The sequence below is a fragment of the Saccoglossus kowalevskii genome, chromosome 15 (genome assembly GCF_978046115.1).
Source record: "Saccoglossus kowalevskii chromosome 15, keSacKowa6.1, whole genome shotgun sequence".
NCBI lineage: Eukaryota > Metazoa > Hemichordata > Enteropneusta > Harrimaniidae > Saccoglossus > Saccoglossus kowalevskii.
In genome coordinates, this window is record NC_140655.1 from 18,855,098 (window position 1) to 19,143,455 (window position 288,358).

Below are 288,358 nucleotides of genomic sequence, written 5' to 3' on the forward strand. Positions count from 1 at the left end.
GTTTAATAATAATAGCTTAACATTGAAGTGTAATATTCTTGAGTGAAGTTGAAGTAAAACAATTAATAGCATTTTTAAATTACAAGAAGTTATTGCACGATCATATTTAACATCATCATACTTGAACCATAGGATTATCTGCTGTGAAACCCGAATTTATGAACGGTCCTAGAGGTAGAAAGCGTAAAATAAAAGTTGAGAGTGACAGTGAAGATGAAGAATGGGTGCCTGGATTTGACAACAGAAAGACAAAACAAGGTATATATATACAAGTCAACATGGTCATGTACATTGTAAAATAAACTAAAATGGCAGTCACCAGGGGCAAAATTTCGGAGCCCACTGTTGTCAAAGAAGGGAGGTCAGACACATTCAAAAAGGCAATAGGAATGGGAGATGAAAATTCAGACAATTATAAGTTGTAGAATAGTGGTGGCAGTGTTGAATGTGTTTGAGAATAAAGTGTATCATAGTATGGATGAGTCATTCTTCTTTGAAATTCAATGTTGCTGATTTGTTTGCTGAATAATGCATTAGATCATGCGATGAAAGTCTTAATTATGAAGGAGGCATCTTGTTGTCATGTCCAGATTTTGAATGAGACTAATTTCAAATAAAAACATTTGGATTAAATTATATTTGGGCCCAAAAAATAAAATCCTATCTAACCATAGACTTCTTTTCTAAGGTCTATGATCTAACCTACCTGCTTTTTAAGTGCAATTTATTACTACACAATTTATTTGGGGTCGTTTTTAAGTTCCTTCCCTTAATCCCATATTTATATTATTATCTGAAGCCAATAATAGTTGTATTTTTTCTTATTTTCAGTTTCTTTTACATCTCCATATAAAATACCAGTAAAAACGATAGAAAAATGTGATAAAAAACAAGTAAGTATATGTTACGATCACGCTATACATTTCTGTGGCCTTTTTTGAAAATCGGTGTATTGCACTGAGCCCTTATATTTCTAATATATCAATAATTTTGTGTCAGTTTATATGACTTTTCATCAGCCATGAGTGGTTATTTTATTATTTTTCAGAACTCTGACAACTCTTGTTATGATTCAGAAAACTGAAATTAACTTCGGTTAACACGGGGGAGGGGTAATTTGGTGATATAAGTCTGCATTAACTTTGATGGTTCATTTAAAATCATCAAATGTATTTTGCTACTACGATAATGTAATTGTTACTATTCTCCTACACTATATAACTCTGAATAAATTTGGTTTTTGCCCCTAGTTACTTTAAGTATTTTGAACAAATAATAGAAAACACAACTTCAAAGTTATGAACAAAGTAAAAAATCACATCGGTAACTTAAAATTATTTTTTAATTTGACTCATTTTCCCACGAATCTCAAAATTTTATACACTACTTATTTGTTTGGCAGATTATTTAACACGCTTCTAGACCTACTGCACTATCATTTTAATGATTAAAAGTGATCAGAAGTAACAAATTACTGGTCATTTTAAGTATATTGTAGTTGATATTAAAAACATACTTGTCTTACTCAAGTTTATTATTCATACTTAGTACAACTAGTGTTGATTTTATATTTATTTAACGTATTTAGAAACCTGTTGGCAGGAAGAAAGTATTCAAGAAAATAGATGCAGAAAGCAACAAAAGAAAAAACAAAGGTGAATTGGCATGTTTTTGTGGTGATAAAACATGTCCATGATTGAAAAATCTTATATTCATCTGTACATACCAGTAGTCTAACAATATTTCTAGTGTGTATGCAGTCAGTAATTGTCTATTTCAAAAGTACAATTTCAAAAAAATCTATGAGTATGTACAGTATGGACATTCATCTAATTTTTCTGATTAATAATTCTGATATAGTTCCCTTGGATACAGTATCAACTCGGTATCCAAAAAGACAAACAGAAAGAAAAAGTTACATGGAAATAGAAGCTCCTGATGATGACCATTTTATTTGTGAGTAAACTTTATTTTGACTGCAGTGAGTTACATGTCTTTTTAGCCAGCATGCTATTTTAGCTAATTTAGCTAATCTGTAATTTCGCTAATATAAAGAAGTATCTAATTTAAAGGAAAATAAGTTCTCACAATAATATTATTGGTCCTTGGCTAAACTGAGATTCTGTTCATTCATGCTTTGAGTAAAATTTGTTGAATAGGTATTTCAAAAGTAGTTCAGTAATTGCTATGATCAGTTGCTTCATCTGTGTTCTGTCCAACTTATTTCTGGAATATCACCTGTCAACTTAGTATTACTGTCAAACTTGCCAATCTACCTGGTACTTGATTTCTCATTTTGTAGGTAGAACAGTTCAGTTCAAATTAAACCTTGTGCCCTTCTGATGTTTGAATACAACCTTATCTCTTATCTAAAAAAGCACAGAAATACTATATTATATAAAGTGATCGGAATAGACACATTAATATTTTATTATGCAAGTAAATATTTCCTGTTTACTACAATAACTCTAGTGTAGTGTCCTTTGCTCTTTAACTGGTATAACCAGTGATGCTGAGGTTCTCTTAAATTCAAAAATACTTAACTCCACCCATAACCTTTTCCTCAAAAAAAAAGTACAATGTCACAGGTGTTGGATTTTTTGACATTGTATTGTATTGTATTACATGTATGTAATTCCATTGTATGTATTTACAGATTGTGAAGACTGTCATGATTTTTTTGAAGGAGATTGCCCAAAACATCCACTGCAAATTATCCCAGATAACCCGATACCCAATGGATTTAAAGGAAGCCATGCCAGAAAGAGTTTACCAGATCAGTTATCAGTTGGCCAATCTGGAATAAGAACTGCAGGTCTTGGAGTATGGTGTGAACAACCTATACCAAAAGGAGTTAGATTTGGACCTTATAAAGGTGAAATTGTAGATGAGGAAAAAGGATATGACAGTGGTTATGCCTGGCAAGTAAGTGATAGTACACTACTTTTGTTATAACGAATGATATACAGATATATATTATACAGATAAATATATATATATATATATATATCAATTCAGTTCGTTGTGAAAATAAATGTAAATTTGTTAAATATCGAGAGAAAAAAATCATCATAAATAATCAAAAATAAATTTACATTATTTAATAAGTCTCTATGAACCCAATGACAAAATAAACCTTTGAAATAAACGTTGGCAAGGCAATAAACTACAATTGTTACCAGAAGTTGATGAATATTTTAGTGGGCTGAGTCATAACACAAACATTAACCAGCAAGAGAGTACATTTTTGATTGGTGAAACTGAAGAACTTTTCTATTTCCAGGTTTCTGAACAAGACAAGAAAAAATACTTTGTTGATGGGAAAGAGGAAACCAAATCAAATTGGATGAGATTCATAAACTGTGCCAGAAATGAAAGTGAACAAAACTTAGTTGCATTCCAGTACCATGGTGAAATATATTACAGAAGTTTTAAAGCTATTTCCAAAGGATGTGAATTGTTGGTCTATTATGGAGAACAATATGCCAAAGAATTAGGAATCCAAATTAAATTTGATGAAATGAAAATGACAGAAGGTAGGTGTATTTTAATTTTAATTATTTCACTGAATACACTTGTACAGAGTGATAGTAAAAAGCAAAAGGTACAAAATCTTGAAAGTTTTGCCTGGTACTGCCATTTGGCCCAAATCACACAACAATCTTGAAAAAAAAAACTATGGGCCTGGTAATCAACAAATAGAATGTTTTGGTTAATTTCAATACAAAAAACAACAGTTCAAAAATTAAATCATTATTGCCACTGGGAGCTGTTTTAATATTTGTCAGTATTCAGGTGATGTTGTATTGTGCATTTATATGGAATATGTCAAACAAGCTTTTATTTGTTAGAACTGCAAGGTTATGTAGGCTATCCAGTATTTGAAATACAAACTTAAAAGAATTTTAATTGGAAGTGCCTTACTTTGAGTAAATGTGCATATCTAAAAATGTGCCTTCAACTTTTAAACACTTCCCATATCACATTAGTGAAGTTCACTTACCCAAGTTAAAATGAAAACAAAACTAAATTAATCATAACTTCAAAATGTTCTCATTTATTTGCAGATGGTGAGTCCTATATTTGTACCAAGTGTGAGAGAATATTTACAGATCCAAACTATTTGACAAAACATTTGAAATATCAACATAGAAACTATGAGTCTGTTAAGAAATATAAATGTGATCAGTGTAAATACTCTACAGATATAAAAGGTAGCATGGAATATCACAAGAGAACTCACACCAATGAAAGGCCATATAAATGTGATGTATGTGGTAAAGCATTCATACAGTCATGTGACCTGAAGAGACATCATAAAATCCATACTGGTGAAAAACCTTACAAATGTACTCAATGTGGAAAAGCATTCAACCAAGCAACTAACATGGACTACCATATGAGAACACACACTAAGGAAAGACCCTATAAATGTCATGTATGTGGACAAGGATTCAGTCAGTCAGGTGACCTACAAAAACACCTTCGTATTCACACTGGTGAGAAACCTTATAAATGTGAATATTGTGATAAAAGATTCACTGAGTCAGGTTCCCTACAAAGACACCTTCGTATTCACACTGGTGAGAAACCTTATAAATGTGAATATTGTGATAAAAGATTCACTGAGTCAGGTAACCTACAAGTACACCTTCGTATTCACACTGGTGAGAAACCTTATAAATGTGAATATTGTGATAAAAGATTCAGTACGTCAAGTGAAGCCAAAGTTCATGTCGTCATTCACCACACACATGAATATCCACACAGATGTCAGATTTGTAAACATGGATTTATTACACCAGCTCAACTGAAACAACACATGATTAAACACACTGAAGAGTAACAACAATCACAAATATATAGCTTTATAATGCTTTTCATCAGTTAACAAAATTGTTTTGGTGAAATTCACAAGCAAATTTGAAAATTGTTTACTTGATGTTGTAGTCTGCACAAATTGATATGCAAATGGTTATCATGATTGGAGTCCTAAGGAACTCTTACAAAATAGTCTTGTACATTTTGTTGGAAGATGACCTGACATTTGATGTATATAAATGCAGCTAAAAGCTGATATTTTACAAACACAAATAATATTATCTATGAATTTTTTACTCATAACTGCAAGAATATATAAATTAGGTTGATTATTAAAAAAAAAAAGAACAAAAACCTTGTAAATAGTATGTGCTGATACATCCAAAACACACAGTCATGTATTTTTATAACCACAATCGAATATGTGTAATATAACAAATTTAATAATTTTCTGTAATTTTTGAAATAAAAATGCTTTTTTAAATAATAATATTTGCAACTTCGTTCTTGACTCGCGAAAATGTGTCCCGTGGCCTGTTTGACTTGGCCTCAACTTCACAATGTGTAATACCTACATAGTTGGCCTCCCTAACCCACCAAAATTAATTACAATAAAAAATACCAGTCGATTGGTTTATTAATGCCTTTACATAAATAATATAAATCATCTCCAATAAAGAATTATTATAATATTAAGGCCAAACGTATTGTGACAAACAGTTCGCTACCCTGCAGGCTGATGTTAAATCAAATACACTAGTGTCTTTGGTTAAATTAAACCAGTCGACTAAAGGTGCCAGCAACACCCAAACACAGAAAAACAAAGATGGCGTCGTCGAAAAAGAAATTTGACATGGAAAAGTTAAACAAGGCACTGTGTCGATTTGCTGACGAGATCGTCACTCCGAATGAGAAGAAGGGAAAGAAAGCGCAACAGTTTATCATTAATCGGGTTGTGAATCCAATACTAGAAGAGGTGTACAACCAAGATGATCGCTTCCACTGTGAAAAAGTTAAACCCAACGGTTGCTATGTTGGCTTGATGAAGACAGGTGGATGGAACTTCGATTTGCTGGTCAACTTGGACAATCTTTTGTCCCCCAAAATTCCCCCCGATTGTAGGGATCACGCATCCGCTGTGTTCATCGACAGTAATCGGTGCGAGAACCCATACCTATCCGGTGTTTCTGGATTTGGATATGTTGCAACTGACCCTAACTTGACCTTTGTCCACGGTTTGTTGAGTCCCGACAATGTGGCGGTAGATTCGACCCAATACTTTCCATGTGAAAGGTACTTGTCACCTCAAAAAGTGCTGAAGAAATTCTGCCAGTTAGTTGAACAAGCAGTTGATAAATTGGATGAAGAATGTTTGTGGGAGCGAATACCAACGGTGTATGAAGTGAGTGTAGATATATTTGGTGAGTTATTACAGATTACAGTTGCGTAATAAACTATTATTATTATTATTATTATACAAACCCCTTGCCATGGTTCAGTTTTGACATCCAATATTGACATCCAAAACTAATACTGGTAATGTTTGATTTAGAGGCAGTTTAAAGGTGGTTGAATCGCTTGAAGAAAAATTATGCATACTAGTATTTTGTTTCGATTTGTTGAATTATTAAAGTGATTTTTTAATAGGTGGCTATTTGAAACGGAAAAAAATAACACGGAAATAATTATAATACAGAATGACTCAAATGTGTGAGTGGTTTATTTCTTGTCAATTAGAACATGGAAGGTACTAATGAAAGGAGCCACGACGCTATTGTTTTAGCTTTACCCTATGATCGTTTGTCAATTTTTATTCACAAACATTGGTTCTTGTTAGCTCTTAGCACATTCTTACAATGGGTTACGCTAATCTTGAGCATTCGGTAATATTCAGAGCATGTTTGGAAGCAATAGACGAACCTCGCATGTGCAATACTGAAAATGGTGTCTAGTTTGAATGCTGTTGTTTTCGGAGATCTTGGCGAACTTTAATGAAAAGTTAGCAGATATAACATCGATTGAAGAAGAACTGATGAACTATCGTAAATCTTTTTGTATTTGTAATGGTGATGAGACTTAATAATAACGATTGCATTATTCAATGGTACTATTGTCAGTGCATGGGTTTGGCACCCAAAACTGTCGAAATTTTCAACCACCAGACATCGGCGAACACCACCAGAAAAGATACCGGGTAGTATCAGGGTGACACAGTCACTGGTATATCAAGTGTGTGTCATTAATGTTCGTCAATGCACGCATTTAGCTGAACAATTACAAAAGTTATGTCATCATTTTAAAGCAATGTGAGTGATGTCATCATTATTTATGCAATGTGAGAGATGTCATCATTCTTGTTGCAATGTGGGTGATGTCATCATTATTTATGCAATATAATTTGTCATTCTTGTTGCTTTGTGAGTGATGTCATCATTATTTATGCAATGTGAGTGATGTCATCATTCTTGCTGCAATGTGGGTGATGTCATTATTTATGCAATATAATTTATGTCATTCTTGTTGCAATGTGAGTGATGTCATCATTATTGATGCAATGTGAATGATGTCATCATTATTGATGCAATGTGAGTGATATCTGGTAAACAATAACTGGATTCTTTGTTTTAGAATGGTCATGGCAAACAACATTTTTGGGACAGAAATTTCCTGAAGCTTTGCTCAATTATTTTTTTAGCTGTTTTTGAATTATGTATTTTGCCAATTTCTAATCCAAAATAGCTGCCAGCTTGAAGTAGGGATTAATATTACAAGTTTGTGGTACCCCAATTTTTATTTGTCATTTATGTAATGGAATTTGCATTGCTATTAAAATTTGCACATTGTTTACTACCCGTATCTATCTGCACTTAGGCCAGACTTTTATTATCCCTTGTTTCGTGAACCTGTCGAATGAACAGGAGCCGAAAATGAATAAAAATATAATTGTATTTCAGCGTAATTTCTCGCGCCCGCCGACTTGTAAGCGCAAAAAATGCTAAAAAAATATTACTTTTATCTTCATTTTTTTACCGCTCGCCGCATAACAAACCCAAGTTGCATTTTCGTGGGAGTATCATGATCAAAGTACCGAAGTCTAGCGCAGATGAGAAACAAGGTTATACATGGAATAAAATGTTATTTCATTTCTTTTCTCTGATCAATGATCTCACTTACAATTCTTTGAGAATCACACAAATCTAATGGAAAACTTAATTTTATTGACTCCCATGTGCGAAGCACAAAAGGGAGTCTTTGCAGTTACCCTGTCTGTATGTATGTATGTATGTCACTTTTTTTGTTCCACCATTATCTCAAGAACCACTAATCACATTTTGGTGAAATTTGGTACATAGATGCTCTGGGATAATGCGCAGAGTTGATTAGGTTTTGGTAAAAATCTATGAATATTAATTACCTAATTTGCATGATAATTAGCTGATTTTTAGCTGTTCCAAGACTGTTCCACTGATATCTGAAGAACCACTCATTAGATTTTGATGAAATTTGGCACATGGATGCTCTGAACTAGTGCGCAGATTTAATTGGTTTTGGGTAAAAATCTATGAATATTAATTACCTAATTTGCATGATAATTAACTGATTTTAAGCTGTTCTATGACTGTTCCACTGATTTTTGAAGAACCACTCATTGGATTTCAATGAAACTTGGCACATGGATGCTCTGAACTAATGCGCAGATTTGATTAGTTTGGGGTAAAAATCTGTTAATATTATTAATTACCTAATTTACATAATGATTAATAAATTTTCGGTTTTTCCACTGATATCTCAAGTACTAATCATAGCATTTCAATAAAACTTGGTACATAGGTGTCATATGACACTGCACTTACCTGACAGTTTTTAGGGTAATATATTAATATTAGTACATATTAATTACCTAATTTGCATAACTAATTAATTTTCAGCTTTTGATATTTCGAGTAGTAATGATCACGTTTCAATGAAACTTGGTACATAGTTACTTGAGGACTGTGCAGAGACCTAATTAGTTTTTGGGTAAATATTTGTGCATATTAATCACCTTATTAGCATAATTAGTTAATTTTCAGCTTTTCACCTGATATCTCAAGTACTAATCATCACATTTCAATGAGACTTGCGACATAGATATTCTAGGACTATGCAGAGACCTAATTAATTTTGGGATAAATAATTGTGCCTATTAATTACCTAATTTGCATAATTAGTTAATTTTTTGCTGTGCTATGATGTCTAAAAAACACTCATTGGATTTCAATGAAACTTTTAAAGAGTACCCATCACATTTCAATGAACCTAAGACTATGCACCATATTAGTTTTTGGGAAATATTTATGCTTCTTAATCACCTAATTAACATAATTAATTAATACTGATATCTCAAGTATTGATCATCACATTTGAATAAAACTTGGTACATAAATGCTCTAGGACAATAGACAGTCTGATTAATTTTGGGTTAAAATCTGTTCATATTAATTCTCTAATTAGCATAATAATTAATATTTTTTTGGTTCTAATCACATTTCAATGAAACTTGGTACATTGTGCAGACCTTATTAGTTTTACACTTAAATCTGTTCATATTAGTTACCTTATTTGCATAATTAGATTTCAGCTATTCCATCAATATCTCAAGTATAAGTAATTTTGAATTAATTTTTAATGCGTCTCCAAAACTCTCAGCACACGGGAGTTCTTTCTAAGCTTTCTTTGATTTTTTCTTTCAACCTCCTCAAAAAAATTGCCTTTTAAAAACTCGCGAAACAAGGAATAAAAAAGTCTGGCCTTATCCATAAAGGACAGTGGTCGTGCCACGCATGCACGAGATATGGGGCTCATATGAACAAAGATGGCTGCTATGACTGTTTCGCAGAATAACGAATACCACAGTTATTAGTACTGAGACCAACTGAGTACAAATTGAGACGCTACCAAGTTTTAATTAAGTAATTTATTTTGGTGATTGGATGGTATCAAAGTAGTTATCGGCGGTAATTAGTGTATTATGCACCCAGGTTAAAACATGTACTCAGGATTTTTGCATTTGCATTGGATTGTGGGAAAATCAATTTTTATCAGCCCAAATGTTGCACATACATGGTGTGACGAACATCGTCCTTTAAGTGTGTTTTTATTATAGAAGCACTTGAAATAGAGCAAACATAGTACAGTAACCTTTTTGTATTTTTTGTTCAGTTATGTTATGATGGATATTAGAATGTAGTTTTGCACAGCACATTAAAATAAAATTATATCCTAGTATTGATTTCGGTGGTCTTCGTGCCACACATGTGCAACATTTGTGTTGATGAATATTGATTTTTGGAAACCACAAGTATGAGTTATGACCAGGTTGCCACACGAGCTATTTACCACCGGTGACTCCTTCGATACCATCCAATCACCAAAGAAATTACATAGTTGAAGCTTTGTAACGTCTCAGTTACTCGTTGGCTTGTGCAATAATCAAAGTTGGCATCTTTGTTCATATTAGTCGCATATCTTGCACATGGCACAGCAACCACTGCCTTTTAATTTATCACCAAACAGGAATGTATTTGCTATGTTCACACAACAGCATTTTATCGGAGCCCTATGGCTCGAGCCAGCAAAAATGGCCGTGTGAACGCGTTCGGCTCGAACCAAGTTCGGCTCCACCCAAGTTCAGCTCCACTAAACCCTCAGGGTTGAACTCGTATAGGGTTTAGTCCCGACATGGCTCCGAACGCATCAAGGCCCAACTATCGGAGCCGAAATCACGCCCTCAATCGTCGTTTTCACGTAACCTAGGCTATCATTTCAATTATGGCGGAGACAACATATTTCGTAATTTCACGCAATTTCCTGCTTGAAGAAGAGGTACGCGCCCTAATATACACTTGGCAGAGCAAAGAATTACTGCCACTGCGATAGATTGATAGCTCAAAGGAAAACGGAAAAAATGGTGTACGACATTATGCAACAAAAACTTGAAAGAACGACTGAACGGAAATTTTTTAAAGACACCAAAGAAAAAATCTTAGAAGCGATCTAGTATGTTTAGATTCTTCCGCAGTCCCTCTATGATATGTAGAGAGGATAGAGGGACTGTGATTCTTCATAGTACTAGTAGTTTAGATATCACTAACATTTGAATAATTCAAAATGGTAATTTTGCATGACAATAAATAATAGATTGTAACACATTTTAGCTACCAGGGTTTCCTGTTTATTCGAGGTACTAGCATATGTACCTAAATAATAACACTAGTGCATTGTCTTTTCTACCTCCATGCTCAGACCCGCAACTTTTTTTTTTCTCCCAGCCCATCAGCATTGTGCCATGTACATAAACAACACAACACCAAAATCGATTTCAGTACAGTTTTTTCATACTCATTATTCGAGGGCACTGTTCTGTTTGGCTCTGATCGAACTGAATCAAACTCTGGCAGATCTCGGCTCTCGTTCGGCTCCCGACCGTATGAACGCATTGGAGATAATCTCCTGTTAATCAGTGGGAGGAGCAGTAGTTCGGCTGCGATAGAATGCTGCCGTGTGAACATAGCAATTGTATACAGAGATGAATTGTATGAATAATTTATAAGTTATGTTGTGTTGTTTTGTTTACACACAGGTCCTACAGTCAAGCTGACGATATCAATGGAAGGCGAAACATTCCATGTTCATCTTGTTCCATCCTTAAAATTTCCTGACTTTCCTGACAGTGCAAAAACCTGGGGAGGAAGAAGTCAACAGAATAGCTGGCTATCCAAGGATAAAATTGACTCTATCAAAAATCATTTCTACATATTTCCAAGTGAAGCTCCGGGAGATAATGACAAGACTCGGCTGTGGTGTTGTTTTTATTTAGCCAAGGAGGTGGAGTTAGCTAAATCAGCTGATAGAGGGCAGCCTAACACATGCAGAGTATTAGTGTACCAAATCATGAAAACCATGTGCGAGGAAAACGTTGATGCTTTCTTTCCGATAAACGCTCGTATAATCCAAACTGTGTTTTTACAACAGTGCACACAACATCCTCATGATTATACATGGACTATTGATAAAATATGCTACGCGTTTATTGACCTCTTTGAATCTCTTTTGGATTGTCTAGCTACTTCTCAGTGTTCTCATTTCTTTTTGTCAGAAACTAATGTCTTGGGTGATTATAGGCCGGATGAATTACGCCAGGTTGCAAGACACTTGCAAGCTGTCCTCTATGATATTGTTTCTCGGCCAATGAAATCTAAATTTCTTAAGTAGTGTACAGGCGGCTTAATGAGAAAGCGATAATCCATTCTGTACATCTTCAACACAAATGGCTTTTCTTCTAGTTCTAAAATGAGGGTCCCCCACTTATACTGGGTGGGATGTAGAGCAGACTCTTACTCCATTAAGTTAGGGGTGCCATACTGCACTATGATGGTCAATGCATTGGCATGGGAAGAGGTGGGTGTTATGGCCATTTCAAATTGCAAGTACATACTAGTAATTTTTAAAGGACTGGTGTTCATATATTCAATGTATTCGTATAGATTATGAAAAGTACTGAACATAATCTTGTAAGCTATTTTTTTGTCTTTTACAAGCTTGTACAAACTGTAAATTAAAAGTTTATTTATAAGATAGTTGATAAAACGTTATTTTGTACTGATTTTGAAACTTATTCGGTAACCATGGTAGTTATGTAACATGTCTACTCACAATAGTGATAGTATAATTTTGTATATAATATTAATAGTTCAGATTGAATTTTTTGAAAAATAATTTTTTTGAAGGTGTTGTATATTCATTGTTTATCGTCTTAGTTGATGTAAAATAATAAGTGATTTTCCGTTCAACTGCGAAATACTACGAGTTGCGTGAAAGACACGCACCAAACATCTGCCGCAAAAATCAAACGATTTGATTTTGAATTCAAATTTCTTTATTTCGTATTTCACATCAAAAGGCCAATCTTTGACAAGTGAATATTGCGCTCGAATATCATTACTTCATGGAAATTGACAATCATTAAATGTGTACAGCACATTATCAAGCATGGAAATTGAATATCTCCCCAAAATACTTTAGTGTTTGTCGAATCCCATGCAAAGTTTGTCGCCACTACAACGCTGTGACCTTTCTTTGCCCTTATTTTCACGTTCAGTTTCACGCATAACGCATGATCTCGCAGTGAACGGAAAATGGTCTATTAAAACAGTAAACATAATCCTTTTGTTAAACATTCAGTTCCTTTTCCTCTCTCATAAATGAAATTTCGTAAATAAAATTCTCATGTAAAATAAATATAACAAACTATACAAAATATCACAATTTTACAATCCACCTTCCCTCTCTCCCCTCCAGGAAAAGTATAATTCAAGGACAGTGGTAGCCACATGTGCAAGACTTGTCTTGATAACCCAATACATTCTCCAAATAACAAACATGAACTTAAATTCCAGTTTTCAACTGACTGAAATATGCACTAAATATAGATATGGTCCAGTCATTCCAGGAATTACCGAGTTAAAACTTGATAATGTATATTTGTGTATGTGTAGATCTGTGCAACTCATCCTTTCTGATAAGACAATCGCCATCATTTTAGATTTCAATTGTAAATAATTACATTGTCTCATGTTTGTGTTTTAACATGAAAAAGATGTACATTTGTTCAAAGTGAATACAAGTCATATGGACCAAATGGACATAAATTCTTTTTGGTTACATGTCTTGAAAAAGAATTGTTTGAAAAAGTATATCCAGATTTACAAGGATTATTGGTTTTGTGGTAGTTAGTAAACTAAGAAGACCTAGAAATTTTTTTAAAAAAATTGTAGATAAAGATTTAATATTTCTATTCCCTTAGTGAACCAGGCCTCCCCCAATGACAGAATATCACAGCTATTGAAAACTAGGTCTATTGAGCAACACCATGACTGGTGTTTGACACAACTGGGTATTCACTACTTAAAGCGGGAGAGTCGTCACCTGCGCATGTGTCAGATGGCCATAGCGTGTCATTGTTTACAAACAAGCGTCTATCCATGAGCCTTTGCGTTTTTAGCGTGTGTTGTTATCGCCGCTTTTGTCTCAATTCCCACGTATGCGCAGGTGACGACGTTGCCGCATTGATGTGCCAATCAGTAAGTTCAAAACTAGTTGGTCTGCAAGTTGTTTTCAAAATAGAGGACTCGCAATAGTTTTGAGACAAGTTCAAATAGTAGCGTAAAACCTGTATTATTTCCGAGTCATTGGACTCTGTTACAATCCCTCGCCGATGCTTATTAAAATTGTGTTATTAAAGTTTCTTTATTAATATATATAATCAAGTTATATTGAATAATTACCAAGAACTGTGATTACCTACTACCATTTTCTATATTGTATAAACAAATTGGGAAACTCAATAGAAAATTCCACACAATTCTGGCGAATATTGAGAGTCTTGTGTAAATGCCAACGAACAAACAAGAAATGCAAGTAAAGTTTGACTGTGCAGGTTGTAGATCTAAGAAAGGCATTTTACAGCGTATGGCAATACACATCTCTAATTTTGTCGCTTTCTTCAGAATATATCAAAAAATACACCTAAAATTGCTATGGGTCGATATCATCATTTAATTCATTTAAAAACAAGCAATTAAATATACTAGTATAAACAGAATAGCAAACTTCAGTACAAACTCCTATGATGGCACATTCTTGGTTACCAAAAACCTGGAGAACAAATATTTCATGAAAATGAAATCAAATTTTAATGATGCAAATCATCGGAAACTAATAGATTCACATGAATCAATAACATCAGTGAAGTTGGTGGAAAACTAAAAAAAATGCATTTTTAGCACATTTGTAAAATGAAGTATATGGTGACAATAGGAGAAAAAGGTTGATGGAAAGATACTTGACAAACCATAAAACTATTGAATTCCGGCAATTAGCTAACTAACCATCTCTGGGAATTGAAATGGGACGCCAATACTCAAAAAAGGACTTTGTATTCTCTGAAACACAAATCAGATAGAGGGTGAACGACAATTTGTGATGTCTTGTCCTATGCCCAAGTAACATTCTATTTATGGTAGCAGGCATAAGCCAAACCGCGAATATAGTGAAGTAATCACGCCACCATTTCAATTTCAACATTCATAACACTTCTTCGTACTATGCTATTTTTTAATTATTTTATTGCGTGAAAACTATTATCTACGACGTTCCCTTACGTTGCGCCCTCTAGCGAACTTAAAATCCAACGCCACCGATCATAGTCTCGATGTTATGTTGGTCCGTGGACGTCTGCCAATAAAAAGATAGTGGGAATTTGCTATACATGTACTATAACTAGCGAATGGCTTCTCAACCTGACATGTTTGCCATAGAAATGCGTGGTCGCTAGAGGGCGCAGTGCGTATATAACAACGTTCACTAACTCTAATGTTAGCTGACTGGGGTGTAATTCATAGAATAGAAAATGTTAAGAAAGTTTGACATTCTTTTGACCTGTGACCATCATAACGATTTTTCGTTAAAAAATAGACAGAAGCAGTATATTCAAGTATAACGTCGTCTTGCCAAATCTTAAAATGTAGCTAGCTAAGGCCAGCTTATTTGCCATCAAAGGTTTAGAAAGCTCATTTACCAAAAATAAGTCAACTGGTTGTACAATAACTATTGTAAATAATAACAAATATATTTGTGTCATTTGTCTGTTTAGAAAACAAACACTTAAGGGCATAAGGGCATTGTTGCATCGAATATAGTACTTAGAACCTTTAAGAACACTGTTCAATATATTTAATTATTCCTTTAATAATAAGTTCTCAACCAGTGTACATTTCTGTACATGATGGCAAAACATATTTTGGTCGAAACGTTGTTGTTGTTTTTTCGTAACTAACCACTTTGCTGACTCACTTTGCGGCCGAAGCATAATACGGCCACCCTAAGCGAGCAATGATCCAATAATGTATCAGTATTTATCCTACCATCCTAAGTGGTCATGTAAATGTTTAAACATTAACCTAGGCGGTCTGGCTAGTTTCCTATTATTTTTTGTTAACGCGTGCGTACACATAGCTGGAGAGCGAAGCAAAGTTGAATAAGGCGACAAAACTGTCCTCAAAGTCAAGTGCAACAATCAAAGGATTATTTTTTACCAGTGCTTACGTTCCGTAATAGAAGTAAGACGAGAGTTTAGTGCCACTAACGGTGACGTCATTAGGTAGGTTAAATATTATAATAATGCTATTATTCTTTCTCTACACGGCGCACCGAGTTCTGACTGTTGTCGATTTCACTCCGCGTCATAGCGTCCAAATGGGTGAGTTAACGATTGTATCGAGTTCAATACACACACTAATTGAATTCTTAATCGATAAACAGGTTTATAGACAAGGCAAAAAGTCGTACTTATTTAGTAAAATGGGTCCAGAGGCGGTCGAAACAAAGTCAGTTCATATTGACTTAACCCGACAGCTTGACACTCCTTCGTATGACAACTCGCTTTAACTATTTCTCCCATAACTTCTCAAAATATTACTGGTCGTGACGGCGATCCCATATATATTTCGTTCAGGGTGAATACACCAAATTACAAATTTATATAAAAACTTCCTTTGTATTAAATGCGTCCTCGCCAGATACGTGCCTTCTGCGACTGGAAGTGTCCCATCCGCCCAGATCCTGGAGCTAAATATAGAATTTGTATAGCTAATCTAATATCAATATAAGGATCAACTTTATCCTTAAATCTAACTGCGGGAACCCTCTTACATCAAAGTAATGTCTCTCATTCTTGTTGTTTAGAATCACTTATGGGATTGGTGCTAGGATGTAGACTTGTATATAATCCGTATATCAAAATTCGTCGTATTTTTTTATCAGTTTTATAACTGCAATTATATTTTTGGTCATAAAAATCAACGAAAGCAGCCTAGACGTGTATAAATCGTCATTCATAATCGGGGTCAAATGTCAGTGTATGTAGCTGGCTGCGTTGACAACACTCTGAACTTTGTCCCGATATGATTCCCGCGTCCAAATAGTGAACAGAACAGAACAGAAATTTAGAAAACGCGCATTTTTTAAAAACGTTTTTATTAATACTCCACTTCAATCGTCCTTATTATCATGCGACATTAAACTGAAAATACTGACAAACTGTTTAAATTACTTAGTTTGAATGTATTTATTATAAGAGCAGTAAGTATAACACTGTCGCCCACCATGTTTACCGTCTGCGTGTCGCTGTACTTAGATTATTATTAATCGTCCACTAAGGGGTACTGTAAAAACTAATTTTCACTATTTTCGCTGAAGGAATGATTCAGTGAAAATAATGCAGAATCCTGTTATCAAATTTAGAAGGTCTCATAAAATAAAGTGGCCTTGAGTGATCGAGTGATCACAGCAATGAACTTGACGTTTGATTTGGTGATTAGACATGACGACCTTCAGTCACTGTCCGTCAGAGAATTTTTCTGTCACATTTATATAAGTGTATACGCTCTGATTAAACTGATTGCATTTATAATTATCTGCATATCTGAGGTGCGCGTGACTTGACTTTTATGTTCATTCCCCAGTTTCAACCAGAGGCTATCGCCATGGATACGGATACTTAGTTGTACAGGAAGTCTAACACGATTTCGTAAATAGTCGGTGTTTCGTGAGTTCTCTTTTCTCGCGGTCCCACGAACCAACAGGAAAGCAACCAGGCTACTAAATAAAGGACAAACACAAATACAGAACGATCTTTACCTAACCTAAAACTGCGGTATAAGGGTCACAGGAAGTTTTCTTGATCTGGTTCCACATTTTAGCGTTTCCATTGTAACTTCACGTATCACGTATTAAAAGTATTAGTTGACTACTGATGTAATGCCAATCACATAAAGAGAGTGACATTGTTGAAAGCAAACAAATCGGCACCTGTTTTGCAACTATAGTCGCTGCGTGCGTTGCCGCGATTTCATGTTACCAGACGACGATCTGCAAACCATTTTGATTTCTCTTTTCGAAAGAAAGAATTATTTTTAAACTATAGACACCAGAAAATACTTTGTTTAAACAAAGGAGATTATTGTTAATAACGCTACAATGGTGGCATTGTTGATCTGTTGGTGACCTAAAAGTGACCTCAGATCGATTCTTCTTCTTCTAACCCTCTATCCAGGAGGGACTGTGTTCGAACTAATACTCTATTCCCTTAGTCACCATCCATGGTCACACTCTGTACTTGTTAATTTGTCCTTCAGCCTGAGACGATATTACAATACAATATTATTGTGGCTATTATTATTATTATTATTATTATTATTATTATTATTATTATTATTATTATTATTATTATTATTATTATTATTATTATTATTATTATTATATATCTAGTATTTCAGATCCCGGGAGGCATAGGAAAACTAGTTTGATTTTGGATGAGGTGCACAGCTTCTTTGTATAGATGAACTGTGCTAAACAAATGAGAATGTCCACGTTTGCATTTCAACACTGTGCATATTACAGACGTGTTTTGGCGAAGTGAAAGTATAAATGTCTTTGCTCTCTGACAAACTGATACACACTCGAGTCAAAACTCCATGTTGTGCTACTCGGACTCCGCAGCGGCCCTGGCGAGCAGCTTTCTCGTATTACTCGACGTCCCAATTAAATATCATAGAGGGCAACATATAAGTACAAAATGAAATACTAAAAATCCAGCCGAAGCAGAGCGAACAAGAACTCTAGATGAATTCGAAATATGATACCCGGGATTATAGAAATCGATTCACACTCAATATCTAAATTCATTTGGTAGCCAGAACCAGTTATTACCTCCCCCCCCCCCACACACACACAATATTTTGAATTACAGAGCACGGGGTTATAATATACTACTATTATTTATCTTACCCCTTGGCTGAATCAGTATCGTACTACATTCCGCGTTGGTGTTTGTTTGTTTTTTGAAAAAAAAGCGATGGTTATATTTTTACCGCGGTGTTATATATAAACTTCTATATATATCTTATTTCTACTATTCGCACCATGGTCGGTTGAGTAAGAGATTCATTTTCACTATTCACCTTGGTGCGAGGCAAGTATAAATCTACATTGCGAACATCGGAAACCGCGATCTTACATGTATATAGTGTTGTAATGACCCCAATGATTAATCATGTGAAAACTTCTGAATTGTTTTCGCAGTACCACAGCGTAACTATTGGAAACATTTTACGCTGTGACGTAAGCAAATAACACCGAATAAACGGCAAGGTAAAGACTATGTCTAATTATAGTAAATACGTACTACGTGCGTGACTCGAACCGGCGCTCGCGTACGGCACCTAATCGCCTAGCTTCACGCCACTACACGTCTTCCCCTCGGCCACCGGGCATCCCCAAAAAAGGATGCCTAATAACCGAGCTTATTACGTGCAGAGAACATGAAACCCGTCAACGCAATCCGCGCCACACGGCGTGGCCAGAATGCGGCAAAGACGCGCGTCTCAGCTCCATATATATGCGTGTCAATCTCCTGACCTTTTTCTCGATCGAATCTATCTCTGTTTTCCCATCCACGGATAACCTGAGGTCATCATTACAAGGTCAAGTGGTCATATTTGAGTCTAATATCTGACATTAAAATCCGAACTCAACACTTACGGCTTGGTCTCCACTTGGCAGCATGCAGCAGAAATTATTTACATACACCTCTTTCATTCAATAACAACAGGTGTTTATTGTTCTTGCAACTAAAACGTAAGTGGACTTATATATAAGTCCGACCTTCGTGGAACAATGCCTGATTGTCGATAACGGGACAGAACTTTGTCCAACTGGACATCATTAGTGAGATTTTTAATGAGGGAAGATTAAACCATATCGCTAATGAGCGTAATGTTTTTACACTCTTTGGACTCTTACCGTGTCTACATTAGAAAAGATTACGCCGGCGTAAGCTCACACCGGCAATACAAGTGGTGTAAAATACCCACAGATAAGAAATGTTTTGATTGAACCAAATCTTTTGTGCACTTTTGGCCATGTTCAAGGGATGTTTTCCCGTTCAACTGCGAGACCTCGCGGGTTGCGTGAAAGACGCGCGCCGAGCGTCTGTCGCAAAAATCGAAAGATTTGATTTTGAACTCGAATTTCTTTATTTCGTAGCTCACATCGGAAGGCCGATCTTTGACAGGGGAATATTGCGTTTGAATGACCTTACTTAATCAAAATTGACCATCATCAAATGTGTATGGCACACAGCCCCAAAAAACATTCGCGTTTGTCGAATCCCACACTGTGTTTGTCGCCACTACGACGCTATGACCTTTGTTCGTCCTGTTTTTACGTTCGATTTCACGCATAACGCGGGATCTCGCAGGGAACGTAAAATGTTCAATTTTCATACTCATGAAACGCTCAAGATAACAATAATCAATGTATCTGAAAATTCGACATATATTTTGTGTACTAGTACCTAATAATTAATAAACTCGTCATAGAATGTCACTGAATGAAAGCGTTTGGGCCGTGTTTTACGCATTATTTTCTCTGGTGCTTATATCGCTTCAAAAGCAGTTTAACGTGCTCACACTTTTTTTTTATATTACGCCGCTGCAAGTTACACCGGCGTAAAGGTGCACAAACACAGATGTGAACACACTATATAGTTGATATCATTATAAGTACAGATTTATCTTATTTTATTATCTTTTCATTCTGAACACTTTGCATGAAATAAATGGTCAATGTCTATATTTTAATGAAAATGTATGTTTCTCTACGTTAGGGAAGAATAAACGTTGTACAGGACTGGACCGCAACAAAAAGGTGTTTAACTCTACGTAATCCCGCAAAAATAAGATTCACGGTTCAATACGATGCTGAAAATGAAAACTTTCAGTCTTGCAAAATGCTAAAAAATAAACGGAACCCACATATACATCTCTTATATGCAAGGCCACCCTCTTTCCCTGGACTTTGCACTGCGCAATGTGAAGGACGTGTTATAATAAGTATTTTCGTTGGTGGCGCGCTAGTGAATCTCAGGCGCTCTTTTAGTCTATGCTTTGTGAAAAGATGACTGTCAGAGACGCCGGGTACGTTTTGTGACGAGACGGGGCGTGACGTGACGTAACGAAGCGTAATATGACGTAGCGTCACATACATATTACATACACACGTTTAAACCTGCTATCGTATGACATATGTCAAGAACGTATTTCCCGCTGTTATCAATAAGGATAATAATGACACTTAGGGGTGGTTTGGGTAGCACCAGAGCCCGGGGGTCACTCTATATGCTGTTACTACCCCATGTGCGTTCCAAATTTAGCGGGAAAGCGGGGTGTTTTTCACCTTCTAAAGCGGGCCCGCGCGGGAAGCAAATAGGCCCCCTTTAAAATGCTAATGTCTGCAATAGGCCCCCAGAAATAAACTCACAGGGTTGCTGCGCCCGCTGTAGGCCCCCTCTTGCAACAATCACTCCCATACACCACCCATAGCCCCGAATTAGCGGACCCATCGCCCCGACCAGGCCGCAAACGTCCGCCTGACCTTTCCCACCGGGACATTCCCGCCACTTACAACACAAGCATACGGAGGTTTATTGTACTAGAAGTAACGAAACGATACGGAATAAAACACATAATAAAAATTAAACTGTATTCAGTGAAAATGGGTTTTATATGCACAATATTTACAAAATTTTGCTGAAACTAATATTTAAGCAATAAACCACCGCCGGAGACGAAACTTTACCAGTATTTTTATTAATTTATTTGTAATAAGGAGCTGCAATCAAATTATTGGAAAAAGCACATAATTAAAATTTTTAGAAAATTTTTTCACTTAAAGTAAATACAGAAAATAAATCTAATCTACATAATCTCTTCTATAATTCATAACATCAATAAGAAATCTGTTCACAAATCTATCAATATATTTACCTTTCAGTCGTTTATTTAACACCCTAAAACATTTGCCGAAAACAACGGTATTTTAATTAGTAAATGGTTCGTTTCGCTAATTACAGATAATCGGAAATCTGCATCACGCGGCGAGACAAGGGTCTTATAGGTACAATAATCGCAACGATCGGACGAAACTTGAGCGGTATTTTTACCTTTCAATCGTGTATAAAACAATTATCTATAATTAACAAAACGAACCATTCACTCATTAAAATCCCGCTATTTTCGGCAAATGTTTCATCTAGTTATATACACTACTGAAAGGTAAATATACTGGTCAAGTTTCGTCCGACAGTTGTGATTATTGTACTTGTCAGACCCATGTTTCGCTGATTACAGATTTTCGATTATCTGCAATTAGCGAAACGAGCCATATGCGTATTAAATATTATTATTTTCGGCAAATATTTTGTAAATATTGTGGGTATAAAACCCATTTTCACTGATTACAGTTTAATTTTCATTATGTGTGTTATCCCGTTTCATTTCGTTTCGTCGATTACAATAAACCGCAAATAGAAAGTCATCCCGAGTCATCCACACTTCCGAAACTTCTTTCGCGCCTCTGCCTCATTCGCATTCAGCTCCTGCTTTTTCTGCCCTGTATTCATGCCAAAGTCACTCGGAGCTGAACATAAAATTGCGTAATGATATCTGATGGAATAAGAATCCTGTAAAAGTTGTGTGCATTGTGTATTAAACTATCAAATAAATGATCATATTCACTATCATGTCAATAGTTCTGATCTTTCTTCATCAAACAACGAATGACACCAACAGGAGTAAGTTGCATGCACAGTAACTCGTTTGAAATTATCACACTCTACTTGAGTGCAAAAAAACGGCAATAGGAGGTAGGCTGTTCTCAATATATGTCTGAAATAGGGGGTGTTTTTTCTTCAATATGTCTGCTTTATTGGGTACTAAATTTACATTGCGTCCGCAATAGGGGGTATGGTTTGTCATTGTGCTGCCAGCCCTAGGGGCCTATTATTTTTTAGCAAGAACGCACATGGTGTAAGGTTTTAATATTGAGTGACCCCCCCCCCCGCGCATAGTACTGTATGGTGACATCATGCCAAGATCCCATTCAAGTCTCATCTCATAGATAGCGAGACTGATGATACGACCTTCTGACATGACATAGACGGTTTGTTATAAAACAATAAAACATGTATTACCACATTCATAGTGAAAAAATGTAATACATCGAAAATCCGTCATATCGTGAGTAGCTATTTTGATCCACCTGGACAGTGGACATCCTAGTATCCAAGTTACCTCGGGCATGCGCATAAGCATTTTTCTGAGTTGTAACGCTTATGCGAGAGTGAGGCTGAAACGGGATCTTGGTATCATGTCACCGTAGTTGCAAACCCCAAGTAATGTACCTCTGGTAGTACTTAGTAGTATTTGAAGTATATTTGTAGATAGTTCTGCAACATACACTGTGACGACATACATGTTTATACTGTATTCGAGACACCGTAACAGTGCTGCACTAGGGAGAGTTATGTCTCTGCACTAGGGAGAGATGATGTCTCTGGCACAGCCTATCCAGGGTACATACACTAATGGCAAGGTCGGTGACAATTTTAAATGTAGGTCGTTTACGTTTAAACAGTAAAAATGATTTATTTTATTTAATAATTTATCGTTTATCATGATAATTTACTTGAATTTATAACACGCACAATGTTGTAAATATGTTCTTTCTAAACTGACTGGGTCTTTGTCGATTGCCAGATATATGGTTTGGAGCAAATTTAGGACCGTCTCACGCTGGTAACTCAAATATGCTGCATCCAATCGCGTGCCAACAAATTATTATTTACTAGTATATTTTAATATTTATAACTATAAATTTGTGATCAATAGCTATTTACCACCTAAATATTATATTGTACTATAAATAAATTAATTATTGTTGTGTAAATAATAGTTAGAGATCCAACAATATTTTTCTTTAGTAGCCATGGTATTACAGGAAGGCTTTGTACATTATTCCGTCCGTACACATTTGAACTTGACATCGTTCTACTTGGATAGCCGGTACCACAATGAATCGTAAAATAATCGGCTCTGCTTATAGGCAACAGTGACTCAACTATTCCACAAAATACGTTGGAGTCAAAAATAGTTTAAGATACCGACTAATTGCAAGATTGGTTACTAATTGGCAAAATTTTATCTCACAACCATTTACACTGGCCAATTTAACTTAATAAAGCCAGACAACAGGGTGGTAAGCAGGGACGGATGCAGGATGTTCAGTTAGAGGAGAGCACCTTTACAATGACGTCAGTGCAGCATTGCATTCTGGGATGAGTAACAAAACGTTCAGAGGAGGGCCCTAGTCATGTGTAGGGGACTGAATCTGTGGCTGGTCTCTACTCATATTTTGACAAAAGGATTATCAAATATTATCCTAAAATGATTTCAATTTACGGATGGCAGGGGCCTATAGGTAGCTTTCAACAGCCTGAAGTACCTGCCAAATTTAAAATTTGCCGAATTTTGTGCGAACATAGAATAACGGGTGGACATAAACTCAAAAATCTGAAAATGAACAAGCGTGAATTTTTGTACTAACAGTGAAAACTCAGACAACTAATAATAATAATAAATAATTTATTAGTAAGAACTGAGACGTTTCCAAGCTTTAATTAAGTCATTTTCATGTTATTGGAAGGAAGGAGTCACCGGCGGTAATCAGTGCAAGTCGCGCCCAGGTCAAACCTCATACTTGTGATTTCCATTTGAAGAGCGCATTGGATTGTGGGAAAACCAATGTTTATCAACACAAATGCGGCACATGCGCAGCGCGACGACTACCGCGCTTTAACACATTTATATAATATTCAAATATTTATTAATAAGTGACTCCATATTGTACGCCCATTATACGCGCACGACTGCACACTTATTCAAAATGAATAGCTTGCTGATTGGACGATGTTTAACTAATTCATTAATATGATTTAGAACTCGCGATGATGTCACTATATCCTTTCTGGATTCTACCGGTCATTTTTATTTATAAAAATATATAATTTATAAAACGTTTTAACATCCCCAGCTTTATGCCTTTCATTGTATGCAACCGACACTGATTGTATTTTATTATTTTTCAGATTATAAATTATAAACGGGCTTATTAAAGAACTTTAAATCATAACCCAGAAGCCAGCAAGTAACACTCGTTTATATTTTGCCTTGAACGAGGATGGTATTGGGTTAATTGAAGCAATAATGTCAAAAATTGTGAAGACATTGTTGTTTGGACCGAGGAAATTCAAGCGAATCCATCAAATAGAGTACGACCTACGCCCTGGTGATATTGTGGAGCTAAAGCAAAAGAAACGCGTTTGTAAGTACAGGGTGTGTGTACTGCACATCGGCGGTAATTACGTCATTAACTTCCACAAAGGAAAGTGTTTCAAAGCCGGCATTAGGAGGTCTGCCCTCGGTAGAAAGGTGCGAATTCTGAATCACATACTGGATGACAAGTACGGGAAAGAACCGTTACCATGTGAACAGGCCATCGCCAGGGCACTTAAGTTTGCAGACAAGGAAGACCAGGAGTACTCTAATTATTTTTTAAATAGCGAACATTTCGTAATCTGGTGTCGCTATGGCAACTCCATTCGACTTCTGTCTCCGTCAGAAGGCAGGCCGCTGCCCATAGTAACATGCACACCGTTTAACACCCCCGATCTGTGTCGTAACCACCCAAGAGACCCGCGTAAGGCACCATTAGCCATGTTAGAAGCTTACATTTCGGAGGAGGATGATAGCGATGAGGAAGATGATAATGGTGGTGATGATGGTGATGATGATGACGAAGACGTCATGAAAAACCATTGTAAATCCATTGTCCAACCGCAACGGACTGAAAGACCAGTGTCAATCCTGTTAAAACGTGAGTGCCATAGCTTTAGATAACTCTAAATGTTCACGTTCGAATCTATTTTGCATATCAGAAAGTTATATATTACATGTAGTCTCAACAAAACTACCAATTATAAAAGCCCGCCTCGCGTGTTTTCTGTCCCCTCTATACATGACACTGCTTTACATCTTCAATGTCGACAATTGACATTTTAGATAAAATTGTCAAAAAGTGATTACCGTATACCCGAAATCTTTCTAAAATTCTGAAAAATGTTTTTTTTTTTATTAAAGTGAAAGAAGACCCCCCAAATGAATTTAGTTATGATCCGGAAGCAATGTTACCAAGAGTGACCCCGGAAGAAGAAAAAATGTCAGGAGGTAAGTTGCCATTAAAGCCAAATCACTGGGACGATGTTATTGTGTATATTTTTACTTTTAACGTCAAATTACACTACACTACACTACACTACACTACACTACACTACACTACACTACACTACACTACACTACACTACACTACACTACACTACACTACACTACACTACACTACACTACACTACACTACACTACACTACACTGCACTACACTGCACTACACTGCACTGCACTGCACTGCACTACGCTACACTGCACTACACTACACTACACTACACTATGCTAAACTACACTACGCTACGCTACACTACACTACGCTACAATACACTACTCTACACTACGCTACAGTACACTACACTACGCTACAATACATTACACTACGCTACAGTACACTACACTACACTACATTACACAACACTACAATACACTACACTACACCACGCCACACTACACTACACCACACTACACTGCACTGCACTGCACTACAATGTTTTACCCATCAATAAATAATAAACACGTTTTGTTCCAGGATTGGAAGAAATTACGAGAGGCATAGAAGAATTACAGGTGAGTCATGTAAATGAATTATTCGTCATTAATGACGCTTGTATTTGACGATTTCATGTAATTTAAATGCCCTAACAATGTTCTGATTGTCGCATCAAAACTGGAAAGTCGAGCCAAGCATTTAATACCACTTTGCGGAAAAGGCAACGTTTAAGTTATAGTGTGAAACGCAAATACACAAATAAAAAAATAGCTTCTTTCACCTTGGCATGTGTTCGTATTGTTGTTGAAACTTCCACTTCAATCATGTCACACGTACACTTTTTAAAAGCTTGTTTCTGTGTCTTGGTAACTTATAAATCATCGTTTTCCCCAGGTATCGTTTACCAAGCTAAACGTGTACTTCAAAGATTACGAAGCCTTGCTGAGCATGACGGCTGAGATGGACGGCGACGCCATAAAGAGAACGGCCAGTGTTAGCAGCCGCGGTGAAGACAATAATAACATTGCAAGTCGACCATCATTTCCTGACGATGGCAAAGGCGTAGGTGAGGCGAAGGCGAAGTGTGTTTCAGACCATTTATGACGTGGAGGCAACACTACTGACTCTACTGGCTGTATTATTATGTTACGCAAATATTTATATTTTTTCCACAAATATGAATCTTTTTTTCTGAGCATTTGCGCTTTATCTCCATTCATTTACAAGTATTGTTTTTAGGAATACCGAAAAATATTTATATACAATAAGCGTATGTGAAAAAATGCGTGGAATCATCCTGTGGATAAATGGCTATTTGAGTGGATCTGATTTCCAAGGGGCCAACCATTATTTCTACATAGGGTTTATATGCTACTATATAGGATCGGAGAAGAAGAAAAAGCACCCTGCAAAGAACAAGCTGTTCACCCCGATGGAAATAATGGCCAGTTCCTAACCATTTCAATTTCTCTGTTCAGAGACTGAGAGTCGACCCCGTTCTTCAACCGTTGCCGTGGCGACACCCAGTACTTACGTACATGTCAGGAAGTGGATTCACGACCAACGAGAAATCTTATCTCAACTACCGATGTACACCCATAACCCAAAAGAATATCTTAGAAGCCTTAACAAGGTAATACATGGTTAAAGCGTGAGGGCCGTCGCCTGCGCACGCGCGGGAATTGAGTCCCAAACGACGATAACAACACACGCTAAAAACGCAAAAGCTCATGGGTAGACGCTTGTTTGTAAACAATGACATGCTATGGCAATCTGACGCATGTGCAGGTGACGACTCCCCCGCTTTAACACAACTTTTTATCAAGAAAGCCGTTCAAATCCTCGATATTGTTTTAATCTGTATTTGTCTGTCAGTAGTACGTTTTTTGAGAGATTTACTATATTTTAAATTGCGAAAGAACTTAAACAAACCACAGTTGTCATTTGAACACTTTTTATACTCATCTACGCCATTTGACGACCAGAGAACGCGACTTCCATGTAAAATATGTTTTGATTGAGTGTTTTTTGTGTTGTGTTGTTTGTAACTTCTTGTAATTTACCACGCCATACCGATCGATGCATCTAAGCACAAAAACAAAAACAAAATGCCAATCTGATACGGGAGTTCCACCATAGAACTTAGGCTTGACCATAAACCATATCGCAATTCAGAAATATAGTGCATTGTGGTTATATCAGGTTGCACGTGCCCACGCGCTTTGTGATTGGCGGAGTTGTGTTCGATCATGGTTCGATTTGATCAAAACTATCTCAGAATTTATTATGATTAGGAATTGAGATATGATCTATGGGAAATACACCAGTGAGTTTCAATCCACCGTAATTTTGTATGGTTTTACATTTTTTATAAATGTTGTATATTTCAAATGACGGTTGAAAACAACTTGACCAATCACAAAGTAATTGATTGAAAGAAACCCATAGAGACTCAATTTTATTGGGGGCTTACTCTTTAGACTTCACGGAGGTTTACCAGGGTGAATGTTTTACAAATATTTCATATTTATTTTATTTATTATTTCACTATAAGATCTAATAATAATAACTCGTATTCTTTTCGCAGGTCATAACGAATTCACAAAGCCTGGGACAAATTTCGGAAAAACCACCTCGTCGTAGGTCACAGCGGGTGTCTGAACCCTGTAGGTGGACAAGGCCTGATACGAATCTAGATGATGCTGATATTGAACCAAGCTGTCCATATATCCATGCATGGCACAGCAACCCAGCCGTGTTCGAATCAAACACTCGCGACTTTAAACCTCGCCCGGCTTCATTGACAACTGAGCAAACTGGTTCTGACGTCAGCCTAGTTAGTGGTAAATCTGCCCCACTGTTTCGTGATATCGTAGGTAACCGTCTGTCAGTCGCAACGACGGATTCGATGCTAAGTGACAGCGATCTCGTTCTCACATACGATTTGGAGTATGACGACCACGAAATAGATCACATGTAGCTGAAGACAGCGACGCAAAGGCGATCACTATTTTCACCGTCAGTATTTTAGGATAATAATTTGTTTGTTTTTTCCTTATTACTGGCATCCGTATATATACAACGCGGTTTTTACCCACTAACATCAGTCTTTATTTTAATTGATCGGTCGTATGTAATATTTGTATAATAAACACATCGCTTGACACGGACAAAATACCCTGAACGAGGTTACAACCTTTGACTCGTGACCCGACCGCTTTTCTTGGCAATCAGACGAACAGTTAAAACACTGTGATCGTCAAAAAATACATTTGAAACAATCAAATTTGAATTGTTTTTCAAAGACCTATCGACGATTTTAGCTCTAGTAGAAAGATGGTTCTATTAGTGAGCCACAAATTACGACCATATGTCATTATTTGACTTTGGGAGCTAGAATAGTTTTACCGCAGTTCAGTGGGTTTTAGTTGAATATCGTTGTTATCTCGAGCAATGCTATATTCAACGCCAGGGATGTGTTAATGTGTTGGTCACTGACAACTATCAAAACTAGGACACAGTACTCTACTCCTTTGTTCATCTATATCACATGAAGCACATGGATCACGTGCGTCCGTTAAAGCAAAGACCCTTGACACAGAAAAATTAAATTCTATGTATACTGGTGTACATGATCAGTTAATGAAAAATGTTCACAGTTGTCACTCACCACACTGTTACCAGGATGACAAGACCCGCTTCGCTCACCTATAAATTCTCTTTTATTCACATAGAACGCGTATAAATACATCTCAAACTAAAAATTGGACAACGCATTATACTTACACACGAGCCAGTGACCAGAATGCTTTTTAATATTTCTTGAGATCTTTAAACTTTCAGTCGTGTTCAATATAAACGGATTCTTTGAATGTCATAGTTTAACTTTTGTATAATTTTGTTTACAAAAAAAAGACACACAAAAAAGATGGAAACAAACAGCTAAGAGAATAATATGTGCATATGTACAAATTATAGAAAAAACATGTACACGTGTACATGGGTCAAATTATATACCTATTTTTTGCGACTGAGGTTTCAACGTCACATGTAAACAATAAACCAAGTTCGAAATAAAACTGTTTGGTTAATGTGCAAGGTGATATAGAACTGAAACGAATTTGTTTTTCCAAAAGGAGCTATTAGACGTTTTGGGTTAGTTGCACGATGTACATAGTTTGGTGTTGATTTTATCTGCAAGACAAAGAGAACTTGGGACGGCTGGTGTTTCCATCGTTTGACGTCTGGTCAGCATGATATATAGTTTTTTCATATATGTTTTAAATACCAGTTTATAACAACAACTTTGCACATGTTGTTTGTGGCATATTTTGCTTTGTTGGATACGGTGCGCATTATTTTTCTTGAACCAGATTGAAGGTTTTCTAAACGGAGGCTGGGGGTCTTTCAACGTATACATTTATCCACAACTTTTTGTTTACATTTCGTTTTTCCATAATAATAGTATATGTATTTTAATACCACGTTTAACAAAATCTCACTGATTTATAAATATAAGTAGTCAATAGTATTTGACTCATCTACCCACTCCATTTAATGTTGCTCTTATCTGTTTCAAGGGAAATTTTGCTCATCATCATGATTTATTTGCTCACCAAATTATACTCGCCATTTACCTACCTTTTTGTTGTAAGAGACAATTATTGTATCTATAAAAGTTAATAAAATATTGTCACGCAGCCAAGATCATCAAACCGCGAGATTCAGAATTTGTATTCAGAATGCTTCATTCCAGCTCCATTCTAATAAATGTTAGTTTTATTTCTAATAATGTACATTGTACATGTATTGTTATTTACCGCCATACTCCCTATATGATGACGAATCTAACACTGAGGTATACTATACTATACTATACTGGGCAAAAATCTTGTCACCTGCGCAGTACTCATTTTTTTAAATAATATTTTTTGTTTGTTTACTTAGTCACGTGACTACCATTGAATTAGATCAAAAATGACCCAGAATTTCAGGAAGTGTGAAACAAGAGCTTTAATAAAATATATAGTTTATTATAGTTCAGGATAATTCTTATATGAAAATATCAAGCCTAATTATAACATCCCTGTTAAGTCTACTACATCCTTAAAGCGGAGGGACATCACCTGCGTATGCACGGGAATTGAGTCCTAAGCGACGAAAACAACGCACGCGCTTGTTTGTAAACAATGACACGCTATAGCCGTCTGCCGTATGCGCAGGTGACGACACCCCCGCTTTAACCAAACCAAACGTGACAATGTATCAAACCAAATACGACCCGATTTCAAACCAGTTTGAACCAGTCCCTCTATCATATAGATTGTTCAACCACGGCATAAATGTAAAAAAAGGATGAACAACGGCTTTTCAACCCCTGATCTAATGACCTCAGCCGACATTTTTTTCTTACACTCTTTGTTCAACGTGAACTATGGAGGTAGAAAAGAGAGCTCATTGGTTCAACAGAGACAGTTCGAATCAATGTGAAGCTATTTATAAGATTTCCATGATTGGCTACCCAACCTTAACACATGCAAAATCAGACCAATCAGAGAACAGCTTGGTTGCTGACAGTTTTTTTGACGTATAAAACTATGCCTTGTATATGTTTCCACTCAATAGGAGAATTAATAAAAGGAAAAAAAGCAAAAATAGTCGCTGAAACGAGGCGAAATGTTTATTTTTCTTGAGGCTTTTTTTTTTACCGATCAGATGGTTTTGCAAACTGTTACCAAGCCTGACAAACGGTTGGGTCACAGTGAGACTGTAGTTTGGTAAGTTTGAAGGTTACGACATGACACAGTAGACTGAGAAATGATGTCGAAAAATAAATATGAAAACAGTGGTGAAGATTTAAAGCCTACAATTCACTGAAAATAAAGAGAAAGGGGCAAAACACATTTATACCGAATTATTTGGGATTTAATTTAAAATTTTCAAAAGCGTCGAATATATACTAATGCGTCATATTTTACCATAAATATCAGATATTGTTCAACCTGCCACCTATGAGAACTAGTGAAAATGACGTCATTTATACTTCATTTGGCGCACCTAACAATGACCTGGCCTACTTTGCATATGACAGCTGGGTGTGTAGAGAGAATACATTAGGCCAAAAAAATTGTTTTGTTGCCCTCACCGACCGAAAAATATGAAATATCGGGTCGCGGTTTGTTTTTTTTGTTTTTGTTTTTTTAATAGGCCCACATATCAAATATTATTAAACTCACCATTTTGAGCAGTAAAAAAGTGTTTCCTCTAAAAATCAACGATCCCGGACCGTTGTTTGATCCCCAGGATCCTGGGGGATAAGTGGCGACTTTGAACCTCGGGTTGATCTGTATTTAAATACAAAAGACTGAAAGAAACACTTCGATTTTTTTTCTAGCATGCGTTAGATTGATTCTCATATACCTCTGCTGTTTACGAAACCCTTAGTTTAAAAAAAATCCGACCGACCGACCCATTTTTTCCATTTTCCGACTTGAGGGCAACATAAGTTTTTTGGGGGGCTATACGGACCAGAATACTGACGAACAAACCATGTGACAGGAAGGAGACCAGCAAACTATCGGTGTTAATGCACCGTTACAAACACCATACATGTATACGTAAACACAGGTAAACACATGATACAGGGCAGGTTGGTTTAGTTCAGCCAGCTATATTCGCTATATGCTTCTAGAATCAACATCCTATGTTGAACTTTGCCCTCTGAACACTAAAACGTGCACTGGACCCCAGACAGCCAATTAGTTGTGCGAGACTGGACGTGAAAGTAAAGTGTCACATTCGTCGCGACGCATAGTGGGTGTCATGCGACGTAGATACGTGTAATGTAATGCATGTAATATGCACTTTTGAACAAAATGTTTGCACCGAGAAAATATTGGATAAAATAACAAACGCATTCATTAAACTGTATTAAAATTGTGAATGTAATGATACAACCATATATGTGTGGAACTGTATTCAACTGGATGTTTATTCACTTTATAAAGTGTGCCATCTATCGACGAGAAACTTCCGTGGCGGACATTAACGTAGCGTATTCTCGTTGCCACTAGAGGGCGTAACCTTTAAACTAAAGGAACTGCAACTGGTGTGTTTTCTCCAATTAGTTTGAATTTATTAAAGAACACTCCACAGAAGGGAAACTGGTTATATACACTCACTAATAAAAGTCTCAACAATAAACAAATTACAAAAAAATAAAATTATAAAATACAGAATTCAAGATATAATAATGTAATAAGCAATTAGTAATTATAAATATGATTTCTCAAAGTACGCTATATGCTTTGAAATAAAAACGATCGGCATATTTAGCTCCCATTTGGTATCAAAGCGGGAAGGTCGTCACCTTCGCATGCGTCAGATGGCCATAGCGTGTTATTGTTTACAATCAACCGTCTACCCATGAGTCTTTGCGTTTTAGCGTGTGTAGCTACCGTCGCTTGGGACTCAATTCCCGCGCGTGCGCAGCTGACCCTCATATTAGTTGTTGTTCCGACCCAAAAAAGTGTAGGTCTTGTTTATTTGTGAATACCCTGAACGCCATAGTTTCTTTTGCTAGATAAAGCAAACAAAACGACTTGTTTTTAGTCAGTGCGCACGTCAGCTAAAATGAGCCGCACTTCATTTTGTTTCTCTGATTTCAAAGTAAGTCTCTTACAGTGCGGTGACCAAGGCTGGTATCCCTGTCGTTTTCACGCGGGGCTTGACGATCTAAGTATACGTTATTGCACAGTCCCGCTATCATAGAGGGGTAGAGAGACTGTGGTTATTGCCATGTGAAGTGGCCAATGGACTTTCCAGAATGTGGCCGTATGCCGTAACCTGGTTATGAAATGGTATTTATATTCATAAAAACAATTTGATTGACAGAAATTCTCGCTCTATTCGAGACAACCGTGTCAGGCACCCGTTAAATAAATCGTGGTCACATGACGGTTATTTTAGTATGTCGAGTATAAACATGTATATACAGTAAACGCCATCACGGTCACGACATTGTACTATGATAATAAAGACGAAAGGTTTGATGACTGACGACGTTAGCGGCGTTGTTCAAAATGGCCGACGACGAAGAAGAAGTTTGGGATAGCTGGGAAGATGCTGTTGATAGCGGAGTAAGTTTTATAAATGCTTTGACGCATTTTTTTGTCAAAATTAACGTGAAATGGCATTTTATAGCGATTGATCTTTGTGTTGATCATCGTGTGAACCGTTTGCTCACAACGACCAGATTAAGATCAAACGTCACTACTTACGCGCGTCTATTATTATTTTTTTCATGTTATGGAATTTGATTGTTTCTACTGTAGATCGCATAAAGTTGCCTTATATTTCAGAAATGTTTTGTTTTTTAGCGTCTCGGTGTCAACTATATATTCATAGTCGGCATGCAGCAACAATGGGTGAATTTATCTATTTATTCAGGTTTTGTGACGTGCAAGGTCAATGTCACCATGTCCTACAAACCCCAAATCTGTAATTTCGAGATGATAATTTCAGAGCAGTCGCTTTGAATATGAATGAACTGATACTACTGCTTTGACTGGAATATATCATGGGATGTAAGAGAATAATATATTAATAATTATCTATTTTCCTGAAAAAACGTAACCACGAAATCACAGGTTGCTTGTCCAGACCAGATATTACTTTATGTATAGTTATGCCATCTCCCTTTTCTATATATGTACAACACCACCCAACTTCATTGTTAACCAGTTCAGTAATTTTGTGCTTGATGACATCACAATCAAATGAGGTGATATTGGTGTCCATTTCCGTCAAACTACAGATATGTTGAGTCGAATCAGTTGTCACCTGTGGGCAAATTCTTTGTACATGTTTTCCGCAATCTTTACTATGATCCTGTTGTGAGAAAAAGGTTAAATTAATTATTAAATATTTTTCCCAATTCTAACAAACAGGCAATAAAAATAACTGCAATTGTTAATTAAAATGAAATAATTTGAGGGAAAAAATAAGAAAACTATGGACGGAAATAAGTATAATATTCACCTGTTTGTCATCACAAATCTCTTGATCTCCCTTCTTCTGCTTTTCAAGTTTCTCCAGCTTTTTTTTCTGTAACAATTTTCTGTAATGGTTTTTTGTTCTATCTAGTTTTCCCGACTTGTATGGCATTTTGTATGAATAATAACACTGAAATACAAAAATACATATTCAGATTAAACCTGCACCATGAAACCATACAACTTCCTACAGGTGTCAATTACACTACCACTGCAAGCAGTCATGAAAAAACAAGATGGCCGACATCGCTATCGGGAGTAAAATGTCTGCAAACTTCGTTAAAATGAAACTAACATTGCTTAAACTAGCACATCCCTTTAATAAAAGACTAATAGATTATAATTCAATGCACAAAATAAACTTATGAACCGTTCACAGATAAATATTTGGGTACAATTCTTCGTCGCCATGTTGGACATCAACAGACACAGAGTTACGATTGCCCTACTGAAACGATGACAATTTTCTACATTAACCTAGTATTTAACCAACAGAAATGATAACAATGTGAACTATAAATATTAATTTAATAATGTGTTATACTAAAATATAATTTAATCTGATTTTTCAGCAATTTTCCCGAACTGTTACGACAAAGGCAGTCAAAATAGCTGACGTCGCTAACCTTAACAAAAAAAGCGTTATTGTCTAAAATTGCGATTGAAACTAGTTATGATGATCGTAACCCGGTATTGAAATACCCAAACATTAACGTAGTAACGAATACAAACATTTTTGAACATTTACAGACAGAGTTTCAGGGGTACAAAATGCCAAGGTCAATTACGATTCGCAGACGGCAAATCTGTCAACAAAACAAACTATCCGTATTTTCATTTTTTTTTCGAAAACAACAAAATAAAAGCTCACCTTGAATATCACACGACAGTCGCACAGGAGTCGGTGATGTTTTTACGACGGTTTTTCGGCTTAGTGAGTTTTATTTCTTCAATTTAGTTGACACACAGGAAATGCAATAGCAAGTCAGCAATATGGACGCCGTGCATAAAACGCAAGCGATGACGTAAGAGTGGTTGGACGCGCACCAAATTGAAGTCAATGGTAATTAGCATATCTAACAATAGAGTTTCCTAACCGTTCTTCTAGTAACCGTGACGTAACTTTGACTTTCATCCACACCAAATCAATGAGTTGTGATCAGCCGTATGAATGCGCCTGGCACTATTTTATTTCACAAAGATGGCTGTTAACGAAGTGTTTCTTACAGCCCATGTTATTACACGAGTTGGTAATATTTACATTCATTCATATGCCCAAATATCACTTCGAAAATATTTGTCAACAGTAAGGTTTCTCATTAAAATACAAACCAATCTCCAAAAATTCATTTATTTATTGCAAAGCAGAGATAAAAATATTATCAAATCTGTAGTCGAATTTATACACAATGCCTTCTTAGTTAGAAATGAAAAACATGATACATAATCTTATCCACAAATGATTGCCGATCAATGGAAGAGATACTGTATATACTGTAGAATACTTTATTTTCGCTTGGAATTTATTTTCGCTATTTTCGCTGAAGGGATGATTCCATGAAAATAAAATCCAGCGAATATACTTTTTTTCCCTATATTTCACATTAAACTCATCAAAAATCAGTGAAAATAAATTTCACACAAAACGCACAGAAAGCCTTTTCAGCAAAAATAAAGTATTCCACAGTAATCCATAACGTAAAGTCCACTATTTGGTATATACCCCGGTAATTAAATCTTATTGATGCACTGATTTGTCATGCTCGCAAACAACCTCATCAACGCCATAGTCAATGTCTGAAAAGCAACACTGCTAACTGATTAACAAATTTGCCTGCTAACACTCTGTATTGGTGTCCAAATACTACGTATGTAGTAAACCTTGGTAATGTTTTGCACATTGGTCTTTGCAACAATCAAAGTCACCATCTTTGTTAATTTGGGATTGACCCATTTTTCACACATGCAATGTGTCTGTACTGGATGCACCAATTAACTCATTATCAGAATGATATTTTCTCTCTCGTTTCATTTGAGAGCGTCATAGCAACCAATCACCTCATACCAGTGATGTACCGGTACTACTGTTTGTAACCATATTGTCTAGGCTTAGGTGGAGTGGCATTCGTAAAGGCATAGTCTTTACTAGGTTCCTTGTTTTCTTGCGAGATGAGATACATATATTGTTCACTTCTCAACTGATACCTGACTAATCATAGTACATGTGTACTCTGTTCTGCAGGCACTTGACAAGAAATTAGAAGAGTTACCAAAGAAGCAGGAAGAGACAAAGTATGTTGACTTTTATATTTAATAATTCAGGGTCCTAAGGCTTCTGCAAGGGTAGAACCTGGGATTGAAGTATATGTCTTCTTTAGATTGTATTGTCAACAAAGTTTAGTTAAAACCTTTTTCAATTTTGGACTACCTTTGCCAAAAATCACTGAAATTTTCAGTGCTTATTTATCGAGTGTTATTAGTTGTCTTCATTATAATAAATCCTGTCACGCATCACTGTTTGAATTATGCTATGTGTATATGTTAAACAAAACTAAGATAGCATATACATAATGGTTGATGTTTACCTAGTTGCAATTTGAAAAGGAGGTACCCTATGACTACACAAGTAACTCGGGAGATTAATTTTTAATAGAAAATGCTTTGAATATTGGTTTTATCGGTATAATCCTGTGTGTGATTTGGTGATGCTGAAACCTATGGCTATAACTATAAAGTTGAGTTCATGATGTTTCCTTGACTTTAGCTGGTTTTACCGGCTTTTCACAGAAGCTCGCACAGAGCCCATAGAAATACATGGTACAGTAGTGTGCGTCTTAGCAACGTTGAATGTTCTGTGATGTAGCTTGTCCTGAGAATAAGTGTTGTTACCATTTCCAGCTTGCTTGTAATGTTAATGAAGAGAAAAGTTGTGAGGAAAAATTCTGTTTCATCATTGTTTTGACGTTGGCGCGAACGTTATTGAGTCTGTTTCTTGTGGTTACAATAACTCGTACAATTCTTACGCAATTGATATCATATTATTGTGTATGAAATCTTGCCCAAGTTCAATTACGGTATGATTCGCTTGTTTAGTATTGAAGATATTTTACGAAAATGTAACTTAAAATTGTCTTCTCGTGATTACAATAAGTCAAACAATATTTATCTGATAATTTTCAAACTTGCACATCATACCAATCAATATAAATTATTAACCAAGTTTATTTTTTCTTTGACTAGCATGTCTAATTTTCAATATATGCATGACAATTTGGCTAAAATAAAACAGTTCTTTGACATACTCTTACATATGCAGAAAATCATTTACAATGCTGTTCTTAAGAATCAGTTGTCAGTATTACACTGTCCAAAATCTGGTACTTTAGATTACTGCAGTAACTGGAAATGCTTTTATCCATTATTACTAATGTATTTTTTTTGCAAAAATTTTGTTTAGGTATATTGCTGTACTATTTGGCAATATTTAAGCAATTCATGTTATATTATTCTATAAAAAAGCTCAAGATTAGTACATGACATTGTATTTATTTTAATTATATTCTCAGTCAGATAATCACTAGTAGGACTCAAAATTAAAAAAACAAAACAGTTTTTGATGCCTGCTAGGGTACCATTTAGCAGTTGGTTCTTGTAGTGTGATGTTGGGTAGTCCATCACATTTAGGTAGGTACAGCAATGCAAGAAAGTGTGAACATAAATAAATTGCTCAATTTGTAGCTTCATACACATTCAGGGTAATGTAAAATCAATGTATTTTTGGAGAAAATGTCCATATTAGTCCAGTTAATTGCTACACATTTTGAAAAATGATAACTCCAGTACAAAAGTTGGTAGTCTGTGCGTCTTGGCTGCTGTTAATGTTGAGTTGTGACCAGTATAATAAACAGTTTGTATCTATCTTGATTTCTTAAAGTGCCTGTGAAATGGCTGCTATTTTCACGCCTAAAATTATCCATTGATACATAAATATTATTAATTTTTATGTTTCTAAGCATGAATTATTTTTTTCAGTGAAAAAATGTGTTTTCAACTCAATCTACGGCAACTTTATTTTTGTGTATTTTAAAACGAGGCTCCTCATTAGCTTCTTATTTGCATACAGAAATTCCCCTTGTGACGTCAGAAGGGGAAGTCGCATGGCAGCTTGCAATGCCGATACGTGTAAATAAGGCAAATTTCTTGTGCAGTTTTTTCGTCTTTGACAAAATTTTCACTTATGTACTTGTTCGTCGAAGAGGAATGAGCCATAATGAACACATAGTATCAATTTTTGTTGCATGGGGTTGAGTTAGATGCGAAATATGTCCGTTCTGGTGTAGCTGGTCACTGTGATCGTCACCGGCACACGTTTGTACTCAGTTGCTGGACAAAATAGGTTACTAGGCACGTCACTACACTGTTTTATTTTATCGATCGTCTGAGTAAAACTTTCAAAATTAAAATAAAAGAGAACATATTTTGACATTCTAAACATAGACTATAGTGATCACTATAAAATAATTAAAAAATGACAAATCACAGTTACTAAACAAATGACAGCCGCGTGGAAATAAATTGAAATTTTGTTGAAATAGGTGAACGCGTCGGGTCACGACGAGGGCAAGTGCGTTAAAAGCGGCGTTTAATTGGATAACAAAAATAATCGAGATCGACACACATACAGATAAATTCAGAGTGGATTCGAGTTAGCTTGATCCATGGCGTGATTGTCATAATTATAACATCATATTACAACTTTATTTGGTGGAAACACATTGACCAAGCCCGGATTCTTATTTCATAAATTATTACGCAGATCAAGCTGCAAGCATGGAGGTAAAAAAAGAACAGAGGTGTGAATTCGACATTCAACACCAATCACCAAACAATTCAGAAACTTTTAGCCTTCGAAAATGAAAACAATTAGCAATGTGTAAGGGCTGTGTAATTTCCTGTTTGTCCGACGATTCGTTTTCATGTCACTGTCAAAATTATTGCTACTCTTTACTTAACAGGGACTAAATGGTCTCTATAAAACGATAATCAGGATCGCAAAAAAAGTCAACTCATTTGAAACACTTGCCGTCTCTCTCTCTCTCTTCTGAAATTCGCCTCGGTGATCATGGTCCGGAATCTATTTCTTTCAAAAGTGTTGTGCCAGGTTTATGTTGTCGGCGTTTCTCTTTAAACCTAGTAGTTTTTTTCATGGACGAGGACAGTTTTTCAAAAAAAAAAGAAGCTGAGGTTAAGTGGCTTTCGTCCACTGATGTCGCACTTTCGAATCGATTAGAAACGTGTGAATACTTAAACTATGACTATACGTTTCACTGCAACTGCCCGTAACACAACATCTAAAAACTCTCTCTCTCTCAAAAAACAAAAACAAAAAAATAGACAAAAAAAGGGAAAAAATGCCGACCGAAAAATGTATATCGTTTAAAAGTATACTGAATGACCAGTGTTATTACGGCTCAGGGGTATGACTTCCTCTCACATTTTGGCATTTGGTGGCGCACTTTCAGCGAAAGTCGGAAATCCGGAAACAGTCGACCATTTCAGGATAGGTGGGCGTGGCTACAACACGAGAAATATCCCAAATTGACTTGGATACGAGTAATCATTTTCAGCAAAAAAATCAATAACTGCCCATTTCTGTGGGACACAGGTCTAAAATGGGAAACGTGAAGGTGGGCATTGCACAGGCACTTTAAATGTTATTTATGGTAATATCTAGATTCTCCCACAAGCAAGGTTGTAATAGTTAGACTATGTTTAATAATGTTCTTAAAAGTTCTGTACCTCACAAGATTAGATTTGTTGATCATGTTCTGCCTTTGTTTATTTTTGATATTAAAATGTAAAGTAAACAGTAAACTTTATAGTGTGTTTTAAAATTGTCCCTACTCTAAAAATTGAATAACAAGCGACCAATATCCTCGGGGGGCGGAGCTACGTCACAGGACGTTCCACGTTGCTACGACACGCACCACTGTACATGCATTTCTATGGGCTCTGTGCGCGCTGCTGTGGAACGCTGGTCGAGCCGGTGAAAATTCGAGAAAACAACACAAATTCAACTTTGAAGTAATCCCAAACAACAAAATTTATATATGCTACACACGTAGGGCTAATCTTGTTACACTGTTCAGAGGAGTCTCAACAATCATCCCAAAGTACCGTTTTCTGCGAGTTTTGGGCCTTTGTTTTCACCGCCGCGGGTTGCCAGGCGGTGAAAATGCCCGGATGGCCACCCCGAGGATAGGCTTTTAAGATCACAAGGTGTGAGGGCGCTTGTCATTCCATAACCAGCTTTTACAATGGCAGGTGTGTTGGTCTACTTTTACTGAATATAAATCTACATTTCACCAGTAAATGTTACAATCAAAACAATTGTTTTAGAGCTCTAATTATTTGGGAAATCCTGTCATATATGTATAGTCATTTGTGTCGGTTGTAATGGAGATTTTCGTTGAATTACAGAGCAGATACTGTCAATAACACACCGGCCATGCTAATAGAAGAGGACAGTACAAGAACAGCATATCAACCACAACTGAAAATACTGAAAAGACCGGGAATTCAGAATGATCAGAATACAAATAAAACTGAGACTGAAAAACAGGTATCATGAATCTAGTAGTCTTGTCATTAAAAAAATGTTCTTGTGTTTAATATCCCTTTGTACTTTTAATGCTCTTATGAAGGTATCTTCGGGGGCGGAGCTACGTCACAAGACGTTCCACGGCGCGCACCACTGTACATGCATTTCTATGGGCTCTGTGTGCGCTGATGTGGAACGCCGGTCGTGCCGGTGAAAATTCGAGAAAACAACACAAACTCAACTTTGAAGTAATCCTGAACAACCAAATTTATATATGTTACACACGTAGGGCTAATCTTGTTACACTGTTCAGAGGAGTCTCAACAATCATCCCAAAGTACTGTTTTCTGCGAGTTTTGGGCCTTTGTTTTCACCGCCGCGGGTTGCCAGGCGGTGAAAATGCCCGGATGTCCGCTCCCGAGGATTTGGATAAAATATTTGTTATGTTTCCTTGACTCATAATAGTCATGTGTTGTGTTGTATGAATTAGCACAGTATGTTTCTTTAAGTCACATTAACTGAATCAAGAATATTCATAGCTGTGAAAAATTCACATTTATTGTGAAATTGTTACACAAAATAAAAAATAGTGTCATTATAGAAGCCTTGCCCAGTGGATATCAATAGATTGATTGATTAACAGTAAAAATGGTGACATAAAGGTCAGATAAAAAATTCTATATACTGTAAAATACTTTATTTTAGCTGGAATTAATTTTCGCTGAAAAGACTATTGGTGTTTCATATGGAATTTATTTTACAGTACATTTGTTTTCTCTGCTATTCATGGGGAGGAAATTTTGCAGTATTCACTGTGACTTGACGTTGCAGAGATGACAATGAAATGTTCATTGTTATAAAATTTTTATGGTTTTCTGGACTTGCAAAATCCATGGAAATTTGTGGCTGTGGGAATTCAGTTTGAATAAATCGCCACGTTTAATAAATCTCCACAGAACATACAGTAGACTCAAGTCATCGAGTTCAAAAGAAAGTCGTAATGACTTCTTTATTCATGGGTAGAACGCTGAACATTTCAATCAGTAATTACATCAGTAGTACAAACTCCTGTATTAAACTGTGAGTGCCCTTGATGAGGGGCAAATAGGTGAATAACTTGAAAAACAATGAACTAAATTCAAATGTGGACTCCATTGATGACCGCCATATCCATCGAGACGAGGAATCATGAGTAACACTTGCATAATAATTAGCATGTTTGAGGTCGATTCCATTACTCATAGGGGTAACTCTTAATGTAAGAACACATGTAAACAATCTAACAGTGAAATAATAGGGTAATTTCCTCAGTTAATTGGAAAATATGAATAAACTAGAATAATCTAAACAGTTTACATAGATAACACTAGATAAATAAATCTATCTAAATGTAGAAATGTATTGATACATATTCTTATACATTTAACTAATTAACAAACAAACACACATGTTGACCTGTGTCCCGACACATTTTGAATATAAAATGGTTTACAATGTTATTGTAGTTGCTGTTGGTTGACTTTCAGGCAACTCGTAAAAGTCTTGAACAAAGAGAAAAAGAATATGCAGAGGCAAGAATAAGAATCTTTGGAACAACTGAAGATGAAGAAAGGTATTTATTTTTTTTTTATTTTCAGACTTATGAATCTGAACTGGTTCTTACTGCTTTAAGTTTATTTTTAGACTTAGAAACCAAATCTGGTTCCTACTGGCTTTTAAAATATGGTGCATATTTGTCTCATTTGTCTCTCAGTTGTTTTGCATCCTCTAAACTACATGTAATGGGTCTTCGCATACTGGTTTACACTGGTCTATACTGGATTTTATTAGTTTATACTCGATTCTACTAGTTCATACTGGATTTTACTAGTTCGTACAGGGATTCTACTTGTTCAAACTGGATTCTACTAGTTCAAACTGAATTCTACTAGTTCCTACTGGATTCTACTAGTTCCTACTGGATTCTACTAGTTCCTACTAGATTCTACTAGATGGGTATCATCTCAAAATATCTATGATAGTGACTACTGTTATCCATTTTTTCAGACCAAAAGCTTTAATACAAGATGTACCTGCAGCAGACAACAGTGTGATTAGGCAACCAAAAGGACCAGATGGAACAACAGGATTTAATCTGCAAAGATGATTGGACAGTAGAAGTCATGTGATATTCTGAGGACAGAAAAATGTCATAATGTTTCCACTGTGAGCCCCATACATATTTATTCATCCATAATACAAGTATTCGGTGTATATGTCAACCAATCACAGCTTTCACATATGATCATGTGGGGCTAGGCTACCAATCACAGCTAAGCTGGAAGTCACGTGCATGTAAGGACTAATTTAATTGGACAAGACGAATATATCCTAGGCCACCTTGAGCCTGCTCCTATTTTCGTTGCACTGTGGCATCACAACTGGGAAATCTCGGCTGTTTTTTTCCGCTCTTTACAGTGCCAGTGAAGCTTTGGGAAAAGATGTCCAACAAAATCTAAATTTTCTCAAACATAAAATGCAACAGTGTGTTTTTAAAATGAAGTTTAAATACATTAAAGATTTTGCTTACATATCTATGTACAGATACAATCACATAACACTAATTCCTTGGATTATATTCGCATTCACAAATTCCCCGAAGAGCTTGTTCGCTGCCATGAATCACTACTGCCACGTCACTCGGGCACCCCAAGACAGTGACGGATTTGTTATATCAGTCTATGACTTGATATCTCTGAGTGTTCTTTTGGTTCAAGATTGATCGGTTATTAGGTGAAATTTACTGATGACTTGTGTATATTTGCCCCAAAATTTTGATAGGAAAACAACTGAGAGGGTTGAAGCCTTGTAGTGTAAATTGTATATGCATCGCTTCTGTTATAGGCTGAATATTGTGGATATACAATATAAATAATTATTAAAAACACCACATGTAGTGTGGCGCCCTCATGCAGTTACTCCACTTTGATAAAAAAACTGTGGATTCACTGTTGAGTGGATGTTTCAAACATGTACCAATAAAAAAAAAATGATAAAATCCTCTTGTAAAATTCAGACATTGCACCTCAACTGAATTCATAGCTAAGGTATAAAGTCTGATTTACAATATCAGTTTGCAAAATATTTAGCTAATGTAGAGTCAGTTTATAAGTTCAGTACAGTTATCAAAAGCGATTCACACTCTTGTATGACTGCAAGTGTAGCCAGTTCACAATTACCATAAATGCAATGGGTTTATAGAAGAAGAAAAAGGGTAGTAGTAGAAAGGATCACATGACCAACAGGGGTAAATAACCCTCTTTTATGTGGACACTGAATATTGTGGATTTTGTTCAGTGATAAAATAAAAGTCTTTGTTAATAAATTCATTTTAACGTTTGTGTTGCAGTATTTTGACAAAGTAATACTGGTGAGTTTAAGCTGGTGGGTTGTGTGTTTTCAGTGTACGTGTGTTAAGGTAGAAGCTTAGTCTTAATGTTTGACAAAATTGGTCATAAATCGCATGACAATGTTCATTAGTTTATTATGTACAATCATGAAGCTAATGTTTCACGGTACAATTAAATAGCATTATATATTTGAGAAACGTGTCATGATATTTTTTGAAAATTGGTATTTTTAGATCAATTCCATAAACACAATGTTATAGAAAAATTGCATGTTTTGACAGTTTTTAAAACCCAGAATTTTTAAATAATTTCAGAACAACAAAAAGTACTCCATCATTAACAATATATGATTTAAAGCCTATGTCACCAGGTTCTATTTTAAGATATTGCATAATGTCTTTGCCATTGGAACCTGTGGTGAAAGTGTTGTAAAAGTGTCAAAATGGTGCCTTTCCACTAAAATACAACCATCAATTTCTCGAAAAAAAGGCTGGTGACCCCCAACTTTTTTAGGTCAATATCCTTATATTACCTTGGTGTACAATTTATTGCAAAATTTAATTTATGAGTAGGCTTCTACCTTAAAGCGCGGCAGTCATCATGCCGCGTTCTGTTCGATATGGGACTCATAGCGACGTATACAACGCATGTAAAATGCATTGTTTATTTACATGATATTTGAACACAGAACTGGTGTTATGTAATTGGTCGATATATCCCATCAGAGTAGAGCTGTCGGAACCTTCATTTCAATCAGACTGTCTGGATTGTTATTATAGTGAGGAGGGCCACCACTCAGAATGACAGAGAGTGGAAAAATTGCTTTAGACCACTTTCCTGGAAGTACATGTCTACCTTTAATATGGTGTCAAATCCTGCTGATATTCGGTAATAGTGGATCTTACTTGTCAATTGAAACATCCACAAGCACATTATCTCACATGCAAGTTTACGTTGCACCCCATATCCAATATATGCGTGCATGCGAAACACTATCTTCTGGGAAAGTGGGCTATTCATTTTGGGTGTGTCTGATGTATCCTTATACCATTGAGGGTGCCATCATTAAAGACGAGTTGGCTGGTTCCCGTCTCAAGTGTAGTGGTAATGCTTCCAGCATTTTGATTTATCCATCAAGTTCTCATTGATTTGTATTTATGGAGTATGTGTTGGTGGTACCATAGACCCTCTAATAGAGGGTCTATGTTGGTACATTTCATTTTAGTAAACCTACCACAGAGGGCGCCAGAACTGACATGGAGAGAAGCAAGATTTGTATTTATGGAAGATGTATTAGTAGTTCATTTCAGTGGTAGGGACCACAGAGGGCGCCATCACCCAGAACTGACATGGAGGGTATCAAGATTTGTTTTCGGTGAACCTTACTACAGAGGGCGCCATCACCCAGAACTGACATGGAGGGTATCAAGATTTGTTTTCAGTGAACCTTACTACAGAGGGCGCCATCACCCAGAACTGACATGGAGGGTATCAAGATTTGTTTTCGGTGAACATTACTACAGAGGGTGCCATCACCCAGAACTGACATGGAGGGTATCAAGATTTGTTTTCAGTGAACATTACTACAGAGGGTGCCATCACCCAGAACTGACATGGAGGGTATCAAGATTTGTTTTCAGAGAACCTTACTACAGAGGGCGCCATCACCCAGAACTGACATGGAGGGTATCAAGATTTGTTTTCGGTGAACCTTACTACAGAGGGCGCCATCACCCAGAACTGACATGGAGGGAATCAAGATTTGTTTTCGGTGAACCTTACTACAGAGGGCGCCATCACCCAGAACTGACATGGAGGGAATCAAGATTTGTTTTCGGTGAACCTTACTACAGAGGGCGCCATCACCCAGAACTGACATGGAGGGTATCAAGATTTGTTTTCAGTGAACCTTACTACAGAGGGCGCCATCACCCAAAACTGACATGGAGGGAATCAAGATTTGTTTTCAGTGAACCTTACTACAGAGGGCGCCATCACCCAGAACTGACATGGAGGGAATCAAGATTTGTTTTCGGTGAACCTTCTTACTACAGAGGGCGCCATCACCCAGAACTGACATGGAGGGTATCAAGATTTGTTTTCGGTGAACCTTACTACAGAGGGCGCCATCACCCAGAACTGACATGAAGGGAATCAAGATTTGTTTTCAATGAACCTTACTAGAGGGCGCCATCACCCAGAACTGACATGGAGGGTATCAAGATTTGTTTTCAGTGAACCTTACTACAGAGGGCGCCATCACCCAGAACTGACATGGAGGGTATCAAGATTTGTTTTCAGTGAACCTTACTACAGAGGGCGCCATCACCCAGAACTGACATGGAGGGTATCAAGATTTGTTTTCAGTGAACCTTACTACAGAGGGCGCCATCACCCAGAACTGACATGGAGGGAATCAAGATTTGTTTTCGGTGAACCTTCTTACTACAGAGGGCGCCATCACCCAGAACTGACATGGAGGGTATCAAGATTTGTTTTCGGTGAACCTTACTACAGAGGGCGCCATCACCCAGAACTGACATGAAGGGAATCAAGATTTGTTTTCAATGAACCTTACTAGAGGGCGCCATCACCCAGAACTGACATGGAGGGTATCAAGATTTGTTTTCAGTGAACCTTACTACAGAGGGCGCCATCACCCAGAACTGACATGGAGGGTATCAAGATTTATATTTGGGGAGGGTGTGTTGGAGGTACATTTCCTTTCAGAAAACCTTACTACAGAGGGCGCCATCACCCGAACTGACATGTAGATTTATATTCTTGGAGGGTGTTATAGGTGGTTCAGTGAACCCTAACACAGAGGGTCCCCATCATTTACTTTCAGTGATCCGAGCACACAAAAACCATTTTCACTGTTAATATTTTTATCAATTTCACATGCCATATATTACATTTCATATATACACAATTCATTTATTGATAAATAAGTTGAAATTTGTACACCTAAACCAAATTTATAGAAAAATAGAATTTCATTCATTTTAGGTAAATTTCATTACAATTATACCACAAACAATATGCAAATAAGTAACACATGTGACCACTTTAACAAATCATGTGGACATCTTAACAAATCATGTGACTATTTCAACAAATCATGAGAACACGTTGAAAAAAACATGCAACAGTAAATGAGTTAGTGACAATCAAGCACCAAATCAATCATTTTATAACTTGAAAATTTTACAAATAAAAAATTAGCAAAAATACAGGTTAATTTCATTTTTTTTACATAAAAAAGAATTTTGTTCCATACAAAGGTAGTGCAAGCTGTTATCTCAATTCCAAACTGACAGTTAATTAATATCTACATCTCTATTTTGAGACTGCGCTTGTCACAAGACATTTTTGTGCTATTCTATGATACAGCAAGAGAAATATAGTAAGCCTACTAAGATACCAGTCAATAGTATCAGTCAAGAAACTAGTTCCCTCATAAAAAATGTGCAAGGCATAGTAATATAAAAATTGAACTCTCAGTAAAAAGACTTCACTTCACATGGTGCTTTTGGGGAGGAAGATCTTAGAAGATAAGTTAGCCTGCCCTCTAGAGGTACATGGAAGAATCAGGCTTGTAAAATTTGTACATCTTTGGTATGGCTGCAAAATATGAACGCTTGATTGGACGGATTGTTTTACAACATATTTCATAAAAAAAAATATACTAAAAGTGAAATATACAAAAAAAAGTATAAAAAAAATACTAAGGTGATGTTAGTGACACTGAAATAAATGGAACAAACAATCCAATGAAAATGAAGGCCTGGTTAGTCACATGATCACAGCCAGCCAATCACATATTTTAACACTTCCCTCTTAACTTAGGGGGGCTTCATTCCTGTATTGAGGTGACAACATAATACATTCTGTGTATTCATGAGTAATACTGTGTTTTGAAAAGAACACATGGTAACTTACAATATCTTATCATTGTAAACGATTAAACAAAACCCACACATTTGGAATAGTTTATTTTTAAATTAATGATGTATGATACAGTTTCACTTTTGCGATGTGTCCATGATGGAGGATATAATCTCCACTAGTTCAAATATAGGTTTGTACAAGGGTGGGAATAATTGGGATTTATTTTATCCTTGTATGTATTAAGTGTAACTCCATGAATTTCTGTGCAAAAAATAAAAAATTTTCAACATTTTCAGTGAACATTCAAATACTATAAATGAGTATAATCATTACACTGTTTTCATGTTGCAAACTATTGAAGCGTAAATAAGATTATTATAGAATACTCCCAGTGTACAAAAAATGAGAAAATTCGCAATGTTTTTGTGAATCTGTATCAAACAGGCAAGAAATGCTTGAAACATAATTATTCTATTTCAAATGTTATCCAACCACTTGGTTACTTGCCAATCCACCAACCACAGCTCACTTACATGGTCACATGTGACAAATCCACCAATCACAACAATCAGATCTTCAAGTTATCACATTCAAAACCACACATTTGGATCCATTAAAATATTCACAAAAATAGAGAAGAAAAAAAGATATTCCTTAAAAAATAAACCATGCACTTTTTTCTTTTAACATACTTCAATAAATCAGTAGAGCTCCAAAACAGTGTAGAATATTGAAACTAGCATTTTTTAATAAATAATTTGTGTCTCTTGTATTTTTACAAGTATGTACAATCAAACATTCAATTTTATTTGGACACTCCATGATTTTAAAATTTGTAATATTTCAACCTTATGTATTCTTATAAATCAAACTTTTCAGGAACTAAAAATATTTCCTTCAGAATACCACCTGTCCTACCCATGATTATTGGTTGAATCCAATATAATGGAGTCTATTTTAGAAAAGGGCAGTCCACAGTCCCTCAGCACTGCAGACACATGTTTAAAGCCAATTAGTAAATTAATGTAGAATAGTTGTGTATGATTGGATTCAAAGACAATTATGACTTTGCCCTGCATTTTGATCATTCATAACAAAACTTTTAATACATTGTGAGTTTAAGTGAATCTGAAACATCTAATACATCCTGCCCTTCCTTCAACTAATAAATGGTATAATCCTCATATTGTTAAAGCATGGAAGATACCATTTGTATAAAGGTAAGTCAAAGTACTTTCAGTTGGGTCAATTCCAAGTGACTGATAATGTTTCACTGGATGATGACGAGAGGTTTCCAGGAGCACTGGAATAACTTGTCACAGTACTGCTCGGTAAACTTGAATTGTGATAGCGTTCTCGCCAATGTGCAAAAGTGGACTTCATTAAATTCTTCAAATGCTGATCATGAACCTTGTTACCGAGACGACGAACTGCTGTATACTGACGCAATCCATTGAATGCCTAGAAGAATGAGAAAATTGATGAGACTGTAATCAACCAATCACAGCAAATATTCTGATCATATGGTAAAGATGAACCAATCACATGACTTACCTCAGACCTGAGATGCTTATTATCTTGTGATGTCATGGCCTTAGCAACGCTAATTTGAATAAAAGCCTTTCTCCATCTACTCCATACAGAGTTGTAGATTTTGTGAGCAGCCTACAACAGTAAACAAAAAATATATTAAGGCATGAGCCTCAATTTCATAAGAGAATTGACTGACTAATTCATAGCAAAGCAGATTATCACCATCATTATCAATATTTATGATAGTTTAACAGCAAAGACTTGTTTTCCAACCAGTGACATAATTCGCGTAACTTGAATCTATTTCTGGAATAGCTAGAAATTAAACCAATCAGAAACTATCATATTTGCATAATATGGAATTTGACGGAAAGAAAACTATTATCTGTTTCGTTATTATATTTTCCATTCAAAGTTTAATGTTCAATATTTTGTGATATCATAGAATGACAGTTTGTGAATCAGCAACAAGTTCATTGCCTGGTTTGCTGGAAGGTATGGTATGGTATGTGCACCATGTTCCATGCAAACAGGCCTTGTGTTATGCAAATTGCAGCTCATGAATATTAATAGCAACTGAAACTTTGCAAGAAACACAAGTAAGCCAAAATTCAGCATTGCACTAACTTTAACCCACAGCTACAGGTGTATAGTATACAGTGGTACAATAAATGATCCCAGGGATAAATTTAATTTTCCATAACCACAAAAGTAATCTGGTGCAGGTCAAATTCATACATACTATATGTCTAGCAGTGAATTCCTTATCCGCTGTGGATTTCCAAACATTCCAGCAATCTTTTGTCTGTTTTTGATTTCTGCATTTTACAAAGTTCATCATCTTGGCTTCGTTTCTCCAGTGAAAGGTAATTTTCTTACTGTAAAATAAAATTAGTTTGTTATTTTAAAAAACTGTACAATAAATAATATCCCTGTAATAGCAACAGAAATGACAGGATTATATGTCTTTGTAATATCTGAAAGAGTTGTATTTAGTGCTTTGTATTTTCTGTCATATGGATCAAATAACTGTTTACAGTTCTGACTATTAAAATAACAAGTTTTATAGACTATCGGTAAATAAGTCTTTTGTGTAGTAATGCATTATGTTAGCAAATACTGTGCAATACTTTATTTTCGCTTGGAATTAATTTTAGCTATTTTCGCTGAAGGGATGATTCAGTGAAAATAAAATCCAGAAAATATACGGTTTTTCCTATATTTTACATTCAACTTGTCAAAAAAATAAATTCCATACAAAACACCCAAAAATAAATTCCAGCTAAAATAAAGTATTTTACAGTATATGTTTTTTTTTGCACTTCCATAACATTTTTAGATGACTTGTAAGACGCATCACATAATTACAATTGTTCTTACCATAAGGTTTTATTGTAGTGATCTTCGGCTAATTCCATCATGTCCCTCTCATTCTGTCTTTCTTCTTTCTTGTGACGAACAAAACACTTCCATTTCTTGACTACATGCCTTTGTATCAAATACTGCCGATGTCTGTCTGCTTTCAGTTCCTGGATTTGTTTCCTCCACTGCAACAGACTCTTCAGCAGTTGTCTTTGGTTTCTTTTCTCCAGTGCAAGATGCAGTACTTGTTTCATTCTTACACTATGCTGATAGGTTTCTTTCCAGTGAGTGAGCACACCCTGAAGTAACGAACGTTGTTTTCGAGCTGTAATTACTTTCTCAATTACTGCCATCTGCTTCTCCTTTTTCACCACCCGACTCCACTCGCGAATTGACTTTTGACTCAGTTTTGTCAAATAGTGTTCAGTTGCAGTGATTCTCTTCTCGGATTCAGTTTTCCAGTAAAGCAACACTGAGCGTAATTTGTTTCTTCTACATGCATTCACAAGAATTTCCCCATTCTCTCTTCTCACTTTGTTGCCTAGGGAACAAAATGAGGTAAATCAGTGAAATTGAAAACATAAAAATGATCAGTATGCACAATTATAGTTTTGATCTTAAAATCAAATTTAATTAAAAGTACAACTATTTATTTTAACCGGTATTAAATTAAACAACCCCAAATACTTATTTTAGAATTCGTTTTCACTGTAGCCATATTAATTAAAACACTGATAATAATCAACAAGTCATTGTCAATGACACGTCCCCGTTCCGTTCATATTTGAGTGACATATACATTCAAAGCAGATCATGACCGAAATGCACCTGCATATGTACAACACATTGTGCTAAATCTGAACAAAATCCATCCATGCATGACTGAGATCCGGTTCTGGAATTGTGAAAATACGTGATTTTGATGCATTTTCGGCCTTAAAATGGCCATCATTCCGCTATTGTTCAGCAGATCATGAAACAAATGCACATATCTATTTGTGACATGATGTACCATGTGTGTGTGAAGTTTGAACTTGATCAATCCAGACATGTCTTGGATACGAATCCAGAACTGAATTCTTTAACAAAATGGCCGCCAGTCGGCCATTTCGAACTTGATCCGAAAAAAAAAAAGACGTGCATCAAGGTCCTATTATGTTTAATGTATGTACCAAATTTGAACAAAATCCATCGATGCATAACTGAGATACGGGTCCGGAATGGTGAAAATGTGCGATTTCAATGCATTTTCGGCCTTAAAGCGGCCCCCATTTGGCTATCGTTAATGAGATCATGAAACAAATGCACATACATATTTGTGACATGATGTACCTTGTGTGTGTGAAGTTTGAACTTGATCAATCCAGACATGTCTCGGATACGGATCCAGAACTGAATTCTTTAAAACAAAATGGCCGCCAGTCGGCCATTTCGAACCCGATCCAAAAAAAAAAAATGACGTGCATCAAGGTCCTATTATGTTTAATGTATGTACCAAATTTGAACAAAATCCGTCCATGCATAACTGAGATCCGGGTCCGGAATGGTGAAAATGTGCGATTTTGATGCATTTTCGGCCTTAAAATGGCCGCTATTCGGCTATCGTTAATGAGATCATGAAACAAATGCACATACATATTTGTGACATGATGTACCTTGTGTGTGTGAAGTTTGAACTCGATCAATCCAAGCATGTCTCAGATACGGATCCAGAACTGAATTCTTTAAAACAAAATGGCCGCCAGTCGGCCATTTCGAACCCGATCCAAAAAAAAAATGACGTGCATCAAGGTCCTATTATGTTTAATGTATGTACCAAATTTGAACAAAATCCGTCCATGCATAACTGAGATCCGGGTCCGGAATGGTGAAAATGTGCGATTTTGATGCATTTTCGGCCTTAAAATGGCCGCTATTCGGCTATCGTTAATCGGATCATGAAAAAAATGCATGTGCATATGTCCCATATAATGTGTGATGTATGAGTGAAGTTTGAACTTAATCGGTCCATGCATGTTCGAGATACAGGTGATCACGGACGCACGGACGCACGGACGCACGGATGCACACAGGGCAAAACATAAGTCCCCGTTTTCGGACTGCGTCCGAACGGGGACTAAAAACTTGGTGAAAGGTGTACCACAGTTACTGCAGTGTTAGCTGTGTGACTTTTTAGATGCACTAATACAGCTGTTCACCTGCTGTTACTGATCATTGGTTAGATGGTATTACCTTTAGCCCATTGGCTCCAGAAGGTAACCGTGGCAACCATCTTCTCCTTTAGTTTATTTTCTGCAAAGATTTCTGCCTTTCTCTTGCACTCCATCGCTAGAGTCCACCTTGACCACACCTGGTGAAATAAGCGCATTAGACCGACTAAGTTTCCCATCGACATTCAAATATTGCTCAGTAACTTGATAAATGTGGATAATTTATCTTTATTGAAATTACAAAGCCCAATACTAATTATGATTGAGTAAACCACCCTGCGAGGGAAGCGAGAATCAAGACTGAGAAATGCAGTAATCCTGAGGTTACAAATCTATTTTGTATACCAAGCTAGAAAAATCTTTAGTCAAATCTAAATGAATGAAAATGAAAACAACATTGCTTGCAACACAGTTGATTTGTCAGCCAATTCGCTGATGATATTACTGGTTAGGTGTACAGAACTAATTGGCAGTCACATTGAGACCACCAGAAGACCCAGCTTATAAAGAAAGGTTAAAATAGCACATGTCAGTGTCACTAACAGGGTGGCTCACCTTTCTTAATGTTGTAGTTCTAATAAATCTGTTCATTTTACTATCTCTACTGTACTGCTTCCATTCGTTCATAACGGACTGTAACAACCTGTTATCCCGTTTGTGTGTATGAACCTCCACTATTTCAGTGCGAGTTTCTGATACTATGTATTCATTTTTCCAGATGTCAAAAGTGCTCGCCATCTGAAAGAAAAAACAAAATTCATTACATGATTTAACAATGAAAAATCTTGTTTTATAATTCCAATTTTGATGCCAAGTTTATTTTGTTTTGTGAAAAGCATTTCAAATTCTATCAATTCAGCTCAAATAAAAAATGGCGGGAAAACAGTACTATTTCACTGTCGAAATGCTATATTTCCTTACTACTGTAAAATATTTTATTTTAGCTGGAATTAATTTTCGCTGAAAAGACTTTTTGGCTGTTTTGTATGGAATTTATTTTCACTGATTTTTGACGAGTTGAATCATTACTACAGCAAAAATAGCGAAAATTAATTCCAAGCGAAAATAAAGTATTTCATATTCTGATGCAACATTTTGTACTTATATTTTTCTTAAAATAAACCGACATGAGGCCAACAAAAATAAATGATTTATTACTAAGTCATGTGTGTCAGTTTAAAAGGAGGCTGTTCACAACCTTTTGGTGGTTTCTTCCTAAATGTAGTAAAAAATGGAGAAAAAACAGGGGGAGCAAATCACTGCACCAGAAAACAAACTTTTTTTAGCCTCATTTTCCATTACTTTATATTTTGCTCAATATTTTTTGAAAAAAATATGGTTTCATTTTTTTAAAGCAAAAAAAATTGACTTTGGCCGTGAAACCAAACAAGCAGCCGGTCGGCTGAAATAGCTCGGCTGTTAGCAATGCACATTTCAATTATTAAAAGAACAGAAGATATCATTAAAAAATGAACAATATGTATAGTATCGAAGCAATGGGACTTGTTGTTTTCAACAAGAAGTCAAAAATATCACTTTTCACCAACAATGACAAAAATAATCATCAAAATTAGATAATTGAAAATATCATCACGAAATTAACAAACCTGAAAGAGGTCCACATGTAGTACCTATATATGTAATATCAAAGCAATTGGACTTAAGGTTTTTAACAAGAAGTCAAAAATATCACTTTTTACCAAAAATGACAAAAATATTCACCAAATTTAGTAAATTAAATATATCATTACAAATTGAACAAATCTGAGAGAAGTCCACATGTAGTACCTATATATGTAATATCTAAGCAATTGGAATTGCGGTTTTTAACAAAAAGTCAAAAATATCACTTTTTACCAAAAATGACAAAAATATTCACCAAAATTAGAGAATTGAAGATATCAACATGAAATGAACAAACCTAAGAGAGGTCTACCCAAGGTACATATACACCAAGTATCAAAGCATTCAGGCTAGTAGTTTTCAAGAAAAAGTCGAAAAAGTAAAACATTGAAACGGACGACGACGACGGACAATCACTCCTATGATAAACTTCGCTTGACAAAGTCGACAGCGGAGCTAAAAAAGCAGATGTTTCAGAGAAGTTTGTTTACCTGTCTTATCATAGATTTCTCTCTGAAATCTAACATCATCTTTCTCTGTTTGATTCGCTTCTGTATTTCATGGATCCATCCATTGAAGCATCTAGAAAATAAAAAAAGTAAACACAATGGATAATGTTGGTGATAATGTCATAGGAATGTGAGGTCATAAGAATGAGATGTCATGGGGACGTCATGCCATAGGAACGCCATAGAGACGTGATGTCATAGAGACGTAATGTCATGGGGACGTGATGTCGGGAACAAATAAATAAATTTTGGGTGATAGTGCCACATCTCATACAGACATACTAGTAATATCATAGTCAGTATGTCATAGAGATAAGTCATATGGACATGTCATAGTGACCTTAATTCACATGAATGTGATGTCATTGGAACATGTCATAGCAACAGGATGTCATAGAGATGTGATGTCATAGGGGCATGAAGTCATACGAGCTCAAGATCTTAGGTATGCGATATCACAGGAACATTAACAAAGCCACAATGTATAATACATTTGATTTTTAAAACGCTTGTCATTTTTATCTGAACTCTTTAACATTGTATTATAATTTACATAATCTCTACTAAATCAACATGATCCAAACAATCATTGATTGCTTTGTACATGTATATCTATTACAAAAAATGTTAGTGAGATATCTTTGCAGGAAAAATCTGTGAGTGAAACAACTTACTTTCTCTTGACTACTTCGTTATAATAATCTCGGCTCATGATTGATTTCTCTGTATTATCCACCCATTTCCTGAAGACATTAGCAATCTGTATTTCCCTGTATTCTTGGCAGTATCTATCGGCAATGTCACGCATCTTGGCACAATTCCGTGCCTGACTCCTCCAGTGATGGACGATGAGCTTCAGGCGATACTTCAGTCTTTTCTGTTCTTCGATGTGTTCTTTCCACAAATAGAAACACTGCAAGATAAAAGTTTGTGAATATGCTCGTCATTAAACACTGTGGCAAAATGAAAGCCAGCAATGAACTAATTTTTTTTGGAACTAATCTCCAACAAATTTAAAAGTGTCAGTACCCGAGAATTAAACTAATGATGGATTTTGTTACCTTGCATAAAGTACTCCTGGTATAATGCCTTTGACCTTTAGTGATTAATGCACACTCCCTCCACTCGATGAACATACTTTGGACCATTCTAGTCTCTGTGTGCTGTCTGTATTCACATGCTAGTTTATTCTGACGATGAGAAAGCCACCATTGCGTAAATGTCTTCATCAGTGTTTTACGCATTTGTATTTGTTGATACTCCTCACATTTGCGTTTGTTTTCTTTACGTCGTCTAACTTCTATATGCCATGCCATCAGAGTTCTGTAATGAAGAAACATGTATTTAGTTGTTTCACACTCACCAGTAAACAGAAGTTAAGAAAAAAATTAGTCCATGAAAAAAAATTGAATATCAGTTAATAAAACATAAATCAGTTTTAAATACAAAAAAGTCATAAAAACAAAAGAATCAGTCAATAAAACAAAAGAACCAGGCCACGGAAACAAAAGAACCAGTCAATGAAATCCAAAGAACCAGTCAATAAAAACAAAAGAACCAGTCCATGAAAACAAAAGAACCAGTCCATGAAAACAAAAGAACCAGTCCATGAAAACAAAAGAACCAGTCCATGAAAACAAAAGAACCAGTCCATGAAAACAAAAGAACCAGTCCATGAAAACAAAATAACCAGTCCATGAAAACAAAAGAACCAGTCCATGAAAACAAAAGAACCAGTTCATAAAAACAAAAAAATCAGTCAATTTAAAAACAAAAAGGCAAATCAAAACAAATATATCAGTACACAGTTTGCACAATTGCGACTATATTTAAAAAATAAAATATTTTTTCAAATTGACTATTAGCTAAACAAATTTTGAAGGATAAATCAAAATTGTCTGAAAATACAGTGTAAAATATTTTTTAATTTCCTATTGGTTATTGATATTGAAATATCAGCTAATTATGTGTGTGTGGGGGGGGGGAGGGGGTGTTCAGCACTAAAGAGACAGTGGCTTTCTAGTTTTGTTAGGACCAACTTTATTTTCATTCCATTTCCTCTTTTAATACTTAAACACAAATCTACACTAATGATTGTAGCAGAATAATTTTGTAATGTTTTTGTTCAAAACAATAAACTTGAAAGTTAAACAAAACAGTGAAAGTCTACAATGAAGTAATGCATGTGGGGTTAAAAAGATCTGTATTGTCTGCACACGTTGTCCACAATTATCTGTAAAATACGCAGAACAGCATTGTATATGGTTATCATCGCCTCTATTTTTCGAAAGAACAGGTTAACGTGACCAACATTATTTGTGAATATTTGCGTTTCGACTTACTTTGAAGCTAGATTGGTTTCATATATGATCTTCATCTGTTGCAGCTTATGAGTTTCTTGTCTCCACACTCTCCAACACTGTTGAAGTCGTCTGACTTCAAAGACGCAAGTCAAGTTCTTAGAGATGTCACTCCACATCCTATTCTGAATTGCCCAACAATGCCATCTCTGTAGAATCTCCTTCAATCGATTCTCAACGATGACATCATACCGGTAATCTACTTCTGTTTTCTGGGATAATCGCAGTTGCCACACTCTAAAGGCCTGAATCAAAAGCATAGAGTGAATCGTTTTTTATGTTTGCAATTCCATGATTAGAGGTAGTTGGTTACCATTAAAAACTTAATTGAATTTTACAATATGGTTTCAGTTTTTGCTGTTGTTTACAAAACTCAGATAAAAGTATATGGTGGTCAAATGCTTTAACAGAATCCTATACAAAATGTTTCAAATGTATAATTTTTTGCATATTTTCTACAAAAAAATAATTCATACTGGGAAAAAAATTAATAATCATGTAACACTTGATTGTGATCATTTTTTTTACCCCAATTTATTATGTCGAGTACCTGTGGTAAGTAAATCTTAATTTACCCATTAAAAGTGTTTACTCATACAAAATGTCAAGATTTTCATGACTTGTAAAAGTCACCAACATTTGACTCTCACCAATTAAAGCAACTTATGGTACTTTGACTTCCATATGCATATACAACATAACAATAGTCAGGTGATCAACTTTGAAACAGACACAATGCAATTAACACTTACCATTGACCTGCAACGCTTTTCTTGAAATGCAAGCATTTTCTTTTGTTGTTCAACCCTCTGTCTAGCAACTTCAAGCCAGCCATAGAATGACCTAGTACATGAATGACACTATGCGGGTTATAACAAATATTAGGAACTGATGATATATCACAATTTATGCATGAATTGAATGCAGTGCCAATATTATGACAGAACGTGTTAGATAGATTCTACATGCTATACACCACTAGTACTACTCTTTAGATACTTGTACAGCAAAATATGTCATGACTTAAGCATAGCACAGGAAACAGCACTGGTGAAGATTACCGGTAGTCTAATAAGTTCTGTAATTTTATTATTATATTTAAAACCTTTCAGTTGTTTTCCAGAACCATCTTCCATTCACATTTAGCAGAAATATGAGCACTATGTGACTGTTCTACAGGGTGTGAGCCAGCCACCAGTCCACCTACCAAACGAACTGGCAACTTTGATTTTGGACTGGCAACTTTTTCCCATTTTTCTGTTTTTTTCTACTGTTCTTTGATAATTTTACCAAAATATTTCCAAAACCATCTACATTGTTTTGTACTGGCAGTTGCAAATTCCTGGCTAATAGCCTGTTGTTCTAATTGGTTTAAATTTGAACCTGTAAGTTGCATACAGGATAACGTTTAAATAAAGTTATTCATCATTATAACGCACATTGTAGTACCCAGACATTCTAGGAATAGCACTTGGTAATAATTACAAAAATTAATAGTAATTTTTCCTTACCTTTTAACAATTGCATTGTTATGATATTCAGTCACTCTGTTCACTTGTTGTCGTCTTAGTTTCCAGACTGAGAAACATTCTTTAAGCGTATTCATAGCGATATACTGCCTCATCTTGCGAGCCCGACCTTCCATTCGTACATTTTCTGATACGTAATCCTGCCAGTTGGTGACAATACCCTGAATTTGACGACGCTCGGCAGTCTAGAATGAAACAACAGAAATTGAGGGGAATGTCTTGGCAAACATTTCCATCATCACCTTACGCTTGGACAACAATTTGAAAATAAACTGGATGTCTGGTTTCTGCCCAGTTTTCCAGCCATAAATGTTTTCAGCAGACATATGCAGACATATACCGGGGAAAAAAATTGTGAAAATAGAAACACTTCTTGATCATGTAATGGACGCATAACATACATAAAACAATCACATTCAGTAAAGATAGTCACATAGTCCAGTAAAAGACAATGTAAATCAATCTGTACGAAGCATGGTTATAATACAACTCAGGTTTTAAATTACATCAAAAAAACATTAAAATATAGTGTAATACACCAATACATGGTGTAATACATTAAAACAGTGTAATACATTAAAACATGGTGTAATACATTAAAACATAGTGTAATACATTAAAACATAGTGTAATACATCAACCCATAGTGTAATACATCAAACCATAGTGTAATACATCAAACCATAGTGTAATACATCAAAACATAGTGTAAATTAATACATCAAAACGTAGTGTAATACATCAAACCATAGTGTAATACATCAAACCATAGTGTAATACATCAAACCATAGTGTAATACATCAAACCATAGTGTAATACATCAAACCATAGTGTAATACATCAAACCATAGTGTAATACATCAAACCATAGTGTAATACATCAAAACATAGTGTAATACATTAAAACATAGTGTAAGCCTTTGTGAATTCTGAAAATGTGTAATAGCAGTTTACACTAAGTTAAAACACAGTTATATGTCATCCAGGGTTATACAGCCAAACATGTAGACAACATGGATAGGAATGATAACGTATGTGGAATAATTATCATAGTACTGCAATACCACATGACACATGCCAGTATTATATGCAGGGAGGAAATCACAACAGTACACACGTGCTGCAAAGCTTCATGCAGCAGTCTAGGTTGGGACACTAATTTTCAAATGTTGTATTTCCTGTATTTGAGCTACACAATCAACACATTGTAGTGATTCAACCTTTGAGCTTTGAGTGGCAAAGTCTACTAATTATATTTTTTTAATAATATAATGTATTACCCGGTATATGTCTATTTGGTCTAAAATTAACAGAAAAGTTAAAATTAAAAGAAAAATACATAAAAATGATGCACCAATATTTTGGTGGAAACAAACTATGGCGCTCGAAGGTTTGAAACAGGAGATACAAACTAATCTGACGACTTGTATGTCAATGTTCTTATTATTGATTGTTGACATTGAGGCACACAATACATTGCATTCTGGGATACACCACAGTAGGACAATTTAAGTGAAGACACACACACACACACACAGTAAACAGATTGCTTACAGAGACATCATTGGTTTGATGTTGAAAAGTACTGGACTGCAATTGACAGATTAAATGAAAAAATTAGAATTATGTCATAATAAATATTGATGTTTGTCAAAAAGTTGTCATTTTGGGGGTTATGATTAAACAAAAAACCTATATTTTGTTTCATAAAACAAATTTAGCAATTCAATGCAATGTTGAACTCTTCTGTGCATAAGTAATGAGCTGATTTGAATATATTCTGTGCATAAGTAATGAGCTGATTTGAATATATTCTGTGCATAAGTAATGAGCTTATTTGAATATATATACATGCATAAGTAATGAGCTTATTTGAATATATTTATTCATAAGTAATGAGCTTATTTGAATAAATCTATGCATACGAAATGAGCTAATTTGAATAAATTCTGTGCATAAGAAATGAGCTGATTCGAATATATCTCTGCCTAAGTAATGAGCTTATTTGAATATATCTATGCATAAGTAATGAGCTTATTTGAATAAATCTATGCATAAGAAATGAGCTAATTTGAGTATATTCTGTGCATAAGAAATGAGCTGATTCGAATATATCTCAGCATAAGTAATGAGCTTATTTGAATATATCTATGCATAAGTAATGAGCTGATTTGAATATATCTATGCATAAGTAATGAGCTGATTTGAATATATTCTGTGCATAAGAAATGAGCTTATTTTTAATATATTCTGTGCATAAGAAATGAGTTTATTTTAATATATTCTGTGCATAAGAAATGAGTTTATTTGAATAGTGTCAATTTTCACAAAATAAACCAAATTCATTTTTAAACAAGAATGTGACCAATTAGAAATGTCCATTTGGTTGAAGACCAAGGAAAAAATTATATAAATACACAAAATTTTACAACAAAATCATGCCAGAAAAAAATATGGCGTTCATAAAAAGTACAAGAATAATAATCAAAGACAGTTTTACCATATAAGGAAAATACATTTCCATATATGGTCAAAGACAAGTATAAATGTATGCAAATTAAAACCATTATATATAAAAGTACTTACCCGATGTTTCCATACAAGGAATGCCCTCATGAGGTCACCAGAGTTTGAATGTCTGGTTGCTATGGCAGTCTTGTGTTGTTTACGTTTTCGATCAATTTTATAATATAACATGGCCTTCAGACATTTCTCTTTCATCTTGGTTTCCTGCAATCATAACAATATTTTGTTGATTTTACAAATTTCACAAATTAGAGGGTTTTGTGAAATTTATGTGCTTTTGACAAAGGTGCAAATTATTCTCAATTTTGAAGCAAGTGAATAATTACAAAATAAGAATAATAATGGCAAATTTTATCTATCGGGTGGAAAACTGATACTGACAAAATTAATCAAACTGAAATAAAATTGCAAAAATGTGATAACAATGATACTAATTCCATCATACGTTAAAGAGCAATGGACCTCGCACAGTGTACGTTTGATTTCATTTAAACAAACAATGCTTTTTGCACACACAAGTCTCATATCGAACAAGACATGCTGCAACAACCACTGCCCTTTAAGTTTACGTGCTAATTTACGTGCTAATAAGGCATGACGTCTAAGTATGTCAGTGAACAAGCGTTATGGCGACAAATGATTACCGATAAACAGTAAAAATATTACCCTAAAATCGATATCTTTTCCAAATAAACTTTTGGTCGATATTATCATTACATCAGTATGACCAAACGATTTGTTTTTCTCTACTGCCGAAATCCAAAAAGTTTAGAACAGAATCAGCGAACTTCTTTGGCTGGAGTCTGATCAAACCCTGATGGCAACCATGTTTGTTTTTATTATTAGAGGACGCTTAATCATTCCATATTTGGAATTCACATTTCCTTATATGGTAGGATGAAAATACTCCGTAAAATACCGCAAAATTACGTCACCCTATAACTTATGGCGTTACAGTGACAGATGTATAATAATGAAGCATAACTGATTTTTCAACTTACCCAATGTTCGGCTGCTTTAACTGAAGCAGCATGTTGTCTCTTCCAGACCTGCATACCATGCTTTAAAGTCAACAGCATGCTTGTATACTGCATATGGTACTGCAGTTGACACAGTAATTTCTGTTTTCTAGTGTACGACAGCCATTGCTGAAAAGCGGTGCTTGCTGGGTATAGTTTCCAATGTAGAATTATACGCTTTAGAGTCAGCTGGAAATATAAAAGAAAACGTGAAATAAGCTAATTTTACTAATTTGTCTTCAGATTTTTAACAAGTTTTTCTGCCAAAGCTGTTGTCTCAAAATTGCTATCACTGTAACGGCATTAATTACTCACTGGGTTTTAATCTCACTATTTTCAGTGATAAGTAAAATCTGCTGAAAAAAAGCCATGTGAAAATGTAAAATAACATTAGAACTCACTGTTTCTCACAGTTTCAGCCAAATTCGTGAAATTAAAACCAAGTGAAAAGGCTCAAACATTAAAACAGTGAAATTAAATGACAGTGAAAATGAAAGGGTTGTACAGTATCATAAACATAATTATTTACCTGTCTGTTTTGTGGTATCTCTACATGCAGTGAGTCCGAGTACAGACTAGATGGATAGGAGTTGGATTTAAAGCTAAGTGGTTTCGGGAACATTCCCGGTCCATCCCATCGATCCGCCTCATCATGGATGGGATAACCTGGATATCCATCAAAATGATTACCGTTGTTACTACTACCGGTGGATGCAATTGGAATGTTGCTATGGAAACCACTACTATTCTGTGACACTGTTTCCGAGAGTTGGCTTGCAAGTGACAGGGTAGAGTCGTCGCTCAGAGTAGGCGAGCTGGGTCCACCCAGCGATAGCTTGAATTTCTCCACAGAATCTTGGCAAGTTTGTTTGGCATGGCCGTTCCATGACTGAACAACTTGGCGCATCAATCGTGACTGTAGATCGTCATGGTATTCTCTGAAAGATAAACCCATAAACATACATGAGCACTGTTTTCTATTAAATTTAGAAGCAATATCAGAAGATAAATTTACCTGAATGTATTTTTTTTGTTATGCAGAACAATTGATTTGGTGTCAAGAAACAAAACTTTGACCTGCTCTGTCCTATAAAAAACTTAAAACTTAAAAAATCTTTTTATATGTTGATTTTAGCTTCCAATGACAACAATCATTCGAAAATTATTGTTGTTGACACTAGAATAATTTATTACAAACAAACAATCTACCATCAAATCAACAAGACATGATGAGATATTATATTTACTAAAGTAAACAAATTTGGAAATCATAAGCGTAAACTCTTCAATACATTCTGACCACATGGTTTATTGATGAACTTACCTAGCTAACTGGTTTCCCAGAAGTTGTTTCTTCCAGTTAAAAAATGCATTTTTCATTGTATTCCCAGACTGGTAATCACTAAATGATTTCAAGACATCATCGGTTTTATCTTTATGATCATACAAAGTATCTCTCCATTTCCCAAGAAACACACTCTTCAAAATATGGCCTTCAGCCTGTGAAGAACACGAAAAAAGAAAAAAAAAACATGAATTTTAAAAGGACTAGTAATTAAAGGAATTATATGAGCACATAATGAGATTCCATGTAAATAAACAAGTACATAAATAATGAAGACATTCTCCATCAAACGCAATAAAATATGCGCATAAATAATGAAGACATTCTTTATCAAATGTAATAAAATATGTGCATAAATAATGAAGACATTCTCCATCAAATGTAATAAAATATGCGCATAAATAATGAGGACATTCTTTATCAAATAATTAAATATGTGCAAAAAATAATTTTAAGAAGTGGCTCATCCATGCAAGATTGGGATTTGGCATTCCAGAGACAAACAAATACATCACCTTTTGTGCTTCATCATCGTCCCTTTTTTCCACAAGGTCTTCCCATGATTCTTTCCATTTATCAAAGGTGTGTTGCAGTTTACTGTGATGGATTTGCTCTGTAAGCATTTGACATTGTACGGTTCTCTGAGCGACACCACGCCAACCCTTCATACAACGGCGTAATTTATTATCCAGTATCTCTTGGGCAACTTCTTTTTCCCGCTGCAGCAACTCGGCTTTCTCCCTGCAAACACAAGATATTAATGAAAACAAATTTAAAAGGAAGCAGCAATGCATTATGGGATACATTCACATCAGATTAGTTCTCTTTCATCATTTGTTTTTGTTGTAGCAAGGAGATGAATATAGAACAGATATGGTACATAATGCAGTCTTACTTTCTTTCTACCTCCAGTTATATCCACAACTGAGGGTGTTACTGCACATATATGCAATGCATTATGGGATACATTCACATCAGATTAGTTCTCTTTCATCATTTGTTTTTGTTGTAGCAAGGAGATGAATATAGAACAGATACGGTACATAATGCAGTCTTACTTTCTTTCTACCTTCAGTTATATCCACAACTGAGGGTGTTACTGTACATATATGCAATGCATTATGGAAATAACTTCCCATTGTACCCATAGATAAAGGAAAACAATTTTTTTGAAATGGTTTCATACTATTATAAATCATAATATAATATAATATGTCCCCCAAGCAAAATTTTGAGATATGAAGAAATAATTTTACCAAAGAAACCGTTTTCCAATTTTTATTTTTGGTATAAACCCATAAAATGAAAACAGAAAAGAAGATGATATTGACTCTACCAAAAAAGTTAGTCCAAGTATTTTAAGAACTGGATACTTACTTCCAAGCACTGAATGCTCCACTTAGTTTGTTTTGTTGACTGTACTCATAGTGGTTTACACACTGTCTTCTTCGCAATACAATACTCCTCCATGCATCAAATACACTAGATAAAAACAAAACAATTTAGTTAACACTCTCTAACAATTACTATAACTTTCTTAGAGAATCATTGACAATGTTTTGAATGAAGGAGTCACATGATCAGCACTTAACTTTTGATTGGTCAAAGAAGTCACATGATCAGCATTTAACTTTTGATTGGTCAAAGAAGTCACATGATCAGCACTTAACTTTTGATTGGTCAAAGAAGTCACATGATCAGCACTTAACTTTTGATTGGTCAAAGAAGTCACATGATCAGCATTTAACTTTTGATTGGTCAAAGAAGTCACATGATCAGTACATAGTCGGCAATAGTTATTGCGCCCTTGCCAACACATTCACTCAATTATTTGAAAAAGATATTATCCTCTGACAGGTTTTGATAAAAATCATAACATTTTATTTTTGCCTACGACTCCCAGAATGTTCAGGAAAAAATCTTTCAAGTGGTTGTTATTCTTTAAAAAGTGAATAAACAACTGACACACAACACCACTTCGCAGGTACAATATAGTGTCATTGAATAAAAACAGTAGCTACGGTTTAAATCTTATAGGTGTGTTGTTACCATGACAATCACCGAGTATACATGTCAGATTGCCAGGTTAGAGAGAGAGAGAGACATGACAACGTTTACACAAGTCAATCATGACCAAATTCAGTCCTAGTCCTGAGATATTAAATGGTTTACAATAGTTCGTGAAGCACATGTAAAATTCATTTGCAGGTCACGACAGATTGTAGATCAAAATGCTGACAGACAACACATAGAAACCACAGAAACTGTCGTTACTAGGAAATGCATTAACCTTTGAGATGTCATCATAAATCGGTACTTACTGTGCCATTTCTTTTCTTTCCCTCCTGACAACCAGTGGTTGAATTGTCTTGGTTTGTTTTGTTAATAATCTCCACTGTGTCAATACTCTATAAGCATTGTTATGTTCCAAAATCAACTGTACTGATTTGGCTCTCTGCGTGTCCCAGTCAGATTGCTGTTTAGCAGCCAGCCATGTCCGGAAAGCAGCTAAAATTAGAGTCGTAAAGTATCATACATAATTATATACTAATACATAATACTATTATTAAAGAGAGCGGTGGTCGTCACACCATGCAAGTGAAACATTTGTGTTGATAAACATTGATTTTGCCACAATCCAATGTGCTCTTCTCATGGGAATCACAAGTATGAGGTTTGACCTGGTCGTAACATGCACTAATTACCGCCGGGGACTTCTTTGATACTTTCCAATCACGTTAAAAAATACCTAATTAAAGCTCGGTAACGTCTCAGTTTGTACTCGTTGATTTGCACAACAGTCGCCATCTTTGTTTATACGAGACCCATATATCTCGCACATACGTGGCTAGACGACTACCACCCTTTCATTAATATAAATATTATTTTTAAATTATTTAGTTACCATATTTATTACACAGAATTGATAATTCCAATATTTCATCATTTCTGTGGTTGTTGGAGAAAAACTTTTCTCATAAAAATTCAGATTTGAGCACCAAACTTACATTGCAGTAAATTGCTATCTCTGTGTGGTTGGGTCATCCTCAGCTTTGCTTCTAATCGTCTTCGTCTGACCATCTCTGTCCAAGCCTTGTATGCTGCCATTGTACATCGATCTGACCACACTTGTCTAGATTGTATCTGTTGTAACCGAATGTTATACCGCCCCATCCAATAATGGCAGCACTTCTTTAACAGTCTTTTGTTTCTCATTTCTTTAAATGACGTCATTTTCTTCCTAAAATTATAAATGTAAAAATTTGTAAACAGGAAATCTTTTAAACAAAAATGATGGGAATGTGCATAACATTATGAATAATTATTGAACCTTTAGATGGTCTGAGGAACGTTTGATCAGTGCCTAACTGGAGATCTCAGGAAAGTATTATCAGTGTCTAGCTAGGGGGTTTCAGGAATGTATGACAAGTGCCTAAGTAGGGCGTCTAAGAAAGGTATGACCAGCACCTAACTATGGGGTCTCGGGGGAAATTCAACTACTGCTTGCCTAGGGAGTTTCAAAAAAGTATAATCAATAGATAACGAGAGGGTCTTGAGAGAAGCTTACTGACACATAACTAGAGGTTTCAGTACAGTATAGCCAATGCATAATTAGAGAGGGTACAGGGTCCAGGGATCTCAAGATTAGAAAACTTTATATTTTCATAAGAATTTAATATGCAGTAATAAATATATACATGAATACAGAGCAAATACAGGAAAACAAGGACACAATGCCGCCAAACATTGCTATAGCACCCTCATGCAGCCATTTGAAGAAATCTCACCTGAGTTGTTTTTTGAAAAGTGTAAACTGTCTCCAGTCACAAAGTGCCTGTCTGACATGTATACGGTGTAATACTGATATGAATCTCTCTCGGATTTCTTTCTGTTTTCTCACATTCACCATCCAGGCATACAAGACACGTCTCTTCAACGTCTTTCTTGCCCTAGATTCCTCTATTTGTCGTTGGATAGCCTGACGTTGTTGTTTCAAGTACCATACCTCAAAACATTGCCTGAAATATACAGGAGTTGAATTTTAACTTCAAAAAAATGGATATTAGTGTTCCCAACACAGTGATTGCTAAAATCATACACAAAATTTGTTTTTAAAGAAATGATATACATTTCGTATGGTAGTCGTGCACACACAAGAGTTACACAATCAGAACTTTTTGTAGAAGTGAAAATTTCTTTGGGGTGCTATGTTTGGAAGTGTTAGCAATTTTTTGCAAAATTTTGTCTTTAAAAATGCCATAAAATGAGTAATCGTGAAAATTCCAAGTAGTGTAAATTAAACAGTATACATATTAGGGTCCAATACAGAATTGTTGTGATGATAAATATGTGGTGTGAAACATACTGTAAAAGGGTCAATTATTTACTGGCTTTTAATTTTGCTTATTTCGCTGACTGGAAAATGCGCTAAATTAAATATGAATATGTACAATTTAGCATAGAACACATTATCTAAATGATAAAACCGTGAATTTAAAACCCACTGAATATGCCTGAAATAGTAAATTAGAAAAATTTAAACCCAGTGAATATTAGTCATTTTACAGTAGTTCATTTCTATGATATATGTTTCAATGAACTGTGTGCATGAGTGAGATGGGTGAAAACAAGCAAATATGTACATACAGATACTGCCCAACAAACTGCTTAAACTGTTTTTAAATTTAGAAAACAATTACAAAATTTGGAAGCACAGAACTTTTTATAAAAACTTTCATAAGATTTTGTTCTCACAAACATTTATAAATCAATGAAATAAAAAAAAAATTCCTAATAACAAGAATTACAGTTACAGTTACCAGTAATTTGTTTGTGAACTTGGATTGAATGTGCTTCAGACATTTGAGTTGTTCATTCAGAAATACAGTTCTACATATGATGGTGTCATATATGAGCATATCCACAAATTGGTCAGTAAACGACAAATTAGTCCTACGGTATACACAGATATTGTAAATAAAAAAACAATTTTAATTTCCTCTGCAAAAGTCCTGGACAATTATATCAAAACAACACAAAGTTCAACTTACTTGAGTCTATTCCTGTTCATCATTTTTTGCATTATTTGTTGTTTAAGCTTCAACGACCACTGTGCAAAATACACCTTCAATAGCGCCTTCTTGTGGAATTCTTTAGCTTCACTCATATCTTGCAACCGTTCTGCTCGTACAATCGGCAGACTTCGTCTCCATCCAGTCAGTATCTTAGAGAGCACAGTCATGCTTCAAGAGAATAAAGAGTAACTAATTATAAAACTAAATGGCAGACTTTGTCTCAGTCAAGTCAGTATCTTGGGAGAGTGCGAGAATGATGTTAATAATAGAATAATTTGTGAAGTTTTATTGCAGTAAACTGCGTGGAAAAAAAAGAAATTGTGAGTCTGGGAAATGTTTTTTTTTTAGCTGTGAACATTTTATCTTCTATAGAAAAAAAGTTTTCCTGTAAAAACAGGAGCTATGGAATAGGTGAATTTGATAATGGTTCTTTGATATGTGCCAAAGGTGTGAAATCATTGTCTCCATGTCAAGTACATGGCATTCATGTCAGGTCCTTTTGTTGCTACGGGATCACACCTCAAAGTCAGAACTTTTTTTCTCTTGTATTCAGTGAATTTTCAAAAGCGAGAATTAATCAATCTGTCGACATTGTGAAATCATTTAACATAAAGGGCGCAAGTTTGGAAGCATTTATCAATTGCTAAATACAAAGTGGTATGAAAATTATTGAGAGCTACTCGAGGAGTTTTTTTTCCCCTAAGTTTTAGATCCATAAAATTTAGAAATATATTGAAGACAGATGAAGTTTAAATTTTTCGAAATACATTGAGGAAGTTTTGAAAAGGAACTACTTGAAATCAAAATAAAAATCTACTTAATTTTCACCATGAAACTCATACACATATTTGACTTTGAAAGGTACAATTGCAAGAAAATCAAAATGTCACAGTCAAATGCTGACAGCGAAAGATCAATAATTAAAAGAAAATAATATAATTAATGAATAAATATAATTACGCTAACAAATACATTTAAAAATAGTACCAGCTGGGTTTCAAAACTAGGAAATTAAGCCAGATAGAAACAGATGACAAGAAGTTCTTTGTACCAAAAACAGATCTATTATCTGTGTTTTCAAGGCCACAATTTGTTTTTGTTTTTTTGGTACAACATTTTATACATTTTCTATAATTTCTTACTTTTACTGCTGGTTATGTAAAATATTTTAAGGATTTTTTTTTAAAAAGTTACAAATGTATGCGAGTTTAAGTAGAAAAAGTTGACAAAAGTAGACAATGATGATGAAACAGTGAACTATAGGAAACTAACCTATGATGATGAAACAGGGAACTATAGGAAACTAACCTATGATGATGAAACAGTGAACTATAGGAAACTAACCTATGATGATGAAACAGTGAACTATAGGAAACTAACCTATGATGATGAAACAGTGAACTATAGGAAACTAACCTATGATGATGAAACAGTGAACTATAGGAAACTAACCTATGATGATGAAACAGTGAACTATAGGAAACTAACCTATGATGATGAAACAGTGAACTATAGGAAACTAACCTATGATGATGAAACAGTGAACTATAGGAAACTAACCTATGATGATTCTTGGCAATCTGGAATTTATCATACTCAGCTTGCCAATTCTTGAAATATTTCACAAAAGTTTTCTCCTCAAAGTAAACTTTCCCCATTTCATTCTGTGTCGTTTTAACTCGTCTTTCTGACGTGTAAAGTCTCCAGCTTTGAAAACCTTTACTGAATAGAGTTACTCTGAAAAGAAGGAATTAGTAGAAAAATATAAGTATTGTGTATTCGCTAGCACTGATTTTCCAGGGTTTTTGTGAATATTTGTCATTATTGCATTCTGAAACATTTGCTGGGTACATATATCCTCGGGGGCGGAACTACGTCACAGACGTTCCACGTTGCTAAGACGAGCACCACTGTACATGCATTTCTATGGGCTCTGTGCGCGCTGCTGTGGAACGCCGGTCGAGCTGGTGAAAATTCGAGAAAACAACACAAACTCAACTTTGAAGTAATCCCGAACAGCCAAATTTATATATGTTACACACGTAGGGCTAATCTTGTTACACTGTTCAGAGGAGTCTCAACAATCATCCCAAAGTACCGTTTTCTGCAAGTTTTGGGCCTTTGTTTTCACCGCCGCAGGTTGCCAGGCATTGAAAATGCCCGGATGTCCGCCCCCGAGGATAGCTAAGTATTTTGCATGACAGGGTAAATACTATGTTAAAGTAAACAAATACTTTGTGCGTATCTCAGACAAATGCACATGTACAACACCATATCACCGAGTAGATAATATTTGGTGATTTATGTTCTAAGTACCGGTAACTATTAAAAATAGCTTGATGTTTCAAGCAATGACTCTTAATTGATAGCATAGAAAAAAATGGTCCTCTATTGATAGCACAGAATTTTCTATTATGCTATTGATAAAGAGACATTGTTCCAAACATTTAGCTATTTTAATAGTTACTTAGAACAATGATTACCAAATATTATCTACTATATATCATATTTATCGGTCCAAGCAGCAGCATTCATTCATTCATTCATTCATTCATTCATTTATTACTTTTACCAAATCACCAAGCCTGATGACTCGTCACATCTTCTATAATGGCCATTGGACATTCCTCAAAAGGGATACTTAATAACCATAATTTATTCGTGGCGATAACTTACTTGTAATGAAGTCCCGCTAGCCCCTCTTTCTGTACATCACTGTGTTTATCTTTCCACGCTCGGAACGCACCAGACACTTTCATTTTATCATGTTTACAAGACAGTTGTTTAAACTTGTCGGTATCCAGTTTAAATTGTTGCCACGTCAGGAAAGCATGCCGTAATGTTTCGTGCCTGTGTTCATGATATGTGGATTTCCACTGCAATGATAAACAGGAGAAAAGATTAGAATTCAGTGATTTCAACCACATGGAAACAAGTTAAAAGTTTCCATAAATGTTTTTTTTTTTTTTTCCCACAACATAGTAGTGAGATGATTAAAGTTTGATTGGAATAACAAATTTTAAAACAATAACCCCATTTCTTCTATTGAAATACTGTAAAATACTTTATTTTAGCTAGAAATAATTTGTGGGTGTTTTGTGTGTTATTTTCACTGATTTTTGATAAGTTGAATGTAAAATATAGGAAAAAAGGTATATTTGCTGGATTTTATTTTCAGTGAATTATTCCTTCAGCGAAAATAAAGTATTCTACAGTATGCGAAAACATTTTAACAAATCACAGTGCAAGTGATTTGTGTGGCAGTGAGTGTTGTTTGTGTGGCAGTGAGTTTGGTTTGTGTGGCAGTGAGTGTGAAGTGTGATTGCTGTGATCATGCAGTGAATTTAAAATCCTATCTTTTATGTTGTAATATGTGTCTAATTTGTTTGCATGTACAATTTATTACAAACTTATAGCACAACCTTTGTTTATGTATTGTAACATTATTTGGTCGCCTCGTTTTTAAATGGAAAGTTGAAAAAGGTTCAAAAAGTTACATGTTAAACATGCAATCACTGGTGTTTAGACGAGGGATGGTGACATGATACAAATATATAAGATCCAGATCCTATCTATATTTTTATCCCCTTTCTGTTATCCTGCTACAAAAAGTTATAGCCAAAAACTCACTAAAGGCCCTTGCAAACTAAAACTGCAAAAGAACTTTTTCAACCAGAGCATCACCAACGTTTGGAATTCACTGCCAGACAACACAATGACTTCCGGAACAATTAACACTTTTAAATTTCACTGACAAAAATAACATTTGAATTTTAAATATATAATAGGAGCATTTAGTTTCATTTTTAAAACAGTACCGAAATACAACTGGCGTTTTAGACCACTTTTTCATTACATGTATTATACTATACTACTATAATACTAAACCTACAGTTGTAAGTATTGTATCATTGAGAAAAAAAACATGTGCTTTTTTTTTTACCAAAGTCACACATCTGCCATGTTCTTCACATGTTCTTCTAATAGAGCAAAAACCTATGCACAAACAAAAACCAATACTCACAGTGTCAAAATGTCTAACTAGCAAATTACTCTGACACTGAGCTGCCAGCTTTTCTTCTAATTGCTTCTTTTGACAGATGGCATATTTCAAACCTTGGAGTCCTTTCGTCAACATGTGCCGTCTATGAAGGTGCTCGGCATCATTTCTTTTATCCGGTGATGAACCATTTTTCCACACTGATAGACATTTTCGCAATAGATGCCTTCGCCAGAATACAGCAGCACTGAAAAAAAGAGTGATGAAACAGGTTCTATATCTTTCATGCTTACAATTTTAAAAGAAATTTAATGAATATCTTAAAAATATAAATAGAACATGTCCAATAATCAAAATTGGTAGAGATCCCAAATTGGATAATATAAGGATGGAGTCAGCGACGACGACCACAACAACAAGGACAGACATTTTCCCTAATATACCTTGCCTTTCATCTATGATGATACAGACAAGGTAAAAAGTGTTTGAATGTGACACAAATATGACAGACATTTTCCAAATAAGGATACATCCATAATACTTTTGAACAAGCTCCTGCTTTTTTTACGGACGGCTGAATTCGACTAATTTTGTGGCCAGATGCACAAAAACTCTTGATATCAGAAACTTTTAATGAGCTAAAATACGATACTCACTCTTCCATCATTTGATTTTGTTCTTCTCTTAAAGACTTGATTCTGTTGACATTAGTGTACCACTTTCTGAACCATCTCGCCTGGACAACCAACTCGTCATGGCTACTGGACGGCGTCTTATGTAGTAACTCTATTAGCTTCATAGCCCAGAGTATTGATGACATACGATTCAATGTCTTGGTACTTCCTGGTGATGTCTGGATACCTTTCCCACTGCCAGAATAAAACAATTTAAATTAAATGAGTTCAATCATTTGTTTTACAATCCGAAAATCAACAAAACATGTAAGCAATGGAAAATTAAACCCATTTGGTTTAACATTAATAAAGAAATCATAGAAAAATACATAAAATACCAACAATTATTATGTTCACAGGTTTATACATCAGTGATTGTTATTAAAAACATTTTGTTGACAGAGTATTTTATAAAAGGTTTGAGAAGTACCAGTATTGAACATTTAAAGACTGTAAGCAAGGTTTCAGGAAAACAGTGTCTGCATATTAATTTAATTTATCAATGTAGTACACTATTTTCTCTGTTACTTGTACATTGCTTAGGAAAAATGACAGGTTCATGTCTATGGTCAAAATACATCATAATGATCCAGTATAGAATAAATGTAATTTTGGATTGTGTGGACATACTTTAATAATTAATCAGATTCTTTTAAAGGGTGTCGCGAACATTAATATTGTTATTAATTTCAAAGTTATCATTGTTATATTCGATGTTACGGTGATACTGCCGATATCCAAGTGAAATGCATACATTATGTTAATTAGGGTCAATCTACGTTGACACATGATCGGTATTGACCAATCAGTGTTTGTTTACTTCTGCTCGCGTGCAGTTCAATTTCTGTTATCTTCTGTGTTCCTGTGCCAGACGACATTCTCTAACCGCTGTATTTTTACTGGAGTCGTTTTGAAATAAATGGTATACAGGTGTGATTGTATCATTATCAGAAAACCCTAACCGAGTCTGTAATTTTGTGACGCTATTCAGAAAGGGTAATAGTTGTTGCGTCGCGTCCTTTTCAATATAGAACCCATAGCGACATATACAGCGCATGAAAAATACAATGTTTGTTTACATGAAATTCGAATACACGCTGCGCGACGACCACCGCCCCTTAAATTATTATTTAGGTTAAATAGTAGGTAAGCTACAATGTAATTTCTACCAAGCAACCACGACTGTGAGGCTTGTGGTATATATTGCAGACATACTTAAGGGTCCTTACGATAAATGCCACAGGGCAATTAATCCTAGAGACCTGTAAAGTGATTCAATACATTTGGCTAATTGCCAAATGTATTTAAAATACAATAAAACTATTACAAATACCAACAGGCCAGTTGTATCAACTTATCGATGAAGGACACTTAATTTATAAGCTGTTAATCTCATAAAATAGATTATAGGTTTAGTATTATAGTTAGGACAAAATATATATCAAAAGATTTTCCAAAATGCTATGGTGTAATCCCTGATTAAGACAGTTCCTCTGAAATTTTATTTTTATTGCTGAGGCAAAATTGACTTTACTAGAACTTCTCTCATTGGCTAGAAAATCCAAACTACTCAAATAGATTAGCCAATCAGAGGACAACTTATTTGATGAGGCAAAGGTAACTTTACTAGAATTTCTCTCATTGGCTACCAAATCCAAACTACTCATTCAATCCCAGGATAAACTATGCAATGAGGCAAAAGTAACTTTACTAGAACTTCTCTTATTGGCTACCAAATCCAAACTACTCATTCAATCCCAGGATAAACTATCCAATGAGGCAAAAGTAACTTTACTAGAACTTCTCTCATTGGCTACCAAATCCAAACTACTCATTCAATCCCAGGATAAACTATGCAATGAGGCAAAAGTAACTTTACTAGAACTTCTCTTATTGGCTACCAAATCCAAACTACTCATTCAATCCCAGGATAAACTATCCAATGAGGCAAAAGTAACTTTACTAGAACTTCTCTCATTGGCTACCAAATCCAAACTACTCATTCAATCCCAGGATAAACTATTCAATGAGGCAAAAGTAACTTCACTAGAACTACTCTTATTGGCTACCAAATCCAAACTACTTATTCAATCCCAGGATAAACTATTCAATAAGGCAAAAGTAATTTCACTAGAACTTCACTCATTGGCTACCAAATCTAAACACAAAGCATGAAAGAATTGGCCATTTACAGATCGTGAAAACCTTGGTGGTCAATATACAGATGAGAAATTGCATCCAGATGCAAAATTAGGAACAAAATGCAGGACTGACCATTGTTTCAATCATTTCTATCAGCAGTCTCTAAAACCTAATGTGACATGTTTGACCGACTACGACAGAATGACCTAGCAATTAACATGGCCTCCACGGAAAAAACGAAATGAACAGGGAAAAAATGGCATCACCAGGTGATACATTTTAACTGTTGCATGAAGTGTTGACTGGGGGCAGCAAACTTGCATGTCTTTATGCCAGGTAAACACTTTTGCAAAGAAATTTGAAATGAAACCCAGGTATTAAACATTTCTTTAGGAGGTACAATTTTGACAATTTCCTCAAAAACCAACAAGTGTTCTTGAGAAGTTGCATTTCAATTATGCCGTAGAGATAAGCATGACTGATTGAAACGATAAAATTATCAGTCTTCCATCTATGCTGCAGAACAAACACAAACCAACTCCATTAGCTGTTGCAAATGTGCACCATTCTTCCAAATGAATTCAACTACATTCACTGGGACCCTCCTGGGACGGCTGAATAGAGCGAGAAGACAAGTATGTTTTGATCAACACGTTCATCCACTTTTCAAACTTTCTAGTTCACTTCCGTTGCTACGGTTTAATTCATTAAACCGATAGCAATTCCCAAAGGGCAGAGATTCCATTCATCTATGTCATTTCCAGTGTTTCCGCACAATTCCTGTCATTGTTGTGTAAACAATCCAGGGGCACACTGGCTAAGTCTACCCAATAGCAAATTACAATTATTTTGCTTCCCCCGATGTTGCATCGAGTCTCATCCATCTCAAAGAACAATACAAATAATATAAATTATGTGAGCCTGATTGGCCTGAATGGCGAGTTCTCACTGATGTTTAATGGTACCAAGCCGACCATTGTTATCAAGACAATACATGTATTGTCTTCTTTATGATTTCAATAGAACTGACCCATCATACTAGCCTATCAGTTTATTTCCCAATTCTTCGGTAATTGTTTACCACCAAGGTGCTGTTCACTGGTGTGAAATGGTATTCTATTTCCAAATGCCAAGATAATAGTTCAAAACCAAGTCCTCAAACCCTAATTCTTTAGTTTTGTTGAAGCATTATCTAAAACTGTTTTTTTACTTTTGAAGCCCAACACAGAAAGTTGGAAAATAAAGATGGTTTGAGCAGCGTTTGGACGTGTGTGTGGAAATGGAATTTTTCAAATAATATGATTGTCATGTTCCAAATATGGTTATCATGCTCCAAATATGGTTATCATGTTCCAAATATGGTCAAATATGCAAATAATGAAATTAAACACCAGTGAACATTAAAATTAATTTTTAGCAGAAATAATTAAATTAAAAAAATAATAATAATTAGTGCTTTGTGTGTGACGAAGACCAGAGACTCGTGACATGAAGCTATCACTGAACTGCCACTTTAAATAAGTTATTGCATGCAAGTTAGATAATAGACTTAGAGCTCTTTTTTTTCTGAACTACTGAACCAATATTGACAAGCAACCTTTCGTGATCGCAAAAAATGGTGATACCTTAAGATTTATCACACATGAGCAGAGATGTCAGTCTACAACTGTTCACACACGTGTACACCACAATGCTTTATGCTCTAAACTACATTCGTATCTAGGATGTACAATGTATTTTACCCCTTTTAATGGCAAAACCAACTTCTGTTACTTTCCACAAAATAAACCTCAATCCCTTTTTCATAATCCTTTTGTAAAAAATGACAAATATCTGAAACCAAGGGTAAATTACGGTATGTTCATTTGGTTCAAAATTAATGAAAAAAACTATAAAACAAGCAGCCTGTCGGCTGAGATAGCTCCGCTGTTAGCAATGCACATGGCAATTAAAGAACAGAAGATATCATTAGAAAATGAACAAATCTGAGAGAGGTCCACATGTAGTACCTATATGTATAATATATCAAAGCAATTGGACTTGCGGTTTTCAACAAGAAGTCGAAAATATCACTTTTTACCAAAAACTACAAAAATATTCATCAAAATTAGAGAATTAAAGATATCATTATGAAATGAACAAATCTGAGAGAGGTCCACATGTAGTACCTATATATGTAATATCAAAGCAATTGGACTTGCGGTTTTTAACAAGAAGTCGAAAATATCACTTTTTACCAAAAATATTCACCAAAATTAGAGAATTAAAGATATCATTACAAAATGAACAAATCTGAGAGAGGTCCACATGTAGTACCTATATATGTAATATCAAAGCAATTGCACTTGCGGTTTTCAACAAGAAGTCGAAAATATCACTTTTTACCAAAAATTACAAAAATATTCACCAAAATTAGAGAATTAAAGATATCATTACAAAATGAACAAATCTGAGAGAGGTCCACATGTAGTACCTATATATGTAATATCAAAGCAATTGGACTTGCGGTTTTCAACAAGAAGTCGAAAATATCACTTTTTACCAAAAATTACAAAAAAATTCACCAAAATTAGAGAATTGAAGATATCATTACAAAATGAACAAATCTGAGAGAGGTCGACATGTAGTACCTATATATGTAATATCAAAGCAATTGGACTTGCGGTTTTCAACAAGAAGTCGAAAATATCACTTTTTACCAAAAATTACAAAAATATTCACCAAGATTAGAGAATTAAAGATATCATTACAAAATGAACAAATCTGAGAGAGGTCCACATGTAGTACCTATATATGTAATATCAAAGCAATTGGACTTGCGGTTTTCAACAAGAAGTCGAAAATATCACTTTTTACCAAAAATTACAAAAATATTCACCAAAATTAGAGAATTGAAGATATCTTTACAAAATGAACAAATCTGAGAGAGGTCGACATGTAGTACCTATATATGTAGTATCAAAGCAATTGGACTTGCGGTTTTCAACAAGAAGTCGAAAATATCACTTTTTACCAAAAATGACAAAAATATTCACCAAAATTAGAGAATTAAAGATATCATTACAAAATGAACAAATCTGAGAGAGGTCCACATGTAGTACCTATATATGTAATATCAAAGCAATTGCACTTGCGGTTTTCAACAAGAAGTCGAAAATATCACTTTTTACTAAAAATGACAAAAATATTCACCAAAATTAGAGAATTGAAGATATCATCATGAAATGAACAAATCTGAGAGAGGTCTACCCAAGATACATATACACCAAGTATCAAAAGCATTCAGGCTTGTAGTTTTCAAGAAGAAGTCGAAAAAGTAAAACATTGACACGGACGACGACGACGGACAATCACTCATATGATAAGCTCCGCTCGACAAAGTCGACAGCGGAGCTAAAAATACATAAAAATGTGCAAAATATGTTGGTGGGGAAAAAAATTATTCTGAAAAGTATGGAAAGAATAGGAATATAAAATAAGGATAGCAAGCATACCAAATAAGGAGAATATCATTCCAAATAAGGACTATAGCACACCCAAATATAGAAAGCAGTGCATTCCATATAAGGAGTGTAGCACACCCAAATATAGAAACTAGTGCATTCCAAATATAACCTTGACACAGAGGTTGCTGTGCTATTTTCTCAAACTAAACAACCAAAAAAAAAACAAATCTTGTTAGAAATAAGAATACAACTTTTGAAAATCACGGTGATAGCAAATGTTATGTTACTACAGTTGTTAGACTTTCGTCTTTTACTAATATGAAATAAAAGAATTTAGCCTTGAGGCAGACGCTTTGTTGTGACAACATAAAGCAACGTTATGATCCCCTCCAGGCTACATGTAAAATATAACCTCACACTGGCAGAGATCTTCGAGCTATATAGATCTGTGTTACACGAAAAGCGTGCGTGTTGCATGGTTTATTGATTTTATACTGAAATAGTGTATGAACCAGCAATTCGTAATTAGGTGATTTAACACGTGCAGCATCCTATGCATAGAAATGGAAATTTGAGAAATTTTGCAACTGTGTTTTATTATTCACTTGAATAAGTTTACAGGTAGTTATTGTGATCACAAAGTGAAGCCAACTTTGGCACAACACCAGATACAATGAATCATATGACAGACATTCTGGTGCGTGCAGGAATTGTAGACTCTAATAAAATTGACAAATGAAAAAAAGAAATATTTATTTCTGATTACTTTTTAAATCTTTTCCATTCATAAAAATATATACACCACATTACTTTTGAAGCTTGCTGACTTTGTAGAATCATACGGCTTAATGAATAATAGTTGTTTCCATGGTAACAAGCATGGCGATCATTTGCAACAAGCGTATATGTGATGAAGTATTTATCATTCATTAAAACTTGTTAAAAATATTAATAAATTAAAATTATTATTAGTTATAAGTACAGTCATGTATTTCTATTTTTTATTTAAGGAAGATTTTTAGGAAGGCCCAGGATGTATTATCTTTTATGGAGTCAGAAATATAGGATGTGCAACAATTACAGTAAATATGATTAACTAATAGCTTACCTTTGAGATGTTGATCTTGAATGACTATCTCCATTTCCATGGTTACCAGAACGTGTCAAGAATGTTGATGTGTAAACAGGAACATTGGATTGAATCTGGAAAATAGATAGTATTAAACATACAACATTGCAAGTAATGCATTTTTTATTCTGCTTTCAGTGTCGCAACTTTTAAAATCTGCTGTCAGTGTCACAAATTTCAAAATCTGCTCCCAGTGTCGCAAATTTTAAGGATCCTAATATTTTGGGACATGGTAATGCAAGAATCATTAAATATTTATTGTAAATAACGGAAGCCATGAAATTGAAAGCATATCAAACATGTATTATAAATAAAATAAAAATTACAAAACAAATATTTGCCACACTAACATTAAATCTTACTCACCTGTGGTTTTGATATTCTCTTTTTAAATCGTTGTAACATAGCAGGTGTTATTTCAGTTGACGAAGACATCTTCACTGATATTGGTCTGCTTTTAACAAACCCTGATGATTTGCCATCATGCATCCTGTCTAGTGATGAGCTCCTACTTCTATTCAAAGAGGACACTGACAATGAGGTATTACTTTGTTTTAATCTACTACTAGGACCTAAGGAAGACAAACTCATCTTTGGTGAGGATGGTCGTCTTATTTCAGGTTTCTCCGCTTGGTTTGTTTTCAAATCATTCATCGAGAGTTCTCTGGAACTATTGTAGCTGTCTCCAAGCCTACCTGAATCAGCATAGTAACTGTTATCATAGTGATTTTCCTTCTCCTCGGTATCAAATTTGACTCGTGGGGAGGACAAGCTTCGTCTGTGTAGTGATGATGAGCCACGGGTTGCTGATGGTGGAGAGGTCTCTGATGAACTATGAATGGTGGCTTGAATGTGTGGTGATGAACTACGAGTGGCTGATGGCGGAGTGGTCTGTGTTGAGCTTCGTACAGTGGTTCGACTGTGTGGTGAAGAACTATGGGTGGCTGATGATGGAGAGGTCTGTGTTAGGCTTTGTACGGTGGTTCTGGCACTAACTGGTGATGTTTGAGTCAGACTATGGCTTTTATGACTAACAGAAGTAAATGAAGAAGGGAGGGGAGTTTTAAAATCTTCCTGAACAGTGCTTGGTTCAGCATAACTATGTCTTCGCCAGGCATCCTTTGACCCTTGTGGTCTAGTGAAGGCTGGACTAGAACTTCTTTGTATTGGATATGTCGGACTAGGACTTGGACACCGTCGACTAGTGTAGCTGGTCTTCTGAACAGAGCTAGTGCTTCTCTGGTCAGGGCTGGTGTTCCTTTGGCCAGAGATGACACTTCTTTGCTCAGGGCTTGTGCTACGCTGCAAGCTATGAACAGAATTGGAACTTCTTTGGGAAGTGTAGCTGGAGCTTGGACTACTGTGACTTCCTACAGAAGTATCAAACATGGTAGTGGTTGATCCCCCAGCAGGTTTGACTTTCACACCATAAGACGACAGCCTGGAACCTTCAGGCATCGTAGAGCTTGGTGGCAAACTTCTGCTGTCAACAGGTTGTGCTTGATTCACAGAGGGTACCGAAGATATCCCAAATGCAACAGGTGTCTCAGATTTCATTTCATTATTATCTACGTAGATGGCTCCACTATAAGTCCAGGTCTGCTCTCGCGGTGTCAAGTCATTCGTTGATGCACTCTGTTTGGATTTACTACTGGAACTGTTTCCTGAATGGCTCAGGCCAGGAGAAGACCTGCCTTCGTAATCATTAACATAATTTCCGGAATACAGGTATCCAGGATAGGATGCATTGGAATGAGATTCTAGCTGAGAAGGTTCCCTGTCACGAAGGTTGTTATATTCTGGTTTATGATATCCAGTATAGTAGCCAGAATCTTGTTGTGTATGTCCAGATGTTAGTTCCATATACTGTGGTGGATATGAGCTTGTATCTGCTCGTGAATGACTTCCATCTCCTGGATATCTCCCATTTGTTACTGGAACAGTGGAACTGCCCCTGTTCTCTGCAACATGATCAGAGTATGCAGTTCTGAAGTTTGGCGTATCACTCATAGACATTCTTCCATCACCCACTGCACCATTACGCCCAGATCTGCCATTAAAACCAGTATAGGCGTTCAATGCTCCATATGCCTGATTTTGATCCCTTGAAGAAGGGCTGGTGTCTGGACTTCCACGCTGCCAATCTGGGCTAACAGCACCGAAACTGTAGCGTCGTTTTCTTGCATAGTATGCTGATTCTAATAGCACCTGGTTGACATCTTGTTTCGTATCCACAGACGCTGTCTCGCTCCAACAATCGCCATTCCTGTCTAGTGGGTATCCATTCTGGCCATTCCGGGAATACTGTGATTTGGATTCATCAACATGCTCCTGAGGTGGTCTGGAATACGAAAATCCTGAGTCTCTTGGTGTCTCATGGTATCTACTGTCATAAGAATCTTGAGTATCTTGACTTCTAGGCGTGTCTATATAGCTATACTGACTTCTAGGTGAGGTGTCGTAATGATTGCTGTTTGTGTCGGCATATTCATCTTCGTAACCGTATTTATGTTTAGCAGTTTCTCCATAAGCATAACTGAATCGACTCCTCGCAGGTAAATGCATCAATTTGTGTTGGCCTGGAATGTAATATAATTCTGACAGATCTTCCTTGCTTGATACACTGGATGGCTGGTATCCATAGTAACGGTTGTCATGTCTAGCATCTTGTACATCAGCAGCTGAGTGATAGGAAGGAGCTGGTGGGAGATGGAGAAGTGGTTGTCAACTGATGGTGTGTGAACTAAACGAATAATCAGTATGACAAATGCATCAGTAGTAAAAAAAATATTATGTTTTCTAATGCGAGATAGAGCTCATTACATTTTATTCTCTTATTCAGTTTATGAATCACTAGATCAAAATCAAATGGCGCTAAAAAAATATTTAGAGCTTGCGAGTCACAAGGATTATTTTTCCCCCTTCTCTTCTATTAGGAAATCTTTAAATATTCCAGCTGTAAAAATTAAACAGTTATTAGTAATGATTTGACTACTTTGAACTATCATTACCTGTATATGATTGATTTCTATTCAAATCCGAGAGATGCAATGATGATGTGCTATCATATTGGTATCTTGCCATATCTGTCGCCCTCTCAACATCAGTTCCCTGAGAACTGTGCTCAGCGTCCAACAAAGGCTCTACTAACCACTCTCCCGCATCTCTGTGAATGTTCTATGAAACAAAAAATACAAAAAAAAAAACACATTAAGCTTCAGAATGCCATATTTTTTTTCTATTTTTTAGACTAAATAAACTAAATTTCCATTTGGCCACAGGTATTGATCAAAATTTGTGAATAAACATTGACAAAAAATGTATGTATCACGTATTTGATTAACATTTTTACTACCAGTTCCCTTTTTTCATCACAAATTCATAAAATAGACTGTTTATAGTCTGCATTTTCCTTCAGAAGATTGTGAAAAAAAGCCAAATTTGTTTGAGTAAAAACTGAAAATTTACTAAAATTTTGTCTGTTTGCTCCAAAATTAAGCTTCATTGCCAGAAATATTGAAGAATATAGAAAAAAAAAGAGCAAAAAAAATGGAGAAAGTCTGGTGGCGAAAAGGTTAAAGCTTTGCACCATGTTTGAAATAGGTTCCATGTGACTCGTAGAAATTTGAAAATATGTTGTACAACACATGGCATTATAAAGCATTGCATTCATTATACAAACAATGTTTTTATTAATATGAATAAAATACACTAGAAACCCACTAGAAACCCACTACACCAATACTGATACATACATCTAAAAGTATTCTGAAACTTTTTCAATAAAAAATTATCAGAACTAACACAAATACTAATCAAGACATGTACAATATGAGGTTTTAATTTTTTTGATAATACAATTATGCATAAATGATAAACAAAAAACTATTTTCTTTTTGCAAATTAATGAAATACACAGGCAAAGGAGAAATTATTGTAAACAAAATTTTTTCCACAAAGTTCAATATCCAGAAAAAGCAGGGATTTTATTGGCAGAGAGCAAAAATTTTTTTCAGCTTGTTTCACCGCCTCCTTTACATGTACATGCCAAATTTGCATCCACATTAGGGGAGGGAGGGAGGGGAGGGTCTTAGCATCTGTGATAGTAATGATCACTGTAAAGGTATCACACACTGTAGCAGTAAGCTGACACAGTCGCAGAGCCAATGCCTTACTAGGTATATTTGAACACAGTAGACTAAGGCTTGTATGTTACGAATAATGTACCTACATGAATGTATAGTGACTGCATTCAATTCTGAAAACTATTGGTACAATTCTATTCCATTGAGACACTACATGAATGATCATTGTAAGTATGTGATAAAAGCAAGAGTTTCTAAGTGACATTCTTTCACACCCTAACACATAGCGGGGTACTATAAGAAAAAAAACTTCCGCTGTTTGGTTTGTTATTTAGACAAGGTAGACACTCTTATTTAGATACGTTACATAATGCTTTTGTAAGTTGAATACAACCATATTGATGCTCAGATACAGCTGTGCAATGGGTGAAGGACGCAGATGGAAACAAAATTTACCGACTGATTCTTCACAATAATTATAAAATACGATGACTGAAATTCAACACAACAGATCCTGGTAATCAACTTGGACTTCAAAGATTGTTCTTAGTACATACAGAAATTAAGACTTGAATCACACATTTTTAAATAAAGGGCAGCAGTCGTCATGCCGTGTCCTGTTCAATATGAGACTCATAGCGACGTATACAACACGTGTAAAATACATTGTTTATTTACATGAAACTCGAACACACGCTGCAAGACGACCACCGTGCTTTAAAATCAACTGATCTTGATTCAGAGCGAGGAAGTCTGATCATAAACTTGGGCCGGCTGGACTGACCTACATGATATACAGAGATCAAGACTTGACGTACAGATTCAATCAATATATAGCATCGCTGTAAGCGTCGAAAGCCTTTTCATAGCGGACTTTTTTTTAAAGCTTTATTGATTCTTCGCGAATGAGAAAACTTGTTGTAATATAATTAAACTACCTAATAAATAAATTACTTTTTGAGAGTCACGATCAACTTTGACAACAATGCACTTGGGTATAATGGCCGCACACAATAGAGAGAAAGCAACAGTATCCCCACATGGTAATATACAAATGCATTGTTGAAGTTCAATGAAACTAGGCTTCAACTTTACAGGTTTAGTATTCTCTTTTTAATATTTTTTTTTTTGTAGCAATCTCATCTACTACCGTACTTTTGTTTTCATACATTTGCATTAGAAACATTCGGGGAAATTTTCTTCCGTTTCCATGCAATATAGAGCTGTGTTTTGATCGCAAGTCAACTTTATCACATAATAGTCAATATATTTTTTTTTATGTGGGCAACGAAAAACCATATCAACTTTGCTTAAAAATATCAAATAAATTAAATAAGAATACAAGTCCTATATATTCAATATGTTGTAGACAAAAATTTGGGCAAGGAACACAAGGTTCAAAAGATAACATTTCACATCAGAGAAAAAAAGTTTAACAATGAATTTTTGTTTTCATAACAAAAGGAGAAGGTCATAAACTGAATATTATTGACTAGTGCGGAATGGTTTCTGTTCGAATGTGACAGTATTTATTGTCAGTGTGCTAGTATAGCAACAACAAAACTGACACCAAGGACGCTAACTCGCCTTGGCAGGAGGGGAGGTAGGTAACAATACTCACAGCGAGGAAGCTATGATCAATTATCATAAATAACAACACAATAACAATAGAAGATGAAACAATCATTGAAATTAACAATAGGAAACCAATGAAAATTTTAAGCACAATAAATTAACCTTTAAATTCTCAGCTAAAGTGTTGTTATTTCACAAGTTTGGTTCCTTTTTAGATAACACGGTAAGCCATGAATTACCATCTGAGTCTTGCATCACCACACACTGAATTTGGCAGGAGATAAAAGTAGGCAATGCCAGTAAATACAAAATATAAGTGATCATAATACTAATTCACCATGACAACACGAGTCTTTAAACAAATTTGATAGGATTGCTTGCATCTGAGTAGTGCTGGATTTCTAAACTATTTATTTTTTCAGGTTTGTACCAGTTTGCACACCTTGAGTCATCGGGTAATGTCATTAACAATTTTGTTCTCTATACATGCTAAAATAAACAGTTAAGCTGACCCAGGCCAAAATATAAAATTAAGTTAAAAGTATAGTTCCTAAAAATTGAACAATACTTAAAAACATGAAGGTCGAGAATAATTTTAGTAGAACGAAGGCGTTGGAATCACAAATCTATGTTGGGCAGTAGGTCACATACACTCATTTTTACCTCAAAGCATACACGTATCAAGTCAAAAACTAAACAAATTGAACTTCTATCTCCAGTAGCCAGCAAAATGCTGACACACTTATTAAACCCTGTATCACCAAGTGCTGCCAAAGTAGCTTCCCTTCAAATGAATTATTCGTTCGCTTGGGGTTATAAAAATCTACTAAAGATTTATGACCAAGCCTTAGCAATGCTTTATTCCACAAATCAACAAATCAGGGAGAAAACAAATCTTGCATTAACCTAAGTTTTGCATATTTTCATGTTTACCTAATAAAGCACATGTCAATTTAGTAGATTTTTATGAAGGGACGTACCAATAAAGATATTGAGGGAGATGGAGAAAATATTTTCATAAAAGAAAATACATCTTATCCACCACAAGGGGAAGTACAAATTCTGATTAAGACATGATGTTTTCCTAATCGTCCACTAAACACTGTATCAGGTTGGCAACCTGAAAGTAAAATTAAGCTAGACTGGTCCATGTACAAGTCACAGCAAGTACCTACCGTGCATAGGGTAAATCAGATATCAAACTTCCAGTATCAATGACGCATTTCAAATATTACTCACACATGCACACAGAAAATAAAAATTCAGCAGTTACAGCATAAACTGTATAAATCCAGATACAACACCACCGAGCGGTGCTGTGCAATTTACAGTAGCAGGAGACCAGCAGACCAGTAGCTGCACGCTACCTAATGATTATAAGTCAGCTAGAGGGTGGGCTCACGGTAATTTGCCCCTACCCACTTGACACACAATTGATAATCTGCATGAAAATAGACTGTTTGTCTGCTTGGTTGAATACAGATCAATGTTACCAAAACACAATAACATACCTCAAGCGATGTCATTCAAAGCTGCAGTTTCATTCATGTTTGACTACAACTCGCTGTTTAAACCAACAATAGATAAGTTCAGAGCGTCCAGCAATTCAAACTTTTGCACGGACAACTTTAATAAGCTTGCTTATTCCAAAAACCAAATTTGACAATATAGAAGTTCCATCGCTTCCAGCAAAACATATAGCGTCACCTGAAATGTCTTTAACCTTGTTCTATGAAAGAGACTAACTTGACAATAGATAATTTTTCTGCTTCAATCATTGTATTATGATGTTGATCGAATGTACAAGTCGGGTAACTTTAATCTTTTTCTTTAATTCTATTGCTTGACAGATTTAAGCGCAATTATCAACTTTTGGCACCATCTACAAAACCATTTCTATACAGTCTGCTTCACTTCACATGAAATGTTGATAAAAATTGATAAACCTTTTGATCAAAAACTACAAACAATATGAGATACTGTCTGTATAGGCCAAAATGACAATTTTACAAAACATGAAAATATTTGCACCAAATTTTGGACGGGAAAAATATCTGGCACTAAAATGGCTGAACAAATTTGTATGCCAATTTTGCCTATACCAAACAACTGAAAGTACAGAATTAAATTTCTATATGAGAATCAATGTAGTGTACTTATTTAAAGTTATTTTTATTATTGTTCATTTATTCACCATTTGCTTCATGTGTATATTTTGGTTTCTTAAATTTGTACAAGCACATTGGGTTAGACAGCTTGGTCAGTTAAATACAGGAATACCACTACATGCACTTTAATATTAATATGTAATATTTGTAAATTTATTCTTCAATACAAAAATTGCTTACTGTAGAGTACCAATGAATGGTCAAGTGTTTTAGTGCACTCAAAAATACGGGGGCAACAAAAATAGCAGTGATTGTTCACTATCGATAACAAAACTGCACTCCAATGTTTGAGAGATGTACATTGTACCTGTGGACGAGTGAGACACAATACCATGTATGTTGGCCATCAAAATGCTTATTCTAATTACTGGGTCTGTATAGGCAACAGAATTAAATGGACCCCACCCAGAAGTCATATTTAACAGTCCATCCAACATGTACCACATGGCAAATCTCTTGTTGTTGTTTTGAAAGATATTTGACAAACAAACAGGCTCATAACAAAGCGACAAATTTGATTGAATAACTCATACAGAAAAGCTTGAGGCAAAGCACAATCGTAATGAAAAGGTAACAAAAATACTCAAGAATAGAAAACTAGGAGTATAGAAAATATTTATTTTTTTTAGTACAAGTATTTTAAAAGTTTGGATGTGGATAAGATTCCTTGCAGAGTTAAAGAATTCTCTTTTAAATAGGATTATAATGTGACATCTCCACAGGGGGGAGAGTTACATTGTTTACAGGGGTACAAAAGATGTTGCTATAGCAACAATAGGCCACTGCCTTAATGGGGTCAGTGAGAGCAATAAACAGTGAAAGAATGGCTGTGATAAATCAACGACAAGGGGAGACAAATAGATCACAAAAGAAAATATTAAGATGGCCATCTTGAGGTGAAAGGTCTAGACAAGACTGTTTGACCTCAGCTGACCTTTTAATATGTAACAATTATCTAATTAACTAACAGGAACGAATATTAAGCATTAAGCATTAAGCACCAATTTGAGATTCCTTGTCAACTTTTGCAATTTTTCAAAAAAGAATAACTTACGGGTACAACAGATTCCAAATCAAAATCAAAATTCAAATCTGATGAATTAAATGACATTAAAAAAATTTCAAAATTGTGGTTTGACACAAATTAACCTGGTTGAGGAGGAAAGACAATAAAACATCTAAACTATTCCTACAATTTTGTAATATTTACATTTTCAGTTTTCATAGAATACAAAACATGTACACTATTACAATGTGTTTCAGGTAGCCAAGATTACAAATTATAAAAGTAAAAATACTCTAGACCAGTGCACATATGTATGTCCAGCCATAGTGACCTATACAAGTCCAATAACATGTGGTCACCAGTGCATTCCAGAACTGAAATACAATAATATAAAATACAAAACAGACTTAAACGTCAACTCACTGTACCATACACTACTCACAGTGCATTCCTGTTCAATGAAATGCACATATGCCAGTAATGTTAATTAGCTGAGCACAGACATGCTCTATGTAGCAAGGTGTATAATTCTAGCAAGATACTGTACATGTTTCACTTCAGTAATCTGGCAATTTGTGAATTTTTCCCGCCAAAATTATGTTTCCGTGTTAATTTTGAACCAAATAGACATAATTCTGATGTATTTGAGGAACAAGAAGATGGCTAAAAATTATACAAGTTTCTCTGCAAGTCAGAAAAGACAACCTTGTATCTTCCTTATACACTATATTTTCAATGATCTTAGGTGATTCATTATTTCGCTATCAAAATATGTAACTGTCAACACTGTCTGTTACTTACTGTACTTGGCCATGCTTAAAATAATGACAAATTTTCAATAGAGCAAGGACCATCACATAACTACATGCTTGAGAGCTCATTATATAAAGTGAATGGAAGTTAAAAATTCTGGCCAGTGCAGTGCAGACTAACCCACCCCCCCCCCAATCAAACTTTCTGACAAATTGACTGAATTAAGAAATTTAAAGGCAACTCAAATATTTTAGCAAAAAAAAAAATATTTTTTTTTTTTTAAATTTCAATCACGATCTGTAGGAAACAGAATTGTGTCTATTTAATCCAAAATTACCAAAGATAAGAAATTATCGAATAATATGCACAACTCTGTCCTAAAGTGTGACACTTGATCATTGTTAACCTATCTTCCTTCTTGTGTAATAATATGGCAGACAATACACAAGTTCAGTACGCGAGTCTGATGCTAATTGCTGCTATTATTTATCCATCATGCACAGTAACAGCAAAAATATTAAATAAGAACCACTAATTTGTCATGCTGAGATAGCATTTCAAGAATAAATATAAAGAATGTATAGTATACATGTAAATACGCATCACTGGCAACATTCTGATTTCAATTAAGTGCTTTAACTTGAAACATTACATCATCTTTTGTGCCTTTACACCTAGCCAAAAATCTTCTTGATGAGCTAATTTCATACATCACTATGTCAAATCAATACACGCTTGCATAAGGTTACTGCTGAAGTAATAATTACGTCTTGTGTCAAGCATTGAGACATCTGCCATGCTTCTTGTCTCTCTCTATTGGGATCAAGATTATTTCGGCAACCTGACCGTTCACACACATTTCGACACATGCTGACTCTGTACCAATGCACGCATGGCATGTGCCAAGATGTTTAATGTGAATGCAGCAAATAACATTTTTAACAAGTCATTGTTAATGACACGTCCCCGTTCCGTTCATATTTGAGTGACATATACATTCAAAGCAGATCATGACCGAAATGCACCTGCATATGTACAACACATTGTGCTAAATCTGAACAAAATCCATCCATGCATGACTGAGATCCGGTTCTGGAATTGTGAAAATACGTGATTTTGATGCATTTTCGGCCTTAAAATGGCCATCATTTCGCTATTGTTAAGCAGATCATGAAACAAAGGCACATATCTATTTGTGACATGATGTACCATGTGTGTGTGAAGTTTGAACTTGATCAATCCAGACATGTCTTGGATACGGATCCAGAACTGAATTCTTTAACAAAATGGCCGCCAGTCGGCCATTTCGAACTTGATCCGAAAAAAAAAAAGACGTGCATCAAGGTCCTATTATGTTTAATGTATGTACCAAATTTGAACAAAATCCATCCATGCATAACTGAGATACGGGTCCGGAATGGTGAAAATGTGCGATTTCAATGCATTTTCGGCCTTAAAGCGGCCACCATTTGGCTATCGTTAATGAGATCATGATACAAATGCACATACATATTTGTGACATGATGTACCTTGTGTGTGTGAAGTTTGAACTCGATCAATCCAAGCATGTCTCGGATACGGATCCAGAACTGAATTCTTTAAAACAAAATGGCCGCCAGTCGGCTATTTCGAACTTGATCCGAAAAAAAAAATGACGTGCATCAAGGTCCTATTATGTTTAATGTATGTACCAAGTTTGAATGAAATCCGTCCATGCATAACTGAGATCCGGGTCCGGAATGGTGAAAATGTGCGATTTCAATGCAGTTTCGGCCTTAAAGCGGCCGCCATTTGGCTATCGTTAATGAGATCATGAAACAAATACACATACATATTTGTGACATGATGTACCTTGTGTGTGTGAAGTTTGAACTTGATCAATCCAGACATGTCTCGGATACGGATCCAGAACTGAATTCTTTAAAACAAAATGGCCGCCAGTCGGCTATTTCGAACTTGATCCGAAAAAAAAAATGACGTGCATCAAGGTCCTATTATGTTTAATGTATGTACCAAATTTGAATGAAATCCGTCCATGCATAACTGAGATCCGGGTCCGGAATGGTGAAAATGTGCGATTTCAATGCATTTTCGGCCTTAAAGCGGCCGCCATTTGGCTATCGTTAATGAGATCATGAAACAAATGCACATACATATTTGTGACATGATGTACCTTGTGTGTGTGAAGTTTGAACTCGATCAATCCAAGCATGTCTCAGATACGGATCCAGAACTGAATTCTTTAAAACAAAATGGCCGCCAGTCGGCCATTTCGAACCCGATCCAAAAAAAAAAATGACGTGCATCAAGGTCCTATTATGTTTAATGTATGTACCAAATTTGAACAAAATCCGTCCATGCATAACTGAGATCCGGGTCCGGAATGGTGAAAATGTGCGATTTTGATGCATTTTCGGCCTTAAAATGGCCGCTATTCGGCTATCGTTAATCGGATCATGAAAAAAATGCATGTGCATATGTCCCATATAATGTGTGATGTATGAGTGAAGTTTGAACTCAATCGGTCCATGCATGTTCGAGATACAGGTGATCACGGACGCACGGACGCACGGACGCACACAGGGCAAAACATAAGTCCCCGTTTTCGGACTGCGTCCGAACGGGGACTAAAAAGCAACTGATCTTATGTAAAATTATGGTATACAAGTATATTTCACAAAGCAATTAGTGCCCCGCCTTCAAACCTGATCTACACGAGATCTATATCTAGCATAGCAGCATGATCAATCCGCAATTTAATTGTAAAATGAACTAGCAGAGGTGAAGTAATCTACGACAATTGCCAAATTAACCAAAAGACATTCACATACAGGTGTGACATGATTATGCCACAGGGAATATAGCCAACACAAAGTGTTCATTACTCTATCAAGAGACGCAGCAATTTAAGCAGAAGGAGGTGAGAACACATTCATTCAAGCCAAGAATTATACTATAATTACAGTCAATTACAGTCAGTTCACAGGATTTCTAATTACTTGTTATTAATTACTGGATTAACAATCTACTGTCCAAAGGAATGAGCATAGAGAAAAATAAAAATAGCTTTTCAGCAATATTGGACTATTAAACCAATGCTACACACCATGTAATAGCTTATAGTGCTAGGGGGCACATAGATGCACCTGTTAAGTTGGGAAGTACAATCATATATTGGCTAAGACAACTTGTAATTGATCTTGGTAAATATTTTAACTTGACAAAGAAAGATACTAAACTGCAAGCAACTATTGTACATTTACAAATGTACATGACAACCAATCATAACATACATAAGTACAATGTGATCTCAGTAAACCAAATGATTGTGCAACTTTATTATATACGAAGCGACTTCAGCTATAAACAATAATGGTCTGCCATATCATGTCAGTAAGCATTGTTCTGTGTATATATACCATGTGACTTCCAGCATAGCCAATCAGCCAAGCCATGCCATGACTTAGGTCAGCCAATCAGTACATTGCAACTATGGTCAAATAATAGTCGTATAGAATGTGCAAATACAGCCAACATGGTAAGCCAATGAGTGTCATTTATAAACTGTGATGTCCAGAGTAAGAATAAGGCACTGGAGATGTGCAAATACAGCCAACATGGTAAGCCAATGAGTGTCATTTATAAACTGTGATGTCCTGAGTAAGAATAAGGCACTGGAGATGTGCAAATACAGCCAACATGGTAAGCCAATGAGTGTCATTTATAAACTGTGATGTCCAGAGAGAGAATAAGGCACTGGAGATATGCAAATACAGCCAACATGGTAAGCCAATTTAATATAGAGAAGGAGAGAGTAAGACAAGCTAGAAAGATAAATCACCACTTCACTAAACTTCAAAATGCAAGTAGTAATTAAATTTACTTGATAAGAATCAAATCTAGACTAGATGAGCATGTGCTAAGTGAAACATTAAATTAACCCAAATTATTCCCCTTTGACAGTGTCATGCCTTCAGCTACAGAACTGCATTCTTTATGTGGTCATATCACATGACATATAAACCCACACAACACAACAGCATAAATCACTGTTAACTAAACAGAATTTGTCAAGCTGGCTCTCAAGCTCTGCTCAGCTAATGGTCGTGTGCTTTACAAATCCCAACCTACATGTTTATGAAATAAATTTAAAAGTATTGAAAGGAAATTTGTCTTCTTAGAACTTTACGCTTCAATACCACCAACTGTGATGTTAAGCATCTCAACCTTTTCACCACCAGACTTTCTCACCCAAATTTTTCTACACTTTTTTTTTATATTCTTTAATATTTGTGGAAATGAACCCTAATTACAGAGCCAACGTACAAAATTTTAGTTGATTATCGGTTTTCACTCAAAAAACTTTGATATTTCAATCCAAATCTTCTGAAGGAAAGTGCAGACTATAAACAGGACTATTTTGTGAATTTGTGATGATAAGGGGGAATTGGTGGTGAAAAGGTTAAACCTTGGCGATTTGGGCTTTATTAGCACAATACCAACACCAAATCACTGCTAATTGTCAGATTGTACAATGAGGGGAATCAATCTTCAGGGACATCCGTAGATGCAGTGTTTGATGTCTACCACCTGTATTTTTTATCTGAATACTCGACATCTCTACTGTTCAAACACTACATTACAGTCATCAGATGAAAATGATAAATAACACTCACAAGAAAATATTGACTGCATCTACAGTGAATAAACTTATCTTTTTTGCAATCAGCAATGTTTGACTATTCTAGACAGGAAACTTCCCAAATTAAGAATGATAGTGAAAAATGGCAGTCTAATTTCAATCTGTTTTTGTTGGATTTCTCATTATTTAATTATTTAACATTTCCAAAACAAAAACAATTACCGTAGAATTCAATTTCTTGAATCCTAATTCTTATTATCCTTAGCTTATGACCTCCACTTGTTGCTATGGCATTATGAAGAAAATGTATTTTCATTTTTGTTAGTGTGAAATCCAGATACACTGTAACCATGGTAATAGTGAAATGCAGCAATTCATGCACATTTCTGCTTTAATATAATGTAATAAATTTATCACACTTGAACCCTCAGCAGCAGGTCATCCAAGCTGAGTATCCAGAAAAAATAATAATGAAGATTACACCAATGATTGCAGACAAGTGACGAGGAGTTGGGACATGTGTAGTTTGGGTTGTTCAAAGACAACATAGGTCAATTACGGTCATCCTACCACTAAAATGACTTGGCTGTTTTGGTTTTGTTTACCTAGAAATAATGTTGAATGACTGCCACTTCAGTTGGAGTTTCCATCAACAGAAATGAACAGGTAACACTTCACAAAGTGACTCTAATGCATGTCCATTCTAAGGCACTGACGAGAGTACGTGAATAGAATGCAAAAGTTATGTACCTCATGTCACAGATATGAATACCACGAATTTTGATTCACAAATTGAGCAACTGTCTCAGATGACATCACTAAGCATTACATAGTGTGATTAATTATTCATGAAGACGTTCAAATCAGACAAACAAAAAAGCAACAAAAACAATAGCAACAAACGTTAATAATAGCAAATAACTGTTAAAATAATTTAGTAAATTGCTCTGTTAAGGCAGTAAACTTCATTGTGAGTCACAAGACATCGTAGAAAAGCCACAGTGAAGTGATGCAGTTAGACATTTTCATTAGCATGCATTGTCCAAGTGCTCTAAAGAATGTTATAAGATTTTGTCTGTTCTTCTATCAGTAAAGTCTCAAATGCTATTTTAAGGTGTTTGTAAATGTCACAAAAGTTACATGAAATACTAGTGATGTTTTGCAAAAAATGTTGGCTGTCACATTATTATGCAAACAAACTAATTTATGATTTCTTATCTTAAACTTCCACAAAACTTATTAAAGTCTTTTCCTCCATAACCTGTAATACTTTTTTTTCTTTCTTACTTGTTTTAAGCTAGATTTGATTATTTTTCACAGAATTTGTGACTATTAATTAATCTTATTCCGATGTAATAACATTTTAAAGGTGCGTTTTTTCACCAATTTCCCTTAACAGTCATATCACATTTAACCCGTTTTTAAAAGTATATTGTATGCTGTGTTAAATATGATTATAATAGACTAGTTTAGGTACCACTGTTTAAGTACTGGTAAATACTTTATTTTACTGGAATTAATTTTCACTGAAAAAACTTATTGGGTGTTTTGTATGGATTTTATTTTCACTGATTCATTACTTCAGCCAAAATAGCGAAAACTAATTCCAAGCGAAATTACGTAAGTATTTTACAGTATTATGGCCTAGACTTGTTTGTATGAAAATTGACGAATATAAATATCATACATATGTATTATACATGTACATCAAAATTTCACCTTTCAAATAATAGGCTACAAAATATGAATTACTTTTTGAACATGGAAGATCTTCTGTCACTTTCAAGAAATAAGAAAACTTTGATTTTTGGTTACAACATTTAGGCAATATCACATTGATCCTACTATTAAAATCATAGAAAAATACGAAATTGTTGACTCAACAATATTTTGTCACAAAATTTTTGCTTCGAAAAAATTATCAATAAAATGGATATCAAATTAAATTTCTCAGTTTCTTGTTAAGATTTTAAAACACAAAAGTTTTACAACACAAACATTTTAGAAGGGCTTGAGAAGAAGAGTGTCTACATGCTACAATGTACTTTAGTGTTCAAGGCCAACAACCAACCAACATAGAAAGGTACATGTAGTAAATCCTATGAACAGTCCCTGGCAGGTAGTGACTATAAACATACAATTTGGCAAGCTGCCAACAAGTTGCTAAGTTCCGCAAGCCACTTAGCAAGCATTTCAGGTTAGACACCATCAATGCGATAGTTAAACTAGGAAGCTTCTGTTTGTCCGAGAAGCGTCTCTTTCTAGTCTTTTCAATTCCGAAAACATGCAATAAAATCTACAATCAACGAAAGTTGTGTTGGAACGTGCAACAGAATGCTTAGAATGGAGAAGGCTGGAATAATTTCTTAATTTATAGCAAGTTTTTGAGAGTGGCGGCTGTGCAAGTCAGAGATCAGGGTTACATAGATCAACTTTAGAAACACATACATGTAGTACCTGCAACAATACTCAAGACTTTGTGAGTTACGTGGGGGAGACGCACATTATATGGCAAGGGTGTCTTCTGCATGCATTGAGTACCAACAACAACTTTAAGAAATAGACAACAGAAAGAATTATTTTTTATAAATAAGAAAGTAAAGAAATGAATAAATTGGAATTGGAATTGCAGTAACAAATTTCAGATTTAATATTCACTGGGGGGGGGGTAAATTTGTTTGGAGAGGGTGGGGGACAAAATATGAAATTAGTCAAACAGATGGTTACTATTGAATCTAGTACATTGTATACATAAAAACATACTTATTACAGGGTTGCTTGCATAACTGTAGAATTATTAGGCAAAAAGAAATATGCTCAAGTTTGACTTTCATTTCATTTCTGCACTATTACTCAGCTGATTCCTATACCCCCGGTATACAACTTATAAATTAATCTGAAACATATTGTTTGAGTAATCAGGTACATATAATCCAATAATTCTACAAAATACCTAATGGTTTTTGGTGGTTTTGATTATGCAGGCACAGTAATGCATGAAAAAAAAAAAAGGTCAGTTCACATTTTCTACTTCAGCAACGATATATATAAAAGTAGAGACACTGTTCAAAGCAAAGTGTCTCTAGAGAAAACTAACGATAATGAATTAAATTTGAAATTAGACTACATAGACCAGCACATTTGCTCAATGTGATTATTGTCCCTTAAGAATAAATTAAACTATGGTTCATTGCACTAAACTGATGAAGCCATATACATGTGGTTTTTGTAGCTCTCACAAAGTACTTATAAGGAATTCAATGCAAATGTTGATACTTCAACGTACATAGCGGTATATACTGTACTAGTCTTACAATGAGCTGTAATCTTAAAAACCTGGCGCATTGGTTGATAATAAGAGGGTTGATAATTTTGAGACTTGATAATATTGAAATGAATCAATCCTATTATTTGCATCACTTGCTGCTCAACACTTTTTTTTATTTTTCCTCCTTATTTTTCTAATTCAACCAATTTGAAATGCAACGTTCTGATGAAACTAATCCACCTTGACTTGACATTTACTTTTATTGATAAGAGACAAAATTACCGCTTCTAGTCATTTTTTTCATACTTATTCATTTTGAAATTACCTCTATTTGAATATTTGGCTCCATATTTGGCTATGGACTTATTGTAACGATTATAATAGAGTGAGGGTAGTATCTGGGGACCAGAACTCACTAGCTGACATGAACAAAAGTTAAACTAGATTGCGAAGATCACTATCTTTTTTAGTAACCTGCCAAGATCGTTGCAATAGTTGATGACAGTGATAGCTGATTAAGTGCTTAGGATGATGATGATTGATTTAACAATCAGTCAAACCTCTTTGATCAGCTGTTTATGAGACAGTCCATCTCTCTGACAACCATGATCAAGTTCAATGGCATTTCAGCAATTACTCACCAGGGTAGTGTACATGTATTCACTTGAAGATGGATAAATGTGGTTCTTCAATTCAGCTAGATGTTAAAAGAATTCTTATCGCAAATAATAAGAATTTACCCATAACATTTTTATAATTGATTGATATTATTTTTGTTTTATGTAGAAGAGATATCTGTTCGTCATTCCACTTGCTACATATAGATGTACGGTATATGCCTCGGTATGATGCTAGTAATATCATTTAGATTTATGCAAATGTCATGCACTATGGGATGTCATAGACATCTGTCTGGCATTCCACAAGCCAGATGCCTAGGTATGATGCTAGTAATATCATTTAGATTTATGCAAATGTCATGCACTATGGGATGTCATAGACATCTGTCTGGCATTCCACAAGCCAGATGCCTAGGTATGATGCTAGTAATATCATTTAGATTTATGCAAACATCACACACTGTGAGATGTCATAGACATCTGCATGGCATTCCACTTGCTATATGCCGCCTAGCTACAATGCTAGTAATATCATTCATCCCCCAGTCAACTTTATGCATGCAAATGCCCCATATTTTCTATATGCATACAGCTACGATTTTGAAGTACTAGCAGTCCAGCGAAAAAACAAATCCCATGTCATGCCACAGTAAAGTTGGGAAAACTTGAAATAAACAGATTCTCAAATGCATCTTTAAAACAAAAATGCAAATTGAGTGAAACAAATGATGAATATATAATCGATTTATATAGAACACTCAGATTGATCATGTTTCAAGCAGTTTTCACAAAAATAATTTGTCTCGTCATTAAACGAGCTAAGTTTTAGCAGATAAGATATTGTTTTGTGATGTCAGATTTTTAAATTGCTGGCAAGGACCAATCACATTTACCACTCAGGGGATGTAATATGAAATAAATTGCATGGCTTAAGGTAGCGAGACTATTATTTGTGTTGAAAATTACGATTTTCACATTTATTTATTAATTGATGAAATGCACTATAAACTTTCATATGATAAAGTCAACATCACATATAATGTCATGTAAGTTGGTTAAAATGTATATTTTCTGAAGGGAAGCAAGGCAGCCTCAGTAGTGTTTTCCAAAATCAACAACACAGGTGTGCCTATAAGTTTCAAAGATAAACTCAAGACAAAGCAATGTTAGGATGTGTTATCAGTAGCTATCTGACACACAATGAGTGTTTCCAAACATTCCAGTGGTTTGTCTCTGCCCCTGTTTGTTTCACAGATTAGTCATTTGCATATGAATGTGTCAGACATAAGGTCACACAGCCACTGAAAAAATCATTGATTTTGGTGTTTTCATGTGCCGAATTTATCCAATTATAGCTATCCCATTCCTTTATTTTTTTGGTTTCTAATAGCCTTACACATTTGGATGCCCCTACACATGGTAAAACAGACCTTGATGGGAAAACAAATTGATTGTGCCGATAAACAAGCTTGAAAATCTGTGCTGTTACTTCATGGACGTTTTCTAGGAGTTTATGTTTTTCAAAATACAAGGTCTTTAACAAAAAATAACGTATACTTATTGTTGTCGGATTAACACCAAATTTTCACAGCTTTAAGGTGACAATGAGAGGAACTTGAATGTGTCCAGACAAACTATTTCATCGATTATTTACCAAGGAGTTGTGGTTTGAGTTGGAGGCAATGTGACTAAAACAGTAATTGAAATTCAGGACACTATTTTTTAAAACGCGTTGCTTGAATAAAACTGACCAGACACATTCAATTTACCAGACTATTGAACAACTAGGAAAAGTGAAAAAAATACTTCTTATCGAAAGCATAAATGCATAATTATTTTTTTTACAGAAAAAGTAATTTTTCACCTTTGATTGAGTAACGTGTCGTAGAATGCAGATACGGGCATGCAAAATACACTTGTGAAAAGTTTGAAGTCTGACGATTCTAAAAATATATACTTTCCCGGGTCTATTTGTAGTCATTTAGTCACAATTAGAAGATGAAAACAAGTATGCAAATAATAGTCCCGCTACCTTAAGCACACCATAGTTTTATTTACTGGTAATCTAACAAGTACATTACGTTTTGGGAATGCCTGCAATTACCATTGCTGATCATTTTTTTTTTGGCAACAACCAAAATTAATATTACTCTAAAAGGGTTAATTATTCATTGGGTTTTAATTTTGCTTATTTCACTGACTGGAAAATACGCTGAAATAAAACCCACTGAATATGCCTGTAATGCTAAATCAGTGAAAATTAGTCATTTTACAACTTATACACAGTTAAACTGCAGTTTAATGATTGACTACAGAAGTAATTACTTAGCTTTATAGTAACACTAGTATAAGCTGTATAATTATTATCTGCCTGCCTACCTTATGGATTGAAACCAGCACAACTTTGACAGCCAAACTTACTCCTAGAGTAACAGTTATAACAACATTGTTGACTAATTTTTTGTGACTAATGAAGACAAGACAGTGCTTGTTTTGAGTGGTTGCCGCTAGCTCTATTGTCAAAACTGAAATGCATTGTTCAATTGAATCACCACCAGTGTGATTGCATAACAATGTATTCTATTGTTATTAAACTTTTGTGTCTCTCAGTATAAATTACATGGTTTGCAACCCTGATGTTTGGTGTTACGTGTTTTGCATAACAGTTTTTGTTTGTAAATGTTTTCTTTCTCAGATCCAGTATACTTTTCTTTCATGTTGCATGGAGGTAGATCTTTGCATGTTAAAAAATGATTGAGAAGATCTACAATTACTTTGGCACATTGTACCCACAGTCTCTATAAACAATAATATTACATCAATCTATTTCGTCAAAAATTGAAAGATTATGCAGAATGTCAAGACAAAAATCACAGGGCTATTATTTGTTAAACAATTTATTTATTTACAGACTTACATGTACACCCTTGTCACAACTATTTATTTATTAAATATTTATTTAATAATCTATTATTTAGTTGTTAATTATGACTTTAAAAATAAAGGTCTGACAAATGCTCTGCAACTAGTTCTCAAGTGACATGCTTTTGACCTTGTCATTATTTTCGGTTCACTAGATTTTCATTATTTTTAGTGCACAACTGCACTGTTTCATACACAAGCCTCATAAAATATTGAGCTGCTATTCCACTACTTATCACACCCCTGCATTATTGGGACAAAAGCAGCCAAATTTTTTGAGAAAAAACTGAAAATTGACTTAAATTTTGTCTATTGGCTCCAAAAATAGGGTTCATTACCAGGAATATTGAAGAATACAAGAAAAAATAGCAAAATAATTGTGGCAAGAAATTCTGGTGGTGAAAGGGTTAAAACTTTCTGACTGGTTGATTAATTGTACACACACCTGTACTATTAGATGACAAAGGAAATTGCACAAATGACAAGCATGGAATGGTCAGCTAACTAACCGAAAACAGAAACATGTTCCAATCTTTAAAACACAAACATCAACTAAGTATCCCAACAGTTAAAATTTCATGGTTTAACCCCAAGCAAATACAATTTTGTGGTCGTCACATTGTCGCCACCAATAATCAGTAACAATTGACAACATATAATGTTACATAATGAGAAAGAAGGGTCATGACCCCACTCTATAAAATCCAGACAGTTAAATAAACATTATAAACAAAAATATCCATACTAGAGACAGCAGTGTAAGAAATTATACCGTGTAAAGTGCATTTAATGTTTTTTTTATGTTCACTCATCAGATTGATTGAACAACTAACATTTTAAAATTCTTCCCGCTGTTGTATAGATTGAGTCAATACTAAAATTACAGTTCATGTTTCAATTAATTTGACCACACAGTTGTTGGGATATAGAAGAATACAAGCTGATATAACAGTACACCATGTAGAGAAAAAAAACAGTTAATTAGTATGCATATTAGTTAATTAACATGCACAAACTGATAGCAGATTAATAGTATGCACATACAAAGTATCAATGATCTTGGCCACACTGCTGCCAAGACAAAACAAGTTCTTATATACACACATGTATTGGAGAAACAAAATTCAACACACACAAACAAACAAACACTCAATCACCCAGCCACCATCAGTCTCTCATTTGCAGATGAGACTCAAAAATTATAATAATTTTCAGACATAAATTGAGAAAAAAAATTATTAAAATTGTAAATTTTAGTACAGACAAACAATCAACCATCAGCAGCAACAACTTTTAGTGCATCACAAGTAAATAGGAAATAATTAAAATCTGTTACACAAACAAATGGAGAAGTTTACTCGTAGGAAAAATATAATTTCAATTAATTGCAATATTTACCTGTACATACAACTATATTAAAGTATTCATTTAAAATGACTCAACTTCAGTTAACCTGAAAACCATTTTATTGCCGTTTGTCATAATAAACCCACATGGCAAAATAAATTTTCAGTAATAAAGTGAGTTTAAAATGACTTTAAAACACAAATGATGACAGTAAAGTTTCTGTATAGGGACTAAAAGAAAAAAAGCAAATCATAAGACATCGATAGGAAAAATATAATTCTATTTTGGACTGCCCCAATTACCGGAGTGTGTTGGGTATGACAACCATGCACAACTTTTGATTACAACCAATATAACACAGAGCAATAACAGTTATTTTAAGAATGCAATCCACTCATGATAGCACACTGATAATATCATGGTCATCTAAAAGACATATTTGAGGGGGGGAATGGCTATAAGGTGCATGTCTAACACTCTTATGAGAGGAGGGGTCACATATTTGTCATTTCAGTGTCCCTTGTACGGTATTTTGAGTGTCACATAAGGGGCATGAAATCTGACTCCTTAAACACTTCAGGTCCTGCGATCAGATGGTAATGTATTTTTTTTTACACAGACGTGCATCAAATGCAAAACAAAAATAGATTGACATTACTTTTCTACAATTTTGACTGTGAAAAAACAGTTAATTAATTTCATTATGTTTCACCAATGGTTAAATCCTAACAAAATCAACATTATTATACCCAAGAATATTGTACAATATCCAAGCATTATAATATTGATAGAGAAGCAGAACAAGCTTTGAAGAATTGATTATTTTTACCCACATGATATGTCACAGAAATAAGCGCCATGGAAAATTACAAGTCATAATTTCGCAGGAATACAATTCCTGAATTATAACTGTTTTTAGAAGATAATATTGACATGCTGGAAGTAGAGACACACAGCACTGATTTCAGACACTGGTGTAGTGTTACACACTTGGCAAACAGTCATTTTAACTTACTTGGGTACACACAGATTACGGAAGAAAGCACAGCCGTTACAAGCTATTTCACACTGTCATGTGCTATAATCCATGATCTGCAAATCCATAGAAGTGCTACACAAAAGAATAATTCAAAGAACTTCCTTCCAGCAGGCCAACGCATCAAAGAAAGGATTACAAACTTTCTAGAGTTCAGCAAGCAGTTAATCAGTGCACACTTCCACTGGTATTGGGTCACTTAAGGGACAGTCAATGAACTTTAAGGGGGAGGGGGGTATTTACACACAGAAAATACACTGCATACCATATATCTCTAGGGTCTATACTAATATATATTTATAGATATAGATAGATAACTGTGATGATTTGTTTTATATATATATATATATATTACAGCTAATCTTTGAAGCCTCCCTTGAATCAAATGACCTGCCCCTAACACTTATAGCAATGCACACTGCCTATGCATGCATGTACATGTCTATTTATAAGATACACACATGGTGTAAAATTAGACACCAATCAGTTCATAGAAATTTGATAGCATTACACAGATCACACTACCACTATCAATTATATAAAGTTCACTTCAAGAAACAATAGTGACTGTTATGTATGTAAATAAAAGGAGAGACTTTTTTTTTCATTTTCACTGTTTTTTGATAAACAAGAGAGTCTAACAAACTGTTGTTAGCCGGTCGACGTATTTTTGTTGGCATTTTCAGTCAGTTGACCAATGTGCTGAACCCTGCTTTATGCTGTAATTCTGATAAATGTGGATACTATTTAATAACTATTTTATTGGTACATTTGTACTACAAAAAAACATTGTTGATAACTACATAATAGTAAAAGCATTATTTTCACCGGTATTTAATTTTATTATTTTAAAATTTATTTCCAAGCAATTGCCAAGTTTATCAGCGACTGTTTCACTAAAAGAGAGAACTTCATGAAAAGCAATTTACCAGCTGCCTCAAAATAACACCAAAAAATATTTATATAATAATATTTTCACAGTATTTATTTCACTATTTATTGTTCCTTGTATCCTTATTGTATTCTAATCTAGATCCCAGAGGGGATACGATATCAATAAAGGTTGTTGTTATTATATACACTTTGTTTTAAGTTAAATTAGCTCTATTGTATTTTTGCATGTTTATGTGGATTTAAATTAGCAGATTTCAAGTACGAGTTCAAATAACAAATTTAAATAAATAAATTAAGTAAATATCCTATATCAACAGTACTTTTCTGTTCAGGTATGTAACATTGAAAAGCAAGTCTGTTGTACGAGTGTAAGTTTGGATACTGTATTACACACAGAAAAGTAGTCCAGTCTGGTATACCCACCAACAAAAAAAATCGATACAACAGTATATTATCTTACAAAAAACGGACAACTTTTTCATTAGTTCACCAGCAAAACAACTTCAAACTTAATATTTTCGTCCAATTTTTGGAACAACCTGTTATAATTTAAAATACAACTCTTCTTCCCCAGTCTCAGCGGTCAAAACAAAAAAGACTCAAACATAAGGGTGGTTGCCATAGTAACCTACCTTGCATGCCATTACACATCAATCCCACCAGCAGGTGTGATAATTGCACATAACATTTCACATTTCGGTCGCGATACAATCCAATTAAAGTGCTTAAACTGGATTAGCGACAGTCTTGAAAACCAAAATAAACCATAATCACTATGACCATAATGTTCAAGTTCAGTGATTCGGAAGAATTGCCAAAAAAAGTAGCTGTCAATGTAAGCGTAAGACAAGAACCACAACGTAAAGGATACAGGCCTTGATAAGCCGAACAAAGAATAAAACAAATAGTTACAATGCAGCCACTGCCACCAATGGGATCAAAGTTTGAAGCAAAGTGGCGGGTAGCTTTTATCCTGTTTGTTCATTGTTTAGGTAGACGGTGACAGACAGAGAGGTGACCAATAACCATTTGGTGTCATTCATTTAATTTTAATTTTAATATTGGAGGTGTACTAGGATAAAGTTAGCTTGTTTTTTCTGTTAATGTAAGTACATGTAATAACATTGACAGTTTTACAATTTGAACCCCATAATTTTTCCCGCCAATAATCTTTTTACAACATTTTGTACATTTCTTTGCATTGCTTATTAATTTCTAACCCAAATGAACAATATTTCCCATGTCTTGAACAAATATAAAAGAAAAATTTGTAAAAATTATATTTTTTTTTTTTTAAATTGGCAAAACGGATAAGAACTTTAGTGAATGATTACACAGACAGGTATACATGTCAGACAGGGGTCAAAGTTCATCAATTCCCCCCCCTCCCCGCTAAACTGAATTTGTTAGAGATGGGTCAACAGAGAAGAAAAGAAGATCATCATCTAACTGTCTATTGTATCTTAGGTAACACCAATGAATTAGTCACTAGGAAACCAAACAATTCTCCTCTTTAACCTATAACTGTCGCTTGAAAAAAGGTCTGCAGGATTTTGCTTTTCTGAGTGAGTGGTTGTTTTGTAGAAAATTGAATGGGTAGACAACAGGTAATAAAATTTGAAGGCATAGATAAAGGCGGGTTAAATCAATGCTCGCTAGGATAATTTGACGTTTAAATGTGATGATCACATTTGATGAACAGAGACACATGTCACCGAAACCAGTTGCAGCCCTTGGAGGAGAAAAAACAAATTATGGCCGATCACTTATATCTTGTGTATAGACTCTAAAAAAATATCAGTGGGAATAAGGGACGACGTCAAAAGATCGATGTCGGATAAAAAACTTATTTCCTTTAGTTTGGGGGTGGGGGGGTTTTGACCTCAAAAAGTTTCCATCCTACAAAAACGATTTTATTTTTTAATGAAGTCAAAAAACTCTTGGAGTATTTGTAGTTCGTTTTTTTCTATCCAATCATGGACAGAAATAACCGAAAAGGGAAAAAAAACAACAGAAAAACGGTTTGGTTCGAGTGTAAATTTGTGCGTCAAATGAGGTGCATTTGTAAAATCTTTTTACACCCACCCGACAACCAACTGCTATGCAATACTACTGTTCGATTATCAATTTGTATTTAATGGTGAATGTAGTCTGACGCCATGCCCAATATTTATCAATTAAGTTTCAGTGGGGGGTAGGGGGGTTTGGAAAAAACTAAAGGAATTAAGTTTTTTATCCGACATCGATCTTTTGACGTTGTCCCTAAGTAAAACCTTAGATACATTCTTACTCACTTATTGTGCAAACTGAAACAAAGTTACAGATTTAGAGAAAATCAATTTTTAAAATCAGCCATAACGATCAACATCAATACCTCGCATTAAAATTTTGCATTAAGCAAATATTAAAAATTTTGAATACAATAATATCAAACCATCAGATCTCAGCATTCACAAAAGTTTTGTATTCACAATGGAAGGTTCAATTTATGATACCACTTTTAGTGCCTTTTTTCTGTAATTTCTTTGTTAATTTATGATTAATTTATGCAAGAAAACAACATCTAACTTTGGTGTTAAATATGCATACAAACAATAAAAAACAAAAGATTATTACTAATACATGATGTCAACAATGGGAATTGAATGTCGCCACAGAAACAAATGCTTTTAATAGCATTTTTCATTTTTAATATTTATACATTATGTATTGTTTTTGTCTTTCTATGAAATGTATTTACGTTATTTCTTTGCCACTGTACAGGATAGAGGTCATAATGGAATGTAGATAGATGAGTTGCTAGACTAGTATGCTACCTTATCAGTGTGTATTCACATACCACTACAAGCTATCTATTGTTACTGAGCCTTGGTTGTAACATTGTTTTGTGCGCACTTGATCCCCCACTTATTACAAATAAACTAAAAATGTATATACACAAAGTTCATCGTTTCATTCAAAAATTTTAATTTACTTATAACTTATTTTTTGCATGATTTTGTCTTTTTCAAAGTTAAAGTGCAAGTCTGGGGAGTACAGCCTCGGATGGTACATGCAATGTATAAGGTTTGAGTTGTAGCACCATCAGTTGGTTTCTATATATGCAAGAATGGGGGGGAGGGAGATTTCTCGCTCGCGTAATATGTTCGATGGTTTTCCTGGTTCCTGGCATTCTAATTAGCTAATGAATGTTTTCAAGGCATAATCCCTATGCAGATGAAAGTGGAACATTTACACCCGACCCCACAAATGTTTAAGATAATGCAAAACATGTCAATTACAAATGATTCATTTATTCACTTTCAATAAGGGTTATAATTTGCAATTAAAGAACAAGGATGTTAATAAAGCACATAGTTTTATATTTCACTTTTGATATGAACCGTTTTATAAATGAGGGGAATGAATGGGGCAGAAGAACAAATTTATTTCAGACCATCACAACAACATACTGTAAAATGACTAATATTCACTGGGTTTAAATTTCACTGATCAACCATTTCAGGCATATTCAGTAGGTTTTAAATTCACGGTTTTATCATTTAGATAATGTGTTCTATGCTAAATTTTACATATTCACTGGGTTTTAATTTAGCGCATTTTCCAGTCAGCGAAATAAGCAAAATTAAAAGCCAATGAATAATTAACCCTTTTACAATATACATCATAATACAAGTATCTTATATGTGCAACAGTAATTGGACAGGTAAAGATGTCCAAAAACGTTTGGTTTAAGGCTACTTAAATAAAAACTTGCAATAAGCGGAAGAGGAAGCTGCTGTCAATTCCTAGGAATACATCACTGAGTCACAGGACACTATGATTATGTTATTACACTGAAGTAAAAATTTTGATAGGCTGCATGTATTTCCTAATTAAGACAGACATACAGTAAAAGACCTCAGGCAAATGGCCACCCTGACCATGTTGAGAGTGATTGAAAGCAATTGTTTTTTCCCAAAAAATAATGTTCCATTGTCTCTGATTATCATATTCACTGCTACAAAAACCATAGTTACATGATCAGGAGAACAGTGGACGTGATAACAGGAGAGATTATGGAACACTATTTGATGGGAGAAACCAGACTCATGGCTCTCTCAATTTTAATGAAAATTTAGCAGTCAACTGCATCTAAGGACAATTAAGTATTGTGAAGTTCAAGCTCATGGAATCGATTCAGGTACCTTTCTTTTATTTCCTCTTTGTCGTTTATTTGATAAAATCTTTAACTCACTTAAATATGAATAATTTGTAAAGTTTTAAAATTTCAACATTATAGTAATTTTACAAGCAAATCAATCACACATACAAGTAAGTAGAGTTTGTCAAGTTACGTTTGTGTCATACTGTATTTCATGTTTTCTAATAATTTCAAGTTGTCTAACATACATACATACATACCTCATGGGAATTCAGAATATGTACGAGTAAATACACGTAAAATGAAGAGGACCCAAAGCTGATTTAAAAGATCTTACACTGATCTCAGCAATAACTTCACCATTAGATTCTAAACATTTTAATGAGTTCTAACAAAACAAGTAAAGTCTTAGATTCCAGCGTTTCTGAGCAATGAATGAAAAGACGACGTGATTTGCAATCATATTAATCTCACCTAAACTTTACTATCATTTAACTGTTTGTCGTGTTTACCCAACTCAATGCGTGATATTTAAAGATCTTAGTAATCAGCAACTAATTTTTAACTTCTAGTGATTTGAAAAAAATGTTCTCAAATAATATGTATGTAGAGATGTTAGTGGAAAGTGAAAGTCAACTTCAATAAATCCCCATCGTTCCTACTAAGCCTTATGTGTTATTTAGAGGTTATAAATGGTAAAGGGTATTTGATACATATAGCAGATACAAGACCTCTCTGGGGAAAATTAGCATATTGGGCAAAAGATATAACAGTGTCCCTTTAAGTGTGAGACTCTCAATATGTACACGTATATACATGTAGTTCTAATAACAATGTGCCTTTAAGTGTGGGACTCACCATATGTACATGTGCAGCTATAATAACAATGTCCCTTCAAATGTTGGGCTCACCATATGTACATGTGCAGCTATGGTGACAATGTCCCTTTAAATGTGGGACTCACCATATGTACATGTGCAGCTATGATAATGCCCTTTAAGTATGAAACTCGCCATATGTACATGTGCAGCTATGATAACAATGTCCCTTTAAAAAAATGGGACTCACCATATGTACATGTACAGCTATGGTGACAATGTCCCTTTACGTATGGGACTCACCATATGTACATGTGCAGCTATGATAACAATGTCCCTATAAATGTGGGACTCACCATATGTACATGTGCAGCTATGATAACACTGTCCATTTAAAAATGGGACTCACCATATGTACATGTACAGTTATGATAATGGCCCTTTTAGTGTGGGACTCACCATATGTACATGTGCAGCTATGATAACACTGTCCCTTTAAAAGTGGGACTCACCATATGTACATGTACAGCTATGATAATGGCCCTTTAAGTGTGGGAATCACCATATGTACATGTGCAGCTATGGTGACAATGTCCCTTTAAATGTGGGACTCACCATATGTACATATGCAGCTATGATTATATAACAATATCCCTTTAAATGTGGGACTCACCATATGTACATGTGTAGTTGTGATGACAATGTCCCTTTAAGCGTGGGACTCGCCATATGTACATATGCAGCTATGATTATATAACAATGTCCCTTTAAGTGTGAGACTCTATATATGCGTGTGTGTAGTTGTGATGACAATGTCCCTTTAAGTGTGGGACTCACCATATGTATATATGCAGCTATGATTATATAACAATGTCCCTTTAAGTGTGGGACTCTCTATATGTACATGTGTAGTTGTGATGACAATGTCCCTTTAAGCGTGGGACTCGCCATATGTACATATGCAGCTATGATTATATAACAATGTCCCTTTAAGTGTGGGACTACCATATGTACATATGCAGCTATGATAACAATGTCCCTCATCATCATCAGTTTTGGACATATGCTGTAAAAACGTTAGAATGAAAATGTCTCTATGTTCCTTTAGAATTGACACTCAACACATGCCTACTCCCCTTACCACTTTCACCAAACATTTTTCTCACCAAACATTTTTCACATCTACAAATGTTTTAAAACTTTTTGTAAATTTTTGATTGTTGCAAGGTCATTTAGAGTCCAAACAGACACAATGTCATAGATCTTACTTAGTAGGCTTGGATCAAAAGCTTGGATCAACATTTAGAATGGTCTCAGTAAATATGTGCAATAAAAGTCTGCCAAGGTCAGACAGGTATTACTGCTATACATATGAATACATCTATATAACACGCCACTGAATAGTTCAACTTGTAGAAAGCAACCCAGACAAGCAAGTTGAGAAGTTGAAACTTTAAAACAATTTTTCCACACTAGTAAAGTTGCCTAGGTAGATACATAACAGTGTAACAAATGTGAGTTTACAAAGAATGAAGGAAATGGTTTACAACATAAAAAAAAACTTGGTTAATATTTTTTCTTATTACTTTTTTTTTAAATTCAAACATTTGTATATACTGAAGATGAATTCCTTACCATCAGCATCATCCCTCCTCTAAAGTATTGTGTTTTTTTAAAAATAAGAAATGACCTTAATAACTTTCCTGCGAATATTTTTTTTCTATAATTTTGAGCCAAACAGACATACCGGGGTACATGTAATTCGTCCATTACCAGCAGGTCTTAATCAAAATTGCCAAAAACTTTTTAAAAATGTATACAGTATTGTATTTGCAAATGTGACAAAAGTTGACAATGGGTTTTATAATGATTAAATAACCAAAATGTTCCAAATAAAACACAAAATGTACAGGATTCAGAAATAAACCGGAAGTAAGAAAAATAGAACATAACCGCCTGTAACTGAAAAGATGATACAGCAGAGTGTTTTCCTACCTGTTACGCTGCTTTACAAAGTCTGCTACGCACAGCCACACATAGTAACTAAGGCATTGTAAAGTTGGACCTCATCCAACTACTTCAGAGTCTACCCCATGAAATAAACTTACTGGTTGCCATAGCAACACTGTAGTAACATAAAAACTGTTGCAATTATCCAGATGAACTAGTTTAACTTTATTTGTAAATTATAATGGATTACCACGAAATATATTGACGAGTCACCTGCCATTGTTCGTGTCTGGTCCCCGGGTATTACAATAACGCTGAACACACATGTGATCAAAGGAACCGGGAAAAATTAAGTAATATACCGGTACTGATGATTACAACTTTGATTAATTGCAGTGTTTACATCATTTGCTATCATAAGGAGAAGTATAGACATTATATTACAACTTTAAACAAATCAGGAATGACTGAACTTTTTATTTATAAATTACTAGTTGTTACCTAAAGATGTATGTACATGTATTAGAAAAAATACAAAAACATTTATTGTAAATTGTGAAAATGGGGGTGCTTTAAAAAAGAAAAAATAGTTTGAATAGAACTTACAAAAGCTGACAATTAGATACAGAATACTAATATCTCTAAATAGGCCCAGCGTGGCCCAGAATAACAAACAATAAAGAGGAATTGCAGATCATCTGTAATTGATTATAGGGAGAATATACAGAATCAACACACGTTGGGGTCAACTCGGAGTCACTGGTCAAGCCTTGCCATATATACAAATATTATACACTTTCGTATAAGCTAATGCTGACATTAAAAAAAAAAAATTCTGAAAAGTTTTGATTATAGAACATTTGACTGAAGGATACGTATTGGATGCAGTGAATAGTTAACGAAACAATGGCTATTGTTATGGTCTTTAATAAAACTCACTATTGTAAGTGTTAGTGACTATTGTGTTAGTGACTAGATATAGTGGTGCATCTTCAATTCTTTTAGATTACCTAGTACATTTTTCTCTCTAGTTGATGCAGTTTTTTTTCATTCATATTCTCACTCAAATGAATTTCAAAGACCAAAAATGATGAAGTATTTGAAATGTGGGACAGGCTAGACATTTAAAAAAGAAAAAGCTCTTAGACCCCCAAAATAAAACCACAACAAATTTTCATACAATCAGACAACGTTGCTGAAGTAAATTTGTAGAAAGCATTTGTAAATCTCCCCTCCAGAATGTACGATAATGTATCATTAGAAAACGTGTGAACCCAAACATATACATGTATTTAATATGTGGCATTGTGAAGACTATAAAAAAGTTCCAAAAGCAAAATTGATTTTGTCACAAAAGACCCAGAAATTATTAAACTTTTTTTTCAATAAAATGAACTATCCACGTAAATATAGAAAACAAATTGAAGCTCATTCTGATCAATAGTGCAGACAACCTATTTTATAACACAAAAAAAGTTACAAACAGATACCGTAAAACTGGAACAAGCCTACAATTCAGACTGTGGGGGCGCTGTTACAATTCAAACTCAAAACTCAAAACGAATGTGCATCTAATACATATTTGCTTTATAAGTATGCGCTAATGTAAATGACAAAGGTGTGTCAGAGTCGTATGGTTAAAATAAGTTGCCATTTACTAATAATGATTACTGTAGAATACTTTATTTTCGCTATTTTCACTGAAGGGATGATTCCGTGAAAATAAAATCCAGCGAATATACTTTTTTCCTATATTTCTCATTTAACTCATCAAAAATCAGTGAAAATAAATTCCATACAAAACGCCCAAAAAGCCTTTTCAGCAAAAATTAATTCCAGCGAAAATAAAGTATTCCACAGTAATTAAATGCAATGTTATGCTTAAACCTATTAGAAATGCACTTTCAAAGAAGAATATAAAGTTTGCATGCTATTCTACATTTTGTAATAAACTATATGACTGCAGCACCGAGTGACTATCTCCTTAAATCATATTTTTTTTTGTCAAAATAGTGTATGATTTTATGATATCGTTTTGATATAATTTTATTTGTAGAAATTAATATAGTGATAAAGGCAGTAAAGCAATGTAGCAGAAAAGTACATGTAACCAAGCAGTCAACCATAAACATTAAGTTGGTCACAACCTTTATAAATCTTTCTCACTTTTATGAGAAGCTTTCCCTTATATGTCTCTTTCTATCAAGGTCCTTGAAAACAGCAAGAATGAGTGCACCAAACAAAATTAAAAAAAATTAAAAGTGTTTATGCAAAGAACAAAAGAAAACAATAAAAGTGATTACATAGGACTAAGGAAAATGTAGAAGTAGTTACACTGAACAAAAAAATCAATTACACTGAACAATAGAAGACAATAGAAAGGAATGGCAGTAAATGTCAGTCTGAACTACTTCACAGCAAAAGTATTTGAATCATCCTTGATGTACACAGTAAAAGCTGTACAGGATAAAACATTGTTTGGCAATTAGTTGTTTGCAATTAATGTTCTAATGTACCACAAGAAGTTAACTTGCGCTGGACACATTCTGCAAGCGTTAATTCAACTTCATAACTAAGAATGAAGGTAGTAAGAATAAGGCTTGCTAATATACATATATTACAGCCACTAACCAGGCCATCTTTTCTCGTGTGATGACAGTGTCAATTTGGATATTTAATTCCATGTAAACAAGTTTTCCAACTCTAATTTGGGTGCAACACAAGAATTCTTTGACAAAATATACAATTTTACATTACCTACAGGTGAGATTATGCTAATTTATTTTGTGAAAAATGGTAAAATTTCATTGGAAGTGAAAGTTTGGAAAGATGAAACTGGAGTTCTGGTTACTTTAGTTTCTTTAGTTTGATTGATGGCTATAATTGTCATCATGAAACGTAGTACAACCAATAAGGGAGAAGAAAATGAACAACAAGAATTCGGAAATGTCAGGCCTTCAGCAGTAAAATCATAAATGGTCAATGCTTTGTTTTTTAGGTAAGGGAATAAGCTGTTATAGCTAAGATAACAAAAACACAAGTTCCTGGCAACAAACTCGGTCTTCCAAAAATGTCTCTACAATTGTTCACCTGCAAGTAGGCCACTTCTTTGGGTAAATTTGTTTTAAACTAAGATACTCAAATGTCAATGAAACTCTTTTGTTCATGCCCACTAGTTGCACACAGCTGAATGAATAGAATATTTGTTTTCACAGAATCTTGAGACACCTACATACACGTACATGTATGTACACTTATAAAATACATGTACTTTATTTTCGCTTGGAATTAATTTTTGCTATTTTCGCAGAAGTAATGATTCCATGAAACTAAAATCCAGCGAATTTATCTTTTTTCTTATATTTTACATTCAACTTGTTAAAAATCAGTGAAAATAAATTCTATACAAAACACCCCAAAAGAAAAGTCTTTTCAGCGAAAATAAATTCCAGCTAAAATAAAGTATTTTATAGTATATGAAAGTGGAGCATAGATAATGTGAAGTATATTCGCTGGATTTTATTTTCATGGAATCATCCCTCCAGCGAAAATAGCGAAAATAAATTCAAAGCTAAAATAAAGTATTCTACAGTATATATATTTATTTGACTATATGGATAAGAGTTGTAAAAGTTTAACCAAATAACTACCAGTACACTGTGAGCTACTGTAAACTATTGAATCATCATTGCCATAAATTTCATATTTAAATACAGGGCTACATGTTCACTAATGTTGAATTCTTTTTAAATCAATTTTTATATTTCATGTACTTTTATTATTTACTTTATTAATCTGAAAACCTAAAAGGAAATGTTAACTCTTTCTTTACGGTATTAATAAAGCATTATTCTATTCTATTCTATTCTATTCTATTCTATTCTATTCTATTCTATTCTATTCTATTCTATTCTATTTTGTACTGTACTATATCTTTCGCAGCAGTCATTCAGACACATCAGTGAAATGTATATAGGTACAATTTCTATATGCTTCTATTGAAAATGCGCTTCTGATAGAGAAAATAAAGATTGTACATGTATACAACAGCTTAAAATATACTGTAAAATCTGTATTATAAGCTGTGGCTTCTATTTCTATTAGAGCATCTACACATATGAGAAATGATGAATTTTTGGTTCTCAACTATTCAAAAAGAATGGGTGCGACTTCTATTACTGTAGGGATGCGGCTTCTAATACAGATTTTACAGTAAATCATGAGATGACTGACTTAGATTTAAGGTACATATTTTATAAACATCAACCATCCTTTTCCTTTCTCATCCAACACCCATTCCTGTACACTCTTCCAAACGATAGTATTCTGTAAAAGAAACTATACACTATAACCCCCTATACCTACTACACCAGTAATGGCTAAATTTCTAGCACATAGGATACCAACCACTATGACAGGAACGTTACTCCATTGTATATTAAGCCATGGTATGACAGGTACACACCCTACAACACAGTGTTTTATACCAACTAATCAAAGCTAAGTTTATTTTGTTTAAACACTTTACCTGTGAACTCTCATAAACATAGTTAAAAGTATAACACCAAGTATGACATGTGTACTCTTTTACAATGCTGTGATTCAAACCAACTAAAAATCAGAACTAAGTTTATTTTGTTTTGATAAACACTATCTGTGAACATAATATATTTGAGTTGCACTGTAATAGTACCACTGTGAGATATTGATTGTGTAATATTAAATATCAGTAACCATTCAGTAATATTTAGAAATATTTCATGATATATATTTATGCACATTGTGAGTAAAAAATGAGGCTCTGCCAGGATTTTGCTTTTTCAAAATTATTGTGGCCCGGAATGCAGTAATTTGAAACTTTGTGAATCTTAGTGAATCCATGTACTCTGGAACATTCTCATATGCATTTAATAGTTAATAAAATTCAAACAAACAATCAAATGGGAAGTCAAAACAATGGCCAGTATTCGGACACAACGAAAAGTGTTGAAATTGGTATTAAGTTTGAATTAAATTATCATACATTTTTCTCAATTCACACAGATCTAGACAACATATATTTCACATAACATTTTTAAGACTCCAATATAACTTCACGAATGGTCTCAGATGGCAACTCTAATGGATCCTACCAGCAGTGTACAATAAATGGAATTTTTGGTTCTATTAAGGATTTGCTTCTGCACTATTGATGACACAAGCAAATGAAATATTGAAAATCCACTATTCAGACATGATATTTACTTTCTACTACTATATAGCTCTGTAGTGAGTCATGACACACCTCCTTGTTGCACCTAATGTGTCCAGATAACATAAAGACAGGGACAGAATAATATATATACAAAGTGAAAACATATCTTGAAATTTCAAGTGCCAATGTACGTGCACAATATGGTTAACAACGCATATGTAATGAAGGAAGGGGGGGTTGGAGGGTCAGGAACGACTCAAGTGGTCATGAAGTAGAGAATTCAAGGAGACTACACCTATATTTAAGTTGAATTTCTGTTAAATAATAAAGCATTTCAGTAAAACCAATATGACAAAACATCAACATTTGTTGCCCACCTTCAAACTTTTTTAGCATTAAACATCAGTGGTTAAATTTATTAACTTGTTGCTCATAAAACCAAACCTGTCCCGTACAACCATAAAATGAAGGTTTAAAACCACCAGCGAAAAGAGAACAGAATATAATAAAACTGTACTTACAATTTAACTGAGATTTGAAAAGTTGTCTCGTTTAATGGTTTCACCAAAAGTTCATGTTCTGTTCCCTCCAAAAGTTTAGGGCAAAGTAGTTTATGCTTTTACCTAGTTTATGGCGGGATAAAATAACAAAGTGGTACAGAGTTGGCCAATAAATGACCAGAAGCCAAACAGTTGCCATGGTCACAGCATAGAACATTCCATTGCACTACAAGGGGTGTCTAGGTTACCACCTGACATGCAACTCCATAATGATATATATGCTGATAATCGTACTGACCTCCACTCACTGTCAAATCAGGGTCTGACAAAAAAAAAACAGAGAGTGGGGTAAACATGAAGTACCACTATTAAAAAGACCTCCCCAAACATACATTTTAAGTCATTTCAACCAGAAACTTCAAAGTTAACAGGTATGATTGATTTTAGTTAAACTGCTCGCCTGCATGGAGCTCTTGAAAAATACAGGTCGCTTTGATAACAGTACTTGTTGCAACAGATTTCTGATAGCATATCTAATCCACATACTCCACTCCGCTTCGCTTCGCTCACCTAACAACATCTTTTTCTATGTACATACATCAATGAATAAACTGTATTCCCTAACAAATTACACTACATCTACCGGTATATCTGTAATCACATTCATTTTTGACAGCCACTAAGCTGTAAATATTATAAATTACCAGATATTGCTCATTTCTTCAGTCTAGCCTCTCTATTAAACTCAAATACCTGTTTCAACACATTTTCTGTATCATGCCAGTTAATCAAAATACAAGTACACTCTTGGTATAAAATGATTAATCATTTTCTGACCTATTCCCCCTAAAATGTCAACTTTTCATATACCAAAATAACACAAACACAAAAAATACCGAAATAACACACAGAAAAAAATGTTTTAACCCTTTAAAATATTTTGGATGTATTTTTCTATAATTTCTTTGTTAATCTGGAACCTAAATTCCTACTTTCTGACGTTCTTGATCAATTTTTAATAAAATTATGGAATTAATAAGGCAAGGTTATTTTTAGAAACGTAAATTGACTTTGGTGTTTAATGTTTCTTCTTCATAATTAGCAAATGTTGGAAAAAATGGTAATATGGTTTATTTTAAGGTGAAAAAAAGTTGACATTGATGCTGAAAGCGTGTAAACATGGATATTGTGTGAAGACATATGGCCGCCTGCGTAGTACAGCGACTTCTGTAATCAGTGCAGCTAATCAAACCACTCCAGTTACACATCAATCAATCAAACATTCGTCTCAACCCCAAAAAGTGGCTCACAAAGACCATATTTACTTTGCAAGCTAAAACATTTCAACTACCAATACTATATATTCATCTCTGATTTGTCAATTGAAAGAGTTTTACAAGATATTTTCTACTGTACTGTTACGGAATATCTACAGCACAGTCCTGCAATAACTTGCCTTTCAAGCTGGCAACATGTATTGAATTGCTTTTTCATAAAAACTTATAATTTCCAACCCTTGGTCAAGTCAATATAAAATTACATGAACCTGGCAGGATAAGGGTTCATCAATAAAAACAACTAATTTTTTGTTGTATTCATGAATGTCACTAATATGAGACATATTCAGGCAGATTACACTGACTGTGCAATTTATAAATTTGGCTGCAATTTTTGCTTATATTTTTCAAATGAATCCTATTTTTGGAGCCAACAGACAGAATTTGAGTAAATTGTCAATTTTTAGTCAAAAACTCTTGACTATTTGTGTCCCAATCTTCTGAAGGAAAGTGCAAACTATAAACAGGATTATTTTGTGAATTTGTGATGAAAAGAGAGAACTGGTGGTGAAGAAGGTTAGGGCAGCTTTTAACTAGCTAAATGTCACACTGTGTACTGTATAAATTGCAAAATAATATGTACCATATTTGTTCTATTAGTCGTGCATATGCTTATAAAAGTTACAGAAGTGTCAACATTTTACTGATTTACTGCACACCAAACACAATTTTTGGTTTCCAATAGAACAAATAAGGATAATTTACAAGGATTCTCAATGTGCAATGATCTAAAATCTATGTGCTCATATGTTTTGAAATATGTTGTCTTTTGTGTACATTTTAGCAAAGTGTGTTTCAATTCATTTCAAGTGCGAAAATAACATTTTTCATAATCACAAATTACTCACAACATTTTTTTTATAATTTTTCAAAAATTTTTATTCAGACTTGTGGCCAATAGGAAATTATGTCCATTTGGTCAAAAAAAAATTTTTTTAAATATAAAAATGGAAAAATTTTGCATCAAAATTTTGGCAAGAAAAACAATGAACTCAAAAAATTAATAACCTGCTGGTTTCTCCAAAATATGATACTTATAAACATATGCTATACCATTTACTACAAAAATATTTTATTAAAATAAAATTTAATTATCATTCAATTGCATATATTAGTAGCAAATACATAAAGGATTGTTTGAAAAAGATAACTTCATTTGGTATAACCATTTTTTCTCAACTTCACAAATGTTGTTTTATATCATTTGTAACATTTTTCATATTATTTTTTATTTTTGAATATTAGTGCTATAAATTAGGAAAATACACATTTAGTCAAGCTTACAAGATTTATTCCAAGGTTTTAACATTTTTATCATCTATTATGATAAATTCATTTAAATACAGTGTCACCAAATTATTAATAAAAACACCAAATCAGCTGAGTTCATTTCCTAACATCACTTGTATTATATTTGATAGTACAGATGGAAAAATAATAATATTAATAATAAAACTTAAGATTTAACTCAAAATTTAGTGTAAATATTTTCACATTTTGTCAAATTTTCACTAAATTTTATTATCATTTTGGACCATACAAACAAGTTCACATTATACTTTTAGTTTTTGATCAAAAGGTTTGTCATTTTTTATGAACATTTTATGCAGAGATAAGTAGACTGTATGAAATGAAATGAAATTAAAGTACAAGAAACACAAACAAGATAACACAAACAGTACTTTCATGGAGTCAATAAAATAAAACATCTCAGAATTTCAGATAAAAAAAAAATAATCTCAAAGAATGTACACCTTAACATATGAATGGTGAATCTAATTCTCTAATGTTACCATGACAACCAATTTTAATGACAATAATATTCCAATTTCATTTGAATTCTCATTATTTCAATGTAGCGTGATTAAGTTGTGGCACTTCCCACAATCCTTTGTGTCGCCATGGTAATTATACACAACCGCATCTTTGTATTGATGAAATAGATGAGATGAGAATCATTCTGATATTTCGTCATTATTTGATTTGATATTTCTTCGCCTTTCATACAATAAAACAAATACTGTAAAAGCATTAAATATGCACTGGGTTTTAATTTCACTATTTTCGCAGGTAAGTAAAATTTGCTGAATTAAATGCAAGTGAATATGCAAAATATGCAAAATTCGTTAATTTAAAACTCAGCAAATTAGCTCAAACATCAGAACAGTGAAATTAAAAGTCAGTGAAAATAAAAATAACAAATTAACAAGGCTCAAAATATTTCAGTGAAAATCCTACAAGCAGTTACTGGTATATTCCGTGTCTCTGATTCAAAATGACATTAAAACTAGAGAAAATAATAAAAAACAAGTAAACATTTTATGCATAAAAAAATCATGTTGGCAATATATTTAATAACTCAGATATTAATTAAAGTGATATAGTTTGATTTCTCGCATATATATTAAACTGGCCTAGTTTTGATTTGTAACAATTCAATTCTCAGTACTATATCATTGATCTATTCATGAATAACTGCTTTTAACATGCATTGTAACAAAGCAGCACTGCATAGTGTCAAAATATTACTATGTATACAACACCTCACCATTTGATCATTGTCTTAGTCTTATCAACTCCAGAAAAAACCCACAAAATTACATCTAATGTGAAACAAAAACAAAATTATAGTATTGTCATTTCATACATGCATCTATGATTATTATTAATACTGTAAAATGACTAATTTTCACTGGGTTTAAATTTTGCTGATTTACCATTTCAGGCATATTCAGTGGGTTTTAAATTCACTGTTTTATAATTTAGATACATGTAATGTGTTCTTTGCTAAATTTTACATATTCACTGGGTTTTAATTTTAATAGCACATTTTCCAGTCAGAGAAATAAGCAAAATTAAAACCCAATGAATAATTAACCCCTTTACAGTATGTAGGAGTCTTGACAATAAATTCCCTGAATGGCATTGATATTAGCAGATATTAGATGTAGCATGTATGAACAAAAATAAAAACTCATTTTTATTATATATCTCCCCATTAATGCAGACTGTTGAATAAAATATGTTTTGTCATTCAATAATATTTACAAAGTGTCTCCTAATTAGTACGAGTTTTGTCATAAAAGGTTTATGACCTTTTGAAATGCTATCAGTTTTCCTACTAATGTTTTGTTTAAAATTTAGCATATTGTAAACCATACATGTATGATTCTGATTCTGGAAATTTTCAAGATTTTATGCCATACTTTGACTTGTATCTTTTAGGATCCAAATAAAATACAGTATAAAATTGTTAAATTTGTCCTAATTTGTGTTATTTCATCAAATGCAAAATTAGCGATAGTACAGCGGTTAGTGAATTTGCCTTGCTTCGGTGTGATTGTGGTTTCGATAATTAAAACCGACTATTTACGCAGTGGTAAAAATCAGAGTACAATCTGCCCTGCCTTCTGAACTTGCGGTATTTACTTTAAGAGGTCTTGGGTCGCACATACATTAGCTTACAGCAACAAAAAACATTTTAAAAACATCAGGAGAGACAGCAGCATTTGGTAATGTCACCTGAAGAATTATCATATATCATATCATATATCCAGTATTTGAATGATAATGTTATGCATTTTGATTATTTTGTTATGTAAATTACACAATTATATGTGATTCCCTGTCATTTTAAAGATTTGAGAGTTTACAGAGGGCTGCTGACAAGATAAAAGGGTTCAAATAAAATATGCCATGAGAAAGTATAAAAATATGAGAAAGTATGAAAAACAATGTCAAATTACTGCTAGCTAGATATGGGCAATTATACATCAATCTGAAAAATAATTTCATTGCGCAATCAAAGAAAGAAAACGCGATAGCAAATGGCAAAATAAGATAGAAAGCAAGCCTTAAAATAAACTAAAGCAGGTCGTTAAATCTCTAATGTCAAAGTGTATGTGTAATTGAATATAAACAAGTTAAACAGAAATATAAGTATCGTAATAATTAGGAATACAAAATTCATTAGCTTTCTTTAATATCCTGTTACACAGTAATTCAAGTTCCTATAAATTAGGTCTTATGTATTTTTAAAGTGTCACTGAAAAGTCATTAAAAAACAATGGAATGATCACATGACAGGCTGGATTAAACCTGATCTCTAACATTGTCAACGTCAACAAAGTACCAGTACTGTATAATATTAACAGGAATGACACAAAATTTTAATCAAAACTCAAAATTTTTGATTACATTATGTAAACACTACAAAATTCAGTCCTTTTGGTTTAAAATTTTCACAAAATTAGTGAACATTTAAAGAAACCTGATAAATTTTTGCAACAATTTGGCGGGAAAATGTTGGTAAGGATCATTCACACATGAATGACAACTACTCCTAACTATTTTCTGTCAAATAGATTTTATTAGCCCTGAAAGTGACAGCTTTGTTTGGCAGTTTAAAAAAAAAAAAATAACGGTCGCTTTTTTTCCCCCCAAGTATTATAAATGTAGTCGTAGTTGAACATTATATTATTGTAAAAAGTGATACAACTGAAAGCCTGCAAGAACGGCTAATTAGCATAACAATACATTTAGTGCCGTTAGCCCCACCCCAGAAACCAAATTATTGTGGGGGTAGGTGGTGATTAGGCTCATTTAAATCAGTGAGTTATTTATTGTGATTCCAGAATTGAAATTATTAATCATAGTGTACTAAAAATTGATATTTTAAAAATAATTATTCTGCATATGAATAATAAAGTATGTAAGTATATTTATAGAACAGAATTTAATTTGCCAATGTTGCCTAAACACCTGTTCACTTGTAACCAAACATGCCCATATGCCACCGGATTCATATCACAAAAACAACATTATTTTACCTTGCATGCCGCCAGGATGTTGAATTCCCATATCTCATCTCTAGGTTCCATTGATGCTCTATCCATATTTCAAATCAGTATCCAATTATCAAGCATAGTTGAAATATTCCCTGAGATCAACATGATTGTCATAAACACCGACACATAGTGAATTAGGCCACACGTTCCACGGATATGAAATTATATTTTCAGTGTGGCATATATAACCACACAGCTGCTGATACTGACAGGAAACCAGTTCCTATTTCTATAATGCAATTTTAAAACCAAAATCAAATATTCATGACTGGCTTTGCAAGTTCAGGACAAAGGTATCCTAATAAGCTTGAGAATGAGCGTTCTATTATAAGCGAAGATTCCTATTAAAAAAATATTGATCATCAGCGGTTATATGTCCGGTGTAAACATTAGTACATGCTTGATCCAACCTGTTGTTTGGAAGGAACACGATTTCTAAGCATATTTATTTTATTTAATTAGAAAGGTATTTAAATCTGCCGTACAATCCCTGATATATTCTTGATTGAGTTACGGCTTAATCAATCTATCAATCTTTAAAACAACCACAGCATTTAATCAATGCATTTGAAATGGTCATTGCATAATATCTCTTAGCAGAACAAATCCAACATCACGTAAGTCGTATATTGTAATGACTGGAGAGGAAGAAGCTTGTCAATTGCTTCAAGTCCATTTGAGATCGGTTACAACCCGAAGCATATAGCGTGCGTATATAAGAAATCATCATTATTCCAGCCGAGGTTTCTTTTGTTCAACAACTCCAGAAGAGTAACTAAAGCAGAAACGTTTGAAATATACAATGTACTGCTGTCTTGGAGGAAAGATGCAGACACGATCTTACCAGCTGTATTTGCCCATCAAAATAATAGTCGAGAAATAAAACGTCACCACTGCTATGGTTCAAACTGATCGTTACACTCAGTGCTCGATCTAAATTCCAGACGTGGCGTGTCATGTATGCATACTATCACTGTATGATATCCTTCAAAGGTGAATATACGAACACTTACATATAGAGGAAGTCACTACAATGCAATAAATAGCGCACAAGCTTTGTATCTCAGTGTTTGATTGACTGTTATGAATATTTGATTATAATTTCTCGTGTCTATTACAGACTCGTTACTGACCCAAGTGACGAAAAAAATAGTATTCTGTAATTGCTTAAATCATTGATTACTTAAGACCTAGTTGGTTGCCATGACAACTATACAGTTTTATTATACACTTGCTATTATAGTTTTCCCCATTGAACAAACTGCGGATTCTGTCGATAGGTGTAAATTGAATAGTGAGGTTGTGATGTAAGATTACGCTTAATAGGGCCAAGGAAGAAATCATTATTTCAATTAAAATACCGGTACTCATGTGAAAACTGCTATTTTCAGGACCATAAAGTCAAAAACAGATTCTCTGTTAATAATATTTTTAGTTAATAATAAATAATGTTTATTTAACCTATTAAAGAGAAGTATAAGTTTTATTTAATATTATTATTAAAGTGAAATAAAATCGAGGTATACATTATTGTCTCATAGCATGGGTAGTTTTAGTAATAGAAAAATATAGAAGAACTTGAATCTCACAACTACAACCACTAATATAATGTTTCACCTTGAAATTTGAGGTCTATCATGTAACAATTTATGTGTATGTGATGTTAAACGGAAATGGCATGACAAAGTCAGAATTTGGTGCAACATTTTGCAAATTTTTAGTATTTTTTGAAAATTTCTTCATTAAGTTCAGACCAAATACTGTACAATACTTTATTTTTGCTTGGAATTAATTTTCACTAGTTTCGCTGAAGTAATGATTCAGTGAAAATAAAATCCAGCGAATATACCATTTTTACTATATTTTACATTCAACTCGTCAAAAATCAGAGAAAATAAATTACATATAAGACACGCAAAAAGTCTTTCCAGCGGAAATTAATTCAATCTAAAATAAAGTATTTAACAGTAGACATAATTTTATATTGCCTACAGGTGTTGATCAGAATATATGAATCAAAATGTAAACACATGTGACAAAAGTTGGCAGTAACACTTAAACATTTAACAATATATTCGATATTAACATTAATTGCGTTTTAAGAAATGAGAGCAGTATATTTTGTATAAATTATAAATTTGAACTTTTAATTATTAAGTATGATCCATTTATGAAGACAGGTTTGACATGACAAATTATTTGGAAAAGTAGGCAACAAATAAACCATTATATATAAGATTACAAGGCTAATTAGCTTATAAATTTTTAATGTCATAGAATACAAATTGCATATCTACTGACGAGGAAACCTGAACAAAACACCATTCCAGGAATTAGTTTACTAATTTTTACTCCTTATTTCACTGTAGAGGGCGCTATACTCAAATCATGCTTGGGTATAAAGTGGATTTTAGGGTTTGAACCAAAGACACTAGTGTCTTTGTTTGAACCAAGCATATGTTACTGCACATATATGCAATATGTTATGAACCCCCATTTGTATATAATGAAAACTATTATTACCATAGAAACTCAATTTTTTTAAATGTTTTAGGATTCAGGTAAATCACAATATGTATCCTCCGGGGCGGACATCCGGGCATTTTCACTGCTTGGCAAACCCTCGCGGTGAAAACAAAGACCAAAAACACGCAGAAAACAGTATTTTGGGATGGTTGTTGAGACTCCCCTGAATAGTGTAACAAGATTAGCCCTACTTGTTTAACATATATAAATTTAGTTGTTCAGGATTACTTCAAAGTTGAGTTTGTGTTGTTTTCTCAAATTTTCACCGGCTCGACCAACGTTCCACAGCAGCGCACACAGAGCCCATAGAAATGCATGTACAGTGGTGCACGTCTTAGCAACGTGGAACGTCTTGTGACATAGCTCCGCCCCCGAAGATATGACATTTTTATCCCATGAGACCAAGCAAAATTTTGAGAGATGAATAAATAATCTTGCCATAGAATCTAATGTGAAAATGACAATTTTGACCATTTACCAAGACATCTTGTGTATCAAACAATTGTGACCTCAACTTTTTTTTTTCAATTTTGGTATCAAAATTACAAAATGTAAATGGTAAGTACTTAGAATGATGAAAGTATGATGAAACATGACCTATGATTCTGAATTTTGGTTTGATACTCAATAAAAAGACTAGATAGTGGAGTTACAGGCATCATGCAGCTACGAGGACATGTCATAACTGTGCAGGGAATCGCAGACTTCCATTCACCCACAAGCTGTTACCAAATTAATGTTGGTTTTTCAACCTATAATGTGCCAACTGTGTATTAAATGGATCATTAATGTCTCTCCTGGATTTATTAAAAATTGCACAAATTGTTATCAGTTTCACGCTTTACTTAAATAATGCGATTTCTAAAAGGAACTGAAAGTATGATTTAATGTACATGAATATACATTCATATACGGTAATGATCATATAAATTGTTAATTTTAAAAATTGAAGTAATTATGTACATGTACTCATTAGTATATAACTTGAATTTATTTTCACTAACAGCAGAAATTCATTGTGCTGTGAAAAGTTTTATTTCAAATGGCCAAAAAGCCAAAAAAAAAAACAGATTTTGTTTCCCATCCAGGGAAAATTAAAAAATAGTTAAACTCTGGTGACCTTGCCCTTTGTTATATAATATAATTCCCTTTATCATAGTTTGTTTCAATATAAATATGCATTGTCATAATTAATTATGAATACAAACAAGTTTTGGGGTTGAACCAACAGTGGGGAATCAGTCTACCGAATGTCCTTAAAAGATGTAAATATCTTACAAAAACATTGGTGCCTTATTTGTTTAATTATTTTAAGGGACATAATTTCCAGCTTTCTTCAAAGTAATTCAGATATTTTAGTATAAAAACAAATGTCTCATTGAAAAAAAAGTGCTGCATTTAGATGTGAATAGATTCATAAAACATGCAAGATAACAGAAAATTTTAGCTGGCTTTAGTCCAAGTATTTTGTACAGGTGTCTGTCAAAAATTAATGATTCACTGAGACAAATATGAACTGCCTCATTGTGTGACTACTGTATTATATGAAAAGTAAAAAAAACACCCTTTATGAATAGCTATCATGTTGCAAGCTCTGCTTTGTATGCAAATCAACTTAAATAGTTAGTTGGTGTCCAGTGGAGGGAGAAGTCAACAGTACTGTTGCCTCCTGAGAATATACATCTTCAAACACTGCAATCTTTGAAGTGCGTTTTTAAACTAGTATTGAAAAAACTATCATTCTGTTCTAATAGCTGAAACATATTCCTGTGAGTTTTCATTTGTCGAATGAACTGTTTGTCAAATACAGAATACATATATTTTAGAACAATTTTCTTTTTAAAATGTGGATGAAATGTTTTGCTTTTTATGTATTTTTTATGTATTGTTTTTGATTTGATAACTTTGAACTAAACAGATATTCTATTAGCTTCAGATCTTGATCAAAGTTTGGCACCCAGTTCATAGGAGTGCTTATATTGATTTTCTGACATCTTGTTTTCTGTAAAGACTTATTGGTTTGCAAATGTGTATCAGACTGTGCAATCTCTCCATGAGTTGGTTTTGAAACCCAGTAAGAGATACATTACCAAGGATATTATTACAAGATAAATCATTTGCTTCATTGAACACATACAACAATGCATATTTCCACTGAGATCAGTGACCTTTGATGTGTATCACCAGTGATCAGTCAAGTAGAAACAGTCAAAATATTTTATCAGTTTTTCTCAATTTTTGCATGATATTTTCATACAGGACATCTGTTGTTCAAACTCAGGGAAGACTTTATACTGATGAACAAGGTGACCAAGTTTGATGAAGTTTGGAATAGAATTAGTAAAGTTATCATGCACACATTAACAATTATTAACGACGACGACAACGACGACGACAGCGCCGGACAAAATTTTTCCCTTAATATACCTTTCCCTTCCATCTTTGATGGTACGGGCAAGGTAAAAATGAAGCTGATTTATAATCTTTCTTTTATGCTATTCCTCCAAGATCTCTTGAATATTAGCACTAAAGAAGTAACATGTCTATCTCATTTGATTTTATTTAGAACAACAAAAGCATCATTTGTAAAACAAAAACATGTACGCAATTTCATTCTACAACACTGCAAAAAAAATACATGAGGTGAAGGTTTCTAAATGATGTAAATGATGAAGAGAAACAAAACATTTATTTACCGGTACTTGAAAACTAGCTATCAAATACATATATTGATATAATTTTTCTTCACCAAGTCCGGACTGTGTATAGTCAACTCAATCAGGGTAAAATTAAATAAACATGCATTTTTCTCAAAAATTTAAGTTTATTATCCATATTTGTGGAGCTTAACGGGTACTCAAGAGAATAATATTTTGTGAAAATTACTTTGAATCCCTAATTATACTCCAATATACTAAACAGAATTCCCCCAACTGGTTCAAGCTGACATACACAGTTTAAAAACATTTGCACAAGAAAGACAGACATACTTTGATTTTACACTCACCTCATTCAGTTCCAAGTTCCATGTGTTCAAAGTCGCTGGTCTCTGATTATATTCTGTGTCAAGTGGCAGTGGTAACACAATCTCTGTGGTAGGAACTATTAAGGTAGTAATAGTGTTCTGTGAATCATAGCAGTCTCCGTATGGACCATGGTTTCTATATTTTACTCCATCGTAAAAATTTGTTGAGCTTCCAAGGGTTTCCTGCTGACCATTATCAATTACATAATTGGGACAATTTTCCTTGAATTCAACATAATTCATCGAAATATCACATCGCCATGGTGACACATTGTTAGTAAAGCCATGTAACTGTTCTTTTTGTTCCCAAGGACAGTGATAATAATCAACCTTGTTTTGTTCTTTCTTTGTAAACTCTGTCATGAGGTTTGGATTAATTGAATGGGTCAAGTGTGAAGTGGTATTGTCTTGACTAGACTGTCCTTTGTTTTGAGAGAGGCCTCTCTGAACTGACACTAAACTGGAACGTTGTCTCTGAGGTTCAATGTCTTGTTTCTTCATCTGATTAATCCTGATGTGCCGTGCCCACACACCACTATCCTGAGTACCACCACGACATGAATTAAATCTTAACTGCTTTGTGTTCTCATTCACTCTACTTTTCATTTGTCTTGAAGGATCCATCACAACAACCTGTTGATTGCAAGTCACTTTCTGAGTGATATCCTTTAGCGGAGGTGGATTTTCCGGTTCTGGTATCACTGCAGCAACATTATATTGGTCTGTATGTAAACAATGTTTGCGTGTACACTGATCATATGGATTCCCCGTGTGGCAGGACATCCTATGGTTCCACTTATTCCAAGCTGTTCTGGATTCCATGCTGGTCTCTGTGTGAGTGATAACTCAGCTGTGGTCTAAAGTATCACCTGCAATATATTAGATAAACATGTATATACAAACAGTGCTCGAAATTAACAGTATATTATCTGAGCCAAATGAAATTTATTTACAATTTTCAACATGGCCTCATTGTACTGAACCTGCTGACTACATATCTACAAATATACCAGCTCTAAAAACTAGTAGCCAAGCAGACCTTGAAAACAAGTTTGTTACTGTCATCATGAGAATATTGCAGAATACTTTATTTTAGCTGGAATTCATTGAAGACTTTTTGAGTGTTTCGTATGGAATTTATTTTCAGTGATTTTTGACAAGATGAATGTAAAATATAGGAAAAAAGGTATATTTATTGGATTTTATTTTCACTGATTCATTCCTTCAGTGAAAATTAATTCCAAGCGAGAATAAAGTATTTTACAGTATTCTGCTGTGCAATGTTGTAATTTACGTTGCTATTTTGCTAACAACATTACTATACATCAAGCAGTTGCTTCTCAATTAATTAATCAAGATTAAACAAAATACTGTAACAATGTTTCATTATCCAAGACTAAACAAATCACTCAGAGTTAGTAAATCACTAGGTAGTAGACTTGACTTCTTTAACTGCAGAAACAATAGACATTTGAGTAAAAGCAAAAAAAAAAATTGCCGGAAACATGTAATTGATAAATATCATCAGGAAAATTATCATTTTTAATTCTTGTTTTGTCTTTAGTTGTTTGCATCTTATCTTTTACAGCAAGTCTCAGAAGTATTGGGGCAGCCAATTTGCAAACTCGCTAGCGATTTGGCTAACTGCTTTGGTTTTGACTAAACGGTTGGCTTTCGAATCTCGCTGGCGCCGGCTTGTGATGGCGTCCACTCTTGGCGAGTCTATATTGCATTAGGAGACATAGAATGTTTTTATGCAGCCTGGTACATGTCTGGATTCCCCTGAATGATTTGAACTCGAAACTGGCCACAATCAGCTGGCATACAAGTGATGATATGATAAATATGATTAATCCACCGATATTTATTATATGAGGGTAACCATCTTGAACACTGCTTGAAAATGAATAGACAAGTTGAGAAACAGTTTCCTACAAATTAGGGAGAAAATAACAAATTTTCACACTCAAATGATCCGTTGGGGTAACATTAAGCCAACCGCTGGAAAAATCGACCTCATTCTTCATTTTTGTGGGAGCACGAAAGGCATAGAACACTTTCCCTGGTATATTTGAAAGCGAAATCGCCATCCAACTGTGAGACCGTCGCTGACTAGATCCTGAAGTATGAGGATCGTCCCCTACTGTTACATAGATTCGCCTTAAGTGGGCGTGACCGCAAGACGATGCCAGCGAGATTCGAAAGCCAACCGGTTAGTCAAAACCAAAGCAGTTAGCAAATTCGCTAGCGAGTTTGCAAATTGGCTGCCCCAATACTTCTGAGACTTGCTGTAATATTTGGGCAGAAGTTAATAAACACATATATACATACGTTACTACACATATATTTAGTTTGTATGCAAACGTAAACTTCGATGGGATAGCTTTTTCAGTGAGGGGTTAATAATTTAGCTTGCATGTCTGGGTTGGGTGTTTGTGAAAAAATCCACATAATTTGCAAAATATAATCATAAATGACTCAACAAGCTGGTTCCATCTTACTTCTCAGGACTGATGGATGATCACTGACAAGAGGCCAACCTACAAGACTCAGGACTATAGTACACGTACCTAACAAGTCTTTTAAAATTCATAACCGTTTACCATATGATTTATTATGGATTGCCCCGTATTGTGTGTACAGTATATGCGTGTGTGTGGGGGGGGGGGTATTCTGTTTCAAAATATTGAAAATCGAGATCTTATCCGAATCACCACTAGTTAGTTAGTGTGTTGGTCCAAACAGTTACTAAATCTACTACCTATTTACAGTGAACAATATTCAATCAAGTTCAAAAGTTTGCGAAATTGACGTCAACTGAAGGTAAAGTAAACCATCCGCTGTTAACCAAGAAGTAAACAGTTTGATTGCGTTGACGACATTCAGGACGATATCAAGAAACCAATCTTACCACCAGTGTATTCACTCGCGTCCATCAAAAACCAATACCAAGAAAACACCACTAGGACGACAACAATGCGTTTCAAAATAGAAATTCATCATTCGACATGAAAAGTCTAATTCGTAAAAACCGCCTCTACGCATCAGGAAGTACGCAACTTCCTGGTATGGTTGAGGGCGCTGCTCAAAATAATTATTTTGTTTATTTCCGCGTCAAGCGACAGGACTGTGGCAAAGAAAGAACAATCAGTTTTCAAACTTTTTAATTTCTCGCGTAATTTATTGAGACTCTTAACAGTAATGCGTGCCTACAAGGTACAGAATGCTTCAAGATCAAAACGAGTTGGAATTGTGGCGAATAGTTTTGCTGATTTTCGTAAAAAAGGATGTGATAAACTCAAGGTAAAAAAGCATTATTTTGTAAAATATGTCAATCGAAGTTTCGATTACATTGTTACCTAGATTTAGTACTAGTATGTTCTCAGACTTACAATATTTGAAAGATTTTTTTGTTTGCACTCCTACAACTCAAAAAACAAAACAAAGCAGGAGACGTAAAAAGGGGGATGGCTTAGCAAATACTACAAACGAGGACTGGAGTGAATTTAAAGCGGGGAAGTCGTTACCTGAGCATGCGTCAGATGGACATAGCGTGTCAATGTTTACAAACAAGCATCTACCCATGAGTCTTTGCGTTTTAGCGTGTGTTGCTGTCATCGCTTGGGACTTTATCTTAGCATAGCTGTATATTTGATATATGAAGGTAAATTAAAACACCCCAATGGTAGTTTGGATAGGGCTCCCTGGCTCATAACTTTAAAATTTGTCCACCAAGCTAAAGCATGAAAAAAAATTTGTCAACCAAAAACCCCCAAGAAACTGTTTAGAGATCTGTCTGACATGATAAATATGCCTTCAAAGAAACAGGAAGCTTGTATGCATCCTTTGGTAGCCAGATATTGTGAAGTCCTGAACTGATGTTTGGATGTTTTGAAAAACCTGAAATTCATTAGCTAGGGTGCCCTTTCCAGGCTTCCCAAGTTAGGGGCACTTTAATTTACTTAATCTATTTTGTGAAAATGTATTAATAAATATGTTCTTTGATTTTCTTGAAGGTGAGTATAAAGACATGTCATATTTGTTTAGAGTCAGACGGAACTGAAGTAGATGATGATGATTACTTCCAAACATTACCAGCTAATACAGTGTTGGTGTTCTTAGAGAAAAATGAGGAATGGCAAGGATGTGAGTGTCATATAATTTACATGTCTGTTATGACTGGCACTGTTACCAATAATTTATATGGAATATGTTTACAACTGTGTCTAATAGACCTTAATTTTCATACAGCTTGATATTTCCACTACATGTTGGTTGATACGATCACTGTTCTGCCTTTGTACATACTTTGCCATATTCGCAATATTACTCTATAATATTATACATCATTTTGGTGTGTTTTGAACTTCAATGATAACAGCTTGTAGTTGAGAAACTCTCATGAGATTGAATTTGTACCCCCAATATTACCGGGATGTGTGGGGACTTTTGGAGGTCATGTAAAGTACCAGGATGTATGACCTTTTGGGTGTCATGTAAATTACCAGGATGTGTGACCTTTTGGAGGTCATGTAAAGTACCCGGATGTGTGACTTTTTATGCGTCATGTAAATTACCAAGATGTGTGTCCGTTTGGAGGTCATGTAAAGTACCAGGATGTGTGATCTTTCTATAAACTATAAAATGTCCATGAGAGATTAGGTTGAATAACATTTCATTTTCACAAATGTCAATTTGTTTCCACCACACTTATTTAATATTTTTTCCCAACCAGAATTTTTTGGTTAATTTTGCAAATTTTTACATATTGATATTTAATTTGTTGTTGTTAATTTTGAACAAAATGGACATAACATTCTATTGTGATAAAATGTGAAAAAAAATAATTAGGTTCTATTTTGTGTATGAAAAAAGTGACTCTTTGGCTTTCATGGGTTTAAAAACTATTTTAAATTCTATGCTAATCTTGAAATATTGATCATTGATTTTTTTTTTTACTTAGATTCAGCCCTTTTGACAGATGTATTTTCAAAGTTATTGAAATCAACAGACCGTACTAAAATTGCTTCTGATATTAGGGATTTTTTAAATGACGAAAATGATTCCAATGAAAAATATCATTTGATGTCAGAGTTTGTCAGCAAATTAGAATCTAACACAGAAGCTGAAGAAAGAAGTGATGACTTAAAATGGTTTGAAGGTATGCTATATTGTATTATACCAATATATCAGTACCATGGTTAAAACATTTCCTGCTGAAAGACTAAAAGATAACTAAAATAAATAGGGAAAAATACCATCAACAAACAAGGGGTAAATAGAGCTTTGTTATGCATGGTTACAGTTTGTCTAGGCCCTAAGTACTCCATGTGTGATGATGATGGATTCTCCTGTTGATTCAACAGATGAGTAGGCAGACAAATCATGAGTCGTCATGTGACCCATTTTGGTTGCACACGATCAGCCAAAAATGTTGCAGGAAAAGAACAGACTGTGGTAGAGTGCACTGTGCTGTTTCCTCCTCTCCTTATTTCCATGAATGGTAGTTACTCTGTTGGCCCTACATGTAGTTTCTAACATATACTGGTTTTTGCAAAGCGTTCTGTCATGGGCAACAGCTTTCCAGGAATTGATTCAATATCGCAACTCCTAAGGCTTGCCTTAGTTGATTTTTATTGAATCAGTAATACTGTATGTTTTAAAAATTGGTTTGAAGTTTGTTTTGTGAGAAAATAAACTATTATAAATGTTGGACATTATGATATTTAGAGTGACTGGTGACAATTAAGTCACTTTGCTTGAATCTAGATTTTATAGTTATTACACTATTTTCCGCAAATTAACAAGATTTATGTCTGTTTTGTAGGTTTGGTCGTGATTGAGTTTTCAGGATGTTAGAGTGTCATCAAGTCACCGATTTGCATGTTTAATGATCGACTGATATTTCAAAATCAATGTTCAATGTGAAGCATTTACTCCCAAGTCTGGGATGCAAACCCTCTTGATTAGCCATTTGAATTTTAGAACTATTTTACCCCATGCATCCTGAGCAAACTTTGTACATCAATCATTCTGTACCTACTACCATATGTAGGTTTGTTGTGTAGTAGCATGCTCCTGAAGCAAGAAGCATGACAGGATTTATTGTAGTGAAGACAAATAATAACTTCAATATAACTCACGATTGCTGTCACTTTCCAATTCCATTTTTGGCCAAGATACTAGAACTCAAAATTAAAGGAGTTTTCACCTAAGTTTGGCCAACAATATAACTTTAATATTAAATCCCTATATATTGTATCACATCATATTATTATTCTTTTACTTTATATAACTGGTAATATAATAATTGATCAATCTACTTATATGATGTGATTTTGTTTAAGGTGTTGACAGCAGATATCAAACTAAGGACCAGGTTATGAAGATATCAGCACAGGGAAGAATAAGAAAGTATTTAGCCGGGGTAAGATATTCAACGTAATTAACCTTTTCACCACCAATATTTCTGGAAATGAACCCTAATTTTAGAGCAAATAGACAAAGTTTGAGTCAATTTTCAGTGAAACAAAATTATAAAAAAATATGAAAAACATTAAACAATATTTTTTTCAGTATAAAACTATTAGTAAATTACAGTCTAAATTTACAGATCAAAAACTTTTGTCATTTCATAATATTATCACAATAACCAAACCATATTCTTATAATGCTTGGTTTATACAGTTCTTCTGAAACAGATGCTTTCTAAGATGCAGATTTATGCTTTGACTCTGCTGAAACTATTACCGATAATTTGCTCTCACTCTTGTATTCACTTGAGACAAACATGTTATACATCAATGCTGCAGTGTGGAGAAAATGCTGTACTTCATGGTTACATACCATATGACCAGTCAGCCCTCTAACTGATTTTGTAGAAATCTGGATTCAAAATTCAATGCCAAAAAACATGTTGGGTCAGCTTATTGACTACAGGAGAGAGATGTCTTAAAGTGATAAATCTAGATTATGTGTTTCTGTAGGTGGTTTTTGAAGATACCAGCTTTAAATTATGTCCCTGATTTCTTTCATTTTCAACTAGGATATACTGTGAAATACTTTATTTTAGTTGGAATTAATTTTCACTGAAAAGACTTTTGGGTGTTTTGTATGGAATTTATTTTCATTGATTTTTGACGAATTGAATGTTAAATATAGGAAAAAAGTATATTCACTGGATTTTATTTTCACTGAATCATTCCTTCAGCGAAAATAGCGAAAATTAATTCCAAGCGAAAATAAAGTATTTTACAGTATATATATACATGTTGCAGAATATTTTCCAAGGTAACTTTTTTCAATGTATAAATGATACGCCAAGAATTAGCGCAATTATTTGCATCATGAAAGTTCACTGTTTCTCAATGATGTTTCATATTTTTACGTAAAGGGTGCACTAAGGTACTCTTTACATACTTGTACCTTTTTTTATTATTTCAGGCTAAAGAACATTTTGAAAAAGATGGGAACAACAAAACCAAGGCCATATTGCAGCAATTAATTAAAACATTCCAAGAAGAATTGAAATGGAATGAATATTACGGTGATTATTTTCGGAGATCAACAAATAAATCACTACGTTTATGTGACGATGATGGTTGGTTTCTGTGTAAAGGCGCTTATGATGTCAACACATGTCAATATCGTCATAGTATTAACCCATATAGTAATAAAGAAGCCAGGGTTTTATTTAGTACATGGAACTTAGATCATGTGTAAGTATTTCAGATTATTTCAGTGAATGATCAAATTGGCATTCACTCATTTTACTCTGTTGGATTTAGGCAGAATATGGTGTTATGGTTGCCAACACTATGTATTGTACACATATTGTGTTCATCACATTGGGTCCACACTGAACATGATGTGGCACAATAACTGGCGATTTATTGAAGAGGGGCAAGGAGGGATACCTGGTACAGGTTACAGGAAATAAAAAAGGCGTTTTACATTTTTACAGGAAATGAAATGAAAGTTCCATTTACAGTAAAAAAAATAGGTTTTTACACTTTACAAATAAAGCATATTTCTAATTCCATTTTACGTTTTTATAATATTTTTGTTAATTTGTGTTTAAGATCCAAAATCTGAAATTGTGTACGAATTACAACATTTAATTTTGAAAATGCTATATACGTTTACAAAAAATAAGATCTTTGTACAAATTACAGATAAATAAATTCCCAATTTTCGAGTTCTCAATGGCAGCTGATTTACATAATCATTTCAAGGTTTCGCCGTGCGGGGGCGTATTCCCAGTGGGGTTGTTTTTTGCTATTCACAGAAGTGTAACAATGGAAAATTTGCATTCGAAAAAAGTTTCTGAATTACGTCAGTTTCTACAAGGACGAGGAGTAACTTGTTGTAATACACAAAAGGCCAAGCTGATTGAACTCGTGAAAATTGCAAATGAGTTAAAAGTTCGCCCTTTAGAGCCTGACGATCGCGAAACCCTGACATTAGAAGATCCGTATACTATCAAAACCTGGGAGAAAAACCTCCATTACATGCCATCATTCGAAACTGCAGATATATTTGCGTACTTAATACATCGATGTGACTGGACACCGTCCAGGTTAAAGGAATATCAACTTGACAATGGTTTTTATTCTTTACAAAGATGAACAAATTGTTTCCGTCAAGCTTCATTTCAAACTGAAGTTATTTGCATCATGGCTGAGTGTGTTCTAGAAACATCCCAAAAAGAAAAACCTTACCAATGCTGGTTTCTGGTTAAAACAAGTTCAGAAATAATTTCCAGTGGCTGTAATTGCGTTGCATAAGTCAGTTTTTTTTTATTAAGAACTAGACGCAACTACAAGCGTCACTGAACATATGTTACACTTCCGCTCCTTGTCGACGTGACTTGAAATAAATGTTATTAATAATTGCTTTAATGATTGTAACTAAAAATAATTTCCATTGAAAATATAATGGAGAATATGGTTCATGCAAACACTGTGTGACACTACTATTCAGTATCCAGGATTTTGACTCGCGCCACAAAGATCACGCAACACAGGTCGGCACAGATGTTGTATGTATATGGGACAAGCCGAGAAAGGAATCCACCCCCTGCAAATTGAGAATATCGATATAAGTCGAAATAAATCGCGTCCAGCCACTGCTAAACCAACATTGTCTTCTTACAACCTAGGAAGAAAATCATGCCATAAAACAACGAAGATTTAATCAAAGCTGTGAACTCTTGCTACAACCACATGTTGGATCCAATGTTAAACTCAGTAACACAACCATCAACAATTCAGGATTTAGGCAATAAATTCAAGTACTACTAATTGTATACAGTACATGGCAAATGAAATCACTGTGTCCGTCTTTGAACTAATGACATTACTTCCACTAAATCAGCGAAACTCGTCGCATTGGTTTAAATATCGACATGGCCGTGTAACAGCCAGTATAGCTCACTGCATGCTTCATATGCGGGAAACTAATAATTCAGACAACTACATTGTGAAAACAATACTAAGTACTCGCAATCAGCAAGTGAAGTCTCCGCACCTAGATTTTGGCACCAAGATCGAACCTGTCGCAAGCCAGTTATATTTTGAGAAGTACCAGACTAGACATAAAAACACGGCTTAAACACCGACATCAAAGATTCAGTTACGTTGGAAAGCACCGGATATTTTGTAAGATTTTTTTTATGGCACTGGAAGAACAGACAGGAGCGTTGCAATACCAATTTACCATTGTGATTATTGCGTCCTCGAAAGTAAGCGAAGAAATTCACTTTGTGTGCGTCAGCAAGTAAATGCTAAAGCTGTGGTTATTTTAACCCCACTCAGAGCCGTGACAGTGGTCGTCATCCGGGTACTTTGACAGCCCTCTATTGGCTTTCTAGCGAAAACCGGGAACTCTAAAATTGGGAATTAGCTGATTACATTTTACACCTTGCCCATGTCTACAAATTTACCTTTTTCATTAATATTTAAATTACATTATTACAAAAATAAAAACAATTGATTACGAAAATACCCCTCTTTATAAATTTCTTTTTATGCATCACATTGACAATGTTTTTTCCTTTTACACCATTAGGATTGAGAAATCACGAGATATATTGCCATCAATTATCAAAGCAGTTAGAAGCATTCCTCGAGGAAAAGAAATCAACTGGGAGTATTTTTATGAGCTTTTATTTACAACAAAAAATCTTAAATTAGTTCATATAGCGTGTCATAAAAAAGGCAGCCATGAGGGCCATTCATGCAATCCCAACAAATTTTACATAAAAAAATCTTGATATTATTTTAATGATTTTTTATTATTTTGTTCATTATTATATATGATTTAGGGAAAGGGAAAACTGAATGATTGAGATCTCATCCAGAACACATGCTTTCTCGTTATTATATTCCAAATGTCCTCACCATTTTTTCACATTCATCTACATACTAATCAGTATGTGTTCTATTATTTCATTTGACAGTATACAGAGTAAATCTTTGCCATGAATTTTTATTTTATATTGATATGGTGTCTTACCTGTATGTGTTCAGCTATTTCAGAATACTATAATCTGAGTTGATGAATGTTGAAAACTTTACAAAGCGGAACGAACTATACAGTTTTTATGATTTTCAGAATTTATCAATTGAATTTACCTTTCCCTTATTTTTATATTTATATGGTGTCTTACCTGTATGTGTTCAGCTATTTCAGAATACTATAATCTGAGTTGACGGATGTTGAAAACTTTACAGAGGGAAATGAATAATACAGTCTTTATGATTTAAATTTTTTTTTTTATTAGTTAATTGCACCTTTCCTATAATTTCATCCAAGTGTGACAAGTGTTCTGTTATTCCAGAATATTGTCAATAGCTGTAACTCTTAATCTTTTTTTCTCTGATTTATATTTTTAATAAAATACTTCCTGTGTCATCAGTGTCAATTTGTGATGGCCATTTTCAAAATGTGGACACTTAAAGCATAGTATATACACAATATTGTACATTAAATTACTTGAGAGGGGCATCTACTGAAATCCAAGTTTTGTCAAGTGAACCTCGGGAATTATGGTACAAGATATTTATTATAACTTATTTGATCATCTTACCATTTTCATATTTTTATATCGAATAATACTTTTCCGTTGACTACACCTTTGCCATCATTTTGTATTTCCCATTTATATGGTGTCTTACCTGTATGAGTTCTGTTATTTCAAATTGTTTGTACATTCAAGTTGGAATAAACTCTATTTTGATATTCTTTCATAATTTATGTATTCTTTGTATTATTTACTGTGAGTTTCGCAGCTGAAGTGTAGTCCTCTGAAGAATAAAAACAATTAAGATTTGATAACAAAAAACTTTCCATATTTGCTTTTTTTCATATTATATGGTGCGTGTATGGTGAAACAAAGTTATATTTGGATACAAAATAAATTAAATGAGTGTTCGTATATTATATGCACTTCTATGAGAGCAAATTCAAATTTTGTTTCTTTAATGACAAGTCCCCCATGTTTACTGGATGTTGTTGTAAAAAAAATACAATGTATGTCTCGTGTCATTTCACCTTTGTGGTGCAATTTTCCGATAAAACTATTTTGTTGGTATGATCACAGTCACTCTACTATTAGAGTGACTGTGGTATGATAAATGCACTTGTCAGGTGAGAATGCACTGTAACAGATGCACAGAATTAGCAGTATCAGCTCTTCTTTTCTGGAGCTATATAAAAGTATCTTTTTACTTTTTCTGCAACATCTTCGTTTCTTCCCAGCAAACGTTGTGTGTCAAAAGTGCATTTCAATTGTACATTTTTTTTTATTGTTTTATAGTCTTCTTGTTACATGTTGTCAGCAAGGATTCATTCAATAAAATTGTAATATTAAGCTTTGAGGAATTCACTGCTCATGGCATCTTTTCATGTGTTCAGTTTGTTTTCTTTACATATCCAGACATAGACTGGTCTCTCCATGAATCAGACAGTATACACTGGCACTGTAAAAGATATCTCAATGCTTGACCTAACTGGGGATAGAGAAAAAACACAATGCAGGCTTCCATTCCCCTGGCAAAGGCTGCGACAGAATCAGACGTTATGCGTCTCATTTGACTACACAGACTGCATTCTGGAAGAGACCATGAGAATTGTAGGAAATTACACAACTTCATTTCCTACTTTTGAAGGACCTCTTAATTTTATATTTCAGACTTGTTTTCAATTAGATATCACTATCTGTCACAGTGTAAGGCCTGCTTTTCACAATTGAGAGGGCCACCCACAGAACTCACTGGACAGGGGGTTCTTTCACTGCTAGTATGGGGTAGACAAGACAATAGTACTGGAAATGAAATACACACACACACACACACACAAACACACTGAAATATAAAGTGATATTTTCGACTTCTTGCAAAAAACGGCAAGTCTGATTGCTTTGATATTACATATATAGGTACTACATGTGGACTTCTCTCAGATTTGTTCATTTCGTGATGATATCTTCAATTATATAATTTTGATGAATATTTTTGGTACAAAGTTATAGTTTTTCGAATTCTTGTTGAGAACAGCAAGTCTGATTGCTTTGATACAATGTACTATACATATTGTTCATTTTCTAATGATATCTTCAGTTATTTTAATAATTGAAATGTGCATTGCTAACAGCGGAGCTATCATCGACAGGCTACTTGTTAAAATTCTTCTTACTAACTTGTTATATTTTATTTTTCTGTATTGATTAATATTTCTATTGCTATATACTGACAGATATGTATATTTCTAAAGATGCAATAAACAATTATTATTATAACATGCACATTGTAGTTCGAATCCGGTTTCCCCAATAAACATCTCTTATTGGGGGTTCTTCAATATTGCAAGATTACTGTCTGATTCGTCGAGCAACCACACTTTTCAAAACACAATTGCTCTAGCTTATTTTAATATGACAATTACGTTTTGTTGTAAAACGACATAGGGTAGATGTATAATATAACTACTTTAGGCTGTGATGCAGATTGAAATTGCGCCCATGGAGTGACTTCTAGTTTTAGTCGTTTCTGTAGACTTGCATACAGTTTATTGTTTGTTTTTTGTGTTTTTTCAATAATATATTATGTGAGTAACAATTGGTGAAAACTGGGTTGCCACAAGTCAGTATACCCTGTTTCCTTGCTAACCTGTTTTATTGAAACAACGCCAAAAAACAAGAGACTGTATGCAAATTTATCATATCTTTTAAATCAGATGACTGGATTACTGGAATATTCAAAGTTAAATAGTCTAAATCTTATCTGCATTTCCACAAATAACTTAGTAATTCAATCTACAGACAACTAAACATAACTTAACAGAACATCATGATTCAATCAGTTAGGTATTACATGTACTAACATATATTACATGTATTATGTCATTATTAAAAGATAGATATCGTTACTTTATGTTAAACATAAATTGGCGTAGAAACATCAGATGAAATGTTATAGTACCAAAACTGATATTGAATTACGAAAATCAGCAAACTTATTACGTGGTTGAATTTGAATATTTTTTAGATGATACTCAAAGTAATTCAACTTATTTTGGTGGAAACAATTACTATACTTGAATATAACTACTCAATTATGGCGAACACTGGAATGGAATATATCTTGAAGAGAGAATTAGGAAAATGACCTCACATGGTCGCCGTTGATGCAATCCAACATGTCCATTTATCATCCAAGTGTGACAAGTTTGATCGGAGCTAAAATGATTGGAGATATCGTAATTTCAGCTGCAGTGTTTACTATTTGTTTAATGTTGAGAGTCTGAGTTGCGAGAAGATTCACATTGTATGCTTTCGCGTAGTTGAATAAAAAAAAAAGAGTTAGAGCCAACTGTACCTTCGACCACTGCTCTGCTTGTAGATATTGGACTGAATCTGTCGTGTTTCTTGTACCTCTGCATTGTGTTATTGGAGTGAACACGCCGGGAAAGAGACCTAAAGTTTTGACAGGAGAGAATCCTATCCCGTGTGACTAGTAGGTGAAACCTAATTTTTGACCGTCACAGTCGTACAAAAAAGATCCCATAGCGAAGGTTACACTTTCGTCAAAGAAATAATATCACTGAATGTTCACCTTACTCCATATAAATGTACAATCATCTATTTGTATGACTATTTCATTTTGGTATACCCATCTCAACAAAGAATCTACTCATCACGGACAGATGACTATGCAAACAACTCTTTCCTGTAAAATGCTATATCTCCAGAGGCACATGGCAATTCAGAGACGCAGTTTCAAAGTTCATTATCTTGTAAAGCAACAGTGAAAAGATCAGAAACATAGAAAAAAGCAACACCGATAAACGGCCAATCCCGCAAAAAAAATAATAATGTTAAGGAGGTCCAAGGGAACGATCGTTTAAACTGCGTCTCGGAATGTTCATGTGCCTCAATGTTCTGGAGAACTTCCGTTCCGTTCCGTTGAACTTTATGGACTACATTTCATGGACGTCTCCATGTTCTCGTGGCCGTAACTCAACGTCAACGTCCATGAAACATCATATTTTAGCCCATTTTGTGACAAATAGATTGTGTAATTTGTACATCGCTAGCGTAAAGAAAAGTGTTAAAAGATGGATATATTCAATAGTTAAACGATAATAATAATAATAATAATAATAATAATAATAATAATAATAATAATAATAATAATAATAATAATAATAATAATAATAATAATAACCTTATTGCATCCTTATAAATAAAGATTAGTTGTGATAACTACTACTATAAAAGGGAAAAAAGTTAGGATAAAGCAAGTGTTGCATATCTATTGGCATTTTCATTTCTTGATTGAAATTCGTTATGAATATAGTTGCCAATCGTTTTTATTATTACATTATCTTTTAATAGTTATGATAGTCAATAATTAGTTTCCGTAAAAACTCAATAAAACGTTTCTTCAAATTTGGCCACGGATAAACAGCTCATTAATTACCAAACGGCTACCAATTCGACCATACTTTATAAATATACAAGTATCTGACTCTCGGCCTATGGAGAGTGTACCGTTATCAGATTTTAGCACTGTTTTATCCTCCCGATGAAATACGAAATGTAGCGTTGGCCATGCTCAAATAGAACCACGAGCAGGACGGTGTTGAAGAGTGGTTCCAGATAGAGGAAGCGGTTCTCCTCTTCAACTACTAAATTTACGCAATGCGCGACGACCCTTTCCAATGTCACGATGTCATGTACTTAGAGTAAAGATCACTCCCCCAGCCATGGTGGATGTTCGTGTTTTCTGCCAAAACGTCATTCCCCTTTTTACAGTAACAACATATATCTACCATGAACCAGCGTAATAATAATAACGTTATTGTTTCCGTGTAAAAAGATTTACATAGGATAAGTACAGCAAAAAAGAGTTTTAAAATAATAAGATATATGTAAAATATTATAAAGAAAAACAAAACAAAAGAACGTCACTAGTATTTAAATGTTGAATAAATCCTTTTGTTTTGTAAATATAATTGACAAGTTCTATAATTATACAAGGATCTTTGCTTGAGAGTATATATGTGAATATATTTTTATTTTTGGATGAAAGTAGTCTCATATGTCATGTATCCAGTATTTCCATCTCTTCCAACTGTCGATAGGCTCGTCTTCAAACCACTCTCCGGGATAGACCAGGTCCCCTTTATTTAGATGTCTTTTAACGGCGTCGGACATTGTTCAGCGGCCAGGTTTGTTTTTAATTTCAGAACCCCTTCCCATGAAAGGAAGAGAGAAAGATAGAATAGCGTAATGTGTGTCTGTGCTTCAATCACGATCGCGTAACGGACACTATATATAGATTACTATACATAAGTACACAAGATATAATAAAACTGGAGGGTCAATAAATCAGTATGCAAATTAAATACTTCGTCTCCAGTCTGAGTACACTAATAATACTGTTTTATAATATCACATTGAATACGCAATTAGCATGTCCATTCTGCGCAAAAATACAACTTTGGCAGCATATGCCAACCACTATGGCCTGACATTGTATTTTTACATTGTAAGTTTGACCCGAATCAGTCAAAGCAAGAAAGGACAACAGGTATGCAAAACCATGACACAAAATAAAATCCACCAGTCGGACATTTTTAATCGGAATGCACAGAAATGGGGTATACACTAGACACGAAACATATAAACCCATCATACCAAGTATGCAACAAATCGTTTTAAGCATGTCCGAAAAAAGTGTATTTTAGTGCATAACAAATGCCGATTAGAAAAGCCCGCCAGTCGGTTCTTTTTACATGTAATCGAAATATACAAAAAAAAACGACAAACATTGACAATCAACATGTACAACCTTCATAGAAACTTTAAAAGAAATCGGCCAGTGTCCAGTAAAAGTCTACATTAGTGCCGGACAGTCGGGTATTACGGAAATAGCGCACATCGTGTTTATATGCCCGTGTACAAGGTATGTCTGAGATATAAGTCTATACAGAGACTAAACCTTAAGTTTCCGTTTCGGACTTCTAATAATGTACAAGGGTAATACCCACTGTAAATATGTTTACAAAATAAAAACTGACGCCGCCACAAAAAATCAAATGATTAATGCTGAGAAAAATTGAACTTTATGCACTTTCTTCTATGTTCTAGGCACCTTCCAGCGTAGTATGTGGGCTAGTTTATTTAATAGTAATTTAAGTGCTAACATAGAGAAGGTGCTATGCACAGGTGTCTCACATGTTGCATACTTTCCTCCTCCAATATCCAATCCAAGTCCAATATAAAAAATAAACTATTAAGATATCATATGAAGAAAATATGTATGATATGTTGACTTTTTGATATGTTGAGTGGGATACCACATATTTAATATTTAGCTTTGCAGTTTTTGTCACATTAATTTTAAACCAATACAAGTATTCTTGATTGTATAATGCAGGTGGAGGTTTTAAAACCACGAAGTAGAGGGCGCTGTTTACTTTTACGGGATGCTGGTGTTTTTGAATTGACAACAGAGGGCGGTACTCATTTTTCCTTCGTGAGATTGAGTTGCGATGTGAATTGTCTACGCAGAAGTTTCAGAAGTACCACAAGAAGGCGATTAGTTCATGATTAGCATAGAACTACCTCAACTATACTGCCTGTATGTGTCTGCAACAACTAACAGCAAATTCATTTTGTTATGAATTGCCCAACATACAGGCCACAGACTGCATTTAATTAACAAAGCAAAAATTCATATAAATAATTTTAGTGCCAGTAGTGAAAGTGATAAAATTATTTCCATAGCTCAGTTCATTCAGACCAGTCTAAATACCAGACAGTGACTGTGTTTTGAATGAGTTGGTAGCATTAATATTGTTTTGATTTTTTTTCTTGATTTTTTTGGTGATGAATGACCATTTTTATCTTCTCCGGGTGATATTGTGAGTTAATTAATATTATTATAAATGACGTTTACAATTGATATGGCGCTAGATGGTACACATCAACCACAGTTTGTAGTTAAGTTCGTAATTGCAATGTTCAATGAATTAACCAATTATATTTTACTAAGTATACTTCACTGTAAAACCTGAAACATATTAGGACAGTTGTCTTACAAATAAAATGGGCCAGTTATTTAACCTCAAACCATTTCTCTTCACCCTATTTTCGTCCATAAATTACCTATTTTGACACCGATTTCGACTTTGTATATCAACATATTTTATTTTTATACTTGTATCTTTTTACCTAAAAACCACGCTTAGAACAGAATCCAAAAAAATGACGTGCATGTGAACACTGTAAATATAAGTGTACATGGAATCATGGGAAGAAACGGTGTGCATTGCCGTGTGATAACTGCCACAAAAGTGATTGACAGGTCATACTTGTTTACAACTCTGGAAAGACAATTAGAATCTACCAGGTGTGCTTGTGATTTACATAACAAAGGATGTTTACAATCTACTGACTTGCCTATGTGCGACAGCTGGTAGCAAGACAAATTCTGATTGGCTTATGTGGAAACCCAGGTGGTGTACCTGAATCTGAGCCATTTATGTTAGGCTTGACTGAGGACAGTTGGGGGTCCATCATTTCAACTGAGTACTTTATGTGTTGCTGCTGCGATATTGTGATACAAGTGATACAGGCTTCAATCATCATTCTGTGAGACTTGTATGAACTTAACTGATCTGCGATCTCTTCATTGTTGTGTTGCAGAAACCATTGACTATCAACAATTTCAACATCCTGGAAATGTGAATTATCACCAATGCACACTTCCCTAAGCAATCCCATATTTTATTGAATTTATTTTTTGTATTTTTCTGTGCTTTGTTTCTTGTAATTATTTTGAGAGGTATAGAAGTCAGGAGCTTTAACTTGGTATTTTGGTGTATGTGTATTTCATTCCTAGTTCAATCTATTGTCTTGTCATTCTAGCAGTGAAAGAATCCTCCTATCCAGTGAGAGTTCTGTGACAACCTCAGTAGTGACCCCCCCAAATAAAACCATAAAGGGCGGTGGTCGCCGTGCCGCGTCCAGTTCGATATAGAAAGGAGTGCGAAGAAACGAGTGACCATGAAATGCAGAACTACTAGTATATTACTTCTGGACGTTGTGATTTCTTTTCTTCTGTATCTCCGCCATAACTTGTTTAATTTTCCTTCCATGAGCCGTGTCTGTTTTCGCTGATAACGTCGAAGTTTGTCCTCACTGATTAGTTGTTGCTGTAATGTAATAAGTTTGGCATCTGTGTGGAGCAGCTGAACTAGTAGATAAAATTGGATATTTCCGCGTTGGGCTTTGGTGTTTAGTCGGTTATGCCATCCCTCCAGGTCGTTGTTGGTTCTAATAGCTCGTCTAAATACGCACCAAGTGTGTGGTTCCCATCTCCCATTCATCCATGTTTGCTGAACGTATTCACATAGAGGTCTGAGTTGGTCGTTAGCGGCGGTGGTCAGTTGTTCTAGAGTCGGCTGTATGTGTTCCACTGGTATATACGGTAACGCGAAAAGTAATCTAATAAAATCTTGGGCTGGTCCAACTAGGCGGTAGATTCCGGAAAGGCCAAGGTCTTGCACTTTCCTCCATAGAGCTTGTTTCCAATGAAAATTACATCCTCGAATTTGAATTCCGGGAAATTCGCTCTCTGCGGCGCGCCATACGGCTGTTTCAAAATCAACAGTAACGGTCAAAACTGAAAGAACGGGAAGGACTTCTTTGACGGCGCGAAAAATTGCCTTATAATCGCGTTTACGGCGTCTTGACATAAAAAAAAAAGCTACCGGTACTTGCTTAACGTTGTCGCCATTATGATCCCCAAGAAAAGCGTGAATAGAAAAAAGTTGATAAAAAGGTTCGCGGATTACCTTAAAAGTGCCGTCAAGGAAAATACTAGTGGCCGCTGCTAGTAACTGTAGTTGTAAAACTGTGGCGAAAAATAGATGGCGGGCTCCTTCAACTACGATGTCTTTACGGAAAAAAATCTGCGGGTATCCAATTTACGTCGAGTTCAAAATCAAGGTCCGTTGGTTCTGCGGGTCGCTCTTTCTGTCTCTGATAATTACTGCTTCGCGCAAGGTTGGACGGATTAGGACGGCTTGATGCAGGGTCTTCAGGTCGTAACTCGGCTAACATGACTTCTTCGATTATTGCTGGCGCTGACTGGAAAATATTTTCTTTTGCTTTCTGGTGTACCTTTTTGGTGACTTGAATCTTTGTTTTTATTCCTGGTTCTGCTGGGTGTATGTGATTCGTCATCGAGCGGGTAAATACGTCTCCTATCTGTTCCACCGTTGCCTTACAAACCATCGCCTTATTTCTAATACAACACCGCCATAAATTACCATTATTTCTTGCACCGGACTTTATAGTGTACCTAAAACCTAAAGAATCAAATAATATTTTACTGGATCTTTGGGATACGCCTTCAATAATTTCATAAGTGATTTCGTCTGATATTTCTGTGTCGATGTGGTCGGGTAAAGTTGGTATGATATCCGGTCTTGGTGGTCGAGGGGCTTCAGTTGGTTCTGTGAAAGAAGTGGATATATTAAAAGAATGAATATGTAAAGAACCCTCTACCCCATCTTCCCTGGGCCCAGTGTCCTCTTCCCTGATCTCAGTGGCACCCTCCCAATCCCCATCTCCGGCGTGATCTGCCCCTGCCCCAGCGTCTTCTTCCGTGGTCCCAGTGTTCTCTTCCTCTTCCTCTACTTCAGTGTCTCCTTGAGCAAGAATCACAGCACATACCATGATGACGGCCTGAAACCACCCGGTCGCAAATGACGCAAAGGTCATTGTCATCACCACGTCTCAGGAATACAGGATACCTGGAATTGGGTTTTCTGCTTCTGGAACTAGCACGCATAGCCATAATAATAAATTTTCTTCGTGAAGTAGTAGTAGCAATAAGAATAAAGTAGTATTCTGAGCAGTTAGACTGAACACAGAGTGAAGTAACTGCAAAACTCGTGTGTTTTTATATCATTCGATATAATTTGCATATCATTTCACACTTTCTTATTGGCTTATTTCGGTTTATTATTATCTATATTCAAACGACGGACAATAATCAATACATTAACACCTTCGATTCTTTAGTAAAAATGCAAAAAGAAATCAAAATTTGGAGTTAAATAACATTTTAAATAATTCTGTATTCACATAAATAATTTTCAAATCCGAGTTTATAAGCAGTATTTTTATTTCACAGGAAATGACTTTGCATGTAGTTGTGATAATTACATACAGTGTCGATACGATTATATTTTCCAGGGACCGTATACTGTAAAATGACTAATTTTCACTGAGTTTAAATTTCGCTAATTTACCATTTCAGGCATATTCAGTGGGTTTTAAATTCATGGTTTTATCATTTGGATAATGTGTTATATGCTAAATTTTACATATTCACTGGGTTTTAATTCAGCGCATTATCCAGTCAGCGAAATAAGCAAAATTAAAACCCAATGAATAATTAACCCCTTTACAGTATTATAGTTAAAACATTGCTTATATGGCTATTTGCGCCTCAGCGCCCTCTGTATGCCATAAAATACTATATCTGTTAGTTAGTTAATTCAGGCTTAAACATCATTTGGTAATGTTGATTTTATATTTTAAAGCAGAATTGTTATCCGTAAAGAAATGATTTTCTCTCTAAAACCCAACAATAATATATAAAGTGCAATAAATGAAATGCAACAATTTAGTTCTACAGTAGTTAAACTACAATGACAAAATTTATGTATGGCCGTAAGAGCAACGCATTATCAAGTCGGCAAGTTCAAATATTAACAGCTAGTACAATGGCAAAAATTATGTATGGCCGTAAGAGCAACGCATTATCAAGTCGGCAAGTTCAAATATTAACATCTATTACAATGGCAAAAAATTATGTATGGCCGTAAGAGCAACGCATTATCAAGTCGGCAAGTTCAAATATTAACATCTATTACAATGGCAAAAAATTATGTATGGCCGTAAGAGCAACGCATTATCAAGTCGGCAAGTTCAAATATTAACAGCTAGTACAATGGCAAAAATTATGTATGGCCGTAAGAGCAACGCATTATCAAGTCGGCAAGTTCAAATATTAACAGCTAGTACAATGGCAAAAATGGTTAAGTGGTGTCACAATTACAACAATTCTGGAGGTATAATGAAACACTTAAACACATCCAACTATTGTTTGATCTGTTAATGGAGGATCGAACCAGTCCTATGGATAAGATATATTTTACGTCCAGATTTTACGCCACCACCGGCACTTAGAATAAATATTCACGTCTCTGACGTCATACAGACCTGGATTTGAACCTGTCATTTTATTGTGTTTGACTGTATACCATTGCGCTGCAGACGCTGCAAACATCTCGAAAAGTGTTCTATATGTAAGTTACACAGGGAATGTATCAGGTATGGTTGATCGACGTTCAATATGAAGCCTTCAAATAAACATTACATAAAGGACAAAATAAACTGTGCTTACGGTACTTACATGGTAATTATAATTTAGCGCACTTGATAATTTTAGTTTATGTACGACGAGTCCTTCTCTTTTCTACCTCCATGGTACGACGAAATGTCGGCAATTTAGGGAAAAAATGTATGTGCGGTGAACAGAGATATACCATGGAGGTTTATATTTTGAAATCCGTACTTGACGTTCGATAAATATTTTGTATATACTCAACGCCTACGAATGTAGTCTGTACCTTAAAGACCGATTAGTCAATCAAATACAAAAAATGGATTTCCCCGTGGTTAATAAATACGAAGCATAGTCCGATTATCCGTGGCCTTTGTACACCTTCAATAGCAGTGTAATCTTTGTCGGTGTTTTTATAATAAAAGAAACGCAATTTGTCTGTAAAAACATCGGCAGTTATCACCTTGGACAATAGATGTTAATCGGGTCGGTGTGATGCTTGCTGGCATACATCCTGTGGGGTCATGTACTTGGCATACACAACATAATAGCGCTCAAATGTTGCTCAATCTTTATTAAATAGAATAACAGACTAAATCAGACGGGTATGAACCGGACTTTGGTTTTACAATACAATGTACATTGGATGTTCATTTATTTAGCTCCATGATTGAACAATGTGCTTTGCGGTACGACGCAGGTTACTGTCAGAGTGGACTGCCGCTAAAGCTCATCAAAAACACAACACAACTGAATCTTTATTAAACACAAACAAGAAAAACATTTTCAGTCCGATGCATTCACTCTGAAATCCCTTCAGTACTCTGTAAATAGAAAGACATGTTATTCACTAACTGTCAATTAAGTTTAGTTTATTCAAGACACAATCGCGTCTCCTGGGAGACGGATATGGTTAAAATAACAATTAAATACATTGAATTCCTAGTCTGTAATGTAATAGCTGACTTCTCACTTACTCACATTTTTTTAATAGTACGTGACGCACGAAAACACATTTTCCGTAATCAAAGTGTACGAACGCAATCTGTACTGTAAAAACCGACTTCTGACTTACGTCTATACTGTACTGGCCAACTTCTCACTTTCGTACTTAGTAGTAAGTGCCATGTTCAGTAATGATCGACTTTTCGAGAAAAAAAATGTAAATATGTTTGAACGTAGTATGTACGTAATGACTTCTCCGATGTTTCACCGGCCGACTTCCCCACTGGCCGACTTCTCCGATATTCACTGGCCGACTTCTTGCACTGGCCGACTTCTCCGTTGTTTTGCTGGCCGACTTCTCCTGCTGGCCGACTTCTCTTGTTACCGTTTTCTCCGATACAACTATAGGCGAAGGCGAGAACATTCAGTACAATTATGGGCGAACGAGAGAATATTCAGTACAATTATGGGCGAACGAGAGAATATTCAGTACAATTATGGGCGAACGAGAGAATATTCAGTACAATTATGGGCGAACGAGAGAATATTCAGTACAATTATGGGCGAACGAGAGAATATTCAGTACAATTATGGGCGAAGGATGGAATATTCAGTGCAATTATGGGCGAAGGAGAGAATATTCAGTACAATTATGGGCGAACGAGAGAATATTCAGTACAATTATGGGCGAACGAGAGAATATTCAGTACAATTATGGGCGAACGAGAGAATATTCAGTACAATTATGGGCGAAGGATGGAATATTCAGTGCAATTATGGGCGAAGGAGAGAATATTCAATACAATTATGGAAGACGGGGAATGTTTTCGTCACGAATATGGGCGAAAGAGGGTGTTTTCAATTAGAACTTGCTGCGAAACCTAATAGTTTACTGGGTAAGCAGAAGAAGAATGCGATGGAGAGGGTCATACTAATTACTGCCCAGGGCGAAAATACTCGCTTATACACTGTTATAAAGATATATTAAAATAGCAAGGACCGTGAATGTCACTAACAACAAACATAACAATAGATAATCGCCCTGTGTCTTTATTTTATCGGAGTGTCTCGTGCCACGCCCGTGGCAGGAGACAATATGGCTACTGCCACGGGCGTGGCAGGAGACAATGTGGCTATTGCCACGTCCCGGAAGTAAATGTACCGACGTTCTATGTGTAGTTTCGGCCGTCATATACAGATTTTTCACTTGTTTTACCATCGGTGTTTGAATAAAATACTTTCACAGTGGTGTCGTTGTCAGAAATAATTTCAATTCGCGCATTTTATACGAAAATGCGAAGTCCAACCATTGACGGAAACTTTGTACGCCCTCCGGTGTTGGGAACTTGGAACACTACGTTTACCTAAAGCCAACCTTGGAGTTTATCAATCTAATAAAACTCGCAAATCACGGCGTCGTTATATAACGAAAATACACTATTAAAATAATTTTCTTCAGCCTGAGGAGATACGTTATTCGGTTTCTCTGGAAACTAGTAAATCAAATTACTTCAGAACTGACTAGGTAGTGCCTGCATGAACATGTATTGAGCAATCATTACATAGCCTTGTAATTTAACATGCACTGGTTTAATTTTCCCATTTAGGCGGGGACATTGAATTGTGTAATTGCGTCGATTAACGACTTGTTTAACAGGGAAATAGTGTGAACGTACCACACAGTCAGTTGTAAAAGTAAATGTGGAAATATTGTGGAAATTTACTATGCTAAGTTGCAAGGTTTTTTCTCTAAAAAAAACAACAGGTCGCAATGACAATGAATATACTATTGATATTAGTCGTGCTACAAGTGTGTTCATGCTCTCTGTTATAAGCTCACTTTCAATTATAAAACCTGTTTTATTATTCGGATAAAATAACTTTTCATTCGTACAGTCGATGGCCTCGTCGTCATAATTCAAAGTACCAAATGTTGCATATTATTGAATGTTGGTAATTCCTAGTTACATTTAACATTAACCATATCTCTGACTGTAAAAAAAGGAAATAATATATTATTGGTACTATATTAATTTTATTTAAAACTTTAAAAATACGGTAACGACGCCGTAATTTGCGAGTTTTACTAGATTGATAAACGCCGAGGTTGGCTTTAGGTAAACGTAGTGTTCCAAGTTCCCAACACCGGAGGGCGTACAAAGTTTCCGTCAATGGTTGGACTTCGCATTTTCGTATAAAATGCGCGAATTGAAATTATTTCTGACAACGACACCACTGTGAAAGTATTTTATTCAAACACCGATGGTAAAACAAGTGAAAAATCTGTATATGACGACCGAAACTACACATAGAACGTTGATACGTTTACTTCCGGGACGTGGCAATAGCCACATTGTCTCCTGCCACGCCCGTGGCAGTAGCCATATTGCCTCCTGCCACGGGCGTGGCACGAGACTCGGCCTTATTTTATATGCAGTCACGTAATAATACATTTGATCTCAACAAAAAATGTGAGATTTTACGACAGGTACTAAGTAAACCCAAACTAAAAAAAAAGCGACAAATGTTATTTATAATTTGTGGCATTGGTATGTTAAAATGATTTCAACCAGTTAAGTTAGCAAAATAATAATTAAAAAAAAAATATGGATTCAATCAGTTTTTAATTCTCAAAACCAATGTAAGTAGTATACTGGTGAATAGTGGATAGTATTTTAACTGGAATGCGGGGGCTTTCCTTGGCGTTTCGATAGTGGAATAAATTATGTTTCATCGGTGAGCTTTGTTTACGCTAGTAACATCCGCATCGCTTATGACTTTATTATAATTAACGGCAAGAAAAACCAAAAAAATCGACATATTCAAACTAAAATACAAATAAACATAATATAAAGGGTTATAAAAAAAAAAATATTAAAAAATGATTCCAATGGTTTTTCACTCTTATTTGTATTGAAAATTTACTTCGCCCACATTTGTACTGAAAATACTTACCTTTGCCCATATCCGTGTTGAGAATATACGCATTTTATAGTCACGCACCCTATTTAAGATTTTTTTAGTAGCACCCGGCCATATGAGTTACATCTGTGACCAAAACGGACCGTAAATGATCCAAATAGTGTGCATGAAACGAAAAATTAAAAAAAAGTACACATGTAATACTTAGTACATCACTTGTGATGGAAGGAAATCACTTGAAGGAAATCGGTTCATGCATGTACAAGGTATGACAGAGGTCGCACAGAATCCAAAGCCCTTGTTCCTGCACAGGAGTCCAACAGGGGCTAACCTGATCTTATTCATTTATTCAGGGAAAATTCTATTCTATTGTGTGGAAATAAAACTGCAAATATTTTACAAATATTAAAATTTTTATTTTTATATTCACAGAAAATTGTGTTGATAATCATTTACATTCAGTTGGTTGTTGCTATAAAAATAAAAAAACATATTTGGAGTACCACCAGAACAGACTTATTTGCATGTTTTTTTTCATATAATTATAATAAATCAATTTACATATCCCCCAAAATTGAGGTCCTCAAAACATGTTTGTGAAAAATAGACTTTTAATGTTTGCACATACTATGGTAATCATCACAAGGTCATCTTCCAACTAAATGTACAAGGCTATTTTTAAACTATGTTTACCTTCATTTGCATATCAGTTTCTGCAGACTACAACTTCAAAAACAGAAATTTCAAATTTGTTTGTGATTTTCACCAAATACTTATGTTGGTGAAAAGTTGAAAACAGCATAATTATATTTGTGATTGTTGTTACTCTTCAGTGTGTTTAATCATGTGTTGTTTCAGTTGACCTGGTGTAATAAATCCATGTTTACAAATCTGACATCTGTGTGGATATTCATGTGTGTGGTGAATGACGACATGAACTTTGGCTTCACCTGACCTACTGAATCTTTTATCACAATATTCACATTTATAAGGTTTCTCACCAGTGTGAATACGAAGGTGTACTTGTAGGTGACTTGACTCAGTGAATCTTTTATCACAATATTCACATTTATAGGGTTTCTCACCAGTGTGAATACGAAGGTGTTTTTGTAGGTCACCTGACATACTGAATCCTTGTCCACATACATGGCATTTATAGGGTCTTTCCTTAGTGTGTGTTCTCATATGGTAGTCCATGTTAGTTGCTCGGTTGAATGCTTTTCCACATTGAGTACATTTGTAAGGTTTTTCACCAGTATGGATTTTATGATGTCTCTTCAGGTCACATGACTGTATGAATGCTTTACCACACACATCACATTTATATGGTCTTTCATTGGTGTGAGTTCTCTTGTGATATTCCATGCTACCTTTTATATCCGTAGAGTATTTACACTGATCACATTTATATCTCTTAACAGAATCATAGTTTCTATGTTGATATTTTGAATGTTTTGTCAAATAGTTTGGATCTGTAAATATTCTCTCACACTTGGTACAAATGTAGGATTCACCATCTGCAAATAAATGAGAACATTTTGAAGTTATGATTAATTTAGTTTTGTTTTCATTTTAACTTGGGTAAGTGAACTCTACTAATGTGATATGGGAAGTGTTTAAAAGTTGAAGGCACATTATCAGATATGCACATTCAAAGTAAGGCACTTCCAATTAAAATTCTTTTAAGTTTGTATTTCAAATACTGCATAACCTAAATAACCATGCAGTTTTGACAAATAAAAGCTTGTTTGAAATATTCCATATAAATGCATAATACTGCATCACCTGAACACTGTCAAATCTTAAAACTGCCCCCAGTGGCAGCAATGATTTATTTTTTGAACTGTTGTTTTTTTGTATTGAAATTATCCAAAACAATTTGTTTCTTGATTACCAGGCCCATAGTTGTTTTTTAAGATTGTTGTGTGGTTCGGGCCAAATGACAGTACCAGGCAAAACTTTCAAGATTTTGTACCTTTTGCTTTTTACTATCACTCTGTACAAGTGTATTCAGTGAAATAATTAAAATTAAAATACACCTACCTTCTGTCATTTTTATTTCATCAAATTTAATTTGGATTCCTAATTCTTTGGCATATTGTTCTCCATAATAGACCAACAATTCACATCCTTTGGAAATAGCTTTAAAACTTCTGTAATATATTTCACCATGGTACTGGAATGCGACTAAGTTTTGTTCACTTTCATTTCTGGCACAGTTTATGAATCTCATCCAATTTGATTTGGTTTCCTCTTTCCCATCAACAAAGTAGTTTCTCTTGTCTTGTTTAGAAACCTGGAAACAAATAGACAAGTTTCTCAGTTCTTCATACTATATTATTGTTCAAATAAAAAATGTTCTGTCTTGGTGATTAATGTTTTTGTTATGACTATAATTCATTACCATGCCAACTTTTCTTTCAAAGGTTTAGCCCTATTTTGTCAATGGGTTATAGTAATTGAGATTCATAATTTTAACTAATTTTTAAAACAAATTTACATTCATATTTTCAGAGACACAGAATGATATATGTATTTGTACAAGTACACCTTTTGTTACATCAAAAGTAGTGTACTAACACTTACTTGCCAGGCATAACCACTGTCATATCCTTTTTCCTTATCTACAATTTCACCTTTATAAGGTCCAAATCTAACTCCTTTTGGTATAGGTTGTTCACACCATACTCCAAGACCTGCAGTTCTTATTCCAGATTGGCCAACTGATAACAGATCTGGTAAACTCTTTCTGGCATGGCTTCCTTTAAATCCCTCAGGTATTGGGTTGTCTTGGATGATTTGCAGTGGGTGTTTTGGGCAATCTCCTTCAAAGAAATCATGACAATCTTCACAATCTGTAAATAATATTAGTTGGACATTAATTATAATATATGGTTTCATTTAATTGTGCTTAATGTAACATTTGAATGCAACTGGCTGGTATTGCATAAATATAATTAGTTTATCAATTGTTTTATTAGGAGAAAATCCAGGTCAATACTCCTTAAAAATAAAGCAATAAAATGTAGTACTCACAAATGAAATGGTCATCATCGGGAGCTTCAATCTCCATATAACTTTTTCTTTCTGCTTGTCTTCTTGGGTATCTGATAACTTTTGTATCTGAGAATAATTAATAATTTCAAACAATAAAACTGTGAATTAAAAAAAAAATTATTAGGTCTTTTAGGAAATGACATTGCTTTTGTTATCAAGTACCTCTACCAAAAAAATATGCATGTTCTACAGATTTGTACCTGCCAAAAAAACTGACATCTATTATCTATAGGTGCATGAAAGATGTGTTACAGTGCAATTGCTACTAAAGGCTTATCCAAATTCAAGGATTTATAAACAGTAACTGTTGATTGCCAACACAATATTCATGAACGGTACATATATTCTTTACAGCAGGGGACCAGGCCTAAAACTGTAAAAAAAAAAAAAATTGAGTGGGAAATTGATTGTCACTGGTTCATCTATTCAGCGAAAATAGTGATAACAAATACTTAAGTCCTAGTGAAAATAAAGTACTACAGTGCATGGAAGATGTATGTATTAATTACCTTCAAGTTGCTGTAAGAGCTAGGACATGCCAAATAAAGGTTTTATAAACACATTACCTTCCAGAGTCTTTGAAGCTACGACAACAGACTTTTTTTCCTTGTTCTTTTTATTTGCATATCTGTTAACCTTGTCTCTTCTTTTTGGTTTCTATATTAAGAGAGAAAATGTTGAAACAAAATTATTTGAAAGATTTCTCTGGGGGATGTTTTGGATATTGTGTTATATTCTGGTAGATGGCTTGAACCAAAATATCACCCAGGGCAATGTTTGACACTCAACATTGTTTGTGAAATCTATTCTGTAAAAAATCTATTCGAAAGCCAACTGTTTAGTCAAAACCCAAGCAGTTAACCAACTCGCTAGCGAGTTTGCAAATTGGCTGCCACAATACTTCTGAGACTTGCTGTAAAGCAATATACGGTAATATAGATTGGGACATTTCCTCAGTCAAAATGAATACAGGTAGAAAGCATTGCTGACTTTGACGACATGAGTGCATAATTCTGATTTTTTGATTAGGTACATCTAATTAATCTGACAACAAACTTGCATTATACATTTGGGGGGGGGACCAAAAGTATCTTGATTTTTGAATGTTCATCTTTGGCATAATTTTTTAGATTTGCATGCTGCTCCATTAAAATGACTTGCACTGTTATGTGCGTTAAATTTGTCGCTAAACCTGTCAATTTGAAAAAATAACAATAACTATTTTCAGATAAATACAGAAGCATGAAGAAGCATGGCCTAACACATATTTGAAATTTGCACTTTCTGCAAATTCTGGGACTAGTTAATTTTGTTATCCATTAGACTATCGGTAGCTTAAAATAATTTGCATTATATTAATGCATACAGATTTTGCATTTGGATTTGTATAATGTTTATTTCATTCAAAGTACACTCTGTATCATAAAGTTTCAGGGGGTGACGGGGAAGTAAGCCAGGCTGAATTAATTATTGAGCCAGTGGTACAGTACAGCATTTGAGCGCACATCTGGTATAAAAGTCAAACAAAACAGTGTATTATGATTAAGTGCAACTCCTATTTTTTTTTTTTTAAATTAATAAAACAAATAAATAAAATAAATGTAGCAAATAGTCAAGTTGCACCTTTCCCCTCCATTAAGAAAAATTAATAAATAAAAAAAAGTAATAAATAGTCCATTTTTTTTAAACTTGTCATGCCACATATAACCAGGGCTTGAAATTCAGACTAAATTCTGATTAATTGACTAAGGCATAATCCAATTGATCCACCTAAAATTAATGATTCAATTATTTTCCATTTCATTTTCCATATAAAGCTTCCCAGTTACCACAAGTACCAACTTCAGAAAATAATTGTTCATCTGGTCAACCAAACTAAATTGGTTAATTTTGAGCATTTTACATATAATAATATAATCCTGCAAGTATTTCAAAATCAACAGTCATGCAAGACAACGCATGGTTACATATTACTTCTGTACTGTGTATCATTCAACACAAAATTAAATAATAAATTATAAAAAGACACTTCAGATGACAAAATGCTTACCTTATCTTCGTGAAAACTGTTCACCTTCACTGGTATTTTAAACGGAGCTGCAAAACTAACTGAAAAAAGGTGTACTACATTTTCAGTTGTACTACACCAGTAACTACTCAATATTTCAATTCTACTGGGATTATGGTCAGTTCAATTTATATAGATATTGGGGGGTATCAGTTTGTAGAAATAGAATTTGATTACCATACATTTAAAGTTGGCAAAATATAGGACAAGATAGATTGTAGGATATTTGTAAAATTGTTGGGCATGTTTTTTTCCTCAAAGCCCCGTTTATCTAGGTCAATGCAGTGTTTTTTCCATCTTTAACATTTTAACAATACCTTGTTTTGTCTTTCTGTTGTCAAATCCAGGCACCCATTCTTCATCTTCACTGTCACTCTCAACTTTGGCTTTACGCTTCCTACCTCTAGGACCATTCATAAATTCAGGTTTTACAGCAGTCAATCCTTGAGTTGAAATAAAAAAACAAAACATTTTATAAATATCGAGAGATGTAATTTTTCTTTTGCCATGATATATACACTACATTTGCCCTAGACCAGGGCATGGACTTTAAAGTTGAGAGAGTGCCCATTTATGAGATAAATTGATTGGCCTGATAGACTGCTGTGAATAGAATTGTCATGAGAATTTAGTGTACTAGACTGGATTAAATATTGATTTTAGTCCCTGTTTAGAAAAAGTTGGTCAGAGATAAACAGATGATTTCATTCAGAATTTGTATCATGAGCATGCACATATTGAGTTACAGGTGTACATCATATTTTTTTGGAGATTCAAACAAAAAGGCCAATTGGAGCGTATTTGCTTTTTACTCATATTTGCTTTTTTGTCCATGCCAATTTTTATCAGAACTGTATTTTGTTTTCTCTGCCAGTTTTACAGGCAGGCATACAGAAATATACACTCTCTCCACTTTCCGAATAGAATTGCACAGTGGCCTTAGGATCCACCTGTTCATTGATGCTGGCGAGTACACTAGCAGATGAGGCCAAGCACCTATCCGAATCAAAAACACAAAACCACAGTTATACTAGAATTTACCAATTCTTGCATGTACTCGAATGGCTAGATTTCAAGCTGTACACGAACACATCTTGGCAAATTGTGACATATGGCAGAAACCATACGAGCAAGTGTAGATCTGTATATTAATACTGAAAAGTATAACCAGGTATGGAAAATTGCTTTCACACACAATTCATTTTTTAGTCAACAGAATTGATAGCTAGGTCAAGATACAATTTCATTAATTTGACCTCTCGACCCACTATAGTGGTATGAGTTTCAACGTGGTCCACCTTGAAATATTAATATTAAAAGAATCTCACCAACTTGTAACATCATTTCATAATTTTCTTTGATATTTCTCAATCTCATTTTCTCATAATCAGAAGTTTCATTCCATTCCTTCTCAGTGAAATATGGTCGAATTATTCCATATTCGTCCTCAGATTTACGTTTTCCTTTGGTTTTAGATGATGACATTCTTCTTCTTGAACTGCTGAGAATACTAGTATTAAGACAAGAAACGTCTGAGAATAATCATACAACAATTTGGACAAAATTTCTGAAAACGTCAAATGTCGATCGCGATCGTCTGCCGCATAAATTAACCAGAATATTGAATGGATGTTCTCCGTGAAACACTATTTCAATTTTGAATTGGTAAAACTTGATAGTTACCTTGAATGTAAAACCGGGATAATAATCGTCGTTTTTTACTCGATCTAGAATGCAAAACTTCTGCTTCAGTGGTGCTTAGACTAGACTGCTACAGTAGTCTGACAGTGGTGGTTCAAGATTTTTGTTCAAACTTTGCGCCAAAATCTGCCCTCTCGAGGTAGCTGTGATTGTTGTTATAGCAACGATGACATCACTTCTTACATATTATTTGCATCTTATTATTAATGGCGACGCAAAGAAATCCCTGACTTCATGATGTTGTTGTACATCGAAAGCAAAGCTTTCCCGGTAAGTATGTCTATCACACGAAAATAAATGAAGCTGTAGACATTGTACAATGACAATCAATACCAATTATTACTGATAAATCGTGTAAGTAGTGTTATATACATACATTCAGCCTGTGAGTTCGAACAGTCTTATTTGCTGGCCACTGACAGGAGCCTGAATGACGATCTATTTGTGTGGTTGGCTGCTGAAGTTATGAACGGTCGCCCTCACCACCTTCCATGCTATTAAAGTCATAAGGTATTGTACCGGTCCGCCACATATATATCATAGACGTCTATGACTTTAACTGACCACACGAATAGACCACATGCACTTGAATCCAATGAATTTGACTGAAAACAGAAGTACCGGTATAGACCATGGACGTACTATAGACGGAAGAAATTTACACCTACATCGACTATGTCCCGATAAAGAGCTTTTTCTTGCCCAAAATTATAGAATTGAAACTTTTCGTAATGTAATGTATGTAATGTCATGAAATCATCCACGCTCCGAAACACCTAAATTACTAAACCATGTTTCTGTCTGATCAGCCTGCAATTAGTACAGGAGGCGCATGTCCGCCGAACTCGGCCAAGGGCGAAACTCGGCCAGTGATTGAAGTCGGCCAGTGATTTAAGTCATGTGAGTGTTTATGGTCTGCAAGTGTTGTTGATTTCAGTGACGCAGCTGTCATTTTGGCATGGATCTAGAAGCCGTACCTACACACGAATTGGTGACGTCACAAAATACATGACCTTCAATCGGGGTCGTTTCCTCGGTATATACGAATTGGTATACTAGTATACAAATTACAATAAAGATACTTAAGAAAAATAAATCATGTGACAATATAATGATAATAACGGTAATAAATCCGAGCTTAACAGTTGAACAGAACGATCATATAGTCAGTCGGGTGACGCCGAAGGTCACGCACTTGTTGCAAAATGGCCGTGTGGTTGAAACTGGGTCATGGCGTGACGGGCGAGGAAGACATCATTAAACACTCTCAAAATCACAATAAAACGGGGAAGTGGTTGCATATTACGGCGTAGCCAACATGGGAAATAAAAAAACGCCCATTACAAACGACATGGGTTCGAATCACACGAGATACACACTCACCTGAACCGAAGCAATCAGAAACGAGCAATCGTTTTGGCTTTTCCGTTCAACTCATCGGAACACTGGAGTAGTTAGAAAAATGAACACCACTTAACGACCAACGTCGTGGCGTGGTACACAAGCGTGCCATCAAAATAAAACAAAATTAGCTTGAAAAGACAGTGGGTTCGAGTCCCGCTCAGAGCTACCGTAAAAACGTAAATCAAATAAACTGAAATCTCTCAAACTGTAAACAAGTAAGCAAAGAACGTCGCGAAAAAATAATAAACCTCACAAAACTCCACCGTACAAAACTGAATGAATAAATAATAAAATAACTTACGTCTTAAACTGGACGACGAGCAATTTGTTCAACAGTTTCCAGTCACAAGAGATAAACAAGACTCAAGTCAAGGTAAGTTTTGTTAAAGTGTCGATGGCGTTCCCTATATTACGAAAACAATTCAGGCAACAGACGAATATCTTCTGTGGTGTTGTGGAATGTATACTGTGTCTGCGGAATTGTTGATTGAGGGTTCGAAGCCAGCTGTTAACATTTTGTTAGAAAGTTTCACAATTAAATCAAATATCCAATGATACCAGTATATTTATTTCATTATTTTAACAACTTGCAATGGTGTTAGTTGGTCAAACACGAGTTCTTACACCTAAATATGTATCAAATATTTATCCACACATTTATTCTCTCAATTTAACAACCTTGTAGAGGTGGAAAATAATTAAACAACAGGTATTTACTCACAAATATAATGGTCAATATTTGTCCATACATTCATTCTGTCAATTTAAGAACTTGTAATTGTTGGAATTAATCAAATGAGAGTTGTCTACACCAAAATATTTGTCTGCACATTTATTCTCTCAATTTAACAACTTGTAATGGTGTAAAATAATTAAACGAGAGCTGTCTACACCAAAATAAGTCTAAAATATTTGTCCACACATTTATTCTCTCAATTTAACAACTTGTAATGGTGTAAAATTATTAAATGAGAGCTGTCTACACCAAAATAAGTCAAAAATATTTATTCTCTCAATTTAATAACTTGTATTTGTGGGAATTAATCAAACGCGAGTTGTTTACACCAAAATAAGACTCAAATATTAGTCCATACATTTATTCTCTCAATTTAACAACTTGTAATGTTGTAAAATAATTAAACGAGAGCTGTCTACACCAAAATAAGTCTAAAATATTTGTCCGCACATTTATTCTCTCAATTTAACAACTTGTAATGGTGTAAAATAATTAAACGAGAGCTGTCTACACCAAAATAAGTCTAAAATATTTGTCCACACATTTATTCTCTCAATTTAACAACTTGTAATGGTGTAAAATAATTAAACGAGAGCTGTCTACACCAAAATAAGTCTAAAATATTTGTCCACACATTTATTCCCTCAATTTAACAACTTGTAATGGTGTAAAATAATTAAACGAGAGCTGTCTACACCAAAATAAGTCTAAAATATTTGTCCGCACATTTATTCTCTCAATTTAACAACTTGTAATGGTGTAAAATAATTAAACGAGAGCTGTCTACACCAAAATAAGTGTAAAATATTTGTCCTCACATTTATTCTCTCAATTTAACAACTTGTAATGGTGTAAAATAATTAAACGAGAGCTGTCAACACCAAAATAAGTATTAAATATTTGTCCACACATTTATTCTCTCAATTTAACAACTTGTATTTGTGGGAATTAATCAATCGCGAGTTGTTTACACCAAAATAAGACTCAAATATTAGTCCATACATTTATTCTCTCAATTTAACAACTTGTAATGGTGTAAAATAATTAAACGAGAGCTGTCTACACCAAAATAAGTCTAAAATATTTGTCCGCACATTTATTCTCTCAATTTAACAACTTGTAATGGTGTAAAATAATTAAACGAGAGCTGTCTACACCAAAATAAGTCTAAAATATTTGTCCGCACACTTATTCTCTCAATTTAACAACTTGGAATTGTGGGAATTAATCAAACAAGAGCTGTCTACACCAAAATAAGTATTAAATATTTGTCCGCACACTTATTCTCTCAATTTAACAACTTGTATTTGTGGGAATTAATCAAACGCGAGTTGTTTACACCAAAATAAGACTCAAATATTAGTCCATACATTTATTCTCTCAATTTAACAACTTGTAATGGTGTAAAATAATTAAACGAGAGCTGTCTACACCAAAATAAGTCTAATATATTTGTCCGCACACTTATTCTCTCAATTTAACAACTTGTAATTGTGGGAATTAATCAAACAAGAGCTGTCTACACCAAAATAAGTATTAAATATTTGTCCGCACACTTATTGTCTCAATTTAACAACTTGTATTTGTGGGAATTAATCAAACGCGAGTTGTTTACACCAAAATAAGTATTAAATATTTGTTGAGAAATTTATTCTCTCAATTTAACAACTTGTAATGGTGTAATAATTAAACGAGTTGTCTACACCAAAATTAATCTCAAATATTTGTCCACACATTTATTGTCACAATTTAACCACTTGTTAATAGTGGAAATTACTTAAACGCGACTTGTTTAATCAGTTGACATCAATGCAACTTACCCGCAGACAGTGCACAACAGAGTATCATTATTGAGCAAATATAAACAGGAACGTGTCTTGGCATTAGGTTTAGGGTCGGGTCAGGTATGGGCAACGGAATTATTAACAGGAACGTATCTTGGCATTAGGGTTAGGGTCGGGTCAGGTATGGGCAACGCAAATGGCAAACACCCAATTGGCAAAATGTACACTAACGGGTTATGCCATGTATATAGTTTACACAAGTAAAAACACAAAATTACCAATTTTTTGGACAATTGTAACTCAATAATAGAAATATGTTGTATTTCTATATATATACACACTATATACTCTTATCAATTGCAAACACAACCAGTCAATCCATCGTGGTCTTGTGGGTCAGTTCTCTACATAGTGATCAGGAGGAGCCGGGTTCAATTCCCTTGCCTGCCCATCTTTTTCTCGCAAACACTATTTGGCAATAAAGCTAAATATGACAACAAATTATTCAATTTGCATGACTACCCACATAGCTCAGTTGATTTGTACTATGTCAGCAATGTGAGCGATCGCTGGTTCGAATCCAGTATGTTTAGTTAGATTTTTGAATGCTAGTGAAGACAGTGCTCCTATGAATAGGACTTAAATCCTATTATTTGTGTGAAGACACTCGTGGTACAGTGGACAAGACAGTGCGCTGGGAACTCAAAGATCGCAAGTTCGAATCACGGATTGGACACTCCTACAAAAGACATGAAAGACGTTAAAAACATAAACAGCGGATTCAAAAACTCAAGTCAGAAAAACAGAACACAAGAATACTACCTCACATGGAAGCCAGTCGAAGTCGACGAAGAACGAACACAGTTGACAGCTGTAGGTCACGTGCAACAACAGACACGAGGAGCATGGCTGCTCTCCAAATGGGTCCCTTCTTTTGTATTGACCCCCTAAGGATTACTGATCCCCCTTTCTAACTCTTCCCCCAAAAATAATATATCGCCCCTTTTAAAATGTATTGACCCACAAATTAATGAATATTCATGAGCACAGAAACTGCTACGTCATGAATAAATTAGCATAATTAAAAAAAAATTGCATAAAGTGTAGGTACGTCTTCTGGAGTCCTGCCGTCATTTTTGTCAGTGATAATACATTTAACTATTTCCCCTGACTTGCAGTATTTATAAATATTTATAACATAATTGAAACAGTATTGTTTTCACACACATAGATTATTATTATATATACACTATATAGATAAAATGTTATTTTGAAATGTAGTCCCTCATCCCCATTGGCTGGTCATTGATTGTAGCTATTTTTTCATCACTGTATATAAAAACACACCCTCGCGAATTTGACAGCATTCACTTTAGAGTTTTAAGGATAGTGAGAATAGAAGCAAATTGATGGAAACACCAGTTACATCACTCATGGCGATGAAAGATTTGATAGCTGGCAGGGATAATTGTGTTCATTTTAATACATTTTTGATGTGTCTACTGAAATCATATTGCTGCTGTGGACAATGGCTGACAGATTGGTTGTGGTTCTGCTGCACTTGACACGACCAATAGACCTTTAGCTTTCTTTTTTACTAACCTCATGTTTTCTTGGTCATATTTTCAGTCACTAACAAGTAAGTAAACAGGCTTGGACATAGTCCACATGGGACTTGGGAATCACAGGTAGACCCCAAAGTTAGTCACCACACAACATTAATGAACAAAATAAACATTACACTCTTCTGCTTAAGTCCGTCATTTATGCTAGTACTGGTACTGGATGCAAAGTGGGAATAAAATAGCTATTTACTGACAACAATTGACAAAACTATCCACAAGAACAAAAAAACAATTGACAAGTACACTGCACAACATAGGCATATCAGTCAGGGAATGATGTATGAACTCCATGGTATACAGGAAAATGTGAATAAAATATTTAAAAAAAAAAAAACCTTAAAATTTAAGTTACAGGGATATGAAAAATGCATCATTATGGCAAAGGAAAAATGTTTTCTTTTGTCAAGGTTTTTCATTCTCTTACTGATATTTTATGGGTACTTTTGTGAGTGTACATGCATATACTATTAAATATATATACCAATTAAAATTATCAAAACATATTAAATTAGAAATCATAGTACACATGCAAAGTAAATAACAGTCATTCAGGATTTGTTAAAAGTGAGTCAAAATGCTGTGACACTGTATCTAATTGAATTGTGAAGCCAGTTATAAAAGTTCTATGAAATATTTTTGTTAATGTCTCTGACTGAAAGACATTGTAGTTTCTAAATAAATTATTTTTTGTTTCAGTTCAAGACATTTGTGTTGCAATGTAAAGCGACAGACACAATAGCTCGTATTAGAGCTCAGATGTTGCATGTACTGTATGAATTAGGCAGAGGTGATCATCAGTTCAGACTTCGCTTCAAGGGGCAGTATCTCAGAGATGCATACACAGTTGAAGACTATAAAATATTTGAAAATTGCATCATTAAAATGGTTCCAATGGCGAAACGAAGTGAGGTAAGACATTTATTTTTTCATGTCTTCTCTTGAACAGTTTTGGAATTTATAGATTATGTTTTCATCAACTCCCATACAACAATTAAACTCCCACATTGTCAAAACTTGAAAATCAGAGCTATTTTACAAGTAGGGCCAGACTTTTATTATCCCTTTTTTTACGAACCCGCCGAATGAACAAGAGCCGAAAATGAAATAAAAATATAATTTTATTTCAGCGTAATTTCCCACGCCTGCCGACTTGTAAGCGCAAAAAAATGCTAAAAACATATTATTTTTATCTCCTTTTTTTTACCGCCCGCCGCATAACAAATCCAAGTTGCATTTTCGTGGGAGTATCATGATCAAAGTCCCGAAGTCTCGGCGCAGATGAGAAACAAGGTTATACATACATGGAATAAAATTTTATTTCATTTCTTCTCGCCGATCAATGATCTCACTTACAATTCTTTGAGAATCACACAAATCTAATGGAAAAAAAGAATTAATTTTATTTTTTCCCCCTTCTCAAAAAAATTGCCTTATAAAAACCAGAGAAACAAGGAATAAAAAAAGTCTGGCCTAGAGCTACACAAATTTGAAAAAATGTAAAGACTGCCTAATTTTCAGAATCAATTAAAAGTTGGAAATCCCCAAAATTAAGGTGATTCAACTAGACTGGTATAATGTACTAGTAATGTTAAGCCAGCTATAAAGTGTATTCCTTTCTACATGTGTTGGTTTACACTAACAATTTCACAAATCTGAAGCTTTAATATTCAGGTATCAGTTCAAAATCTAAGTATGCCATCCGTTGCAACAGGGAATTTCATTGTGTACGGTAAACCTGTACCTTGAAATATAAGTTCCAACCCTATACCCTTTTTTGTAACTTTTGCCAACTCTGTTTTCTAAACTTTTCATACTGGATGCCAGAATATTCAGCATTGTTTTGAAGAGAACATGTTCTAAATAGTCATTATTTCCATTAGTCTTTCATGGATATTCAGTCCAATCTTGGATTTAATCTGGATATGGGATCAGGATATAGCGTTGATGTCAAATATGCCCTGGAAAAAGAAGTTGGAAAGTTAAAGTGGAGAGAACACATGTTAGTAGATTTCAAGGTAAAATATAGTATTTTTATAAATAGACCATTTTCTCTGCGAGAACCCACGTTATGCGTAAAATCGAATGTAAAAACAGGACAAACAAAGGTCATATCACCGTAGTGGCGTCAAACATCGCGTGGGATTTGACAAAGCTGAATGTATTTTGGGGAATATTTCCACGCTTAATAATGTGCTGTACACATTGGCATTTCAACTTTTAGCTATGAAAACAAATTTGAGTTGGAAATCAAATCGTTTGATTTTTGCGGCAGGCGTTGAATGAAAAATCACCTAATGAGTTTAATTCCAACACTTAATTCTGAATAGATAACCTGTACTCAAACAATAATTTTTCCTGCCAAAACTTTAGTACAATACTATATATGCCTATTTTCAGGTATTTTTTTTACCAGCTACAGGTACATGATATAACATTTTTGAAAGAAATATGGAAAATAATATGAAAACAGTTGCGAATAATTTTTATTTTAATTTCTGAATGGTGACAAAAGTTGACTTTGTCACTCAGAGGGTTAATGATATGCAAATTACCTAATTAATATGCACATATTGTATATAGAACTATTTTGTGAATGATGACAAAAGTTGACTTTGGTGCTCAAAGGTTAATGATATGTAAATTACCTAATTAATATGCACATACGATATATGGAACTATTTTGTGAATGGTGACAAAAGTTGACTTTAGTGCTCAAATGGTTAATGGTATGCAAATTACTCAATTAATATGCACAGATGGTATATAGAACTATTTTGTGAATGATGACAAATGTTGACTTTGTCACTCAGAGGGTTAATGACAGTCTTCTCTTGTATAATATGAGGTTATTACGAGAATACCAAAGTATACAGATGGAGTATCGACCGACGCCCAGTGGAAGTCGATGCGCAGCGTACTGTCTGAGTGCATACTTTGAGGTATTCTCGTAATAACCTTATTATAAAACTTTTCCTTCCAAGGATACATCATGGGAATGCCAAAATTCAAAATGTTTAGAACAAACTTCTTTGTGTGGAGTCAGGTCAAACCCTGATGGCAGCCATGTTTGTGTTTATTATTAGAGGATGCTTACGCGCGTAATCATTCCATATGTGGAATTTACATTTTCTTATATGGTAGGATGAAAATACCCAGTGGAATACCGCAAAATTATGGCACGCTGTAACTTACGGCGTTACGGTGACAGATGTATACATGTAATAATAATTAAATACATTCATGTATTTGTTGTAGGGTATGATGTATGCACACTTCCTAGCTGCATTGTTATCATTTCTAACTGTGTATTGGTATGCTGGTATATGGCTACTTGTATTCTTTATATACAGTAGTACCCAGTGCCCTTCTTATTCTCACATCATTGGATTTGTGGGTGCATCTGGCTTCTGGTAAGTATTATTTGTAGATTATTAATGTCTTTGATTTCTATCAATAATAATAAATTTATTGCATCCTTAGAAATACATTGTTTCTATCAGTTAATAGCAATATGATTCTTTCAAATTCAATAAGTGCTGATTTATGTGAAATTTGTTTTTTCAAATTTGAAGTACTTACTATTCCCTTCAGTTGTGTCCTCTGTAGACAGCAGCATCAAAAACAACAACATGCTTACAGAACTGTGTAGATCATTGATTTTAGCAATCAATTCAATGACTATCATTCCAATATGGTACTGTAAAGGGGTTAATTATTCACTGGGTTTTAATTTTGCTTATTTCGCTGACTGGAAAATGCGCTAAATTAAAACCCAGTGAATATGTAAAATTTAGCTTAAAACACATTGTCTAAATGATAAAACCGTGAATTTAAAACCCACTGAATATGCCTGAAATGGTAACCCAGTGAAAATTAGTCATTTTACACTAATCAACAAATGATGAAACATTGAATATTTTGCACTTATCATATAGTGTTATTGAAATCAAGATGTTTTCCAGTCGCACTGATAAAGTACATGCTGTGTAGAATGAATTCTAAAGTAACTAAATTTATATTACTTTTTCACAGGCACAAGAGATACATGATAATATATGGTATATTTTCACTAGTAATATTTGGTGTGTCATTGGGACTGGCAATAAATATACTCTTCCAGATATTGGTATGTTTCTATGTTATAAACTACTGTTTTTGCTTTGTTGGAACCAAAAAATGCACTTGCAAAATTCTAAATCATTAAAATATTACTTATTTTGACCATAGAAAAATCTATTTGTTTGAAATTCTGAAATATTTTGTCCAAAAATTTTTTTGTGAAGTATAGAATATAAATGGAAATATTTTGTTAGATGGTACAATGCCTTTGAAGCAGCAGAAAACTGCCTTGCATTCTATTAAATCTCCCCTCTCCTGCTTCCATTGGGGAATCATCAATGTTAGCCTTCATTGTAGCAACAAAAGAACCTATTACTTGTCACTGTGAAACTTCCACAAATTATATCAGAATATCTCCATAATTAGACCTTGAAATCGAACATCATAAATCTAATATGTGCTATGTACTTTGTAAGTAAATATATAAATTAGGAAATATTAATTCTAAGGAACAGTGATATTTTCTGCTGTACTGTCATTCTCCTTTTTATATACTTTGCATCATCATTGTGATGACCTCATACAATCAATCAAACATTTTCTGTCATTTCGCATTTCACTTTGAAAAGAAAACAACCAAATGGTTATCAGTACATGCTGAAATAAAAAATGTCTTTGATCAAATTCTTTTCCAAAAATGGGTTGGTGAGACGTTTTTTTTTGTGTGTGCAACCAGAATCATTCATTTCTTCCCATTTTAGGACTAAAAAGAAAAGTTCAATTTTCAGGAAAAAAAATCAAATAAAAATCACAAATTTAAAATAAAAATAAATATATGCACATGCATCAATTTGGAAAGAAACTTGACCCTATGTCAGGGTGTTTTATCAATGTCTTCAACCCATCTAATTTAATTCTTTCTCGTCTCACATTACAGACCCATGGTTGTGCTGACTGGGAGTTTACTGGTGGCTGTTCTCATCAAGTTGTTTATTCATTTGTTTTTTTTGCCATGCATTTCATCTTTGTGTTCATTTCCAACATCTTGTCTTGGATGTTGTTGCATAATTTCCGCTTCAATACTGGTGACATTCTGGAGAAGTATCTAGTGTTGACGAGAGATATTGAGAAAGTCATTGCATCGGCAAAATCTGGAAAGTAAGTGTATTTTCAATCATCTCGTAAAGTTGCACTTTGTTTGTTTGGGTGTTTTGTACTATTGTGTATCAGGCTTGCTTATTAGCTGGGTTCTATTTTCCCTGGGGGTCCAACTTGTGGAAATACCTGGAACCCATCTGTGAAAGGGGTTTTCAAAATGATCCTACACACATTTTAAAAGGTCTAAATTTCGTACCCTTTTCACTGTTAGAAAGCTAAAAGATCACACATCTTGAACTCGTGCCTAATCTCACGATATTTGAGCTTTCTAACCCTTCAGTGTAAGCAAGGGTTGGTCATATGTCATGATCGATGGTCGTTAACCAGGGGGCCAGACGTTTTCCTCGTTAAAGCAATAAAAAAAACGATAATCTCATTTAAAAAATAACCACCCTTATCACATTGGCAGTAATGGAAAAAACACCTTTTTGTCCATTTTGACTGAAATGGTAACCCTAAACGCGTAACGCGCGTTAACGTGCTTTTCTTTAAAAAAAAACACCTTTTTAACGCGTTTTCTTTCACAGACATGCGTACCAGATCATTTACCAGTTTCCCTGATAGCTAAATGCGCTATAAAATTAAAACTCATTGAACATACAAAGTTTAGCAATGTAGCACATTGTTTCCTTCATAGACCAGTGAATTTCTTGTGAATCTGCTGAATATCTCTGCAACATCAAATCCACTAAAATTAAACCCAGCAAATTATCCCCCCATACAGTATTTGATATTACCGGTATATTGACAACTATTGACAAGTTTGGGGAATATTCAGTCATTCACTATTGTCCAGAATATCAATTACTGCTGGCTGCAAGTAATTCAAAACGTTTTTTGTGAATCCACATGTGTTCACTTACACACACATAATTCGAAAATGAAATTTGACCACTGATTTTGAACACATTAGAATTCATCTAAGGACAACTAATGAACCAAAAAGGAAAAGTTAGCACAGCAGGTAATTTTAAATGAGTGACTGCATAAAATATATATAGTTCCGACTGCCTCAATGATAGTGGTGAACTGCCTCCACAAAGTACCGAGATAGCATTTTGTGATTATGCAAGGTATTAATATTAATACGTAGCAATTTGATGTAGAAATCAATTTTTTGGGGAAAGGTAACATCGTAATAAGTTCTATATTTAGAAACTGGCTTGTACATGAAACTTTAGGGTTTTGAAAATTGCATAATTTAAACAGAAATTAGGGAAAATGTGAATACAAAAATTTTCATCGGGCATAGATCAAAAATTTACATTAACATTTCAAATAGATGCCCTAACCTTTACCAACAGCATTAGGATGTATTTATATAGCCCCCCCCCCTCCCCAAAAAAACAATTCAATATGTTTCATATTTCTTTCTAGAATTAAAGAACAACGCAATGCTGCGTTTGAACTTGCCAGCTTAGCCACTACTGGTGATGACAGTAAATTCAGGATTGTTACAGAAGGCGGGTAAGTGATTCTCATCAGTCTTTTCAAAACAGGTTAGAAATTCATAGTTGTATTTATATTATCCCTCTGTTGATGCTTAGAATATGCTATGTTATACTATTACCACTTTGCAAATATTTGAGGTTGTGGATAAGTAATGAGAAATTAGCTACCCAATATGAAGTTTGAACAGGCATCATAAATTAACACTACCGGTGAGTTAGGAGGCTTTGTTTGTTTTTCAGGATTAGTTACATTGTACAGTAAATATGTTTGTAAGGGAATAAGACCCTTTAGTTCTCTTGAAATAAAATAGGCAGGAAAACAAGGGCAGGATATCTACTGTAAAGCTCTTTAAATTCAGGAGTTGAATTTTCATGAATTTCGTGAGTCAGGGGAAAATACAAAATTTTTAGCAGTGAAAGTTTTCTGCTGTTCTATGATGCCAATTGTTTGAATTCCGCAAAATTGTGTTTTCACAATTTCTTTTTAATACAAACTGCGATTATGGTAGTGTGATTTTAATGCTAGGTTTGTATTCCATGTAATAAACCACACCTCCATTTTTTTATACCTTGTGTAGTCTGGAAGTATTGATCTCGCTTGGCTTGTCACCAGATGAAGCAACCCAAGAATACGCAGCAGAGGCCATTGCTGAACTGTTGACAGTACCAGCTATACAGGTTTGTATTATAATAACCATTACTCTGGCCTAGTGTATACAACTGTAACAAGATGATTCATAGAAGTACAGTATGCATGAATGCATGTATTCCTGGGCTTCTGAAACTTAAAATTATAATTGTAGCCATGGTGGCGACTACTACATTGCTTTTCTTAGGGACAACATCAAAAGTTCAATGTAGGATAAAAAACTAATAATTCCTTTAGTTTTTTCTCAACCCCCCAGCCCCCCACTGAAACTTAATTGATAAATATTGATAATCACAGACTAGAAAAAAAACAAAACTACCGGTACAAATACTCCAAGATTTTTTTGACTTCATTAAAAAAGAAAATCGTTTTTGTAGGATGGAAACTTTTTGAGGTCAAATGCCCCCCACCCCCAAACTAAAGCAAATAAGTTTTGAATTCCAATTTGTTTATCGACTATTAAAGGAAACATGGAGAAATTATTACATACATGCTTTATTGTAGTCACATTTAAATGTAATTCAGCATTATCTGAAGGATCCACAGAAGCCAAGTGTACAATGCCTCTGTGCAATGTTCAAGCTGTATAGCCAGTTTGAACAGGGGTTTATAGCAATTATGAAAAACATGTCTGTCATATTTCCCTGCTCATCAACATCTACATGGTAATAATCATTGCATTCATATCAACAGAAGTGCTTCCTAGATTCAGTGTTTATTATCTATTTGATGTGAATTTTAGGACCAGTTTGTTGAGATGGGTGGTGTATCGACTCTGACTACGTTGCTTCATTCCAACGATCAGCGGATTGTACAGGAAGCAGCCACAGCGTTGTCTTACATTGTGTCTGATTCCGAAGATAACAAACCACATATTGTATCAGATCGAGGAATGGATGATATCGCACACGCTGCTAAAAATGGATCTGTCGCTACACAGAGAATTATTGCTGGCGTTTTCTTAGAATTGGCATTCAACGCTGACATCAGAGCCCAAATGTCTCATATGAATACACCAGGTAAATTATATTTATGAATTACTTCTTCTTAGAATTAGTGTTCAATCCTGGCTTCATCTTTGCCAGCCAAGGTGTGTTCAGGCATTGCCTCACCATTATACCTTCAATGGCAGAATTTACTGTAAAAGGATTAATTATTCACTGGGTTTTAATTTAGCTTATTTCGCTGACTGGAAAATGTGCTAAATTAAAACCCAGTGAATATGTAAAATTAAGCATAGAACACATTATCTTAATGATAAAACCGTGAATTTAAAACCCACTGAATATGCCTGAAATGCTAAATCAGTGAAATTTAAACCTAGTGAATATTAGTCATTTTACAGTACACTATAAACCTGTATTTACTGTCGACCAAATGAAACACAGCTGTGCATGCTTTGGTGCGTTTCCATGGTGAATGGAATATGAAGTCACATGATTTGTCTGTTAAGCTATGAAGTGATATAAGACAGCAAAATCTATTGGTACGAATTTGAAATTGGTGCAGGTTGCTGTTACAGGAACACTGATTGGTGGATCCAATCCCTTGGTGCACCCAATCATATCATTCAATTTAACTGTGATCAAATACAGCTTTTCCTAAAAACAATCATGCACGCGTTCGCAGGGATGGTCATGGATGGTTGGCTTAAGCAAAAATGTGTGAATCAGATGATGTTCTGGCATGAGTGAAGATAATGAGACTCAACAACTGGCATTACAGATGTTAAAATTGATACCTATTGTACATGTACTTGTTTTGTTCACAGCAATAGCATTGATTGAACTGTGTAAGAGTAAAGATAATGAAACTCAACGACTGGCATTACAAACTTTGGAATTGATAGCTATTGAATGTGCTGATGTCATATTCTTCCAGGCAAGTGAAATAATGTAATCCAATGTAAATATTCAGTATCCAAATTTTTTTTTTTAAAGAAATGCACATTCAGTTCTTGCACAAATACCACACAATAATAGACAGTGTGTTGCTTTGAAAGTGACAATAGCTGTAACTATCAATCTTTTTTCTCTGTTTTTTTATTTTTGATAAAACATCTCCTGTCATTAGTGCCAATTTGTAATAGCCTTTGCCAAAATGTGGACACTGGGAGCATTGCATACACACTATATACTGATATTTTACATTAAATCAATTGCAAGTGAAAAAGTGATGGTCTAGGTGTTGTGCCAGGTCTCCAGAGGGTGCCATTTATCGAAATCCTCAGGGATTTGTGAACCTCAGGGAATATCTTACTGGGTGCCCTGGCAAAATGTCAGATACGTCACCATCTTGAGAGGCTAAACATATCTCTGACTGCCTGTCACTGATAATTTTATTTGTCATTTCCCATAATATTGTGCGTCATTAATTCTACAGGTCTAATACACTACCAATTTCAACAATATGGGGGCTACTCAACTTTAAGTTTTCACATTACTTTTTATGTGACATTAGTCTTGTGTAGGGTCACTTTGCCCATGCAATTGTGTCTAAAACAATATTACGATAACAGTCTTCATGTGGTTATATTAAAGTAAAAAAACATTTCGAAATCAAAGCTATTTGATACTGTAAAACCATTTATTTTCACTGACATTTAATTTCACTATGTTGATGTTTTGAGCATATTCACTGTGTTTTAATTTCAAAGAATTTGTCATAGAAACAATGAGTTTTATTATTTTACACGTAGATTTAATTTAGCGGATTTTATAGCGAAAATAGGAAAATTAAAACCCTGTGAATAAGTAATTAATACACCTACAGTAGCCTTCATTTTCTAAGTACCGGTATGTACATAGTAATATATGTGTTTCCTTTTGTAATCAATACATCTACAGTAGTCTTCATTTTTCTAAGTATGTACATAGTAATATGTGTTTCCTTTTGTTACCAGGATAACATGTTGGATATTTTACTTGGCTTAGCAACATCAACACTGGATGAAGGTATATATCTACTTGCTGGCAAGATATTGTTGTACTATGCTGAAAACACTGATGTAAGTCAAATATGAATTGTTAGGATTACTGAACATTGACTAAGAAATGGATGTATGCAGAATAAATGGCTATGCAGTCAAAGCAGTAACATTGTTTCTGATAAGTCATCATAAATGACAAGTTCCTCCAATTCATTCAAATGATGCAGTATTTTCTCTGTTAGTAGCCCATACACTTATGTAAATACTGGTATTGGAGTTGTAGCAAAAAATAAATAAAAAAATAAAATAGTCATATTTTAATGATCCGGCATACAATAAATACCAATTTAGGTGTATGAGCACATCTATTGAAAATGTGCTTTTAATAGGGCAATACGGTCTTTGTATCAACTTTATTCAAAGAAATGATTCTGATAAACATGATCTGTGTTCTAATTTTAGTTTGAATATAACTGCAATCTATGCATATTTGAAGTGAAGCTATCAGCTTATCTGCATATTGTTTCCTTATTCACAGACATGTAGCCAATTGTTGGCTAAAGAGAATCTGAAAGATTCCCTGTCTCAGTTTGCAAAGACATCAGACCCAATATTACAGAAAGTAGTGGCAAAGATTGTCTTATCAACAGTAGAAGAACCAAGTCTTGCGTAAGTATACATATCCATAATACTGTAGAAAACTTTATTTTCGCTGTTTTCGCTGAAGGGATGATTCCGTGAAAATAAAATCCAGCAAATATACTTTTTTTTTTCTATATTTCACATTAAACTCATCAAAAATCAGTGAAAATAAATTCCATACAAAACGCCTTTTCAGCAAAAATTAATTCCAGCGAAAAAATAAAGTATTCCACAGTAATCTACAAACCATAATCTACTAATTACCTATCTGAGTATAGTGAGACTATTACGATAATGTACTTATTGGCGAAATTTAAAAACCCAATGAATAATTAATGCATATACATTAGTAAAATTTGGTTGTTATGTACTGGTAGTTATTATTTTCAGTCTTCTTTAAGTGGTTTGTTTTAATTTGCCTACAGCATTCGTGCTAAGGAAATGAGTTTACAAGATATCCTGGTGTACATACGTGACAATGCCGCAGATCGTGATGCTTGGAATATGGCAGACGAAGGAATACAGATATTCGCTACTGATGATTTCTTCCGTTTACAACCACATCCTGGGTCTAGCTCTGACAGTATGGGTTCTCTGTCCAGTATCACAAAGCGACCCATCATGGCTAGTTCAAGTAGTCTCACTGCTTAGTAGGACACACTAATAATCTTGCTGCTGAAGAATTGTTTTACCATACCATATTTGCTCTATTGGAAGCAAATATAAACCAAAAATTGCATGTATTATATATGGAACAATTAATTACGTATCTAAGCAAATAACACCGAATACGTGCTGAGATCATGAAACCCATCCACGCGACCCGTGCCATTAAGGATGCTTAATAACAGTAATAAGCTTGGTTATAAAGCATCCTTTTTTGGGGATGCCCGGTGGCTGAGGGGAAGACATGCAGTGGCGTGAAGCTAGGCAATTAGGTGTCGTACACGAGCACTGGTTTGAGTCACGCATGCAGTACATGTTTACTCTGATTTGATGTAGTATTTACCTTGCACTTTATTTGGTGTTATCTGCTTACTTTACTTTACTTTCTATGTTGACAGCAACTATGAGTTTATATTTGTTTCTCAGTACTTAATTATGTTCCTAAGCTCATATGATAGAGCAAATATGGTATTACCGTAATAGTATGTCCATAGAAGTGTGTGTTTGAAGTCATATTTTAACCTTTTCACCACCAGTTCCCTGTTTTTTTCATCACAAATTCACAAAACAGTCCTGTTTACTGTCTGCACTTTCCTTCAGAAGATTGGGACAAAAATAGCCAATTTCTTTGAGTGAAAACTGAAAATTCACTCAAATGTTGCTTGTTGGCTACAAAATTAGGGTTCATTTCCAGAAATATTGAAGAATGGACAGAAAAGGTGCCGCAAAATGTGGGCAAGAATGTCTGGTGGTGAAAAGGTTAATGACCCAGCATTCTAATAAATGCAATTTTTGATTTACATGTGTGTGTATTAGAGATATGCTAATACAGCAAACACTGTATCGATGTGAAAAAGAGAACACCATCAGGTTTGTGTATACCGGTAAAGTGCTTCAGTTTGAAGTCAGCTAAATTTAATATTGCAGTAATATATTTGGAATACTTCTTTTACAAAGGTTGTGTGACCTTATTCTTGTTTTACAATTATACATTCCATTTTTAAATTAACTTTATTTTATATTTTTATATCAACTCACTCTTTACATCAAGAGGCTGATGAGATTAGAAAGAGGCTGGTCCTTAGTGTAAATATTTTTTTATTTTGTTTTAAAATAAAACATGGATCATTATACAAATTTGTATTTAGTTTTTGATTGACATGTATGTACGGTATACATGTACTATATATATATATATGGAATGAAATGATTAGTAAAATTCATTCATCAAGATCCTGTCAATCTTTTTTGTCCTCTATACATACTAACTCTATACATTTATTTTATAATACAAATGACAAAACTTGATTATAACTTCAACTTTGATCAACAAATTACATTATGATGAAAGGATCAAGTGTAATCTATACGTATCTTTAATAATTGTATATAGTGTACATTGCAAATAAAGTATACTTTATAGAAAACTTACACAGATTTATTACTAATGGGGAAGTTAAATAGTGCAGTGGTTTTTAATAGTTTGTGGATGAGTGTATTCAGAAAATAGAATCAAAGGAGAACATTTCTTGTTCAATAAATTTCCTGCATTCAGGCACACTGTGACAGGAACAGTTACTTGCTATGTACAATGAAAGATTTCAAGTAGCTACAATGAAATTCATTCTATATACTGGTAACTACCTACAATTAAAATAAATGGTTGATCTACCTATACAATCTGTATCTATATTATGAAAAGAAGGACATAGATAATGATAACATGTGTAAAATTATACAAAAAACTCTTTGAAAATATTACTAATGATAAGATTACATGCAACTAAGTGGAGGGAAAATATGAAAGATAAGTCTGGCTTAATCCACTATAGGAAGTTCAAAAACTTTGAACCAATATGGACTCTGTGACAAATTTTAAGGAGATCAAACTGAAATTTGCACACTTGGCTTGGATATGGTAAAAAAGGAAATTGTGGAAAATAATACTTCTCAAGACTGCACTTGCCCATGTTGAAGGGGGGGGGGGGGCAAGGATGGGATAGGAAATAAAGTGAAAGTTCCGTTTGCAAAAAAAAAAAAAGATAAAGCAAATTCCTAATTACATTTTATGTTTTTACAATATTTTTGATAATGTGAGTTTAAGAATCAAAATTGGAAATTACGACGTTTAATTTGGAAATGCTTTATACGCTTACAAAAATTAATCTTTTTACAAATTACGGACGAATAATATAGCTGATTACATTTTACACTTTGCCCATGTCTACGAATCTACGTTTTTTATTTATTTTTATACATTTTTACGAAAATAAAAACAATTGATTACAGTTTATGAAAATACTCCTAGCCGATTCTCTTGTTAGAATGAAGTTGAAACCCTGGAACATTTTTTCCTTTGTTGCAAATGTTTTGCAGTGCAGAGAGAAAAGCTAATCAAAGATATTGAACAGGGGAGAAAAAACCGTATCTCTACACAGATTTTGAACAAAGGATGGGAATTATGTGGCTATTGCTGGGAGACGGTACATAACCCTATACAGGTTTGACTAAACTAATGAGCAATGAATTCATTTTCTTTATTCTCTATAACAATATATGTACCCCCCCCCCGTACCATATGACATATGATATTAATTAGCTCCCACAGTGAATTTGCTCTTGATGCCTTCATAGAATCCATGAAGCCAGCCATAACCAGTCTTGTATTGTTTATGTCCATCAGCGATTGTTTTGTTGATCGATTTTGTAATCTCTGTCTTGGCCATTTTCCCACTGATCACTGAAGTCAACCAGTCCAGACCTTCGTACAGACCATCACCTTCAATGGAAATCGCTCCCTGCACATCTGAAAATAAAAATATACCTGAAATTTAAATACTTGCTCATCTACAACCCCTTTTTGATACTTTTTATAGTTATCAATACAATCTATATCAGATGTTAAAAACTGGTTGCCCATTGGGACAACCATGAAAATAACAGATTGACCTAACTGCAATCTAGTGAAGAATGAGTCAAAGCTACTTATAGTAAAAGTATAATCTTGATACTTACATATTTTTCTGTCTCTGTATTTCTCTAACTGTAATTTATCTCTGATTTCATCAGGAGTCATTGCATTTGCCAAATCTTGTTTATTAGCAACAACAAGAATTGCTGATTCTCTCAGTTCATCTTCCCCAATCAATCTTTCCATCTCTTCTTTAGCCTCTGAAAATCGCTCCCTATCACTGCTGTCTATTACAAACACTATCCCATCTGTATTTGCATAATAATGTCTATACAGGGGTCTCTGTGGTATAAACAAAAATGGTATAATTGATATGTATATCACTGTCTCCATGGTGTAAATAAAAGTGGTATAATTGGCATATATTGAATATAGTTTTGTTAGTAAAAGTGGTATAATTGACAAATTGTACAATGGTCTATGGTGTAAACATAAGTGGTATAAATACAAATGTAGCATATTTGAGGTGATGAGAACAAACGTCACATAAAATTGGTATGAATTACAAAAATGTGATGTAAACATATAATTAAATGAATTTAGACATTTGAGAGAAAATATATTTAGATAAATTTATGAAGGAAGTAAATTTCTAGTTGAATTCACATTAACTCTGGAAATGCATGTCCACCTGCATAAATTTTAGTACAATGTTAATTTTGGCCCCAATAGGCATGATTTTCCATTGGTTATAATACATCTTAATCAAAAATTTTGAAGCAGCAGAAAAAAACTATGTGGGTGAATTTATTTTGTCAAAGATATGTGATAATACTAGCAGACTGATTTTATTAACACAGTAAAATATGTCACGTTACACATACCGATATGTCATAATTATAGACGGACTTCCCACCATTCTTCCACCAAAATCCCATGTTTGAAATTTTACATTTTTATATTCCATCGGCTCAACACCTACAAAATGAGCAAATGTTGACCTATAGAGGGCGCTAATACCACAAATGTGAAATAATTCAGTTGGCAACCAAAATACTATTTCTCAGCTGGTGTGATTTATGAACAAATGTCTAATTATTGATATTATCAATATCATGTCAATCTATACTAAAATCCTGCTTTTATTTAAAATTATTATTACTATATACTTGTGATATCTTGTATGTGTAGCCATTTGCTCTTTCCAGATAAGTCTTTCATTAAATCCTTTTTGCTAATTTTCTGGTTATTTGTTTGTTTTTTAATATATCTATGTGAGTTTTTATAGGAAAAGTAATACATAGCCACTAGTTTCCTATTTCTTAATATCTTTAAACTGTGCGAATGATTATAGATTACAAAGTGACTTACAATTTTACCTCTGCCACCAACATCCCATGTTGTGAAAGAAATTCCTTTATGTTCTACTGTTTCAACATTGAAGCCTATAATTAAACAGTATATATTATTTATAATATATGATTTTTTTTTGTCTTATTTATTTCTAATATCAGTAATTTGAACATTTCTAGCTGTACTGTGTCCATCTTATAAGCTAATATGAAATATTAGTTCCTTACAATGGCATGTCTGCTACAGTAATATGCACACCGTTTTGATTCAAAAACTGTTACTCTTCTTGTTAGGAACAATGTATAATTAAGTATCAACTATTATATTTTGATGTGTAGAGACAATGTTGGAACAGATCACTGAACATCATACGAATTGTACGCTTCACGAGCTGGATGTACATACATGTACTTCTTCATGAACTGCGATAGCCGGAATAAATGAAACTGAAAAACGATTATATTCTCATTTTTTCCCACTTACTTATATTCATATGTGTAAAACTACACCTTTTAAATCTGACTTGCAATGTGAACAATTGAAAAAAAAATGATTTGAGTTGGTTCAAAAGCTGAAATAATTAAGGTGGGAGAGCGTCACCTGCGCACATGCCGGAATTAAGTCCCAAGTGATGATAACAACACATGCTAAAAATGCAAAGGCTCATGGGTAGACGCTTATTTGTAACAATGACACGCTATGGCCATCTGGCGCAGGTGACGACTTCCCCCTTTAAAGGCGGTGGTTGTCGTGCAGCGCGTGTTCGAATTTCATGTAAATATACAATGTATTTTAATACATGCGTTGTGTACGTCGCTATGAGTCCCATATCGAACAGGACGCGGCACGACGACTGCCGCCCTTTAAAATAGCGTAAATTTAAAATAATTTACCCTTTACTCACCTATAGTGGGTATTGTTGTAACAACTTCGCCAAGTTTTAATTTATATAAAAGTGTTGTTTTCCCAGCAGCGTCAAGTCCTGCAAGATATGAATAAACAAATTCCGTAATATAAAAAAATACAAAAATGCTATTTTCTGATAACAAAAATCGTTAAAAATTTTTTTACAAATTCTTACCCATCATTAACAGACGCACTTCTTTCTTTCTGAACAGTTTTGTGAAAATTGAAAAATTGATTCCCATGCTGGATTTTGTAGCTGTTTTCAGCGTTCGTATAATTGTAAATGTCGAACCCTGCTTTCTGAAACCGCTTTTATACAGTCTGGTGATGTCATCACTGACAACGTCTTCACTTCCACGTCGTCGGCTAAAAATAGAAAATTACTTTTTTTGGAAAATAGAGGTCGCCCTCTACACTCGCAAAAAAAGTATCTCATCTCGCGAGACTTCAGTGACAATTTTGCGCATGTGCAGATAGTGCTAGCAACAAGGGATAACATTTAAAGTTGCAGACAGCTCATCCCGGAAATTCGCATTTCTTCGCCAAACAGACTGTAAGAGTGTTGCGACGATGACGTTGAACCCGCTAGCTAATCCCAAGGGAGTTAAACTCTTGTGTGAGTTATGCCAGAAGCCGGCATTTGTACAGTGTACGCAATGTCGAGTAACCTACTACTGGTAAGTTTTGATCGTCGTACGAGCTCCTTTCAATCGACCACCACCATCATCATAATAATAGTATATGGCATTGAGGCTTTCTTTTACTCAGCTCTATGGGTCTTATGATATGCTGTGATTGTATTTCAACTATTACCACTGAGAAATAGATTACGTTCAAGTTGTCAACACACTGTCACAAACGTGGGTATTCTAATAAAAGAAACAAAATAATTTTGTCCCAAAACAATTCAAAGGAGGAACCGCATCCCCACAAACTAATCATTAACAATGCCGTATTTGCTCTTTTAAAATCTCTATTCCAATATAAGTGCATTTAAACCAACAGTTTAAATTTGTACATCGATTCAGTAAAATGTGACCTATTTTGCACACTTGTTATTTACGTAAGAATTAGCCCTGTGTACATCACGATTACTTTTTTTTAGTAACCCTGTATACATGGACTGTGTCAGCGATGATGCTACCCAACCACAGTTTGTAGGAGCATTGTCCATTAGTTCGCCCTGATTAACACTGCGCTATACGTAGGGCTTCGTATAAAGCATATACACTACTAATATAGCAAATACTGTAATCACATTTTCTAACATGAGAGATCACACAAAATCATTTCGTAATTTACTGAAAGACAAAGAATATTCAGATAGCAAACCCTGGGAGCAAATCATAATCTACTGATTGCCAAACCTTTGAAAAAATAATTGGTGACTGTGGGGGGGGGGGGCTGTTTATTTTTACCTCTATATATTTTGACACCTTCCTAACTCACATGTAAGAAAAATACTTTAATATTGGGGGGTTTACAACTGTTGCATGTTCATGTAGTTTATGTATTAGATAAACAATGATAACATGCAAGCTACTGTATATATATACAAGTGTCAGTGATGATACACCATATCACCAGTGAAAATATTTGAATTACAAAATGTAATGGGTATTCAAGAAATCACAATTGAAATTAATTTTAAATTCTAGAAACATACACATAGCTATTTTAATATCATATACACTATGCCATAACTAGGTTACGGCATACAACAAGAATTCTTATGCACAGATAAATCAGTGATTGGCTAGCACCATTGCTCATTGTCATTACCGTAATACATCATTAATCATCATGAACTTGCTGATTCAAAGAAAAAAATGTCTGTGATAAAGTGATTCTGAATCAGAGCTGATATTTCAAATTTTTACCTTGCATAAAGACATGGCCGAAGTCGCATCAAAGTAATTTCACGTCTATGTACATAAATTGTCCAACTTTTCATAATTGCATCTTTATTCATGATGACATTGGTACAAATGCCATAACCTTAAATTCTATTACTAGTATATAAACACAGTCCCTCTATAGAGGGACTGTGATATAAATAATAATTATAAAATTATTATATGATTCATTCACATGTTTGTGATTTACACAGTAGCCTCTATCTTAAAACTATTACTGGTTCAATCCCTATTTCACAGGGTTTGAACTTCAAGGTTGAGAGGTCACCCCATTCAAGGGCAAGATTTAAAAATTGAATTTTTAAAATCGTCTATCATCTAGGAAAGTGTCTGGGGATGTTGCAAAGTCCCTCGGCAATTACAGGTGCGGGAGTTACATGTAGGTGTATGTAAATATCTTGATGCTAAGTTCAAGCCTTTTATTTAGTCTAGTATTGTACAGGTATCACATAATCAGTCATATTTGTCTTGTTGCAGCGGTGTTGAACATCAACGAGCAGACTGGGAAGGAATACATGAAAAGATATGTGAATTATTAATCCCGCTGCGAACAATGACACTGCCATTCTTACCATCAGAAGAAGAAAGAAAAAAACGAGAAGATGAAAAATTACACAGACAGGTAAAACATTATTTTATTAATACATAGCAATGTATGCAACATGTGTTATAAGTACATTGTTTGTTCACATGAAATTAGAATACTGTAAAAAACTTTATTTTCGCTTGGAATTTATTTTTCCTATATTTCACATTCAACTCATCAAAAATCAGTGAAAATATATTCCATACAAAACACCTGAAAAGCCTTTTCAGCAAAAATTAATTCCATCTAAAATAAAGTATTTTACAGTACATGTTATTGTTGGTTTACATGAGCTTCTATTTTACAGTACCGGTATGTGCTGTGTGACAACCACCTTTAGTGCAATTAGTGCTTTGATTTTTACTAGGTTTTAAATTGTACATGTTTGGTGTACAATATATATACCTTAGTTTTGTTAGAATCTATAAATGCTAAATATAAAGTAATCAATATCTAATATCTTATTCTCTTTCAGTTACATATGATAGAACTAACAAGGACTACTGGACAGAAGTTATTATTTGAAGGCAAGCATTCCCAGGCTGTTCCAGCTGCCATGCAATCACTAAGGTTTAGTATAGACGTACATGGTTTGAACAGTATTGAGCTAGTGCCTTCATATCTTATTTTAGGAGAGGCTAGCATTGGTGAGTAGTTATTTGATTACTTAGTCGTCTACCACATGAGAATAACAATAATATGATCTCTCATTAAAATGTATATTCAACTTTGGTGGTAAATTATGTAGGGTGGTGTATCCATGATTCGTTTGTGAAAATATCACTGCTAGATATGTAACATGACTTGTGAAAATAACATCTATACCATGGGGCTCTGTCCAGCCTTTATCCCTTGCTACTGTGCATAAATTTTTGTTTGTGCTCCCCTTTAGCTTTGCTGTCTAAATCACTGCTGATCATAATAGTCTATCTGCACATTTAACCTGAACTTGTTACTTCATTACCTACCACAGTGTAGACTTAATATTATTGTATTTTACTATATAAAGGTCTTGGTAAACTCTCCCAAGCAGAGGAATATTTAGCACAAGCACAGTGGACTGTATTGAAAACACCTGACTGTGGTGATGCTATTAAATCTAAACTATACAGAAATTTAGGATTGTTGTATGCTGCGCAGGGAAACTTTGAAGAGTCATTGAGACAACTAGCTAATGATGTAAGTATAGACCAACAATTCCTGTTCATTCATGTTGTAGGAATAGAGAACGATGGTTATAAGCTGGTTTGTATTTCATCTCTCTGAAACATAGACACTTACTATTGCTGTAGTTTTGATATACTGTAAAACTATTTATTTTCATTGACATTTAATTTCACTATTTTGATGTTTTGAGCATATTCACTGGGTTTAATTTCACAAATTTATCAAGAAAACAATGCATTTTATTGTCATTTTATATGTTCAAATAGATTTAATTCATCGAATTTTACTTATCAATGAAAAATAGCAAAATTAAAACCTAGTTAATAATTAATGCATTCACAATAGCATTCAAATTCTTGTTATCAACAAGCTCAAGAGTACTGCACATAATGAGTCAAACATTGATCCATCTCAGCTCCTCGGAGGCATACAATTCAAACTGCCATATTGGCTCACATGTATCAAGTTTCAATGTTGCACAACCAGAACTCTATATAACTTAATGGACCAAATAAAATCTTGTTCATATTACTGATTGTCTGTTTTTAACTTGGCATTTTCAGCTTCTTTAAAACTACAAGTCCGCTTGCTTTTATACTTGGCGTCTATGTACCTTGGTTGGACCTATCTCAATTTATGTTAACTTTATGATGATACATTCAATTCTCAGTTTTTTATGAATATTTTTGTCATTTTTGGTAAAAAATTCTATTTCAACTATTTCTTGAAAATAGCCTAATTGCTTTGATATTTCACACATAGACACCTTGAGTGGAGTCAGATTTGTTCATTTTGTGACAATAAGTTCAATAATGATGATACATTCAATTCTCTAATTTGAGTGAATATTTTTGTTATTTCTCGTAAAAAATGTTATACAGCGGAGCTATACTGGCCAACAAACAGCTTGTTTAAAAAGAAAGTTTGAAAAAAAGCAATCTATATAAATGTAAATAATGATGTTGTGAGAAGCCAGCACCATTTGATAGTTACTCTATGCTAGACCACATGTAGTTTCACAATGTTTTGTTCCTGTAGATCTACTATGCGTCAGAAACATATGGTACTGATGACATCCACACATCTGGAGGTTACTTCCACATGGCTAATGTGTTCTTCCGACAAAACAGAATGGATGTAGCAGATTCATTATACACAAGAGTCACTAATATATGGCATGCTCATTTATTGAAAATTGTCAAAATTCGTACCAAGACGCCCTCAACACCGTCCGGTGTTGGTCCTGCTGCTACTAAACTTAAAGATGAGGAAGAAGTATTGGGTATGTACCAGTTTAATTTTGAACAGTGTACTATATTTTCTCTAATACAAGTGCAATCACTTTTACATACCGGTATATGAGTGTCGAAACAGTTTACAATGCCCAAAATAAATTTCTTAAATTATCCGGGTTTCCAAAATACAGCCAAAGTTTATTGTGTTTTTTAATGCATACTTTAAAACCATTTACATTCATGTTTTGAACAATTTCACTGGGTTTTAAGTTCACAAACTTAACAGGAAAAGTTCTAATGTTATTTCACTTGTTTGTGTGGATTTAATTTAGCAAATTTCATTTATCAACAAAAATAGCATAATTAAAAACCAGTGAAAAAATAATTAATTTTACTGTACATGTATAGTTTTATCTGATGACGTATTGTCCTTGTTATTGCAGATGAAGCACAGGAAGCGGAAGCCAAACAAGTATTGAATTCAATTCATGATATCAGAGAGCAGACTCCAGACCAGGAGGCGATAGTCATGGCTAAGATATGTCATGCCTTAGCTATGTTATATTATGTACTCCTTGACACAGAAAAGGTATGATATGGTTTTCTGCTTTTGTGGATTTTTTGAAAATTGCACTCAGAGATCATTCCTAATACTTGATTATAGTCTCCTGTTGTCAAATATTTGATTGTCGGAATGTGTACGTATTTTCAGTAGTTTTCTGTGTCTCTAAAAATCACAGATCATGTCAGCCCAATATTTGATTGTTAAAATGTTATTTCCTAATGCTGTTAAATACTGTAAAACTATTTTTCACTATTTTGATGCATTGAGCATATTCACTGTGTTTTAATTTCATGAATTTGTCAAGAAAACTTGATTGTTATTTTACATGTTCACGTAAATTTAATTTAGCAGATTTTACTTGTCAGTGAAAATAGTGAAATTAAAACCTGGTGAATAATTAATGCATTTACAGTAGTTTTCAGAAGATCCACCTCTGTTCTAAATTACTACAGCCCACAGTAAATCTGGGCAAGCTGTCAAATATTTCTCAAAGTTCATGCATATTCATGTCTGTAAATATTTCACCTACCAGTAATAATAGTTTGAATACCCCAATACAGCTCCATGAATGATCCCAAGGGTGTAGCTTTAAAGCTGGGGAGTCGTCACCTGCACATACGTCAGATGGCCATAGCGTGTCACTGTTTACAAACAAGCGTCTACCCATGAGTCTTTGCATTTTTAGCGTGTGTTGTTACCATTGCTTGGGACTCAATTCCTGGCATGCGCAAGTGACTACCCTCCTGCTTTAACCCTCTAAGCACCAAAGTCAAAGTCTTTTGGCACCATCTACAAAATTCTATGTATAGTATGGTTCCCTCCACAAGAAATGTTGATAAATATTGGCAAACATTTTAATCAAAAACTAAAAGCAATATCTGAAACTGTCTGTAGACCTGAAACGGTGATGAAATTTAATGAAAATTTACAAAATGTGAAAATTTGTGCACAGAATTTTAGGCAAGGATTATTTTGTATAGTCTGGTTCCCCAACAAAAAATTTTGATAAAAATTGGCAAACATTTTGATTAAAAACTAAAAGCAATATCTGAAACTGTCTGTATAGCTCAAAATCGTAAGGAAATTAGTGAAAATTTACAAAATGGGAAAATTTGTGCACAGAATTTTAGGCGAGAAAAAATTTAGCGCTCAAAGGGTTAAGCAAAAAACATTGTTCATCGTATGTGAGTATATTCTTCTAGAACCCAGCTTTTCAAACAATGAATAGATACTCGCCAAGTAACTGACGAGGAATGGTTTAGTAAAAGTACTATTCCTGTTAATCATAAAAGTGCATTTTTTTACAGGCTAAGGAATATGCCAAGAAAGCCAAGAGTGCTGTGGATGCTTCTAATGATCCAGAATCTGATATGGCTGTAGATATAGTAGAATTTGTAAGAATTGCTAACAGACCACCAGTGTCTAGAGATAGTACATTCCTGCATCCAGTATCTCACTGACAGCATCTCAAGGTTGTCAGAAGTACAATTATACTAGTATTATTTTTTTGGTCTTTTGAGATTCTTTCGTACCACTGGATCAGAGGCCATGACTATTTTGAGAGAAGTGCATGACAAAAAGTCATGTTATCTGAAGGAGCAGTGTCACATGAAGTTACTTGTATCTAAACCCCAATGGGTAATTCTGTTAAAACATTAGTTTGTTATAAATAACACCTATCTTTGTATATTTTGATTCTTTGTAAATATTTGTGTATCATTGTTGAATGTATATTTTATTAAATATGTAAATATTCCATTAGACCATGTGAATACATTTTGTCTTATCTTTTCAAATGAATTCAGCTAATATGTTGGGTTCTTTTGTGCAAAAAGCATAATCATATTACTGCAGACCTGAAAATGATCATAACGCACTTGTAGTTGCTATCCAAATTGGCATATTTACTTTAAAATCCTAGCCTTGCTCTCATTACAATCTACAATAATTATGGCTGTGATTTTTAACTCTCTGATATCACAATAAAATCAACTCAAGCCTTGGTATGTCCCCTCTTAATTTTTTTCGCAATAAAAACACCCATTAATCATGCCAAAGTGGACTGGACTGGACTGTAAGAATCATTATCTTTTCAAGGTGTGTGCAACTGAATCTTTCACCCAATCAAACCTGTACAGTTTAATTTTTGTCACCCATGCCATTGTAAGTCAAAATGTTACTGCAGGAATAGACAGGATGTCAAAAATTATTTTTAAATGTTTTTAAGTGCATTTGAGTATACAATTTTTGGATTGAAAATCCAAAAAATATTGTTAAAATCACTAGCTTTTAGCTGCATTTTATGTTGCTTGATGTCTGATAGGCAAGACGTTAAACAAAGGAACCTAATTAATGTTTGTCAAGTACAGTACCACCATTATAAATGCAAATGAAAGATGTACCAGTGGACTGCAAAGAATGAAACACTATTTGAAAACAAGTCTTCTGGTTCTTTAACTCTCAAGATCTATGTGGTTATTGGTGTCTATCTTCTTGTTTGACACATTGTCATTAAATGCTGTCAATATGTGCAGTAACATTTGTGTATCCGTCAATGTGTTAATAAAAAAAACAGGACAACTATTAAATTTGTTGATGCATTAACATTTTACTATCATTGACAAATCATAACAATTGAATTGCTTACATGTAAGTCTTACTATTGTCCAGAGTCAGTAGGCTACATGGAACAGTAAACACGCAGTCAGAAATTTATCGGTATATATAGACAAGAATTAGGGGTGGGCCATTAGAAACTAAAGAGGAAAAACAGTTCTGCATGCCTATTTCTTAGGGAAAAATATTACATAGAAGAAATAAAAATAAAATCACAGTGAATTCATTATTAAAATAAAAATGAGCATAAAACGAAGTGAAGGAAAAAATATTTTGTATAGTTTTGTGCCCCCCCCTCGAGTTTCTAATCGCCCAGCGAGCCATATTAAGATTTCTGGGCTACTATTGTTTGTTTATTGTGTGAAATATAAAATAAACGCTGAATGTGGCTTCCTTTGCTAACAATCTTTAATGATGTTTCAAAGCACATGGATTTTAACTTGTTATACAAAGATTCACTTCTGTGGGCAGCAATAATTCAAAACAAGACAGAATCCTGACAAATCCATGTTTTTCTTTGCAATTTAAACATTCACGTAAAGCTCAATGAACACTCAGTGTGCAACAACATTTATACAACACTAAATATAAGAATTAATTTATACATGAAATAATTATGAAATATACAATCCTATTATAAACAAGGTTTCCTACATGAATAATATCACATTATCTATGAACATTAGAATGCATTTATGAAAATGCAAATTGTGCCCTTTATGGCATTACATTACAATTATTTTTGATATTCCACCAAATATTGATGGTTTTATAAAAGTTGCAATCTCAATACAATATCTTAGTGTTTCATTACTAGTCTGTATTGAAGTAAATGACAAGAAAGGAATCTTGCAAGTTGTAGATCATTTTCAATCAGATTGGGTCCAGAAAGGTTAGATGTACGGTACTGGTATATGTTACAAGCAAGATTCTGAACACTATGTCAAGTGGGGGTGACAGATTTACATGTCAACCTCGATACTCATAAAAATTTGGAAATTTCTTGTTTAAGAAATATTTGTTTAAGTAATCAAGTTTTTGATGCACAAACATGCTAAATCAAAGGCAAGTCACATGACTTTGCCCAAATCAGAAAGAATGTCATATGATTAAACACATGGTATGCGAGTGTAAGTGTTGCCGCACACCACTCTCTGCAATGCAATGCAACACAATAGTCAGAACATGGAGAGTTGTCTTTGTCTGGTGCACAACATAACCAGACAGGCATAATAGGTTCTTTAGTAACGCTGTGGATACCAAGCATGTCTTTTATCGGTCACGTTGAGTTGCTTTGAGTGGTTTGCACGTCCAGTTGTATGAAAAAGCACAAATCAAAACTGGAAGACTGGACTTATCAGAATAAGCTAAAGCGATCGCATGATTATGACGTACACAAGGCATAGCTTTATAGTGAGTGGCACACTTTACATTCAACGCAGTAGCATGCAACTCAAATCTGAATTCAAATCACCAAGTATTGACACTGGTTTTTCCTTTATAGTTGATAAATATGAATATTGCACAAATCTAATAATAAAGAAAATGTTCACCTCCACCTTTACCCATCAACCCTGTGAATAATGGAACGTCTCATTTACCATAGAGAAAAACTATAAAGATCACTTTCTACACTTTGAGCACTTTTTTTTTCTCTCTCTCAAATTTGGGTAAATTTGTTCAGCTTCTGTAATTTTCACCAATTCAATCTTAATTTTGAACCAAACAGATAAAATGTGACATTAATTCAAGCAACATTTTATGTAGAAAATGGCAGACTATAAATGGAACTTTTTTGTGGATGGTGCCTATAGTTGACACTCAAAAGTTGAAAATAATTACTGAATAAAAAGACATACAGCCCATGATTGTATAAGGGCAAGAATGGGAATGTGTGCTATATGTGGGATCGTTATTTAATTTCCCCATTTTTGCCCTATTAACATACAGTAATGGGATTCCTTTATTTCAATTATAAAACTCTCAACTCTCACGAAAATTGAAAATACATGAAGTGATAGCTTGAGAAGAAACCATTAATGTAGTTAGTGGTCATTTGTGGCTCGTACTTCAGTTACTCAAAGAATGTTCACAAGCAAATGGCAAGTGAAAACACATTCGTTATTTTGTATTCCCAAAACATCTACTGAACTAATCAGTCTCTTCCACAGATGAATTCAAATTTTATTCTGATTACTTCCATAGAATTTTGTTGCAGTGTCGGTACGACGCCTTCATGCTTTTGTACTCAAGAGCATACCTACTTTTTGTGTTTGACAATGTTTCCATGGTTATTTGTCACATTTACTGAAATTTTGGGCTTGAAGAAATGCATTTATATAAAATACATACGAGTAAATAAATAAAAATACAAAACTATGAATAATATTATCGTATTTGATAAACGTGTAAAAAACATGTGATCCCCTGGATTGAGGCAGAGTGTGATTCTGGACCCTCAACCATGCTACCAACACTGACAAGCCATTGTTAATGACATACCGGTAGTCCCTGTCACAGACAAGATATATATCGTGATATGTGATTGGTCCAGTCATGTATTAGATATGAATCCAATGAAACTGCATTTGTTAACAAGATGACTACCATCCTAATCTCAAAAATAAAATGATGTGCATGAAGGTCAAATTCTGTGCCAAGTTTGACCAGAATCCCTCCATACATGACTGAAAATGTGTGATTTTGATACATTTTTAGAACTTAAAATGGCTGCCATTTGACCATCTTGAATTAAATCATGAAACAAATGCATGTGCATATGTCCAATATAATATCTGATTTATCTGTGAAGTTTTGAAACTTAATCAGTCCAAACAATTGTGAGATATGCCTTGATACAGACAGACAAACAGACACATGGATGTCCCTGTTTTGGGACTGCGCTCAGAGACTAATATTTAGTCAAGGCTTCAAGAATGGTGATTTTGTAGAAGAAAATAAACAGTATTTTTTAACATGAAATAACCATGATGGCGATACATTGGATATTGTTGAGTTACACATACAATCTTGTTTGTATGCTCGTCCTCTGACGTCAAGCACACCCAGTTATCGAATGGTACCGATCAACATAAGCATTCCAATAATTGGTACAGTGGATAGTATTTAAATATATAGTTACGTACTATCTCACACAGAAATAATATATATATCTGACTTTATATACCATACATTCAGGAAATTTACAACTACTAAGTACGGTTCGGTTAATTAGAAATATATATCATATTTTTTTAAATCAGAAACAACCAATCAAATGGGTCCACCAATGAACATGTATCATTTAATTTTGAACTTCCATCAACAACTATTCAGCACAAGTCAACGATATTAAAGATTTTTAATTAAAATTAAATTTAATATTAATTTCTTGCTGTTCAAAAGTTCTGTTTTCGCCTGTGAAAGGAATTTGGCTTTTGGCTGAGAAATGAGAATATGTGCAACGAGGTCAGAAAACAATTACCAATAGGTGATTTTCCGAACAATTGCGAGATCTCGCGAGATGCATGAAAGACGCGCGTCGAACGTCTGCTGCAAAAATCGAACGATTTGATTTTGAACTAGAATTTCTTTATTTCGCAGCTTACATTGACCGGCCGATCTTCGACAGAGGAATATTGCTTCCGAATACCCTCACTTAATCAAAATTGCCTATCATTAAATGTGGACAGCACATTATTAAGCATGGAAATGTCCACGAAATACTTTCGCGTTTGTCGAATCCCACGCGATGTTTGACGCGACTACGACGCTATGACCTTTGTTTGTCCTGTTTTTACGTTCGATTTCACGCATAACGCGTGATTCTCGCAGTGTACGGAAAATGGTCTATTATCAAAAAACAAGGCATGATATGACTAGTGTTAGTTATAGGATTACCGTTAACAGATCACTCCAGAAATGAGTGATAATTCATAAAATAAAGTGTACACAAATATAAATGAAAACTAAACTTGAATTGCACTGTATATAAAAGTTGTTGCCATGTCAACAATGATATGTTAGAAATAATGATATTGCTTCAGCTGATCTAAGCTGAAATGCATTTTGGAGTAAGATCCAAAATGAATGGATACAATGAACTTTTCGTAAACTTAGGCGAGGGTTCTCCGAACCCGCCTATTCACATAGTTCATACCCACCATAGACTTCGGTCAGTCCTTCACTCTTAATTTCTCTCCGCCTCGAGTGGAGATGAAATCTAGCGAGCTCTGCTGGATCGCCTGCTTTTTTTCCTGTCCGGATTTATAGCTTGGGTTGTTGCCGCTGCTCGGCATCCGACATGGTAGCTGGTAGGATAAGTTTTCCTTGTCTTTTTTTTTACCCTCGTGTCGTTTTCCCCTTTGTGTGGCGGCACCTTTTATAAGTGTAATTCGTTTCCCTCATGCATGTCGTTATTTATTTTTAATGTATTTAGCAATATATCGATGTAATGACAGCTCCAAGGCTCGCTGCCTTTTTCTTCCGGTCTCCTCGTCTTTCGAGCCGACCGTACAGTGGTTTATTCAGAATTTACCAGCATAGAACCCGCATCCGAGATACTTGGTCGTGGCTACGTGTGGGTTTCGGGTTTTTTTGCGTGAAAGCGTGTTTTTTTCACTGGAGTTCTGAGGCCTGAGATTTTCTTTCAGAGCCATCAAAATCGCTGACACTGACCGCGTCACAGCAAGGTCGCGCGTCTAGTAAACAAATCGGTTAAAGTGAGTTGCGTGTTTTGCATGAGTGGAAAGTCCTCACGCTCGGCTACCGGTACTTCATGTACCGGGACGTCGAGTAAGAGGCCCGACGGCGGAAGTACCGATATTTTCTCGGTCTCCCCCGCTGATCGGAGGGCATCCTCACAGTCTGTTTTTTCAGGCGGTGATTTTACCCGATTTTACCGGCTGCAGCGAGGCTGTGCCCCTGGAGGCTTTCCTCCTATGGGGCCCGTTGCGGGTCTCTTCGTGGACCCTTCCTCGCACGGCGCCGAGTTTGCCTCCGAGTTGAGGGCTTTGGTCGAAGGACTGTCGGGGCAATTGCGTCCCTGGCAGGCCGGGTAGATCAGACGCAGTCGGAGCGAGCTGTCTCCACTGTGTCCCCTCGGTGGGCAAGCAGGAAGAGACACGAAAGCATGTTTGCATTCAAACACGTCTCTTCCGGGGAACCCCCGTTCCCAGGCACGGCTCTCCCACTATTTTGGGGGGTGGCCGAGGCCCAAGCTAATTGTCCCCGTCCTTCTCTGGATCTTCGGGCACTGAATGCCAACGGGGTGCTGGCAGCCAAGTCTCCGATCTCGGGGCAGGGCTTTCAGGGCAGGGCACACGTTGACCCCCCCTACTTTCTGCCAGCTAGGGTTCGTCACGCGGTAACGGTACAACGGTAACGAGTTTTTCCTTGTGTCCGGTCTCCGCTGTGGGTTTTGACTCCTTTCTTACCGACCCACGGGCGTCCCCAGAGGGAACCGACCCTGTCATGAGACGCACAGTCGAACACGCTCCCTCTCACATATTTAAAGTGAAAGGAGATGCAGTTCGCTCGCGTCGGATACAGCCGGTACTCCGGGCATTCCCTCAGAGTCATCCATCTGTATGACTCGGTGAGCCACGCTTTTGGGGCGAGGCGGAGTATCATCGATCCCAGTGATACGATGTATATACTCCCACCCTTGATCCTAAAGCAACCACCTAAGGTTGCTTCAACGCTTATGGGATCACGAGCGTCGGGATCCAAAGCAACCCCGTCGGCAAGTCTCTCCCTGTCCGCCTGAGTGCGGAGTGGGGCGCAGAGCATGCAAACGGTGTTGATGGGCGGCGTTGGTCAGCCGCGGAGGATGTAATGCTTAAGGCCCCCAAGTGGGGATAACATTAGGCAACACTTCCCACTGGACCAAACGCTACCCGGTCGGTGTGGTTTCGGGATCAGACCCCATAGCGTGGGATGAGACCAAAACGCCCCCAACCGGATTCCAAGGCTCCTTCCCCAGACCCCGGTGCCACGAATTTGGCAAACCGGGCAAAGGGGGATAGCCGCGTTCCATGGGTGTCCTTTCCAATTGAAGACGACCCATCTAGCCCTGAGGGCAGAGTCTCTTGAGCACATTATGCGTGACCAGCACTCTGGAGACCTTGGAGGCAGAACGCACCAGCCTCCTAGACCAGGCGACATTTTTACTGGTGGGCAACCGCACATCTACATGCGACACCCCCTAGTGTCGCCTGGCTCTCTTGGCCAGGGCCACTACCGTGCTACGGGACGCGGCCTTAGACGCACGTGTTTTCGCCGACAAGCTGAGCCAGGGTACGTCCCGCCTCAGTGACGCAGACTGGACTTCCTCCACCCTCTTTGTTCAGGGAATAGTGGGTACAGTCTCGGAGCTTCGGAGTGCAATGAACCGGAGGGTTCAGTTTGAATCCGCTAGCCAGTTGGTCCTGCCATGGGCAATCGGAGGGCACCCCATGCACAGAAAACACAACGCCCTAGGGCGTTGTCCGCTAGCTGGAGTCAGCCAGGAGGCAAGCGCTTATACCCTTCCATGGGAGGGGAGGGTAGTGGCACGCTCCCAGGGAGGTAAGAGCCAGGTGGTGGCTCCTCACCCTCCCTGGGCGGACGTCTACCCGGCAGCAGGGGAGGCATGTTTGACGCTCACCTCTACAACCAGGGGGGGGGGGCAGGCACGTGTTCGGTGAATGGCCAGGTCACAACTTAGTGACTACTTCAGGCCTTGGGGAACTCACCTCATGGGGGAAGGAAGCACACACCCCCTCGCAACTGCCGAACACATGGCCACATATCCCTGTCAATACAGATTGCGCCAGTGTAGTCCGGTTTGGAGATAACGGGTGACCAATCCCTGGACCTTTCCAGGTGGTGACATCAGTTTACGGGATACCGCTGAAATCTCCTTTTTCCCCCCGTCAGTGTCTCCCCTGTTGGGCACTGCCAGGGGACTCCCGCAAGGCGGAAGCAATCAGACAGGAAGTAGCAGTTTGCTGGGGAAAGACGCCATACACAGGGTACATCAGCCGGAGCTAAGGCCAGGCTTCTACCCAAATGGGTTCGTAGTACCAAATCTACAAATGGCAGGCGTCCAGTTTTGGACCTAGGCAGACTGAATCAGTACGTGCTCCTCGATCGGTTCCACATGGAGACACCATTCAGGGTTCTTCTCTCCATCTACCGTTTTGACTGGCTAGCCCCGCTAGACTTAAGCGGGGCCTACCTGCACGTACCGATGCACCCAGCGAGTTGCCATCTCCTTCGAATCGCCCAGCTGGGCCAAGTATTCGAATCTCGGGTGCCTCCCCGTTCGGGTTAGGAACAGCGCCCTACGTGTTCACCAGAGTGATGAAACAGGTATTACTGCTGCTTCACCAGATGTCGGTACACCTCAATTCGTACCCAGACTTCCGGTTACTAACAACCCGGGCAAGGGGTAATAGCCAAACGCGTCAGGCTAACACGGGATTTACTTCACCAGTTGGGCTCATTGGTAAATCGACAAGTCCCACCTCGACCCAACGTGCAGTTGGTGTCCCTGGGCATGGAGTTTTGACACAGAGGTATGCTTGCCTTAGCTATTTCAAGCGTATTGCTTAGCGCTAGGCACCCTAGCCGAATGCCTAGTCAGCGTTCCCTCTGTGTCCCTCCGCGAACTAACACGGATCATCGAAATGATGACCTCAGTTCGAAGGGTCGTTCCCCAGGCCGCACTACGCAGCCGCCCGGTATAACGCTTGTTATAGTGCCGAGCTCTCCTATGGGAACTAGATAGGCGAGTTTCGATCTCGGACCAAGTGAAGGAAGCTCTGCCCTGGTGGTCGCCACTGGCCAACCTCGGACAGGGGAGCCCCTTGGGCCCGCTCGCCGCAGGTATGACTCTGGTAACAGATACCTCCCCCTAGGGTTGGGGAGCACATCTATTGGGCCAATAAGCCCAAGGATATGGCCCCCGCATTAGTTTCAGGACTACCATATCAACCGGCTCGAACTGAGAGCAGTGTACTTAGCACTACCACGCTTTCTACCCGTAGTTCGAGACCACGAAGTCCTGCTCCGCACAGGCAACGCAGCGGTGGTCTCCTTCAAGAAGGAGGGGGGGGACGCGTTCCCCATCGTTGTCAGTCCTTGCGGAGCAAAATCCTCCTTTGGTGCCTGGAATACAATGTGGAGCTAACCGCACACCACCTTCCAGGGGTGAGGAACAGTCTGGCGACGCCCTTTCAGGACCGTTTTACCGCACCCCGGAACGCCAAGCTCCCGACGTACGTAACACTCCTGCTGATTCCAGGAGCCTGGGCCAGGGTCACCTTGCTAGCCCCGTGGACCCACTTAGTTGTGTACGCCTTTCCTCCCTTCCCGCTAGTTCACCGGGCACCGGAGAAAAGCTTCGACAGGTGCACACCCGCATATTATCATGGGTTGCACCCAATTGGCCAAGCAAGGCCTAGTTTCCACTTCTGTTGGGAAGGCTAGTCGAAGCGCCAGCAGTGCTTCCGGACTTACCGGACCTGCCGTCCCAACCAGACGGCGCACTACCAACGAGCCCAGCAGGTATCACTTACATGCATAGAGGCTCTCAGTAGACCCGCACATATGAAAGCCTTATCTGAGCGGGCTGCCAACGTCTTGGCCAGGGCGAACAGGGATTCCACCTACGCGGCCTACATTTCTAGGCTGCAAGCATACACTGATTGGTGTAGCGGAAGGGAGATTGATCCATACCATCCCTCTATTGGCTAGGTAGCAGGCTCCTTCGTCCACCTATTTGACGAAGTTGGTTTGTTCTACGCAGCGAGCGTTGGCTACAGGTCGGTCTTGTCCCCCACCACTCAGAACGTACGGGAACAAGACTAGCAGATTGTCTTACTTTTAGGAGACTATTTACTGCTTTCCAGACGCCAAGACCCCATACAAGGGAGCCGCCCAACTGGGACTCGTCGGCTGTGTTGTCTGCTCTAAGCAGACTGCCTTTTGAGCCTCTCCAATCAGCACCACTCAAATTTTTGATGTGGAAAATAGTCTTCCTACTGGCCCTCGCCTCAGGTAGGCGCCGGCCAAAGGTAGGTGCGCACTATCCTTTGCGGACGGTTGTGCCGCTTTTATGGACGATCAAGTTGTACAAAGACACGAATCGGGTTCTCGCCAAGAACCAAATCCCAGGACACGATCCTCAACCGATCGTCATCCCCCGGCTGGCAAATATTGTCAGTCCGGAGGATCAGGAGGAATTGCTTCTCTGCCCAGTCCGAGCGCTGAGTTGCTACGAGAACCGTACCAGGTTTTCTAGACGGGGAACCAAACACATGGTTTTGTGTTACGGCCCTGGCAAGCGGGATAAGCCGGTTTCCCCGACTTCCATCCCCAGGTGGATTACTGCGACTGTACTGGAGGTCTATGATAAACTATCCTCCTCAACACAGACCCTGCAGAGACACCAAGTACAAGAACATGAGGTCCGTGCGATTGCTAACTCACTAGCGCTAGCGTCAGGTGCCCCCTCAAACACTTTCTGAGGGCAGGCTTCTGGAGAACGCAGAACGTCTTCATCAACTACTACCTAGGAGACACCCAATCTATTGAGCAGGGTCTCTTCAGGTTAGGCCCCGTCGTAGCGGGTCAGGCCTTGTTTGCTGACCCAGCCCGAACGACTGCAGGGGCCTCTGCACATAGGCGATAAGTCAGTCTCTGCATTTTTGCGGGCAGATTGTCTGTTCCACTAGCACTTCCTGGAAGCTCCCAGGTTTCGCTTCTGTCGACCTATGCCCTCATGCGAACTGTTTCGGTCCTACTTCAAGCTTATCACCCCCGAGTTCGGCTTGGGTCTAGCTTTCTCGGGCACACCGAACCCTGTCACCACAGCAGCATTGGCTTCTTGCTTCTGGGACAGCACAGGCAAGGTAAGACACCACCCTTCTTGGGTCTTAACTTAGGTTTTTGGGTTTGTTTTCATCCTGGACTGGGGGAAAGTCTTTCATCATTCTCCTTTTTTTTCTGTTTGCTCGGAAAAACTGGCCACCTATCGGTGTCCGACTCTGCCAACAGTTCAAATAGTCATTTTTCAATAGTCAATAGTCAATAATTGAACGTAGTGAATTTAGGCGAGGGTTCTCCGAACCCGCCTATTCACATAGTTCATACCCACCATAGACTCAGTGTCCCCCCCAACCTCCCCACTCTTTCCGTCGCGTTGGTTTAAGTCCTCGAGGCGGAGAGAAAGGAACCAGAGTGAAGGACGGCTACCTGTGGCGCTGCCAGGTGGCCTCGGTCACGTGGGTTCGTGACGTAAGGGGTAAAAGAATCTAGAGGTCATGGGGCTTCCCCTGACCTGGATTCTATCTCTCCGTCACCGGCAGAATCGCTGATCAATGCCTACAGTTCAAAATAGTCATTTTGACTGACCGGAGTCTATGGTGGGTAATTGTGGTAGTGAATTGGAAGTATACTATTATAAAAGTGGTCTTACCATTGGCTATTCCGTTGTCAACAACATTATTATTATAAATATAAATACATTTTTCAATGTACATTGACTATTCAAGACAAAAAAAAATTCTAAGTTACAAAAACTAAATAATCAGATAATGATTACATTGGGTGCATTTTAGATGGATTGGTTCATGCAAAGCCTCATGGGTATTTTCCTTACTGCAATGTTTATGAACATTTCCATGCTGAGTCGTCCAAAGTCTGCAATTTTTTAACAGTTTTCTGCTTCCATAGTAACCACAGTAACCCAATAACAAAGCATGCAATGGTCTCGATATAGTACCCATCTATATCTGTGTGACAGACTCCTCCATCTTTAGTACAAGCCTGTTAAACAATATAATTACATACATTAATACAAACAGAAATACAAAGATTATCACAACTTGGATTCAATTTATGCACTACAACATTTTTACAGCAAGTCTCAGAAGTATTGGGGCAGTCAATTTACAAAATTGCTAGAGAATTGACTAACTGCTTTGGTTTTGAATAAACAGGTGGTTTTTGAATCTCGCTGGCGCCGTCTTGTGGTCACGCCCACTCTGGAAGAATCTATATAACAGTACCGGTAAGGGACGATTTTACAGTTGATGCGATTTCGCTTTAAAATATACCAGGGAAAGTGTTCTATCTTTTTCGTGTAATGAGGTGTTAGTATACAAGTGATTGTCCAAATAAAAACGACAAATGAGGTCGATTTTTTTAGCGGTTAGCTTAATGTTACCCGAAGGGATCATTTGTATGTGAAAGTTTGTTATTTTCTTCCTGATTTTTAGGAAACTGTTTCTCAACTTGTCTCTTTATTTAGTTTCAAGCAGCGCTGAAGATGGCTACCCCCATATAGTAAATATCAGTGGATTAATCGCATTTATCATATTATGTATGCCAGCTGACTGTGGCCATTCTCAGACTGACCAGGGAAACTTCTTAAAGCAAATCGTACAGAGAATCTAGACATGTACCAGGCTACATAAAAGCATTCTATCTCTCCAAATGCAATATAGACTCTACCAAGAGTGGAAGCGACCACAAGTCGGTGCCAGCGAGATTCAAAAACTGTTTAGTCAAAACCAAAGTAGTTATCCAATTCGCTAGCGAGTTTGCAAATTCGCTGCTCCAATATTCCTGAGACTCGCTGTAATGGAGATCAATATCTTTTCTTGAATTTTTAATCCAAGGGAATGTTTTCACTGAATCAAATCCAATATAGAGGCTTCTTCATATTTGAAGTGAGACATCTTTATTGAACAAATTGATTTTCTACAGTCTGTCCCCCCATAAAATATTGATAAAAATTGACAAATCATTTAATCAAAAACTAAAATCAATATCGGAAACTGTCTGTATAGTCTAAAATGATGATAAAATTTAGTGCCAATTTTACAAAAGGTGAAATTATTTGCACTGAATTTTGGGTGGAAAAAAAATAAGTAAGCCAGCGAAAAGTATGCAAATATTGTAATGAAGCTTGACAAACTCACCTCAGCCTGTATACTTGTATCACAGTCTAATCCATCAATACTACAAGACTTCCATGATAAGCTATCAACCAACCAAAGTGATAACGTACTTGGCCAATTGCCACCAAGGTTGCTTAGTGTATTTAATAACGTCATGTATGTTCCACCGATAACAGGGTCACTTATCCGAGCGTTGAATGCCATGATAGAAACGAACATACAGTAAAGCGAAATCTATGGGGAAAAAAAATGAAATTACGTGAATAATCAGTCATCGCTGCTGGTCAAAAATGTAGGACAAATTTGTGAGATTTGTGGAAGATTTTCTTCATAATTTTTAACAAAAATGGCAAAAATTCAATTTTATAACTTGTGATTAAGATCCATGTATCAGTCAAACAGTATTGCATAGCAATGCATTGAGTGGTTGAAATTTATCTCAACAATCTGAGCTTTTTTCCACGGAAAATATTTACAAAAATTTTAACTTTTTTGATCCAAACTAGAATCAGTGTCATATTTTTTCTGTTTGGTCCAAAATGAAGCTTGAATTCAGTAAAAATTACAGGAAATGTGAACAAATTTACCACATTTTTGGCACAGAAAACAAATTTGTTGAGGTAAATCACACTGTGTAAACCGCGGAATCGGATGTCTGATTGAATTTGTTGAATATCAAACATGTGAAATCAATCTGGTTGCATAAACTGTTATTTTGTCATTAGATTAAAACAGATGCAGTTTTTTCTGATTAAGCCTTACCTAAAAAAAAATAATTAATAATTCAGTGCCAAACAACCAACAAAAACTTCAATCTCTTTGAAGGTAAATGAGTCTTACCTGGTGTAACCCATAATTTAGTATGAGTACTGCGTAGTAATACATTGGAAATTCACCATTGCCTTGATCAACAGAGGGAGTCCACCAAACAATTAATGCAAACACCAATCCCATCAACAGTCTGATTGCAATCAAAATAAAAGGCAGATAATAGCAATTATTATACATCTGTCATTGTAATGCCAGAATTAGGTTACAGCATGCCATAATTTTGCGGTATTTTACGGGGTATTTTCATCCTACCATGTTAGGAAATGCAAATTCCAAATATGGAATGATTACGCACGTAAGCATGGCTGGCACAAGGGTTTGACCGGACTCCACACAAAGAAGTTCGCTGATTCTGTTCTAAACATTTTGGATTTTGGCATTCCCATGAAAAGATGCATAATAATAAGGTTACTACGAGGATACTACAAAGTATGCAATCAGACAGTACACAGTCGCATCGACTGACTGCACGTCGATAGATACTCCAGCTGTACTGTCTTCAAGCATACTTTGAGGTATCCTCATAATAACCGCATATTAATACAAACTCTAATGTTTTACATGGGTAATTATTTTATGAATATATTTAGTCCTCTATGTGATATTTAGTGTATTCAAGAAATAACTAACTCTACCACAAGATCATTTGGATCAGTTTGACAGCAGGTATGATCTCACGAGTGATAGTGATAGTATACATCTCTGGGGTGGTGACTCCTATTATATTATACAAACTTTGTTTTGAAACTACCAACACAGACACAGGACACAGGAATAACTTAAAAGCACCAAAAACCATGTAGGCATGTGATACAAGAACCAAAATGTTCTACTTGCAACCGTGGTAATATAAAAATGGGCCCATGAACCAGTATACAGCCATTATAGATACATCAAGCAGTGGCACGAATTCGCATCGGTATTTCGCCGATTTATTTGTACAGTTTCTTGTTAGCGAAAAAACTGATTTACCGGAACGTAAAATCGTAAAATTTCAAAAACTACTTATGCCATTTAGCACAGATAATATTGTATTTTTGAATCGACAAAAGTCCGGGCTTCACGAGCGAGCCACTGCAGACGCCAATAATTTTTCTGCCGTTATTTGGTTAATTTTCACATGCTTCTAAATTCAACCCAAAATACCTGAATGTTCTTCTTTACTCACCAAATGTATGTGTAAAGTGCAAAAAATTATTTTTGCCGATTTCAGTTGATAGAAGGAACTATATTGTGTGATAATCACGTTTGGAGCCCACTAACACAGAGTTTCATGAACATGTCTTTTTAGCGAATTTAGCAAGAGAACTGATTCGCTAATTGAAGATGTCGCTAATGACTTTATTATAAATTCAAAATGGCCAAGGCTTGAGGATTTGTATACAGTAATCCAGAACATAAAAATCTGGGGCGCTTCCTAATTACACTTGACAGTTTTTCTTTGTTTTTAGGGAACTGATCATTACCACCCAGCCGGTTTCCTGTGAGTTTGACTCGGTTTACCGTACCGGTCGTTGCTTTACCGTACCGACCGTTGCGTTACCGTACCGACCGTTGCGTTACCGTACCGACCGTTGCGTTACCGTACCGGCCGGTGCTTTACTGTACCGGCTGGACAATTACCGTATTGATAGGACCAATACCGACTATTTATCACCTTCGATTAATGAATGCATGGTAAACAAAGCCCCGGTAACTGATCGGCGCCCTGCCGGTAACCGTGAGTCATGCATGAATTAATTGGGCATTTTGCAAACAATAAGAATTTTTTTTTAGGACTTGTACAACAGAGTGTTACGTCCCAGTCGACTAGAGGACTCGATGGTTTAATTATTTGTTTATATTTGTCAGTAGCTCACACAGTGGAAAGAAAGTCGGGCAACCGTCGAAATACAAATAAATAAATAAATTAAATAAAAAAGTCTTTCTGAAATTCTTCGCATGTGTTTTTTTCAATATATGTGTGTTATTCACATATTCATGATCGCCTGTAACGCTATAAAACGACAGTCCTAAATCGTAGCTTACCCACAACGTTGAATAAAACGTCTCAACCTGTCGCATGAATTCGATGATACTTGCATAATCTGTCAGCGTGACTCGCTTGGCCGAGCTCACATGTATTTAAATTCGGGCTTGGGCGTTCGAAAATCTGTTTTGATACTTTGTCGACAATAACACGCGCAACGCGTGCACGTAGTCCAGATAAAATTCAAGTGCGTAAAACGGAATTTGACCTTGCTCTAGTTCAACATTTTTCCATTGCTTTTCGACCTCATTTTGTGATTTTGCTTATGGAATTGACCAAACATATTTACACATCCCTTCCAACAATCCCCAATGTAACTTTATTATAACAAAACAGAGTGTGCAAGTGTGCCGGTACATCTCTTTTTGGAACATGTGATTGGCCCTGAAAAGGGCTGTTTGGTTTGGGGCAGAATACGTTTTAGACTGGAAAGGTCGGGACTTTTTTTTGTTTTACAAAAAAAATATAATTACAGCCAATACAAAGTCAGCTTGGACATTCAGTTGTGAGACATAACAAAATAAACGGTGCCAGCGATAGATTTTGCGAATGAAAGAACAAACTAAACGCAATCAAAGGCGCCGACCACTCGCGTTGGAAATAAACTAATAAAACGCGTTGCGACGAGAAATCTCGTCTGCATCTATCATTCGCGCACACGCACACACATGCTATTTTCGTATGTTGAATACGTTGGCAACGTCGTCAAATATTTAGCCCAATCACTGAATAAAAAAACATCCAAGCACACGTGCACTGGCGCCAGATAAAGTGAAAAAATGAAAACAAAATTACGTCTGCACTGTGCATTTGTAACAATAACCAAAACCATTAGGTTACATGCCAAAACTACCGACTCAGGATTCATCATACACAAATATAGCCACTTTCATGGAACTGTTATTTTTGTAATCCACTTTGTCGGCTCAGTTGATTTGGGAGCACTGATCCCGATTTAAAAAAAAAATCGTATAAAATAAAGACGCAGTTCCGTCTGTAGTCATATCCAACAGTTCACTTGGACGTACTGGGAGCTCCATGGTCTCACAAAAATCATGTGTAGCATTATCACGCGCAACTTGAATGTAAATATTATGCAATAATAATGGTAAAGTTTAATCTCTGACAAATAAAAAGACGCAACAAATTGCCCTGGTGGTGTATTTGACCTCGAAAGCTACCGTATAGCAAACATGAACAAAATGATTTATAAACAGACTATAACTACAAACTAAACAAATTCTACTCAAATTAATTCTACAGTTCTGCTTTCTCTGGCGATCCTGTGCATAAAACTGAAATTTAAACAGGTCGGCATTTTACCTGTAAACCGGAAAATCAATGCATAAATTAACTTGTCAGAAGTGTGAATTGCCTCCTGCCAGTACGGTAACGGCCTTGCCGGTACGGCTAATGACCTTCGGGTACGGTAAAGCAGCGGCCGGTACGGTAAAGCATGGAACTATAAACCCCTTTATAGTTCCATGGGTAAAGCAACGGCCGGTACGGTAAAGCAGCGGCCGGTACGGTAAAGCAACGACCGGTACGGTAAAGCAACGCATGCCGCAGGAGACTCACAGGAAACCGGCTTGGTGGTAATGATCAGTTCCCTTATGGAGGTGATAACTGCGACAGACATGTATTGTGAAAACAGGAAATCAACAATGACAAGAGAGATTCGCTAAATCAACATTTTGCTATTACATCATTTTACCACAATTCGCTAAAATTGCATGTCGCTTTTTCAACATGTTTTACAGTAATTAATGATAATCCAGGGTGATAATATTTTTAACGATATGATTGGTATAACTATGATAATAATGTTACATTTTACCTGTATGGAATAGCCTTTATGAATATATTTAGTGGTCTGGGTCCTGTGGTATATTTACTGATAAGCCAGGGTAATATTATTTGCAATGGTACCAATGGTATAGCAAGTAATGCTAATTGTTCTTTAGGTACCCCTGCTTCTATCAATTTTAATCCTGTTACAGCATCTGTAGCTGAAAAACCAATCTGTAATAATATACAAGAATGAATAAATGAGAGGGCCATTCAAGATATCTAAGAAAGTATTAATTGTAATTACACCTATGTATTACACCCACAAATATTACCACTCACATATTTTGACATATTTTATGTACATGGGAAAAACAACTGATGTTTCAATTTTTTTAAAACAATTTGAGTACCGTACTGCTGAATAATAAAGCATGGTGGCAATATTTGAGTTGTTTTATTCAAGGAATGTGTGGTAATTCATGTCTCATAAATACTGTAGAATACTTTATTTTCTCTTGGAATTTATTTTCGCTGAAGGAATGTTTCCGTGCAAATAAAATCCAGCGAATATACTTTTTTTCCTATATTTCACATCAAACTCATCAAAAATCAGTAAAAATAAATTCCACACAAAACGCCCAAAAAGCCTTTTAAGCGAAAATTAATTCCAGCGAAAATAAAGTATTCCACAGTAATATACCAGTACATCAGCGGGTACATATTCAGCCTTAAAACTTGGACCCAAAAAATCTACTCTGCAGCTTTAATTTTTTGTTTTGTTTTTGTACCATACAACATCTCTCCCTCCCCTGAGTAAGTGTCAATTTTTTAAAACTAGCGCCGAAGGCGCATATTAGTTTTTATGTTTATATAAGAGATTGCATACTTACCTTTGGTTAATGAAATTTTAATTTCATAAACAAATGGGATAATTGCCAATTATCATATATACTGGTTAAATAAAATCGAAATAACAGTGGATAGCTCCCGTAGGGGGCGTCCTTCCCCTGTCATCTGATTTGCATACTTCCAGATCTTTTTGACCACGATATTGATTTGTAGCTATTTATCTGGGGTGGTTTTGGGTGGGAAGGTAAGTATGCAACCTCTTATATAAACATAAAAACTAATATGCGCCTTCGGCGCTAGTTTTAAAAGTTTATTACAGAGTATTGCATACTAACCCCTTTGGTTAATGAAATTTTAATTTCATAAACAAATGGGACAGATTACCAGAGAATATCTCTTGGCAGATAAATACTACCCCACCTGATTATGGAATTGAAAAAATTCCATCCCCCTAACTGTATAACTCCCGCTAACTGAATAATTCTTGCAGTTGCGGGAAGTTACATGCCCTATTGTTTCGTTACAACTTGGCCTGTCACTAGGTAGCCTAACGAGTGTAGGCCCTGTGACTCGGCCGCTAGGTCTTTCAGGTAATAAGAGAGAAAAGTGTTGCTAGTTTTCCAGGACCCGGCTGCTAGCACCTGGGCTAAAGAAGCTCCGCTAGCAAATGCCAGTGTATTACCTATGCCTCTTAAGTCATGCATCTTGGCAGTGACTTTGCCTGCCTCTGTGCTCAAATACTTATCACTATAAGCGTGGTAAACTGTCTCTTTTACCCATCTCGCTAGCGTGAATTTCGACGCCGCTGAGCTTTGTTTACCTTTTTGGTAACAAACGAACATCGACCTTTGACCCCTTCTGACCCCGGAAGTACGTTTCTTATAATAAGCTAGCGCACGTACCGGACAAAGAATTCTGTCTTGTTTTTCATTGGAAATATTGCTCAGTGCCGGGATAACGATCGGAGTCGCCGTCTCGTGCAGTTTCTGATTTTTTCCTCTGAATTTTACTGATGTCATTAAAATCGCTTTATCGGGATAAAACACCGTAAAATTGTCTTCAAATGACAGAGCGTGTATTTCGCTAACTCGCCTCCCTGAAGCGAGTGCTAGCAGAAAAACAGTCTTTTTCGTCCAGTCCTGTAGTGACGCCAATTCCTTCGGTTCGTATGGGAATTGTCGTAGCGCTTCAAGGACTACTGACAAGCTCCATGCAGGTGCTTTGTACCTCTCAATGGGGCCCGCCTGTGTAATAAAGCCCTTGAACAGATCGGAGATTGTCGGGTCATCCGAAATGTTTTTGCCTAGGCTTAGTTTGAGTACAGAGTTGATCGCCGATTTATAGTTTTCTACTGTCCCCGGTTTCAACTTTTTTTCGTTGATCAAATAAGAAAAAAACTCCGCTACTTGGGGCAAAGAGGGATAGAGTGGATGTATATCCCCTGCAAGACACCAATTACGAAATTTTTCCCAGTGGTATTGATACAATCCATTTGAGGAATCCCTAAGCCTGGCCGTCGTTGTTTGTGACACTTGGCTTGAAAACCCTTGCGCAATTCCACTAGAATCATGTGCGAGTTCTCCGATTGTTCCAGTTTTTGTAACGTTCGGTGGATCAATGGAAATGGTGGGAATGCGTAACTGAACATTCTGCCCCACTCCATCTGAAGTGCGTCCCACGTCAGTGACTGTTTGTCCGGATAACGCGTCACAAAAACGGGACGTTTTTTGTTTTCCGGTGTTGCAAACAGATCTACCTGGGGTTCCCCCCACATGTCGAACACTAGGTTTACTGCCGTCTGTGACAGCTCCCATTCTGTGTCGTCGTAGGGTTTCCCCCGGGATAGCGAGTCCGCTACACCGTTTTGGACTCCCGGTATATGTTTGCACATCAGCTCGACTTTGTTTTGTGCACACCACTTTAGCACTGCTACAGCATGGTCGTTTAACGACTGTGATTTCGTTCCCCCTTCCTTGTTGAGGTAAGCTACTACAGTCTGATTGTCGGATCTTATTAACACGGCCCGGTTTTTTACCGCTTTTTTGAAGGATTGCAGGGAGAACTGCACCGCTAGCATTTCCAGTCGGTTTATGTGAAATTTCCTTTGTTTTTCGTTCCACTGACCGTGTGCAATCCCGTCTATGCAGTGCCCTCCCCAGCCCGTCATGGATGCATCCGTCACCAACATTACTGTCGGTTTCGCCTTGTCCATGGGAATCCCCGCCGTGAGGTTCTTGAGGTTGCCCCACCACGGAAGTGATTCCAGAAAGGCCGGTGTGAACAGTACCGGTTTTTCGTATTTTATCCCGTCCTTTGATAGTCGCATTTTTAACTGTGCGTCTAACACTAGGTGTTGGATCGGTCTGGACTGTAGTGCCGCTCTCGGTACTAAGCCCCTCATCGAAGTTAACATCCCCACTAGTCGCATTACCTGGCGTAGTGTGGCTTGTTTTTGTTTTAGAAATGATTGTATCATTTTTTGTACATTGTCGATTCTGTGCTGGGCTGGTCGGATCATGCCTTTCTCCGCATCCAGTTCCATGCCCAGAAAGACTATTTTCTGTGTCGGTATTAATTCTGATTTTTCCATATTTATCAGAAAACCTAGCTTTAGCAGTAGACTGACAGTCCGCTCGGCTGATTGACAAATCAGGTTCCGATTTTGACTTTTTATCAGCCAGTCGTCTAAGTAGGGGTTGACGTCTGCTGCGTTCTTGTGCAGTAAACGCCACCACTGTGCGTAGAACTTTTGTAAACAGAAGTGGGGCTGACGTCAGGCCGAAAGGTAGGACGGTGTACTGATACGTTACACAGTTCACCACGAATCGTAACAAGCGCCTGCTTTCTGTGTGTATTGGTATGTGCAGGTAAGCGTCGGTCAAGTCGAGGGACGTCATCCAGTCCCCTTTTTGAATTGACGCTCTCACTAGTGCCGGAGTTAACATTTTGAACGTTTCTTTCTTCACAAATTTGTTCAACTCCTTTAAATCCAGCACCAGCCTGTACCCACCGCTGGATTTCTTGACGGGAAATAACCTCGAGATGAAAGAATTTTTCGGGTTTTGTACCCGCTGAATTACCTTTTTTTCAAGTAGTATTTCCACGCTTTCTTTCAGTATTGTTGACCGAGTAGAGCCCGGTTTCCCCGAAATACATGTTCTTTTTTCGCATTTCGGTTCTTTTATCAATGGTATTCGATACCCGTGTGTTATTATCGATATCACATACGGATCGTTTATCGTTTCTTTCCACCGGGGAATACATTTCTGCAGACGCAGTGCCACCGGCGTCGAGGGACTCACCAACCCTCGGTCGCTTGTGGCGGTATACATTGACATCGCCGATTTCTCCATTTCCCCCTGGAGTGAATGCGGTGTTATATCCCCGTTTAACGTCCTCCCCCCCCTTTTTTTTCCAACCTGGAGGGGAGTAGGGACTCTGCCTTACGGGTTTCTGTTTTTTTCACCGGTCGATGCGTCATTCTCCCTAGGTCCACGCATTCGGCCGGTTGTTTGTTTATACGATCGCCCACCGACCTGAGGTGCGGCCGACCGTGTTTTTGTTGTGCACGATTGAGTTCCCGCCATCCTGGGCACTGAACAAAATCGCTTAATGCACGATGTTTTGCACGACTTGGTTCCCGCCGACCTGGGCACTTAACCGAATCGTTTAATGCAAGTGGTATATGTGTAAGGGGATCTGTGGTTTGATTTGTTTGACAAAAATACTCGGAGACTTGAGTAATATTTGACATGTTTAATCGCACCTTGTTTTGATACATTACCATATTTGCTGACGTATAGTCAGGAAGACTTTTTAGTGTTACCAGTCTGTTTCGAGAATTGTTTATTCTGTCGCTGCTGGTCTCCACTTTTTCCTTTTGCCTGATTCGGGTTTGCCTTTGCGTTTCCCTTGGGCTGACCCGTAGTAGCTTGGTTAACTGGCTTCGCCTTGGTCGCGATGCTCTGCTTGTTATTAGCGGCTTGCTTGACTTTAAAGGCGCCTTCGATCATCACACGGTTAACTTTTGCCGCTGCTTTCTCATCCAACTTAGAATTCACAGCGCTGAGTTTTCCGTCGAATAATTTGGTCCCTCTGAAATCGATCGTCGCCAATTCGTTCTTGATTTCAGCGTTGGCGGCTGTCTTTAGCATAGCGGACCAAACTGCTGCACGGCGAGAGTGTTGAATAGTCGCTCGTAACTGGAGATGACTCTGTATTATGTCAGCGTCGACGACGTTAGTAGCGACCAACAGCGGCTCTAATGTGCTAAACAGTCCATCCTTGGTGATGTTGCCTGTTTTGAATTTCGCTAACTAAATTTGTGTAGTAGTAGTGAAAAATTCTCTATGGCTTAATGCAAGAGAAGTGTCCCAAACGTAGTTTTCCAATCTACATAGCGTTGACTGGGACAGGCAATACGGGATGTAAACTTGTGGTCTGCCGAGTGGATGTTTCGTTATACTTCCTTCGGCGACCATTTCCCGGACGCATGGCTCCAGTTCTGGTGGTTGTACGCCGAGAGGTCGTTCGTGCAGGCTGGCGTCGGTACCGACCGGTGTTTTCCACTCATCAGCGGGCGGTATAACTTTTTGGTAGCGTCTGCTCCAATTGTCCCGGTTAGTCCCCAAGAAGTCGTCCTTGGTGGCTGTAGCGGTTTTCTCGGTAACTTCACGATCCCATTTGCCTCCTCCGATCACGCGTTGCGTTATAGCAGTGCCCTGTGTCAGTCGGGGAGACCATGGTAGCATTGCTGAAGTCGCAAAAGTGTCCTTTTTCGGCAGTGTAGACAAACCGATCGAGAAACGTGGGGCGTCCGCCATCGGTGGAATCGGTAGAGGTAAGATTTTCTTGACCATAACCGCACCTTTCGTGATAGCATCGGAGCGGATTTTGAATTCGGGGTCCTCCTTGTCGGTACCACTCGCTGTTGTGGTTTTCGACGAGCCGGCCTCCCCCGCGTTGCTTGTAGCATCTTCAGTAGAAAAAATCACGCCTGCCTCAGCCAGTGCGTCTTCAACATTTTCTCGCACCACTGTTGTGTAGGATTTTTTCTTTTCCGCCTGGAGAGCGATGAACGGTGTTCAACTCTCCGGTATCCATATTTTCCACCATCTTGAAACTGAAGGCGGGCTTTTGAGTTTCGTTACTAAAACTACAATTTTTTACTCAAGGTGACTAAGTACGAAGTTCTTGATGTCCACAAGAGCTTCCTGACACACTAATAGTTCGGTGGCTGTGTTGATGGGTGGTAACAATGTATTTCCACCGCAAAAACAATGATATTTTGGCAAGCCCAAATTTCAACCGTGAATCAATCTCGTGGTTAAAAATGGAAGTATGCAAATCAGATGACAGGGGAAGGACGCCCCCTACGGGAGCTATCCACTGTTATTTCGATTTTATTTAACCAGTATATATGATAATTGGCAATTATCCCATTTGTTTATGAAATTAAAATTTCATTAACCAAAGGTAAGTATGCAATCTCTTATATAAACACAATTATCGTTAGATACTAATTACTTACCTTACTAGTCATTAGTATTACAATAAATGACTGAATGCTTGGTAGACGTACAATGGTATATAATAATTTATAGGTTCCCCAAATCCCCTGATCTACATCATCAATAAGTTCTGGATTTTCTGTTTTGAACCACCAAACTAAAGTTGTAGTGATCAAAAAGACAAATCCCCAAAAATATACAAACCCTACAAAGAAATGTAAACAGAATATTGGTATGTAAACGGTCATAACTATTTTTTTGAACTTCACAAAGTCAATTAAAATCAACTTTTAATGCAACCTTTGAAAGCTTTATTGACAAATATTGAAAAACATTGCATTTTGTTGTCATTTTAAAAAAATGAATAAAACTTGGCCAGCACAACACACAGGATGAAAAGCAAAACCTTTTTCTTGACCTCATGTGAATTTCATTAATAGAGGGCACTGTATTTATATGAATTTCATAGAGGGCGCTGTATTTATATGAACTGCACAAATAGAGGGCGCTGTATTTATGTGTATGAGGTAACTCGTAACAATTCCGGTATTCTGATTAGTCCGTCACTTTCTCGTTGCTTGTTCTATTTCCCTTGTTAACCTGATGTTAGCGCTTGTGCTCATGGCCCTAAAGCAGGGGTTTCCTTTTACTCTCGAAAGTTAGGCGAATATATCATAAAACTGTTTTTGTTACAAACACAGCAAGAAATGCCAGAAACATCTCAAATATGTAAGTCTAAGCAGGCAGAATGTATGGGCATGGCATAATGAAGATTTGTTTACAGAAAACAAATAATATTACGTCCCTTAGTCATGTGACTTTGGGCCAAATCCTGAACCAGTGGAACAATATGGCGATTACTAGTTTAATACCTGCCCTTCACAAGGGACGCCGGGAACCAGCGAATTATGTGTACTGCATGAATAGAGGGTGCTGTATCTATGTTAATTTCATAAATAATTTCTCAAGTATAGCGGGAAACAGTTGTCTTCACACGATGTTAACAGTCAATCAATCAATCTACGCTGGGTGAGCCACTGTTCAGTTGTCTTTAAACGTTTTTTCTCATAGTCTGATTCACTAGTTCTTTGGTCTGGATGAAACCCTACATCAACCCTTTGGTGCGCATGTTTATGCAACAAGTATAGATTCCCAGCTGTACTTTCCCCCAAAGGGGTTTTTATTTTTGGTTTTTCATGTTTGTTTTTTATCATTATTGTTTTAGTAATGTTAATTTCAGTTATGATAGTTTTTTCCTCATCTGGTTGTTTATGGTTTACATTTATGCAAGTGAGTTAAAAAATAATTAATTATATATTTTCGGAGGGATTTTTTTTTTATTTATTCCCAAATTAGCTAATTTTTTGTTTTCTTTCAGCCTTAGATTAAATTTTTCTTTCTAAAAATGTAACTTCAAGTTTAAATTTTCTCTTCAAAAAGCATAGCATGATATGTTGAATAACACACATGACATTAGCAGTAGTTTACTTACACAAACCAAAAATTGAAAGTTTTTGAAAACCAAACAGGATCATGTTAAACATAATTAAATAAAACAATAGTTGTGCAGTTCAGACAACACAAGTCAGTTTTTTATTTGTCAACCCTAGCAGAATTATGTAGACATGTGAAAAATAACACTGATGGAATTATGTATTAAAAGATGGAGGAAATAAACTTATGCACATTTTGGAACCATAGTTACATGTATATGTGATGAACTTCCAAATGACATCACATAATGAAACTTTGCTATGTTATAGAATTGAAGGTGTTCTGCTCATTAGCATCACGGATTGTCATGGATGCTGTATCAGTAACTTGATTAAACATACCAATATGTAAATGGCAAAGTACAGTTGAACAATTAAATTCTAAATATATTCAGTATTCAGTATTTCTTCTATTATGGTATATATTTGTTGTACAACTGAATAATTAAAATATTTCTTGTATTGAACACAGCAATACCTCTGTAATTTACAAAAGTGCATACTCTACTTATAACCCAAATGTGATAATTAAATTTTCCAAAATTATTTAAGCTTACCTGCTAAAGTAATAAGTCCTTCTGGCTCAGGCTCAGATCTCATATATTTGTTACAGAAATCAGCAGATTCTAATGCAAGAAACACAACATTACCAAGAAAATATCCGGCAGTCTGTCCCACCGAATTGCATGTGGAAGCATAGCCAACATTTCGTCGTGACAGCATTGTCAAAGCCCACCCATCAACAGCGATGTCTTGAGTTGCGGCCAAAAAATTCAACATGAAAAAAATGACAGTTAACATAAAAACATCTGGCACAAAGCCTTCTTGTCCATCCCCGAGAAGCTCTCCGACATGTTGCGATAAAAATATCATGAAAAATCCTATCAGGTACTGAGTTGGAACAAGCCAGGTTTTTCGGCGACCGAACTTGGTTGAGTAGACAGCATCAACAATGGGAGCCCACAATAATTTCACGCTGAATGGCCAGTAAACAAAACTGAACATTGCTTGTTGTTTGTATCCCACATTGCGTCCCTGAAGAACTAATGGTATACTTCCAGCCAATCCCAGAGGAATACCTTGTAATATATACAAAAATAACAGTACGGCTATATTCAGTTTATCTCCATCAATATTTGTTGCCACTGCATCAGTCTCATCACCTGCTTCCTCATCTTTCTTATCGTAGTGCATTGGCGCATGTGGAAACAAAAATTCTGAATCCAGACTGGTATCTGCCGCGGAGACATGTACCTGTACTCTTTTTCGTGACATGATTGGCCTCGGTTGTTTTAAAGATACTGTCAAGAAAGTTATATATATGAATATTATAGCATTTACAAGTTTGAAAAGGCTCTATTACATGTACACACAATCCTAACTCTCCAGGGCACCTTCTCCAATTTATAATGCTCCAGCTAATGTCAAACTTCACCCTCCCCACCTCTGGGTTTAGTGGGAGATTTGGAAATGATTGTTGTAAAATTTGCCAAATGCCCCACTTCCTGGGGCAAGGATAGGCAAATCCCCACCCAAACAACCCCCCACATTTTCCCCAACGATCGCCACTGTCCGCCATGATTGCTATCAGCAGAGTACTCAATGAATGTATATGCATGCGCAGCTAGTGATGATGGGACACGAAACACGGCTATTATTCCACCCCACATTTGTCCCATATTGCCCGAGGTGGGAAGGGTCGGGTTGACATTGACTGGAGCATAAGCCCTTCTTGAGAACACATAGATATTTACTGTGGAATACTTTATTTTCGCTGGAATTAATTTTCACTGAAAAGACTTTTTGGGCGTTTTGTATGGAGTTTATTTTCACTGATTTTTGATGAGTTTAATGTGAAATATAGGAAAAAAAGTATATTCGCTGGATTTTATTTTCACGGAATCATCCCTTCAGTGAAAATAAATTCCAAGCAAAAATAAAGTATTCTACAGTAGTATGATATATATGAACATATCAAGAATATGTTTTTTAATATCACACATTAGCCTCAAATTAATTGAAGTAATTGAGTTGAATTAATTAATTATTATGTCCGGTATATTGTAGTTGTTAATTGAACAATTATCTGAACAAGAGCGAATGTGACTGCAGTCTTGAATAAATAATGGAGCACAGTCCACAGGCGCTCAGAACGTTTCTTGGATAATAAAAAAATGACCTAAAGTAAGGTCAGCATAAGTTAGTCAGTCGCCGGTTCATTCGCCTACGACTCATACAATATTATATGAGTGGTAGGCAAATGTACCGGTGACTGACTACGTATACCGACCCTACTTTAGCTCTTTATTATCCAGGAAACGTTCCGAGCGCCTGTGCACAGTCCAGTCATTCTATTTATCTATCTACCTGATAGAGGGACGATTAATAGAGAAAGTACAATGTAAAATTCATACTTTCAGAAAAATCCGTTTCCCAGCATGGTAACCTCAAAGACACGTACGTATAACAGTTATATAGTATGCGTTTCTAGATGGTCACAGGGTTCCTTGCGTAAACACATGCCCTTATATGTAATGAACTTGAAAATTGTTTGTACTCGTATTCGTATCGTTTGTACCAGCAACTGGACATGTCGACTCAGGTTTTGACGGGATCGTCTCAATAAAACACCAGCTTACCCTTCAAATTTCTGTACGATCACGGTCCCAAACACAACATATCACTATATATCATGCATATTTGTTGTGCATGTCATAGTTTAAAAACAACGTGGCATTACTTTACCGGTTTCCATATGGTTGCAAACAGCCCGGCTTGGTGGCGCACTTCAGGTCAAAGTTGACTACAAAAGCTGTAGAAATTAGTCTGGTTCCCTGCCCCATTTCAACGCTGAGGGCGGTTTTAGAAAAGGGTCAGCGGTGAAAACTTGGGCAGGAAACCAGACTATGTAGAAATCAGACGTAGAAAATTCTCCTTATACTTCAACCAAAAATATGTAAATTTATTCAAAGATAATAAAATATACTGAACAAAAGTAATGAAAACAGTGATATTTTAAAAAACATTAGCCCTCGTGTGACCTTTCCCGTCATTCCTTATGTCACAACAAGTTCAAAATGGCGGCCTCTGACAATCCAAAAATATTTCTCAGCGACGAAGAAATACAAGACGACGATGAGCCAACGAACCGAGAAGAAGGTAAACCTCAAATTCATATTTAAAACATAAGTCTGCTTTTTGCAGAAATCGTCGAAATTCTGGTGGAACTGATTTTACTGACCATAATTTATTCAGTGCGTGTGTACAGGGTTACGTCGTTGAATCAAAACGGATGAGTGTCTGTTCTTTCAAATATTATTTCTTCTCAATTATGATGCTGTTTTTATTCGATAACGATTCTTATCCCGAAACACAGTTCTGTACACAGACAATGACTGGAACTTACACTAAATGGAGATACGTACATGGCCTTACAGGCTACCTTTTATGAATGAAGTCCAAATGCGACACATGGTTCAGACATGGTTCAGAAGGTGACCACCGAACTCGGCCAGAATTCTACTCGGCCAGTGACCGATCACGGCCAGTGACCGTACTCGGCCAGCATATGTGTTAATGGGTTTGTCAAAGGGTGTCGATTTCAGTGACGCAACAGTAAAATGTTTAAAAAAAATACATGGGCCCCAAGGGTTATCGATCTCAGTGATGCAATAGCGAGCGCGATTTCAGTGATGTCTATCGTGCTTTATTAATAAAAAAAGGGTTGTCGATCTCAGTGATGCAAGAGCGAGCGCTGTGTCTTTTGTCATATCACAGTAAAATGTTAAAAAAAATACACGGGCACCAAGGGTTGTCGGTCTCAGTGATGCAATAGCGAGCGCAATTTCAGTGATGTCTATCGTGCTTTGTTAATAAAAAAAAGGGTTGTCGATTTCAGTGACGCAACAGCCAGCGCTGTGTCTCTTGTCATATCACAGTAAAATGTTTAAAAAAAATACACGGGCACCAAGGGTTGTCGATCTCAGTGATGCAATAGCGAGCGCTGTGTCTTTTGTCATATCACAGTAAAATGTTTAAAAAAAATACACGGGCACCAAGGGTTATCGATCTCAGTGATGCAATAGCGAGCGCTGTATTACAGACTGCCAGAGTCAAATCACAATACAATATAAAAAAATGTACGGGCGTCAAAGGGTGTCGATTTCAGTGATGCTGAAAGGGTTGTCGATTGTTAAAAAATAAAATATGGCCACAAGGATTATTGGTTTCAGTGACGCAGTGCTTTATGGTTAAAAACGTTGGAGTTCGTGTAACCGTGGTGTAACCCTCATGGTTAATTAACACATCTTGCAAGGTGTGATTCTTGTATTAGACGCTTGTTATTGTTTCCGTGTCACAAGTGGCAGCAACGAGCACTGCGTTATTTATGTAAAAATAAATACTGCACGGACGGCAAGGGTTTAATCAAGAATGGTGAGAGGCATGTAGTAATCTTCAGTGGAAATGAAATACAACAGTTTTGAAACTATGCCATGTTATTGTATATACAAACCGGAAGGCTGTTGGCGATCCACTCCACTCAAGCAAGCAACATGTTGCCATGACGATCCGGCCCTGGTTTGGACGATCCAAAACAGATTGGGTATAAATTATATTCGATATGCGTTCATATCTGAGCAATACATTTCAGGGTCCGCATTTTTGTGGTTTGTTAGGATGTGTTTTCGTGGGGGAGATTGCGTGAATAAATTGAGAACTGAAGTCGGAATGTAACAATGTAGCAAGATGTCCCACTCTGTCGCCAAGTTAAATGCCCGACTTTTTGTACTTTATACGCTAAGTTGCAAACAATGACCTGTCAATTGGCGGCAGATCATTGTTTAAAGAAAAAAATTCACGGCTTAAAGGTGTTAACAACATGAATAGAAGTGAGTACGTAATTGATGATGCCGCCTGTACTAAACTTCGACATGTCGCTTTCGAGGCATAGTTTGCAATAGAAAAGGTTACAACAAATAAATAAAATAAAACGAACTAAAATTGTCACTGGGGTTGGTGTCTTTTTTCAAAATATTTCTTTCCGGGTACCTCGCCACAGGGAGTGTTAGACCACTGTTGTTTAGCAAGGCTATGAATTGTGTCTTTGGTGGAAAAGTTTTGGTTTTTGCCGTTTCAAATAGAACATTTCTTTCGGGGGTGTTTCTTTGTGTCTCAATTTTCAAGTTATGGTCACTGAGGTAGAATTTAGTTAGATTTTCGTGCATCTCAATATTTTGCAGGGTAACAAGGTAGGTTTCTAAAGCAAAATTGTTTTTTAATTCACATTATGTTTCTTAACTTATTTTTTAAATGTGGCGCAATCGTTATTCGAAATAACAGTTTTCACTGTTTTCATATTTCCATGTATATTATCAACTTGTGTCATGTTTTTTTTTTTCAACTTTATGGTCACAAAAACAATGGAGTTCGCGTGATCGGTGCGTAAAATACTTCATAGCTACAAGCGTGGGCATACTAACTTGTAATCGACAGACATGGATGAATAAACACCTCGTGCGAGGCGCGATTTGACTGGTGGCATACGACAGGGGAGCTCTTCTTTAACAAGTCGGTAAAAGGTGTGACCACGTGTAGTTATCAACAGTATTTCCATTGTGATTTTTATGCCAAATATGTCCATTCTTTTATTGAAACACACAACTTATTACTGCTGGTTTATATTTTATGGGTTGCGTCGATCTCTCAAGATACGCACAGACACAAGCACTCATGATATTGCCAGGTTGTCCCGTGACTTTCAACAACTAAAATAGAATTTCCCCTATGTACGACAACTTGTACCTTACAAGCGCGGCGTAATTGCATTTATTTACCAATAACTCGTATCTTACAAGAACGATGTATTTGCATTTATTTACCAATTGCAGTGTTCAAATTGGTCTGTACTTTTCCTAAATGAAAGTAACAAGTCGTGTAAAGGTGTTTTCATTCCTAGCAGAATTTGGCAAAGAATTATGCTTATGGCTATCTTGCATAAATCTTGTTTATCCACTACAAAGCCATCCGTGAATCGATCTAAACATGGAACTATAGTTCCATGATCTAAAACACTACTGCCTTAGTTCATTTAAACACACCGTAGGTTAGCGCCGATTGTGAATCACACTTGTAGCCTTGTCAAATGGTTTATTATCACGGTGACATGAGTCAAGACGCATGTGAATCATACTCAAGCATAGTCCATTATTATATATACTAGTAGTTTATTTTACCGTAACATAAAGTTTATCTATAACAGAAGTGATTTATTAAATGCAACTCGTAAATCTTCACAATATTTTGTAATGGATCTGAAAAATAAAATGCATTAAGGATCACACAATAAAATGTTGCGCCATACAAAACTGCTACAAATTGAAACATTAGTTTTAGTGTTTTTACATAGCAGAGCTTTTTCTTTGAAAACTTGCGTCACTGAAATCGACAACAGTCGGGGAAACAGGAGCGTTTCTTTTTTTGTGTGTTGTGTTGTTACACAGCGTAGCCAGATGGTCGCTGATGTGATGTCTGTGATTCTGTGATGTAATGTCTGTGTTTTTTCTTTGAAAAGAAAATTTGCGTCACTGAAATCGACAATGTTCAGCCAATTTTGAAATCAACAACTTGAACATGTCGGAGAACCAGTAGCGTTTGTGTGTGTATGTAAACTTGCGTTGTTGAAATCGACAATAAAACAGTCACGGGAGTTAGACAAAGACAGTCAGTGAAACGGATGTGTCACTGGGTATGTTGTGTAGCATATAACATCTGGAAATAAAATGCCGCCACGGCAACAGACGTGAAAGAAGGTGACAATTGTTGACCAATGACCAGTTAACACCTCGACATTCACAATTGGCCGAGTTGTGCATTTTTTTCTTGGCCGAGTTGAAATCTGGCCGAGTTCGGTTGTATTCGTTCAGAATACGTTGAGTGGAAACCCCGGAAAACACTAAACCAAATCGTCCAGTGAATATTTGATTAAAAGAAAGCGAAAACATGAAACAGAACCCACGACGGCAGCTGATTTCACAAGGGCGCCCTCAATGTAATCTATACTATTAAGTTTATTATATGTATTAAATCTGGGTTAAATACATTTAGTGAATTTGACATGATGTAGTTTTAGGAATTTCAAATCTAAAAATATGCCAATTGCTATGTTCATAATTTGTAAATATATAAATAAATAAAATAAAATGTTTGGTTTGGGGCGCGATATACTAGTATCTAACATAGAGGGCGTCCTGCTGCCAAATCAGCTGCGGCCCTGGCCTCGATCATAAAGGGATTTTTCTTTAGCTTTCTTTTCATAAATACTTAACTGAACGATCATGGTATATCCATAATTCGCCCTTTACGAAGGGTTTAGTGTTTTTTCAACAGGTTTAGTCTTTTTCAACAGGTTTAGTCTTTTTCAATAGGTTTAGTGTTTTTCAACTGGTTTAGTGTTTTCCGGGGTTTCCACTCAACGTTCAGAATAGGAATAAGCCCTGTGTACACATGTCTCTTTCGGCCGCTACGTCCGCATGAGCCTGACGATCTATTCCTGTCACTACATGGACGTGAAACACGAGTAATTTAAAACAATCATACCTGTATCATATGTCATTAATTTGTAGTTATTAGACCTTTTACAACAAGTCTCGGAAGTATTGGGGCAGTCAGTTTGCAAACTCTTTAGCGAATTGGCTAACTGCTTTTGTTTTGACTAAACTGTTGGCTATTGAATATTGCTGGTGCTGTCACGCCCACTCTGGAAGAATCTATATAACAGTAGGGGATGGTCGTACTGTTGGATGTCGATTTCGCATTAAAATATAACGGGGAATGTGTTCTATGTTCTTTGTGTAATGAGGTGTTTGGAGATGATAATGTAATGAGATTGCTCACACAAAAACGACGAATGACAGCCAGATTTGTTAGGGTACTGTAATGTTCAAAATATACATGTATGGTCACCAAAAATGACCTTAAAAAAATCAAAAATGTATGTTTTGACTACCGGTAGTTTATAATAGATCTTTTCAAAGTTAGTAATCAACCTAAAATTCCTGTAGTTGGATACAAACTCTAAGTGCACGACCAGACGCTCTACTTAATTGGTTGATTTCTTTATTCCCTCATGAATAGTAAAGTGTATCAAGCCACCCGGGTCTATTGGTTCCTATGGCAGAAACATCTATTCTATTCTATTCTATTCTATTCTATTCTATTCTATTCTATTCTATTCTATTCTATTCTATAATCCTTTTAATGTTTGTGTGTTTTATAGGGCAACAATTGGATGTCATTTCACTTGATCCTGATGCAACGGTGAGTAAACACATGAGGTGCCACGATAAACATTGCAATATTCTCTTATATTGAAACATTGCCAGAAGAGTTTGTTTTGCCTTTAACTTTCGGAGAGTAAGAACATTCATTTGCATATCGAGAGTTCCACTATATTCGGCAGGGCAAACAAAGTCAAAACAAACACTGCTGTCAATGTTCTTAAAAATATTACAATGCTGCAAAAGAAACTGATCAGTTTCTTTCAATGCCATTGTTAAAATTAAACCTCATTATTTTTTACTTTTTGGTTCAAGAGCTGAACTTCAATAAATAATGATTTTTTATATGCCTTTCTGAATTATTTACTAACTATAAAACTCTCTAGGGACCAAAACACAGACACAATTGCTGATTTCTTAACATATAATACATACATAATAATTCCAGCTATAACTTAATTAAACCATTAATGTTATGAGTCTGTGAGGTTGTTAACAACCAAAATTAAAATAGATCTATTCTCTGGAATGAACATTTGAGCATTTTCACTGCCTGGCAATAACAACCAGTGAAAACAACGATCGAAAACTCTGCCCCCAAGAATAGGCTAAAAATAGATAACATGATATATACAAACAATGGTTACTGTTATTAACAATGTAACAATTACATTAAAGTGCCTGTGCAATGCCCACCCTCACGTTTCCCATTTAAGATCTGTATCCCACTGAAATGGACAGTTATTGATTTTTTTGCTGAAAATGATTACTCGTATCCAAGAAAATTTTCGATATTTCTCATGTTGTAGCCACGCCCACCTATCCTGAAACGGTCGACTGTTTCCGGATTTCCGACTCTCGCCGAAAGTGCGCCACCAAATGCCAAAATGTGAGAGGAAGTCATACCCCTGAGCCGTAATAACACTAGTCATTCAGTATACATTTAAACGATATACATTTTTCAGTCGGCGTTTTTTTCTTTCTTTTTTTGTTTATTTTCTTTTTTTTTTTGAGAGAGAGAGTTTTTAGATGTTGTGTTGTGAGCAGTTGCAGTGAAACGTATAGTCATAGTGTAAGTATTCACACGTTTCTAATCGATCCAAAGGTGCGACAACAGTGGACGAAAGCCACTTAACCTCAGATTCATTTTTTGGAAAAACTGTCCTCGTTCATGAAAAAAAACAACAACTAGGTTTAAAGAGAAACGCCGACAACATAAACCTGGCGCAACACTTTTGAAAGAAATAGATTCCGGACCATGATCACCGAGGCGGATTTCAGAAGAGTGTTTCAAGAAAGTGTTTCAAATGAGTTGACTTTTTTGCGATCCTGATTATCGTTTTATAGAGACCATTTAGTCCCTGTTAAGTAAAAGGTAGCAATAATTTCGACAGTGACACGAAAACAAAGCGTCGGACAAACAGGAAATTACACAGCCCTTACACACTGCTAATTAGTCCCCGTTCGGACGGAGTCCGAAAACGGGGACTTATGTTTTGCCCTGTGTGCGTCCGTCCGTGCGTCCGTGATCACCTGTATCTCGAACATGCATGGACCGATTATGTTCAAACTTCACTCATACATCACACATTATATGGGACATATGGGACATGCATTTTTTTCATGATCCGATTAACGATAGCCGAATAGCGGCCATTTTAAGGCCGAAAATGCATCAAAATGGCACATTTTCACCATTCCGGACCCGGATCTCAGTTATGCATGGACGAATTTCGTTCAAATTTGGTACATACATTAAACATAATAGGACCTTGATGCACGTCATTTTTTTTTTCGGATCAAGTTCGAAATGGCCGACTGGCGGCCATTTTGTTTTAAAGAATTCAGTTCTGGATCCGTATCCAAGACATGTCTGGATTGATCAAGTTCAAACTTCACACACACAAGGTACATCATGTCACAAATATGTATGTGCATTTGTTTCATGATCCCATTAACGATAGCCAAATGGCGGCCGCTTTAAGGCCGAAAATGCATTGAAATCGCACATTTTCACCATTCCGGACCCAGATCTCAGTTATGCATGGACGGATTTCATTCAAATTTGGTACATACATTAAACATAATAGGACCTTGATGCACGTCATTTTTTTTTTCAGATCAAGTTCGAAATGGCCGACTGGCGGCCATTTTGTTTTAAAGAATTCAGTTCTGGATCCGTATCCGAGACATGTCTGGATTGATCAAGTTCAAACTTCACACACACAAGGTACATCATGTCACAAATATGTATGTGCATTTGTTTCATGATCCCATTAACGATAGCCAAATGGCGGCCGCTTTAAGGCCGAAAATGCATTGAAATCGCACATTTTCACCATTCCGAACCCGGATCTCAGTTATGCATGGACGAATTTCGTTCAAATTTGGTACATACATTAAACATAATAGGACCTTGATGCACGTCATTTTTTTTTTCGGATCAAGTTCGAAATGGCCGACTGGCGGCCATTTTCTTAAAGAATTCAGTTCTGGATCCGTATCCAAGACATGTCTGGATTGATCAAGTTCAAACTTCACACACACATGGTGCATCATGTCACAAATAGATATGTGCATTTGTTTCATGATCCGCTTAACAATAGCTGAATGATGGCCATTTTAAGACCGAAAATGCATTAAAATCACGTATTTTCACAATTCCGGAACCAGATCTCAGTCATGCATGGATGGATTTTGTTCAGATTTAGTACAATGTGTTGTACATATGCAGGTGCATTTCGGTCATGATCTGCTTTGAATGTATATGTCACTCAAATATGAACGGAACGGGGACGTGTCATTGACAATGACTTGTTGTTTTCATTTTCGAAGGCTAACAGTTTCTGAATTGTTTGGTGATTGGTGTTGAATGTCGAATTCACACCTCTGTTCTTTTTTTACCTCCATGCTTGCAGCTTGATCTGCGTAATAATTTCTGAAATAAGAATCCGGGTTTGGTCAATGTGTTTCCACCAAATAAAGTTTTAATATGATGTTATAATTATGACAATCACGCCATGGATCAAGCTAACTCGAATCAACTCTGAATTTATCTGTATGTGTTTCGATCTCGATTATTTTTGTTATCCAATTAAATGCCGCTTTTAACGCACTTGCCCTCGTCGTGACCCGACGCGTTCACCTATTTCAACAAAATTTCAATTTATTTCCACGCGACTGTCATTTATTTAGTAACTGTGATTTGTCGTTTTTTTTTAATTATTTTATAGTGATCACTATGGTCTAATGTTTAGAATGTCAAAATATGTTCTTTTTTATTTTAATTTTGAAAGTTTTACTCAGGCGATCGATGAAATAAAACAGTGTAGTGACGTGCCTAGTAACCTGCTAAATAACGAGATAATTCCGACGTCAAATTCTATTTTGTCCAGCGACAGTGTACAAACGTGCGCCGCTGACGATCACAGTGACTAGCTACACCAGAACGAACATATTTCGCTTCTAACTCAACCCCATGCAACAAAAATTGATAGTACCGTAGATACCCTTATTTAGGCGTCCTTTTTGCAACATTTCAATTCTTCATGGCGCCAAAATTAGAATACATTTAGCACAATTTGTTGCAAGTGGCGCCTATTCAAGGGTCATAGGGTCAAACAAGTATGATTTTTTTTTATTTGCACCTTTTTGGTTTGTGGAATGTGGGGCATCAAGAATATATAACTTCTGGTTGAGTGTTAATTGGAACAGGAATTTTTTTAGAAGGATTGTCAACAAAATGGAACAAGACATATACTGATGAAGAACCAGGTGATTTATTCATGTAAATGTAAACTTTATATACAAAATAAACAAGCAGTGATCAAGACATTTTTTTCGACTTGACATGAAAATTTATTATTACAGTTTTCAATACAACTGTCAGGTTAGTGATTTAAAAAAAAAAGTATATTATCAAAATTTTATGAAAAATTAAAACAAAATAGTGTGCATGATATCACGGTAAAATAATTAAGAAAAATTCCCAGAGTTCAAACATCGTCCACATTAGGCGGTGGAGTGCCTGAATTATCTTCTGTAGAACGTTTGGCAAAATAATTTGTAATAGAATTCATTGTCGAGTGGCGTTGTGCATCACGATGTGAGAAAGAGTGATTCATCAACTATATTGGTCCTATATTTATATCGTAAAAACAAAAGTGTTTATCACAGGTACGTGCCAGACTCGAGAAACGATGTCAGGAAACCACCCCGGCAGCGGTTATCAGTGTCAGACTTGGTAAACGAGTATCCGGTGGCCAGCTTTCGGGACTGTATGCCTAGCACGAGAGGCGAGAGATAATTCATACTCAATTATTTGAAAGTAACTGGCCTCATCGTTCAGTCGAGAGTTACGATTAATCGGGGATAAATGTATTTTAAACAATCTTGTTTTTAATGGTACAACCGAGATTTGTTTTGCCAACTGTACCAAAAGTTGTGCTCAAATACTCCGCAATATGTTGCAATAGAAGTGCGTGAAAGCGGCGTTTTGATTGGATGTTAATGTGACCTCCTGTCAAACGATGCACAAACTAACACATTAAGGCGGTCCTTTCTCACGCGATGAATTCGTGAGACTGAGAGGTAAAAAAAAGCAAAAATATATAGTGGTCTGTAATCGTTTTTTTAGAATGAGAACTATCTGTTTTCCACATTTAATGTCAACAACATTACATTTAGAAAGAATTTACAGCATGCGCATAATATTTACATACACCTAACTCTCACACCCGGTAGGTAATTACCGAGGGACTTAGCAACATCCCCAGACACTTTCCTAGACACTCCAGTGACCGCTGCAGACGCAATAAAATTACATACTCGCTCACGCGACAGTTAATCAAAACACCGGATGCGGTATGCCTTTGATGCTTTGTAGGCACAAAAATCATTGCTGTGTAACACTTGGAAGAAATATAATACGAACATAAAACTGGGAATGAATATTAACAAGAAATGATAAATGTAAATTCCTTTGATTGGTAGTTTATTGAAATGGCATTGTTTTGTCTTGTGCGTTTTTCTTTTGCCTCCAGACGCCATAAGCTCCTTTGGTGTACTGCGTTCACTAAATTTTCTTGTTTTAATTAGCCATGACGTCGTTTAGTTAGAAGCTATCAGACTTTTAGATAAGTCGCTTTGCATCATACCAACTATGGCAGTACATGTACATCGGAGATCGAACGAAATACGGTACCGGTATATGACTGTGCTCATGTGATCATCGCTCAACCAAAATTGTGGAGTTGTTTTTCGTTTGCATGGATTGGTAATTCACACTTGATGTACTAGGTCTGAAACAAAGAAAGTGCCTTTCTAACAGGAAGTCGAGCTGTCTGGATTTGACCGGGAAATTTAACACATGTTCTTAGCTTAGTGCACTTTACAACTTTGATACATTGTGTACAATTTCAGGTTTGGGTGACGCCTAAATTAGAATTCTTTTGTTAGGTTTGACCTTTGGGGGACGCCTAAATTAGAGGGACGCCTATATTAGAGTACTTACGGTATGTGTTCATTATGGTCCATTCCTCCTCGACGAACAAGTACATAAGTGAAAATTTAGTCAAAGACGAGAAAACTGCAGAAGAAATTTGCCTTATTTACACGTATCGGCAATGCAAGCTGCCATGCGACTTCCCCTTCTGACGTCACAAGGGGAATTTCTGTATGCAAATAAGAAGCTAATGAGGAGCCTCGTTTTAAAATACACAAAAATAAAGTTGCCGCAGATTGAGTTTAAAACACATTTTTTCACTTACAAAAATAATTCATGCTTAGAAACATAAAAAATAATAATATTTATGTATCAATGGATAATTGTAGGCGTGAAAATAGCAGCCATTTTACAGGCACTTTAATTGACAAATCACAAATAGTGTACTTGCACATCTTTGTCCCCCCCTATATTTCGCCTAAATTGATGAATCACATATCATGTACCATCATGTTTTCTTAAAAAGTAGTAAATACTTCTTAAATGATCAGATCTCCAGATAGACCCAAATTTACTGTTTATTTTAAAAACATTGTGCCATTTTTTCATTAAAATCAATGCCAAGGGATCGTATTGCAACACTTATAAATTACTGCTGTGTTATGTTGTGTTGTGTTTACCATCTGACACTCGTGAATTCTCAAATATGTTAAGCTGGCACCATCCAGCATTCTGATTGGTTAACAACCGACTTGACCTTTCAGGTCAACTCCTGCATGTAACAAATATAATGAATATTATTTCACATCAAGTGTTTGTGTGCGACCAAAAACATCTGGTAAGACTGAAAATAAGATGAACTGTACATGCATTTCATAGTAAACAGAAGAATTAATATTTTGTATGGTATTATAATCATGATTGAGTAATAAACGTTTTTAACTCAAAATAAAATAAGTCTGTGAAATAATGTGATCGATTTAACATGACTGTGATGTTTTGCTGCTAAACCAATCTCCCTAGGAGATGTACCATCACCCCCCCTGTATCTCCCAAAAATGACAAATGAAATATCATGTACTATCACTGTTTTATTTTCAGAATTATCACTTTCATCATCTGTGACCGTAATTTTGTATTAACTTTTGTTCTCTTTGACAATTTAGGATGTTGACTTGAATCACAGTCGAATCAGTAAAATAGAACATATGGATGTCTTGGAGAAAGTAGAGGTAACTATTTTATTTTTTGAAGTTATTTGTTATATAATATATCTCAAAAATCCTAGTACAACCAAGTGGGTTTGCATGAGAGAATGAGGCAACTAATTAGACAGCCGATTAAGCAAGTTGTCATCTCAATACCAAATTAGTGTTTATAAATATTAGCTCCATTAATAGTGTTTACATTAACAATAGATGAGAGTCTGGTCAAAACAAATTATATTAACTTAATAATAAAATGTGTAATATTTATTTTTCGTTTACTTCTATTGGAGATGTGTTTCTCATAGAACAAAGTAGGTAAAGGGTTTTCCACAGTGCATACAAGTAATTTTTATGTTTTCTATTTTTTGCAATTTTATTCTGAACCCGTTTATAACCTGTGTATGAAAATATAAATAATTCATGAAATATTTAAAAAAAAATTTAAATGACAATAATAGTTACTTTATACAGTAAGCGTATGCCAGACTGTATGCTGTTGTCAGTGAAAATTTAATCACTGATTTATCTTTATTTATCCTGGTAAGTCAACATTGTACCGAAGATGTACAAAAAAATAAAACAATGACTCAGCAAGCTTATGTCAGTCTCGCAAAACTCCCCCCCCCCAAATCCCTCAACATTTCAGGGTAGCGCAACCTTGGGGGCGCTGTTCACCACATTGAATAATGATTCATCTGTATATGTTTTTTTTCAGACCTTGTGTTTCCGGCAGAATTTACTTACAAAGATTGAGAACCTGTCATGTCTTAAAGACACCATAACTGATCTGGATTTATATGATAACCAGATTACAAAGATTGAAAATTTAGAAGCACTCACTAAGCTGACGTAAGTGTCATATAATATCTGTTATTTTTTCAAAAAGATTAAAAAAAAGAGTTGAAGAATTACAAACAGTGTGTAATTCTAGAAAGAATGTTTTCCTGAAAAGGAGAATCAATGATATGTAATCTTGTATTAAGGTAACAAATATTAAATGTGAGGTGAAAAACAGGAAGTAGTTCCGTTATATGCAAATCACATAGGCCTGGTAGGCATATGCAAATTACATAGGCCTGGTAGGCATATGCAAAATATATTGACCTGGGAGGCATATGTAAATTACATAGACCTGGTAAGCATATGCAAAATATATTGACCTGGGAGGCATATGCAAATTACATAGGCCTGGTAGGCATATGCAAAATATATTGACCTGGGAGGCATATGCAAATTACATAGGCCTGGTAGGCATATGCAAAATATATTGACCTGGGAGGCATATGCAAATTACATAGGCCTGGTAGGCATATGCAAAATATATTGACCTGGGAGGCATATGCAAATTACATAGGCCTGGTAGGCATATGCAAAATATATTGACCTGGGAGGCATATGCAAATTACATAGGCCTGGTAGGCATATGCAAAATATATTGACCTGGGAGGCATATGCAAAATCTGGGCTCTCTCTGGAATTTGCTAGGTAATAGTAAATTTACTAATCAAGAAAAAAAAGTATTAGTAAACTTTGTCTGGAAACTGCAGAGCATTTTCCCATGACCGAGCACAACGGGGAAGAGAAAACAAGAACAGCATGCTGAAAATGGTGCTTGCTGGTGCAACCTGAGCTCTAATTTTGTGTGTAATTTCATGACATCAAATTAGGCAGTCTGCTCCACAAAATGTACCATTTATGATGGTACAACAAAACATCACAACAAAATATGCAATGTAGACACCAGAACCTTTATTTGAATAACTCAGTATTAATTAAACATATTCATGATAAGCTCACATTGTTAACAGTGGGGAAAATAGTCATCATTCAAAAGTTCACTGCCTAGAACACAAGTCATCCTGTGAATAAATTTTCACGGGAAATTTCTCAGAAAAAAACTCTATGCCAATCAATATTATTATGAAGTAATCTCCCGTGCTCATCATGCAAACCCGCATGTTGACGTTTATGACGACACAAAATGACTATTTATTTTCATCGAAATTTCTGATGGAATCATAGCCATATGCTGCCGACCGCATTATTTACGTGACAGACACTGGCCGGCCCATGTTCGACATACAACAACAAAAGTAAAAACAAGACGTTCGAATGAAATCGGTAGGATAAAATTAAATTGTATGTCGCACCAAAGAGCTACGGAACCGCAGCTAACCTTCCATTATTTCTGAAATCGTGCTGTAGTACGATCAACTTTCCGTTTCTTGGTGCTGTCCGGGTTAGGACACCCATGGGTTTCTGGTTCTGAACACGATTTAGCGGTTTCTCCATCTCGTCGTGAAAAATACTCGTCGAGCAGTTGGCTGCTTCTTTTTGACGTACTTGTAGTCTCCATTTTCAATAAATAAACAAATCACGTGTTTGAGGGCGACATGAAACCGTCCCATACTGAGAGTAAAGTCGCGGGGTATCTTGAAACACATGTCGACTAAACTACGCATGTGCGATGACACCAAAATAAATTTAGAGTGGGAAAAATACGTTCAGTGGCAGTTCCGTGTTGATCGCGATCACCATGTAACAATTGTTGCAATCTTAGAAGTAACGGGACATTGTTTAACTTTAAAATGGCATTCACTCAAACCGTAACACGCGTGATGATCACAGTCGAGTCTTGACAATTAAATGAGGGCGATTTGCGAGGGTATTTTGTACAAAATGTGTTCGTAAATCCTACTAATAGATATTTATTTTGTTTGTAAATCTTGTCCAAATTTCGTAATTTATGACATTTGCGAGCGACAGCGAAAGCACAGAAAATATATTGACCTGGGAGGCATATGCAAATCACATTGGTCTGGGAGGCATATGCAATTATAAAGGATATATTCTAGTACAGTATTAGTAAACCAAATTTGGTGATGTTAAAAAAAGAAAGATTCATATTTAAAGTGTAACTGAATTGAGCCAATTGACTTTTTTGTGTGCAAAATTTATTTATAAACAACATTATGAAAAAACATCAAGTGAAAAGGGTATATAAATTGGGTAAACAGTCAATGATATTCCAAAACCGGGCCACGCCCCCCTCTCCCGTCACCTTCGAGTTTTTTCGGCATTACGAGTGTTGCCGAAATGGCGCCACCAACGGGACCATAAAGCAGGAGATTGCTAGCAGACAAGATTGTTAACCATTTTCCATACGCAAGCGTTTAGTAAACCAGCATACAGTACAGTTCTCGCGAAAGCTTTGGCCTTTGTGGCATCATTGTCGCCTACGCATGGCTTCATTGTCGCCCCAGCATCGCATCATTGTGGCATCAGCTTCGCGTCATTGAAAATTGAAGCTGTGTTCGCCTCGCTTATTTTGTGGCATCATCGTGGCCTCAGGTTCGCAGTCTCAAGGCATCAACATGGCATCAGCTTCAAAGTATTGTGACATGAGTATGACCTCATTATTTTCACACAGTAAAGGAAAACACATGTAAAGAAGTTCGATATATAATCGATTTGAAATTCAAGGCGATAAGGGGAATGAAATAATAAAATAAAATAATCAAGAGTAAAATGACATTTTACTAAAAAGATATCTTGTTGAATTATTTTAGTGTTGCGAGTATTGGGCACCAACAACTTTGTGAAGTAAATTACAATCGGCAAGGTGACGAGTGTCGTATTGGCTGCAAGGAAAATTGTGATAAATTTAAATCACACTATGCAATCGTCGTTCGGATACAACAAAATTTGCTATATACGAAATGAAACTGTTCTTGTTATAAAATTACCTTTTTTTCACTCATTTTTAGTCCCCGTTCGGACGCAGTCCGAAAACGGGGACTTATGTTTTGCCCTGTGTGCGTCCGTCCGTCCGTGCGTCCGTATGTCCGTGATCACCTGTATCTCGAACATGCATGGACCGATTAAGTTCAAACTTCACTCATACATCACACATTATATGGGACATATGCACATGCATTTTTTTCATGATCCGATTAACGATAGCCGAATAGTGGCCATTTTAAGGCCGAAAATGCATCAAAATCGCACATTTTCACCATTCCGGACCCGGATCTCAGTTATGCATGGACGGATTTTGTTCAAATTTGGTACATACATTAAACATAATAGGACCTTGATGCACGTCATTTTTTTTTTTGGATCGGGTTCGAAATGGCCGACTGGCGGCCATTTTGTTTTAAAGAATTCAGTTCTGGATCCGTATCTGAGACATGCTTGGATTGATCGAGTTCAAACTTCACACACACAAGGTACATCATGTCACAAATATGTATGTGCATTTGTTTCATGATCTCATTAACGATAGCTAAATGGCGGCCACTTTAAGGCCGAAAATGCATTGAAATCGCACATTTTCACCATTCCGGACCCGGATCTCAGTTATGCATGGACGGATTTCATTCAAATTTGGTACATACATTAAACATAATAGGACCTTGATGCACGTCATTTTTTTTTTTCGGATCAAGTTCGAAATAGCCGACTGGCGGCCATTTTGTTTTAAAGAATTCAGTTCTGGATCCGTATCCGAGACATGTCTGGATTGATCAAGTTCAAACTTCACACACACAAGGTACATCATGTCACAAATATGTATGTGCATTTGTTTCATGATCTCATTAACGATAGCCAAATGGGGGCCGCTTTAAGGCCGAAAATGCATTGAAATCACACATTTTCACCATTCCGGACCCGTATCTCAGTTATGCATGGATGGATTTTGTTCAAATTTGGTACATACATTAAACATAATAGGACCTTGATGCACGTCTTTTTTTTTCGGATCAAGTTCGAAATTGCCGACTGGCGGCCATTTTGTTAAAGAATTCAGTTCTGGATCCGTATCCAAGACATGTCTGGATTGATCAAGTTCAAACTTCACACACACATGGTACATCATGTCACAAATAGATATGTGCATTTGTTTCATGATCTGCTTAACAATAGCGGAATGATGGCCATTTTAAGGCCGAAAATGCATCAAAATCACGTATTTTCACAATTCCAGAACCGGATCTCAGTCATGCATGGATGGATTTTGTTCAGATTTAGCACAATGTGTTGTACATATGCAGGTGCATTTCGGTCATGATCTGCTTTGAATGTATATGTCACTCAAATATGAACGGAACGGGGACGTGTCATTGACAATGACTTGTATTTGCTGGTAAGAGAACCGATCCCATGCCCGGACTATTAATACATGCAAAACCCACGTACGCTGCCTGGTGCGTCGGCGTTGTCGCCAGTCATCTTGATACAAAGTTCCAAAACAAGTGCAGACATTCCTACCTATGATTGGATGGTTGTGATGGCGTCGGTCTTTGGTAAAATTTGACATTCACTTTTCAAAATTAAGTCACGATCAGCATGGACGTATTTGGTGACCAGCCGATGAACAATTTGAAAATTATGATTCACACGGAAGTCCTTCGATACTGAAAATCGTCGACCCCAGCCTAGTCTGGTTTATCTTATTTCCCAACTCACAAAACTGATTTGTATCTCAGCCCTGTTTTTTTTTCTTTTTTTGACCTGAGGTCAAATCCCATCCGTCCCTGGCACTCTAAAACAAAATCGTGACATCTCTCGTTGTCATCATATTCCTCGATCTCATAACTCTCGTCAGACGATGATAAGATAGATTCCGTGTCGCTTTCCGAGCACTGCATGCGTATAGCGGCCATTGTGAAACGATGACAAGTTCCCCCCGTGACATCACAAATCACCCTTGCATGCTAATTAGGTTCTCTAGCTGAAGCCTCATTCTGAGTCGGCCAAGAAATTGGACGTGGGCGTTTCCTTATCCAGAACATTATTATTGATCGTTTATTTAATTTATGTACATTTTTCACTTGTTTTTTTTTCATAATGTTGTTTATAAATAAATTTTGCACACAAAGAAAGTCAATTGTCCCAATTCAGTTACACTTTAATGTTAAGTACTTTCACAATTATGAACATTTTGGAAATAATACTGATGAAAATGAATTTTCATGCTTTCAGTTTGGTGGCGCTATAATACTGAATAGGGGGCGCTGTTCAAGATATCAGTACAAATACAAATAATGGCATGCAATACAGGTGGCATAAGAAGTGTTAGGTAGATCTCCATTACATATAATACAATATGTACCAAGGCAGAGGTTGAATTTAATAAAATAATATCTGGTTGTGGAGTGGTACAACCACTCTGAGAAATTGGCTGTCCACATGAAATATAGTTGTCCTAAAATGCTTTTAAATTCTTTGAATTCTAAAACCAAGGTTTGCTACCTTTTATAAAATAATCATGAATAATTTTTACGTCAAGTCATGGATCTGGCTTTCTGAAAAAAAAGTTGAAAACATAGAGGTATAACCCGTATTACATTAATACTACATTGAACAATGCAATAGTGTGATTTCTGTATTGATTTTCATTGTTGAGGCCATAGCAACCAGTTGTTCTTGATTGCCTGTTTGGCAAAAAATAGTTGTCTAGAACAACAGGACAAATGTAAATTTCAACCCCAACAAAAATTGTATTCCAGGAAATAGGACAAATTTCAACCCCAGCATAGTCACCTACAACCTCTCCTGTGCCGTGCTGCGCTGCACCACGCTGGTTTCCTTCAGTAATTGTGTATTGTGTTTTTTTTTTGTAGTATCTTGGATCTGTCATTCAATCGGATCAGAAATATTGAGAACTTGGAGACATTGACGGGGCTGACACGACTATTCCTAGTACAAAACAGAATCAGGAAAATTGAGAATATTGGTCATCTTGTCAACCTTACGATGTTGGAACTTGGGTCCAACCAAATTAGGGTAAGATGTTTCCTGGCACAGGGGGGCACTGTTTGTTGATATGGAAGGAGGTGATAGAGACGGCAGTGCTTATTTATGTTGCAATATGATTCTAGACACTTTATTGTAAATATTGATAGTTATTATCATTTATGTGTTTCTTTTTTGTTGCAGAAACTTGAAAATCTTGATTCGTTGGTAAATCTAGATAGTCTGTTCATTGGCCGTAATAAAATTACCCAGTTAGAAAATTTAGGAAAGTTGAAGAAATTGACTACATTAAGTATACAGGTATGGTAAAAAACAAGACTGATTGTGTTTTTCTCCAGACACAATGATTCCATATGGATGCACAGTAGTATGTGACAGTTATCATCATTGAACGTAGACCATGACAAAAATGTTCTATAAATATTTGTAAATGTTGAATGTCACCTTTCACAAAAAAAAACCTGGAGTATATTTTTTTCTTTTCTATTCCTCCCCAAAAAATGACCCATGTGAAATGCTGTACATTTGGTGCAGAAATAACCAAAAAATATTTGAAAATTACAAAAAAATATTTAAAAAATTGCAGCAGAATTTTAGTCCGAAAAATTCATTTTATTTAAAGAGATAAAGCACTATGTCATGTCCTTGAATGTTCAGCTCTGTAAAGATGGAGACTATGTTTCAATTTATTGCAGAGTAATCGTATTATAAAACTAGAAGGCTTAGAAGAACTAGAAAACTTAGAACAACTTTACATCAGTGACAATGGAATTCAAAAATTGGAAAACCTGGATAAAAATGTAAGTTGAGACTTCATCTAATTATCGCGATCCAAACCATATTGGTTGAATGATTTATTAACAAGATGAGTGTCAATGGCGCAAAGATTCTTCCGCTTCTGAAAAATAATTATGCAAAATCACTTAATATTTAGTATTCATGTATTTTCACCAAAAACTAATCAGGATTGTGGATCACTTTGTTATGCAAAATCACTTAATATTTAGTATTCATGTATTTTCACCAAAAATTAATCAGGATTGTGGATCACTTTGTTATGCAAAATCACTTAATATTTAGTATTCATGTATTTTCACCAAAAACTAATCAGGATTGTGGATCACTTTGTTATGCAAAATCACTTAATATTCATGTATTTTCACCAAAAACTAATCAGGATTGTGGATCACTTTGTTATGCAAAATCACTTAATATTCATGTATTTTCACCAAAAACTAATCAGGATTGTGGATCACTTTGTTATGCAAAATCACTTAATATTCATGTATTTTCACCAAAAACTAATCAGGATTGTGGATCACTTTGTTATGCAAAATCACTTAATATTCATGTATTTTCACCAAAAACTAATCAGGATTGTGGATCACTTTGTTATGCAAAATCACTTAATATTCATGTATTTTCACCAAAAACTAATCAGGATTGTGGATCACTTTGTTATGCAAAATCACTTAATATTCATGTATTTTCACCAAAAACTAATCAGGATTGTGGATCACTTTGTTATGCAAAATCACTTAATATTCATGTATTTTCACCAAAAACTAATCAGGATTGTGGATCACTTTGTTATGCAAAATCACTTAATATTCATGTATTTTCACCAAAAACTAATCAGGATTGTGGATCACTTTGTTATGCAAAATCACTTAATATTCATGTATTTTCACCAAAAACTAATCAGGATTGTGGATCACTTTGTTGTACATTTGCTTGATCCTTAACCTTGAAATTTGTTGAAATTACAATGTGGTTGTCCAATGCTGTAGAAACTAAAAAATAATTTCTTGTCTTCTTTATATGATCTTCACAACATTGTTTATTTCTCTTCTTCTGTCACTTCAATAATGAATCCTGAGAAGAATACTTAACCAAATTTTCTTGCCCAAATTTTTCTGCACTTTTTAGCTCCGCTGTCAAGCGGAGCTTATCATATGAGTGATTGTCTGTCGTCGTCCGTGTCAATGTTTTACTTTTTCGACTTCTTCTTGAAAACTACAAGCCTGAATGCTTTGATAATTGGTGTATATGTACCTTTGGTAGACCTCTTAGGTTTGTTCATTTCATGATGATATCTTCAATTCTCTAATTTTGGTGAATATTTTTGTCATTTTGGTAAAAAGTGATATTTTCGACTTCTTGTTAAAAACCACAAGTCCAATTGTTTTGACATTACATATATAGGTACTACATCTGGTCCTCTCTCAGATTTGTTCATTTCATGATAATATCTTCAATTCTCTAATTTTGATGAATATTTTTGTAATTTTTGGTAAAAAGTGATATTTTCGACTTCTTGTTAAAAACCACAAGTCCAATTGCTTTGACATTACATATATAGGTACTACATCTGGTCCTCTCTCAGATTTGTCCATTTCATGATAATATCTTCAATTCTCTAATTTTGATGAATATTTTTGTAATTTTTGGTAAAAAGTGATATTTTCGACTTCTTGTTAAAAACCACAAGTTCCATTGCTTTCATATTGCATATATAGGTACTACATGTGGACCTCTCCCAGATTTGTTCATTTCGTGATGATTTCTCTAATTTTTATGAATATTTTTTTTGTCATTTTTTGTAAAAAGTGATATTTTCAACCTCTTGTTAAGAACCACAAGTCCAATTACTTTGATATTACATATATAGGTACTACATGTGGACCCCTCTCAGATTGTTCATTTCGTGATGATATCTTCAATTCTCAAATTTTCAGTTTTCACCCAAAAAAATTCGGCTATTTTTGTCCTCGTCTTCTGAAGGAAAGTTAGGGAACTGGTGGTGAAAAGGTTAAAGATATGCAAATTACATATCCCCTTTGATAATAAGAGAATACCTGGGTTTGTAGGGCACACATCTCCTAAATTTTCTATGAACTTTGATGACACAGAGTTGTTGACCTAATGCGAAAATGAACTGATTTATTTTCTACAGGTTAAATTGGAAACATTGGATATTGCTAACAACAAAATTGAAACAATTGAAAACATCTCACATTTGGTGAACCTGGAGGAGTTTTGGGTAAGTGTATCACTATAAAGTTGTTATGCAAATCACCTAATTAGTATTCATATTGTCACACGCAACGTAATATTACCGTAATTGGTATAGTACAGGTGTGATGGTTCAAATACCAAAATGGCAACAGTAACAGAAAGACTTCCCTGGCGGCGATGATAAAATACGAACACGGAGCCAACAGATGAGGTTTCAACTGGTACTGGTATTATTATACTCTGCAAACATCAAGTACAATAACGCGGTAAAACTCCACTACTCCAATAACTAGATACTTAAACTCCAATACAATTCAACGAGATCTCCGATCTGATCTCAGTGCTGAACAACTCCCCTATATATACCCCACACTGTCTATAAATAGACCATTACATCAGCATACATAATGAGTCTTGAACTTACTACCAATTTCTAGAATGTTCCATTACCTTCTATTGCCTCCTAGCGTTCTATTACCTATTCAACCAGTTTCTAAACAAAATCTAGAATATTCCACCCAGACACAGTACGGTTCTAGAACATTCTCAGTGACACGGAAGTGATACATAAGTCGTATGCGACACATATAGACTGTACATAATTGTCTTCTCCATTGAATCGCTGTATTAAGTCTTGGTACTTGCGTTCTCACTGGACCAAACTGACTCTGGCATCAAAATAATTGCCTTAATGACAGGCATGAACAAAAATCCCTGCTGCGTGTTCTGTGATAAATGAACTGTTCGTATCAATGTAAATTGCAAATGGATGAAGGTAAAAAAAAAATATTAAAAAAAAAAAATTGTCAGTCAGGACTTGAGTTGAGACAATTCCCTGTAATGTGTTGTAACCCAATCCTAATAGAGATATTCATGGAATAATATGCAACGATATTTTTTTTATTTTTCAGTGTAACGACAACAAAATAAGTAAATGGTCGGACATTGATCAGTTAAGAAATGCTAAAAACCTTGAAACAGTGTATCTGGAGAGGAACCCCATCCATAAAGACCCCGCGTATAGGAGGAAAATAAAACTGTCATTGCCATGGGTACACCAGATTGATGCAACGTTATGCAACTGAGACTATTATGTCAAAACATTTTACAACAGCTCTATCGATTGGTTACATATTATGTTTTTAGTACCTGTGGATGTGACTCTCCAATCAGAATAGCTGTTACTTGATGCAGGTCATCCAATCAGTTTGTGTTTCAATTAATCCTTGTGTATTTACTAGGTACATGAACTTTTAGTAACAGTTTTGTAAATAATGATTAATGTTGTAATACTTAAAAAGGAAAGAGAAGCTTTCTTGTATTTTGACATTGTCTGAACTATATGTATCGACAATGTAAAAGAAAAAAAAAAAAATTTTATTTTTTTCACAAAAACTAATTTAAATAGTTGAACAGCAGTAGGTAATAATGCAAGTTTCAGATTCTATTTCCTTGATTCAAGATTCATATTCATAACTCAGATTCAGAATCCTCTTTTGAAATTAGATTCAGATTCAACCTTTGATTCATATGCCAATTTTTGATTCATATTCTAACTACACATTCAAATTTAAGCTTTGGATCGAGATTCAGGCCAGACTTTTATTATTCCTTGTTTCGCGAACCCGCCGAATAAACAGGAGCTGAAAATGAAATAAAAATAAAATTTTATTTCAGCGTAATTTCTTGAGTCCACCAACTTGTAAGTGCAAAAACTTATTTTTATCTTCATTTTTTTCCGTCCGCTGCATAACAAACCCAAGTTGCATTTTCGTGGGAGTATCATGATCAAAGTACCAAAGTCTCGCGCAGATGAGAAACAAGGTTATACATGGAATACAAATTTATTTCATTTCTTCTCTTCGATCAATGATCTCACTTACAATTCTTTGAGAATCACACAAATCTAATGGAAAAAAAGAATTAATTTTATTTATTTTTCCATCCTCCAAAAAATTGCCTTATAAAAACTCGAGAAACAAGGAATAAAAAAAGTCTGGCCTAAAGGTAAAAAAAGTGATAAAATTCCTATTTTGTGTTCAAATTCAATCTCAGAATAAAAAACATATCAAAATGAGTGTTGTGAATCTGAAATGAAACTTAATTATTCAACTATACATTCAGGCACTCACTCTTGACCCCTTAAGGTCACACATCCTGTTACTTAATTCGCTGGGTGGTTGTGTAGGGTTCAAATTCACTTTCACTGCATTCAGGTTTTGTTGATAATGGCTGCTGAGGTAAAGATGGCTGTCCTGAACATAGTATTAACATGAGGGACTTGCAGGATCTATGCTATTAAGCTCTCTTTTAAAATTGTCATGGGTCTTGATTTGGGGGAGTGACAGATTACTGGAGTAATCAAGTTCCTTATATGGCATGTTCTGCTCCATGTGGTGTTCTTATCACTATACCTTGCCCTACTACCATCTAGGTATGCTGCTTGTAATATTACGTATTCAGATTTATACAGACGGGACGCACCACGGAATGGCATCACTGACAGTTTGAAAGCAAGAAGGTTTTTCTATACTTGTGCAATTTGTGTGGGTGACAATGCTTTTATTATAAACAATAGTTAACTACAATAAATGATTAGTACCCGGGGTATTGTACATCTAAACACCGAAAATAGTAGAATTTGTGAGTTTGCAAAAAGTCGTATCAGCACATGTTTCAAAATGTATCAGCACTCATTCAAATTTGTTCCTTGTATGGGGTAAACCACGTCGTCCACATTGACACGTTCCAAGCTATGACATCATATTGAAACATTTTTCTTTGTTTTCATTGGACGTAGAAGTGCTCAATGGTAATAGAATCCTATCACTCATGCAAATGTTCACATACTGCAAAACATATTTTGTCGTCATTTGGGGCTATAATCTCTCAATAAAATATTGCTACAAGAGATGTATAATATTATCACAAGAATTTAGCCAAGTATGCACTTTAACATTACACGACTTTAGAATCTGTGTATTTCAAGGTTTAAATTGAGTTAGTTGTAGTGAGTGGAACATTCTATGCTACTGTCCGGCTCAAGAAGTTTTCATCTGAGCGAGAGTTTGAAAATAAATAACGAAAATCTTTGTGTCATACCCTCCTTTCCCTTACTGCCCGTAATCCTGTCAGTATGTCATGTCTACAGCATAAATGGTATCTGAGCCTTCTCAACATTGTTTGTCCAAATAGAAATTCATTAAAAGGAATGTTTAAACTGTGTTGTATTGTGGTATTTATAACATTAATTTATTCACACATAGAACCCAGGTAAAAAAAATAATCAAAGAACCCCTGCTGAGTATTGGAGGTATATTTAAAAGTAAGTCAAAATTTAAGATTATTGGTAGACTTTTGAATAAGGGGTGTTATTTGAATGGTTTCAAAATATAGATGAGATTACTCCATAAAGGAGTATATATACCGAAGCAAGGGTCATGTTCAAATCAGCCATCTTGAATCGGATGCATGTGCAAATGTTTTGCATATTGTGTTGAAGTTTGAATCATGTTTATAGCAATATGGCTCCAAAAACCGCATTCATTATAACAAAATGATCATCAGTAAGCCATTTAGAATCAAATCTGGAGGAAAAAAAGTAATATTTTAGCACCGCTATGCTTACTTAGTAAGCATAATTTTAATACAAAATTAATCGGGTCTCTTTCAATGCACCTACATTTTTATAGAACAAAATTCAACACCAAACTAATAGTTTGTTTGATCACTGAGCAAAATCTCCAACTTCTGAGTGGATACCTTTGGATAATATGCAGATATGATTCGATTTGGTGCCATGTTTATGCATATTTTTATATTAATTGTTGGCCTTTCCAGACAAAATATCAAAAACTTCTGAGCAGATTTTGATCTAATTAGGTATATACCTCCTTGGGATAATATGCAGGCCATGTCTGCATATTAAGTAACTAATTTACATATTGTCTCATTCCAGCTTGTGTAAGCAAAATCTCCCAACCTCTAAACGCCATTCACTGACTGATGGGAATTTACATTTCCAAGTTTTTTTTTATAAAACAATGATTGCATATACTCTTGTTTTCGCATGGGAGTTTTTCATTGTTTAACTGATTAAGATATCAGGTGAAAAATAATTCAAATTAAGCAATTATGATGCACAAAGTTTCATTGAAACATGATTAGTACTAGAGATATTTGTAGAAAATTCTTACTGATTATTATGCAAATTAGATAATTAATATGTACATATTTAAACACAAAACTAATTAGGTCTGAGTCTGTCTATTTCATTGAAATGATCGGCTTTCAAAATATGCTGGAACAGACATATATACAGGATAACCGCAAAAACTCCCATTGTCTGCTTTGCACACTGAAGTCAAAAAATCTTACTTTTGAATGATATCCATAAAAACAAGATAATTACAATATTTGGTTTTTGAGGAACGCGTGCTCAGAACAATGAGAGTGATGTGTCAAAAGTCAAAATAAGATATCTTTATAATAATCAATATTAAATACATATTGTTGATTTACATGAATTTCTATTGTAAACTGATTCGAATAAGGCAAATACAGTTTGTTTTCTGGGCTAAATATCTTTAGCTACTGTATTTGCTTCACTTGAATATCAAGCAACCCTAAGGGACGACGTCAAAAGATCGATGTCGGATAAAAAACTTATTTGCTTTAGTTTCGGGGTGGGGGTGGGGGGTGGGGGGGGTTGACCTCAAAAAGTTTCCATCCTACAAAAACAATTATATTTTTTAATGAAGTCAAGTCATGGACAGAAATAACCGAAAGAGGAAACAAAAAAAACACATTCAAGACGAGAAAATGGTTTGGTTCGAGTGTAAATATGTGCGTCGATTGAGGTGCATTTGTAAAGTCTTTTTACACCCACCCGACAGCCAACTGCTATGCAATACTACTGTCCGATTATCAATTTGTATTTAATGGTGAATGTAGTCTGACGCCCAATCTGATTAAAATAAGATCCTGGTTTGGGCTTTTTTTTTTTTTTTTTTTTAAATATCATTCATATTTTTTTCATATATTCTATTATTTATTTTTTTCAAAATTTATTTGCTGGTATTTTTTTGAAGTTTTGGTAATCGCGAAAGCCCACGCGATTACCAAAACTTAAAAAAAATACCAGCAAATAAATTTTGAAAAAAATAATAATAGAATATATGAAAAAAATATGAATGATATTATTTTAACAAAAAAAAAAAAAAAGCCCAAACTAGGATCTTATTTTAATCAGATTGTCTGACGCCATGACCAATATTTATCAATTAAGTTTCAGTGGGGGGTGGGGGGTTTGGGAAAAAACTAAAGGAATTAAGTTTTTTATCAGACATTGATCTTTTGACGTTGTATGTATTGAAGTGCTACACTCATTGTGTTTGATATTGGGTCCCATAGCCACTACCCGAGCTCCCTCTGTCTGTTTCTCTGCTTTGCTCTATTTTCAAGAGTGGGGTACATAGCCACACGTACGAGTGTAATATACGGTATGTTGTTTACACGAATTTTGACCATGCACTGCACGACTGTAGTGCTTTAAAGTTTGTTCATTGAAATATGACCAGACATGCCTGTTATGAATTCAATCTTGGCTCATCCATTACACAGTTTCTTGTATCTGTTCAGAAATTCCTGTCTCTCCCAGCTGTATTAGCCACAGGACGATCAAGACCACTTGACAAAATGATTTTGTAACAGTTTTAGATACTTATCGTGTGATATTGGATTTATTAAACGGCTTACGTAATTTTCATGTATTCATAGCCATTAGTGAGAAACATTTGAAAATTACTGCACGAGTTTAATAAAACAGTCGGTTACACAGTCACACATTGGGGATCCTATGCACTCGTTTTACTGCTCATTGTGGTACATCAGAGCTACGCAAGAATTTCTTAGGATTCTTGGAGTGTTCAGTATTTATTTGCATATTAAAACACTGTTACTTGAATACAGTTTACCAATAATTTATAGTCACTGCTACACAAATCTTGCTGACCGTAACAATTTACTAACTTTGGAAGTAATTCTATCAGTAAATTTTGCACAATTCGGCCAAGGGAGAGAGAATCAGAAATGGCAAAATCCATATATGCAACTTTAATACCATATTATTAATACATAAAGAATATATTAATATTCCAAACAGTTATTTAAACAAAGGTTTTGCAAAGCTATTAAATGAGTCATGATTTAGTATGGTAATTTCGAATTGAGTGCATCGACCAATCAGCGCATCAATAGCTCATTGGATATCCGGGTGGTGGTGGAGTTTCAGACAAATCTAATGGGCTGTATCACATGGAACATTCCAAATATATGGAATAAAAGCAATTAACAGACTATCTACAGTTTGGAAAAAGTTTATATTTAATCAAAATTGCAGCATTGTTCACAATTACACTCTCAAATACTTTTAAATAAAGTCATTTTCACTCAAAGGGAAGCAAAATGAAAAGCAATGCACATGTAAATATCCACACATCTTGGTTCCATCTTGGAATACTGTAAAATACTTTATTTTCACTGAAGGGATCCAGAATCCAGTGAATATACCTTTTTTTCCCTATATTCTACATTCAACTCATCAAGAATTCGTAAAAATAAACTATACAAAACACTCAAAAAGTATTTTCAGTGAAAATTAATTCCAGCTAAAATAAAATATTTTACAGAAATTAACTTTTTTTTTGTGAAGACAAGGGTCAAAGTTGCATTCCCATTTTGCATTATATGCAGAACACCTCCCATTGATTACTGTGATCACCATGGCAACACATCCAGACATTGGATACAGAGTACAAAGCTACATGCAACTTGCACTTGACAGAAAGATGTATATTCCAAACAAAATTGTCATTACAAATTCATACAAATTTTCATTCTCATCAGTAAAGGCCATTTCTAAGTGTACATTTTAATATTTGCATGCATTACTTTATTTTTGAACAGCATTCTAAATATGATTTCTGAATTCTGATGAATAAAGTTTTGTACAATGCTCTTATGCTTCACAGGAGTTTATGAGTGAGAGGTTTTCAGCAGACAATACAGTGGTTAAAGCAACTGTGAACATGCAATATAGATGAAAAAATATTTTTAAATTGTTGATACTCCAAACTGTAGACTAAATTGGGCGGGCCATGATTTATCAAAATTGTTGACGAGAGACTGTGTTCATTAGATGAAAAATCGAAACCACTATAAACAAGCATGTGCAGTCACAGGGTCCATAGCATCAAGAGCCAAATTATTTCTAAGACATTTCAATACCTTTTTCCAAACTTTCTTGCACCCCCCCCCAAAGACATTTTGACCCTTAATTTGGGTGCAGGGTTAGCCATCACTGCCGACACTTGTCAAAACTGGGGTAGAAAACACTTTATAAAAAAGTATGCTGAGAAAAGTGGCCTTTCTAAATTGAAATACCGGGTAATAACTATGAAGGAATTTAAAGACTTTTTAATTTTTTTTTATTTTTCCTGTAATTTAAAGACAACTCATAGACTTTACAGACCTCAAAAAATCCAAAAACTTTCAAAGGATTTTCCCAATGCTATGGTGGACCCTGGGTTTTATTATACAAACTAAAACCAGTGCACATACGCATGTGAGAATGTCGTTCCACTCAAAACTCAGATGTGAGCTCCAATAATCAAGTTTTCATGGTCACAATAAATCAAATGCATTCATCAACATACAATATCAAACAATGTTAAAAATTGCATATTCTCTTCCATATTGCATCTTTAGGAAAATAATCATTGAAGCAAAATTTCTGTACAATACATCCAGAAAGAGCCAGAATGTGACCTTTATGGGTCATGCACAAGAACTATTCAAATTATTATCAGACAGGGAAAGATTCTTGTTTAGAAGATAAAGATAGACTTCTACTAATACAATGATCATGATTTTGTATACAGTATGTACTGCTACACTTGTATTTTATAAGTTTGTAACTCATTGGTTGAAATGTGGTATACTGCACTTTATCAGCCAATCAGATGTTATTTTAGATTCAATACTATTATTTTGGAAAATAAACAGAGAAGGCTCCCCTAAATTGAATTATAGTTTGCTCCAGGACAGCTTAAAATGAATGGTAAAGAATGTGACACCATTTTTAAAAGTTGCAAAAAGGTAATACAATGAAACAAATCAATTCTGCAGTGCTATGAATAAAGTGCCAGTCTGTACTTTTAGAAAACCACAACATAACAACGATCGTAATCGCTCTATTAGAAGTGCATATCAAATAAAAGCGAAAAAACAAAATTGCATGTGTTGTATAATGAATTATTACAATGTGACTTATTTTCTCCATAGAAACAACACCTGTAAGGCACAAAATCACATTGTGCTACCACCAATAATAAAACAAATATGGTATACTGTTTCGCTCACACAAATCTCTAATGAAAGTACACATGCCATAAAGTAAATTTCAATACATTTATTGTTTAGTTTACATGTGCCTGTATTGGAGATGCGCAAATTTGATTACTGTAGAATACTTTATTTTTGCTTGGAATTAATTTTCACTGAAGGAATGATTCAGTGAAAATAAATCCCTAACAAATAACCCAAAAGTCTTTTCAGCCTAAAATTAATTCCAGCTAAAATAAAGTATTCTAAAAAGAAATACTGTCAGTATTTCAATACTGGCAAAACATGTGGCATTAAGTTTTCATAGGATTGTATTGGAGGTATGCTTTTAGTGTTAGAAATACAATGCGTGTATCATTGGTCAGAATAAATGGTAATTCGTGAAACATTTAGAACATAGCATCATGTATTATTGTTTATCCTGCTCCCTCCTTGAACTTGAGTTTGGTTTGAGTGCAAAATGTGTATTACACCCCTCTCACAGATCGAGTCAGCAACAGAATCCAGCAGCCAAGCATTTTGCATAACGACATACAACCGTCCCATACAGATCTTCCAGGAACATTTCCTGATTCTAAATTTGTGTGAAATGTTACTGCAAACATTTGTGTGAAATTTTACTGCAAACATTTGTTTTCATGATGAGAATGTGTCAACTAAAATACACTATAATTTTAAATGATATAAGGCCAGACTTTTATTATCCCTTGTTTCGCGAACCCGTCGAATGAACAGGAGCCGAAAATGAGAATCACACAAATCTAATGGAAAAAAAGAATTAATTTTATTTTATTTTCGCCCTCCTCAAAAAAATTGCCTTATAAAAACTCGCGAAACAAGGAATAAAAAAAGTCTGGCCTAATGAACAAATCAAAGAAAGCTTAGAAAGAACTCCCACGTGCTGAAGGTATTAGAGAATACAGTATTTACTATACTACCATAGAGGCACTCCAATACACATTAAAAGCAAAAATTGTATTTGGTGCATACAAAACCGTTGAAGACTGTTTCACTTTGACTTGTCTTTGTCATTCACATTCAAGTGCTTTTAATAGAACAAATACGGCATTTAAAAATATAAATGTAAATACTGAGCAGGGGTGGTTTTCAAATGACTATGGTATGACAATTATAAATATTTAATGAAATCATGACTAGATATGACAACTTGATATTTGGTCATATATCCTGTCCGACAACACAATTATGCTAGTAGTACTAGTTGCATGTCCCCATTCACAATAGTATTTAGGATATTACAGTTATGCATATTAATGAGGTCACATGACTATTTATACAAAGTAGGTAATTAATATGCATGGTTTCAACCCTAAAGTGATCAAAGCTGTGGATTATCCAAAAGCAACTATGTATCAAGCCTCGTTGCAATTTGATGAGGGGTATGATCAAGATATTTGAAGATATCTGCGGAAAACCTACGGATTAAATTTATACACACAAGGTAATAACACGTATATGGCTCAGTCAAAAGCACCTATGTTCAAGTTCTGTTGAATCTGCTGAGTGGTTCTTGAAATATCATTGGAAATTTGGGTAATTATTATGCAAATTAGGTAATTAATATGTACAGGAATTTTAACCAAAAATTAGTAAATTCTGTGCATTGTCACAGAATATATACGTACCAAGTTTCATTGAAATGCAAAAATTAGCCTTTGAGATAATAGCGGGAAAGCTGAAAAATAATTATTATGCAAATTAGGTAATTAACATGTAACCAATTTAAGCATAAAGATAATCACATCTGTGCTTTGTCCTTGGGCATCTATGTGACAAGTTTTATTGAAATGCAGATATCATTGGGAAAGCTGAATTTAGCTAATTAATATTCTTGCGCATTGTTCAAGAATATCTATGAAGTTTGATGATTAGTTTCTGAGATATCAGTGGAACACACAATACACTACGACATACACACAGACGGTCTAACCACAAAGACTTCCATTGTGCACACATGGGAGTCAAAAAATGGAAAAAAAAGAAATTACTTTATACGTACACACAACACAAAATAAATAATTTTTTAGAAACTTTCAAAATTAAACTTACAAGTCTTGTAAATGAAGTATTTCGTGTTACCTTTGAAAGCCATTATTTTTCACAGCAAACATTTTTCTAAAATTTCATTATTAATTTTGCACCAAATGAAATATTTAGTAGGTCCTGATCAGAATTTTCAAAAAAAATATGAAAAACATCCGGTTTTTGTTAAAAGCAACAATAATTTACTTTGGCATTTAAAAGAAAAAAACTTTTAAATTCAACACTAAACTCACAGACAGAATGATACATGGAAGAGCCAACATCAAATGGCTATTCCATACAAGTGCCACCCTCCCCAATTTTTCTTTGTTTTTGCAGCACCTTTCTTCAGGAGCATGAAATACAAAGACAAAACAAAAAGAACATCAAACTTTCGGTAAATCAAAGAAGGGAACTCACAAATGGGTTGAACCACTAACATATGGAGAGGGGTGACTCAGTTCAACTCTATAATAAAATTTCACTCTTTCATATAAAATTCTATTGTCTTTAAAATCAGCTTGCACCTCTATGAGTATATTTCAGATCTGTTTTTATTCCCATTCCGTGGTACCTGGTGGTTTCGCCGTCATATCGTACAGAACACGAGAAATCCCGGGCACAGTTTTCACTTGAGACACCATTTCATTAATAACCTACACAAAATATAATGATAATTCACTATGACAAATGAAAACACAAAAGACAAGTTTTCCTCCAAATACTGTATTTTTTTTTATAGAAAGGTCAGTGTTAGACTTTCAAAAAATGTTTCTGGCCAAATTGTGTTTCAAAAAACAGGCGATTGTTTTTTGGGCTAAAATATTTGATGAAGCACAAATTTTAAAGTTTCATCAATTTGACAACAGAGGGCGCTGTGCTGTGGTGAAATTCAGGAAAAAACAAGCCATGCATAATAGCACAGCCCTTGTTTCAGACCTTCAATTAGTTTGAAAATTACACATGTGTGAGACGAAGTAGGAATCTTTGATTGGATGACAAAATTACTGTAAGGGCATATATATGTTATGATACACAAGTACAAAGGTTGAACTGTTCCTTCAGGCATGTCCAAAATATTAAAAAATATTAAAATGGACAACAATTGATCACTTTAAATCGGAACGAAAAAAAACAAAGAAAGTAAAAGCATGTTCAATATCATGTTCAATCAGCATGCAAGATTTGACAATGCTGTCAAAATTTTGATTTTTAACTATTTTCAATTTAAAATGGCCACAATGTGGTCAAAAACTTTCTAGTTAATAAAAATGTTGACATACTAATGCCAATTATTTGAGAACAGTCATCAAAGAATATTTCAGAAATGACTCCAGATTAGACTGTTGACAGTCCTTGGGTCTAATGACAAACACATCTCTCCCCTCTGTGTAGTTTGCGATAGCGTCTTGCTGGTATTCTTTGCAAGAAATATCATGGTAGTTTTAACGTTCCAGCACAGTACAGTCAAAACAAACTTCGCGTAAGTCGTGGCCGATCCTAGTAGTCAGCCATCCCTGACCCATTTCACAATTGGCCACAATAAAATGATAGACATCTGCGCGACTATTCATTTGCATATGAAAGTACCCGGAACTGATAAGAAATCTTACCAGTGAATTGCAGAACAGGACAGTCGGTCGTGCCTAACAGCACTCCATACTCCTTGTCCCGGCGTTAGCAATTCATTCACGCCTATTACTTTTATACATAATATTTATTAATAATACAGTCAAACCTGTCTATAAAGGACAGTCAGTGGACTGAGCCAAACTGTCCTTTATAGACAGGTGGTCTTTATATGGAGGTGGCCTAATTTATTCATGTAATCATGAATATTAATTAGGGTGGGAATTTTAAGGGAGATCATCAGCAAAACAAACCTACAATGAATTGGTCTTTTTAATAAGTCACTCATTTTCATCTGGATAATTACACAGCTTTACTTTTTTACTACAAATTATATCATGTAAATTCACTGAAACCAAGTGATTCTGCCCATGGATTCATTGGTGTATTTAATGCATAAGAACGATTGTCAACGATCGGCCGCATTGGTGTTTCAGCTCGGACTTTCACACTCTCGCCATGCAGTCTTATTCCCCAGCCCATCACAGGCGGTAATCAGTCCCATCGTTAGTATTGTCGATTGTACACTGTGACAAAATGCACAGGCAAAGTTGCCGTGTTTGAAAAAACAAACAAACAAGCATTAAAAATGAAGAAGCATATCGTAACGATTGCTCCAACTCTTGGCGTTGAAACAGAAAGTCAAACGAACCGGAAATGAAACACGATGATCGTACACGCAATTTTACAGTTATTTGTTGTAAGCATCGACGCATCAAAACTGCCCAAACGAAATGATTTTTTCTCGAATTATTGATATTACCGTTTATAAAAAAAGAGGATCAAAATAGAAATCATTTTTCGTTGAGAATAACCCCGAGATGACCCCTCAGTTTTGCCCATGCGCTAGCTTCATTAGCATAATTTATAACGATCAACAACAAACAACATGGCGGCCAAAATAGGTCGGATTTTGCAATCCCGCGATGAGAACGAAATAGCGAATGTTTTATTATTTTGTTCGGGTATTTCATGTCGACAGGGTAAATAAAACATCTCTCATTTAATTAAACTGGTTCATTTTTCTTGTTTTCGGGACAGGGGGAATGTGCTCTTCATGTGCGAGACAGTCCACAGAAGTGCCGCTGGCCGGCTGGGGATCGATAGTATACCGGGGTAGTACCGATCGGAAACAAGCTAGTTTTTCATTTCCAACTTTGAATGAAACTGTTTTAATTTGTTGTTAAAATCTTTCCAGTATCCAGACGTTACATTCAGATGATATTCAACTGTTTTTTTTTTTGTTTTTTTTTACTTTTTCGCAACTTCACAATCCAAGTTGCGATTGTCACCCCTGTCTACAGATTGCGTACTCGGTAATCTGAACGTAACATATGGCCACTTTCCTGTTAGCAATTCGCAAGTAGCTATTGTCTTTTTGCTATTGTCTGGTCGCGTTGGACAGGTGGTCGCTATATCCAGTGTCTTTAACGTGTAAATTGTGAAGGGACTGTACTGAGGTGGTCGCTATGAGCAGGTGGCCGCTCTGCACAGGTGGTCGTTAACACAGGTTTGACTGTACTAGATTAAGATTAGATACGACCGATTGTCGACAGTCTAACTCCAGATATGCAAAACATGAAACAAAATGGCCACCAAATTACAAAATGGATGCCAGTCTCATTTCCAGACCAAAAATGGCCAGCAGTCGGCCATCTTTGATAAAATCACAAAATCAATGCATGTTCATTTGTCTAAGATAAAGTACTAGCTATGTGTGAAAATTGAAGAGAATCAGTCTAGGAATGTCTGAGATGCGTGTCAGGATGCACGCACACCCACAAGTCTTCATTTTCTGGCTTAGTCCAAACAGGAACTAAAAAAATTGGCCAATATTTTTTTTCTAATAATATCCTAGCTGACCAAAGAGACAACACCAAGAGACAGTAACATTACCTCTTCTGGCAGTTGATTCCCGGGTACTGCAGGGACACCAGTCATAAAGTCTGCAGTAATAAACGTCCTAATAACAACTGATCTTTGGCAGGATGGTTGTCGTAGTAATGGATCACGTCCAAAATGTAATGGTATTAAAATAACAGGCATCTGACTTATTTTTCTGCTGTAACCTGTAAATTAAATTGAAAAACAAAGTTAAGGAGTCTGAAAACATAGCTTTTTAAGTGACTAAGAAAAAGCAGACCAAACATTTTATTTCATATGCAAAATAAAGTGCTAGCCAAGGAAGACTGAGCACACCTGTTGTTGACACCCTTACCTTTTTTTGTGAGTACCTTATGTGCCAGGTAATCAGCCTGCCTAAGTTGACTGAGCACACCAGTTGTAAGATAGGTGGGAGTGACATCATTTATCGTTTCTTTCACCGCATCCCCAAATATAAAAGCAACTCTACAAATAGGAAGACAATTCAATCATTTTATTATCGAGTAGTAGAAATGCTCACTACATGAAACAACTTTTAGAATTTAGGTGGTGGTGTTGCACTTGATTTAACTCATCACCTACTGGTATTTGTTTAAACAATAGACATTAACAATCTTTGAGTATCCATGGAGACTCCAATGCCAGTAATATGTAAACTTTCAGTATTTTAGGAAGTCCCAGTTAACACCCCAGTTCACTCCAAATGTATTACAGTAAATTTTAATATACAAAAAATGTAAAGTTATTGAATGCTCCACTCACCGATTCACATTGTGACATATACGAGGTATAATTTTAGCCAGTTTAATTAAATTAGGCCAGTTAGGTGACTTTTCACTAGATAAACCAACAACATAACTATAAGAACGGCAATCTCCCTAGAAAACATGTAAAACATCAACCTGTTAGTGTTGTTATAAGGTCCCATAAAAGTAGATTCAATTTCTATGTACATGTATTAATGGCAAGGACCAAAAAGAAAATAATTAACTTTTTTTTTTAAGCATGTTGTAAAAATTCTGATCATCTTACTTGTACTCCTACTGTTTTTATTGGTAGTAACGTTGCCGACAGCTCATCAGTACTGCCGATATCCATCAGCATACGTTGTTCTGTTTCTGTCGTACTACTGTGCAGTCTACTGAGTAAGGCACTAGGCTGTGAAAGAAAATAACTGCATGTAGTATTGTATTACGGCCAATTATCTTATTTGTATTTTCACAGGCCTTTCCTTTCTTAAGTTACAACTCATGGACATTGGTAGCCACTATATCACAACGGTGGATAATGAATTATATTATTAAGTAACGCACTGGTTGAATATGTATCTGTAATCGTGTTCCAGATCAGAGAGTTAGCATTTTTAATGAGGAAATAGTCGTATCTAATTATTAAATTGATCAGATCTAGTAAACAATATCTTCAATATACCACATATAAATGTGAGTATCTGAAAGAGTGCTCCCGATATTTTGTTCAGATGCTGGTAACCACTACAAGTATACCGCCACTAACACTATATGCTGGAGGATATTAATATTCTAATTACACTATTTATGTAGGACACCAGTGTTCTCCCCAGACTTCATGTCAAGCATCACGGCCAATTTGCATAACAATGCATCTAATTTGCATAATTTTTATTTGCATAGTAATCAGTTTTTCCCAACAAATATTGTCAATCTACAATTAATTAAAGACAAGATATTTTTTATATCTGATAAATTTTATATCATTTTACTGCATTGTATTTTATGTTTTTGTATCAAGTCAAATAAAGTTTGAAATGGAACATCATAAAAAGGAAAAAAAATTGAAAAACTTGTGTTATTGCCAGTCAGTGAATATACTGTTATCCATGGATGTAACTGGTTCATCGTTGTGTATAAGTTTTAGTGCCCATGTCAATGTCGGTTCATATAAACGTCGGGGAATACATTTTTTGGTTAAATTTATAAAGTCGGCAAGATATCGAAATATGTTGAAATTAATAAATCAATAATTAAAAAAAAATTCTACAATGGCAGTTCGGCGATTTTTCATTGCAATATACCTTGTGAGTACAAGGCTACGATCACCGTAACATTGTCAGCTGGCGGCATTGCGTTGGACGGGTATTCACTGCTGCTATTGCGATCATCGGTATCTGACTTTTTGGTGTGAAATACACAAATTGTTTATTAAAACGATTCATTGACGATTATCATAGGCATTACATCAAAATTGCCAACAAGATGTTGTTTTTAAACATCGCGGAAAATCATGCATTCTACGCCGCCATCTTTGTTACCTCGGTCAGAACCCCTGGTAACCCAGCATGCACCGGTCACAATGTTGCAACGTCGCCTTAGGGCGGCGTTTTTCTGTACTAAGGCACCCTATGAATGGGGTATTTCCAGAGGTCAGTTTGTTTTTTCTCAACCCGTCTCATCTGCTGTTGAATTATTCATACTTTTCTTTCCAATGCGACATAATTTCACTTGTTTGTTTTTTTAATTTTGGGGTAATTAATGTCACCGGTGATTGAGTGATAACATATCAGAGTGCAGCAAAAATAGGGTTGATCTTCCCGACGTACGCCGTGACTTGTTTTGTCACATTGTTGCCGTTGCGTGCAATGGGCAAATTATTGCTACTCTAGTTAATTTTTTTTTTTATATGGAGGCTCTGCACCTTTGAAAGACTTCGCAACATATTGCAGACTTCCGTTTTTATCACTGTCTTTGTATGGCTAACAAAAGCGGGATTACCTAAATCAATCAATACATGTTATTGTTTTAAATATGTGCAAGACGAGACTGACACTTGTAAACAAAAACATAAGCATCACGGGCGAGTGACTAAGCGTCACGGACAAAGGGCAAGCATCACGACCGAGTGTCCAAGCGTCACGGTACCGTGTTGCTTCAGAGGCCTGGGGAGAACACTGGACACTAATTTTTGAGGACAAACTGATAAATGCAATGTGTCCTATAACATGATGTAATTAATTACTGTAAACAACTCATTTCACCAGAGATGAATTTTCAGACAATTTTTTATTTAATGTTCAACCCCAGGTAAGATTAAAACTTGGGTCAATCAACAACCACTACAGTTTTAGACAGTAGTTAAATTTAACAGTTTACAGTTCCTACATAGTCCCTGATACTGGAAATTCATTTTACCTTTTGAACTGCATTACTGTAGTCAACTATCATTCGAATAAGAGTATTCGTTTTTGCAAATTCTCTGCAAATAAATGGTTCTTCGGCACATATCACCCGAATAGCAAGACCAGGACCTGTAATAAATAGACATTTCAAAACAATGCATTTATTTGCTCAACACGTATATGCAGAATTGTGTGAAAACAAATTAATGTGATATAATTGACAGCACTGGAGTAAAATACACATAGAAATCTCCTTAAGTTACCAGTAGAGGGGGCTATAACACAACACAGGGCACTGATCTAAATATCAGTATGGAAACGCTGTCCTCAAGGAAGGAGCTACATCACATAACGTTCCACGTTGCTATGACGTGCATCACTGTACCATGTATTTCTTTGGGCTATGCGTGAGCTGGTGTGGAACGCCGGTCGAAGAGTTGTTAAATTCGAGAAAACAGCACAAAATCAACTCTGAAGTAGTCATGGACAACCAAATTTATATATGTTACACACGTAGGGCTAATCTTGTTACACTGTTCAGGGGAGTGTCAACAACCATCCCAAAGTACCGTTTTCTGAAAGTTTTCAGCCTTTGTTTTCACCATGATGGTCACTAGGCGGTGAAAATACCGGATGTCTGCCCATGAGAATTAAGTACCACATCTTACACAATATAAGATTTAGCATTGGGCAGTAATGTACTCAAAACGTCAGTACAATGGAAATACCAACCTGGAAATGGATGCCTCAGTACAATGGAAATACCAACCTGGAAATGGATGCCTCTGTACAAGCTCTACTGGAAGACCTAAATCTTTTCCAAGAACTCGAACTTCGTCTTTATGGAAATCTTTTAGCGGTTCAACTACTCTTCCTTGTGCTCGTAACTGCCGTACTAGTTCGGTATCATTGTGGTGGGTTTTAATGGCGTCCGCTTTACCGCTGACAAGTTTGGATGCACTCTCAATCAAATCAGGTCGTAGCGTACCTAAAAGATGAATACCAGGTAATTAAACTTCAAACATTGAGATTTATGTAAGACGTTTGGTTTAAAGAGACTCAAGAGTTTTGGCGATTTATTTTCTGGTTGTACTTGTGTATTATAAACATTGTTAAACTACAAAAACTTCACTAAGTATATTTAGTTTCATCATTTTGATATTCTCAGCATATTCAGTGAATTTCAAAAATTCTTGAATTTAATGAACTACTGTAAAATACTTTATTTTCGCTGTTTTCACTGAAGGGATGATTCAGTGAAAATAAAATCCAGAGAATAGACTTTTTTGTTCTATATTTTGCATTCAACTAATTAATAAAAATTGAAAATAAACTCTATACAAAACACCCAAAATGTCTTTTCTGCAGATATTAATTGTAGCTAAAATAAAGTATAATGAGATTGTACACATTCATGTGAATTTGATTTTGAATATTTTAGTCTGCAGTGAAATTAATATCCAGTGAAAAAAATAAATGCATTTACAGGATAATAGCTTAGAAGCCCAAATAGATTGCCACCACAGGTTGAGTAACTCAAGTCAGTCAGTATGTTATGTCTTTCAAACAAACCATAACATTTAGCACAACTATTCAGTGGTGGTTGTCATAGAAACTGTCAGCGTCCCTACCTTGGGCTAAAATAACATCCTCAGGTTTCAGGTTCATATCTGCACAAATGTCATCGGCAATTTTCATAAACGCATCTCCGATAATTTTTCTTTTCTCCTCTGGATGTGACGTGGTATTCAGTGTCTTTGTTATACGTTTACGTGATGATGGGTCCTTCTCATCCGTCGGCACCGAAGTTGTTGCATTGTAAAATGTGTGGGAAGCATTTACAACTAAAAGCAAAAGAACAATTCCAACTTAAAATGATAATAATGGAGAGAGGGATTCTATGACAACAATGGGGCAGCAACTCGACAAGGAAGCTATACAGAAGCGAGGTATAACAGTAGTTATAAGCCAATGTAATACCAAGATGTACATTTCAGGTTACACCTTATCACCGACTCACCTTTAAGTTTCAGTCCGAGTTCACTTAGCGACTCAGCTACAGATTGGCTTTCATTCTTTCGCATGAAACCATTATCGATATGAACGGCTATGACTTGTGAATTGTCTAATGCTTTGTGTAATAATGCTGCACAGACAGTGGAATCAACACCTCCACTCACTAACGCCTGAAAACAAAACATGAGATCTGTAAAAAATACTAAACCAATGTTTTCCTCAACTAATACTACATATACTGTATTAATATCAATGTGCCTTATAAAATAATATAGCACGAATTGTAAAAAAAATTCCTAAATAATAGTGTATTAATATATTTAGGCAAAATAAAATACTAGCCTAGCGGGAAACCCTACACTTGTCACTTTTTTTGATTTATACTCATAACCATGAGAGTTTACCACACTTATCTAATTTAGAGATCTTTGAGAGCTTATCACTAACATCTGGTTCTCAGCATTATACAAACATTTTTATTCTGCAGACTACATCTAAAAATGTTTTATTTCAGTCAAAATTTACACCATATCTTAGAATTTACACTTTCTAGTTATACCAAAATTGAAACTGGTTGACATTTCATTGTGACTGATGAGTTCCCAAAATTTGAAGATGACCAGACAAAAATTATTTGATTTATTCAGTCCTACTATTTAACGCCCGAACACGCGAGGGAGTGTCCGGGCACGCGCGGAGGTGAACAGGGGGGAATACCTAACGCGCGGGGCAGCGGCATCAATCCTTGTACTGTATAATATTCGTTTATGCTCAAAATTTGAACCGGAGTGGCGAATTCGAGCAGCTATCCACACTTTTTATGATCGACGCCCGGGCATTCCTGCGAGTCGAGTCTGCCATGTTGTTTACTAATTTTGATTAGCGTTTAACAATAGGACAATACCATTCGATCCATGGGGGTGACAGTCCTACAAATGTGACGACATTGTCGAAGGACAAGGACAGGACAAGTTTGTGCAAGTGTGGCGAGACTCCCGTAGTATTGTTTAGTAAGATTCATTTAAAAATGACCATGTAAGACGTCTGTTACGCAGAAATTATTCACCTCATGTTGTTTTCTCATTGTTATGTGTCCCCGTAAACACAGTATTGTATGCAGGTGACAATGCTACGTACACTTGCAATGAAGTCGGTATCCTAAGAATATCGTAACGTCTTTGTGTTTCCTGTTGCAGTGCAAGTTTGTATACGGTAAATATCGTGAACGGTACAGAGTTCGGTAAATCTCGTGTACGGTATAGAGGGGATATTTTCGTCCAATGTTTTTATACTTTGTAATGTAATTCAAACAAATAAAAAACGTATATTCGTAGCCATGGACAAGATTTAAAATGTAATCAACCGTTTTATTCATCCATGATTTGTACAAAGATCGTATATTTTGTAAGTGTATAAAGCATTTTCCACATTGAGCTTTCAATATAGATTCTTAAACACAAAATATCAAATATATCTTTAAGTGTAAAAATCGATTTTTTTACTGTAAATGGTAACTTCCTGTAAAAACTTAAGATGCCTTTTTTATTTCCTGTACCAGTCACCCACCCCCTGTCCCCACTCTTACAGCATGCGGTAAATTTCTTATTGTACACGCAGTTTACGGTAAACCTGGTTTATACCTCTTGTCGAAAACACGGAGTTTGGTCAATCTCGTGCACAGTATAGCGTACGGAATATGTTACGTTTCGTCCACATATTTCAAAGGTTGACGCCGCGACACGTATTCAGCTGTGATTGACACTCTATTGTACAACTACAACAAAGAGGGGAACATACACTGTCCCTAATTCAGTTCAACCATGGAGGTATTCTACCTCCATGGTTCAACCACGGTCACTATTTTTTAGTAACCGTGGTTCAACCCAAGCAAGGCACGTTTTTTTTTTTCAAATAAACATGACATACCAAATATGATGAACTTGTGTAATTCAGAAAAAAAAGGTTGTCATTTGTTCCGGCTTGGAGCCTGATGGTAAGGGAAAACATTTACATAACCAGGGCGAGTTGCGTCGAGAGACAAAGCATTTGTTGTTTCTGTTTGGAGCTATAACAGGTAACAAAAGGTCTTGAATAAATTAATGGCGTGATAAACGCCACCTTGTATTTCTATTTTATGGAATCTCTTGTAGTTTGTTTGTACAGTGTATAGTTACAGTAGATTATTTACAAGCTGATCCCAGACCAATTTGTAACGGCCGGGCTCGTAACACGGACCACATGATCCCCGAGCAGGGTGTGAGTCCGGTATGTGAGCTACTATAAAATCGCGATGCGACGGCTATGACCTCTATTCGCAGACATGCTTCCGGTGCGCTATTGTAACCTGCCGTTAACAATGAAACTGAATGACGTTCCCACTTTTATTAAATATAGGTAGTAATAAAGAGAGTATCACAACGCCTTGGAAGCGACACATCGAAAGGTCAAGTTTAGTTCATCGCCCGCTGTACGAATTCACGTTTGCGAATGAATGACCACTTGACGCGATGGAGAGATCCCAAGCCCAGTTGGCGAGCTACATATCAGTAGTTTTCTGTATACACGCCCCGTGATCGATCTTTTCCAAACCCGTGTGCTATCGACGTTTTTTTTTTTTTTTAAATCAGTGTATGACGTTGCTTTTAGTTTGAACAATTTAACTTGCCGACATGATAACACCTTCTTTTCAGAACTATTACAGAGTTATGACATTGTCTTCGGTGTGGACGATTGAACTTGCCGACATGTTAATGTTTTTTTTTTCAGAACTATTACAGAGTTACGCCATTGTCTTAGGTATGAACGATTGAACTTGCCGACGTGTTAAAGTATTTTTTCAAAACTATTAGTGTTATGCCATTGTATTCAGTGTGGACCATTGAACATACCGACGTGATAATGCCGTTCTTTGGAACTAATGGGAGGCATGCGCAATTGTACTTCCCCATTAAAGGGGAACCGCTCAATCACATGGATTGCACCAAAGAATCATGGGACACTATTGTTTATGTTGTTTACAATGTTAATCTATCTTTTGTTATCCATTGTTATTTTAATCCAGAAAGTAAATTTGTTGTGAAATTAATCTTAACTGGAAGGTGCCCCTTTAATATTTTAACTTGGAGTTCTGATACTGCATTACGGCGGGATGTCTGTCTATTTACTATACATGTTTTAATTTTCGTTTTAGTTGACTTGTACTTTGAATAATTTCGAATAAAAATATTTTCCACAAGGGCGGGGTGTCTGTATATTTACTATACATGTTTTAATTTTCGTTTTAGTTGACTTGTACTTATTTTTAATAAAAATATTTTCTAAAAGGGCGGTTTGTTACCTATACATGTTTTACAGTGGGCGCAAACAAAGCGAGACTTTATTAGCGGCACTGTTTTGAAAACGATTTGTTACATTTTGCGACAATCTCACTTTTCCTTGCCACACTTGATTATCGACAAATTATGTTTGGTCTCGATACGTATTATGGCTGAGTGGTTGTCTGTTTTCACATTGTAACACTATAACACAACCACGAAGCTCTTGGATGCTAGCCCTGAATACAGTGTACTGTGTACGGGAGCGCGTTTGGTTGATAGACGACCCCACCACAGCCCGGCGTACCTCCATAGACTGTACACAGGACTACCTAGATCCATGATACGATACAATATAGCACAACAATGAGAAACATGCTTTTTTTCACATGAGGTAAATAATTTCCGCGTAACTACGGGAGTCTCGCCACACTTGCACAAACTTTTCCTGTCCTTGTCCTTCGACAATGTCGGCACATTCGTAGGACTGTCACCCCCATGGATCGAATGGTATTGTCCTATTGTTAAACGCTAACCAAAATTAGTAAACAACATGGCGGACTCGACTCGCCGGAATGCCCGGGCGTCGATCATAAAAAGTGTGGATAGCTGCTCGAATTCGCCACTCCGGTTCAAATTTTGAGCATAAACGAATATTATACAGTACAAGGATTGCTGCTGCTGCCCCGCGCGTTAGGTATTCCCCCCTGTTCGCCTCCGCGCGTGCCCGGACACTCCCTCGCGTGTCCGGGCGTTAAATAGTAGGACCCGATTTATTGTAAACACAACAAGAAAAAAATTTTAAGTGAACTTTAAAAAATAACTTGGAAAATATACAGAAAACATGTACCATAATCAAACAAAATCCCAAACTACTGTAAAACCATTTAATTTACACTATTTTGTTGTTTTGAGCAATATTAAAGTACGGTGAATGCGTTAATTATTCACTGGGTTTTAATTTCACAAATTTGTCAAAGAAACCTAGAGTTTTACTGTTATTTTACATGTTCATGTTGATTTAATTTAGCGAATTTTACTTATCAGCGAAAATAGCGTAATTAAAACCCAGTGAATAATTAACGCATTCACCGTACTTTAATATTTTATCCAAGTTTGAAAGAAATTTGATAAAAACTGTTGACAACTATGACAATAACAACAAGGACAGACATTTTCCCTCCATATACCTAGCCTTTTACCCATGATGAATTGCCAAGGTTATCGAATTTACAGTGACAGGGGAATATTTCATTGCTGAAAGCATTTGAAGTAGAGTTGTTTTGTATGAACTTTGAACAAAATTGATCAAGAGATATACACTGTATGAGACGTCAAACAGAAACCAAAACACAACAAAAGTTGTTATGGACTACCAGAGTCTATTTGACCTATAACCTTTTCACCACCAGACTTTCTCGCTCAAATTTTTCTGCACTTGTTTCTTAATTACATCATATAAACCCCAATTTTGGAGTCAACAGACAAAATTTGAGTCAATTTTCAGTTTTTACTCAAAATTGTTTGCTATTTTTGTCCCAATCTTCTGAAAGATAAAGCAGACTATAAGAGGGACCATTTTGTGAATTTGTGATGAAAAGAGGCAACTGGTGGTGAAAAGGTTACTGTAAAATACTTTATTTTAGCTGGATTTAATTTTCGCTGAAAAGACTTTTTGGGTGTTCTGCATGGAAGTTAATTTCACTTTATTTTTGACAAGTTGAATATAAAATATAGAAAAATAGGTATATTCACTGGACTTTAATTTCACTGAATCATTCCTTCAGCGAAAATAGCGAAAATTAATTCCAAGCAAAAATATTAGTATTTCACAGTAATCAGGACTATATGTAGGTACTTACTAAAACTTTGTGATCACCAACAACACTCCTTATTTCATCAATACATTTATTTTCTCTACTATCCATAGTATATGTGCCAGTACAACCAACAATGTTATATAGGAAGTTCCTAATCATCTTTTGTCCATTTTCTGTGAGATCCACTTCAGGATGAAACTGAACTCCGTAAAGATTTTTTTTTTCATTGGCAATAGCTGCAAATAGTGAAATTATTGGAGTTATAACATATCCACAAGACAAGCGACCTGACGGTCGAAATAGCTCCGCTGTCTTCATTATCATGGAACAAGAATCAGTAAAGTGGCATGAAAGCATTTGGACTTACGGTTTTGACTAGTTGTCAAAAATAATTTTTTTTACCAAAAATGACAAAAATATTCACTAAAAATCCAAATTTCCATATTTTGATACAAATTTAACAAATCTGACAGAGGACCACCCCACATATCATTGCTGGAAATATGAAAGCATTTGGACTTACGGTTTCGGACTAGTTGTCGAAAATAACATTTTTTACCAAAAATGACAAAAATATTCACTAAAAATCCAAATTTCCATATTTTGACACAGATTTAAGAAACTGACAGAGGACCACCCCAAGTACCTTTGGTACAAATATGAATGTAATTGGTCAAGTACTTTTGAAGAAGTTGTTTAAAGGAAAAAATTTACACAGGATGGACGGTGCCGGAGAGACCCCCATACCAACAGCTCCACTGGGTCATCTGCAATGATAGCGGAGCTAAAATGCTTATGAAGATGACAAACAGACACACATTTTGCCTTTCAATTCACTACAGATAAGCCAAACTTTGACAAAACTGAAATATGATCATTTTGGATATTTACAATTACATTGCCCACACAAACCACACATGGTAAATTATGATACAAGAAAAAACAGATTTTTTTTCAGACAAAGTCTGAACAAGTACTAAGTGAAATCTCATTTATCTATGCATATACAAAAACAAAATTACCTCTGTAGGCAGAGGGTTCTCTGTGACTGATTGCACCGTTTTTATCAGACACCACACTCAGAAGCGGAGAAAAACTAGACTGACTTGGTAGCTGATATGGCGTCGCCTTATTACCTCAGTCATCTGGTTTGTGACATAAGGAGAAAATCTTGAGGTCATGGGGCTTCCCCTGACCTAGATTTCTCTCTCCGTCATTTGCAAAAATCGCAAAATAGTCATTTTAACTGACCGGAGTCTATGGTGGGTAATTAAACATAGTGAACTGCCACAGCAAATATGTTCTTACTCACCCGCAATAATATCCCCAGATTTTGCAACAACTTGAAAACCATCAGCGACTTTATCTAAACTATCTCCATGCGTCAGTAACACAGATTCTTCCTTTGATAGATCTCTGTTAGAATAAAATGCTCAAATTATAGCACATATAATAACTAATAACCTCACCAGTCATTGGCAACTAATAACTAGTGCATTGAAGTACATAATAAGGTCTAACAAAATTTGAAAAATTTAATTTTAGTTTTTGTCTAAAATTTTGATACTTTGAGTGTCACTATTATTTTGAACAAAAGTCAATAATAAACTTGCTATACTCTCAATAACAATTGACAACAAAAACAAAGTTGCAACTTTTAATTAAAGACATTGCAGAAATGGCTTTTACCTATCACTTATATTCAACCAGAAGCGTTGCGTGTTCTGCTAAAATATTGATTAAAACTTTTTGTCAAAAAGCAAATTTTGTGAGTTTGGTTCAAAAATAAATGCACATTAATTATTGCCAAAAAAAAAGATTATTCTCACTTACTTGAAAAGTTTACAACTGGTATCTACGACAACATCAAACTGACCATCTTCTCTCACAGCTTTCTTCTGAACAGTGCCTTGGTATTCTTTGTTCATCATCTATGGTAACCATGGTAATTTAACAAAAGAAAAGGATGATGTTATTAATAAATACAATCAAGCTACTCCCAAAAAATTCCTTCAAATTCAATAAATTTCATGTGTCTGCGAAATTTGTGAAATTTTGTAGAACTGAATATTTCACTGAAGTCCTTGCGACTGAGTCACACTGAATATTTCACTGAAGTCCTTACAACTGAGTCACACTGAATATTTCACTGAAGTCCTTACAACTGAGTCACACTGAATATTTCACTGAAGTCCTTACAACTGAGTCACAGTGAATATTTCACTGAAGTCCTTACAACTGAGTCACACTGAATATTTCACTGAAGTCCTTGCAACTGAGTCACACTGAATATTTCACTGAAGTCCTTACAATTGAGTCACAGTGAATATTTCACTGAAGTCCTTGCAACTGAGTCACACTGAATATTTCACTGAAGTCCTTACAACTGAGTCACACTGAATATTTCACTGAAGTCCTTACAACTGAGTCACACTGAATATTTCACTGAAGTCCTTACAACTGAGTCACACTGAATATTTCACTGAAGTCCTTACAACTGAGTCACACTGAATATTTCACTGGAGTTATGACTGAGTCACACTGAATATTTCACTGAAGTCCTTGCAACTGAGTCACAGTGAATATTTCACTGAAGTCCTTACAACTGAGTCACACTGAATATTTCACTGAAGTCCTTGCAACTGAGTCACAGTGAATATTTCACTGAAGTCCTTACAACTGAGTCACACTGAATATTTCACTGGAGTTATGACTGAGTCACACTGAATATTTCACTGAAGTCCTTGCAACTGAGTCACAGTGAATATTTCACTGAAGTCCTTGCAACTGAGTCACAGTGAATATTTCACTGAAGTCCTTACAACTGAGTCACACTGAATATTTCACTGAAGTCCTTGCAACTGAGTCACAGTGAATATTTCACTGAAGTCCTTACAACTGAGTCACACTGAATATTTCACTGAAGTCCTTGCAACTGAGTCACACTGAATATTTCACTGGAGTTATGACTGAGTCACAGTGAATATTTCACTGAAGTCCTTGCAACTGAGTCACACTGAATATTTCACTGGAGTTATGACTGAGTCACAGTGAATATTTCACTGAAGTCCTTGCAACTGAGTCACACTGAATATTTCACTGAAGTCCTTGCAACTGAGTCACACTGAATATTTCACTGAAGTCCTTGCAACTGAGTCACACTGAATATTTCACTGAAGTCCTTACAACTGAGTCACACTGAATATTTCACTGAAGTCCTTACAACTGAGTCACACTGAATATTTCACTGGAGTCCTTACAACTGAGTTACACTGAATATTTCACTGAAGTCCTTGCAACTGAGTCACAGTGAATATTTCACTGGAGTCCTTACAACTGAGTCACACTGAATATTTCACTGAAGTCCTTGCAACTGAGTCACACTGAATATTTCACTGAAGTCCTTGCAACTGAGTCACAGTGAAAATTTCACTGAAGTCCTTGCAACTGAGTCACACTGAATATTTCACTGAAGTCCTTGCAACTGAGTCACACTGAATATTTCACTGGAGTTATGACTGAGTCACACTGAATATTTCACTGAAGTCCTTGCAACTGAGTCACAGTGAATATTTCACTGGAGTCCTTACAACTGAGTCACACTGAATATTTCACTGAAGTCCTTACAACTGAGTCACACTGAATATTTCACTGAAGTCCTTGCAACTGAGTCACAGTGAATATTTCACTGAAGTCCTTGCAACTGAGTCACACTGAATATTTCACTGAAGTCCTTGCAACTGAGTCACACTGAATATTTCACTGAAGTCCTTGCAACTGAGTCACACTGAATATTTCACTGAAGTCCTTGCAACTGAGTCACACTGAATATTTCACTGAAGTCCTTGCAACTGAGTCACACTGAATATTTCACTGAAGTCCTTGCAACTGAGTCACACTGAATATTTCACTGAAGTCCTTACAACTGAGTCACACTGAATATTTCACTGAAGTCCTTGCAACTGAGTCACACTGAATATTTCACTGAAGCTATGACTGAGTCACAGTGAATATTTCACTGGAGTTATGACTGAGTCACACTGAATATTTCACTGAAGTCCTTGCAACTGAGTCACAGTGAATATTTCACTGAAGTCCTTGCAACTGAGTCACACTGAATATTTCACTGAAGTCCTTACAACTGAGTCACACTGAATATTTCACTGAAGTCCTTACAACTGAGTCACACTGAATATTTCACTGAAGTCCTTACAACTGAGTCACACTGAATATTTCACTGAAGTCCTTACAACTGAGTCACACTGAATATTTCACTGAAGTCCTTACAACTGAGTCACACTGAATATTTCACTGAAGTCCTTGCAACTGAGTCACACTGAATATTTCACTGGAGTTATGACTGAGTCACAGTGAATATTTCACTGGAGTTATGACTGAGTCACACTGAATATTTCACTGAAGTCCTTGCAACTGAGTCACAGTGAATATTTCACTGAAGTCCTTGCAACTGAGTCACACTGAATATTTCACTGAAGTCCTTACAACTGAGTCACACTGAATATTTCACTGAAGTCCTTACAACTGAGTCACACTGAATATTTCACTGAAGTCCTTACAACTGAGTCACAGTGAATATTTCACTGAAGTCCTTACAACTGAGTCACAGTGAATATTTCACTGAAGTCCTTACAACTGAGTCACACTGAATATTTCACTGAAGTCCTTACAACTGAGTCACACTGAATATTTCACTGAAGTCCTTGCAACTGAGTCACAGTGAATATTTCACTGGAGTCCTTACAACTGAGTCACACTGAATATTTCACTGAAGTCCTTACAACTGAGTCACACTGAATATTTCACTGAAGTCCTTGCAACTGAGTCACAGTGAATATTTCACTCAAGTCCTTGCAACTGAGTCACACTGAATATTTCACTGAAGTCCTTGCAACTGAGTCACACTGAATATTTCACTGAAGTCCTTGCAACTGAGTCACACTGAATATTTCACTGAAGTCCTTGCAACTGAGTCACACTGAATATTTCACTGAAGTCCTTGCAACTGAGTCACACTGAATATTTCACTGAAGTCCTTGCAACTGAGTCACACTGAATATTTCACTGAAGTCCTTACAACTGAGTCACACTGAATATTTCACTGAAGTCCTTGCAACTGAGTCACACTGAATATTTCACTGAAGCTATGACTGAGTCACAGTGAATATTTCACTGGAGTTATGACTGAGTCACACTGAATATTTCACTGAAGTCCTTGCAACTGAGTCACAGTGAATATTTCACTGAAGTCCTTGCAACTGAGTCACACTGAATATTTCACTGAAGTCCTTACAACTGAGTCACACTGAATATTTCACTGAAGTCCTTACAACTGAGTCACACTGAATATTTCACTGAAGTCCTTACAACTGAGTCACAGTGAATATTTCACTGAAGTCCTTACAACTGAGTCACACTGAATATTTCACTGAAGTCCTTACAACTGAGTCACACTGAATATTTCACTGAAGTCCTTACAACTGAGTCACACTGAATATTTCACTGAAGTCCTTGCAACTGAGTCACACTGAATATTTCACTGGAGTTATGACTGAGTCACAGTGAATATTTCACTGGAGTTATGACTGAGTCACACTGAATATTTCACTGAAGTCCTTGCAACTGAGTCACAGTGAATATTTCACTGAAGTCCTTGCAACTGAGTCACAGTGAATATTTCACTGAAGTCCTTGCAACTGAGTCACAGTGAATATTTCACTGGAGTTATGACTGAGTCACACTGAATATTTCACTGAAGTCCTTGCAACTGAGTCACAGTGAATATTTCACTGGAGTCCTTACAACTGAGTCACACTGAATATTTCACTGAAGTCCTTACAACTGAGTCACACTGAATATTTCACTGAAGTCCTTGCAACTGAGTCACAGTGAATATTTCACTGAAGTCCTTGCAACTGAGTCACACTGAATATTTCACTGAAGTCCTTGCAACTGAGTTACACTGAATATTTCACTGAAGTCCTTGCAACTGAGTCACACTGAATATTTCACTGAAGTTCTTGCAACTGAGTCACACTGAATATTTCACTGAAGTCCTTGCAACTGAGTCACACTGAATATTTCACTGAAGTCCTTGCAACTGAGTCACACTGAATATTTCACTGAAGCTATGACTGAGTCACAGTGAATATTTCACTGGAGTTATGACTGAGTCACACTGAATATTTCACTGAAGTCCTTGCAACTGAGTCACAGTGAATATTTCACTGAAGTCCTTGCAACTGAGTCACACTGAATATTTCACTGAAGTCCTTACAACTGAGTCACACTGAATATTTCACTGAAGTCCTTACAACTGAGTCACACTGAATATTTCACTGAAGTCCTTACAACTGAGTCACAGTGAATATTTCACTGAAGTCCTTACAACTGAGTCACACTGAATATTTCACTGAAGTCCTTACAACTGAGTCACACTGAATATTTCACTGAAGTCCTTACAACTGAGTCACACTGTATATTTCACTGAAGTCCTTGCAACTGAGTCACACTGAATATTTCACTGGAGTTATGACTGAGTCACAGTGAATATTTCACTGGAGTTATGACTGAGTCACACTGAATATTTCACTGAAGTCCTTGCAACTGAGTCACAGTGAATATTTCACTGAAGTCCTTGCAACTGAGTCACACTGAATATTTCACTGAAGTCCTTGCAACTGAGTCACACTGAATATTTCACTGAAGTTCTTACAACTGAGTCACAGTGAATATTTCACTGAAGTCCTTACAACTGAGTCACAGTGAATATTTCACTGAAGCTATGACTGAGTCACAGTGAATATTTCACTGGAGTTATGACTGAGTCACAACTGAATATTTCACTGAAGTCCTTGCAACTGAGTCACAGTGAATATTTCACTGAAGTTCTTACAACTGAGTCACACTGAATATTTCACTGAAGTCCTTGCAACTGAGTCACAGTGAATATTTCACTGATGCTATGACTGAGTCACAGTGAATATTTCACTGGAGTTATGACTGAGTCACAACTGAATATTTCACTGAAGTCCTTGCAACTGAGTCACACTGAATATTTCACTGAAGTCCTTGCAACTGAGTCACACTGAATATTTCACTGAAGTCCTTACAACTGAGTCACAGTGAATATTTCACTGGAGTTATGACTGAGTCACAGTGAATATTTCACTGAAGTCCTTGCAACTGAGTCACAGTGAATATTTCACTGAAGCTATGACTGAGTCACACTGAATATTTCACTGAAGTCCTTACAACTGAGTCACACTGAATATTTCACTGAAGTCCTTACAACTGAGTCACACTGAATATTTCACTGAAGTCCTTGCAACTGAGTCACAGTGAATATTTCACTGAAGTCCTTGCAACTGAGTCACACTGAATATTTCACTGAAGTCCTTGCAACTGAGTCACACTGTATATTTCACTGAAGTCCTTGCAACTGAGTCACACTGAATATTTCACTGAAGTCCTTGCAACTGAGTCACACTGAATATTTCACTGAAGTCCTTGCAACTGAGTCACACTGAATATTTCACTGAAGTCCTTGCAACTGAGTCACACTGAATATTTCACTGAAGTCCTTACAACTGAGTCACACTGAATATTTCACTGAAGTCCTTGCAACTGAGTCACACTGAATATTTCACTGAAGCTATGACTGAGTCACAGTGAATATTTCACTGGAGTTATGACTGAGTCACACTGAATATTTCACTGAAGTCCTTGCAACTGAGTCACAGTGAATATTTCACTGAAGTCCTTGCAACTGAGTCACACTGAATATTTCACTGAAGTCCTTACAACTGAGTCACACTGAATATTTCACTGAAGTCCTTACAACTGAGTCACACTGAATATTTCACTGAAGTCCTTACAACTGAGTCACAGTGAATATTTCACTGAAGTCCTTACAACTGAGTCACACTGAATATTTCACTGAAGTCCTTACAACTGAGTCACACTGAATATTTCACTGAAGTCCTTGCAACTGAGTCACACTGAATATTTCACTGGAGTTATGACTGAGTCACAGTGAATATTTCACTGGAGTTATGACTGAGTCACACTGAATATTTCACTGAAGTCCTTGCAACTGAGTCACAGTGAATATTTCACTGAAGTCCTTGCAACTGAGTCACACTGAATATTTCACTGAAGTCCTTGCAACTGAGTCACACTGAATATTTCACTGAAGTTCTTACAACTGAGTCACAGTGAATATTTCACTGAAGTCCTTGCAACTGAGTCACAGTGAATATTTCACTGGAGTTATGACTGAGTCACACTGAATATTTCACTGAAGTCCTTGCAACTGAGTCACAGTGAATATTTCACTGGAGTCCTTACAACTGAGTCACACTGAATATTTCACTGAAGTCCTTACAACTGAGTCACACTGAATATTTCACTGAAGTCCTTGCAACTGAGTCACAGTGAATATTTCACTGAAGTCCTTGCAACTGAGTCACACTGAATATTTCACTGAAGTCCTTGCAACTGAGTCACACTGAATATTTCACTGAAGTCCTTGCAACTGAGTCACACTGAATATTTCACTGAAGTCCTTGCAACTGAGTCACACTGAATATTTCACTGAAGTCCTTGCAACTGAGTCACACTGAATATTTCACTGAAGTCCTTACAACTGAGTCACACTGAATATTTCACTGAAGTCCTTACAACTGAGTCACAGTGAATATTTCACTGAAGTCCTTACAACTGAGTCACACTGAATATTTCACTGAAGTCCTTACAACTGAGTCACACTGAATATTTCACTGAAGTCCTTACAACTGAGTCACACTGAATATTTCACTGAAGTCCTTGCAACTGAGTCACACTGAATATTTCACTGGAGTTATGACTGAGTCACAGTGAATATTTCACTGGAGTTATGACTGAGTCACAGTGAATATTTCACTGAAGTCCTTGCAACTGAGTCACAGTGAATATTTCACTGAAGTCCTTGCAACTGAGTCACACTGAATATTTCACTGAAGTCCTTGCAACTGAGTCACACTGAATATTTCACTGAAGTTCTTACAACTGAGTCACAGTGAATATTTCACTGAAGTCCTTACAACTGAGTCACAGTGAATATTTCACTGAAGCTATGACTGAGTCACAGTGAATATTTCACTGGAGTTATGACTGAGTCACAACTGAATATTTCACTGAAGTCCTTGCAACTGAGTCACAGTGAATATTTCACTGAAGTTCTTACAACTGAGTCACACTGAATATTTCACTGAAGTCCTTGCAACTGAGTCACAGTGAATATTTCACTGAAGCTATGACTGAGTCACAGTGAATATTTCACTGGAGTTATGACTGAGTCACAACTGAATATTTCACTGAAGTCCTTGCAACTGAGTCACACTGAATATTTCACTGAAGTCCTTGCAACTGTACCCCAGACCATTCGTCCCGGTGTTATCGCTATCGCCACACGAGACTCCAGCTTGTCTCCTATACAATTTGACTGCGCACATCCAGAAAGTAGATGTAGCTGTGATTGGTGGAATACTAATGAGTTGAGTGTCAATCAAACGCCCACGCTATCTTTAGTAAACAAAGTCACGTGACACGCGCCATTTTAGTTTTGATTAGTTCATCGGATCGGAGTGGTCGGGCAGGCGATTTCAAGGCAGCACGCTTAACCCTTTCGTTCACAGGTTGGGAGATATTATAATGACTGACAATTTCACGCCACTGTTTTACATTATTGGCGGATTTTTCTGCGCTATCATTCTTTCTCTTACAAACTAGACATAGATGAGACGACAGAGTCGCTCCTTTCACAATGTCGCACTGGATCAAATTGGAAAGACGATTTCCATAAGTTATCCCTCCTGCTTTTCCTGGCTTGAATAAATTCACACACGACTTTAACTGTCCACAAACTCGAAGACTACACGAACACAGTCTACAATAGTCGTCCGCAACAATATGTATGTATTTCTTCGGTGTACTGATGCACGAATGCACCGTGACACGGTGTTTCTCGGGTGTCGCCATCGCTGAGAATGCCGCCGGCGCAATTTTTCACCCAACTCGCGATTCTGTTTTGCAACATTTTATCAATATTCCCTTCGACAAAATCGCCGACAAAAGCACGGCTTTGCTGATCTTTTGTTCTATAATTCTTAATGCAAACACCGACCCTAGTAGTAATTAGTAACGTCGCCTAGTACATATGAACGGTCGTCATTGCAAATCGAACATCCTTTTGAAATTTGGACGTCGGGCAGGCGATTTCAAGGCACCGCACTTTAATATTAGCAACATATTTTTCTGAGCGGTTGTTTATTCTCTTTCAAACGAGACATAAATGTGACGACATAGTCGATCCCTTATCCACCGCTAAGAATGCCGCAATGTTTCGTTCGTTTTGCAACATGCCACAAATCGTCGAAAAAAACACCACTTCGACGGAAGCTTGCGTAATAAGGGGGTTAAAACAAGAAAACAAATGCCATGTTTAATACATATCGACCTGTTTTACTTGCGAAAGATAACGGAACATGAACTCGTTTCGTGCGACTTCGGAACCCGAAGGAACACACCAACAACGTTGAATTTACCCGCTATCTTCCAAATATGGTATATTAATTTATTCAGTTGTTTATTTAGAGTGACGTCCGCGGTCGAATGCGATTGGCTATCGATGTCAGTGCAAAGGTCATATGAATATTAAAATTAAGTGGGCGGAAGGAAAATTGTATAGGAGACAAGCTGGAGTCTCGTGTGGCGATAGCGATAACACCGGGACGAATGGTCTGGGGTATTGCAACTGAGTCACACTGAATATTTCACTGAAGTCCTTACAACTGAGTCACAGTGAATATTTCACTGGAGTTATGACTGAGTCACAGTGAATATTTCACTGAAGTCCTTGCAACTGAGTCACAGTGAATATTTCACTGAAGCTATGACTGAGTCACACTGAATATTTCACTGAAGTCCTTACAACTGAGTCACACTGAATATTTCACTGAAGTCCTTACAACTGAGTCACACTGAATATTTCACTGAAGTCCTTGCAACTGAGTCACAGTGAATATTTCACTGAAGTCCTTGCAACTGAGTCACACTGAATATTTCACTGAAGTCCTTGCAACTGAGTCACACTGAATATTTCACTGAAGTCCTTACAACTGAGTCACACTGAATATTTCACTGAAGTCCTTACAACTGAGTCACAGTGAATATTTCACTGGAGTTATGACTGAGTCACAGTGAATATTTCACTGAAGTCCTTGCAACTGAGTCACAGTGAATATTTCACTGAAGCTATGACTGAGTCACACTGAATATTTCACTGAAGTCCTTACAACTGAGTCACACTGAATATTTCACTGAAGTCCTTGCAACTGAGTCACAGTGAATATTTCACTGAAGTCCTTGCAACTGAGTCACACTGAATATTTCACTGAAGTCCTTGCAACTGAGTCACACTGAATATTTCACTGAAGTCCTTGCAACTGAGTCACACTGAATATTTCACTGAAGTCCTTGCAACTGAGTCACACTGAATATTTCACTGAAGTCCTTGCAACTGAGTCACACTGAATATTTCACTGAAGTCCTTGCAACTGAGTCACACTGAATATTTCACTGAAGTCCTTACAACTGAGTCACACTGAATATTTCACTGAAGTCCTTGCAACTGAGTCACACTGAATATTTCACTGAAGCTATGACTGAGTCACACTGAATATTTCACTGGAGTTATGACTGAGTCACACTGAATATTTCACTGAAGTCCTTGCAACTGAGTCACAGTGAATATTTCACTGAAGTCCTTGCAACTGAGTCACACTGAATATTTCACTGAAGTCCTTACAACTGAGTCACACTGAATATTTCACTGAAGTCCTTACAACTGAGTCACACTGAATATTTCACTGAAGTCCTTACAACTGAGTCACAGTGAATATTTCACTGAAGTCCTTACAACTGAGTCACACTGAATATTTCACTGAAGTCCTTACAACTGAGTCACACTGAATATTTCACTGAAGTCCTTACAACTGAGTCACACTGAATATTTCACTGAAGTCCTTGCAACTGAGTCACACTGAATATTTCACTGGAGTTATGACTGAGTCACAGTGAATATTTCACTGGAGTTATGACTGAGTCACACTGAATATTTCACTGAAGTCCTTGCAACTGAGTCACAGTGAATATTTCACTGAAGTCCTTGCAACTGAGTCACACTGAATATTTCACTGAAGTCCTTGCAACTGAGTCACACTGAATATTTCACTGAAGTTCTTACAACTGAGTCACAGTGAATATTTCACTGAAGTCCTTGCAACTGAGTCACAGTGAATATTTCACTGGAGTTATGACTGAGTCACACTGAATATTTCACTGAAGTCCTTGCAACTGAGTCACAGTGAATATTTCACTGGAGTCCTTACAACTGAGTCACACTGAATATTTCACTGAAGTCCTTACAACTGAGTCACACTGAATATTTCACTGAAGTCCTTGCAACTGAGTCACAGTGAATATTTCACTGAAGTCCTTGCAACTGAGTCACACTGAATATTTCACTGAAGTCCTTGCAACTGAGTCACACTGAATATTTCACTGAAGTCCTTGCAACTGAGTCACACTGAATATTTCACTGAAGTCCTTGCAACTGAGTCACACTGAATATTTCACTGAAGTCCTTGCAACTGAGTCACACTGAATATTTCACTGAAGTCCTTACAACTGAGTCACACTGAATATTTCACTGAAGTCCTTGCAACTGAGTCACACTGAATATTTCACTGAAGCTATGACTGAGTCACAGTGAATATTTCACTGGAGTTATGACTGAGTCACACTGAATATTTCACTGAAGTCCTTGCAACTGAGTCACAGTGAATATTTCACTGAAGTCCTTGCAACTGAGTCACACTGAATATTTCACTGAAGTCCTTACAACTGAGTCACACTGAATATTTCACTGAAGTCCTTACAACTGAGTCACAGTGAATATTTCACTGAAGTCCTTACAACTGAGTCACACTGAATATTTCACTGAAGTCCTTACAACTGAGTCACACTGAATATTTCACTGAAGTCCTTACAACTGAGTCACACTGAATATTTCACTGAAGTCCTTGCAACTGAGTCACACTGAATATTTCACTGGAGTTATGACTGAGTCACAGTGAATATTTCACTGGAGTTATGACTGAGTCACACTGAATATTTCACTGAAGTCCTTGCAACTGCGTCACAGTGAATATTTCACTGAAGTCCTTGCAACTGAGTCACACTGAATATTTCACTGAAGTCCTTGCAACTGAGTCACACTGAATATTTCACTGAAGTTCTTACAACTGAGTCACAGTGAATATTTCACTGAAGTCCTTACAACTGAGTCACAGTGAATATTTCACTGAAGCTATGACTGAGTCACAGTGAATATTTCACTGGAGTTATGACTGAGTCACAACTGAATATTTCACTGAAGTCCTTGCAACTGAGTCACAGTGAATATTTCACTGAAGTTCTTACAACTGAGTCACACTGAATATTTCACTGAAGTCCTTGCAACTGAGTCACAGTGAATATTTCACTGAAGCTATGACTGAGTCACAGTGAATATTTCACTGGAGTTATGACTGAGTCACAACTGAATATTTCACTGAAGTCCTTGCAACTGAGTCACTGAATATTTCACTGAAGTCCTTGCAACTGAGTCACACTGAATATTTCACTGAAGTCCTTACAACTGAGTCACAGTGAATATTTCACTGGAGTTATGACCGAGTCACAGTGAATATTTCACTGGAGTCCTTGCAACTGAGTCACACTGAATATTTCACTGAAGTCCTTGCAACTGAGTCACAGTGAATATTTCACTGAAGCTATGACTGAGTCACACTGAATATTTCACTGAAGCTATGACTGAGTCACAGTGAATATTTCACTGAAGTCCTTGCAACTGAGTCACACTGAATATTTCACTGAAGTCCTTACAACTGAGTCACACTGAATATTTCACTGAAGTCCTTACAACTGAGTCACAGTGAATATTTCACTGAAGTCCTTACAACTGAGTCACAGTGAATATTTCACTGGAGTCCTTGCAACTGAGTCACACTGAATATTTCACTGGAGTTATGACTGAGTCACACTGAATATTTCACTGAAGTCCTTGCAACTGAGTCACACTGAATATTTCACTGAAGTCCTTACAACTGAGTCACACTGAATATTTCACTGAAGTCCTTACAACTGAGTCACAGTGAATATTTCACTGAAGTCCTTACAACTGAGTCACACTGAATATTTCACTGAAGTCCTTACAACTGAGTCACACTGAATATTTCACTGAAGTCCTTACAACTGAGTCACACTGAATATTTCACTGAAGTCCTTGCAACTGAGTCACACTGAATATTTCACTGGAGTTATGACTGAGTCACAGTGAATATTTCACTGGAGTTATGACTGAGTCACACTGAATATTTCACTGAAGTCCTTGCAACTGCGTCACAGTGAATATTTCACTGAAGTCCTTGCAACTGAGTCACACTGAATATTTCACTGAAGTCCTTGCAACTGAGTCACACTGAATATTTCACTGAAGTTCTTACAACTGAGTCACAGTGAATATTTCACTGAAGTCCTTACAACTGAGTCACAGTGAATATTTCACTGAAGCTATGACTGAGTCACAGTGAATATTTCACTGGAGTTATGACTGAGTCACAACTGAATATTTCACTGAAGTCCTTGCAACTGAGTCACAGTGAATATTTCACTGAAGTTCTTACAACTGAGTCACACTGAATATTTCACTGAAGTCCTTGCAACTGAGTCACAGTGAATATTTCACTGAAGCTATGACTGAGTCACAGTGAATATTTCACTGGAGTTATGACTGAGTCACAACTGAATATTTCACTGAAGTCCTTGCAACTGAGTCACTGAATATTTCACTGAAGTCCTTGCAACTGAGTCACACTGAATATTTCACTGAAGTCCTTACAACTGAGTCACAGTGAATATTTCACTGGAGTTATGACCGAGTCACAGTGAATATTTCACTGGAGTCCTTGCAACTGAGTCACACTGAATATTTCACTGAAGTCCTTGCAACTGAGTCACAGTGAATATTTCACTGAAGCTATGACTGAGTCACACTGAATATTTCACTGAAGCTATGACTGAGTCACAGTGAATATTTCACTGAAGTCCTTGCAACTGAGTCACACTGAATATTTCACTGAAGTCCTTACAACTGAGTCACACTGAATATTTCACTGAAGTCCTTACAACTGAGTCACAGTGAATATTTCACTGAAGTCCTTACAACTGAGTCACAGTGAATATTTCACTGGAGTCCTTGCAACTGAGTCACACTGAATATTTCACTGGAGTTATGACTGAGTCACACTGAATATTTCACTGAAGTCCTTGCAACTGAGTCACAGTGAATATTTCACTGAAGTCCTTACAACTGAGTCACACTGAATATTTCACTGAAGTCCTTACAACTGAGTCACACTGAATATTTCACTGAAGTCCTTGCAACTGAGTCACAGTGAATATTTCACTGGAGTCCTTACAACTGAGTCACACTGAATATTTCACTGAAGTCCTTGCAACTGAGTCACACTGAATATTTCACTGAAGTCCTTACAACTGAGTCACAGTGAATATTTCACTGAAGTCCTTGCAACTGAGTCACACTGAATATTTCACTGGAGTTATGACTGAGTCACAGTGAATATTTCACTGAAGTCCTTGCAACTGAGTCACACTGAATATTTCACTGGAGTTATGACTGAGTCACACTGAATATTTCACTGGAGTTATGACTGAGTCACAACTGAATATTTCACTGAAGTTCTTGCAACTGAGTCACACTGAATATTTCACTGAAGTCCTTGCAACTGAGTCACACTGAATATTTCACTGAAGTCCTTAAAACTGAGTCACAGTGAATATTTCACTGGAGTTATGACTGAGTCACAGTGACTGTAGCAAGATGTTGTCAATCTGAACAAATAATAAAAATGTATAGTATAAATATTTCTATAAATAATTACACCAATAAAATCTCACATAGACTATATAGATTTCAAATTAATGTGCATTGTGAGATAGTTATGTTAGGTTGCGAGAGCAGGTGCGCCTTGTGATCAAGTTGCATTTAATTCAGTCAAAACTATCCCACAGCACATGATTAGAAATTACGATATGATCTATATATATTTACCTGCATTCCATAACATATACCCAACACAGGTAGCCCACACTCAAATAACTCAGAATCATATCGAGGTGCATCATCTGCATAGACACTATTCGGTCCTCCAGATATTATAATGGCTCTAAAAACAAAAATTAAGCATTATATATATATTTAGTCTTCAGGGGGTTTTTCTAGAAAAAAACTGTAAGAGGGAGCACTGCAATTCAGCGGTGCCATGGAGCATTCTATGGCCTCCTTGGGGCCAAAATTACTATCAGACAGTTCACAGTTGAAGACTGTGGCCACATGTGATTCCTTGTCAGAATTTTATGGTTGCCAGAAGATCTGCTCCCCAGGGTATGGGGGCGCATGGGCATAGCATGAAATGTAATTTAATTGTTTTTTTATATTATTTTCACTGATAAGTGAATTCCACGAAATTGAATCCATGTGAACCTGTAAAATTACAATAAAACTCATGTGAATCTGTGAATTTAAAACATCCAAATAGTGAAATTAATACCAGCACCAGTGAGCATGCAATTTAGACGTCACTCTAATTTTAGCATAATATTCTCTAAATTGAAAGAATTCAAAATATCTTCACTAAATTTTAAAATCTAATAGAGGTCCACCCAAGGTACATTTTTGTTCACAGTGGGACACAAAAGTACTGCAGCATGTGAGGGAAATATAATGTTGTTACTGAACGTAATGTTTGCATAATACATTTTTCATTTTTGATAAAATGTATAATAATGTTATCATAAGGATATTGCAAAGTATAGACTCAGGCAGTACAGAATTGCATAAATACAATCACTGGATTGCTTTAATGAATATGTTGTGTTATTCTGAAGTAATAACCTTATACTAGTTTTTTTTTAAAACTTACTTGAAGCCTTTTTCCTTAAGAAGAAATGCTGGTGTATCTAGCGGTAAGATTTCAGAGTTTACACACAGTTCTCGTACTTTACGGTCTATCACCTAGGAAAATAACATGATTAGCATATATTCAAATGTTAGCAATGCTGAACTCCAAAGCAGAGAGAAAAATGAATTAACATGTTAATTTACATAAATTATGGATATATTTATATGCTCGTTTTGGTTGGTTTTCCCCATGCACACACATTTTTTTTTAAAAAATGCCAATTTATCAAAACTTTCACATCATATATACAGCTCAAACCGTTATTTATTCACAATGAATTCCTCAAAAGCACAAATGAGTCTAATTTTACCTTGCCATATTGGGCACCTGCGTCTAATACTGCAACTTTATCAGAGTTTGTCGCCGTGTCATTATCATTCTCATTGTGGTTAGTTGTTTCACCATTCATATTTACATATATCTAAAAAAAAAAACTATATATCTTAAGAGGGGTTCAAGCTGAATCAAAGTTTATATGTTGTGTTCAAATACTGTAAAATACTTTATTTTAACTGGAATTAATTTTTGCTGGAAAGACATTTTAGGTGTTTTGTATGGAACTTATTTTCACATTTTTTTGACATTCAGTCATCTGATCATCAAACGAGTACTTGTTCATATTGAGAGATATTGCTCTGGAAAAACATTAATTAAAACAAACAGTTGACTTTGCCATTTTAAATCTGATCTGAAAAACATAATGACATGCATCAAGGTCCCATAATGTCCAACGCATGTACCAAGTTTGAACAAAATCCATCTGTAAACGACAAAGATCGAGCGCCGGAATGCCAGAAATGCTTGATTTTGATGATTTTTCAGCACAAAAATAGCCACCATTCAACCATCTTAAATCAGATCATGAAACAAATTGATGTGGATGTGCATATGTATGATATTATGTATGACGTATGTGTGAAGTTTGACCGTAATCCAGAATATAGGTCCGGACGCACACACTCACTGACTCACAGAGGTCAATCCATAAGTCCCTGTGTTTTTGGACTGCATCCAATCAGGGACTAAAAAGCATGCTTGCAAACGACAGCTATTAAAGCTGCAAAATAGACGAGAACACATAATTTTTAATTAATATAACCAGCTTCTAATGCAATCAAAGTTGAATGAATCGCTAGTGTTTTTTTTTTTTACCATTACACATGGTTATTTCTATATTGATCCTGCCACTGATATTGTCATTTCCATCATCAGCTTTGATTCTGATAGCAAAATTTACATAGAATTAAGTTGTTTCGGAACGTACAATAACAATCAATACACATTTGTATGAGAGGTTTTGATTTTCCTTCAATTGATTACTCTTGTGTGTCCAGCAAATACAACATTTTTAGTTTACAATAAGTTCATAATCTAACTTGGTAGTATGGAGATTTCGAATAGACATAAAATCGAACCGTCTCAATTGGGTTTGAATTAAACGTTTGGTAAATAAGTTATAATATATGTAAACAGCTATTCTGAAAGGTTTTTTATGAAGTCGCGAATTTGTTTTATGGAAATTTATAATTATTTATGAAAATTTTATCCTGACAGATTCTCACGCTTCAAATCCAAAGAAGATTTTAGATATAAAAAACTTACCATGAGTCTTTGCGTGAACTGATAACTTGTTTTCCACAAATCATGCACCTTAGCTTCCCATGCATTGCCTGCTACATATTAAAGTGTCTGTGCAATGCCCACCCTCACGTTTCCCATTTTAGACCTGTGTCCCACTGAAATGGGCAGTTATTAATTTTTTTGCTGAAAATGATTACTCGTATCCAAGTAAATTTGGGATATTTCTCGTGTTGTAGCCACGCCCACCTATCCTGAAACTGTCGACTGTTTCCGGATTTCCGACTCTCGCCGAAAGTGCGCCACCAAATGCCAAAATGTGAGAGGAAGTTATACCCCTGAGCCGTAATAACACTGGTCATTCAGTATACTTTTAAACGATATACATTTTTCAGTCGGCGTTTTTTTCCCTTTTTTTTTGTGTATTTTTTTTTTTTTTGAGAGAGAGAGAGAGAGAGAGTTTTTAGATGTTGTGTTGTGGGCAGTTGCAGTGAAACGTATAGTCATAGTGTAAGTATTCACACGTTTCTAATCGATCCGAAAGTGCGACATCAGTGGACGAAAGCCACTTAACCTCAGCTTCTTTTTTTTTTAAAAACTGTCCTCGTCCATGAAAAAAACAACTAGGTTTAAAGAGAAACGCCGACAACATAAACCTGGCGCAACACTTTTGAAAGAAATAGATTCCGGACCATGATCACCGAGGCGGATTTCAGAAGAGAGAGACGGCAAGAGTTTCAAATGAGTTGACTTTTTTTGCGATCCTGATTATCGTTTTATAGAGACCATTTAGTCCCTGTTAAGTTATGAGTAGCAATAATTTTGACAGTGACACGAAAACGAAGCGTCGGACAAACAGGAAATTACACAGCCCTTACACACTGCTAATTGTTTTCATTTTCGAAGGCTAAAAGTTTCTGAATTGTTTGGTGATTGGTGTTGAATGTCGAATTCACACCTCTGTTCTTTTTTACCTCCATGCTTGCAGCTTGATCTGCGTAATAACTTATGAAATAAGAATTCGGGCTTGGTCAATGTGTTTCCACTAAATAAAGGTTTATTATGATGTTATAATTATGACAATCACTCCATGGATCACGCTAACTCGAATCCACTCTGAATTATCTGTATGTGTGTTGATCTCGATTATTTTTGTTATCCAATTAAACGCCGCTTTTAACGCACTTGCCCTCGTCGTGACCCGACGCGTTCACCTATTTCAACAAAATTTCAATTTATTTCCACGCGGCTGTCATTTATTTAGTAACTGTGATTTGTCATTTTTTAATTATTTTATAGTGATCACTATAGTCTAATGTTTAGAATGTCAAAATATGTTCTCTTTTATTTTAATTTTGAAAGTTTTACTCAGACGATCGATGAAATAAAACAGTGTAGTGACGTGCCTAGTAACCTATTTTGTCCAGCGACAGTGTACAAACGTGTGCCGGTGACGATCACGGTGACCAGCTACACCAGAACGGACATATTTCGCATCTAACTCAACCCCCATGCAACAAAAATTGATACTATGTGTTCATTATGGTCCATTCTTCCTCGACGAACAAGTACATAAGTGAAAATTTAGTCAAAGACGAGAAAACTGCACAAGAAATTTGCCTTATTTACACGTATCGGCAATGCAAGCTGCCATGCGACTTCCCCTTCTGACGTCACAAGGGGAATTTCTGTATGCAAATAAGAAGCTAATGAGAACCCTCGTTTTAAAATACACAAAAATAAAATTGCCGTAGATTGAGTTGAAAACACATTTTTTCACTCAAAAAAATAATTCATGCTTAGAAACATAAAAATTAATAATATTTATGTATCAATGGATAATTTTAGGCGTGAAAATAGCAGCCATTTCACAGGCACTTTAAATATTTAAAAAAAAAATACTTCACCTGAAACCCAGTGTACATTTCAGATTTTTGTTTTATTTTTCGATATTCACTTTACATATATTATTCACAATTACTAGCACTATGCCGGTGCCATCATGAATTTGGGTTTAGGAGCACCCCGCTCCCCTCCCCTACTAAACAAGAAGTCATAAACTGGATTCTAACAGTACCTTTGAGTGCTTGGTGATCATGTGATTCTCACTGTGAGTACGTCCATGGTTTCAAAGCACTCGTGTTTATATTGATTTTCATATACTTTTACGTTATACCGTGTGTAATGTGTTAATTTTCGAGACTTAAGTTTGTTTCAGTACGAATCAAACTTGTATTACATTTTAAACCCACACGGCGTCAATCAACGAGAATCGAAGTTATGGCGACAAAATCTCGAGGACGATGCATGCTTGTCATTTCTAACTGTTTTTTAAACAACTGTGGAATTTGTCGCGATCTCCGCACATCATATACAATCAATATTAATATATACGAAATATAGATATACAATATTGCTCTACTGGTCACTGGATACTTACATTTTTTGTTCTTATCCCGAAAACTTCTCAACGTGATCAAATTTCCGCGGAAAATACACGGTGCGCAAAAACGCATGTACGATGAACTTTGACATTTGAAAAGCTAACTTCTCGCTCTCTGGGATTATTTTCGTTATCACGCGAGAGTTTAAATCTAGGATTGTCAAGCAAGAAGAGGTATCTCCGCTGCTGTTTCTGTGGTGTTAACGATGGCAGCTAATTTGACGAGAGCTTTTTTGAAACCGTTGAAGAATATACAGCGGGTGTCTGGTGCATTGTCTCAGCAGAAACACAGATTCTTTTACGATTATGCGCACGAACCGTTTTATCCGCTACCAAATCGCGTCCCTAGATGGCAAACCGTTGAAGAAGCTGTATCGGTGATCAAATCGAGTAAGTTGTCAGTCAGCTGAGCTGCGCAAATCATGTTGTTCGTTACGTACATTTGCGCATAGTGATAATAATATACGAAGGAGATGGCCGACAAGGCTGGTAACACTTTTGTTTCATTTTGTTTTATTTATTTTTATTTTGATAAGCTAATCTTGAAGACGGGTCAAAAACTTAAATCGGTTGGGTGGGCGTGCCTTGTGTTGAAATTAAGTTACGTAACAAACCGGCAATGTCCTGGATATTCAACGTTCGTACATAACATTCTTCACTCGTGCATTTTAGC

The 288,358-nt window shown here is 35.7% G+C and overlaps 14 protein-coding genes, 1 long non-coding RNA gene and 2 pseudogenes across 17 annotated transcripts in view; 9 read left to right on the forward strand and 8 right to left on the reverse strand.

Annotated features, from left to right (window-relative positions):
* Positions 1-5,628: 5,628 nt before the first annotated feature.
* Positions 5,629-12,450, forward strand: LOC144356672 (cyclic GMP-AMP synthase-like receptor 1). Its single transcript, XM_078011318.2, has 2 exons — positions 5,629-6,242; positions 11,444-12,450. The coding sequence occupies exons 1-2, from the start codon at positions 5,648-5,650 to the stop codon at positions 12,073-12,075; spliced, it is 1,227 nt and encodes a 408-aa protein (XP_077867444.2). The 5' UTR covers positions 5,629-5,647; the 3' UTR covers positions 12,076-12,450.
* Positions 12,451-25,022: 12,572 nt separating this feature from the next.
* LOC102800795 (uncharacterized) lies at positions 25,023-30,819 on the forward strand. Its single transcript, XM_006811968.2, has 6 exons — positions 25,023-25,692; positions 25,956-26,042; positions 26,568-26,605; positions 26,922-27,093; positions 27,506-27,660; positions 28,615-30,819. Exons 1-6 carry the CDS (start codon positions 25,023-25,025, stop codon positions 29,005-29,007), a joined length of 1,515 nt encoding a protein of 504 aa, XP_006812031.1. The 3' UTR covers positions 29,008-30,819.
* Positions 30,820-34,057: 3,238 nt separating this feature from the next.
* On the forward strand, positions 34,058-45,049 carry LOC100371658 (SUZ RNA-binding domain-containing-like). 2 transcript variants are annotated; one of them, XM_006811952.3, is made up of 5 exons: positions 34,058-34,165; positions 37,323-37,372; positions 41,561-41,702; positions 43,187-43,293; positions 43,728-45,049. In XM_006811952.3, exons 1-5 carry the CDS (start codon positions 34,109-34,111, stop codon positions 43,825-43,827), a joined length of 456 nt encoding a protein of 151 aa, XP_006812015.2. In that variant the 5' UTR covers positions 34,058-34,108; the 3' UTR covers positions 43,828-45,049. The 2 variants fall into 2 exon arrangements, with proteins under 2 accessions (XP_006812015.2, XP_002731160.2); XM_002731114.4 differs by having other exon boundaries at positions 43,208-43,293.
* A 3,176-nt stretch (positions 45,050-48,225) lies between these two features.
* On the reverse strand, positions 48,226-106,453 carry LOC102800899 (uncharacterized). The gene is made up of 30 exons (XM_085508495.1): positions 106,393-106,453; positions 84,456-84,621; positions 81,811-84,143; positions 81,424-81,518; positions 74,710-74,922; positions 74,078-74,300; positions 72,730-72,929; positions 71,614-71,790; positions 70,030-70,221; positions 68,767-68,997; positions 67,987-68,219; positions 67,300-67,486; positions 66,356-66,460; positions 65,494-65,719; positions 64,958-65,133; positions 64,163-64,571; positions 63,616-63,822; positions 62,675-62,818; positions 60,070-60,272; positions 59,311-59,401; positions 58,541-58,803; positions 57,260-57,521; positions 56,873-57,111; positions 56,181-56,271; positions 54,622-54,804; positions 54,089-54,206; positions 51,875-52,397; positions 51,237-51,372; positions 50,516-50,626; positions 48,226-50,422 (listed from the first exon to the last, which is right to left on the reverse strand). The coding sequence occupies exons 1-30, from the start codon at positions 106,402-106,404 to the stop codon at positions 50,207-50,209; spliced, it is 7,965 nt and encodes a 2,654-aa protein (XP_085364621.1). The 5' UTR covers positions 106,405-106,453; the 3' UTR covers positions 48,226-50,206.
* Positions 106,454-116,911: 10,458 nt separating this feature from the next.
* LOC146734037 (uncharacterized) lies at positions 116,912-133,143 on the reverse strand. The gene is made up of 3 exons (XM_085508496.1): positions 133,013-133,143; positions 130,084-130,970; positions 116,912-116,998 (listed from the first exon to the last, which is right to left on the reverse strand). Exons 2-3 carry the CDS (start codon positions 130,921-130,923, stop codon positions 116,912-116,914), a joined length of 927 nt encoding a protein of 308 aa, XP_085364622.1. The 5' UTR covers positions 130,924-130,970; positions 133,013-133,143.
* A 67-nt stretch (positions 133,144-133,210) lies between these two features.
* Positions 133,211-141,353, forward strand: LOC102801022 (DNA fragmentation factor subunit beta-like). 2 transcript variants are annotated; one of them, XM_006811970.3, is made up of 6 exons: positions 133,211-133,404; positions 134,118-134,247; positions 135,065-135,262; positions 136,449-136,528; positions 137,545-137,819; positions 140,170-141,353. In XM_006811970.3, exons 1-6 carry the CDS (start codon positions 133,303-133,305, stop codon positions 140,372-140,374), a joined length of 990 nt encoding a protein of 329 aa, XP_006812033.2. In that variant the 5' UTR covers positions 133,211-133,302; the 3' UTR covers positions 140,375-141,353. The 2 variants fall into 2 exon arrangements, with proteins under 2 accessions (XP_006812033.2, XP_085364455.1); XM_085508329.1 differs by lacking the exon at positions 133,211-133,404 and adding an exon at positions 133,669-133,765.
* Positions 138,399-139,296, forward strand: LOC146734038 (uncharacterized; annotated as a pseudogene).
* Positions 141,354-142,013: 660 nt separating the features above from the next.
* LOC144347426 (uncharacterized) lies at positions 142,014-150,352 on the reverse strand (annotated as a pseudogene).
* A 6,244-nt stretch (positions 150,353-156,596) lies between these two features.
* On the reverse strand, positions 156,597-162,813 carry LOC102801141 (histone-lysine N-methyltransferase PRDM7-like). Its single transcript, XM_085508330.1, has 9 exons — positions 162,706-162,813; positions 162,351-162,532; positions 161,340-161,465; positions 161,005-161,063; positions 159,521-159,611; positions 158,934-159,020; positions 158,484-158,752; positions 157,941-158,193; positions 156,597-157,414 (listed from the first exon to the last, which is right to left on the reverse strand). Exons 2-9 carry the CDS (start codon positions 162,505-162,507, stop codon positions 156,720-156,722), a joined length of 1,737 nt encoding a protein of 578 aa, XP_085364456.1. The 5' UTR covers positions 162,508-162,532; positions 162,706-162,813; the 3' UTR covers positions 156,597-156,719.
* A 108-nt stretch (positions 162,814-162,921) lies between these two features.
* On the forward strand, positions 162,922-180,963 carry LOC100371810 (uncharacterized). The gene is made up of 13 exons (XM_085490534.1): positions 162,922-162,993; positions 168,969-169,181; positions 170,153-170,287; positions 171,528-171,682; positions 172,305-172,398; positions 173,269-173,489; positions 174,867-174,956; positions 175,519-175,618; positions 176,332-176,608; positions 177,361-177,470; positions 178,492-178,596; positions 179,057-179,187; positions 179,586-180,963. The coding sequence occupies exons 1-13, from the start codon at positions 162,958-162,960 to the stop codon at positions 179,809-179,811; spliced, it is 1,893 nt and encodes a 630-aa protein (XP_085346660.1). The 5' UTR covers positions 162,922-162,957; the 3' UTR covers positions 179,812-180,963.
* Positions 180,964-181,242: 279 nt separating this feature from the next.
* On the reverse strand, positions 181,243-185,364 carry LOC100371958 (uncharacterized). Its single transcript, XM_002731116.4, has 5 exons — positions 185,172-185,364; positions 184,995-185,072; positions 184,109-184,182; positions 182,842-183,079; positions 181,243-182,632 (listed from the first exon to the last, which is right to left on the reverse strand). Exons 1-5 carry the CDS (start codon positions 185,236-185,238, stop codon positions 182,418-182,420), a joined length of 672 nt encoding a protein of 223 aa, XP_002731162.1. The 5' UTR covers positions 185,239-185,364; the 3' UTR covers positions 181,243-182,417.
* A 103-nt stretch (positions 185,365-185,467) lies between these two features.
* On the forward strand, positions 185,468-192,237 carry LOC100368663 (zinc finger MYND domain-containing protein 12-like). The gene is made up of 7 exons (XM_002731096.3): positions 185,468-185,673; positions 187,390-187,534; positions 187,974-188,145; positions 188,508-188,677; positions 189,704-189,947; positions 190,344-190,489; positions 191,773-192,237. Exons 1-7 carry the CDS (start codon positions 185,567-185,569, stop codon positions 191,923-191,925), a joined length of 1,137 nt encoding a protein of 378 aa, XP_002731142.1. The 5' UTR covers positions 185,468-185,566; the 3' UTR covers positions 191,926-192,237.
* An 11,315-nt stretch (positions 192,238-203,552) lies between these two features.
* Positions 203,553-220,346, reverse strand: LOC100372110 (acetyl-coenzyme A transporter 1-like). Its single transcript, XM_002731117.3, has 7 exons — positions 220,278-220,346; positions 218,090-218,833; positions 216,060-216,244; positions 209,727-209,911; positions 205,870-205,990; positions 205,051-205,263; positions 203,553-203,893 (listed from the first exon to the last, which is right to left on the reverse strand). The coding sequence occupies exons 1-7, from the start codon at positions 220,285-220,287 to the stop codon at positions 203,735-203,737; spliced, it is 1,617 nt and encodes a 538-aa protein (XP_002731163.3). The 5' UTR covers positions 220,288-220,346; the 3' UTR covers positions 203,553-203,734.
* A 254-nt stretch (positions 220,347-220,600) lies between these two features.
* LOC100372259 (uncharacterized) lies at positions 220,601-245,460 on the forward strand. The gene is made up of 9 exons (XM_085490535.1): positions 220,601-220,691; positions 225,808-225,848; positions 232,418-232,483; positions 233,175-233,308; positions 239,086-239,248; positions 239,402-239,518; positions 239,914-240,018; positions 242,175-242,261; positions 243,148-245,460. Exons 1-9 carry the CDS (start codon positions 220,610-220,612, stop codon positions 243,319-243,321), a joined length of 969 nt encoding a protein of 322 aa, XP_085346661.1. The 5' UTR covers positions 220,601-220,609; the 3' UTR covers positions 243,322-245,460.
* Positions 245,461-248,597: 3,137 nt separating this feature from the next.
* LOC100372410 (GMP synthase [glutamine-hydrolyzing]) lies at positions 248,598-287,796 on the reverse strand. Its single transcript, XM_085490536.1, has 16 exons — positions 287,683-287,796; positions 283,975-284,085; positions 283,626-283,717; positions 282,755-282,869; positions 268,333-268,430; positions 267,812-267,915; positions 266,542-266,735; positions 261,370-261,535; positions 260,981-261,193; positions 260,119-260,337; positions 259,363-259,478; positions 257,228-257,353; positions 256,958-257,073; positions 256,530-256,660; positions 256,208-256,380; positions 248,598-253,338 (listed from the first exon to the last, which is right to left on the reverse strand). Exons 2-16 carry the CDS (start codon positions 284,071-284,073, stop codon positions 253,237-253,239), a joined length of 2,064 nt encoding a protein of 687 aa, XP_085346662.1. The 5' UTR covers positions 284,074-284,085; positions 287,683-287,796; the 3' UTR covers positions 248,598-253,236.
* On the reverse strand, positions 285,823-285,963 carry LOC146734039 (uncharacterized). Its single transcript, XR_014931699.1, has 2 exons — positions 285,909-285,963; positions 285,823-285,865 (listed from the first exon to the last, which is right to left on the reverse strand). It is a non-coding gene; the product is annotated as an uncharacterized LOC146734039 (long non-coding RNA).
* Positions 287,797-287,846: 50 nt separating the features above from the next.
* LOC100372560 (succinyl-CoA:acetate/propanoyl-CoA:succinate CoA transferase-like) overlaps positions 287,847-288,358 on the forward strand; it is a 38,350-nt gene continuing 37,838 nt past the window's right edge. The window contains exon 1 of the mRNA XM_085490537.1: positions 287,847-288,075. Coding sequence (XP_085346663.1) covers positions 287,892-288,075 — 184 coding nt within the window. The 5' untranslated portion in view covers positions 287,847-287,891. The remainder of the gene's footprint in view (positions 288,076-288,358) is intronic.

Excerpts from the sequence above, each read along its gene's own strand:
- LOC144356672 (XM_078011318.2), top strand. The coding sequence starts at position 5,648 with ATGGCGTCGTCGAAAAAGAAATTTGACATGGAAAAGTTAAACAAGGCA. Across the intron at positions 6,243-11,443 it reads AGTGAGTGTAGATATATTTG|GTCCTACAGTCAAGCTGACG; the intron begins GTGAGTTATTAC and ends GTTTACACACAG.
- LOC102800795 (XM_006811968.2), top strand. The coding sequence starts at position 25,023 with ATGTCAAAAATTGTGAAGACATTGTTGTTTGGACCGAGGAAATTCAAG. Across the intron at positions 25,693-25,955 it reads AGTGTCAATCCTGTTAAAAC|TGAAAGAAGACCCCCCAAAT; the intron begins GTGAGTGCCATA and ends TTTTTATTAAAG. Across the intron at positions 27,094-27,505 it reads TGACGATGGCAAAGGCGTAG|AGACTGAGAGTCGACCCCGT; the intron begins GTGAGGCGAAGG and ends TTCTCTGTTCAG.
- LOC100371658 (XM_006811952.3), top strand. The coding sequence starts at position 34,109 with ATGGCCGACGACGAAGAAGAAGTTTGGGATAGCTGGGAAGATGCTGTT. Across the intron at positions 41,703-43,186 it reads AAACTGAGACTGAAAAACAG|TTGCTGTTGGTTGACTTTCA; the intron begins GTATCATGAATC and ends ATGTTATTGTAG. Across the intron at positions 43,294-43,727 it reads ACAACTGAAGATGAAGAAAG|ACCAAAAGCTTTAATACAAG; the intron begins GTATTTATTTTT and ends CCATTTTTTCAG.
- LOC102800899 (XM_085508495.1), bottom strand. Across the intron at positions 74,301-74,709 it reads CAAAATCAAATGATGGAAGA|TGCTGCTGTATTCTGGCGAA; the intron begins GTGAGTATCGTA and ends TCTTTTTTTCAG. Across the intron at positions 65,134-65,493 it reads ACGATGATGAAGCACAAAAG|GCTGAAGGCCATATTTTGAA; the intron begins GTGATGTATTTG and ends TGTTCTTCACAG.
- LOC146734037 (XM_085508496.1), bottom strand. The coding sequence starts at position 130,923 with ATGGAATCCAGAACAGCTTGGAATAAGTGGAACCATAGGATGTCCTGC. Across the intron at positions 116,999-130,083 it reads GGAACTTGGAACTGAATGAG|AATACTATCGTTTGGAAGAG; the intron begins GTGAGTGTAAAA and ends TTTCTTTTACAG.
- LOC102801022 (XM_006811970.3), top strand. The coding sequence starts at position 133,303 with ATGCGTGCCTACAAGGTACAGAATGCTTCAAGATCAAAACGAGTTGGA. Across the intron at positions 133,405-134,117 it reads AAGGATGTGATAAACTCAAG|GTGAGTATAAAGACATGTCA; the intron begins GTAAAAAAGCAT and ends ATTTTCTTGAAG. Across the intron at positions 135,263-136,448 it reads TGACTTAAAATGGTTTGAAG|GTGTTGACAGCAGATATCAA; the intron begins GTATGCTATATT and ends ATTTTGTTTAAG.
- LOC102801141 (XM_085508330.1), bottom strand. The coding sequence starts at position 162,507 with ATGTCATCATCTAAAACCAAAGGAAAACGTAAATCTGAGGACGAATAT. Across the intron at positions 158,194-158,483 it reads ACAGTGGTTATGCCTGGCAA|GTTTCTAAACAAGACAAGAG; the intron begins GTAAGTGTTAGT and ends ATTTGTTTCCAG. Across the intron at positions 157,415-157,940 it reads TGAAATAAAAATGACAGAAG|ATGGTGAATCCTACATTTGT; the intron begins GTAGGTGTATTT and ends ATTTATTTGCAG.
- LOC100371810 (XM_085490534.1), top strand. The coding sequence starts at position 162,958 with ATGATGTTGTTGTACATCGAAAGCAAAGCTTTCCCG. Across the intron at positions 175,619-176,331 it reads TGACAGTACCAGCTATACAG|GACCAGTTTGTTGAGATGGG; the intron begins GTTTGTATTATA and ends TGTGAATTTTAG. Across the intron at positions 179,188-179,585 it reads GTAGAAGAACCAAGTCTTGC|CATTCGTGCTAAGGAAATGA; the intron begins GTAAGTATACAT and ends ATTTGCCTACAG.
- LOC100371958 (XM_002731116.4), bottom strand. The coding sequence starts at position 185,238 with ATGGGAATCAATTTTTCAATTTTCACAAAACTGTTCAGAAAGAAAGAA. Across the intron at positions 184,183-184,994 it reads TACAACAATACCCACTATAG|GCTTCAATGTTGAAACAGTA; the intron begins GTGAGTAAAGGG and ends GTTTAATTATAG. Across the intron at positions 183,080-184,108 it reads TTGGTGGCAGAGGTAAAATT|AGACCCCTGTATAGACATTA; the intron begins GTAAGTCACTTT and ends TTTATACCACAG.
- LOC100368663 (XM_002731096.3), top strand. The coding sequence starts at position 185,567 with ATGACGTTGAACCCGCTAGCTAATCCCAAGGGAGTTAAACTCTTGTGT. Across the intron at positions 185,674-187,389 it reads TGTCGAGTAACCTACTACTG|CGGTGTTGAACATCAACGAG; the intron begins GTAAGTTTTGAT and ends GTCTTGTTGCAG. Across the intron at positions 188,146-188,507 it reads TTTAGGAGAGGCTAGCATTG|GTCTTGGTAAACTCTCCCAA; the intron begins GTGAGTAGTTAT and ends TACTATATAAAG.
- LOC100372110 (XM_002731117.3), bottom strand. Across the intron at positions 205,991-209,726 it reads ATAAAGGCTATTCCATACAG|ACTGTTGATGGGATTGGTGT; the intron begins GTAAAATGTAAC and ends GATTGCAATCAG. Across the intron at positions 205,264-205,869 it reads TAAATTATGGGTTACACCAG|ATTTCGCTTTACTGTATGTT; the intron begins GTAAGACTCATT and ends TTTTCCCCATAG.
- LOC100372259 (XM_085490535.1), top strand. The coding sequence starts at position 220,610 with ATGGCGGCCTCTGACAATCCAAAAATATTTCTCAGCGACGAAGAAATA. Across the intron at positions 225,849-232,417 it reads CACTTGATCCTGATGCAACG|GATGTTGACTTGAATCACAG; the intron begins GTGAGTAAACAC and ends TTGACAATTTAG. Across the intron at positions 239,249-239,401 it reads TTGGGTCCAACCAAATTAGG|AAACTTGAAAATCTTGATTC; the intron begins GTAAGATGTTTC and ends TTTTTGTTGCAG.
- LOC100372410 (XM_085490536.1), bottom strand. The coding sequence starts at position 284,073 with ATGAATGGTGAAACAACTAACCACAATGAGAATGATAATGACACGGCG. Across the intron at positions 257,354-259,362 it reads ACAGTAATGCAGTTCAAAAG|CCTAGTGCCTTACTCAGTAG; the intron begins GTAAAATGAATT and ends TTTCTTTCACAG. Across the intron at positions 256,381-256,529 it reads TAAGGTACTCACAAAAAAAG|GTTACAGCAGAAAAATAAGT; the intron begins GTAAGGGTGTCA and ends TTTAATTTACAG.